Source organism: Pristis pectinata, chromosome 24 (assembly GCF_009764475.1).
Source record: "Pristis pectinata isolate sPriPec2 chromosome 24, sPriPec2.1.pri, whole genome shotgun sequence".
In the NCBI taxonomy this organism is placed as follows: Eukaryota; Metazoa; Chordata; class Chondrichthyes; order Rhinopristiformes; family Pristidae; genus Pristis; species Pristis pectinata.
In genome coordinates this window covers 27407328-27647821 of record NC_067428.1, presented here as the reverse complement: position 1 = coordinate 27647821, position 240494 = coordinate 27407328, and the positions used below count along the sequence as shown (strand labels likewise).

The 240494-nt window shown below is 42.8% G+C and overlaps 1 protein-coding gene across 1 annotated transcript; it reads left to right on the top strand.

Moving 5' to 3' along the window:
* Positions 1 to 48989: 48989 nt before the first annotated feature.
* On the top strand, positions 48990 to 224437 carry LOC127582733 (rho GTPase-activating protein 45-like). The gene is made up of 24 exons (XM_052038295.1): positions 48990 to 49261; positions 49521 to 49664; positions 55337 to 55673; positions 150486 to 150629; positions 160051 to 160135; positions 165501 to 165573; positions 171149 to 171224; positions 173682 to 173819; positions 175848 to 175912; positions 177793 to 177903; positions 181218 to 181298; positions 185585 to 185765; positions 191551 to 191687; positions 192496 to 192686; positions 198478 to 198635; positions 202687 to 202791; positions 206365 to 206463; positions 207329 to 207492; positions 210037 to 210225; positions 211467 to 211604; positions 212137 to 212345; positions 212644 to 212899; positions 217899 to 218001; positions 219582 to 224437. The coding sequence occupies exons 1-24, from the start codon at positions 49172 to 49174 to the stop codon at positions 220142 to 220144; spliced, it is 3837 nt and encodes a 1278-aa protein (XP_051894255.1). The 5' UTR covers positions 48990 to 49171; the 3' UTR covers positions 220145 to 224437.
* Positions 224438 to 240494: the final 16057 nt, after the last annotated feature.

The window sequence follows — 240494 nt, the reverse complement described above, 5'->3', positions numbered from 1 at the left end:
ATGGAGTTAGAGCAGAATCTAACGTAAATTATACACAACTTTTACAAAAAAGAACACAATTGGAACAAAAAAACAAAGTCCATTTTAATGCAAAGTGGTCAGAGTGTTGATAAACAGCAGTGATTAGGATTTTGTTGGTTGGTTCAAGAACCAAGTGGTTGAAGGGAAGTAATTGTTCTTGAACCTGGTGGTGTTGGACTTCAGGCTTCTGTACCTCCTACCCAATGGTAGCTGTAAAAAGATGGCATGGCCCAGATGGTGGGATTCAGACCACAAATAGACCATTCAGCCCAAAAGATCTTTGCTGGTTGAAAAACAACACTTCAGATGCAGGAAACCTGAAATAAGAACAGAATCGCTGGAAACACTCAACAGGTCGGACAACATCGTGGAAAGGAAACAGTGGTAACGTTTCAGGGTGAAACTCTGAAGATCTTCAGCAGAACTGAATAAGTGTGAAAGCAAGTGTGTTTTAAGTTGCAGAGAGAAGAAGGGGTAAAAAGAACAGTGGGAGTATCTGTGATAGAGTTGAGACCAAGAGAGATCAAAAAGTGCAAATAGTGGTGGCGCAAGGTGAGAAGTTGCTTCGTGCTGTCAACACTGGTATTTTAACTCCACCCAAGCCTCCACTTGACTGTCTAATCTGATCAACATATCCATATCTTCACACTCTAAGATGCTTCTCCTCGATTTCCTATTGGATTTATTTGTGCTTTTTCTCTCTGCTATCTCACAAGCTGAAACAATGCTGCTACTTCAATATTATCAAAGTGTTTCAAGCTTTAAAAAATAACTTCGGTTCATACCTCACAATCCCCTTTTCTAAGGAAGTGACCCAATGCATGTTGAGCCCTTCTTGTTTGCTTTCAGTTCCTGGTGTTCTTCGACCAGTGCTCAGACTCATTTTCCGTCATTGAGAAAACTGCACCAGACTTGCACGGCACCAAGAACTCCAAAGGCAGGTTAACTTTTATTTTGCAACCTCTGAAAACACGAGAAAACCCAAATCATTTTTTTTTCATTTGACTGAAAGTTGGTGCCTCCTTACAGCAGCATTTTTATTACAATCAAGGACTGTTTGGTTACTTCTGAAACAGAATTAATATTCTATGTTCCTCACTGGATTCGGTTGTGTCATCATGTGGAAAAATATAATTGCAGTTCTTTTCCTATCAGGTAACATGTTCATTACATTTCATGTCTTTATTAAGTGATAACAGGAATGTAGACATAGATATTACAAACGCATTCATAGACTAATTCATCTTTGGACGTTAATCTGACTAATATGAATGTAATAACAGTATAATAACTTCACAGCTCACTTGGTCTCTAGAATTACAATTGATTTCATACATTTATACCTGGCTATCAAGATTTTTAATCATAAGTTTCACATGTTTTTATCTCATATAGGTTATCCCTATATTTCAGAAAGTATAATCTACAAGTTTCAGAAAATTGCCAAATCATTTGAAGAATCTCAACAATGTTGTACGTCAATGTTTGATGGACTCGCTGAAGTCTACAATTCAGAACAGCAACAGGCTTTATCATTAGTTGTTGATGGCGTTGCTTGGATCGGAGTGGTAAAATGTGGTGAAAACTGGTGCTATTCTGGCTCAATTAGAAGGGTATCCTACACCAACTGGGCAGCAGGAGAGCCAAACAATTTTAACAACTTCTTCAGTAGAAGAGAAGATTGTGTTGAAATTCTCAGTAGCCATAAATGGAATGATGAAAATTGTTCTGATAAAAACTATTTTGTATGCCAGAAAAGTAAGTAGTACTTTCCATAATCACAAAGACGTGTTAGGGTACTTACTAGGTGTTCCAGAGGTCTACAAGATCACATTTTATTGGATTTATTTATTTAGTAATGCAGTTAAGATTTTTCATCCAAAGATTTTCCATCCATTTACTGTAAATAGACAGCAGACTAAGCAAAAGACAAATGATTCTAAGCAATTTAGAGTGGGGGAGCCCATGACATAGTTGAAAGGAGAGGTCTTTAAAGGCTTTTAAAAGATAGTAATGAAACAAAACTTGTGGGAATAGTTCCAAAGAGCAGAATAAAACAGAACAAGATTTAACTGGTTGCCTTATAGGATAAAACAATGTATCAGAATTGTAGATGCACTATGTGAAATTTGGACTACTGGAAAAGATAATTCAGATAAAGAGGAACAAAACTGCGCAGATTTTGAAAAAAGCACTTGAGACTCATAAAATGGCGATTGCAGATCCCAGACTGCTTGGGGAAGGAGGGTTAATGGGTGGACAGAGTCCATGTGTGGAAACAGATATCTTTTCGTAAGTAATTGACGTCTACAAAAGACAATTTACCAACATAGTTTGAACAAATTGACCTAAAAAAGTTGTATATTTTTCTAATTTTAATGCTCCAACTAAATACATGGAGGAAATATGATTCTTCCCCTTTTATGCAGCTGCAGATTCAGCATTGTAGAAGATTGAGCAGATTGAGTTAATTTATTATTTTCAATCAACTCATACTTTTTCAGCTCAGAGGTCTATGTTTCACTGGAAGGTTGACTGTTAAGCTACATCACAAATTGTCTAACTCCATTAAAGTTGATAATTATTACCATGGAAACCGCATAAGATCAGCATGTTCATTAACTGGTATCAAGTCTGATATTCCATGACCAGAGGAATTTGTGTTAAGGCCATTGTTCTTCATCGTCATTTTATTAATAATTTCGATGAAGTTATCGTGGGATGCCATGCTGATGTTTGCTGATTACACTATAGAGTATTTGGGTCAAGGTGAAGAAACGTTGGGAAGATTCCAATTCAGTGGGAGTAAGATTGGCACATGCCCTATGATATCATCAGGTATTAAGGCTGTTATAAATTGCTTTATAAACGTTCCAGATTTCTTTATCACTTATGCCCTCCTTCGCAGTGGGTCTACTAATGATAAACTGCTATTGATTTATCTTCACTAAACAAGTATGTCCATTGAGATGTATCGTATCAGGACTGGCTTGAGAGATAAGGATATTTTCCAATGACAAACACGATGATGCTGGAGGAACTCAGCAGGCCAGGAAGCGTCTGTAGAGAAAAGCAGGCGGTCAACGTCTGGGGTCAGGACCCTTCTTCAGGACTGAAGATAGGAAAAGGGAAGCCCAATATATAGGAGGGAAAAGCAGAGCAGTGATAGGTGGACAAAAGAGGGGAGGTGGGGTGGGCACAAGGTGGTGATAGGTAGATGCAGGTAAGAGATCGTGATAGGCAGGTGCAGGGGAGGAGGGGAGAGCAGGTCTCCTCTCAGTGGATCTGCTTTCCCCACCTCCCCCACACCTGCCTATCGTTATCTCTCACCTGCATCTACCTATCCTCCTGTGAGAGGCCTGGAAAGGGTGAGTTGAATAGGAAGAATCTGTTTCTCTTAAAAGAGGTTAATAATTCAAAATATACATTTGCTAATTGTCTGAAGAGACTTGAAAAAATATTATTTCACAATGAGTAGTGGGGGTCTGGAATTCATTGCCTGGAAGGGTGGAAGAAGGAGAAACCCTTTCCACATTTAAAGGACATTTGGGGCAGCTTTTGAGAAATAAACAAGATGCTGGAGGAACTCAGCAGGTCAGGCAGCATCTGTAGAGGGAAATGGGTGGAGACCCTTCCTCCAGCATCTTGCTTGTTGCTCCAGATTCCAACATATACTGTGTCTTGTGTCAGCGTTTGAGAAAAGTTGTCTCCCTCCTTATCTCTGCTTTGTGCTTTCTCCTTGCTACCTGTTTTCTCCCTGCCACACACCATCACATCAGCAGAGCTGTGGGCTGAGAGCTGGGAAGTGAGAATAAGTCTATTTTTAGTGGTAATGGACATAGAACATAGATCATAGAACATAGAACAGTACAGCACAGAAAAGGTCCTTCGGCCCACAATGTTGCACCAACATATCTATTCCCTCCTACCTACAGAATTCCCATATCCCTCTATTTTCCTCTGATTCATGTGCTCATCCAAGCCCCTCTTCAAAGCCCCCAATAAATTTGCCTCCACCACCCTATCAGGCAACGCATTCCAGGTATCCACCACTCTCTCAGTAAAAAATGTACCCCTCACGTCTGTGCTGAACCTACCCCCTCTCACCTTAGATGCATGCCCTCTGGTATTGGATCACTCAGTAACGGGAGAGATTCAATACCAGACACAAAAAGGGTTGATTGGCCTTCTTCTGTGCTGAACATCTCTGTGATTTAATGATATTCTAGATATAATTCTTTTTTTGTTTTACGTGTGATTGCCTGACCCATAGACCCCAATGCTCATTTGCATTTGCAGCCAATTGTAAACATTTACAATTAAAATAAACATCTACATAGAGATCATGATTCGTAATACTGATGGCCACGTCCCCCACAATGGTCTTTCACAATGAGCTTCACATAGTCTGAACATACTTAGGAAAAGACCAAAGTACATGCAATATACTACATTTGTTTGTCAATAACCATTCCCATTCCAACACCGCATCTCGATCAGCTAAAAGTTTCCTTCCAACCAAGCTTCTAACCATCCAAGCATAAAGCTGAATTTTGTCTGTGAACTAACAGACAGTTCACATAATGCCTTCACTGGGATTATTCATGTGGTTTGTCTCATGTGCCCTTCAGCGTGGATTCAGAACACTCACAAGTCAAAAGGTTCATCTGAACCAGTAACAACGTAGAGTTAAATTATGCCAGTTTCACCCTTTGCAAGTTTCTTTTTCCCTTTTTTCTTTCTCTGATAATTTTTAAGGCTCTTTCCTTACCAAGCCTTGTTGCCTGCTGCCTATTGTTCTGGCCATCCCATTCCTGGAATTGACACCAGTTCCTCCTCAGAATCCAAAGGTTACTTGTCGCCTTACCCCAGGCAGATTTTCACCTGCCCATTTCTATATCCATCATCAATCCAGCCACAGGATGTGCCAGCGTTTCTTCCTTCCCATTGACTCATTATTGGGGCTACCCCTCTGCCTGCCTCAGTCTAAACCTCAAGTTTTCAGTTCCCGCTATTTTGCTAAATATATTCATTTTTGAGATGTGAACATACTAGCATTTATTGTCCATCCCTAATTAACCCTGAATTGAGGGGAGAGTTCAAAGTCAACCAGGTTGCTTGGACATATGTCACATAGAGGTCAGATAATGATGGTAGATTTCCTTTTCTGAAGGACATTAGTGAACTGGAATGGTTTTTACAACAATCTAGTGGGTTATGGTTACAATTACCGAGAATAGCCTTTTTTAAATTCCAGATTTAGTTAATTACTTAAATTTAAATCCTCTCTTGGATTCAGGCACATTTTTCCGAATCAAAGGTCCAGAATTCTGCTGCTTGTCCAGAGGCTGTTAGATTTTTCAGGAATCTTGCCTTACTACTGTTTACACTGACTTGTGCTCCCAGATATGAGCTGATATGAAGTAAGTTTCATGCTAAATTTTCCACTTTATTCACTTTTGAAGCTGAAATCCTATTTCTATTCTGGGTGAAACTAGCCCTGTTCAAACACAATTGCTGGTCACATCCTTCATACTTTGAAGTGTGATGGAAGAATAGTGTGATACATTACAACAAAAGAAAGGTAGCTTGCTCAACTTGTAGGATAAATAAGTTTTTGTTGGTTCCCTTGACAATCATGACAATCCACAGTATTGTTTATCTAATGGATTCTCAGCAGCCATTCGGATGATATGGTGTAAATAATCAATCTGCAAAGAATTTTTAGTGAATACATCAGATCTGTCTGTTCATGGTTATGGTTTTGCTGATGTCTTTACAGTGCATTGTAAAGAAACAACTTGCAACAGAAGAGGCACATGCTCTGAATTGGTTAATGGCTTTAAGTGCAACTGTGAGAGAGGTTACTATGGAGACAAGTGTGAAAGCGGTAAGAGCCAGGGGAAAATGTGAGAGTAAAAATATATTCAAAACTATAATCCAGGCATCTCCTGAGGTAATGATTCTTCAGTGGAAGGTTCAATACAAATTGGTGCTTCTCTGGTACCTTGTCCAAGTGTACATTCTCTATGTTGATGACAACTGACAATAGCAAGTTATTGGACTGTGTCAGTTTCACAGCTGAACCTGGTCTTGTCATCCCTGGGCACGCACGCACGCACGCACACACACACCTTTGATGACTTTTCCATGGCTCAGGAAGTCTACTGATGACATACTACTGTTGAGTTTTCCTTTTATTACGTTTTCCCATTTACTTGCAGAATACAGATATCACTGGCAGGCCCAGCATTTATGACCCATCATCAATTGCCCATGAGAAGGTGGTGGTGAGCCATGTTCTTGAACTAGTGCAGTCCTTCTGATGACAGTGTGGTCACAGCACTGTTGGGTAGGGAGTTAAAGGATTCAGATCTAGCAATGATGAAAGGATGTTAGTCCTTGCACTGTACCAAACATTTGTCCTGAGAAGCTTCATATCTGTTAGTGATTCTTAACATAAAGCCGTCAATAATTTTAGCTTTTTATGTATCATAGGTTTTCAAAGATGTTTAGGCAGTACTTTGAGGAGACCACTATTTCCTGCGGGTTTTGGTTTTCAGGATGCTCACTTCCTGCCTGGTAATCAGTATTGTCAGCAATAGTAGCTCTGTTTACCTCTGGTTATCCACCATAATCCATCATAATCAGAGGTTACTGCAGTCCCCAAGCATAGCCAGGGGGTGGCTGGTAGTGATGGAAGTGGAGGTGGGTGTGGAAGCAGGTTCTGGTTGGGAATAGTGTTAAAGTTCTTGAAATTGTTGTGTCTGGGCTGCAGAGGAAGGGAACAGTGTCAAGACATGTAGCAAGCAGAGTTAAATCTAAAAGCAGAAATATGGTTCTTACTCTAAATGACATGTGGGTTTGGCTGCATCCCTCATCCCAGAAACTACTCTTGTGGCCAGACATGGTCCTTAACCTTGGTGCAAGGTTGGAGGGTTAAAAGGGTGATTCCAAGGTTCAGAGTTTTAGCAGAACAGTCTCAGGACGTTGAGCCGCTTTTCATTGGAGAAATGCAGACTCCAAGAGGAAATGGTTGAGCTTTTTGCAGAAATGAAATGACTCAACTCTGTTCAGGTGAGCAGGTTGGTTAAACCAAATGACAGAGGAATGCTAGAGGGCATCAGTATGAGATCATAATAAATAAACTTTAGATTAATCAATAGTAAGTTTTCTTTTTACAGAGGTCATTGCCATCTAGAATACATTGGCAGAGTGGTGATGGATTAATGGTGATGGGGTTAAGGGTTATGGGGAGAAGGCAGGAGAATAGGGTTGAGAAAAATCAGCCATGACTGAATGATGGAGCAGACCCAATGGGCTGAATGGCCTAATTCTGCTCCTATATCTTGTGGTCTTATGAACTCATTCCTTGTCTTTATAGGGGATCTGGATGAGTTTCTGTGAGTGGAGGACATTTTGAGCTGGTGAAAGTTAATGAAGCAATTGCTTCCAATTACTGAAGTGTTCTGATACTTGTCTGACATTTGGGGATTAGAGAAACATTTTTTTAGAATCATTTTTACACCTATGTATTGGTTTAAGGATTTTACCTGTAGGTAGCATGATAGTGGGTTACAGTTCCATAGATGGCATCGTAACTGGATCGGATATACTGAATAGGCTAATCTTATGCAATACTTTCTTACATTAACACTTGTTGACTGATGTGGATTCAATGTTAACGCTTGTGCTGACGTCTCTACAGAGCAATGCAAAGCAACAACCTGCAATGGAAGAGGCACATGTTCTGAACTCCCTACTGGGTTCAAGTGCAAATGTGACCAAGGTTTCTATGGAAACAGTTGTGAAAGGGGTAAGGTGTGGAAAAGGTAAGACAGAAAATATGTTTTCAATTAATGTTGGAGCACTTGTTGGAATATAATTCCATAAGAGTTGGTGGTCCTTTGCTGCCATGTCCAAATGGGCATTCTTCATTGACACTCAACTGATACTTGTCAGTTATTGAATCGTGTACCGTCTCTCAACTGAACCTGGTGGTGTCTTTCCTGGCACCCAGTGGTGATTGGAACTCTGCCTCACTCTAGCTGTGTATTTCCTACTTTTGCTCCTGCTAACTCAGCACAACCCATAGATCCCAGAACCACAGTAGGCAGAGATTTTCCCTGTGTAAAGCAGTCGGTTTCAGTCCACTAACTGAATGTAAGCCAAAAATTCCACATTATTTTCCCTTTGTAACTATTGTATTCATTCCTATTTACATCAATAGCTTTAGCTTTTATGTATTAGTTCAGCTTATTGATTAGAGCAAGCAACATTCAGAGGGGGTCTAGAATGGGTCACAGGATTCATAAGTTTCGATCTGTATATCATCAGACTTCTGCAATCATTGTCTCTCTTGTAACTTATGTCCATGGTGGTACACTAATTAGCACCCTCTGCTTGGGTAATACATTTTTCTTTGTATTTCAGTAGTTAGATACAATTCTGTGATTTGTCTCAATAATTTTAAAGCCATCACCATACGAAAATCTTTGAAGCCTACCTGGTTACAGAAACAATTTGCAATGCATGGCATTACAAAATTAATCTCTAAACTCCCTGTATTTATGACAAGGATTGCTTTGCATTCCCTTCATTGATCAGCTGTGCCTCAAGACTGATAGTAGATTAGTCTCTGAGTCTCAGGACCTGGTGGGTAAGTGGGATTAGTGTATGTAGGTACAATGGGCAATATTGACAAGCTGGGCTGAAGGGCCATACCACTCTATGACTATAACTCTATGATTCTATGAGTCATTAGGTCCTGAACTGAAATCTAACTTCAAGAGGCAAACACAAAACCGTCGTTTGATTGTGTTAGTAAACAGGACGTGGCTCACTGGTGGAGGTGTTACCTTTGAATGTGAGGTTAAAGCAAGATTCTGTCTCCTCTCTCAAGTGGGTGTGAAAAGTTCCATAGCACTCTCTCAAAGAAAAGGAGGGGAGTTTTCCTTCGTTTTCTGGTCAACATCAGTTCCTTTCTCAACAATATTTTAAAAAATTAGTTACAGGTTGCTATCTTTTCTATAATACTATGGTGATTACGTGTTAAAAGTGCTTAATTAGCTTCAAAATGCTTTGGGTCTATATAAAAGCTACCTTTTAAGTGCAAGTCTTTCTTTTTTCTTTGTGTTGCAGTGAAAGTGTGTCCAGATTTCATAAAACCAAACAATAGCAAAGTTGAATGTGAAGATTTGCATGGAGAGAACCATTTCCAGTCTGTGTGTGTGTTTAATTGTAATCAAGGATTTATTTTGAATGGGAACAATTCAACCACATGCCAAGCATCTGGCATCTGGACAACTTACAACACAGTCTGTCAAGGTCAGTGTGCTGGTCTGTTTAACACAAACTGTAGTATTTGGCAGAACACAAGAATTAAATGAATTTGAATCATTTATTAGTTTCTCCAATACAAGAATTTGTACATGCTCTGTCAGTAATATATTTGTATCGTTAGTAAAACACCCTCATTGCCAGCACAGCCTTGGAGGTGTCTGAAGAGTGAGACTTCAGATCTGGCATAAATTTCCTGTCTAGTGGGTGGCAGTGAACCCTGCCTTCTGATATATTTCTCAGACCTGTTCTACCTACAGCGGTACAGGGTGTTGGTGAGGCCACACCTGGAGTATCGTGCACAGTTTTAGTCCCCTTACCTAAAAAAGGATATAATAGTGTTGGAGGAAATTCACTGGATTAATTGCTGGGATGGGAGGGTTTTCCTATCAGGAGAGGCTAGACACTTTGGGTCTGTATTCCTTGGAATTTAAAAAAATGACCTTATTCAAACACGTAAGATCCTAAGGGAGCTTGACAGGGTAGATGTTGAGAGAAACAAGGGACTGCAGATGCTGGAATCTAGATGAAAAACACAATGATGCTGGAGGAACTCAGCAGGCCAGGCAGCATCCGTGGAGAAACGCAGGCGGTCAACGTTTTGGGTCAGGACCCTCCTTCAGGACTGAAGATGGGAAAAGGGGAAGCCCAATATATAGGAGGGAAAAGCAGAGCAGTGATAGGTGGACAAAAGAGGGGAGGCGGGATGCTTCAAGTGTGGCCTCCTCTACATTGGTGAGACCAAATGCAGACTAGGTGACCATTTCACAGAACACCTGCGCTCTGTCCGTAACCACAATCTGCATCTTCCCGTTGCCAGTCACTTCAACTCCCCCTCCCACACTATCACTGATATGTCAGTCCTCGGCCTCCTCCACTGCCAGGAGAATTCCAAGCGCAAACTAGAGGAACAGCACCTCATCTTCCATCTTGGAACCTTGCAGCCTAATGGCATGAACATTGAATTCTCCCACTTTAGGTAATCCCCACCCCCCCTTCCCCACAAACCCCCCCCCCCCCCCACCATGCTTCTTTTCTTCTTCCCTTTCCTAGCCTCATTTTTTCTACCCTTTTTTCCCTTTCTCTCCTTACCTTTGACCCATCCCCCGGTGAATCTGCTCTCCCCTCCTCCCCCGCACCTGCCCATCACTGTCTCTTACCTGCATCTACCCATCACCACCTTGTGCCCACCCCACCTCCCCTCTTTTGTCCACCTATCACTGCTCTGCTTTTCCCTCCGATATATTGGGCTTCCCCTTTTCCTATCTTCAGTCCTGAAGAAGGGTCCTGGCCCGAAACGTTGACCGCCTGTTTTTCTCCACAGATGCTGCCTGGCCTGCTGAGTTCCTCCAGCATCACCATGTTTTTCTTCAGGGTAGATGTTGAGGTGTTTCCACTAATGGGAAAGTCATGCACTAAGGGGATATAGTTACAAAATAAGGGGCCAGTCATTTAAAACTGAGGTGTGTAGAAATTACTTCCCTCAGAGGGGAGTGAGTCTCTGGAATTCTCTGCCCCTGGGGATGGTGGAGACAGATCATTAGATGGAGATAGAGAAATATTTGAAAGATCGAGGAATTGAGGGTGATGGGGAACTGGCACAGAAGATATCGATCAACTATGGTCATATTGAAAAGTGGGGCAGGCTTGAGGGGCCTGGTGGCCAAATCCTGCTCCCATTTTCTTGTGTTCTTGTACAGCGGGCACTTCAAGACACTGGTAAAATACCAACAATGTGTCCACAAAATCTTCTGGAAGAATAAGCAAACCAACGTCTGTGACCTCTCCCAGGCCAACATCCCCAGCACTGAAGCCCCAGACAGATTCAGTGAGTTACATTGAGTAGGCCACATTATTCACATGTCCAATACTAGATTCCCAAAATGGATGCTCTATCTCATCTATGTCGTGGGAAGAGATTAGCAACAGGACAGGGGAAAAGATCCAGAGATGTGCTAAAATCCTCCTGGAAGAAATATAACATACCCACTAACTCCTGGGGATCTCTGGCCCACGTTCACTCAAAGTGGCGAAGGAGCATTTGGGATGGTATTGAGAACATCGGGTCCATGCATCCACGGCACACAGGAGCCCTGCATATGGAGTACTCCACCTCACAAACTATTCACTGTTTGATCCTATTCCACTGCTCATTACTGTTGATGTACAAAGGGACCTTGGGGTGTAAGTCCATTGGTCCATGAAAGTGGCAACACAAGTGGATAGGATGATAAGGAAGATATGTGGTATGCTTGCCTTTATTGGTCAGGGCATTAAGTATAAAAGTTGGGAAGTCATGTTGCAGCTGTATAAAACTTTGGTTAGGCCACATTTGAAGTTTTGCGTGCTGTTCTGTTTGCCCCATTGCATGAAGGATGTGGAGGCTTTGGAGATGGTGCAGAAGAGGTTCACCAGGATGTTGTCTGAATCAATATTAGCTGTAAGGAGAGTTTGGACAAACTTGGATTGTTTTCACTGGAGTCTTGGAGGCTGAGGGGAGACCTGATAGAAGTTCATAAAATTACGAGAGGCAGAGATAGGGTAGAAAGTAAAAAGATTTTTTTTCCAGTGTGGAAATGTCAAATACTAGAGGGAATAGCTTTAAGGTGAGAGGAGGAAAGTTTAAAGAAGATGCAGGAGGTAAGTTTTTTTTTACACAGAGAGTGGTAAGTAATAGAGCAGGCACGGTAGTGTAGCGGTGAGCGTAATGCTATTACAGCGCCAGCGACCCGGGTTCGATTCCCGCCACTGTCTGTGAGGAGTTTGTACGTTCTCCCCATGTCTGTGTGGGTTTCCTCTGGGTGCTCCGGTTTCCTCCCACATTCTAAAGACGTATGGGTTAGGAAGTTGTGGGCATGCTATGTTGGTGCTGGAAGCGTGGCGACATTTGTGGGCTGCCCCCAGAACACTCTACACAAAGATGCATTTCACTGTGTGTTTTGATGTACATGTGACTAATAAATAAAGAAAGAAAGAACAATAGCAATATTTCAGAAGCATTTAGTCAGGCACATGAACAAGCAGGGAATGGAGGGATACAGACCATGTGCAGCCAGATGGGATTAGCTTAATGGTCGGCACAGACATGGTGGGCTGAAGGGCCTGTTCCTGTGCTGTACTGTTTTATGTTTAAGAATAAATGCCAGTCATACACTTGACCTAGCAAATTTATATGTTGGCTTTCTATATATGAACAGAGACAATAGTTCTTTGCAGTACTTGTACCAAATTTTATATTTGCAATGACATGAGAAACATGTTTTATGTTTTGAAAAGACTAGCTGTTGTTTTAAGAAGGTTCAGATCATTAACTGAATTTAAAGTCCAACAAAGTTCTACCAGGTTGTATTTTGCTGGCCTCTGGAGTGCTAATCCAGTAAGTTAACTGCTGTGCCACCACTATATTACATCATGGATAAATCTGAATTAACTACATAAATAAACTATATCTGTGTATATTTTGTTACAACGGAACAGGAGGTTGTTTCAGGCCATTGAATCTGTGCTGGTTTACAGAGCAATCGCATTCCCTACTAATTTACCACTTAATCTTTTCTCTCCTTCCCCCTCCCCTTTCTCATCAACTCCCCCGAGATTCTTTCACTCACCTACACACTAGGGGCCATTTACAGAGCCCAATTAACCCACCAACCCACAGGTCTTTGGGAGGAAACTGGAGCACCTGGAGGAAATGTGCGGTCACTGTGAGAATGTACAATCTCCACACAGACAGCATCATCAATATCAGTATGAGCAGTCTGAAAAGTTAATGAGATCCTCACTGAACTCAAGAAGTGGTGTTTAGCACAGTTTCATTGAAGTAAAACAACTGCAAAGTATTTAATCGCAAATTACGTCTCCAAATCCTTGCAAACCATTATCTCTTCAATGCAAGCACAATCAAGAATTAGAATTGCCCATCCCTGATTAATTTCACAGCTTTCTGAAATTTCAGCGTCAAGGGCCGAATAAAGACCTTAGATCCTGTTTGTTGACCTTTTATAAACCTAAATGAAAGTGGCAGTTTAGTAGCATTCTTTCCGGTTTTCTGCTTCATAATCCACATTGTAACAAGAACCCAACATGATCCACACACAGAGAACTGAAACATGAAGTGAAAAGATTAAGGAATGTTCTTTGAATAGACACTTGCCTGCCACGTAAGGTACTGACAAGTGCAGCACAGTAGCGTATTTCAGTGCCATCTATTCATGAACTGGTGGCGTTTGGATTCAAGATTCAAGAGATGAACCAGAATCAGGTTTATTGTCACTGACATATGTCATGAGATTTGTTGTTTTGCGGCAGCAGTACAGTGCAAAGACATAAGATTGCTACAAATTACAAAAACAAATAAATAGTACAAAATAAAGGAATAACAAAGCAGTATACATGGGTTCATGGACCCTTCATGAATTAAGAGATTTGAACTTAATAAACTAAACTGACACTTACAGTAAGTTCCAGAGGTATGCTTCACTGTCAGAGATGTTGTCTTTTGGATCCTGCAAGTTTTTCATTGCACCTGTGCACACATGTGCTTGTGCATGTGACAATAAACTTGACTTTGACTTAGAGCCAGCTGTGGGGAATTTGGCTGTGCCTTTTCCTATACCACGACAGTGAAAAAGCTTAAAATTTATTGCTGTGGCTGTATATTGGTCTGAGATATTCTGACACAAATGTGCAAGGTGATACATAAATGCAAAACTTTTTAATCTATTAATTGAAGTATTACTTTGGCACAAAAATATTTCATCCAAGTTTGTGTCAAATTTTGTTTGACAACACACTCTTTGAAATTTTTAGTGTGCTGTGTTTTTAATGAAAGATGCTATGTAAATGAAAATTGTTGATTAATTGCAATTCATCCATATTCTTTTGGCCTTCAAATAAAAGTTTAATGGAACTGTTTCAATAATAACCTGCCCCTACTTTCCATTTGTATGAATAAACCTACTTATTTTTATTAAACCTGACAAAAATCAGCACAAGAAACAAGGCTGGCAGCAATGAGAAAATGCGAAACATCACCTATGGCTTCAAGCTTCAAGTAGGTTATTTGAATCCTCCAAAATGGGTGGGTATGGATGAGGTGGAGGTTAAAGTTCTCCCTCTCAGAAGGTGGGTCCCTCACTTGAACGTAGCATAAGGTTTTATCTGTCCTCTGGCATGAACTCCGGATCAGCAGGTTTCCTGTCCCCTAGAAAACCTGGCAACTGAAAGGAGGTGTGGGCTTCAGGACAGGTGAGGTAAGTGCTTTGTGGGTCAGTCAGGGGGGAAGTCCTTCCTCCTGGCCCATTAAAGGAAGCTGGTTCACCTTCACAGTGATTGGATACCGCCCCTGCTTGCCAACACACCATACGCCTTCTTAACAACCCTATCGATCTATGGACGTGGACCCCAAGATCCCTCTGTTCCTCCACACTGCTAAGAGTAGATTGGTTGATGATCTAGGACAGGCACTGGTGCCTTTCCTAGGGCAGATTGACAGCACGTTTCGTTACTTTTCATGTAATGATGCCTCCAGTCTGGTAGAGGCATCGTAAAACTGTAAGAAGGAGTCAGCAAACTGGAATCTGCATGACATACAATGTAAATACTCTTTGAACACTGACGTCATTTAACGTTTGGATGTTGACGTAACCCTGCCAACCGCTCAAATGCATTTGTACGTATTCTTTAGCTAGCAAGCAGAAAGAACTGATGAGAAATAGTATTTGGTCCAAACTTCTTCAACATTTCAGAGTCAGACAGACCAATGAATTGTTCCCAGTACAAGAGGTCAGCCAAAACTGACTCATAAAGGTAAGGTTGGCCACAAACAGCCCCTGGGCCACACTATGAATTCCTGTAAACTGTAAAGACCTGTCAATTCATCAACAAATATAAAATACTATTCTCCACACAGATCAGCCTTGTGTTTACCAAAGTATAAAAATAAGAAACTTCTGTGTCACTTGATTATAAATCCAAAAAAAAGGGTGATGGTTTATTGAACAAACGTTATTGAAATCTAAAATTTGAACTAAAGATTAGAAAAATCTCAGGAGCTACAAATTTAATTCCAATAAACCTTCCACTGATTGTAAGTTGCTTTGACGCTACAACACCTCACAGACATTCACTAACTAGGATAGTGGTGCAGTGTGAATTGTTACCAGGGCTCCCTGAACGGCTACATTGGTGAAATTATAAGAAATTTTGCAGACCCCATGTATGATGACTTGGCTGTCAATTCTTCCTCTCTCCATGAGGAAATTTAAGCCTAGAATTTTAACCTATTTGCAACAGCTTTTTATATGCTAATTGTATATGAAAACTATTTTATGCATATTTTAATGCAGTGGAGAACATTTCTTGTTGAAATTCTGACCATCACAAAATTGGGCTGGGGACTTTTGAGTGTAATCCTCCTTAGTTCTGATGTACTGTTGTCATCAATGTGCATAACACTCATTTCTACGTTACCGTTGGAAATTGGAGCAACAACATGCAACCTATGACCTCTGTAGCTCCCAGCAAAACAAAGAGAAAACCTTGCAGTAAGTTGGCAAGTAGACGGGAATTAAACAGCACCCATTGGGACGAGAGTATGTGGTGGTCTGCTTTTGGCTGCTTGAGCTATTAATAGGTTTCACGGATCAGAATCAGAATCAGATTTATTATCACTGACATATGATGTGAAACTTGTTGTTTTGCGGCAGCAGTACAGTGCAAGGCATTAAATTACAATATATTACAAAACTAAATAGTGCAAAACAAAAGGAATAACGAGGTAGTGTTCATGGGTTCATGATGGCAGAGGGGAAGAAGCTGTTCCTGAATAGCTGAGTGTGAGTGTTAAGGCTCCTGTACCTCCTCCCCAATGGTAGTAGTGAGAAGAGGGCACGTCCCGGATGGTGAGGTTCCTTAGTGATGGGTGCTGCCTTCTTGAGGTACCACCTGTTGAAGATATCCATGATGGTGGGGAAGGTTGCTGGATCTCACTGTACCTATAGCAACAAGCTTCAGCAGGGGTACAAGCTGCACTCCCTGCCTGTTGCCTGTCAGTGACCTGGGACCTCTCACAGCATGGACTTGCTCAGCGTCAGCCATCGTTGGGTCTGTGTGTTTGGACATACACTATGCAGGCATGTATCACCCTGAGCCCCCACCCTCGCATCCCATCTCTCAACTCACTTTTATGTGAGAGAATTGTTTAAAACTGAGCCCTGTGGGAAGAGAAGGAGGAAGTGATTTTTACAAACAGCTGCGACTGGGAAACTGTGCAGGTCACGTTTCTGCAGCAGTCAGTGTGAAAACCACCCAGATGATTCTTTTACAGGTAAATTTTACCATTGTTGTGATTTTTTTCTTTGTGAGTTTCCCCACTATGCATGGAACTGAACACAGCACACCAAATAAGGGTGATCTCCAAATTCCAGGTGTTTCTCTTCTATCTAAGATAAGAGATAAGATTTCTTTATTAGTCACATGTACATCGAAACACACAGTGAAATGCATCTTTGGCACAGAGTGTCCTGGGGGCAGCCCCCAAGTGTCGCTACGCTTCCGGCGCCAACATAGCATGCGCACAACTTCCTAACCTGTACGTTTTTGGAATGTGGGAGGAAACTAGAGCACCCGGAGGAGACCCACGCAGACACGGGGAGAATATACAAACTCCTTACAGACAGCAGCCGGAATTGAAGCCGGGTCGCTGGCACTGTAATAGCGTTACGCTAACCATTACTGTCTGTCTGCTATTACAAGGAGCTGAACACAGAGGATGGTGGAGTGAAAAATCCACTGTATTTGGTATAATTTTCTATTTGTGGAAACTTCCCATTTCCAGAACTCAAGGGCAGAACTCTAGAGTCTGACTACTTTTCCTCAAAAGCTGAGCTAATGCATTGGTTGGAAAAATCTGTTAACCTAATACTCTCATTTTCTATATTGTGGACCTCTAGGTGCTGTTAGTCACAGCAAGCTAATCCTCATCGTTACTCCCGTGGTGACAGGAGCAGCAATTCTTTTAATAATTTCAGTGATCTTTTGGTGGTGCAGGAAAAACCATCAAGGTAACTTGTGCTGATACTGTAATCACCATTATGGTGCTTAGAATTCTTCTTAGTTTAGTCCCTCGAGTCGAGGATGACTAACTTCTACTTCCGATGCACTGCTAACACTGTTCTGCAGTGTTCAACCACAACTTGTCTGTTTCCTGGCAAATGGACGATGTTAATATCACCCTCAATATTCCCATCATATTGAAGCTTTCAGGTTTAAATGTTGATGAGCCAGTGCTTCTGGAGGGTCCAAGGAGAGGAAGTTGGATCGGTGGAGTGGTTTATAAGATATCTTTATTAGTCACATGTACCTCGAAACACAGTGAAATGCATCTTTTGCCTAGCGTTCTGGGGGCAGCCCGCAAGTGTTGCCACGCTTCCGGCTCCAACAGAGCGTGCCCACAACTTCCTAACCTGTACGTTTTTGGAATGTGGGAGGAAACCAGAGCACCTGGAGGAAACCCACGCAGACACCGGGAGGACGTACAAATTCCTTACAGACAGCGGCCGGAATTAAACCTGGGTCGCTGGTGCTGTAAAGCGTTACGCTAACTGCTACACTACCGTGAGTGTGGGGTCCTGATGACTGCAAGTACAAGTGTACAGATTAGTTCTGGGTTCCCCAAGTGTGCTCCACCATTACGTAAGATCATGACTGATCTGATTGTCACCTCAGCTTTATGTTTCTGCCTCAACATGGTAACCCTTCACTCCCTAGAGCCTACCTCTGCCTTAAAAATATTCAAAGCCTCTGCCTCCACTGCCCTTTGAGAAAGAGAGTTTCTAATGCTCACATTTAACTTAGACAAGTGCCAAGTGTTTCATTTTGGGAAGTTAAACTGGGCAGGACTTACATAGTAAAAGGCAGGGCCGTGGAGAGTGTTGTAGAACAGAGAGACCTAGAGGTACAGGTAGATAGTTCCCTGAAAGTGGTGCCACAGGTAGACAGGGTGGTGAAGAAGGCATTTGATATACTTGCTACCATTGGTCAGGGCACTGAGTACAAGAGTTGGGATGTCATGTTACAACTGTACAAGAAGTTGATGAGACTGCACTTGGGAGTATTGTGAGCAGTCCTGGTTGCCCAGCTATATGAAGGATGGGATTAAGCAGGAGAAGGTGCAGGAAAGATTCACAAGGATGTTGTCAGGACTGGACGACTTGAATTATAAGGAGAGACTGGATAGGCTGGGGCTTTTTTCCCTGGAGCACAGGAGACGAGGGGTGACCTTCTGGAGGTATATAAAATCATGAGGGGCACAGAGAAGGTGAATGGTCACAGTTTTTTCCCCAGGGTAGGGGAGTCTAAAACTAGAGGGCACGGGTTTAAGGTGAGATGGGAAAGATTTAATGGGGATCTGAGGGGCAAGTTTTTCACACAGAGGGTGATGGGAACGAGCTGCTAGAGGAAGTGGCAGAGGTGGGCACAATTACAATGTTTATAAGACATTTGTACATGTACCTGGATAGGAAATGTTTAGCGAGATATGGGCCAAGCGCAGGCAAATGGGACCAGCTCAAGTAGGCACCTCGGTCGGCGTGGACGAGTTAGGCTGAAGGGCCTGTTTCATTGCTGTCTTACATAGATAACCTCTTTATATGTAAACAGTGGCTCTTTGCAGTCCACTTGCCAGATCACTGTCCACTCAGTTAACCTGTATTTACCCTTTTGCATCCTCCTTATGTGCTCTTCACAACATACTCCCTCCCAATTTTTGTGCCGTCAGCGAATTTAGAAACCATACCTTTGCTGCCTTCATCCAAGTCATTTATATATATTGAAAATTGTTGAATGTAGATGTTTACAATAGCTGCTTTCTGACTGTACATTTTGCTAAACTACATTTTGTTAGATTTAGACTTACAGAACATATATTTGTTTACAAAATAAGAATGTTTAAAAAAAAAATTCGATTCTGTTCATTACATTTTGCCAACCAGAAAAAAAACTATTTGTGCCTGTTTCCTATAAGGCAAGCCGACCTTTATTCACACCAATCTGGTACCTCCCACACCATGAGCCAAATACACCACTTACATTACCCTTTCTTCTCAGCACCTTACCTCTTCAAAGCACTCCCATAACTGGGTCTAAGTTGATTTTACATTCACAAAGCTTGTTGACATTGCCTGATTACCTTGGATTTTTCAAAGTGCCCTGCTATAAATCTTTAATAATATTTAACAATAATATAATCATAAAAATATTTCCAATATTTTCCCAATGACAGAAGTTAGTCTAACTGACCTGAAGTTTCCTGATTTGCCACCTTCCATTCCTGCTATTTTCCAGTGGAATAGAACTTTCTCAGAATTTAGGGAATTTTTGGAAACTTGAAATCAATGCATCAACCACCTCACTTCTTTTTGAAACCTTGGATGCAGTCCACCAGGATCAGGGGATTTGTCAGCCCATAGCTCCACACTAGGACAAAGAGAAGGAGAATATAACGGAAAATAACAAGGGCAGTGGTATGTTCGGTGGGACCCTGGAGGAAATGTAAAGCTGGTGGAGGGAGGAGCTATGAAACATCAATAATTTAAGCATGGTAGTTTGGGAGTTACAGGTGAGTTGGGTAACTGGGATAGGATTGGATACAGGAAGCAGACATCAGTATTATTGGTTACTGTTGCCTCATGAAAAGCCTCAAAATGACCATTTCCTTTGTTTTTTCATTTGCTTTAGAACGAGCCAGTACCACCAATGACCCGTGAGTATTGAAACCACCTTTGTTACCTCAAAATTGCATGCTGTTCAATAATGCTAAAATATTTGGCACTTCCATAGCAGCGTAAGACAATTTTAGACAGAAACAAAATGAATGTGTGACTAAGATTGAAAAAAATTGGAATAACTTCCTCCTTCACTGTATTTGGAAGAACTCGTGCTCTAAAAATATTGACATTAATTGAACTAAGTTGCAGATCTGTATTCCCAACAACTTCTGCTGCAAGTATTGTGTAGTCTGACTGGTAAGGTTAAGTGTCTAGGTCCTGGTGGCTTTCTGCAAGATGTACCATTCAAGCAGTTTTTGGACCATTGCTAACCAAATGAACAAGGTGTACAGGAGAAAGACAAGTATGAGGAATTAAGTCACAGATCTGTAGACTAAATGACCAAATCTTGGTCTGTGTTGCTTTGGGTTGGAATTTTAATGCACTCAAAGACCTAACATAGGAGGTAAGCAGATAGTTTTTATCGCTTTTGATGATGAATATTGATAGCAGTTTTAAGATGATCTCTATTTGGAAGGAGCCATTTATGCTATCATTTGGACTGGGAGAAGGGGAGAGCAGCTAAATAATGAATAATAGAGTTTTGATCACAATTGTGTCAGGTATTGCCGGGGGAAACTAAAGAAAAAAGAAGGGTTGTTAAGAAGGCGTATGGTGTGTTGGCCTTCATTAGTCGGGGTATTGAGTTCAAGAGCCGCGAGGTAATGTTGCAGCTCTATAAAACTCTGGTTAGATCACACTTGGAGTGTTGTGTTCAGTTCTGGTTGCCTTATTATAGGAAGGATGTGGAAGCTTTAAAGAGGGTGCAGAGGAGATTTACCAGGATGTTGCCTGGATTGGAGAGCTGGTTGAGCGAGCTAGGGCTTTTCTCTTTGAAGAGGAGGATGAGAGGTGACTTGATAGAGGTGTACAAGGTGATAAGAGGCATAGATCGAGTGGACAGTCAGAGACGCTTTCCCAGGGTGAAAATGGCTAACACGAGGGGGTATAATTTTAAGGTGATTGGAAGAAGGTATAAGGGGGATGTCAGAGGTAAGTTTTTTACACAGAGAGTGGTGGGTGCGTGGAACGCACTGCCGGCGGAGGTTGTGGGGGCAGATACATTAGGGACATTTAAGAGACTGTCAAATAGGCACATGAATGATAGGGAAATGGGGGGCTATGTGGGAGGGAAGGGTTAGATAGATCTTAGAGCAGGATAAAATGTCAGCACAACATTGTGGGCCGAAGGGCCTGTTCTGTGCTGTAATGTTTTATGTTTCTGTGAGGAACGGTCAGGGCTGGAGTAAAAGCTTAGATGTTCATGGTGGGTGAAAGGATGGAAAAGAAAAATGTTGATCCTTTCAACGTAAACATCCTTCAGCTTCTCTGCAGGTGAGATTGGGAGAGTGGGGATGTGGGGAGGGAAAAGCGGGTGTTGGGTAGAAGTGAAAAATATGAAGAGCTTTTTGCTTCATTGTAAAAGAGAGATCTCGATTGCCCTTTCTGCTGATGGATGATGTTCGATAATTAAGAAGATTTTTTAAATGATAGAAATGTCTGCATTAGATCAAATGAAGTTCCTAACCTGTACACTTACTTTTTCAAAGAAATAAATTTACCCATCTTTACAATTTACTTCTAGCCCAATGCCACAGGGGATGGCGATATCTCCAAGTTCAGAAGAGTATTGCGAGATACGACACGATGACATATATGTCAGTGCTTCCATTGCTCATCAGGACTTGAAATAATAATAAATGATGTCATTCAACAGAAATCTGTTGGTTTCCCTTGTTGAGATTTGTGGCATTAACTTCAAAATGTGTCTCTAACATTAATGTTAAACTGCCATTTACTGCTGTTAGTATTTACCTCACTATTAATTGATGGAGACAGTAATCTAGTTAAATGAAATAATAATCTAAAAACTTTGTTTATGTAAAACCTGAGGAATATGATGAGCATTTGCTAATTTTGCTCAGTGTATTTTCCAGGCTATGATTTGTAATTAAATTGGAAGAAAATATTGGGAAAAAAATCATTAAGGAGACATAAAAAGTATTGCGGAGAGTCAATAGCTGGAATTTGACCTGAAGCAAGATATGTGTTTGATTAGATTAGATATTTCTTTATTAGTCACATGTACATCGAAACACACAGTGAAATACATCTTTTGCGTAGAGTGGTCTGGGGGCAGCCCGCAAGTGTCGCCGCGCTTCCGGCGCCAACATAGCACGCCCACAACTTCCTAACCCGTACGTCTTTGGAATGTGGGAGGAAACCGGAGCACCCGGAGGAAACCCACGCAGACACGGGGAGAACGTCCAAACTCCTTACAGACAGTGGCGGGAATTGAACCCGGGTCGCTGGCGCTGTAATAGCGTTACACATAGAATTACACTGCCCATCACAGCATTCCTTTTGGTTTCATATAACTTTGAATACCGACGTCAGCCAGGTCCTGAAGTAATGGGAGGAGATTCAGGATTTCCAGTGATGCTGAAGCTTTCATTACATCAGGGTTTGATGGTGGTTTCCCCGAATTGCTCGCTGCACAATAAAATGATCTGCTTGGTCCATAGAGAAAGAAGGTCCAAGGTTCAGTCTGTGATTTAACTGGCCTTGTCTGAGGTAGCAGGACAACTGCTCTGAGTACCTTGATTCATGCATCAAAGACAAAACTATCTACCAAAAGTCTCGCTCTTCGATCAATAACTTGTGCTGGGAAGTTCATATACAGGATCACTGGATCAGACCATCCCAACACGTACAAGATGAATGGTCACACAGAGGATGCACAGGAGGGTGATTGTTGCCTGTGGAATTTAATCAGCTTCCTTTACCCTGCTTCTAAATAAATAAAAGGAAGGAATGACACTCAAACATTTCAGACTAAAGGAAAACAAAACAGTGTGAGTGACAGAGAAGTAATTAAAATCTACCAAATATACTCATGGGAAGAAATAAAGATGTCCATAACAATGACAGAAGATTGAACCACAGAGTAACCAGTTTTTTGACTCATTAATTATTTTGTAGGATCTAAATGCCTAAAATTAGCTGCTGCATTTGTCTGCGTGTCAATAGTTGTACACCCACCAGCATAATCTCAGGATCAAGTTACAGTTCCTAAGAAAGGAGGTCTAATGACAAACTGTAATTACAATACTTATCACATTGACAGAATTAATTTCTTTGCAATGATTCGTATTGTGTAAGTGTAATGGATTTTGAAGTTTTGAGTAGGAAACTTTAACCGAGCTCTCAAGTCCCTGTGTTTCAATTTGTTTCGTATGTCATTGTATAGTGCTCTGCAGTGATTGATTATAATCAGATCAACTTGGTAATTTACAGTTAACGAGGTTTTGATTTGATGTAACTTTCGTAAATTTGTAAAGGCAGTTTTCTCTGCTATTGTACTTTGACACAATAAATTAGTTTCCGAAGTTCACTAGCATTGTACTGAACTTTATAATAACATTTCTGCAAAAACTTCTGATTGTTCCCCTCACTGTGACTATTAAGCCTGCATGGTAGATTTATTCTTGCTGAATGGATAAATTGGTTTTCTCACCTCATTAGTTAAATAAATGTAAACCTTTTTTTCCTAATTTAAAGTCTTCATTACCTATTTGCAACATCCTTCCACAAACTTATTTCTTCAGTTGTATGGTATCAAGATTTCCCCTGATTGGTTGATGGTAAAATAACTTTTTATTTCAAAAATAAACTTTATTCATAATAAAACATACATTAAAAAAAGAAAAACACAGTGCAAAAAGTTTTTACACTCTTAGTGTCATTTGGTCATTACGTTCAATAGTGTTCACACTGTTGTTAAACCATAGCACCATTGCCACTCATGTGGCCCCTTTCAACGTTTGAGGGGCTTCTTCATCAGACTCAGTCCCTCCATCAGTAGCGGAAGGAGCCCAGACTGTGGTCCTTCCCCACAGAGCCTTTGCTTTGGCTGCACCGAGCTTCAGTACATCCCTCAGCACGCACACCTGCAGCCTGGACTGTGCCAGTCAGCAGCATTCCCTCACGGACATCTCTCTGTGCTGGGAAAATAAAATTCTGCTCAATTGCCTTGTACTCCGTCCTTAAAACAACCTTAAAACAAGAGCTGGACAAGCCAGGGTTGATGTCAGGGAACACCTCACACACAGAGCAGAAATCTCCCTCAAGGTGCTGTTCAGATTAGATTAAATTTCAAAACTAACATTGACAGATCTTTGGTTGGAAAGGAAATTAAGACACCAAACCAAGAAAGAGAGGTGGAGTTCAGCCATGAATGAATTGGAAATTCCATTTGCAGAAGATGGAATACTAGGGTCCTGCAGCACAGATACAGGCCCTTCGGCCCATTCACAAGATCACAAGACAAAGGAGCAGAAGTAGGCCATTCGGCCCATCGAGTCTGCTCCATCATATCACCATGAGCTAAACTATTCTCCCATCTAGCCCCAATTCCCGGCCTTTTCCCCATATCCCTTGATACCCTGACTAATTAGATACCTATCAATCTCTGCCTTAAACATCCCCAATGATCGGGCCTCCACAGCTGTATGTGGCAACGAATTCCATAAATCTATGACCCTCTGGCTAAAGAGGGTCCGTGCTGACCATCTGTTGTTGGTCCATTGTCCTTGGTGATTCAACTACTCGTTTAGCTACTTCATAGATGTCAGAGTCTCTGCCTCTACCACCACATCAGGCGATGTGTTTCAGATTCCAACCACACTCTGGGTGAAAAATTCTTCCTTGGAGCCCCTCTAAACTCTAACCCCCTACCCTAAATCTATGCCCTCTAATTTTTAGACACCTCTGCTATGGGGAAAAGTTCCCTACTATCTACCTTATTTTTGACTCTCATAATTTTGCACACCTCTATCAGGTTCCCACTCAGCCTTCTCCGCTCCAAGGAAAGCAAACCCAGCCTTTTCAGTCTCCCCTTATAACTGAAACTCTCCATCCCAGGCAGCACCGTGGTGAATCTCCTCCGCACCCTCACTGGTCCAATCATGACCTTTCTATAGTGTGGTGACTGAAAAGGCTCAACCTGCTCTTAAGACCAGAAAAGCATAAATTAAACAAATTGTCAAATTGAGATGGATTATTCAAATTAAAATTCGGAAGGAATAATAAAGTCGACAACTCTCAGTCTCTTGGCCTAAGCAATGAGTATCCGAGCCACGATTAATGCTTGTATATCCTAAAAAATGTGTCTCAACTTAACCTTTCCATTCCTAAGCCGTAGGGCATGGTCGGTGGCAGTTGACATACTTCTGCATGACTGCTTCATCTTCCAAGTGCAAATAATGCATCATTTTACACACACACTTACATTTTTGTTATGCAGCTTTTGTTCTGACCAGCGTTCATCCGTCTCCCCCGAAAACGTCAGCTGTGTTCTGGGGAACGATTCCATGACCTGGCAAATGCTCAGCAAGGGAGCCCAGTATATATCTCAGACTTGCAAATTAATCAAACACCGTATAGATAAACCAGACGGCTACAAGCTGCAGCTGCTGGAAATCCGAAATCAAAACAGAAAATGCTGGATAACTCAGTAGGTCAGGCAGATCAGATTTCAATTAGTTTATTGTCATATACTCCAGGCTGCAGTGAAATTCCTTCACGTGAAGGTCACAGAGTAAACAGTGTACATGGTAATGATAAATACAACAATACATACAGCGACAAGCATAAAACAACAGAATAGTGCAAAGTGGAGTTACAGAGTTAATGCTTCAAGCATTGGAACTGAGAAATCTTAGAAATCCAACACTTTTAATTTGCATAGAAGGGGGAGGAATGGAGACGGTGAAGGGGATGTCTTTGTTATGGTGGAGATCATAAAGGCCTAATGACAAAGTTGGTGGTTCTGCAGTCTGAGAGAGGATACAGAAAGAGCAATGTACCTTCTGCAGGAGGAATCCAATGGGTCGAGCAGCATCTGTGTGGGGAAAAGAATTGCCGACGTTTTGGGTCAAAACCCTACCTCAGGACTGAGAGTGGAGAGGGATGATAGCCAGTATAAAGAGGAGAGGGGGAGTGGTGGGACAGCCCATTCTCAATCCTGATGCAGGGTCTCAACCCGAAACATCGACGTTTCCTTTCCCCTGCTGCTCAACCCACTGAGTTCCAGCGGATCGTGTGTTGCTGCGGGTTCCAGTATTTGCAGTCTCTCATGTCTCTGATGATACAGAAGGCTCGTTCATGGCAACTGGTTTGTCTGGAGGAGGTATTGGTATTGGTTTATTATTGTCACTCATACCAAGGTACAGTGAAAAACTTGTTTTGCATACCATCCGTACAGATCAATTCATTACACAGTGCATTAGGTAGTACAGGGTAAAAACAATAACAGAATACAGAGTGAAGTGTCACAGCTACAGTGAAAGTGCAGTGCAGGTAGACAATAAGGTGCAATGTCATAACAAGGTAGAATGTGAGGCCAAGAGTCCATCTTACTGTACTAGGGGACCGTTCAATAGTCTTATAACAGTGGGATAGAAGCTGTCCTTGAGCCTGGTGGTACGTGCCCTCAGGCTCCTGTATCTTCTGCTTGATGGGAGAGGAGAGAAGAGAGAATGACCCGGGTGGGTGGGGTCTTTGGAAGAAAATGAATGAGAACAGAGAAAGGTAGAGAAAGCAAATGAAAGCAGTTATGGAACTTGGCCTATCCATCTTCAACTGCTTCATGGGTGGCTTTCCTTCTACCGCACAGTCAGAGGTGGGATGTTTGTTGACGGTTTCACCAAGTTCAATTCCAGGTGCAGTTCCTCAGCAAATGAAGCAGCCCACAGCTAGTTGTGGCAGGACCTAGAAAACATTCAATCATGGGCTGATAAACAACAAGTAACATTTGAACCACAGAAGTGCAAGGGAATGATCAAGACCGGGGTCTAACCCTAACCAGTGCCATTGGATGTCAGTGCCTTGAATGGCATTATCAATTCAATATCACATTCTCATTGCTGAGTCCTCCACCATCAACATCCTGTGGATCAAAAACTCAACTGGACCAGCCACCATAAATATGGTGGCTACAAGAGCAGGTCAGAGGCTGGGTATCCTGTGTAAGTGACTGTAAAGAAAGAGTTAAATAAGCCAAAAGTGATTTCTGATTCCTCCTTAGTATCTGCAGTAGTGTGTAACACAAAATATGGTGTGTAAGACAAAATGGTGTCAGCTCGGAATGTGGGAATGTTTTGTGAACTTACGGGAGTACTGATGCACATCCTTGAGATTAGATACTGGTGAAGGATGTTTTCTTCTTTACAGACCTGTTGTCTCTGTTTCTAAGTTAGGTGTTTAGGCCAAAGGTCACGAGTGATAAGGAGGTACAGGCTGGTACCACTAAGGAATGGAAAAGTACTGGGGTAAAAGTTATGTTAAGTTTTTGACGGGTATAAAAGCAGGCACCTTCTTTGTGCAAACTGGGACCTTCCCTTAGGCTGGGTCGCGACCGATGCTGAGACACAGAGAGAAGGCCGTCGGACACTTGACGTTCCCTCCGGCATTATGTAGATCAGTTCATTGATTGGTTGATAAGTATTATTTTGCTTCCTTCTGTATTTTAAGTATTCTTCCTCCTTTCTGTGTTTTATTTTTCATATAACTCTGATATAATTTCTATAACCTTTAACGCGTGTACAATGCCTCCTTTGTTTGTAAATACCTCTTGCTGCTGAATCAGGAAAGAACAAGGAATGAATTTTAAAATATTTTCATTACAGTGACTCACCTCCTGATAGCCTAAAGTCTTTCCCATGTCTACAAGGTAAGAGTCAGGATTGTGATGGAATACTCTCCACTTGCCTGGATGAGTGCATCACCAACAACTCTAAAGAAGCTCGACACCATCCAGGACTAAAAGCCCTGCTTAAATTATAAAACATCCATTCCCTCCACTACAGCGCACAGTGGTTGCAGTGTGAACCATAACCAGAGGTACAAAACACTGCAGATACACCACAATGTTGGAAATCTGAAACAAATGCTGGAATTATTCAGCAGGTCAGGCAGTATCTATGGAGAGAGAAATAAAGTGGTGGAGTTAACTGACCAATTCTGAAACAATGGGAAAGGCTGGTTCTTTGAAATTGTTGACTTTAACATTGAGTACGGAGGGCTGCAATGTGCCAAGTCTGAAGCTGCTTTTTCAGGAGCTAACATTGGCTTTTGTTGGAACAGTGTCGGAGACCAAAACAGGATGATCAGATTAGAATTGGGATAGAGAACTAAAGTGACAGGTAACTGGAAACTCAGGGTCACCCTTGCAGACTGAATGGAGGTATTGTACAAAGCATTGACCCAATCTGTGTTTGTTTACACCAGTGGAGAGAATCTACAATACATATTAAAATAACGCCCAATCCCAAGAGCCCAAACCTTGAATAGTATCCTCTTGTGTGGCAGTTTCACAAATGCCTTTTGTAAAACCACTGCTCCATTTAGATCTATACAGCCTGTTACAGACTAAAGATTTCCAACAGCTTAGTTAAATACAACTTCCCTCTGCTAAATCCATTTTGATTCTTCTCACCCATGTCCTGATTCTCTAAGTGCCCTGACACCAGGTCAGTAGTAACAGATTCCAGCATTTTTCCTCACACTGACATCAGGCTGACGAGTTCGCTCTCTCCCTATTTTCTTGAATATCTGGGGTGTGTTTGTCATCTTTGAATCAAAGAGGTTCATTCTGCAATCTATGGAAGGATAAAACTAATGGATCTCTATCATTCTCTTTGAATTCTCAGGATATTGCCACAGAGTCCACTGCTCTACTCTCTCTACACTTATGACTATGTAGCCAAGCACACGTCAAATGCCATCTATAAATTTGCTGACGACACCACTGTTGTTGGTAGAATCTCAGATGGCGATGAGGAGGCCTACAGGAGTGAGATATATCGGCTGGTTGAGTGGTGTCATAACAACAACCTTGCACTCAACGTCAGCAAGACCAAGGAATTGATTTTGGACTTCAGGAAGGGGAAGTCGGGAGAACACACACCAGTCCTCATTGAGGGGTCAGCTGTGGAAAGGGTGAGCAGCTTCAAGTTCCTGGGTGTCAACATCTCAGAGGATCTATCTTGGGCCCAACACGTTGATGCAATCACAAAGAAGGCACACCAGTGGCTCTGTTTCATTAGGAGTTTGAGGAGATTTGGTACGTCACCAAAGACTCTTTTCTCTAGATGTACAGAGGAGAGTATTCTGACTAGTTGCATCACCGCCTGGTATGGAGGCTCCAATGGACAGGATCACAAGAGGCTGCAGAGGGTTGTAGACTCAGCCAGCTCCATCATGGGCACAACCCTCCCCACCATCGAGGACATCTTCAAGAGGCGGTGTCTCAAGAAGGCGGCGTCCATCATGAAGGACCCTCACCATCCGGGACATGCCTTCTTTTCGTTACTACCACTGGGGAGGAGGTACAGGAGCCTGAAGACCCACATTCAGCGATTTAAGAACAGCTTCTTCCCCTCCGCCATCAGATTTCTGAGCAGTCCATTAACCCATGAACACTACCTCGTCATTCCTTTTGTTTGCACCACTTATTTTGTAATTTTTAGTCACTTTATGTCTTGTACTGTACTGCTGCCGCAAAACAACAAATTTCACGACATATGTCAGTGATGATAAACCTGATTCTGAAGTTTATTGGGTTTTAATCCCTTTTGTTATTGTCTTAATACTTTACAAACCCTAATTTCTAAAAGTTTCTCATTCTGATTGGATCCTTGGTCCTTCTACCAGGATAACAGGTAAAAAGCATTTATTTAACTTTTCTATCACTTTTGTCAATCCTTATAATTTGCTTGTCTCTGGTTTTAAGAGGCCCATAGTAAATGCAGGTCTCTTACAGGTGGAAAAATAGAGAAGAGAGACAAAGAGAGAGCAAGAGAGGTGACACATGATAAACAAGAGGAAAGCGAATTGGACATAGAAGGCGAGAGGGTAATAAAATCATTGGTGGTGGGGACATGTGAGGTAGAGAGAGACCAGCAGTGAGAGAGAAGAGAAAAACAGAGCTTCCAGAGGCAGAGAAAGAGAAAGGGACAGAGATCGAGAGAGAGAGAGAGAGAGAAGCAGAAAGAAATATGAAAGCGCACATACAATAAAATAATGACGTTTCAGGCAAAGATGGAAAGAAAGTGAGAGAAGGAGAGAAACATGAAAAAGGAGGAAGAGTGCACAGTTATCAGGCTTTACAAAAGGGGCAGAGAGAAGGAGACACTTGCAGAGTGGAGGGAGGGATAGAGAGAGAAGGAAAGAGAGAGAAGGGGGGATATGGAGCAGGAGAGAGCGTGAGACGGAAAGAGGCAGAGAGTGGGGTTATGGAGAGGGAGGGGGGAAGGGAGAGTGATTTGTTGAGAGGGGGTAGGGCTTAACATCAGGTAATGCGACAGAGTGTGGAATAAAAGGAGAAACTAAGAGAGAAAAAGAGAAAGGGAGTGAGCCATTGAGGAGTAGTAAACAATGTGAGAGTTTAGGAGTTAAAATGGCTCTCACATTGAAGGGGTTTTCCAACGTGTCACCACTAAAGAAGTAGTGAAGGTTGTTGAGGGAGCTGAACATTGTGTGTTGTGTTCTTTCATCCAACTGCTCACCCTGATTGTATGCTGCACTGCCATCGACTGGCTGCATAGAGAAAACACACCCATCACATACTTTTCCATTCATTTTGCTTTACACTAATTGTGATTTACTTTCCATTTAAACCAGTGACAGTGCTCTTTGCACATTTACATTGACTCAAGAGATTCTGCAAATGCTGGAATCTGGAGCAACTCACTCAAAGTGCTGGAGGAACTCAGCAGGTCAGGCAGCATCTGTGGAGGGAAATATGTTTCCATGTTTCGGGTCGAGACCCTTCATCAGGACCGGAAAGGAAGAGGGCAGAGGCCAGAATAAAGAGGTAGGGAGGGAGGGGGGGGGGCACAGGCTGGAGGGTGATAGGTGAGTCCAGGTGAGGGGGGAAGGTAAGTGGTGGGGAGGGGGGGGGAAGATGTAAGAAGCTGAGAGGTGATGGGTGGAAGGGGCAAAGGGCTGAAGTAGAAGGAATCTGATAGGAGAGGACAGTGGACCATGGAATAAAGGGAAGGAGGTGGAGAATAAATGGGGAGGTCATGAGGGCAGGGGGAGGGGAAAGAGAAGGGGGAGGGGGCCACAGGAATGGGGGAAAATAAGGGGGGAAAGTGGGAAAAAAAGAAAAAAAAGAGGGGAGGGGTTATCAGAAGTTGGAGAAATCGATGTTGAGGCCGTCAGGCTGGAGACTCCCAAGGCGGAATATGAGGTGTTGCTCCTCCGACCTGCGTCTGGCTTCAAAGTGGCAGTAGAGGAGGCCGTGGACAGACATGTCAGTGTGGGAGTGGGATGTGAAGCTAAAGTGGGTGGCCATCGGGAGATCCTGGCTGTTGCGGCGGAAGGAGGGAAGGCATTTGACAAAGTGGTCTCCCAATCTGTGTCGGGTCACATTGATGCAGAGGAGGCCTCATTGGGAGCACCGGATGCAATAAATGACACCTTTGGATTCACAGGTGAAGCGCTGCCTCACTTGGAAAGACTGTCTGGGGCCCTGAATGGTGGTGAGGGAGGAGGTGTAGGGACAGGTGTAGCACTTTGTGCGGTTGCAGGGATAAGTGCCGGGGGGTTATAGTGGGGAGGGACGAGTGGACAAGGGAGTCGCGGAGAGAGCGATTCTTGTGGAAAGTGGAGGGGGGGGGGTGGTTGGAAGGCGTGCCTGGTGGTGGGATCCTGTTGAAGGTGATGAGATCCTGTTGGAGGTTGCAGATGTTGATGTGTTGGATGCGGAGGCTGGTGGGGTGGTGGGTGAGGACAAAGGGGAACCCTGTCCCTGTTATGTTGGGGGAGGGGGTGAGGGCCTCCACCCTGCCCTCAAATTTACTTGGTCCATCTCTGATGCCTCTCTCCCCTTTCTGGATCTCTCTGTCTCTACCTCTGGAGACAGATTAACCACCAACATCTTTGAAAAACCCACTGAATCCCATGGTTACCTTGACTGCACCTCTTCCCACCCTGTCACTTGCAAGGCTGCCATCCTCTTCTCCCAGTTCCTCCTCCGCATCCGTTCCCATGATGAGGCTTTCCATTCCAGGACATCGGATTTGTTCTCTGTTTTCAGTAAACGTGGTTTCCCTTCCACCAATATCTATGCAGCCCTCACCTGCCTCTCCTCTATTTCCCGTACGTCTGCCCTCACCCCATTCCCCCACCCCAACATAACTGGAACAGGGTTCCCCTTGTCTTCACCCACCACCCCACGAGCCTCCGTATCCAGCACATCATTCTCCGCAACTTCCACCATCTCCAACGGGATCCCACCACCAGGCACATCTTCCCCTCCCCCCCACTTCCACAAGGATCACTCTCTCCGCGACTCCCTTGTCCACTCATCCCTCCCCACCCATGACCCTGCCAGCAGTTATCCCTGCAACCGTACAAAGTGCTACACCTGTCCCTACACCCCCTCCCTCACCACCATTCAGGGCCCTAGACAGTCCTTCCAGGTGAGGCAGCGCTTCACCTGTGAATCCGAGGGTGTCACTTATTGCATCCGGTGCTCCCAGTGCGGCCTCCCCTGCATCGGTGAGACCCGACGCAGTCTGCTACAACAGCCAGGACCTCCCGATGGCCAGCCACTTTAATTCCACTTCCCATTCCCGCACTGACACGTCTATCCACGGCCTCCTCTTACTGGCACGTTGAGGCCAGGCGCAGGTTGGAAGAACAACACCTCATGTTCCGCCTTGGGAGTCTCCAACCTGACGGCCTCAACATCGATTTCTCCAACTTCCAGTAACCCCTCCCCTCTTCTTTTTTTCTTCTTTTCTTCCCCCATCCCCCCTCCTCTTTGTTTTCTCTCAGTCCTGTGGCCTCCTCAATCCTTCCCTTTCCCCTCCCCCTGCCCTCATGATCTGTCCATCTATTCACCACCTCCTTCCCTTTATTCCATGGTCCACTGTCCTCTCCGACCGGATTCCTCCTTCTTCAGCCCTTTGCCTCTTCTATCACCTCTCAGCTTCTTACATCACTCTCTTTCATCCCCCCTGCCCCACCCACCTACCTTGCCCCCTCATCAGGACTCACCTATCCCCTGCCTGCGTGTGCTCTTCCCCCTCCCCCAACCTTCTTATTCTGGCTTCTGCCCTCTTCCTTTCCAGACTTGATGAAGGGTCTCGGCTCAAAATGTCAACAGGGGCGACACGGTAGTGACGGTTAGCGCGACGCTATTACAGCGCTAGCGATCGGGGTTCGATTCCCGTCGCTGCCTGTAAGGAGTTTGTACGTTCTCCCCGTGTGTCTGCGTGGGTTTCTTCCGGGTGCTCCGGTTTCCTCCCACATTCTAAAGACGTACGGGTAGGTTAATATGGGTTTAAAATGGGCAGCACGGACTCGTTGGGCCGGAAGGGCCTGTTACCATGCTGTAAAATATAAAAAAAATTTATTTCCCTCCATAGATACTGCCTGACCTGCTGAGTTCCTCCAGCATTTTGTGTGTGTTTCTGCACGTTTACATTGCTTGAAGTCTGGAAAATTGTCTTTCACATCCTAAGTGCCTGTTCTCAATGCAATGGTGCACTGACTGCATCAAAGTTAAAAACAAGATATATATTTCAGGTCTGAAAAATTGGACAGAAGTCGATTTGTAATTTTTGAAGAATAGAACTTCCCCACATATTAGATTTTTTATTGTCTACATTCACAAAAATAGTGAACTTCAAGGCACCAATGAAACTGCTTTCCTGTATTGATGACATTTAGAATCACGGAACCATACAGCACAGAAATCGGCCCTGTCAGGCCACCTCGTCCATGCCTACTGTGATGCCTGTCCACGATCCCATTTGCCTGCCTCTGCTCTTTTTCTATCCAAGGAGCTGCCTGAATGCCTTTCAAAGCTTGTAAATGTATCTGCTTCCACCTCCCCTTTAGACAGCTCGATGCAGATATTCACCAGCATCTATATAAAAAACCTACACCTCAGATCTGCTTTAAAATTTTCCCTCTCACTTTAAACTGATGCCTTCTAGTTCTAGACTCCCCTGCCCTGGGAAAAAGAACCTGACTCCCTATCGTATCTATGCCCCTCATGAATTTATAAACCTCCATAAGATCACCCCTCGGCCTCCTACGTTCCAGTGAGAATAAACCCAGCCTATCCACTCTCTCCTTCTAACCACAGCCCTCCATTCCAGGCGACATCCTGGTGAATCTCTTCTGTACTCTCTCTAATGCTACTACATCCTTCCTGTAGTGTGGTGACCAGAACTGTACATGATACTCCAAATACGGTCTAACCAATGTTCTGTACAACTGCAACATGATGGCCTAACTCTTATACTCAATGCCTCAGCCTTTGAAGGCAAGCATACCAAATGCCTTCTTTGCTACCCTACCCAACTGTGTTTCCACTTTCAAGGAACTAGGAACTTGCACCCTAAGATCGCTCTTTACATCAATGCTCCTAAGGTCCCTGCTATTTACTCTATATTTTCCTAAGTAAAAATTGATATGACTATTCACTTAGTCATTTTCAGCTAAGAAAACAATCATTTTAATAATTACTGGATTCTTTACTGAATCACTTCAGTTCCTTTATAATCTGCTTTCCTGCATTGGCATCATTAACATTCTGGTCTTTCACAGTTTGATGACTGGAGCCTTGGAATTACTTGTTCATTCTATTTTTGAACCCTTGCATTAGTATCTTTTCAGAATAAAGAAGTACAGACAAAATAACTGTCCCTAGTTTTTGTGCTTCCCTCTGTAATTTTCATGGTTCTACCTCTCTATGAGGTTGAGTAATTAGAGCTCCTGTAATCGCTTCACTCTTTGAGTTTTTTAGTCAGTCCCTCAGGATCGAGGATGAGTCACCTCTACTCTGGTTTTGCGGATGCCGAGGAGGTTGACGAGGCTGATGTGGGAGAGGCGAACGTTACCACAGATAGGATGTAGCGGTTAGCATAATGTTTTACAGCGCCAGCGACCCGGGTTCAATTCCTGCCACTGTCTGTAAGGAGTTTGTACGTTCTCCCGGTGTCTGGGTGGGTTTCCTCCGGGTGCTCCGGTTTCCTCCCACATTCCAAAGACGTACAGGTTAGGAAGTTGTGGGCGTGCTATATTGGCGGCGGAAGCATGGCGACACCTGCGGGCTGCCCCAGGAACACAACACAAAAAGATGCATTTCACTGTGTGTCTCGATGTACATGTGACGAATAAAGTTATCTTAAGATCTTATCTTAAAGGTGACTGACCTTGCAGGCGGCAAGGTAGTTGGTGAGGTGGTGCACTCGGGCTTCTGTGTGCTCTCGATGCACACTCTCGATGTCAATACCATCCCGAATGCTCCTTCTCCACTTTGAGTGCTCATGGGCCAGAGATTCTCAGGGGCAAGTGGGGACGCTGCATTTTGAAGGGGACTGAGTATGTCCTTGAATCATTTCCTCTGACCACCTGGTAATCTCTCTCCATGATGGAAACAGAGATCCTGTTTCAGAAGACTCGTGTTGGGCATGTGAGTGATATATCTTGCCCAAAGGAACTGACTGGGTGTAATTAGGGCCTCAATACTGGGGACGTTGGTCTGAGAGACAACACTGAGGTTAGTTTGCTAGGCCTCCCAAAGAATTTGAACAATTTTGCGGAGTGAGTATCACAGCCACAATGGCCCAGGGTCTGATCTACACTCAGTAACAAGTCAATGACTGCATTGGCAGAAAGACTACTCCTTTAATCTCAGTACCTTGGATGACAAGGGGGATGTTGCAAGTGTAGATACTGGCTGAGAAGAGAATTGAGCTTGACCAGAGTCCCTGTTGTTTTACATGCTGCCTGGATTGGAGAGCATGTCTTATGAGGATAGGATGAGTGAGCTAGGGCTTTTCTCTTTGGAGAGAAGGAGGATGAGAGGTGACTTGATAAACGTGTACAAGATAAGAGGCATAGATCGAGTGGACAGTCAGAGACTTTTCCCCAGGGCGACAATGGCTAACATGAAGGGACATAATTTTAAGCAGATTGGAGGAAGGTACCAGAGGTACGTTTTTTACACAGAGAGTGGTGGGTGTGTGGAACGCACTGCTGGCAGAGGATGTGGGGGCAGATACATTAGGGACATTTGAGAGACTCTTAGATAGGCACATGAATGATAGAGAAATGGAGGGCTATGTGGGAGGGCTAGAGCAGGATAAAATGATGGCACAATATTGTGGGCCGAAGGGCCTGCACTGTGCTGTAGTGCTCTATGTTCTATCTGTAGAGTGGTAACAAGAGTGAGGAGCTGGAGGAAGACTCAGGGCTGTGTAATGAAGCCCTCTCAAAGAGTTAAGTCGCCCAAAGGGATGAGAGTGGAGGTGGAGAATATTAATGGGGAGGGATGAAGAAAAGAATGAAGAGGTGGCTGTGGAGATAGTAGACTTTCTGGTCATCATCCTCCAAAGTCCTCCAAATTCTGGCGTGGGTCCTGCAGAATGGAGGGAAACAAATGTGACCCAGGAAGGTGGGAACAAAGGGAACCACTAATCCATTAGCCTGACCTTGGTGGCTGGGAAAATGTTGGAGTCTGAGTTAAGGAATATGACGTTAGAAACTGATATAATTTAGCAGAGTCAATGTGGATTTAAGAAAGGGAAGTCATGTTTGGCTGATCTATTGGAGCTCACTGAGGATGTATCCTAGTCAAGGACATGAGTGGAATCAGTGGATGTGGTGTATTTAGATCAGAATCGAATCAGGTTTATTATCTGACTTATATGCTGTGAAATGTGTTGTTTTGCGGCAGCAGCACAGTGCAAGACATAAAATCACTATAACTTACAAAATGAATAAATAGTACAAAAAAGGAACAACAAGGTAATATTCATGGATTCGTGGACTGTTCAGAAATCTGATGGCGGAGGGGAAGAAGCTGTTCCCGAATCATTGAGTGTGGGTCTTCAGACTCCTGTACCTCCTCCCCGATGGTAGTAATGAGAAGCGAGCATGTCCTGGGTGATGAGAGTCCTTAGCGATTGATCCCGCCTTCTTGAGGCACCGCCTCTTGAAGATGTCCTCGACGGTGGGGAGAGTTGTGCCTGTGATGGAGCTGGCCGAGTCTACAACCCCCTGCAGCTTCTTGTAATCCTAGAATTTTGGAAGGCTCCCAATAAAGTCCAACGCAGGAGATTCCTGGAAACAGTTTAGAGGAGACAGTTTTAAGGGTAATAAAGTAGCAAGGATTGAGAATTGGTGAACAGATAGAAAACAGAGAGAAGTAACAAATGGGTCCTACTTGGGTTGGCAGGCTGCCACTGGTGGATTAACACAGGGAATGATACCTGGACACCAACTATATTGACAGTTTGGCTGGTAGGACTAAATGTAATGTTAAAGTCTGCAAATGACATGAAACTAAGTGGAAGTACAAGTAGTGATGAGGATGCAAAGAGGTTCCAACAAAAGAAGAGCCTATCCACCTACCCTTGACATTCAATGGCATTCCATCAACATCCTGGGGTTACCTTTAATCAGAAAATCAACTGGACTAGCCACATAAGTACTGTGGAAACAAGAGCAAGTCAGAGGCTGGTAAACTCTGATGTGCGACTCACCACCTGACACTCCAAGGCCTTTCCACCCTCTACAAGATGCAAGTCAGGACCTTGATGGATACTCTCCACTTGCTTGGATGAGTGTAGCTCCATCAACTCTCAAGAAGCTCAAAACTATCGAGAACAATGCAGCCCATTTGAATGGTACCCCATCAATCAGCTTAAGCATTTATTCCCTCTACTACAGGTGTAAAGTGGATGCACTGTGTACCATCCAGAGAAAGCAGTACAGTTACTTGCCCAGGCTACTCCCAGCACCCCTAAACCCATGGCTTCAACCACCAAGGGCAAAGACAGCTGGTGAATGGAAATGCCACTACTTACAGCTTCCTCTTCGAGTCAAACACAATCCTTACTTGGAAATACATTGCTGATCCTTCACCACCATTGGATTGAACTGCCTATCCAACACTCCTGTGGGAGTACCTTCCCCAGAATGACAGCAACAGTTTAAGAAGCTGGTTCACCACCACTTTCTTGATGGCAGTTAGAGACGGGCAGTAAATGCTGACCTTACCAATGATGCCAGCTCTTGAAAATGAATTTAAATAAAAAGCATTGAAAAGATAAAGTCAAGGTTCGTGTGTGAGTAACAACATGACAGTTCAAAGTGGAAAAATGTGAGGTTATTCACTTTGGTAGGGAAAGTAGAAATAGTGGAGTATTTTTTAAATGGGAAGTGTTGATGCTCAAAGGGACCTGGGTATCCTTGTACACAGGGCACTGAAGGCTCGCATGCAAGGAAGGCAAATGGTGCGATGATCATTATTGCAAATGGTGCGATGATCATTATTGCAAGAGGATCTGAGTACAAGAATAAAGATGTCTTACTACAGTTATATAAGGCTTTGGTAAGACTGCATCTGGAATACTTTGGTTTCTTTGCTCTAAAAAGGATGTACTTGATATAGAGGGCAGGCAGCAAACATTCACCAACTTGTTCCTCAGATGGTAGTTCTGTCATTTGTGGAGAGGTTGAGTAGGCTAGGCTTCTGTTCTTTAAGGTTTAGAAAAAAGAGAGGTGATCTCATTGAAATATAAAAAAGAGAGCTCAACAGGGTAGATACAGGAAAGATGTATCCCTTGGCGGAGAAGTGCAGAACTAGGAGTCTCACTCCCAGAATAAGGCGAAGGCTATTTAGGTTGAATGTGGAGAGAATGGGACTAGCTCAGGAAAACACCTTGGTCTGCATGGACAAGTGGGGCTGATGAGCCTGTTTTTGTGCTGTGTAACTCTATGACTATTTCTTTACTCAAAAGGTGGTGAGCATTTGGAATTTTATTCTCTGGAGGGCTCTGGAAGGTCAGTCACTGATAGTGTTCAAAACAGAAATTGATAGATCTATAGATATCAAGAGATGAGGGTAGAGGTCTGGCAGATGTTGTTAGGTAGAAGATCAGCCATGATCTCCTTGAATTACAGAGCAAGCTCAAAGGATTGAACATTCTTTTCCAGGTCTTATTAATAACAGGATTCTTATGTTCTTAAAACAATGTTTTGACAACAATTGTGTCAAACTTAGCGACTTTCTTTTTGTAATATGCATTACCTGGTATTTTCCAATGAAAACCACACAGAAAATCCATCTGCTTAAGCCTTTGGAGATCACCTTGAATGATTTTCCAATCATTCCAACTGCCCTCCTTCCTCACATCCTGTTATAATTTGCTTGTTTTCTTTTTAACACATTAACAAGATCTTTTGTAATCATTGCAAAATAGTTGGGGTCACAGAGTGGAAGCCTGATTTAGTGTCACAAGGACAGCTTTCAATTATACTTATTGTCATTGCTCAGCTGCCTTCCTTTCCTGATAATCAGATAAATTGTTATGCAATTTACTGCATCCTCCTATATATTATTTACATTAATATATGTGATAGGTAATAAGTTATATTTTATTTTTCTACCTTTCTTTCTTTCTCTTTCACCTTTTACCTTGACAGTGCTTTCATTTTATACATTTTTGTTTACACTTTTTTATATTCAAGTTCTTTGTTATATGTCTCCCTTAACAGAAATAATTCTTTCAGGTGATGGCTTCCATGTAATTCCTTATCGATCATTTTAACAAAGAACATTAAGATTAGTGGCCAAATCTGTTGCATCCCCAGAAGACTACCAATATATTAATTTTGCAAGAGTTGCCGTTTTTCACAACTCGACAGTGGATTGAAAGTCCTACCATTATTTTTGTGAGCTAACAAGAAAGACACCCCTCATGTTGACTCACTTTCCTGCCTGTGGGTGTGAGGATGGTGCTTACATGGGATTTCAAGGCAATCATCATTTTCAAATGAATTGCCTGAGATAAATGTTGGCTCACCCAATTCCACTTCAGTGCCTTAAGTTAGGCATTCCAGAAGTTTATGACTCCTTGTCCTTTATTCTTTACTTCCATAAAGCATAGAACCATAGAACCATACAGCACAAAACAGGCCCTTCGGCTCACCATGTTGTGCCGTCCATCAAACCACCCTCACACTACCTAACCCCTTCCTCCCGCATATCCCCCCATCCCACACTCCTCCATATGCCTATCCGACAAACTCTTGAACCTGTCTAATGTATCTGCCTCCACCACCACCCCAGGCAGCGCATTCCATGCACCAACCACTCTCTGGGTGAAAAACCTCCCCCTGACATCTCCCCTGAACCTCCCACCCATAACCTTAAACCCATGCCATGTTGTCTTGAGCATTGGTGCCCTGGGAAGGAGGTGCTGGCTGTCTACTCTATCTATTCCTCTCAATATTTTATATACCTCTATCATGTCTCCTCTCATCCTCCTCCTTTCCAGTGAATAAAGCCCTAGCACCTTAAGCCTCTCCTCATATTCCATACGTTCTAATCCAGGCAGCATCCTGGTAAATCTCCTCTGCACCCTCTCCAATGCATCCACATCCTTCCTATAATACGGTGACCAGAACTGAACACAGTACTCTAAGTGTGGTCTGACTAGAGTTTTGTAAAGCTGCATCATCACTTCGCGGCTCTTAAACTCAATCCCACGACTTATGAAAGCTAACATCCCATAGGCCTTCTTAACTGCTCTATCAACTTCAACCGACGTTTGTGTGGTTTGGTGTTATCTCAATATTAAAACTGGTCCCTTTATCAATATTAGTTCAGTTCAGAAGGAAGGATTTGTTGGACTGCATCACAAACAAAGACATAAACACAGAAACAGGAGTAAGCCATTCACCTCTTGTTCCTGCATCACTATTCAATAAGGTCAACATAGAACATAGAACACTACAGCACAGTACAGGCTCTTCGGCCCACAATATTGTGCCAACGATTTATCCTGCTCTAAGATCTATCTAACCCTTCCCTCCCACATAGCCCCCTATTTTTCTATCATTCATGTGTCGAGGTTGATCCTATACCTTGGAACAACTTTGCTGTTTTCCATTCATTCCTTTAGTATCCAATAATGTTTTGAATGTAAGTGAGTAAGCCTCCAGAATTTTCCCTTTTTTCTAATCTTAAATTAATGTAACCTCCTGCAAAATAATATGTTGAATCCCTCAAACTATTGAAATCTATTAACTGTTTTCGCAGCTCTGATTATCCAATTTACTGATTTAACACAGTGAATTTCTTTTCTTTTGTTCAGAAATCCAAAATAAGTAGCAATTTTTTGCTTGTACAGAAGAAGTGTCAATTTTCTGCACAAATCCAAAGCGTGTTTTTAATTTTTAGCAGTTGGTTTGATGTGGGCAATGTGTTCATTGAGATAACTCTCGAACAGAACTGATAGAATCTACAATAGTCTGCACTAGTTTAGATGTTGGAAATGATTTTGCCAATGCCAAAATATACTTTATTTATAAAATTTACAATTCCACAAAACAAGACATTATTTTATCATCATTCACTATATCTAGCTTATCAACATGTTCTCTTGCAATATTTGCACTATTTCAACACATATTAATTATTCTGGCCAATATTTTTTAATTACCTCACAATTCAATTTTCCACATGTTGGCATATCTCCTGAGGCATTGCTGAGGATGTCAGGGATATAGTGTAGTGTAACAATGGTACTCTGTCATGTAATATAGCATCATAACATTATCAGGGCCACATATTTACATCGTCTAAAGAAGCCTAAGTCTGTTCCATCAAGACAATAATCTGTGATGGGGAAATTGTTACAGGATGTAGGTGTGACATGGGCAGGAAGTACATGCCGTATGCAAGAGTGTTGGTGCAGCAAGAAGTATTTATATAATCAGGTCTGGTTGTGCAGGCATATGTAGAAACTGAACTGGGCAAACTGAATAACCAGTGAGGATCCTTGATCTTGTAATTCAGCATAGAATGGTTGGCTATTACTGATACAATCATAAGTGTAGAAAATGGGTGATATTGCGCCAATTGGAAGCCCACCTCTGGAGTAAAACATTGAAAAGAAAGCTCCTTCCCAAAGGAAAGAGGATTATTTCTCAGTTAAGCCTGTCAGTTAGTTCTGTTGAATATCTAGTGCTGCAAAATGTCCGGCTCTATCATGTGCTGTGTCTTATACCAAATGGAGCAGGAAAGAAAGTTAGGAGATCACACAAGCTCATCACGTTCAAGGAATAATTACACTAGGAGGATGTGTTTTTGCTTATTTTGTGATTCACTATTATTTTTGCTATATTCTCTTGTTCACTTCCTGTGAAGTAGTCTCAAGGCTGAAAATGCTTGCCTGGTAATTGGAGTTCAAACTCTTTCATTGTGCTAAACGTGCTTTGTATAGCACTGTACCCACTTCCAAGTCCTGAAAAAAATTCATGCAAAAGAAAAATAAAAAGCATTTGCATTTAGATTTGTGTGCTGAAGAGAGATCTGTTTGAGTTTTTGCAGTGTCCTCATCTTTCCCCCACTGACTGCTGGGAAGTGAGTCAACATTTAAAGAATTATTTCCATGGCAACCACCGTACAGCTATTGGAAAGACTGCCATGGAAGTGAGGGAAATCACAGCAATCCCCCGGTCTACCTGGGCAACCTCCATGTGATGACCTGGCCCCACAGACTCCTGTGCTATGACAGTGCAAGGTGTGAGCTGATCAAAGGGTCAGTGATCACTGCCCGCAGCTTGAAATAGACTCTTGAAGAATGGCTCTCCTCAGTGAAAGGAGAGGCTGTGAAATTTAACACAGCGGTACAGTGGTTAGCAGTCCTACCTCTCAGTTCCAACCTCCGGTGCCGTGCGTGCGTGTGTGCGTGCGTGTGTGTGTGTGGAGTTTTCACCTTCTCCCAGTCATCTGGTAGGTTTCCCCCTTGTTCTCTGGATTCCTCTCACATCCCAGGCATGTGTGAGTAGGTCAATTGGCTCCTGTAAAACACTACTTGGTGCAGGTAACAGGCAAAAGGACCAAAGGAGAGTTGGTGGAGAGAGAATACATTGCAGAGCCACAGGGAAAAGAGTAGGGGAATGAAACTAATGGGATTACTCTGCTGGGAGCTGGCATGGACCTGATGGGCCAAATGGCTTCCTTCTGTAGGTATGTAGGTAAATAATGCTGGCTTTTGCAGAGTGAGGCAGGGAGATGTGCATCAATGTGACACTGCAGACCCTTTAATTAAGAGATATATTTATTAGTCACATATACATCGAAACACACAGTGAAATGCATCTTTTGCGTAGAGTGTTCTGGGGGCAGCCCACAAGTGTCGCCACACTTCCGGCGCCAACATAGCACGCCCACAACTTCCTAACCCCTACGTCTTTGGAATGTGGGAGGAAACTGGAGCACCCGGAGGAAACCCACGCAGACACGGGGAGAACGTACAAACTCCTAACAGACAGCGGCCAGAATTGAACCCGGGTCACTGGCGGTGTAAAGCGTTATGCTAACTGCTACACTACCGTGCCTGCCCATCTACACTACCGTGCCCAATTGCCATGTCATTCCTGAAACCTGAGTGATGTGCTTCTTGTTCAGTTGTGAGCTAACAGTGAACTCAGTTTCCCTGCAATCTCCTATTTGTAGAGGAAGCTGCAGGGCCAATGATGTCATTGACCGACTGAGGCCAGACAAGCCTCACCTGTGTTCAGGTGAATCATACCCGCAAGTGCACGGGGCAATTTTCAGATGATCGCAAATCCAGCTGGAAGTGATAACTAGCACAATCTAACATGTGTAACGCAGCCTTTATGTGCATTAAATTTATGCATAAAAACCTGTACATGTAGGTCCAATTTACTAGAAGTTGTTCCACAAGGAATAAATGGATGAAAATACAACAAGATGCTGGAGGAACTCAGCAGGTCAGGCAGCATCCGTGGAGAAAAACAGTCAACATTTCGGGTCAGGACCCTTCTTCAGGACTGAGGATAGGAAAAGGGGAAGCCCAATATATAGGAGGGAAAAGCAGAGCAGTGATAGGTGGACAAAAGAGGGGAGGTGGGGTGGGCACAAGGTGGTGATAGGTGGATGCAGGTAAGAGATAGTGATAGGAAGGCGCGGGGGAGGAGGGGAGATGGATAAATGGAGTTGGTCAGCTGTTCTCTTTTCAAAAAATTGTGGGTTTAAGCCCTAACCTAAACCACAAAAATCAGGACTCCCATTCCAGTGTAATACTGAACAAGTGCCCCATTGTTGAAGGTGCTATCTTTCTCAATAGGCGTGACACAAAGATGTAAGAGATCCCAGACAGAGTTTCCAAGGCGTGTAGAGAAGGTGCCCCTCTGCCCTATGTTCTCCTCATATTTCCTGAAGCACATTATCTGAGCAATATTACATTGTTGTCTGCAGGATCTTGTTGTGTGCAAACTGACTGCATGCTTCCTGTGTTACCATAGAAACTACATTCATAGAAACATGGAACACTACAACACAGACCCTTCAGCCCGCAACGTTGTGTTGACATTTTATCCTGCTCTAAGATCTAGCTAACCCTTCCGTCCCACATAGCCCCCTAGTTTTCTATCATTCATGTGTCTATCTGAGAGTACTTCATTGTACTTCATATCCAAAAGTACTTCATTGGCTATGAAGAACATAGCGACATCCTGAGATCATAACAGGTGCTATATAAATGTAAGCCTTCCTTTTTCCTAATTCTTCTCAATAAATTATCAGAGTTTTTCAAAACCTGGAAGAATGTGGCTTCCTCCCATATAGTGACACTGTTGGGAGTCAGAACTCACCTCTCAGGTTATCCCGGTACAATCTTACCTCTGGATTTCCATGCAGATTGTATTGTTGCCTCTGTATCCTTCATCACTGAGGTCCTTCAACCTGGCTTTGTTCAACTCTACAACTCTTACCAGAATGTATTTGTTTCTTAGTTAATATTTTTAATGAGCGTAGGTCTACCTAGTACATTGATGCTGCTACATAGTAGTGCTATCGCCTCACAGTGACTCAAGTTCTATGCTGATCTTTGGTGCTGTGGGGAGTGTACATGTTCTCCTTGTGACTGTATGGGTTTCTCTGGGTACTCTGGTTCCTTCCCACATCGTAAAGACATGCTATTAGGTTAACTGACTACTGTAAATTATCCATTAAGTACAATGGACTAAAGAATCAAAAGAGGATTGAGAATAAGTTATAGGCGAATAAGGACAAGAGGAATAGGACTAATGGGATTGCTCCTTAGGTGGTGGCATGGACCCAATGGGCTGAATGGCCTCCTTCTATGTCATTATAAACTTGAGGGAACATCTCCTCACATCCACCCTTCAGATTGGAAAATTACTGATTGAATCACTGGTGTCGTTTGGGTTACTTGATTGCTCTGAGGTTGCTGCTGTCAACATAAAGCACAAGAGCAATGAAATTACTGAACAGTTAATGCTTATTTCAGTGTTGGCTATGAGGTTTGAATGTTGGCTAAGGTACTTGGAGAACTCTTTTCTTCAATTACTATTACCATGAGATTTTTAAAGTTCACCTGAAGCTTGGGTCTGGAGGAGACTTCTCCAACAGTGTAGCACTCCCTCAGTATGGTATGGAAATGCTACTGTCTAGAGTTAGTTGGAGAAGATTGAACCCAAACCATTTGCCTTTGATGTGTGATTGCACGTAAGAAATGCTATAAATAAGCTTTGTTTTGGTCACTCAATTGTAGCTAAATTAGTGTGACTCATACAGACAGGGCAATTTACTGGTGAAGTGAATCACACATTTAACTGTAATACACCAGGTTATATTTATAGTTTGTAAAGGTGGAGGTCATAAATGTGGATTTTAATTTTTTATAGGGATGTGTTGTGTTTGATGCTATCATGGACAGGCTAATAGATTTCTAGACCAGCTGAAGTGAAGTGATGGATAATTTTACTGCACAGGAGAGGGATTTATTATAAATCAATTCAACAATGGAATTTTGAAATATGTGGTGTCCAGTAAGTGTTACATATGGACTGCTATTGTATTATACGGCAGTACTCCCAGGGATAAATACCTTCAGAAAACTCTGGAATGAATCCTGAAATTGCATTGGTGGCCTTAATTAGCAGACAGTTGTCTAGAATTTAGCAATGAAATTACTGAACAGTTAATGTTTAGTTCAGTGTTGGCCATGAGGTTTGAATGTTGCCTAAGGTACTTGGAGAACTCTTTTCTTCGATTACTATTACCCTGGGATTTTGAAAGTTCACCTGAAGCTTGGGTCTGAAGGAGACATCTATTGTTTCCTGGTTGTCTAGAATTTAGACAATTGTCTGGCATGTTGATGGGTGTTCTGCTTCCATTATGCTCTGTTGAAGAAGCTGACATCTGCTGGGTTGCGAAAACCTTTCCAATGGTGGTACCTCCGACTACAGCACAGAGCTGGAGGGGAAGCAAGTCACCTTCCATCAAGGGGGCTGCCTGAGAAAACAGTTCTTCCCACAAGTGGTTTTATTCATATACGAGTCCAGAGAGTGAATTTCAGCAGGGCATTTGACCATGGAGTGTATCCTGACACCCCAGACCAATGAACAAAGCGCTGGAGGAACTCAGCGGCTCAGGCAGCAACTGAGGTGGGAAATTGACTGTTGATGTTTTGGGATGAGATGCTTCATCTGGACTGAAGATGAAGATAAAGTGTCTCGACCCAATACGTCGACTGTCCATTTCCCTCCACAGATGCTGCCTGACTTGTTGAGTTCTTCCAGCAATTCGTTGGTTGCTCCAGATTCCAGCATCTGCGGTCTCCTGTCTGACACACCGGACTCTGATCTTAAGTAATGTCCTTACGTCCAGTGGTGAGGGGCTGTGGGACAGGGTGGGGATGTCACTCACTGGAATAGAGAGCAATCTTCTGGAGGAACTCAGCGAGTCGAGCAGCACCTGTGGAAGGAAAGGAACTGTCGACGTTTTGGGTCGAACCCCTGCATTCTCCTCTGTCTGACTCGGAGGCATTAACAGTAACTGCAGCATCCCAACCTTGATGAAAGTGCACAGAGATCAGCTCAAACTTGGCATCTTCTTGCTCTGTAAGTTTAAGCAACATTTTGAAAATAAAAGCACATTTAGCTTTTCGGCTAAATAACTTTGGGCAAGATGTTAAAGTGTGGGAGATGCCTCCCTTCTTTTGTCCACCTATCACTGCTCTGCTTTTCCCTCCTATATATTGGGCTTCCCCTTTTCCTATCTTCAGTCCTGAAGAAGGGTCCTGACCCGAAACGTTGACCGCCTGTTTTTCTCCATGGATGCTGCCTGGCCTGCTGATTTCCTCCAGCATCATCATGTTTTGCATGAAATTGCAATACTTAGGTGGAAGACTGCAACTTGCAGGCACTTGAGAGCATTAATGGAAGTACAGTTGGAAAGAAGGGTAGTGCAGGGGTGTGGAGAAACAGCAGGTGAGTGGGGTTCATTGGATTGGAATTGGAATTGGTTTATTATTGTCAGATGCACTGAGGTACAGTGAAAAATTTGTCTTGCATACCATTCCTACAGATCAATTCATTACACAGTGCATTGAGGTAGTACAAGGTAAAACAATAACAGAATACACAATAAAGTGTCACAGCTACAGGGAAAGTGCAGTGCAGGCAGACAATAAGGTGCAAGGTCATAACGAGGTCAAGAGGTAACGAAGTAACGATTGTGAGGTTAAGAGTCCATCTTATTGTACTAGGGAACTGTTCAATAGTCTTATAACAGTGGGATAGAAGCTGTCCTTGAGACTGGTGGTACGTGCTTTTAGGCTTTTGTATCTTCTGCCCGATGGGAGGGGGGAAGAAGAGAGAATGTCCAGTGTGGGTGGGGTCATTGATTATGCTGGCTGCTTTACCGAGGCAGCGAGAAGTGTAGACAGAGCCAACGGAGTGGAGGCTAGTTTCCATTTTCTGTGATGTGCTGAGCTATGTTCACAACTTTCTGCAGTTTCTTGCAGTCATGGACAGAGCAGTTGCTGTACATCCGGAGAGGATGCTTTCTATGGTGCATCGATAAAAATTGGTGAAGGTCAACAATGGGGACATGCCGAATTTCCTTAGCCTCCTGAGGAAGCAGAGGCTCTGGTGAGCTTTCTTGGCCGTGGCATCTACGTGGTTGGACCAGGGCAGGTTACTGGTGATGTTATCAAGGACCCTCCCCACCTGGGTCATTCTCTCTTCTCTCCTCTTCCATCAGGTGGAAGATACAGGAGCCTGAGGGCACGTACCACCAGGCTTAAGGACAGCTTCTATCCCGCTGTGATAAGACTATTGAACAGTTCCCTTATAAGATGAGATGGACTCTGACCTCACGATCTACCTTGTTGTGACCTTGCACCTTATTGCACTGCACTTTCTCTGTAGCTGTGACACTTTACTCCGTACTGTTATTGTTTTTACCTGTACTACCTCAATGCACTCTGTACTAACTCAATGTATCTGCACCCTGTAATGAATTGACCTGTACGATCGGTATGAAAGACAAGTTTTTCACTGTACCTCAGTACAAGTGACAATAATAAACCAATACCAATGTTTACTCCTAGGAACTTGAATCTCTCAACCCTCTCGACCCCACGGGAGATGATGGGCCTAATGGCCTCTGTATAAATTAGAGCATTGGCTGCAAACACTTCTGACCTCAGCTACAAGTGTGCCAGGTAGCACACCAGGTTGGAGGTTTATAACATCCGCCCGCAGGTAACCCGTGCGATGGACATTAGGTGAAGTAACCTATGGAAATGTTACAAGGAGGTGTATGTTTCAGTTTAGAAGCCAATGAGATGAACGGATGAGTGTCACATGGCCGTCCCGCCAGGGAAGCACCAAGTAACGGAGTGTCACCAGCGCGCTGGGCTCTTCGCACGTTGCTGCCGGCTCTGTGGTTTTAGCGCAGCTGAGCCACGAAGATTTCATGGACTAAAGCGAGGGAGGCAACTTTCTAACAGTAACGGGTCGCGGGGGAAGAGGGGGTGCTTTCTGGACCGTCCAAAGGAGGCACCAACAGACGCAGATAGATAAAAGCAGCGTTCGCCGCGGGGAAGAAAATGTTTTCTCGGAAGAAAAGGGAATTGATCAAAACGCCGTCAATATCTATGAAAAACAGAACAGGAAGTCCTGTGTCGCACTGCACATCTGTAAGTCGCAAGCATCCCTCTGCTTCATCCGAATGTATTCAAATGATCTTCGGGGTGGTTGCAAAATACTCCGCACTTGCAGTTTTAGCTGGCAGGACGGGGCGGGGCGGAATGGAATGAATTGATGAATTGCGCTGTATCCTTTCCACTCAGAGTAATTAGGAAAAAAAAGTAATGCCACGTTTGGCAAGAGGTTGAATATTTCGACCCTGTTAATTGTCCGCGACGTCTTGTTCTTGAGCTTGCATGTGCGTGAGAGAGGCAGGTTGAACTGAGGATGCTCAACAAGAGAAGCGCTGGGAAATCCAGTTATAGCCCTTACACTATAGGATTGAGGGGGAAGAAGGCGAGATCAAAATCGGGGCTGGATGCACTGCCCAACCGCCCAAAGGTATGGCTCACGGTAGGTAGAAGGAACTCTGGAAGACCAGTTGTTTATTCAAGGAACTCAGCAAATGTCCTTCTTGTTTAATTCTGGGTACTAAATGTTGGTACTAATTCGTAGCATGTTGGATCGGCGTGCGGCGTCTCAAATTGTTGGTATGTTAATTATCGTAGACTTTTACTTGCTAATATTTGGTTAAGTGAAAAAAAGAAAGCTTTGTAATAGTTCAGTCCCAGCAGCGTAGTTTGTTCACAGTTCCGACTACTGACACAATTATAAAGTGTGCAATATCCGTTCCGGGAGCCCGGTGTTATGATAGCAGCCCATGTACCGGGTTGTGTGTTAGGTAGTCCCCACCTGTTGATGCTTTCAACAGCACCTTCAGGTCGTGTCTGAGACTGGCAGGCCAACACTGTCCCTAACCACAAACTGGTGGCATCAGGTCATACTACCTTTCTTTTAAATATCCGTTTATTTCGCATTCAGCGACATTTTCCAGAGCAGACAGGAGCTAAGTGCACGCGTGTAGGCGATGGGAATAACTAGTCGGGAAAAGACAGTTGGAAAAAGTTTGTGAAAAGATAACTAGAAGAGTTCCCAGTTCTGAGAGTCCCGGGACTGAAACGTTAACTGTTTCTTTTTCCACAGATGCTGCCTGACCTGTCGATGGTTTCCCCATTTCCTGTGTCTTTATTTATTGCGTTTTTAACATTTTAATTTACTGAAGATCAAGCAGAACGTGTTGTAAATATTCTGCAGTTCAGGTAGTGCACGTAGGAACAGAAACAGTGAATTTTACAAACAGAACCGGAGAAACTTTAACCGTTTCTCTCTCCACGGATGCTGCCTGACCCGTTGAACGTTTCCAACATTGTCAGCCTTAGATTTCCAGCATCTGCAGTGTTTTGCTTTTGACCAAGTTCATCTACTGCTTTAAACCTGTGATATTTCTATCTATATTCGAAAATAAATATTGCAATAATTTAATATCTGTGCACTAAAATGGCAAATGGAAACACTTCATTTTGTTTCTATTTATGTCTTTAAGCTACTATATATAACATTCAGCAAAGTGAAAGAAAAGTCTGAAGTTGGTGTGAGAGTGTCATCTGTCAATCATCTCTATCTGTCTTTGGGTGTAAGGATGTGAAAGAAATATTGTCTAGAGTTCTACTAACTTCACAAGAAGTTTGTAAGCTTTTGTTTATAGAATTGTGTTGAATTTGTTGTAATTTCATCACAGTCATGGCATCAGAAGATGTGCTGTGGGTTTGCTCCTGATGAGGCTTGTCAGCTTCGGTTGCCTGGACTGGTTCTCCTGGGAAAGCGGAGGGTGCCCAGTAATTATAGGGTTTGTTCAGAGTTGTTGCAGTGAGGACGTTTCCATTTCTGGGGGAGGGCAAAACAAGGATTCACCAAAATAAGAAATGGGTACCAAGAAATCCAATAGGGAATTCGGAGGGAATGACTTTACCCAGAGAGAGACCAGAGTGTGGAACTCATAATCATAGGGAATCGTTGAATGTCCATGCTTGTCCAACCTCCCCTTAGATGCCTCCATAGTAATTGGAGGACAGGAAGGGAGGGCCATGCTAGATGCAGATGGGAGGAAGCTCAAATGGAGCATTAAATGTGGCACTGAATGGCCTGTTTCTGTACATCTTATGTAGTCCTTTGTAACCCCATGATGTTCAGATTCATTGGGCTGGTCTTAAGCTGTCGACTTCTTGGGGACTGCATCATATTTTTTAAGTATGGCACTGTCATTGTGGTGGCATTTGTGACAGCAAGGTGCACTGCCACACAGGAAGTGAGATCTGTTGAGCAGAACATGTTTGATAAAGCATGTCACACAATGGTACACAGTTGACACCGTTTAAGGGAATCAATGTGGCAGTCAATTAACTGCTTCCTTATCTTGAAATCACAAAAAAAGTAGTTTAAATATGTGAAATTTTTCGACAAAATTCAGCCTTAGAGGAATTGCAGTATGAATTGCATTTTCTTTACACGCTGTGTATAAAACTTTCTTTAGTAGTGTACATTTGCCTGTTTGTGAAGTCAGTTTCCTGTGTCTGAGCTGGATAGCTGGTGATGATGTTGAAAGGCAATGTTACTCAGTATCAACAGTGGGAATTGAAAATCCATTTCAAATTAATATGTTGGATATGCACAGGTACCAAATATTTGGACTGTCTGACTCTGTCAGATTTAGCATTCAAAAATTGAACTTCATAACACTTCGCTATGCTTTTGAAAACAGGAAAAGTGAAGATGTCAGTAAGCCATTGCAACATGACATCTGTAGAAATGTGGAAAATGATACCACAGCTGTCAACTGACGTGAGCATCAAATCAAAAATATGCAGCAGCACATTATGATGGGAAAACAGAGATGAAATATAACTGTGTATAACTTTGAAAGCAGATGAATAAGAAGTATGACCTGCAGCTTTCCTTTGTGAGTGAGTGAGTGAACCTGTCAGTTGTGGTTCTGAGCCCTAAGAACTGTGGCAGTTTCAACTCCAATCTCTCTGCTCAGTTGCATCATCTTGGGTTAAGTAACAATTGGCTATCAAAACTGGGTTCAATGCCTACAGTTTGTGAAAGGAGACAATGTTAAAATCTTGATTACCATCTAATAACCTTTAAAGTGGATATTGGTGCATACAGTACTGGGATGTTCTGTGAAGGCCCTCCAATGGAAAGTCACCAGCCCAAAATATTAACTCTTTCTCTCTATGCAGATGCTTAGTACTTCCAATGCTTGCTAATTTTTTCTTGGATTTCTAGTATCTGCATTATTGGATTTGCATTGGGCGAGTTTGGGTTTTGTTTCATGTCAGTAGGTTCAGGTTAGATTCATTTGCTTACTGGTTTTGAGATGATTTTGCTATTTAGTGTTATTTTAGTTCCAGCATCAATGTCTTAGAACTATGTCATTCTATCCTTATCCCTCTCTCTGCTGCAACTGTCTTTCAACTGAAGTTGCATAAAAATGTACATGTTCAGAGCTTATTAATAATGTTTCAAAGAGATTTCACTCAAGCAGAAGCACACAGCCTATCACACAACTTTCCTTCAGTTTGAGGTTTACAAAGACGTTCGATGGCTTTTACTTTATCCTGAACAATTGTCAGCTTCCAAATAGCCATACACCTTGACTATTAGCAATTTAAATATCCCAAGAAGTTCCCAACAGCTTCCATAATACAGTCTAGGATACAAATGTGTGTTGAACTGTTGGCAGAGGTTGAGGAAGCAGGTTGGACAATCAACTATCCAACAAGTTGTTCTCCTAAGTATTTGTTTCTCACCTCTGCAGATCAGACGGACTCATCTTCCCTTGGTTCTAAGCATTATATTGAAACCTTAACTGGTGAAAAATCCAGCAAGATATAGTTCTTCTTGATAGAAGTGTTTTAGTAAATACATACAATGGTGGCAAAACTTAAAATTACAGTAATGAAGACTGACAAAATGTTAATATTTTAGTATTAACACCATCACAAAAATTAGCATAGCAAAGTTTAAACTGCTTTGCATTTGTCTTCCCCTTTCTCCATATTCTTCTTCAGTGTTGACAATGGGCCAATCAACTTGGTTTCTGTTATTTTCTTACTTTATAGTTGACTTAGTGTAATCTTTACAACTAACATTTCTTGTTTTCTTAAAAAAAACTTCCAAACCCTTTTGCTTATCTGAAAATTGGTGTGGTTATTTCAAAGTACAAGAAAGCAGAAGGTGACACGAGAAATCTAATCATGATCAATCACATAAACTATAGTGTCTTCAGAGTTCAATATTGTAGGGGATTAAATGCTTTGTGGGATACCTCCCTCAGATGCATTCTCCTCCAGTTTGACTTCACTTTTAGTTGAGAAAAATATTCAAAGAACTGCAACAGATTTGCTTCTGAAGAATTTTACTTTATTAAATTCAGGCATGATCCCAAGTGCTGGCTCAGTGAAGACCTGTGCTTTATTTCCTCTGCAGAATAATGCCTATGTGGAGTGGTTAACATTAGTTAGAATACTTAATGCTATGGTGAATGTTTGGTCCAGAAAGGATAGGGGAATACAAGAATAAATTCTGATGGAGTAATTGAGCTAAAATTATGGCTGCAGAGACCTGCATGTTGTTATCCAGGTGATAAAATTTAACTGCAGTTTTGGGGTTTAGCTTGATTTAGTTTAAGACATATGAAGAAACTTGGTAGGGTATTTCCTTTGTAGATCAATGGTTAACATAGACTTGCATGAGAACAGATTGAAAGTCTTTTCAGAGAATGGCCAGACAGCCATGGGAAATTAATGAGAGGAGTGTGAAATGGAGAGGCTTCGAGGTGAATGTTACCCCACCACTTGTGCCTGACGTGACACAGCACAATGGCCTGGTTTCATTCTTGTGCTTTATAAATGAGTCATAGAGCTGTACAGCAGAGAGACAGATCCTTCAGTCCACCACGTACATGCTCATCCACGCTCATTGCCCACATTAGGTTGTATTCCTCCTATGCCTTGCCTAATTGAACGTCTGTCTAACTTTCTCTTAAATGTAGCAACCGTTTCTGATCCCAGCACCTCCTCTGGCAGCACATTCCAGATATCAACTGCTCTCTGTGTAACAAGATCCCCTTTAAAACTCCTTCTCCTCACCTTAAACCTATGCCACCTTGCTTTTGATATACCTTCCATGGGAAAATGCTTTTGACTATCTACCTTATCTGTGCCTCTCGTAATCTTATACGCTTCTCTCAGGTTACAGCTCAGCCTCCTTCGCTGCAGGGAAACCAAGCCCAGCCTATCCAATCTCTCCCTATAACTGAAGTCCTCTGATCCAGGCAACGTCCTGGTGAATCTCCTCTGCACTCTCTCCAGCCAATCACATCCCTATAATGTTAAAGTAATGTTAGGAACTAATTGTGTTTACTGGTTGAAATTAAATTTCAGATTTATAACAAGGGATTCAAGAGAAAAGCGAAATCTTAAGTAAAATGTGACAGTAAAATTTAAATTCTCATTTATTTGGTGTTTTTATTGATATCTAACATAAGTTAAAATGAAGAATAACATTTTTGGCAAGGTTATGTGATGTACGTTGCTGCTTCTCTTGAAAGACTTGACCATGGAAGCCATTCTGGTCATATTCTGAAGCAGGGTCCAGAAACGTAAATGTTAGGGCCACCGGCTTATAAGGTTGGACTGAGCACTGATGATAGCACCAGTAGCGCACTTTCTCTGTGCCTCCAGAAGGCATGGACATAGAACCTTTCTGGTGTTCCTTGTACTGCAAAAACAATTGAACCACCTTTTTACAATGGGGCCACTGAGGGTTATTGGCACTATCAAGAAGTTGTGCTGTTTTGTGTGGGAAAAAGCATTGGTATGGATTAAGTTGACTTCAATGGATTTCATTGATGCTGCATTTTTGTCTGTTTCATTGATCTAATTGCATGCACACTGAATGCTTAGTTTTCTGCTCTAGGTTACAGCAGAGGAGGGGTGCCAAAGATCCCAGAACCAATGGATAGGAAACTGGAAAGCATAACTTCACTAGATAAGAAGGGGAACAGTTTGAAGTATGAGTTTACATCAGGACCTGCCTCCTAGAGTCTTTGTCTGTCCTTTTATTGATCTCTAGTCTTCCAAATATCATGGTTTTGTGACTCTTTCCTATTACATTAACAGGAACTGCCTCGTAAAGATGCTGTTGAGGTACCAGCCTCACAGGCCAGCACCTTAACTGAACTACCTGCTGGGAACTCCTCCTTGACTAAGCTCAGTTCTAGTCCGAGTGCTGTCAACACTCTCAAGAGACCCACCACCCTGAGCAGACACTCCAGTGCTGCTGGTTTCTCACTGACAACCCCTGGAATGTGGGGAGGCACTAAGGGGTATAAAACCCCTGGAGGTGGCATTTCAGAAAGCAACGAGGGTCCGGAGGTGGAGGAGATCACACAGCTGCTGCGTGATGTGGCTAGATTTGCAGAGACAGTGGAGAAACTGAAGGACATTGTCTTGGAAGGTGAGTGGAATTCTTTAGAAATCGTGGCCTGACTTACCAGATACTCTGAGTGTAAATGTTGAAGATTTAATCATTTTCCTTGATTACAGTCTCAAAAGTAACATCCTGTTATGTATTGTAAATACCCATTTCCCTGCACTCAGTGCCATACTTTGGTTTCTCATGAGCATTTGCAGTTAACAGCCAAAGATGCATCTCTCTTTGTATCTGATTCTTAGTGGGGAGAGATTGCACACATCAACGATGTGCTCTACTTAACAAATCTCATGAGTTTGACGCAAGCACTTGTTTGTTTCATGGTGTTTTTATATGGCCCTGGTACTTGAAACCTTGAAACCTTGAAACCCAGCACAATATATGTTGCTTTTCATTAGAACTGATAGCTCTTCTGGTGGGGCCGGTGGTTAAAGCTTCTGCCAAATGTGGTCATGTGACATAGAATCAGAAATTCTTGGGTTTGATTTTCTCACGGTGTTATGGTAGTGGTGGGACAATGGGGGGGGGGGGGGGGGGGAGAAATGGGTGTGGGGATGTGCACTGTGTTGCTTCAGTATGATTAGCCACGATGTGTCTGACTCAGGTTGGGAGGAGTTGTTGATCCTGATCACTATCTAATAACTAGCTAAGGAGGTGCTTGTGTGACAAGGTTGGGTTTGACTGTGTCTGACATTCAGTAATCTGCAGATCTTCCCTGCTTCGTACCACGAATCAGTGACCACTTGGTTGCTCGTAACTCTGACTGTACCCTGGGCACGATGATAACTTCAAGAGGAGTGGGTCACAAGTGAGCAAATAGCCTATTTGCTAGAGTGTATTCCATTATATTCACTGGGATGTTGGGTTACTTTGACTGTGGATGAAAGTGTACATTGGGTGATACTGGCTCAACTATTTGTTAAACCTCCCTTTTCTATTGTACTTTTCATTACAATTAGCAAGGTTATTAGAGGTAAGGAAACGCATTACACAGATGAATGCATTAGTGTGTCCATATAATCAAAACTAGTAGTACTCTTTCTTTATGTTAATAATATATAGGCTTTAATCCAATTGCATTCCTGCTTTATCCATAGAGATTAAATCTGTTGGGGGGGGGATGTTTTCTCATTGTGTCGTGAAATTATTTTGCAAGTTCTTCCTCTGTTTATCTCTGTACTTTTTGGGTCTTGTGAGTTCAGACAAACACCATGCTGCTGGGCGAGCTGGGCTGAAGGGCCTTTTTCCATGCTACGTAACTCTACCTCTACTCCTACCAGAGCCATCTGTGCTGCTGTGGTTGTAGAAAAGAAGCGCAATTCCTGATGAAGTGCGGAGATGAGTAACAGATAAGATAACTGTGACTTCACTTTGGGCTTTGCGATTCAGTGGATTCTTTCCAGAGAACCAGGTACAAGTTCTCACTGCAGCAGATTAAGGTGGAGAGGTGTGGTGGGGTAGAAGATCGGCACAGGTGGAATAGAGGGTTGACTAATCAATCATCATGCTTTGCTTTTATACTTGATCTGCCCGTGACTGGAAGTCAGCAAAGATTTCTGTTCCAACTGGAACCTTCCAAGTTCCTCCCATCACATTTCAGTGATGCAGCAGCAACATTTTGCAACTGGGAAAGGAAATAACAGGGAATAGGGATGACTTGAAATGGCGACATCAGATCTGGTACAGTGATACTGCAGTAAAGTACGAGGTTTTGTCAACTTAAAAACAAAATAAAATTGCTTTTAGTTACATGGCCCATCAGTATTGATGCCCAACCTTCCCAAACCTCTGCTCCTTATCAACCTTCTGTACTATCAGGAGACGTTTAAAAGGTGAATTGAGGAGGGTGAGTTTTTAGACTGAAGAGCTATCCAAGCTTTTAGTGTTGGGGGATACTGCAGTGTTAAAACACATGCATCAATTTTCTGCTTCTCCTGATTCAGTGAGAAATGCAAAGTAACAGAATCTGTCTTGGATTAACATTTCTCAAACTGTACGGCAAACACTAACATATTCAAGAGATGAATTCACGACACTCCCTTTGTATGATGACTAAAATAAAAACAAAATATTGGTAATACTCAGCAGGTCAGACAGAATCCGTGGAGAGAGAAGCTGAGTTAGCATTTTAGGTTGTTGACCTTCAGAATTGAGAAAGGTCAGATGAATATCTGTCAATCTGCTGAGAAAGGGGAATGAGAGAAATCAGTGATAGAGCGTGAGGCAGATGAGACAAACAGACAGAAGGGAACAGACAGGGTTGAAAAGGATGGTAATGGGGTACGTAACAAAATAACAGGCTGCTTTGAAGGAGTTGAAAATGGGAATATTAGGATCATTATCTGAACTTACCACAGGAAAATACTGCAGATGCTGGAAACCTGAAATCCAAAATCAAAACACAAAATGTTGGAAATGATGGCTATCTGAAACAGTTGAACCCAGTGTAATGTCTGGAAGATTGTAATGTGCTTACTTGAATGCGGAACTTCAGTAGAAGAGTGTGGAGGTGCAAGGACCGGGTGGTGAAGAAGGTGTTTGGCACGCTGGCCTTCGTCAGTCAGGGCATTGAGTATAGGAGTTGGGATGTTGTATTTCAGTTGTACAAGACATTGGTGAGGCCTTACCTGGAGTATTGTGTACAGATTTGGTTACCCTGTTATAGGAAAGATGCCATTAAGCTGGAAAGAGTGCAAAGAAGATTTCTGAGAATGTTGCCAGGAATCGGGCCTGAGTTATAGGAAGAGGTTGGGCAGGCTAGGACTTTATTCATTGGAGTGTAGGAGAATGAGGGGTGAGCTTATAGAGGAGTGTAAAATCATGCGGGGCATCGATAGGGTGAATGTACACAGTTTTTCCTGAGGGAAAGGGAATCATAAACTAGAGGGTATAAGTTTAAGGTGAGAGAGAAGAGATTTAAAAGGAACTTGAGGAACTTCTTCACGCTGAGGGTGATGGGTATATGGAACAAGCTGCCTCAGGAAGTGGCTGAGACAGATACAATGACAACATTTAAAAGGTACTTGGACAGGTACATGGATTGGAAAAGTTTGAAGGGATATGGGCCAAATGTGGGCAAATGGGACTAGCTTAGATGGGCAGCTTGGTCGGCATGGACCAGTTGGGCTGAAGGGCCTGTTTCCGTGCTGTATTGGTCTACGATTCTACAACTCTATGACAAGGAGTTCAGAATGGGAGTGGGATGGTGAATTCATAGTGACAGGCAAACTGAAATCAGTGTCATCACCTGCATTTGGTCTCCCCAGTGTAGAAAAGGATGCAGTTGTATACAAAACCGCATATGGTATAAAATAATGCACAGTACGGATTCAGACTTTATCCTCTTTGACAAAGTGTCTTCCCACAGAAATTTTGCTTTTGCTGGTCTATCTTCTCATTTCCTTAGAAACAAAATTGAATAAACGCTGTAAAGTAAGATGCAAAATTAAATCTCAAGGAATGCCATAAAAAGATATTTTCAATGGCTGAGAATATGAACTGTACCATTTTGACATTTTGAACCATTTTTAAATTTCAGGGCACACTGGAGAAAACATGTCCCTAATTATAACATAAGTACTTCAAACAGTGATGTTACTTACTAAAACAGTGAAATTAAGGCTTGCTACACAGACCATGGTGCAGACTCATAATCACACACGTACAGAATTTAAAATAATGCTTGTTCTTGGCTTCTATCCCACTGGTTTGTCTCCCACTAGGCACAGATTAATATAACAGGATTTAAAACATTTAGTTAATTTCAGTGAGACTAGTCACAAGTTCCATGCAGTTGTAGAAGTAATTTATATTCCACTGTACAGCAGACAGCTTCCTGCTTAAAATGTGATGGTTTGGCAGTTATTTATAGAAGCTGAAGATGATAAAGAATCCTGTGTATATTGATTGTGAGAGCTTATTATAGTAAACCTTGCCCAGATAATTTGAGAGTCTGCATGGTTGTATTCTGACAGATACATTGGCGCAAAATATCTGGTCTCAATGGAGACAGAGTGCCATTGGATTGGACAACTGCAGTTGGAACTGCAGCAAAACTCCAGTAATATTGTCCTGTTTACTCGCTCTGTTTTCTAGTAATCAGTGGTTGCTGGTGGGTCCTTCTGCACAACTACTTACTAACTTGCCACCTCTATGTCCTGAGAAGTTTTCAGTACAATTAAATCCTCGATCTTTTGGATGGCTCCAAAATTCCAGAAGTAAATCCTCACCCTGAAGCAGTTTACTCCTAAGTTTGTTTTTATCTTTCTTCCAAAAGTGCCCGCAGGGCACCTCAGGCAGAACGGTGCTAGCCTCGTAAGGACAGAACGAAGTGCTGGTGAAGGTACTGCAGCTAACTTTAACTGCACAAATGATCCTCTCACTGGGTTTAGAACGTGATCTAAAGCATACTACGTGATCAGACCAAGGATCGTATTTGTTATCCTTCTGCAGTAACCCATCTGCAGATCCCGGGCATGTTGTTTGCTTTGAAATGTTTCTCAGTGGATCAGGATTTCTATAAATGGGGGAAAAATACTTAAGCACTTTATCATGTCTCATAGTATTTTACAGACTATAAACAGTACTGTGCACAGGAAGGAACAATAAATAACATTAATACTGTGGTCCATTAATGTAGTGAAATAGCTAGACATGAAATATAAAGAACACTATTACTCTCATTGGACTTTACTCTCAAGATGTCTAACCACCTGGGCAGCAGTCAATGGAAGTTTTAAGTCCATGGCTGTTCCTTCACATAATCCTTTATTTGGCCACTCAATGCTTTTCCACTGTCTACAAGGCAGGAGTGTGATTAAAATACTCCCCTCTTGCCTGGTTGAGTGCAGATCCAACCATTCTCAAGAAGCTCAACACCATTCAGGTCAAACCTTGACTGGCAATGAGTTCAATCCCCTGAACATTCAGCCAGGAATGAGGTTGTCACTCGGAGATCTACCATTGTCACCGTTTATTGGAGTTTGCCGACCTTGAGTGGACGTATTGCTGGTTTTATCATATCACCTCCCAACTCCTACAGAACCTTTTTTGCTGCCAACCAGTAATATTTTAACGGAAGAGTAAAAGTCTTTGAAAGTGGAGTGAAGAAAACATCTCAGTGCCTGGAAACTTGAACTCAGTAATGAGTCTGGAAGAATGTATTGAAGCCGAAGAAGCTGAAATTCCAAGGCATTGTACTAAACACAGCCATTACTGTAGGCCATATTTAATGCTACAGGCTAGAGAGGAATTTGCTTTTGTTTTTGGGGTTAATCAAGGAAAGATCATGAGATTAATCTTTAATTTTTAGAATCTCCAGGGTATTCTTGGAAGGAAAGCAATTCCACTGTCCATACAGCACTCTGCACCAATGAACCTCCTTCCTAATTTCAAACACTGCTCTTCATGTGACAGAATATTTGCTTATAACAATGTCATAGAGAAGTTTGTTTAATGATCCTGAAAGTACTTGCATCTCAAGCAACAGAACTGTGCCAGGTGTCTACCTGCAGCATGTGACTCAAACTTGATAGTGAGGTGGTGAAGATCTGTCTTTGGGTGTGTAGTTGCAAGGTCAAAGGTTTTAAGTCTTACTCCATCTGAGAAATCTTTAAATCTACGCAAAGTGCATGGCTAAAGCAGGGAAAGTGCACGTAAGACGTCAGTCCTGGTAGCTGCAAGGACTTTGAAAACTCATCTGATCTTAGTCGCAAAAAAAATTTTTAAAACAGAAAATTACAATCAGAAAATTATGGGATCAGGCAATGATGAGTAAAGTGAGAGATATTTGCTCCAAAAATTCGGAGGTAAATTTTAATGCTTTTAGACGAGTGTCCTCTCTTCCTTCCCTTAACTTGTGTTTTTCTACTTGTGACAGTACTAACTTGCACAATGGTGACCTTCAGCTTCCTCTCAGAAACTCTGTGGTATGCCACAATGAAACAGGAAGTTCTCCTTCATTCGCCCAGTCATAAGCTATACAATAACCGATTCTGAAGCAAACACCTTATCTAAAATGGTCTCCAACTCTGAATGATATTTTGCACCTCCATGATTGGGCTCCTGCATCCAGAGTATTTTAGTCAAAAGCATTCAGTTGAGAAGGGTAGATTGTGCACCGTAAATACAAAAGTAACAGGACAATAATTTCCTTGGTAGTGTCTTTTTTTTAATATATAAGATAATTGATAATGTGTTGGTAGATTGGATGCTGCAATTGTTAATTCAAGGCTTTCAAGAAGGCACCTCATCAACGTCGTCTTAGGGGTTTTCATCAATTACCTTTTGAGAAGGTAGTGATGAGGTGGCTTCCTGAAGCACTGCAGTCTTAGGGGTGAAACTAGTCCTTGAGTGTTTTTGGATAGAAAATTCCAGACTTTTGAACCAGTGCTGAGGTTCCTGGCAGGAGGAGGTATTTCCAATTGTTTGTTGCCCTTGTCCTTCCTGGTGGTAGAGGTTGCCGGTTGTCTGGTGTAGTGAGGTGCTGCAGTGCGTTTAGATGCATTTAGTGCAGACCATGGCATTAAGGCAGCAGTAGTGGATGGAGCGAATGTCTATGGTCAGGTTGTGAGCAGAGACAAGCAAGCAGATGCATGGGATCCTCAGTAATAATGAATGTACCTGCAGGTGTGAGGAAATGTCTGTTTACTTGCCACTCCAGCTTAAATTCCTGTGCATATCCATGCTTATGATGGTGGATGGGGTGCTCGTAAATGGGCTAGCTTGTCTTGAATGGTGTTGAGTTCCTTGAGGATTGTTGGATGTGTGCTCTTCATTGCCACTGAAGAAATTGCATCACTCTCCTGAATTCTCCCTATTTCATTTTCACCTCGGACACTCCTTTCTGGTTTGGTGAGTTAAAGGTTCACTGATTGTTACCTGGAATGTGAAATGAGTTAAAATGATCCAAAATTGGTTTCCAGTGGGAGAGATTAAGTGCTAAAGACTGCTTAAATTGGCAATTGCCTTTAGTGGGAGCTGTGGAAAATGGATGTGTCAGCATGCAGTGATGGAAGGCACTTTTCTGAGACTGTGTCTGAGATAAACAGGAAGGTTGTAGAATGTGCTTCATGTAAACAAGTTGGAAGACAGTGGAGTAAATTCAACAGAAGATGGGTCATAGAGCAATACAGCACGGATACAGGCCCTTCTGCCCAATGAGTCCATGCCAGCCACGGTGCCTACCCACCTCGTCCCACTTTCCTGCATTCAGCCCATATCCCTCCAAGCCCCGCCCCTCCATGTACCTATCCAAGTGCTTCTTAGATGACACGATTGTACCTGCCTCAACCACTTCCTCTGGCGGCTCGTTCCATGTACTCACCACCCTCTGTGTGGTGTTCTCAAAACTATGCATCAACACTAATACAGGCAGTCCCTAAGTTACAGAAAGGTTCTGTTTCTGAGAACTGCACATAAAATGATTTCTTACAGTCAGAAATGCCCGTTATCTATAGCTACCCACATTGGTCTAGGTACACCTAGAATCATAGAACCATACAGCACGGAAACTGGCCTTTTAGACCAACTCATCCATGACAACCAAGGTGTCCACCTAAGCTAGTCCCATTTGCCTGCATTTGGCCCACATCCTTCAACCTTTCCTATCCATGTACCTGTCCAAATGTCTTTTAAACTTTAAAATTGTACCCACCTCTGCTATTTCCTCTGGCAGCTTGTTCCATATACCCACCACCCTCACTGTGAAACACTTGCTATAATTCATTTCATTTCATTGAATAACACTGCCCATAATTAAACTAATGGAATATCTATTGTATTCAGTCATTAATGAATACAATGAAGCATGTTTATTATTATTATTATTAGCTTGAACATTTTAAAAATATGAGAGAATTTTCATAAAGTTGGATTTCCTGAAGTCAGGTCATCCATAACCCAGGGAGCCTCTGTAATTTGAAGCTATTAGCTTGAACAGATATTCAAAAGTTATTAAAGCATTTTAGCTAACAGTTATAAGTAGACCTTACTGAGTGATTTCATATCATTGATGCTCACCACATCAAGTCTTGATTCATTGAATAGACTATTCTATTCTATAAATAGATTGGTTTATAGAATAGAGTGAAGGAGATTAAGCTAAAATATTGAATAAGAAAGTGGTCAGATTTCTGCATTAGCAGGGGTTTGATACCAAGATTTGGACAAGCCTTGAATGGTGAGGTGAATGGCCCAAATGGTGTCATGTTATTTGGACTTGTGCATATGGAATTCACCAAGAATAATTCAACAACAGCTAAAGGTGATAGATGCGAAAATCTTATTTAAAAAAAATTCAGATGCTGGAAATCTGAAATTAAAACGGAAAATGCTGGAAACACTCAGCTGGTCAGGCAGCATCCATGGAAGGAGAAACCGAGTTAGTATTTCAGGTCGGAGACCCTTTGTCAGAACTGGCAAGGAGAGAGAAAACAGCTGATACATTGGGCCAGATTCTGGTGGCCCAATGTCCCAGCCTGGAATCATTGTCAGCAATGCCACACCTGCAGAGGGCCTCCCTTGCTGCCTGAAGCTCGGGGATCCCAGTCGGTTGGCTCAACCCACCCTTGGCTACGCCGGCTGTAAAAAGCTGTTTGGAGATTTTGTTCTTTTCCAATTTCTTTGATATTCACAGTCAGTTAAAAATATATTAACAAAAAATAAAAGCACACTTAAAATCACTTATTAAATAATTTAAAACATGAAACAAAAGTGAAATAAGTTAAATAAAGCAACTTACCATCGCCTTTCCTCCCTTATCCACAATTGGACAACACCCAGTTAAGTCAACTGTCTCCAGTCCTGTGTCAGGTCTAACTTGGATGTAATTTTTCAGAGCTCCCAATCATCAGTAAGTCTGGGACTTTAATGTCTGAAACTCATTGCCATTGGAACAGTAAAACACAGGCAGTTCCATTCAGATCCATTGGCATTAACCTGTGAGGGCCATCACAATGTTTAGGTGGTTTCAAGAGATGTCACAATGTTTTTCCAGAGGTAGGGAGAAAGTTGAGGAGTGGATTTGAAGTCGACTGAACCCGTTTTCTGTCAGCAGATCAAAATGTGTTTCTGTGGGTTAGTGGGTGGTCAGAGATAATCGTGTTGGATATCTGAGAATGTGAGCAATATTGTGCAACATAAAAGGCTTCACCTCCATTTCCAAACCATTCCTTTGTGATGATGATTCCTATCAGTGAGATTTTAGACCCAGCCTTGAGCCCATGACTGCTGCTGTGTTGAAAATCTATCTGCATGACGTGCATGAGTCAGAACTTCCTCCCTCTCTGCACTGACAAGAGCAAAACAATCTTGCCACAACCATCAGACCATCCATTGATTTCTTTTCCCTTTAAGGGTTGTTAATTCAGCTTCTCTTGCACCTTGGCCATAGAACACTGGTCTGTCTTCACTTTAGTTCCCTCTGTGACCTTCCCTCCTCTCACGCCAAGACCACCCTCCAATACTTAGGATGTACCCTTGCAGTGGTCTTCCTAAACTCTGTGGCCTAGAGGTTGCTGCACACTTTTTATTGGAATTATGGTCCACCTTAACACTGATAGTTGTAAAAAGAGTGAGAATGTCCACTCTAAGGTACATGGAACAATGCTGTTGGGCTTCCCTGTACAATGCCATGCTGCAACTGATGTTTGTTCTTGCAGCTGTTGGCATGTAGATCAGCAGCTATGATCAGTGCAACCTGCTGTCAGTGAGAGGTACCACTGTGCAAACAACAGCAGAGTCTTGCTGTTAAATGAGTGGATGCTCCACTGATGAGAGAAGGAGGGGAGAGGGGTCTCACAAGGTCCTGATGCAGGGTTTCGACCCGAAACGTTGACAATTCCTTTCCTGCCACAGACACGTTGAGTTCTTCCAGCAGATTTTGTTGCTCATGAGGTCAGTTTGGTGAAGTAAAGAACTCCGAGGAGGCATGTCCTCTGTGCCAAGGAGCCATGGAGATGCTTCATGTCGACAGTCAGCTTCCCTGGCAGGAAGTTGCCAGTGAAGTAAGGAGTTCTCAGGACACCAGCACTTCAGGGAAGCCAGGCAAACGCCTATGCCCGCTCCGGAGGGTGAAGGAGAAGTGGGTGAAGTCTCCTCTCCCACTGCCCTCAATGCAGATGTGGCAGAGATCAGCAGTAGCCAGGGCTATTCAGAGAGTGATCATCTCCCTGACCTTGATGGGCAGAGCAGCCACTGGAGTTTGTGGGAAGTCAGAGCTCCCAGTGAGGACAAAGACTGCAGTTGAGTGTTGGCTGTTTAAATAGCACAGTGTTGGGGAGATGCATTGGTAAAACCAGTTGTTCTGTGACTAAATGTCATTTTTCAGACCAGCAAGACTGAAAATCTCACAGCAGATGAATTTTGCAAGGTGCACTGCTGTTGATGTCACCCGGACAGTTTTACTCTGGGGAAAATTGCTATGAAGAATGAAAATACCCCAACAAAATAGGAGACAACATTCCCTCGGGTGCTAAAACGCCAGGAATGTGTCCAAAATCGATCTGCTCAGGTTAAATTAGTGTTCAACAGCACAACACCATTCTTTTCAGAATGAATACATTTTGTGAAGATATTTCTAAGTATCTCTTTGCTTGTGAAATATTATTCAGAAGCTTTTGTTCCCATCTTTATTTCAGTCATTTATAATGCTGCTTCATCTTCAATCATATGTCACTGCAAGTTCCACCCCTCCCCCCCCCCTTAAATTCCTATACCCTCCGCTCCACCACCAATGATGTAGTCCATGTTCAGTTGCTAAGCTTAAGGTACAAATTGTTATCTGCGAAAATGGGTATTCCAAATAAGAAACAAAAACACAATGTTGGAAACGCTCAGTCAGTCAGGCAGAAATAGTTAATGTTTCAGGTCAATGATAATTTGCATTTCCATTATCTTTTTTTTGCTTTTTAATTGCACATTAAATTATTTTTAGTTCCCAAATGCAGGGCTTCAGAAATAAACCTGAGGATCCAGAAATCATCTCATTGGTTGGGAGAAATCTGTAGGGGACATAATGAAGTATCAGCATCCTGAGGCTCTGAGATTTGGGGTGATTATACATTTGCAAACTGCAGCGTAACCAATGGATGCGAGTCTTAAGCTGTGGAGAGGTTAATTTGGATGAGATTTAAAGGAAACATTACTCTCTGGATACTGATCACTGGAACAATTCAACAGGAGATTGATAGAGGCAAGCTTGTAGATTAATTCCAGCTTGCTATGTTCACTCCCAGTGTGTTCCAGTAACAAAATGTCCTGCCTTTTGTTCGGCCTTGGCTACTCCAACAGCCTTTCCCAAAACTGAAAGGGCAGTAAGTGCAAGAGAACAACAACACATGAGGGTTCCCTTTCAAATCCCGACTGGGAAATGTCTCGCCGTTCCTTCATCAGTATTGGCTTAAATCCTGGAATTCCATGTCCATCAGCACTAAGGGAGTCCCTTCATTTTAAGGGTAGCAGTGGTTCAAGATGATACTCACCATCACCTTGTACGAGGGCAGTTAGGGATGGGCAGAAAATGTTGCCCTTGCCAGTGACACCCCCATCCAAATAAAAAAGATTTAAAAAAAAAATCTGCTTGGATGTCTTCAAAGTATCTTGGTCAAGCATCTTGAGTGAAGTTGAAAGAAACCTGGAGGGGGCTTGAGCACTTGTTTAACTCCCAAGGGTTAAGAGCTACAGAGTCTTTTAAGTTTCTGGGCTGAAATGTTTTCATGGATGTTCATAATCATCTGAAAATTGTTGCAATGATAAGGCCTCTCATTTAAACACCATGCATCGTTTATGCAGTGCTCTCCTCATGTGACAGTGAAATTAGAATCCGTTCAACATTAAGTGAACAGAGAAAAATAGGATGTTGATGTTGACAGATAGTACTGATATGGAGGCTTCTGTAGATCCTAATGCTGAGATATACTGCTATCATCTCTTTGGCTATCGGGATGCAACTGTTGACTTTTTACTAAACCATTTTTTTTCAGTATCCATTGCAACAAATGATTTCCTTTCTTGTACACCACTGCACACTTCCATGAGTCAAGTCACTAGAAGCTTATCTAACTAGATTGGTGTTAGATGCTACTTCCTGTTAATCGTGTTCTACAACAAACAAGTACATAGAGTCAGAGAGCACTACAGCACAGAAACAGGCCCTTCAGCCCATCTAGTCCATGCCGGCCTGGTTTTCTGCCGAGTCCCATCTACCTGCACCCGGACCTTAGCCCTCCACACCTCTCTCATTCATGCACCTTTTCAAACTTGACTTTAAATGTTACAATTGAACCCACGTTCACCACTTCTGCTGGCAGCTCGTTCCACACTCGCACCACCCTCTGAGTGAAGTAGTTCCCCCTCAGATTCCCCTTAAATATTTCACCTTTCACCCTAAACCTATGTCCTCTAGTTCTAGTCTCACCCAACCTGAGGGGAAAAAGCCTGCATGCATTCACCCTGTCTATACCCCTCATAATTTTGTACACCTCTATAAGATCTCCCCTCATCCTCCTGCGCTCCAGGGAATAAGGTTCTAACCTATTCAACCTTTCCCTGTAACTCAGGTCCTCAAGTCCTGGCAAAATCCTTGTAAATTTTCTCTGCACTCTTTCAAGCTTATTAATATCTTTCCTCTAGGTAGGTGACCAGAACTGCACACAATACTCTAAATTTGGCCTCACCAATGTCTTATACAACTTCAACATAACACCCCAACTCCTATACTCAATGCCCTGATCTATGAAGGCCAAAGTGCCAAAAGCTCTCTTTACGACCCTACCTACCTGCGATGCCACTTTTGAGGAATTATAGATCTGTATTCCCAGGTCCCTCTGTTCTACCGCACACCTCAGAACCCTACCATTCACTGTGTAAGTCTTACCCTGGTTTGTCCTCCCAAAGTGCATCACCTCACACTTGTCTGCATTAAATTCCATCATTTTTCAGCCCATTTTCCCAGCTGGTCCAGATCACTTTGCAAGCTTTGATAGCCTTCCTCGCTATCCACTATGCCCCCAATCTTGGTGTCATCCACAAATTTGCTGATCCAGTTTACCACACTATCATCTAAATCATTAATATAGATGATAAACAACAACAGACCCAGCACCAATCCCTGCGGCACACCACTAGTCACAGGCCTCCAATCAAAGAGACAACCATCTACTACCACTCTGGCTTCTCCCGCTAAGCCAACGTTGAATCCAATTGACTACTTCATTCTGAATGCTATGCGACTTAACCTTCTGGAGCAGCCTCCCATGCAAGATTTTGTCTACATGGTCTTTAGCAAGACCTTTGACAATGTCCACAGCCTTCCCTTGATCAACTTTCCTGGTAACCTCTTCAAAAAAAACTCAGATTGGTTAGACGTGACCTGCCACACACACAGCCATGTTGACTATCCCTAATCAGGTCCTGTCTGTCCAAATACTTAGCTATCTTGTCCCTCAGAATACCTTCCAATAATTGAAGTCAGACTCACTGGCCTATAATTTCCTCACTTATTTTTGGAGCCTTTCTTAAACAACAGAACAACATTAGCTATCCTCCAGTCCTCTGGCACCTCACCCATGGCTAAGGCCATTTTAGATATCTCTGCTAGGGCCCCTGCAATATCTGCACTAGCTTCCCACAAGGTCCGAGGGGACACCTTGTCAAGCCCTGGGGATTTATCCACCCGAATTTGCCTTAAGACAGCAAGCATCTCTTCTTCCATAATCTGGATATGGTCCATGACCTTTATCCTCAGTTCTACAGACTCTGTATCTGTCTCCTGAGTAAAAACAGATGCAAAAAATTCATTTAAAATCTCCCCCCTCTCTTTTGGCTCCACGCATAGATGACCATGCTGATCTTCAAGAGGAACAATTTTGTCCCTTGCTATCCTTTTGCTCTTAATATAGCTATAGAAACCCTTTGGATTCTCTTTCATCTTGTCTGCCAGAGCAACCTCATGTCCTCTTTTAGCCCTCCTGATTTCTCTCTCAAGTGTTCTCTTGCATTTCTTATACTCAAGTGCCTCATTTGATCCTAACTGTCTATACCTGATATGTGCCTCCTTTTTTTTTAACCAGGGCCTCAATATCCCTTGATAACTAAAGTTCCCTAAACATGTTAGACTTGCCTTTTGTCTTAACAGGAACATACAGATTCTGTGCTCTCAATATTTCACTCTTGAAGGCCTTCCACTTACCAAGCTCCTCTTTGCTGGAAAACAACCTATCCCAATCCACGCCTGCCAGATCCCTTCTGATGTCATCAAAATTGGCCTTCCTCCAGAAAATAGTGTATAATGATGTATCACATTTATATAAGGCCATAAATCAAAACATGCCTTATGAGTTTCACAGAGGCACAGGGAGGGATTAAAATCAGTTGCAAAACCATGCAAGGTTATGTAGTCAGGTCAAAAGTTTGGTCTGAGAGGTGGTTTAGGAGGGTTTTAAACAGAGAACATGCAAAATCATGACCCATCAAACTATTTCACCAGTTAAGCAGATCATGGTGGATCCTATACCTCTAGCCCATCGCACCAGATCGCCATGTTCCCTCCCTTATTGTCCACAAATCTCTCCATCCCGGATACTTAAAGGAGATTGGGGGAACCAGAAGGTTTAGGAAGTCCGGAGCACTCCAGGCCTAAGTTGTTATAGAGTCACAGTAATAAAGCACGGAAGCAGGCCCTTTGGCCCAACTCGTCCATGCCAACTATGGCACTAGTCCCAAGTTAGTCCCATTTGCCTGCGTTTGGCCCATATCCCTCTTAAACTCCTCCTATCCATGTACTTATCCAAATATCTTTTAATGTTGTTATTGTACCTGCCTTGGTCACTTACTCTGGCAGCTTGTTCCATCTGCGCACTGCCCTCTGTGTGAAGAAGTTGTCCCTCAATCCCTTTTAAATCTTTCCCCTCTCACCTTAAACCTATGCCCTGTGATTTTTAGTTCCTTTTTCCTGGGGAAAAGACTGTGATCGTTCACCCTATCTATACTCCTCATGATTTTATAGACAAAATTATACATTTGTTGAGGGCATTCAAACATGGGATCAATGTATTTTTGGACAAAAAAAATTGAGGGGCAAGGGAATTAAGGAAAGTGGAGATGGAGTAGAGGATCAGCCAGGATCTTATTAAATCCTGGAGCAGGGTCATGAAGCCTAATGACCTCACTGAACTCTTATTCATAATTTCCTTAAATAATTAGGAGCCATTTGGTCTCTGAGAGCAGAAATTTCACCTTTTCCTATGGTTGGTTTGCATCATCATGACAAGAATGACAGTGTGATTAGTAAATTTGTTGGAAATATTCAGTAGGTCAGTCAGCATCTATAGAGAGAGAAACAAAGTTAATGTTTCACCCTTCATCATGTGTTAATGTAGAGCCTGTAATGCGCAAGGTATCCCAGAGAATTTCAGAGAGAGGGAAAAAATGAAGATACTTCCAAGAGTTAGGAGACATGATCAAAGATGTGGATTTTGGGAAGATGTTTAAACATATGGAAACAGGTGGATCTAAGGATGGTTTTCTAAAGGTACAGAGGGAAAAGCAGGCCAAGATGTGCAGGTTCAATGCAATAAACTGCAATAGCATTCATTCTAAACTGCCCAGTTTTTATAGGGTATCTGATAGGGTATTAGTGCTGTACACAGCACATGCCTAGCACACCAATAGACAGTGAAATTCAATTTCTAGGTGTAAGATTTATAGAGGGTGGAAGTTTCAAAGATTGGATAGGATGAAAAGGCTGGGCATGTTTTCTCTTTAAAACAAAAACACTGAGGGTTGTTTAATGGAGATCTTTGAAAAGTTTAGATAGGTCAACAGAGCAGAAGTGGGGAAGAGCAAAGCTGGAGGCCATCAGTACCAGATAGTCACTGAGAATTCAGATAAGGAATTCAGAAGAAGTACTTAGCACCGACTCTGTAGGGAAAACTAGGAGAGCTGCTGCCTCACAGTTCCAGCAACCTTGACCCTCCCTGCTGTCTGTGTGGAGTTTGCACGTTCTCCCTTTGACTGCGTGGGTTTCCACAGATGCTCCGGTTTCCTTTCACATCCAAAAACGTGTGGGTAAGCAGGTTAATTAGCCACTGTAAAAATGCCCCTAGACTGTAGGCGAGTGGTAGAATCTGGGGGAGCATTGATGGCAGTGGGGGGGGGGGGGGTTGGTGGGAATAAACAATGGGAATAGTGTAACTGGGTGATTGATGATCATTGTGGACTGAAGAGCCTGTTCCCATACTGTATGACCATGAATAAAGTGTGAGAATGTGGAAACAACTGCTTTGGAGAATGGCTGAAGTGGGTAGTTAGATGCATTTAAAGAGAAAGTGGGTAAACGTGAGGGGGAAGAAAAATGAGGAATCTGTTAGTGGAGTTAGATCACAAAGGCTGGGAGGTCAAATACAAGCATGGACTGGTTGGGCAGAATGGCCTTGTCCATGCTCTACATTCTGTGCAGTTCTGTGTGTCTCTGATTGATGAGATTATCAGGCATCGACATCTCTGAAAGTATTTGGTCCCAACTGAAAAAAGTCACAAAATATTATTTTAATAGCTTTAATTTTTATAAAAAGATTAAATAAAAAATTGTGGAAAAATAGCCTGAACTAATTAAAGCTCCAGCTGTGGATCTGTTCCCATATCGGCATTATATTAATAAATCCTGTCCTGATGCTTTGGTGACTTCATCAAAATATATACGAGTCTGCAGCTGCGTCATTGTGGATGAATTAAAAAGCAATACAGAATGACTAGTCTGGGTCTTCTTGAAGCCTTAGGGTACTGAGTGGTTCCAGTCAGCTTGCAGCATGTTAAACAGCAGCTTCTCTGGGTCAGCAAACTAAACAAAGTATTCAAATAAAATCAAAAGCAACAGAGCAAAAAGCATAGTAGTTAGTGTTGTCCTTTGTAACTAACATTTTTTAAAATATGACACTCATTGCAAGACAATCTCTTTAATCTTGCTCTAAATCTATATTTTCATCGGTAGGATAGGTACTTAAGGGAAGAAAAAAATTACAGGGCTAGGGGGATACCCAGCTGGGAATGGGAGTGGTGAGAATGCAGAGAGCTGGCATGGGCTAGATGGGCTAAATGGTCTTCTCCTGTGCTTTTATGATTCAGCGTTCTTCTGGGACCTCTCAAGTCCAGATAAGTAAACTTGCTTTTACTTAAGTGAAAGCGGAATGTGGAGCAGCAGTTGTTCCGAGCTCAGTGTCTGGGCTGGCTGATCTTGTGTACCTAATTGGCTCAATTACTCTTAAAGGTAGTTGTTAATTTTAATGTTTATAATTTTAAAATTCTCTTTTTCCTTCGAACTTATATTAGAAATCAATGGCAATTCTTTGGCAAAAATTCTTTAATCCATCTTGATCAATTTGCTTTGTTCTTACATATTTTGTAATCAAACTACTTCCCTTCCCGAGAGACTTAAATGAAGTAGAATCAGTTATGCCTTTAATTGCTTCTATCAGAATTGTTCACAAGTCACAGAATAGATTTCTTTTAGACTTTGTCTTAAAAAACCTTTATAATGGTTACAAAAGCATATTTGTTACCAATTTTAATATCAAAAGGGAAAGGAATGTCTAAGTCCTTACCAGGTTACAAACACCCAACTTATGTACAGCCCGTACATATGATCGAGTGTTTGGGAGACCGGCGGGATGGATTTGCCGGCTGCTGTGGGGCTGCCGGCATCTTCTGCCCTGTGGGAACATGGTTTGCGACCGTATGTCCGACTTGCGAACTGTTTGGGTCGTGAACAGTTCACAGGAACGGAGCCTGCCGTAACCTGGGAAGGACCTGGACCTAGAGCTCAAAACTGCTCCACACAAAAGGAGTAGAAAGTAACAGGTTTCCCATAAATTTCTGTAAAAATGTTTATTTTACTGAAAGCCTAAGTGGCGTCTCACTCCTTTCTTGGGTATTTGGGTAACATCATGAATAAGTAATAATTCCAGTCATTCTGGAGTGATTCCATAACAAACAATGGCAAAGGAGCAGAAGTCAGCCATTCGGCTGAAGCTCTGAACCATTTCAGCTCTGAAGCTCCAAAGACCCTTGGGTTGCTTTTGAAGACTTCCTGCCCATCTTTTAGGGTGGTACAGCTGATAGATCCTCAGCCAAAGACCCAGGTTCAACCCTGACTTCAGGTGCTGTCTGTGTAGAGTTTGCATGTTCTCCCTGTGACCGCGCGAGTTTCCTCTGGGTGCTCCGGTTTCCTCCCACATCCCAAAAATGTGCGGGTTGGTAGGTTAATTGGCTATGTAAAGTGTCCCCAATGTGTAGGTGAGTGGTAGAATCCTTCAGGGAGTTGATGAGAATGTGGGGAGAATAAAAATAGGATTAATGTAAGATGAGTGCACGTAGGTGATTGATGGTTGGCATGAACTCGGTGGGCTGAAGGGCCTGTTTCTGTGCTCTGACTGTAACTTCCCGACTTCCTTTCACTTTTTCTATTGGTCCAAGATGCTTCAGATATCAACATTGCCAACAATAACATGGATATATTTTTTTAAAAACTACAAATATATTTGTATTATTTTCTTCAACAAAAGGCTTTTGGTATTGATGCCTCCATGTTAACTTTCACGAAGTGCAATATTTGAACTTACTCCTCAGACCATCATTGGGTGGTGAAGCAATGAACAGATTTACTTGTCTACACCAGCACATTTTGGTTTGGAAATTATTTGGTTGGATAAATAATTTGATAAATAAGTTGAGGTCCAAAGGTAGTTTCAGCCAATTCTTAGGAAAATATGGTCAATCTTAAAAATGGACAATGCTAACAGGGAGAGTTAGACCCAATAGTCAAAAAGAATGAAGCGGGTTATGATTATATATAAATATACAGGAAGTAAAAATTTGAAGTGACAGTCAAACTAAATGTTAAAAATAAGCTGTATATTTGTACTTTCTCAGTATCATTGTATCATAAGATTGGAATATTCCTGAAGACGTTAGAAGTCTAATGGCTACAAGCTAGATAGATATATATAAACGGGAGAACATACAATAATTTCAGAAAATGCTGGAAACACTCAGCAGGTCAGGCAGCATCTGTGGGTAGGCAACCTGAGTTGCTGGTTGCCTTCTGCTTTAATTCTCCATCCAACTCCCATTTTGTGATCTCCTGTACTGTTACAACGAGGCCCAATCCAAACTTAAGAAACAACACCTCATCTCTCTTCTGGGCTCATTGCAGCCTTCAGGAATCAATACCAAATTGTCCAACTTTAGATAGCTCACACTTGCCCCTGCACTAGAACTGGCCATTTCTGTCAGTCATCTATTTGTGAATTTAGCTCAGAGTTTGCTTTCTGTTAGTACAGTTTGGCCTGTCCCACAGCCCTGCTGTTAGCAACACAAAGCACAGACGATGAAACATAATGGCCTTCTAACTGCCAGAATCAGACTTAGATGATGTGAAATTTGTTGTTTTGTGGCAGAAGTACAGTGCAGAGACATAAAATTACTATAAGTTATAAAAATAAATGAATGGTGCCAAAAAAAAGCAATAATGAGGTAGTGTTCATGGGTTCACGGACCATTCAGAAATCTGTCTCTCCCTATGCTTAAAAATTTCTGTTAGCACATAATTAGATAGTTCTTTAAAAGTCGCATGGTTTCTGCTTCAACAATGCTATGTGGCAGAGGATTCCATATCCTAATAACTTTTGTGTAAAGTTTTTATTTTAAGAAGTTCCACTTCAGTTCTTCAACTTAAATTTATTTCATGCCATGATGATCGCACAACCAGTCTATCACTGCACTAACTTCTTATCTTCAAGGACCTCTAGTAAAGGTCGAAACTAGTTAGACATCATCATTACCATGAAATGTCCTATTATAGGCTCTAATATATTTATCTTCTCTAACTGCTTGTATAATGAGTTGATGATGCCTTGGTCGAGCAGCATCTGTGAGGGAGTAAAGGAATTGTCGACATCCACAGATGCTGCTTGACCTGCTGAGTTCCTCCAGCAGACTGTTTGTTACTTTAGATGTCATGGGTAAGCCAGACATTTGTTGCCTATTCCTAATTGCCTTTGAGAGGGTGATGAGGAGCTATTTGCTTCTATCTCTGCAATTCAGCGGTGAAGGTACTTGCATAATGCTGCTGGGTGGATTAGGATTTTGACCTAATGATCTTGAAGGAGCAGGGATATACTACCTGCTCAAGATGACATGAAAGTTACAAGGGAATTTGAAGGTGGTGATGTTCCTACGCATTTGAGGCCCTTGTACTACTAGGTAACCAGAGGTTGCAATGCTAAACAGCCATGGCGAGTTGTTGCAGTGCCTCTAGTAAATGATACATAATGCTTCATCATTGTGGTATAAAGCGCACCAATGGTAGAGAAAAAATATTTCAGGTGCCAAGTAGAATGGCTGCTTTGTCTTGGATGATGTATGTAAACAGAAAATGTTGAAAATACTCAAAGTCGCAGTGTCTGTGGAGAAGGAAACAGAATTAATGTTTTAGCTTCACTGGGGACAGGCCAAATTCAGAAGCAAGCATGTTCTAAGTTGCAGAGAAGGGGGAGTGGTGGGAGAACATCTGTGAGAGTCTGGAGAAGGGTTTTGAAGGCTTGTTAATTGCAAATAATCTTTCTGGAGGAGATGTATGTAGAGCGAGATGAAGAAGGATAGAAAGGGAGGTTTAAAAAAAACAATGCTGGAACTGCTGGATACAGAACACTGCAGTTGCTGAAAATCTGAACTAAAAGAGAATGCTGGAAAAACTCAGCAGGTCAGGCAGCATCTGTGGAGAGAGAAAAAACTGAGTTAACATTGCAGGTAGATGGCTTTTCATCAGAACTATCCAGTTCTGATACAAATGAAAAAGACTGATTAATTGAAGTTGTTGAATTCAGTGAGTCCTGAGGACTGGAACATGTCAAGTTGGAAGATCAGGTGCTGGTCTATGAGCTTCCATTGAGCGTTGTTGGAACAATGTAGGAGGCCAAGGTCAGAGTACGGTTGTGATACAGTTAATGTACCACTCAGACCTTATTCCATTTCCCATGAAATTTCCTTTGATAGGGTCTAATACTTATTTTTTCTAACTGGTCCTTGTATAATGAGGTGACAATGCCTAGGTTAAGTAAAAGTTTCTTAGAATGTTCACAGATCTATTCAATGGCAACATAAGCAGGTGGATTGGAATGTGAATTGAAGAATCCTCTGCTTGCTTTGCTTAGGAGGAGAGAGAGTGCAAGCAGAAATAGACCTTGGATGATGATTAACTTCTTAATGTTGAAGCTGCACTCATGCAGGGTAGTAGGGGTCTTTCCATGAACCTCTTACCTTGTGGAAGGCAGTGAGGCTTTGGGTGTCAGGCAGTGAGTTGTTCATCACAGAATATCCAATCTCTGAATTCTCTTCTACACATTTTTTTTGAGGCTGATTTAGTTCCTCCACTAGATGTGATTGGTAGGAAATTGTTGAATATCAGGAAGAAATATTCAGACTTCCTCCAGCTGAAGAAGGTTATTGTGTGAATGTTACTTGTAACTCATCAGCTGAAGCCCGAATGTTGTCCAGCTCTTGCCACGTGCAGATACAGGCAGTTTCATTATCTGAAAAGTTGTGAATGGAAATGAACATCCTGTGCAATCATCAGTGAACATCACTGCTTTGGAAGGAGACAAGTCATTGACTGTGCAGCTGAAGACATTTGGGTCCAAGGGTGGAAGTGGTTATCAGCACAAAATTTTCTGATCCTTCCCTTGTTTGACCTAAGGGAGTGAGTCTTTGTGGAATCCAAAGACAGTGATAAAGGCTCCCAGGGTCACTGAGCCCAACTGTACACCATTATGTCCCTGCCTATGGTTAACAATGAAATTTGGGTCGCAGTAGGTGAGAAGTTAATTTTGGGAGTCCTATTCTTCAGTTAAAGCAAGTTAAGTCGAGTCAAATTGAGTTTGTCATGTGCACAAGTGCAGTGAGGTACAGGTACAATGAAAAACTGACTTGCAGCAGCATTACAGGCACGTAGGTACAGACAACAGACAGAACATGAATTATACATAAATGATGCAAGACAGTAAAGAGAGAAAATACACACTTTGTCAAAACAAGACATCAGTGAAAAACAAAGACACAATCAGAGACAAGTCCATGGCAGTGCAAGAGGTGGTCCGTAGTGTTCCATTGCTGAGGTAGGGTTAGGATTGTGCAGGTTGATTCCAGAACCTGGTGGTTGTAGGATATAGGTGAGAAAATTTGACAAGCCCTCACTGTCTTCTTCTTACATCCTTTCCACTGCTTTGACCGAGACTTGATAGTTGTTTCCAGTCCATTTTTGCCAAATCCTACTTCGATCTGTCTTGCTCCTTTCCCATAATTATGCTAAATCTAAGTGAATCATGGTCATTAACTAAACGTTTTCCAGCTAATACAATCCAGCTTTGTTCTCAAACTCAGTCCCTTTCAATGATTGCTGCTACACGTATGAACCTTGGCCGTGCTGAGCTTTGGGTGTTAACTTCACTCCTAATATTTTGGGACTTCACTGAAAATGGAACATGACAGCAGATTAGGAGAGGGTTTGGTCAAGGCGACAGCACATCCTGTTTCTGCACTATTTTTGTTGTCACAGTTTCCTGTTTACCCCCTGGTAGAGTGTTGCACATCTGACAGTTGGCATTAAAGAAGCAATTAAAGCTCCCGTTGAAATAAAAATAATGTAACTGGAGAGAACTCTCATTATGTGTGCTCTTGTCAATAAATTTGACACCTGAAAAAGAAAACTAATCAATGCCAAACAGCTAATTTAGCTTCCATCAACCTAAACTGGAAGTCACTCCCTTTTATAAATATTTATGTTAGTAATTATTTTAAATTGTGTTTAGAAAGATGACTGATGTTAGCGATACTGAATGGAGTAATGCCTTCAGTATTTGCTGTCAGTATAAAATTCTTTGGTGTAAGTGGGTACTTAATGTGGATTTGATATATAATACAGTTTTTTTGGCATCAATTGATTAAATTCATAGCACTTGAATTTACTGTATAAATCTGTGTTAAGAAGGACCCAAAGATTGAGGGCATTATCATGATCCTACCAGACAGCATTACCTCTTAGGTTGGTCATTTTACAAGTGTTTGGGTGGAGCCAGCTGTGGTTAAACCAGCCAAGAGCCCCCTTGAGAAAGTGATCTATAAACAAATGATATTCCAACAAAGCACTTTCTGTGGCAATGTAACTGAGCTCAAATGTGAACCATCACTGTATTCAAGATAATTCTTAAACTAGAAAATATTAATTATTTTTAATGATTATGTAAATTATTTACAATATTTTAAAGCTACTTGGACAGGTACATGGATAGGAAAGGTTCAGAGGGATATAGGACTAGCCTAGATGGGAATGTTGGTTGGCATGAACCAGTTGGGCTAAAGGGCCTGTTTCTGTGCTGTATGACTCTTAAGTGAATTTGGAAGGAGGTTATAATTTAGTTTTGTATCTTAGCAATCTATAATTTGGACATGCATTTCATGTCAAAGAATGTGAATTGTTTGCTCTCTAATTTCCTATATTAATCTATCAACTAGACAGCTTTAACAGTGTATCACCACAGCAACCCTAGACTCACCCTATCAGAGATATTTCCTTTGTCCTATCCATCACACCCACTTCTGCAACTTAAAACTAACCTTTTTCTCTCTTCTGACGAAAGCTCTTCAACCTCTAACTTTTCTTTCTACAGATGCTGAGTGTTTTCAGCATTTCCCTTTTTATTATATGGTTCATGTTAACCGCTTTTGAATCTGTGTCTCAGCTCAAAATTAATGATTTGAGTGATTTTATTGTACAGCAGTTGAAAAACCTTGGAGTTTAATTTTAACATGTAAGCACATTGACTGATTATCTCAGGGAGCTGAACAGGAAGACAACACAGAGGAAAGTTTCTAGTATAGAGGTGGAATGCAGCCCCCTTGGCTATACGTTTGTGTTAACTACCACTGACTATAATTATGGGCAGAAACTAGAAACTCCCCTCTACGTTTGGCCACATTGGAAGTGCGGAAATTGGTCCTAAACTTGTTGCCAGATTCGTTTGGACTTGGACAGTGGATTACAAACACATGGGCGGCACGGTAGCGTAACGGTTAGCGTGACGCTATTACAGCGCCAGCGATCGGGGTTCGATTCCCGTCGCTGTCTGTAAGGAGTTTGTTAGTTCTCCCGTGTCTGCGTGGATTTTCTCCGGGTGCTCCGGTTTCCTCCCACATTCTAAAGACGTACGGGTAGGTTAATTTGGGTTTAAAATGGGCGGCGCAGACTCGTTGGGCCAGAAGGGCCTGTTACCACGCTGTAAATAAAATTTTTAAAAAACAATGTGGATTCACTTTGACGTTTTAAAAATAAACCCAATCTATACAAACTTCAGAGTCTATTCACCAATTCATAAACAGTAGTTGAACCTCCCTTCCTAAGCTCTGCAATTAGATTAGTGGTGTCCTTTGGATTGAGGAAATTGATGCCTAATTTGATGCTGTCAAGTCCCCTTTTTTAAATTTTCATATGTCTCTATTATATAGCTGTATAATTTTTTTTTAGATGTCTTTATTAGTCACATGTACATTGAAACACACAGTGAAATACATCTTTTGCATAGAGTGTTTGGGGGCAGCCCGCAAGTGTCGCCACGCTTCTGGCGCCAACATAGCATGCCCACAACTTCCTAACCCGTACGTCTTTCAGAATGTGGGAGGAAACCGGAGCACCCGGAGGAAATCTACGCAGACACTGGGAGAACGTACAAACTCCTTACAGACAGTGGCTGGAATTGAACCTGGGTCACTGTAATAGTGTTACGCCAACTGCTACACTATCGTGCCTGCCCGCATATGTGAATATAAATAAAAATGTTGGGGAAAGACAGAGGATTGACATAAGTTAGAACCTCTGAACAGAGCTATCAAAAGCTCTTGCCCTTTCCTAATCTGTTTTAGAAAGAAAAATCCTTTTAAGTTTATAATTGAACAGTGGTAATGGTCCATCAGAAATGATACAGCAAAGCACAAGGGGTGTTGATAATTAAAATGTTTCACAATATTGAAAGAATCCAACGGGTGTAAGGAGAATCCAGCTCATTGTGAAAGATACTAAGTTTTGAACAAAAGGTTTTTCAAAAAGAAGGGTTAGGTATCGTCCAGCACTCTCCTGGCAACCTTGATATCCACATGAGCAAAAATATACTGCTACAATGTATGGAGTTAATAGGATTAAAAATTTAGCATCTGATTCACTTCAATAAATACACCAGCTCTTTAATGTGTTGAAACCGCTGATATGTGTTATGTTTTATGATTCTCCTAACAAATATGAAGCATCATTGAGCAAACTACTTGCCTGTTGTGTTGCTAGGATTAATTTTCGTTACAAGGCTACCTGAGATTATATTGCTGTTCTTTCGACAGTGCTGGGTCTAAGTCCCTGCTTCCTCAGGAAGCTAAAGAAATCTGGCATATCCCCTTCGACCCTCACCAATTTTTATCGATGCACTATACAAAGCATCTTATCTGGATGTATCACGGCTTGGTAGGGCAACTGCTCTGCCCGAGACTGCAAGGAACTGAAGAGAGTTGTGGGCACAGCTCAGCACATCACGGAAACCATACTGCCCTCCTTAGACTCTGACTACACTTCACGCTGCCTCAGTAAAGCAGCCAGCATAATCAAAGACCCCACCCACCCTGGACATTCTCTCTTCTCCCCTCTCCCATTGGGCAGAAGATTCAAAAGCCTGAAAGCACCTACCACCCGGCTCAAGGACAGCTTCTAGCCCGCTGTTATAAGACTATTGTTCCCTAGTACGATAAGATGGACTCTTGACCTCACAATCTACCTCAATATATACTTGCACCTTATTATCTGCCTGCACTGCACTTTCTCTTTAACAGTAACACTTTATTCTGTATTCTGTTTCTTGTTTTCTCTTGTACTACCTCAGTGCAATGTTGTAATGAAATGATCTGTATAGATGGCATGTAAAACAGTTTTTCACTGTACCTCGGTACGTGTGACAATAATAAACCAATTTACTAATTTACTTTACCAATTTACCCCATTCAATAGTACTGTGGCGGAATCTTCACCAGAACGCAGTGGTACAAGAGGGGCTCACCACTACCTATTTAATGGCAATTATAGATGAGCAATACAGGTTTGCCTTGAAAGTAAAGCACACATGACACAATGAATAAAAGAAAGCTAATGATTTTACTGGATCACACTGGAATTACACTGAAATAACTGCTATGTGAGGGGAAAAATACTTGCATTTAAATAGAGACACAAGAGACTGGAGTGTTTCAGGTCACTTCAAAGTGCTGTCCATCCAGTAAAGTATTTTGGAAGTGTTGTCATTATTTTAATTTAAAACACAGCAGTCAATACATACAGAGCAAGCTCCTACAAACAACAGTGCAATAATAACAAGATAATCTGTTTCTGTGAAATTAATCGAAGGATAAGTATTGGCCAAGTCCCTGGGAACAATTGCTTTGCTTTTGCTTTTGAATTATTAGCACTGAATCTTCTATATTTATCCGAGAAAGGAGATGGGGTTCTTTATTCAACATCTAACTTGAAACATCCCTGATGGTGTAGTACTGTGAAAACTCTGGAGTAGAACTTGAACACGCAACCTTCTGATTCAGTGGCAAGTCTGCTACCAGCTGATCATGGCTTCATGTAAGGAAAATGCTATGCAAAATGTCTGATGATTTAAGAAAGGAAATTTGCAGTTGTCTTGACTTCCTGTTCTTCTAAAGACTACAGTCTCCAGATAGAAATGCAGGAAGGAGGTGTTTGCCCTAGCTGAGCTCATTAATTCTCAGACTGCAGTTGTCTCCTAAAAATTGTAGGGTAGAAATTTCTTCTTGGTCACATTACCCTAAACACCCCTAGCTTGCACAATTAGTTACCATTTGCTTCAGTTCACTTTCCACACAGCTGTTTTGGACTGGTGCACTCCTTCCCTGCTTGTATGATATGAATATTGGTTCCTTGGTACTGATGGGATCACACGAGCATGGGTAATGCCCCTGTCCTTAAATGAACTCTTTTACTGAGCAACCATGTATTATCAGTGCATAAGGCACACTCCATCAAAATAAACCTATTAATCCTGTTAACACTCCTTAAGGTTTAATACTCCAGAGGCATCTAGATGGAGAATTCACATTAACAGCTTTTCCATTCTACATAAAGTTTTGCTCATTAAAGTTAAGGTCTAAGGTTTATATTTCCACATTTAAGGTTTATATTGACCAATGTGGCAGCTCAGTTTTGGTGAAGGATCTTTGACCTGAAATGTTAACCCTGTTTCTCTCTCCACAGATGCTACCTGACCTGCTGAGTGTTTCCAGCATGTTTTTGTTTTGTTTTTGCTACAGATTTCCAGCCTCTGCGGTTTTTTTGTTTTATCTCCTCTCTTTATTTGAAGTTGCTCCATGTCTTGACACAAATCAGGAGAAACTAAACCACAATTTCTAAATCAGTGGAGAATTGCTTAAAAGATAATTTAAAGGTTCTTATTGACCTGTGTGGCATCTGTGGTCAAAATACTTTCACTTATTAAGCTTAACCATAAATAGATCTCCTGTATTCTTTGCTGCTTACTTGCAAAGCAATCTCAAATAAATGAAACGACTCAAATTTTGAAATTCTGCTCCAGGGAAGATGGTCGTGACGCCCTTACCCAGGATACGCCTTCCCATGTATGCTGAGGTGCCCCTCATTATGTGGAGAATTTCCCCTCGGGACACTCTATAACCAATAATCAAAGTCATCAAGCTGCTGCACAATGGGAGATTCTGAATGGATACTGCTAGATGTTAATTTGATTTCACACTGAGTTTCATTGCATGAGTTTGACTCTTCCTACTGGTTAATGGGTAGATTTAGAGCATAGTTGACAGCCCCCTGCACAGAGGCATAATGCTGTTGGTGCCTAATGACCTGATCAAAGTAGGAATGCCAGTGACAGGACCGTGTAGTATGTTGGAAAATTACTGTTATTTTCTAATGGAGCGGGGGGAATGGTGGTGTTGTGGGATATTGTAGATAGCCTTTTTGCCCCAGGGTGGAAGGATGTGCTCCTTAATGCTACCTAGTAACTTCAATAGATTGAAGGATGTGAGATACCCTGGACAAAAGTAATAGTTTGCTAAAATTCTCCATCTAAACTCACATGAGCAACTTCCTCAAAAAAACATTGTAAGTGCACAACTGTGGTAGAATTATAATTCTTCTGGAAAGAGAGCTGAGAGGAAACTGATGTAAAGGGTTTCTCAAAAAAGGGATATTTCCATTTCACTGCTGCAGCTGCTGGAGGTGTTGCTTCACAACTCCAGTGACCCAGGTTCCATTCTGACCTCTGGTGCTGTCTATGTGGAGTTTATAGGTTCTCCCTGTGACCGTGTGAGTTTCCTCTGGATGCTCCGGTTTCCTCCCACATCCCAAAGATGTTTGCGCTAGTAGGTTAATTGGCTGCTGTAAATTGCCTATAATGTGCAAATCAGTGGTAGAATCTGAAGGGAGTTGATGGGAATTGCTATTGGTTTATTATTGTCACATGTACCGAGATATCAGAATCAGATTTATTATCACTGACGTATGTTGTGAGATTTGTTGTTTTGCAGCAGCAGTACAGTGCAAAGACATAAAAAATTTTTATACGTTACAAAAATAAATAGTGCAAAAGAAGAGTAATGAGGTAGTGTTCATGGACCGTTCAGAAATCTGATGGCGGAGGGGAAGAAGCTGTTCCTGAAACGATCAGTGTGGGTCTTCAGACTGCTGTACCTCCCTGATTGTAGTAACGAGAAGAGGGCATGTCCTGGGTGGCGAGGGTCCTTAATGATGGATGCTGCCTTCTTGAGGCATCTCCTCTTGAAGATGTCCTCTGGCAGGAAAGTTTATGCCTGTGATGGAGCTGGCTGAGTCTACAACCCTGTGCAGCCTCTTTCGATCCTGTACATTGGAGCCTCCATACCAGGCAGTGATGCAACCAGTCAGAATGCTCTCCACCGTATATCTGTGTACTGGATATCTGATAGAGTGAAAAGCTTCTGTTTGCGTACCATCCAGACAGATTATGCCATACCTAAGTACATTGAGGTAAGAAGAAAAACAGAATGCAGGGTATAGTGTTGCAGCTACAGAAAAAGTGCAGTTAGATGAATAAGGTGCAAGGGCTGCGAAGAGGTAGGTTGGGAGATCAAAAGTTCATCTTTTAGTGTATGAGAGGTCTGTTCAGGAACCTGATGACAGTGGGATAGAAGCTGCCCTTGGGTTTAGTGGTATGTGCTTTCAAGCTCTTGTATTTTCTGCCTGATTGGAGAGGGGTGAAGGGAGAATGGCCGGGGTGGGTGGGATCTTTGATTATGTTGGCTGCTTTCGTGAGGCAACGGGAAGTGTAGACGGAGGCAGTGGAGGGGAGGCTGGTTTGTGTGATAGACTGGGCTGCATTCACAACTCCCTGCAGTTTCTTGCAGTCCTGGGCAGAGCAGTTGCTATACCAAGCTGTGATGCATCCCCATAGGATGCTTTCTATGATGCATCTGTAAAAAAAAATTGGCAAGATTCATCGGAGACATGCCAAATTTCCCTAGCCTTCTGAGGAAGTAGAGGCACTGGTGAGCTTTCCTGACCGTAGCGTCAACATGGCTTGACCAGGACAGATTGTTGGTGATATTTACACCTAGGAACTTGAAGCTCTCAACAACCTCCACCTCAGCACCATTGACACAGACAGGTGTGTACTCCATCTGGCTTTCTGAAGTCAGTGACCAACTCCCTTGTTTTGCTGATATTGAGGGAGAGGTTGTTGTCTTGACACCATGACACTAGGCTCTCTGTCTCCTTCCTGTACTCCATCTCGATTCCTATGGTGCATCATCCTCCCACCACCATACTCTGTCTCCTATCACCAAGCCAATTTTGGATCCAATTAGCCAGTTCGCCTTCGATGCTATGTGCCTGTATGTTCTGGACCAGCCTACCATGTATCAAATGCCTACTAAAGTCCCTGTAGGCTCACCTACTGCCCTGCCTTCATCAATCTTCTTAGTTACTTCCTCAAAAAAAACTCAACCAAATAAGTGAGGCAGGATTTCCCCCTCTCAAAACAATGCTGACTATCCCTGATCGGCCCCTGCCTTTCCAGATGTATATAAACCCCACCCCTAAAGATTTTCTCCAGTAATTTCTGACTTCAGGCTCACTGGCCTGTAGTTACCTGGCTTATCCTTGCTGCCTTTCTCAAACAAAGGAACAACATTAGCCATCCTCCAAACTTCTGGCATCTCACCTGTGGCTAACTAAGATGCTGGGTCCCAGCTGTCCCTCGCTTCCCATAGCAACTCTGGATAGATCTCATCCTGCCCTGGAGATGTATCAACTCTTGTGCATCCCATGACAATTAACACCACCTCCTTAACACTGACCTGCTACAGATTATCCATGTACTCTCCCTGAATTCTCAATCTTCCTGGTGAATATAGATGAGAAGTATTCACTTAGGACCTCACCCATATCACTTGCCACGAGACATAGATTAACCCTCAAAGGGACCCACTCTTTCCCCGGCTACCCTCTTGCTCCCGATATACTTATAGAATGTCTTGGGATTCTCCTTAATCTTACTTGCCCAGGATATTTCATGGCCCCTTTTCATCCTCCTCTCTTCTACGCACCCTATATTCCTCAAGAGACTCCCTTGATCCCAGTTGCCTGAACCTGCCTTTTGATTTTTTTTTCCCCGGGGATCAAACCTGCAATATCCTTTGTCATCCAAGGTTCCCTAATCTTTGTCTTAATGGAACATACTGATACTGAGCTCTTACTATTTCTTTTGCTAAAAGACTCCCACTTGTCACTTCCTATTTGTTTTTAACAATCTAGTGCGCCAATAGTTATTTCATTAAGGACTGTTTATCTTTGCAGGATACAAACCCTTCAAGTGCTCATCCAAGTACCTTTTGAATATGATGAGATTTCTGCCTTCAGTGTTTTTTTTCATGCATTGAGTTCCTGACCCCTGTTGCTTTGGGCAAACTTTCTTCAATTGCCCTCTGCTCCTTCCACCAGTTAACTTAGATCCTTGTACCCTCCTTAATACCCTTTTGGTTCTTCCTGTTCACTTATCTAGGCTCTCAATACCAAATTTTACAGATTCACCATAGAAAGTATCCTATCTGGATTCATCACAGGTTGGTACGGCAACTGCTCTGCCTGAGACTGCAATAAACTGTGTCCAGTTCTGGTTGCCTCATTATAAGAAGGACGTGGAAGCGTTGGAAAGGGTGCAGAGGAGATTTACCAGGATGCTGACTGGTTTAGAGAGTATGCATTATGTGGAGAGACTAAGGGAGCTAGGGCTTTACTCTTTGGAGAGGAGGAGGATGAGAGGAGACATGATAGAGGTGTACAAAATATTAAGAGGAATAGATAGAGTGGACAGCCAGTGCCTCTTTCCCAGGGCACCAATGCTCAGTACAAGAGGGCATGGCTTTAAAGTAATGGGTGGGAAGTTCAAGGGAGATATCAGAGGAAGTTTTTTTACCCAGAGAGTGGTTGGGGCGTGGAATGCGCTGCCTGAGGCGGTGGTGGAGGCAGGTACATTGGTCAAATTCAAGAGATTGCTAGATAACCTTATGGAGGAATTTAAAATAGAGGGATATGTGGGAGGAAGGGGTTAGATAGTCTTAGGCGAGGTTTAAAGGTCGGCACAACATTGTGGGCGGAAGGGCCTGTATTGTGCTGTACTGTACTATGTTCTGTGTTCTAAACTGCAGAGCTGTGATTGTAGTCCAGTCTGTCATGCAAACCAGCTTCCCCTCCATTGACTCTGTCTACACTTCCCAGTGCCTCAGGAAAGCAGCCAACATAATAAAGGACCACTCCCACTCTGGTCATTTTCTCTTCTCCCCTCTCCTGTTGGGCAGAAGTTAGAAAAGCTTGAAAGCACGTACCACCAGACTCGAGGACATCATCTATCCTAGAGAAACAAAGGACTGCAGATGCTGGATTATATAGATGAAAAACACTGTGATGCTGGAGGGACTCACCAGGCCAGGTATCATCCGTGGAGGAAAGCAGGCGGTCAACGTTTCGACCCTTCTTCAGGACTGAAGACAGGAAGGGTCCTGACCTGAAACGTTGACCGCCTGCTTTTCTCCACGGATGCTGCCTGGCCTGCTGAGTTCCTCCAGCATCATCGTGTTTTTCATCAACATCTATCCTACTGGTATCAGAATTTTGAATGGACCTCTCATGCACTAAAGGTGAATTCTTGAACCCTTGCACTTTATTTGTTTACCTGCACTGCAATTTCTCTGTAGCAGCTCTACTATATTCAGCATTCTGTTTTCTTTTTACTACCTTCATGTACTTATGTATGGCATAATCTACCTGGATGGCATGCAAGCAAAAGTTTTTCACTGTGTCTCATTACACCTGACAGCAATAAACCATTAATAATTATAATTAATTCTTCCCTCAATTTCCTTTGGCCCCAAGGAAACAATCCCAATCTAGTTGGTTTCTCCACGTAATATCTTTGCCATTCTCTGCTGCTCTCTCTTTAGTGTAATCACACAGAACGTAGAAAAACTACAGCACAATTCAGGCCCTTCGGCCCACAAAGCTGTGCCGAACATGTCCCTACCCTAGAAACTACCAGGCTTACCCATAGCCCTCTATTTTATTCAGCTCCATGTACCTATCTAACAGTCTCTTGAAAGACCCTATCATATCTGCCTCCACCACCATTTCCGGCAGCCCATTCCACACACTCACCATTCTCGGAGTAAAAAAACTTACCCCTGACATCTCCTCTATACCTACTCCCCAGCACCTTAAACCTATGTCCTCTTGTGGCCACCATTTCAGCCCTGGGGAAAAACCTCTGACTATCTACCCGTCTAAGTTTATCATCTAATCATTTAGACCATCTAAGTTTAGACTTGCAATGTTGTTGGACAGGGCAGAAAGAACTGGCCTTGATGTAGCTAATGAGGCAGTGCTGACATTGCATAAATGGGTATGTGTTCTAATGCCAGACATCATAGAGTGTGATAAGAACAAAAATATATTAACCAAAGTGAAAGTTTGTGTGGAGAAGGTAAAAGTTTTCAGAGTTTGCCCTTTGATCATGAACCAGGTGCTGATTGTTTATTATTCTATAGCTACATTGCCATTTAGTCAGGAAATATCAATTATCAAAGGGCTAAAATAAAACAAAATATACAATGCAAAGGAGGAAATAGTCCAATGCAACTATTGGGCAAGTTTACAGCCAGGGCCTTGATGAGGGATATTAAGTAATGACTACTTCTCTAAATTGTCCTTAATAAAATAACTATTAGTGTACTCGACTATTTTAGGGAAATAACACTCAAGAACAAAGTTTGAGAGTAAATATTCACTAGTTATTTTCAAATCATACATTTAGCCGCTGTTTGTGAAGCTGGGCTCCCTTAGAATAATTTTGTTGACATTAAGGGTGCTTTGTTTTCTGTCTTAACCTAAGAAGATTGTAATTCTTATTTCAGACTTAGTAGCTGGAATAATTCAAATATCAGGTACTTGCTGTGGTTCTAGTGCATTATACATTGGATTTTGTCCACATGTTTCAGTTTTTCTTAGAGGGACTAACGTTGAGGTGAGTAGGTTCTTAAAGGTCAATGTTTCAGAACAAGTATTGTGACCCATAACAGAAGCCAAAATGGGAAGTCCCAACAGGTGCCCTGTTGTTCATTCGCTTGATGGATCTCCCTGAGGGGTTTATGTACCATGTGGAATGAAACTACACAATGAGTGTAAAACATGACTATTTCCTGCTGTCACTCTTATTAATTAACTGAATCATATTTCTTTGCAAGGCAATAAGTCACATTTTTGTGGAGGAGACATCCATTATTCAGGAAAGTAATGTGCCTCCAGTAGGAATTCTTATTGGATCTAGGAATGGAATTTTCCTCCCTTGCATGATAAATAAGGGTAGAATTCCATCCCGGAGCCAGAAATTGTGTAGTTATGACCTTGCACCTTATTGTCTGCCTGCACTGCACTTTACCTTTAGCTGTGACACTTTATTCTGCATTCTGTATTGTTGTACCTTGTACTACCTCAGTGCACTGTGTAATGAATTGATCTGCATGGACAGTATACGAGATACGTTTTTCACTGTACCTCGGTACACGTGATAATATTCCAATTCCAACAGAGAGTAGATAGAAAGGAATGAGCTCAGTATGCTTGAGAATCCAGATGGAAGGAGAGCCCCCTTAAGTTCAAGTTCTAAATCCAAGGCCCCAAAGGATATGTAGATGACTCGAGGCTTCTCACTGGCAAGATGTTGCATACTTTTGAATTTGGAAATGTACCCCTGCAGCTCTGTTCCTAAGGTCGGTTTGGGGGTTGTGGGAAGGTCATTCAGGCTTGTGCAGTGGCTGGGTGTGGAGGAAATGTGGGACGGTAGACAGACATTGGAATGGGCCGATGATGGACCACTGGGAGAGGAAGGGGCACTAGAACCCAGAATTGAAGGATGGTTGAGTGAGGAGGTGTTGTCATTAGATACTGATGGTTGGGGATATGGGAGTCCAGGACTGATCGCTGGGGGTTATTAGAGCTTGACGGTACTGGTTGGGGTGTTATTGACAGACCCTAGCGCCTCTGGTTAGTATATTGGACACCAATCCTGATGGTTGGGCTGTCAGGGACTAGTACTGTTTTTGTTTAGGAGGGAGGTACCAGAGCCCCTGCAAAAGTGTTAGGGGGATATTGGAACTCATCACGGATGGTTGAGAGGTGTCAGAGCCCAGGACTGATTTTTGGGGGAAATTAGATCCTTACAATAATGATTGGGGGAATCAGGGCCCAGCACTAGTGTTTGAGGGTATGAGAGCCTCCCACGAATGGGTTGGGGGCTATTGGAGCTGAATACTGATGACTGGGGTGTACCGGAGTCTGGCCGTGATGGACGGGTGTTTGTTGGAAGGCCCCAACTGACTGCTGGTGCCCATCAGGAGATCGGGGCCTGATTCATATGGTTGATGGAGTTGGGAGAGTGGTAGGTGACAGGGCAGATGTGATGGAGGAGTTCTGCCTGAAGGAGGCAAGGTGGTTATTGACTTACCTGGCAGGCTTTGTGGTCAAGGAAGACCACAATGTCCTGAGGATGACCAACTCCTGGTTAACGTGCTCCAGCTTCCCCCTGTAGTCCTTGCCCACACTGCTGTGCGGTGGACTAAGCCAATCCTGCAGGTCAGGAGTACTCCTGGGGTCCGTTGATACCCAACCAGCCAAGCTCATCAATGGAGCCTGGAATGATATGCCTGCTATTGGCTTCTGAGGTTCTTCCCTCTTGGCTACAGGTAACCCTGCGGTTGCAATCACAACAGAGTACTGATCCTATTTTGACTATTTTCATCACACTCTGATAAGCCGCATGACTTTAAGTGTTTAAGTTGCAGCAATATTGGGTGTTTGAATCACCTGGGTATAGAAGGCTACAGTGCTGGAAGATGGGTGTCTGCTGGTTTGTGTGGACATTGTGAACCTGTTGTTCATGCTGTGCGACCCTATGACATTATGGCTTAAATATCCCTCTGCACATTGAGCAGTCCCTAAATATTGACTAAACAGCATCAAAATGACGTGGTCTTGCTTACAGCCTACACGGGAGAAAGTGTGGCCTTCTAGCTGATAGCCAAGGACACTGGTGTTGTGTCCCTAACAGAGAACCTGAAGCAAAATGATGGACTTTCATATGTTGACCAGAATGAAGTAGGTAAATGAAAAGGACAGAAAAAAATGTACTTTGTAAATTCTGTGATATGTCAAATATGTTAAAGTGCTTTCTGCTAGAAACTTCTCTTTGATCGTTGTAGAGCAGTAATTATGAAGCTAGTCACTGTTTCTGTTTTTCTCCACTTGCCTGTCTGACTACAGTCGGCATTCTTCACCCTGACGGCAGGTATCTCAGCACAGCAGCCTCTTTCACTTCCCCTTGTCACAGGAAATAAGTGCTCAGTGTTGTAAACTGGCTTGGAACTAAATGTAAGGGTGTAGTGTTCTTTGCATGCCACTTTTAAAAAAAAAACTTGAATATAAGAATGAGATGCTTACAAATTTAGAAAAGAGCTGCTGTAATTCCTTACAAAAATAGAACATTCCAAGTCAGTTGAGCTGTCTCCCTGAGAACAAGTCTCTCTTAAGTTGTCAGCTCTCTCCTACTATTAAAGATATTGGTGCGATTTCTGATTCTGAAGCCATGAAATCATGCTGTCCCATTTAGTGTGTGGATGATTCATTTATTTATCAGAAATGTCTGAGGATATTATTTCAATATTGGAAATAAATGGCTTGACATCTCTTTCAAAATAGGCAAAAGAATTCTGCTCAAAACAGACAAAAGAATTCTGCCCAAACAGTGATGATACAGGAACATTGTGAGGTTACAACATCTCGGTGTACTCCAGAATATAACTGAACAGCTGTAGTGAGTGAAAGAGGCTTCAGTAACTCGATAAAATTAATTTTTTTTATATTCATTCAAGGTATGTGGGCTTTGCAGGCTAAGCCAGCATTTAATTGCCTATCCCTAGCTGTTCTTGAGAAAGTGGTGGTGAGCTGCCTTCTTGAACCGCCGCATAAAACTAGACTGAATAAGTGGAGTTTAGGAAAAGATTATGATGCGGTGCTGAAGGGTTGGGGGGAGGGCAGGTACATCTTTGGGATCCAGCCCGTGGGAGATGCCAGTGTATATCCCTAATTCAACCACTGGAATTCGAACTGTAAAGACCAATTAGAGTAAGTGCTATAAAAATTGCAATGCCGGATATCTAAATTAAATATAGAAAACGCTGGGAATACACAGTACATCCTTCAACTTGTGGTCTCCACCCGACAGTGGAATGTTAAGTTCATCTGCCCGGATCACTAATCATAATTTCCAGCCTTGTTATAATATCAGAAAATAGATTTGTGGAAACCTGGAGGGTTAGAAGTTGTTGTTAACTGGAGGTCTCTGTACTTGGCACTGCAGTCTGTTTCCTTCAGTCGTCTTGTTTCTCTTTTGCAAATGTGTTCAGACCAACTCTGTTTTGAAGCATGTTGTATTTTGAATTTGAGTTTCCAGTATTTGAAACTTTTCAAATCCTTTTTTTAAAAAAAATGTAATGGATAAATATTTAACAAATAAAACCTGTGAAATTTGCAACCGTACAGTGCCTTTCATAAAATTATAGATAAAATTGGAAAATTAAGACACAAAAATGAGGCTGTTTGGCACATTGTGTCAATGCCAACGAAAAGCCAGTGTGGTAGTGAAATGGTTAAATTAACAGACTGGTATCTGGAGGCCTGTAAGATTGATCCAGATTCATAAATTTGAATCCCACCAAAACAGAGGGTTTTGCATTCAAATAATTAAAATAAAATTGTATAAAAAGCCAGTATTAGTAATAACAACCTTGAAAGTACTGGATTACTGTAAAAGGCCACCTAGTTCACTGATGTCTTTAAGGGAAGGAACTCTACGTGACTGCAGACTCAACAATGTGGATTATTTTTAAGTGCCCCCTCAGTTTAGGGACAAGTGTGAATGGGTAATAAATGCAGTGTCCACGTCCAACAAATAAGTAAAACAAAAGACTATTTAGACTAATCCCACTTTGGAGATCCTGGTCTCTAACCCTCTAAAATGGGGCTCATTCAAGTACAGTGTAAATGTTCCAGACTCCCAAGGCTGTCTGGGTGGCAAAAGTTGTCCTCACCCCCTGTACAGTCCCCCTATTATTACCTTGAATCTGTTGCTTCCTATCAGCTGATGGAGATGGTTCCTTCCTGTTCACTCTATCCACTCCTCTCATACTTCGATGCACATCGATTAAATCTCCCCACAACCTAATCTGCCAGTGAGAAAACAACTCCAGCCCAGCTAAACTCTCCTCGCAACTAAAATTCCCCATCCCTGCTCCCTCTCTATCTTCAAATCCAGTCTGCACCCTCCGCAGCTATCTCACATTCTCCTTGTAATGTCCAACCAGGATTGTCCACTGTCACCAGCTGTGGCTTTACATGTCCAACATGGCCTCCCCACCCCCCTGGCCACCCACTGTATCTGCTCTGACTCAGTGAGCAACAAAATGAATGCCTCCTTCCTCACTTATCTATCCTGCCTTCAGGGATCCGTGACATGCAATCCAATGTTCCTTTGCAGTCCTCAATATCCTGTACTTATTGTGTCTTTTCTGTCCTTGTTTGCCCTCCCTGAATGCATCACCACACTCTTCTCTGGATTAACTTCCATGTACCATGTTTTCTGCCATCTCACCCATCCACTGATGTCCTCGTACAGTCTACAGTTTGCTTCCTCACAATCAACCACATGGGAATTTCAGTATCAAGTATTAAGATCCATTCAGTTCTTAAACTAACCGGCACAACCCGAATCACTACAATTTAGCAACACTATGACCACTTTGCACTTAAATGGGCTTCATTTTTTTTGTTCTAATTGTGCTTTTTCCTGTTTAAAAAAAAATTGTGTATAATTTATGTTTAAATTTTTTCTTGTGAATGCTGCTTATCTGATGCTATGTGCCCGTGATGCTGCTGCAAGTAAGTTTTTCACTTTACCTGTGCACACACGTACTTGTGCATATGACAATAAACTCGAATTTGATCATCTACAAGCTTCTTAATCACGGCTCAACCATTAATACACAACGTGGAAAATGAAAGACCCATCAGTCAGCCCTGGGGAACTCCACTACAGTAGTCATTTAACTACCAGCCAACCATTCCTGCCACTGACCCCCTTTGTATCCACTGCATACTTTTCCTTGGATCCCAAGGGCTTTTACTTTACTGACGCAACTGTCAAGTTGGCTCTTGGCAAACACCTTGCTAAGATCCATATGAATTGTATTAAATTCAGTGGGAGTTCTGTGAGACCCTCTGTCATTGTTCCCCCTCTGTGATCTCTGCTGCTGTCTGGCTCTTCGACCAGACTAGCTACCACAGCCATGTATCTTTCCTGGGCACTTGTCGCCACCGCAGTTTTGTGCTACGTCCTTCCAGCTCTGTTTCCAGGCCTCCTAGTTTGGCCCCAGCAGATATTTACATTGCATTGATTGCTTCTCCCTCTGTATAACTATTTGCTACCCTCACTGTTATCACCTGCCAGCTCTTGCTCCACCCTCCGCCCCCCCCCCCCCATACACTTCTTATACGGTCTATCTCCCCTCTTTCTTTCCAGTCCTGATGAAGGGTTGCGACCCAAAACATAACTATCCATTTCCCTCCACAGATGCTGCCTGACCTGCTGAGTTCCTCAACCTTTGTGTGTCGCTCCACTTTATTTCAAATGCTGTCCTTGTTACCTCCTCAAAACATTCAGTCATTAATCAGACATGACTATCCCTTAACCAACCAGTGCTGACATTTACAACCACAGGATGTTCTAAAACACTTTTCTAAAGCACTTTGTTGGCTGTAGTGTAGTCACTATTTTAGTATGAGGAGAGTTAACAGTAATGATCGATAGACTGAATCAGTCCAAGAGTATGAGCTCTTGGGTGAAGTCAGAGTAGTATGGAGACACAGGAGTTGATGGATTGCCTCAGTAATTACCTGCTTTAGCATCTGAGCATTTGTCTAGAGATCCCCCTTTGGTAGGTTTTCAACTGGTTGGAATTCTTCATAAATTGAGCATAGTTTGAGGAGGAACTAGGTTTGATCTGCTTTACAATTTTTTTTATTCCATACTTCATGCGCTCCAAGAAAAAGAATGCCATTCAAACTATTTTAGTGGCATTCCTATTTCTGACAGATTGAGGATTTATGGAGAGCTTTGTAGGTGATCTCAGCGTGTAATAAATAATGAAGTCTGGAGATTGTAATTCTTGAATGAATTATATGGTCAAGCTCTGTTTACAGCGCAGTTGGATAGTTAATTTACCAGTGTGGAACTGAGTTATGTGGATTATGCTATATCCAGGGTCGGAATTACTGATATTACCTTGAACCATAATAGGTGTGCTGTAATTGGGCTCCAGAACTGTAGAAACCAAACAGGTCCCACTCCTGACTGTTATAGAAAGATGGCAGCTGTTCTAAATTTTCCCATTTTTACAATGGTAACTATTCTTCCAAGATATTTCATGGAATATTAATGTCTGAGTCACCAAAGCAGCTTTATAAGCTTCACAGCTCCAGTGGCCCCAGCTGAATCCTACCCTGCGGTGCTGGATGTGAAGTTTACCCTGTGACTGCATGGGTTTTATTCCGGTGAACCAGTTTCCTCCCATGTCCCCAAAAATGTGCTGATTGGGATTTAGTCGTCTGTAAATTATTCCTAGTATAGATTGTTGCTGGGTGAATCAAGGGTGGGGGAGGTTAATGGGCACGTGAGACATACAAGGAAAAAAACAAGTGGGGGAATGGGATTGATGGGAATGCTTTGAGAGCTGGCATAGACGCGATGGGCTGAATGGCTTCCTTCCACATCATAGGGCAATGCGAAGTATATGAGAAATCTAGGATAATTGTGTTATTGATGTAGTATTCAAAGACCAGGAACATTAGAGTCATCTAGCACAGAAACAGGCCCTTTGGCCCAACTGGTCCATGCCGACCAAGATGCCCATCTAAGCTAGTCCCATTTGCCTGCATTTGGCCCATATCCCTCTTAACCTTTCCTATTCACCTGCCTGTCCAAGTGTGATTTGATCTGGAGACCTGACCACGGGAACTAGGGAATTTAAATTCAAGTACGTGAACTTGGAATAAAACACTAGTATCAGTTCTGGCAACTATAAAGCCTCAGATTCACCAATATCCTCCAGAGAAGGAAATCCTCCATCCTTACCTGCTCTGGTCTAAATGTGAATACAGACCCACCAGTTACTACTTGAACAAAGCAGCAAAACATTTGTTTTAGGGAGAAATTAGGCAGAGGCGATCGACCCTGGCCTTGTTAGTGATGTCCACAGCCTGTGAAGGAATTTTTAAAATATACCTCGAAAGTTAATTAGAAAAAAAAACCCTTGCATCTTTTTTTCATGAATACATTGCATAAAGAAGGTGTTTTGAAGTATTACACCCATTTCTGGCGAAAATTCCACCCATGGGGAAATTGGACTGGGCACATCCTGTTACATTTCTCTGAATTTAGGTGTCATTTCCCTTTCTTATTTTGTGCACACTTTGACGTCACCAATGCACAGATCATGTGTTTCCAACTTATTGATGGAAATCGAGTCAAGATCACAACCTACAATCTTCACTCAAAATAAAACAGGAATGGTGGGGACCGGAGGGTGGTTAGTTTATGAAACGATCTGACAGAGGAAGTAGTTGAGGCAAGTACATTAACAAAATTTAAAAGGCAACTGGACCGGTACATGGATAGGAAAGGTTTAGTGGGATATGGGCCAAACGTAAGCAAATGGGACTAGTTAGACTGGGATCTTGGTCAGCATAGACAAGTTGGGCCAAAGGGCCTGTTTCCATGCTATATAAATCTATGACTATGGCTTTAAAGCATCTGTGGCATTGATTTTACTTTCAACAACTCTCCCACATTGACTGAGATGTGCTGGTGTTGCACGGAGACAGCACTAGTATCGCAGCATCTGGCCTCTCCATCTGACCCCAACACACAACCTGATGCTGCTTCTCCTCCGTTCCCTTCCCTTCCCTCCATTCCCCCTAACCCTATGTGTTGCCATTTGACTGCTGTTAAATGCCCCTTGTGTGTAGGAAGTGGTAGGCTCCGGGGTTAGTTGATGGGAACGTGGGGAGAATAAAATGAGATTAGTGTAAGGTTGCTGTAAATGTGTGATTGAAGATCAGTGTGAATTGGGTGTGTGAGAGGGACTGTTCCTGTTCTGTATAACTCAACATCATTGCAACTCTATCTATGAGATATGAATTCCACCAAGTGTTCAGTTTGTAAGGGTGCAGAATGACCTGTAATGATCCATCTGGTGTGACTGCAGGTGTCTGCACATCAAAAAGGCAGCAGTTAGAGGCATACCGGTGAATGAGAATAAAATAGTGCAGCTCTGGGTTGTCTGCATTGATATTATAGTGCTGCTACCAAACGGCAGCCTTGACATTGTTGGCAGTTCTGCAATGAGGTAGAGTGAAAGCCACCAGTAGGTCATGGTGCCACACCAAGAGCTATTTTGTCCTCGCAATGCCAGTTGCTTCCTGTGGAGAATTGTCTTTTAAGTGTTTTAATAACAGCATTTAAAAGACAGTTGGACAGGTACATGGATAGGAAAGGTTTAAAGGGACATGGGCAAAATATGGGCAAATGGGACTAGCTTAGATGGGCATCTTGGTCAGCATGGACGAGTTAGGCCAAAGAGCCTGGTTCCATGCTGCATTACTCTATAACTCTATGAGAAAGCAGGCACTTCTCTGGGAAAGTGTCCTCTGGACTGTGGCATTCTGGATATTGTCATCTACATAAACCTTCTGGATCTTGCACAAGGTCCGCAACCAGCTGAGTCCAAAAATTGCAAGTCCAACGCAGGGAAGAGAGTTAGTGAAGGGAGAGTGCTTTCTGTCAGTGACAGAGGAAATGCTTGCAAATGCAACTGATTAGTTTAGGCAACAGCAGCTACAATACAACTTCCAAAGAAGGGAGGTGGTGAGGAACCATGGAGGTTCTTGCTCCTGATTGTAATCCGTCAATTCACATTGCAGACTCTGAAAAACATGGCTGTTAATTAGGGACTGATTGATCTTGAATAGCTAACCTGTGCACAAGGACACCTTGGCTCCAGTGATGGAAGATCCTTTGGGTTGTTGGGAACCAAGCGCTGACGAGTAATTGGGAGAGGAAATTAGCAGCATTTTTGTTACAAAATAGACCAATCAATGTGTTCATCAGGCCCCTGAATGAAGCAAATGGAGTAGAACTTGGACCACCAGTAACTAGAGGAAATTTAGAAATGGGTTAGGGTAGAATTAGTGTAAAATACGTGCCCAGTGGGCCCTGTATCTATACAGTACCTTTATATTAAGAAAATTGTAGATTAAGACTCATGTGCCTGAAAATTGTTGGGTGTTGGGGTGGCACCAAGTTGGACCACATTTTGTGGCTGTGGCTGCCATTGAACCTCTCAAGTCTGAGGACATGTGACTCTAACAACTGACAGTAAACATTCCCATTTGCAGAGAAAGGGGAGGAGGGACAAACTCTGCAATGGTTTTGAAAAATTCCTAAATTTCCAAAAGGGTTTCTTCTTGATTCACACGATAACAGGATTGGTAATCCAGGTATAATGATTGGTTCTTGTACTGCTTCGTGTGCAACTGACCGGTAAGCTCTTGGTGGGCTTGTTATATTAGCTGGCACTAATGCCTCTGTGCAATTGGGTCGGGAGAGTCCTGTTCCTGATGGCTATCCAATGCTCCTTGCATGAAAGGTGCATTTTTGAGGCTAGAAGTTGCTGTGGTCACCACCTCCAGCCCCACCCCACCCATACTCCTCTCCCCTCCGACTCACAACCATGTGAATAGTTTGCTAACATGCATCAAGAACAGTCACTAGGTGATTGTATCAACTAAATGGGTCCCTGGAGAATGATTGTCATTGGGATCCCTGTCTTTATCTTCTCTCTAAACCAGGGATGCTGGCGGTCAATTTAATTCCCTTCCCCTCCTCCACACACCTTTCTTAAGATTAGTCACCTCAGCACAGAGCAGTGTTTGGATGTACACCATTGTACTTTAAGCACTGTGGAAAGTGACTCACCAAATGAGGTACGTGTATGGTGGTGAATAGCTCTTAAAGGAAAATTCAAGAGCATCTTTACCATAACACAACCCCAGTATTTTGAATTTCTGAACTGGGTTTTAAGAACCCAGGAATGACACAGTGGGGCAGCAAGTAGAGCTGCTGCTTCAGATCCAGTGGCTCAGGTTCGATCTTGACCTGGGAAGCTGTCGGTGTGAAGTTTCCACATTCTCCCTGTGACTGTGCGGATTTCCTCCGGGTGCTCTGCTTTCCTCCTACATCCCAAAGATGTGCCGGTTGGTAGATCAATTAGCAGCAGTAAATCTTGTGTAGGTGAGTGGTAGAATCTTGTGGGGGGGGGGGAAGGGGGGAGTTGATGGGAATATAGAAATAATCAGAAAATGGGATTAGTGCAAGATTAACGTGAATGGGTGCTTAATGGTTGGCATAGACTCAGTGGGCCGAAGGAACTGTTTTAGTGCTGCATGACTCTGTGACTCTATAACCACACAAGAAGGAGCTCAAGTAAAGAGTTATTGTTCAAGGAGATTTGGAATTGGGAGCTATTGCTAAATGTTCCCTGCCCCTGCCCCAATTTTCCTCCCCAGGTTAAGGGACACCTGTTGACCTTCATAGTTTGAGAAAAGACTTGAAGTAAAGGAACCATTCCCTGTTGGAATTTAACAGTACTATATTGGGGGTCTACATAGTCACATGAATGGTCTTTTGAGCCCAGTGAATTTCTAGCCAAGACATTTGGATGCTTTAAAATACCTATGGATGCTCTGTGGAACCTTCAGCATGTACTCTATCCTGCCACCAATGGCTGGTCCAATTAGCTATCAGAAGTCTGAATGTCTACATAATTTCCAAGAAACCGTGGGCATAGGTCCAAATTGTAGCTGCCAAAAAGGATTCAAAATGGAAAATAGCTTTTGGTTTAAAGTAAATCATCAAGTTAATTTATTGGAAGATAGTACTCATGCTAAAAGCTCTGGAATTAATTGATTCCCCAGTGGCTACTGCTGGGAGCTTTCCAAGTGGAAGATCTATTCTGGTCCTTCCTCAGGCACTTGGACCCTTGGTAATGTAGTTGGAGATCTGAAATGCTAATAGCAAAGAGACTTTTACACAATTTTTGGTTTTAAGCCTTGCTGATGATTTCATGGGTCAATTGGAGGACAGTTTGCTTGCATGTTGCTTGTTCACAGAATTTATTCCCCCTTTATTGCAAGCTCTGAGGTCATTGAGACTGCATGGTGTAGGACTGGAGTCACCTGTAGGCTGGACCTGACAGGAGTTACAATAGAGTCCCAAATGGGAACTGGTTACTAGTGGGAACTTTTCGAATATCCCAACAGGTTTTGTGGTCACGTTTGGTGGTATCAGATGAGGTTTCACAATTTGCCTTGGTGGGATTTGAAACCTACCTAATGGGAGTAGAAGGACCCGAGGGGTGGAGGTGGGGCGATTCCGTGGGTGATGACACAGGGTGCACAAATGCCTGTTTACTACCAGCTCAGTCGCTTAAATTCAGGATGTTCCATGGTGCTTCACGATTCCGACAACGAGCTGGTGATGCAACACTTGGGCATTATTGCGAATCTTGATGTCAGATGGTCTTAGTGCTTAGTGCTAAAACCAGTCCCCCTTTCCCTGTATAGAATTACAGACACCACTTCTTCATTCGCAGGATTTTGGTTCTGTGGTATAAGGTTTACATCATATGTAACAAAAAAAAGACTTGGCTACTTGCATTATCATTATTTATCAGCCAAATGAGACTGTTCTGCTCTTGAAGATAAAAATCTAATTTCACCATTGGTTGGTTCATTTTAATCCCTGAAAACTCGCAGGCAAGGTCTGGTTTCTGAGTGGCTAATTTAAAAATCCCCAGTGCAATTTATCGTTATTTTTGAAATGTATTATTGTCTGGTACAGTTAATGCTGTCTGTGAATCCGGCTGTGACTGTTCTCTGGCAGATATGAATCACCAGTGTCTTCATTGTACCTACTGCCAACATTTCTGATCCATATTTCAATCAGTAATTTACAATAACAACGTACATTAAGACTGATGGCTTCTGAACACTGAAAAATTGTACCTACACCATTTCCTTTTCAACATATCTCATCCTGTTCATCTCACTTCCTCTAGCAAACATTTCTCACTAGAAGATTGGTAGCTAAACAGCAGACATTCATTTAGGTGTTGTGTGGAGAGGATACTTTTACAAAGAATAATGGCATCATTCAATTAGTAAAGTTTTCAAAACAGCAAAGTTATTTATTTTAAAATTGCATATATACTCTATGTTCCTTCATTTTATTTATAAAGGTATGGTGCATATTGATAGGGGTATACTGGACCGGTATCCAGTGATCCCAAGGCATGAGTTGAATCCCACCACAATGGTTGAATTTAAATTCAAGCAATTAGTTAATAACAGTTAAAAGCTGGCATCTGCAATAATAAACCAATCAGCTTCTATCCATCTCCTTCAGGGAAAGCAATCAGTCATGCTTACCCAATGCGGCTTTTACCTGAACGTGATGCCAGACCCTCAGCAATGTGATTAACTCTTAAATGAAAGCAGACAAGGCTGGAAATACTCAACAAGTGAGGAAGCATCTCATAGAATCAGAGAGTTGTACAGGACGGAAACAGGGCCTTCGGCCCAACTTGTCTATGCCGATCAGATTACCTAACTAAGCTAGTCCCATTTGCCTGTGTTTGGCCCATACCCCTCCTAACCATTCCTTTCCATCCAACTCTCCAAATGCCTTTTAAATGTTGTAAATGTACCCACTTCCACCACTTTCTCTGGTAGCTTGTTCTACATACCCATCACCCTCTCTGTGAAAAGGTTGCACCTTTAGACCATAAGACAAAGGAGCAGAAGTCAGCCATTCGGCCCATCGAGTCTGCTCTGCCATTCTATCATGAGCTGATCCATTCTCCCATTTAGCCCCACTCCCCCGCCTTCTCACCATAACCTTTGGTGCCCTGGCTACTCAGATACCTATCAATCTCTGCCTTAAATACACCCAATGACTTTGCCTCCATAGTGGTACTTTAAGGCCCCTTTTAAATCTTTCCCCCCTCACTTTAAACCTATGCCCTCCAGTTTTGGACTCTCCTACCCTGGGAGAAAGTTTGAAAAAATCTAGTACATTTAAGATTACAACATCATAAAGACCAGGAACTGCCAATTCTTATGAAACATCTGTTTCTTCCTCCGTACTTCTGCCTGACCCGATGGGTCTTTGTAACCAGCGGGAAAAAACCCTCCTGTTTAAAACAGAGAAAGAAAAGCCTATAATAAAATATAAAAGTTGAGTACTTTTTAAATGGTGAGTTTGAAATGCGTTGGTGTTCAGAGGAAGCTATATCTCCATGTACACAAATCACTGTCAGCTCAGCAAGTAATTAGGAAGGCAAATTATATGTTGCCCTTTATTGTAAGACATATTGAGTACAAGAGTAAAAATGTCTTAGTTCAAGTAAAAAGAGTCCTTGTGAGACAGCACCTTGAATATTGAGCACAGGTCTGGTCTCCCTACCTGAGGAGGAGCAAGTGCAATAAAGGTTCATCAGATCGATATCCTCATTCTAACAAAGGGTCTCCAACCTGAAATGTTACATCTGGTAAAGTGGTAAATTGGACCCAACTCCTTCACTCCTCAGCTCACCTGCTTGGACCTCCTCCATGGTCTTCCTACCTCAAGACCTGGCTATTCCAATATGTTCCTGGTCAGCCTCCCTCAAACTATACTTCCTCAACTTTCTTTGGTCATTCAAAGTTCCGTTGCGTGCATTCTAATTTTCACCAAGTTCCTAGTCTCCTCTTGCTATTCACCTCTACGTTCTCTCTCAATTAAGCAACATCATAATTTTCAAAATTCTCTTCCTTATTTACAAATCCCTCCAGATCTCTGTAGCTTCCTCCTAGTTGATACCTATGTTCTTCCATTCCTGGCACCTTGTATCTTCACAAATTTAATTATCCACTCCTACAGTGGCCTTTTGATACCAAGACCTTCAGCTCTGGAATTCTCTCCCTGAGTCGCTCCTTTCAAAGCCAAAGTTGAGTTTATTGTCATATACACAAGTACATGTATGCACAGGTGCCATGAAAAACTTACTTGTAGCAGTATCACCCGCACATAGCATTAGAGATGCAACATTCACAAGAAAAACATAAATTATACAAAATTATACAAGAAAGAACACAATTAGAACAAAAAAAAAGGTCCATTGCAGTGCTGAGTGGTCAAAGTGGTCCTAGTGTTGCTATATTGAGGTAGTGATTAGGGTTGTACAGGTTGGTTCAAGAACTGAATGGTTGAAGGGGAGTAGCTGTACTTGAACCTAATGGTGTAGGCTTCAGGCCCAATGGTAGCTGCGAGAAGATGGCATGGCCCAGATATGACCTTTTGATAGTAGATGTTGCCTCCTTGAGGCAGTGTCTCTTGTAGATACTTCGGATGGTGGGGAGGAATGTATTGGGCTGAGTCCACTACTCTCTGCAGCTTCTTACGTTCCTGCGCATTCGAATTGCTGTACCAGGCCATGATGCAACCAGTCATGATACTTTCAACAGTACCGATTGTAGAAGTTGGTTAGAGTGTTCAGTGACAAGCCAAACCTCCTTAACCTTCTCTGCTCCTCTAAGTACTCCCTGTAAACTTGCTACTTAGAGCAATGGTAACTCCTTACGTGGCTCAACAGTGAATTTTTGTTTGGTAGAACTCCTGTGAAATGCCTTGGTGCTTTTTTTTTGCTGCATTTAAGGTGCTATACAAATGGAAGCTGTTGTTGTGATAGTTCTTTAGCCATATTCACAGGTGTGAGTGGGGTTGTCCTGAACAGCTGCTGGTGACATTAGGTTCACAAAGTTGTGGTTTACTGAGGGGCTTCCGTAGAGTATGCTCTCAATCTGGGGTTTGCCAGTCCCATATCATGGCCATGCTGAAGGAAGCCTTTGCAAACAGATGTTTCACTGCATTTGGAGCCCATTACAGGTGAAGAAAGCTCAGCAGAGAAATGTTCCCATGCTTTCCCTGGGGAGAAATACTGCACTGAGTTGAAGGTTAAATGAGCGTTCTGGTTGTATTATTGACAGTACCACCGGGGATTTGGGAAATGAGCTGTTGACAGAATCAAAAGTTCTTTATAAATGAAAGGAAGACTTTGTGACCTGGGGCCAGCCTGGAATTTTCAGCCTACTTTTTGGTTCCATATTTGCGTACAGCAAATGTTTTTATTTCCATCCCAGTAGTCTTATCCTGGTTTACAGCTAGCGTCATGGAAATATTGGCAGAAAGCAGGTGGGAGATTAATAAAATTTTTTAAGTTGGTTGGCACATCTTTGTACTTTTTCTACTGGGAATTCGAGGACAGTGCGCCTGTTACAAAATGTAAAGTGAGCGTGGCTTTCCTGGTGAGCAGTTACGTCACACGAGCCCACGGGGATGGGGTTGCCCAGGTCAAGTCTCCTGCTTGTGTTGTGTTCGTTGATCTCAGGCCAGAGGAAGGAGGGAAAAGGAGAGGGCGAGGTCATTGCCTGGGAAAAGCCGGTCTTGGTTTATATCCTGGGAACCCCGGTGAGGAGTGGATATGTGTGTGCAAAGTCAAGTGGATAAATTGAACCAACCCATGATGCTTCCCACGGCTAAAGGCTGGGTTGGCAATTATTTCCTCAGCTTCTCTACGCACTTTCTGACTTCTCCCAGCATTAGCTCACCTCTGCTGTAGGACGGAGAGTCAGCGAGACTTGGGCAGGTCCAGCACAGGGTGATGAGAGGAAAGAAGATGTAAGAGAGGAGCAGGAAGAGGCAGATTGATAACAAATAGCAGTGAGGTTGTGAGGGGCACGGAAGGATAGTGAGGAAGAGGGGGGGCAGTGAGGGGTGGCGAAACTCTGGACTAAATTTGGTCTGTCCCATTACCATTGCTCCACCTTCCCGCCCCTCACTGCCCCCCACCCTATCGCCCTGTTCCCTGCTCCTCCCTGCCCCTCTTTGCTCTCTACTACCACCCACGGTATCTCTCCCTTCTCCCTAGAGTGCTGCATCTTTACCCAGACCATTCAGGGGATGTTATAGTAGGCCCCAGTAATCCCAGTCTAAAGCCAGAGTAGGCAGTCAGGAATGCTGTTTAGGATAACGTGCCAAATGGCCAAGTGCTAGAACATGGGATTAATGCAGATGGATGCCCACTGGTCAATGTGGACATGGTGGGCCAAATGGCCTGTTTCCGTGCTGTGTGACTCTACTACTCAACTCTGTGACTCTAATAGGCTCTTAGGTGAGGAGTGAAGAATACTAAAGGCTTCAATCTCAGGTTCCCTCCTGTTTTAAGAAGACCACTATCATCTCGGTACCAAAGAAAAGCAGGGTAACATGCCTCGATGACTACTGACTAGTGGCTCTGACATCAACCATCATGAAGTGCTTTGAGAGGTTGGTCATGGCACGTATCAACTCCAGCCTACCAGACAACCTGGACCCATTGCAATGCGACTATCGGCAAAACAGGTCTACGGCGGATGCCATCTCCCTGGCCCTACTCTCAGATCTGGAGCATCTGGACAGTAAAGACACTTACGTTAGACTTTTGTTTATTGACTACAGCTCTGCCTTCAATACAATAATTCCAAGCAAGCTTGTCACCAAACTCCGAGATCTAGGGCTCAACACCTCCCTCTGTAACTGGATCCTTGACTTTCTAACAAACAGACCGCAATCAGTGAGGAAAGGCAGCAGTGCCTCCGGCACGATTATTCTCAACACTGTTGCCCCACAAGGCTGCGTCCTCAGCCCTCTACTCCCTATACACTCATGACTGTGTGGCCAGATTCTGCTCTAACTCCATCTACAAGTTTGCAGATGATACCACCGTTGTAGGCCGTATCTCAAACAGTGATGAGTCGGAGTACAGGGAGGAGATAGCTTAGTGGAATGGTGTCATGACAACAACCTTTCCCTCAATGTCAACAAAACAAAAGAGCTGGTCATTGACTTCAGGAAACGGGGCTGTTACATGCACCTGTCTACATCAATCGTGCTGAGGTCGAGAGGGTTGAGAGTGTCAAGTTCCTGGGAGTGAACATCACCAACAGCCTGTCCTGGTCAAATCACGTAGATGCCACGGCCAAGAAAGCTCACCAGTGCCTCTACTTCCTCAGGAGGCTAAAGAAATTTGGTTTGTCCCCTTTGACTCTCACCAACTTTTACCGATGCACCATAGAAAGCATCCTATCTGGATGTATCACGGCTTGGTACGGCAACTGCTCTGCCCAGGACCGCAAGAAGCTGCAGAGAGTTGTGGACACAGCCCAGCGCGTCACGGACACCAGCCTCCCCTCCTTGGACTCTGTCTTTACCTCTCGTTGTCTTGGTGTAGCAGCCAGCATAATTAAAGACCTGGGACACTCTCTCTTCTCTCCTCTTCCATCGGGTAGAAGATACAGGAGCCTGAGGGCTGTTTGTGGCATCTCTGAATGGGACAGAACTTCACACCAGGGCAGGCTGGCAGAGGGGGCTTTGATGGCAATCTGTGGCATGGCTGTCAGGCAGAATGGCCAACGCAAACAGGGCAAAAGAAGTCGTGGGAGGGAGGATGTTCTCCAGAAAAAATATTCCTTTGGGGGGAAAAGAAGCAGTTTAAAAAAGGAGTTGATTCTGGCCTTTTGCCAAACTTCAGGAAAGGCCATTTCTGAGGAGGTCTGATAGATCGAGCTGCACCTAAGTGCTTGCTAAATGCATGGCTGAACTCCACATGGTCTATTTATTTATTTTTATAATTAAAACATAGTGAGTAATAAAAATACTATTTCATCCCATACTATTATAAAAGACTATGTCAAAAGCCAGGCACTAGTACTCTGAGACCCTGAGGTAAATCAGCTTCATTGACTTTATGACCTGAAAGTTAAAGCAATGATTTTTTTTTACCCATATTTCACTCTCCCTGCAATTTTAATTCACTGTCTATCTGTTCCCAGGGATTTCCTCCCTCTCCACCTTTCCCTGACACTTTGTATTTTGCAGAGCTTGGTTGGCTCACTTTGATAGTTTTGCAAGTATTCACATGGAATCCTGACGCACACTGTTTCCAGGTGATCCAATAATGTAGGGTAATATATTCAGGCCTGGTCTTCTCTTAAGTCAGTCTCAACACTCCTGTACTCCCCAGTAATCTCTGTTGATGGTGTACAGGAACCTGGGTAGATTTCTTTCCTCTAAACCAGGTTAAATGGCTGCATCAAGCCTGGTTGAGACTAACTATTCTAACGTGGGCCAATAATCAAAGTTGGGCCTCCCCAGTTAGGAAACCGGGATGAGATGTCTACGGTACTCCACTGTGCTCTCAACAACCCAGGTTTGCATTAAAGGACTGGGATCTGAGCGGGTAAACGCATCCCTAGCCAGCAATGAGGGAGAAGAGTAGGGCACAAACTTTATGAAAAAACTTTTGGCAGTCATTGTTTTGGGGAAAACCACCATCTTAAAAAGGAAGATTTAAATGATGCAGTTGCTTATGCGTTACTCAAAAACATTCCAGTCACGTCTTTGAAACCAAGCACAGGTTATTTGGGAAATAACCCATCCGAATACATTACTGATGTGACGACACTGAAATTATTTCATTGGTTGCCCAGAGTTACTGCACAACAACGACCACATATAATTCATCTGTTTACATAGGACCTAGAATGGTACAGCACAGGAACAGACCCTTCAGCCCATGATGTTGTGCTAATGACACCTAATCCCTTCAACCTGCCCATGATCCATATCCCTCCATTCTCTGCACATTCATGTGCATATCTAAGAGCTTCTTAAACGCCTCAGTCGTATCTGCCTCCACCATCAGTCCTGGCAGCACATTCCAGGCACCCACTGCTCTCTGTGTGTAAAAGTAACCTGCCCCACTCATCTCCTTTCATCTTAGATGAATGCCCTCTAGAATTAGATACCTTGACCCTGGGAGAAAGATGCAGGCTGTCTATCTATGTCTCTCATGATTTTATAAACTTCTATCAGGTCTCCCCTCAGCCTCCGCCACTCTGGAGAAAACAACCCAGGTTTGTCTGATCTCTCCTTATAGCACATACCCTGTAATCCAGGCAGCATCCTGGTAAACCTCTTCTGCACCGTCTCCAAAGCCTCCACATCCTTCCTGTAATGGGGCAACCTGAATACCATACCCCAGATGTGGTCTAGTTACTTACTTATGACACAGAAGGAGACCATTCAGCCCATTGGGTTATAGATTCATAGAGTCATGGAGATACAGCACAGAAAGAGGACCTTTGGCCCATCATGAACCAGCTATTTATTCTCCTGACATTCCTATTAACTCCCCCCCCCCCCCCCCCCCCCCCACCACCAGATTCTACCACCCGACTAAACTTAAACTAATCCACACATCTTTGGTATGTGGAGGAAACCCACAGGGGAACAATCCCATCAGGTCCATTTTCTCCTCTCCTTATTTCCCTGCATCCGTGCAACTTATTTCCTCTCTCATCCCCATCAATTCTTGTTGGATTCTTTTGCCACTTGCCTACACTGAGGGGTAACGTACTGTAGTCAATTAACCTGCCAGTGTGTCTTTGGGATGTGAGAGGAAAATTGTGCGATCACAAGAACATGCAAACTCCACACAGCACTGGAGATCAGGGTCTGACCCGATCCCCAGAGCTATAAGGCACCAGCACTGACTGCTGCCCCAACACCATGTAGCTTATTTAGAACATAGAACACTACAGCACAGTACAGGCCCTTCGGCCCACAATGTTGTGCCGAGATCTTATCCTGCTCTAAGATCTATCTAACCCTTCCCTCCCACATAGCCCTCCATTTCTCTATCATTCATGTGGCTATCTAAGAGTCTCTTAAATGCCCCTAAATGTAGTTGCCTTCACCACCTCTGCAGGCAGTGCGTTCCACGCACCCACCACTCTCTGTGTAAAAAAAGCTTACCTCTGACATCCCCTTTATATCTTCCTTCAATCACCTTAAAGTGATGCCCCCTCGTATTAGTCATTTTCACCCTGGGAAAAAGTCTCTGATGATCCACTCGATCTATGCCTCCTATCATCTTGGATATCTCTATCAAGTCACCTCTCATCCTCCTCATCTCCAAAGAGAAAAGCCCTAGCTCACTCAACCTAACACAGCAAAACATCTCAAGGCATTTCACACGCATGTTACCAAATAAAATTTGACACGTAGGATTGTAGTGTAGACTATCCTGGTAAAAGAAGTGGGTTTTGAAGAGGACCTTAAAAGAAGGAGAGGGAGGGAGATTTAGAGAAGGAATGCTGGGGTCTGGGCTGCTGGAGCAATTAAATTAAGGCCCTCACTAAATGTACTTTTTCCCTTTAATGCAATTTATATAAATTACTTTATTGGTGTTAAAGGCAGATGCTGCATCTTTAATGTTGCCCTTTAATGCAATTTATATAAATTACTTTATTGGTGTTAAAGGCAGATGCTGCATCTTTAATGTTGCCCTTTAATGCAATTTATATAAATTACTTTATTGGCGTTAAAGGCAGATGCTGCATCTTTAATGTTGCTTTGGTTTGATTTTTTTTTCACAAAATATTTTGAATAGCACTTGATACTAAGAGTGAGTTAAGGAGAAAGAGAACAGGATATTGACTTTGAAGTGAGCTGTGACATAGAGTTTTTGTTCCACCTCCGGCCAACCATCTCCTGTCCTGTTCAGGCACAAGCGAAACACATAGTTTGTTTATCAGTGAAACAAAGAACATTCTTATCTTTTAATATTTGCGGCTTAAAATGCAAATGTAGCAGCTTACGTGGTGATCCATGTCATAGAGGGGCACCTTAACCTTGCTAGTCCAGGCGACTAGAAGGAGGAGATCAGTCATAGTTTTAACTTTAACTTTGCAAGTGCTGTGATTTCCTGAAGCTGTTCCAATGAAGTTTCCATGCTTAGAAACTTTAGCTAGTAAATTAAACGTTGCACCACACCTTACAATCTGTATCCCTGCCAGGTCTAAACACCCAAGCTGTCTTCTCTGTGTGTGAATCTAAAACAATAAGTCTAGACAGGATGTTGGGAATTTCTGGGCCCTGTGCTGCTGTCCCTGTCCCCTGTTCTAATGCTTGATTTTAAGCAAGATTCACTGGATGGCATCCAGCAGTTCTGGCAGAATATTCCTCCCCTTAGTTTAAAGCTGCTGGAGTCATTTAGATTACCAGAAGCATGATACTTCTAGACATGTATTTCAGTGGAGACTGGATCCATCTCAGGAGCATCCTGCTCTGTGTAGCCAGGACCTACACTACATAATGATCCATCCAGGGGGAACTGCCCCCTTACCTGTGGCACTCAGCTTTGAAAAGTGACGCCAAACAAACTGCTGGGGGAACTCAACGGGTCAGGCACCATCTATAGTGGGAAATGGACGGTTGACATTTTGGGTTGAGACCCTTCACCTGGACTGAAAGAGTAGAGGGGAGATAGCCAGTATAAAGAGGTGAGGGGAAGGGGTGAGGCAAGAGCTGGCAATTGGTATGTGGATCTAGATAAGGGCTGATCGGCAGATGGAGAATGGGAGGGTGACAATGCTGAAAGCTGCGTACTACCTAGAGAGATGTGTTGAACCAGCAACGCATCGTGTTATTGGAACAGATCCCACCCAACTGAATATGCTCTGAGCCCTTTCCACACCTTTGTGAAGGATTGCGTTTGGCTCAGAGGGAAGTCATGTTGTAAGGCATCTGAAGGAAGCCCAGCTCAAGATGGAGTTGGAAGCGAGGTGTAGGTAGATAATTCAGGGATAAAAACAGAAAAGGCTGCAAGTACACTGCAATTCAGGCAGCATCTGTGTAGAAAGAAAAACAGTTAACATCATCGTGACCTGCTAACTTTTCCAACATTTTCTGCTTTTATTTCAGATTTCCTGCATCTCTGGTTTCTTGGTTTTAGATAATTTATGGACTTGGTTATAGGATGACCCAAGCACCAGTGTCCATGGAGCTGATAGTTACAATATGCATGCCTCACTCTGCAATGCAATTTGTAGGCTTCTACCTCCATACAGACACCGGGTATTCCTCTAAATTATCCAGTAAGTGCAAAGCAAGAGGTCAAAATGATAGTTCTGATCAAAGCACCTAAGAATAAAGCACAGTGATGTCTCAGGGAATAACAATTGTTTGGCAAGTTGGCAATGTATCCACTCAATGTGTGATGGTCTAGGCTAGTATCCACTTTTATACTGACTCTTTCCCTTCTTTTCTTTCCAGTCCTGATGAAGGGTATCGACACAAAACGTCGACTGTCCATTTCCCTCCGTAGATGCTGCCTGATCGGCTGAGTTCCTCCAGCATTTTGTGTGTTGCTTCAGTCCCCACTGCAGTTTAGAAGATTGAAAGGGAACTTGTGGCAACATCAGGTCCTGATATGTCTTGACAGGGTGGATGTGGAGTGGAAGTTTTGTCTGGTTGAGAAATCTAGAACTAGTATTTGCTCATTGAAGACACAGTTGCGGATAAATATTTTCTCTTCGAGAGTTGTGAGTCTTTGGAACTCTTTTCCTTAAAGGTTGGAAGCAGAGTCTTTGAACATTTTTAAAGCAGAGGTAGCTAGATCCTTGATAAACAAAGAGTTACTGAAGGGTAGACACCCAAGTGACAGCAAATGCTGGAATCTGGAGCAAAAAATAAGAATAAACTGCTGGAAGAACTTAGCAGGTCAAGCAGTATCTGTGGAGGCAAAGGGATGGTCGACGTTTCGAGTCGAGACCCTGCATCAGAACTCTGCATGTCTTGATACAGGGTCTTGACCCAAGACATCAACCATCCCTTTGCCATTGAAGGGCAGTTAGAACATAGAACAATACAGCACAGGAACAGGCCCTTCTGCCCACAATGTTGTTAAATTAGTAATCAAATGCCCAACTAAACTAATCCCTTCTGCCTACACAACGTCCATATCCCTCCATTTCCTGCACATTCATGTGCCTGTCTAAGAGCCCCTGGAGCACCTCTATTGTATTTGGGAATACAAAGTTCCAATTAAATCAGCCACAATCCTGTGGCAGAACAGAATCAAAGGACAGAGTTGTATGATCTTATGTTTGATGATGAGATGTCTAATTTGTATTACTAAGCTAACGAACAGTAACAGCACTGTGGAAGAGGATATTGGGCAAAATGGATATCTGATGGTTATATAGAACATCACAGCACAGGAACAGGCCCTTCAGCCCATGATGTTGTGTCTAACTAATTAAATGAGTAATTAAACTCCTAACTAAACTAATCCCTTCTGCCTACACCATGCCCATATCCCTCTATTCTCTACAAATTCATTGTTGTTGGGTTCATTCATAAATATCACTGCTGCTTATCTAGACTTATCTTCCTGATAGAACATATTTATATAGAAACACAAAGCTTCACTAATAGGAAGCTTTAAGAGCTTTCTCTTTGAAGACTGTGCTTGTGGTGATGAAACAAACAGGTTAAGAAATACTAGCCTTAGTCTGAATCCATAGAATCATAGAAATTTACAGCATGTTTCACTGGAAAGAGGTATTAAGGCTAATGACACATCCAGATTTCAATTCAAAGCCTCTCAGTTACTGCATGAATTTGTCCAGCTGCTGTTTAGATGTGATGAGGTTTCTACCTCCACTATCCTTTAGTGGTTGTGAGCTATGGACCACCACAATTCTTTGGGTGAAAAGGCTTCTCTCTCTTGCCTCTTCCAGATGCCTTAAATCTATGTCCCCTAGTTATTGACTTCTCCACAAACATGAATGGGTCCTTCCTGTTCATGACCATGCAGAACACATTTGGCCTAATTGGTTCTGTGCAGAAAGAGAGAGAGAGAGAGAGAGAGAGAATCATCTGGGGTTCTCTCTCAGGATCTATTTTGCTCAGTTGTCAGACAGCCTGTTGATGTGATCAGACTGACAGTAGACATTATCTGGAGGCCATTGCCATCCATGGGCTTATATTAACTCACATGCCTTGGGGAGAAAAGGAAAGAAATAGAGGCAGTGGTAAAGACTTGACCAGGTGAGAGACTGCCCTTGTGTTAGAAATTGTGACTTGTTAAATATTAATATCTTTATAGTTTTAAAAAATACTTAAGGTTCATTGCCTTTTTTGGGAATCATTGAAGCTTTTTTCAAAGGGGTTACAATCGTAGAGTCATATAGCAGGGAAACAGGCCCTTCGGCCCAAATCGTCGGTACCGACCATGATGCCAATCTAAGCTAGTCCTGTTTCCCTGCGGTTGACTCATATCCCTCTAAACCTTTCCTATCCATGTGTCTGTCCAAATGACTTTTAAATGTTGTTATTGTACCTGCCTCAACCACTTTCTCTGACAGCTCATTCCATCTACGCACCACCCTCTGGGTGAAGAAGTTGCCCCTTAGATTCCTATTAAATCTTTCCCCTCTCACCTTAAACCTATTCCCTTTAGTTCTTGATTCCCCAACCCTGTGGGGAAAAAAAACAGTGTGCATTCACCCTATCTGTGCCCTCATGATTTTATACATCTCTGTAAGATCACCTGACAGAATAATTGATATTGTTCATTGCTCAAATGCCAGGAACTTTCTTTCCAGCTTTTGTCACTTTCCAGTTTGCTCTGCTCCTCTTAAGCTGAGTGAGGTTCTCCAGACCCTGGCTGCCTGGGATTGATAATTCCTACAATGGTGCACGGACCTTCGCTTTCTTACTCTTTTATTCTTTGCTTGCATTGACCTAGCCTCATCCTTCAGTTTGTCCATAACTTCACGGCCTGGTTTCATCTGTTCGGCAACTGTGCGTTTCTTTGAGTTCTTTCAGAGCAGCCAGTTGAAGCACTTTCTCTCTTCTGGATCACATCCATGTGCCCACTTTCTGTAAAGGGGAAGGAGCGAGTTACGCAGTTATGATTAGGAACTGCACTGTGACTCGGAGGATCATAGGACCACAAAGCACACAGTGAATCACTCAGCCCATCATTCCTCTGCTGACCCTTTGAAAGAGCTATCTCATTGGTCCCCAATACCCTTCTCTTTCTCTAAAGCCCCACAATGTTTGCTACTCAACAGTTCCTCTCTGAACCTTTCTAATTGAATCTTCTTCCACTGGCCTTTCTGCCAATGCATTCCTGATCACTGCTTAAAAATGTCTTTCCACTTCGCTAGATATCTGCATTCCATATCCTCTGATTACCAATCATCCTTCCAGTGAAAACAATTCCTCCACCAATGTAGATAGTGCGTGAAGAAAAGGTCAGCATCTGTGAAGGGAAATAGAGGTGTTCTTCATCAGATCACCCACTCCTGGAGAAAGACAGATATTACTTGTCAACCTGACACTTCATAGATTCGGTCTGACCTGCTGTGTCTCTCCAGCATTCCTTACTATTTCTAAAATAAAGAGTTGTTCATTTATTGGATAGAGATTTGTCTTCCCTAAGAGCTGTGGCCACATCCAGCAATCAGTTCTATTGATTTAACTGCGTAGTTGTCAGGCGCATTACATTTTTATAAGGCTGACAATATGAAATACTTTGAAGAACCACTTACACAAACACATTAACTAACTTCCTCAGAGGGACTTCCTTCTCTTGTGTCTGCTCTGCTGTGCAAGAACACCATGGCTGATTTTTAACCCCAGGAGCACTCTCCTCGACTAACCCACACACCTCGCTTCACTTAATAGCCAAAGTCTGTTAATCGCCACAAGAAAGGAGGTAATTTATTTGTTTATTTCATTTTGAGGAATCAATCAAAAATACTTACCGTGCTCTTTTAAACCTTTGGGGATCTCTGCCTCAGAGGGCTGTACATGCTCCATTATTGAGTATACTCAGAGATGAGATTGATAGATTTTTGGACACTAAGACAATTGGATTAGAGTCATAGAACACGGACAAGGGCCCTTTGGCCCAACTGGTCCATGCTGACCAAGATTCCCAGTTGCCCATGCTTGGCCCATATCCATGTACCTGTCCAAGTACCTTTCAAAGGTTGTTAACGTACCTGCCTCAACCACTTCCTCTGGCAGCTCGTTCCATATACTGACCACCCTCTGGGTGGAAAAAGTTGCCCCTCAGGTTCCTATTAAATCTCTCCCCTCTCACCTTAAACCTATGCCCTCTAGTTCTTGACTCCCCAACCCTGGGAAACAGATTGTGTGCGTTCACCCTATCTATGCCTCTCAAGATCTTATGAGATCACTTCTCATTCTCCTGTGCTCCAATGGAAAATAGTGCCAACCTGCTCAACCTCTCTCCATAACTCAGTCCCTCAAGTCCCGACAACATCCTCCTAAATCTCCTCTGCACTCTTTCCAGTGTAATGGCATCTTTCCTAAGGCAGGGCGACCAAAACTGAACACAATATTCCAAATGCGGCCTCACCAACATCTTGTACAACTGCAACATAACATCCCAACTTCTATACTCAGTGCCCCTACTAATGAAAGCCAGCGTGCCGAAAGTCTTCTCCCCCACATTGTGGGGAATCAAGTGGGTAACAAGGTGAAGTAACAGATCAGGCATATTGTTATTGCTTGGGTAAGCATGCTTGAGGGGTTGAATGGCCTTCTCCTGCTCCTGTTTCTTATGCCCCCTAAAGAGATTTCAGATTTCTCTCCCAATCCTTTCACTGACAATCTGATCCATCTCCACACCACTTCCTCTACAATGCAACTGCTTACCCTCTGATGCATTGCTTCAAGCAATGCCAAGGGATTATAGTGTTAAAAGATACTAGGCTATATACAGCATGGCCCCAGACCATCAATTACATCCATTCTTAATCTGGGAATATTTCCTACTTTTGTGAATGATAAAGGGCAGGGAAACAATAGCTGGTAACCTGCTGTGACATGTATCATTGTCTCAACACCCAGAGGAAGATTTCCCTAATGCCAGCTCTCACGTCAAAGCATTCCACGTGGGTGGAATTTCCTGAGGTACGCCAGCTTGTTGTGTTGTACTGACATTACTCAGAGAGAACAGACACGATCTTCCCAGACGATTGTCAGTTCAGCTTTAACCCTTACAGAAACGTCATTACTGGGAGGAAGTCTGGAAGTAGCTGAGAGCAAAGGCATTTTCTGCAGCTTCAGAGGAAGGGGAAACAGGTGATGTAAGTGTTAAACCATCCAGAGGTGCATCCTGAGTGATTATTAACTGCACTGTACATATCCTGGTGATGGGAGCCTCATCTAAAATCTACATGATCTTGATTCCATGATGACTTAAGAGAGTTTGGAATCAGTCAGCCCAGCAAAGGCCTGATCCACTTTAGACATGGAACTGGATCTCCAACAGAGTCATAGCGCAATACAGCATGGATACGGGCCCCTTGGCCCAACCAGTCCCTGCCGACCATGGTGCCCACTCAGCAAGTCCCAATTTCCTGCGTTCAGCCCATATCCCCACCCCTCCATGTACCTATCCAAGTGCTGCTTAAATGACACTATTGTACCTGTCTCAACCACTTCCTCTGGCAGCTCGTTCCATATACTCACCACCATCTGCATAAAAAAAAAATGCCCTCAGGTCCCTTTTTAAATCTTTCCCCTCTCACCCTAAACCTATGCACCCTAGTTTTGGACTCCCCTACCCTGGGGAAAAGACTGATACGATCCGCCTTATCTATGCCTTTCCTAATCTTAAACATTTCCATAAGGTCGCCCCTCATTCTCCTATGTTCTAAGAATAAAGACCTAGCCTGGACAGCCTCTCCCTATAACTCAATGATCAAAGTGCAGGGGTCATGTCATTGTTTTAAGACCAAGAGGACTCGTATTCCTGCTCAGTCTTGAGTGCAGCCAAAAGAACAGGAGAATTGTGCATTATTGACCAAGGTCTCCCATACCTGGTCACTGTGGCCTCACTCACCCTCAGTTATATCCTGCTCAGGGTCAAGGGATTGAGCTGAGCCTGTAATACACTGTACATTTAGCCAGCCACAGATCCAGCAATTCCCAAGTATCTAGGAGAATTCTATTGGCATACCAAGCTTGGTTGGAGTCGATGCATAAACACTCATCATCCCTTCATTTCTAAGGCAGGGGGCACATTCTGAGTCTGTGTCACAGTGGGGGGCCACAGTTACAGGAGGTGCCCAGGGAAGGTAGAGGTGACTGTAATACCAGACAATGCATGGGGGGTAAAAGAGAGGTGATGGTGTGAGAGGTTGCTGGAGTCTCTAACATGGAGTTAGACATTCCAATTATGGAGAAAAACGCTGGCTTAGAATTCTCCAAAAGTAATCATACAACCCATCTCTTAGATATCTTTGTCCCCGGTATAACTGGAAAAATAGGATTGAAGTTCCCCAGTTATAGTGGATAAATTGAGGAATGTCTGAAATTTGAGGATTCTATGTGGGAGGATAGCTTGTAAAGCAGTATTGGTGTTTATACTACTGATACCACATTGCGTTTGTATTAAAGCAATATTTGAATTCCTTTGAAGAATGAAGTAAAAATTTTTGTGCCACATCCAAAACAATTCAATGCTTTCATCTAATTTTCCCCTGTTTGTGGTATCTTGTTTCTCCACTGCTGTCCCTATCTGCTGCATCTTTTCTATCTTACGTGGGCCCTCAAGGTCAAACTGTAGGCAGAGAAAGGCCCTTCCATAACGTTGTGATGTGTGACTGACCTGTCAACCTGTCCCCTGGAGTACCTGTCAGAGACCATGAACAAGAAGGAAGTTAGACAGGGACTATGGTTGAAGAATATGGCTAGATTCTTTGACACTGGTCTATTTTTAACGTTCTAATTAGCTTTAGTTCTGAGAATACTTCTGCCATTTTAGAATACTTGATTTGAACAAAAAGTCATTCATTGAAGCATTCAACATTTAAAAGGAAGCCATAGTTTACCACTCTACTGTGATTGCCAGACTATAGGAAGATGTGGTTGAGCTGGAGAGTGTGCAGAGGAGATCCACCGGGATGGATCGGAGGACTTTAATTGTGGGAAGAAATTGGATAAACTGGGTTTATTTTCCCTGGAGTGAAGGAGGCTGAGGGGTGACTTAATAGAGGCATGTAACAGTATAAGAGGCATAAAGTAGAGAGTCGGATCTTCTTCCCATAGTAGGGGTATCAAAGACGAGGGCATAGGTTTAAGGTGAGAGTGAGAAGCTTTAAAGGGGATCTGAGAGGAAGGGTTTTCTTTACGCAGAGGGTGGTTGATATCTGGACACATAAGAGATGGCAGATGCTTGAATCTGGAGCAAGAGGCAAACTGCTGGAGGAACTCAACGGGCCAGGCAGCATCTGTGGGGGGAAATGGATGGTCAACGTTTTGGGTTGAGACCCTTCATCTGCAGTCCGGATGAAGAATCTGTACCTGAAACATCGATTGTCCATTTCCCTCCACAGATGCTGCCTGACCCACTGAGTTCCTCCAGCAGTTTGCCTCTTGCTCCAGATTCAAACATCTGCCGTCTCTTGATATCTGGAACTCGCTGCCAGAGAAAGTGGTTGAATGAGATACAATCGCTGTGTTTAAGAGACATTTAGACAGGTGTTTAAATAGGCAAGGCATGGAAGGATTTGGACCTAATGCAGACAAATGGGATTAATGTAGACAGGCAAAAAGCTCAGCATGGATGTGGGGGCTGAAGGGCCCATTTCTGTGCTGTACAACTCTATGACTCTAAGAAGCCGTGTTAGCAAACCAAAAGGAAACATTGCTTTTGTGGCAGAAAGAGGACTTTATTGGAGATATCAGGAACAATATTGGTGCCAGTAAATCAAGCAGACTAGAAGATTCAGAAATCTCATGGCAGGGCTGGAAGAGAAATGTCACAGAGCCACAGAGTGACAGAGTCACGCAGCACCAAGTCCACACCAAACTTCAGTCACCCATTTACACTAATCCTACAGTCATTCCATTTTATTCTCCTCACATTCCCATCAACTCCCCTAAGGTTCTATCATTTGCCTACCCACTAGGAGTAATTTATGGCGGCCAATTAACCTACAATCTTCACGTCTTTGGGAGGTGGGAGGAAACTGGAGCACCTGGAGGAAACCCACATGGTCAGAGGGAGAACGTGTAAACTCCACAGAAACAGCACTAATGGTCAAGATTGAACGCAGGTCACTGGAGCTATGAGGCAGCAGCCCAAATGTATTGATTCCATGGATCTCCTACAGTCTCCCAGCTGCCTCATGGAGGAAGAGCAGCAGCTTTACAAATCAATGACATACAAGATCTATAGATTAATACACAAGAGACTGCAGATGCTGGAATCTGCTGCAACACCCAAACAGCTGCAGGAACTCAGTGGGTCAGGCAGCATCTATGGAGGGAAATGGACAGTCAACTTTTCAGGTTGAGATCCCTGACGAAGGGCCTCGATCTGAAACCTCGACTGTACACTTCCCTCCATAGATGCTGCCTGACCCGCTGTGTTGCCCTATAGATTAATGTTAGGTATATTTCTTTTGATTGTTTAAGGGATTGCAATAACAAATCATAATGCCCCCCTATACATCCTTTATTCCAAGCTCAGTCAGAATGATGTGGGACAAAAAAAATCTCTTCATATTTTTGTTGATAAGTGCAAACAGAAAAGGGTGAGATAGGATGATGGGAGGGATCTGCCTCCTTTAGTGGAAAATTTGAAGGAAGTCGTGGATTTTTTTTTACTCGGGGTGGATGGGCAATGAAACTCATTGCCTCAGAGACTGGTGTCCCCAGAAACCCTGATCGAAGTCAAAGTTGTCTAGTTGGGTTTTATATTGATTTTTAATTATAGCTGTACATAGTTGAAATATTTAGCAGTTATATCTTAAAGTGACAAGTAGTAGTGTTGAAACCATTATTATAGGTGCTTAAAACTAGAGTCATAGAGAGACACAGCATGAAAACAGGCCCTTTAGCCCACTGATTGCACACATGAATTATATTTTGCAATATTATAGTTCCCACATGAATAATTTATCCTTGTGTACTAAATCCCACTTTGCTCTATTTCTCTCTTATATTATTCTGGTTATTATAAACTGGAGAGGTTGGGGAAGGCCACAGGATAACTTAAGTGTGTATAGTCCTGAAGTGAAAATACTAGCTTATTGTGTACTAAATATAACACACACTGAATGCGTCTGATCATTAGACTAGTCAAAACTGCAGCCAAGCAGAGCCCATCTGATGATCATGAGATTGGAGTGTACCACAAGGTCATTAGGTAATCAAAGTGGTCGTGGGCACACCGATGGAGGCTGTCTGCTGCACCAGTATGTTGATGAGTTTGAATGTGTACCAAACCCAACACACCCCTGGTACATGAAGGCATCCCACTGGGATATATCAAGTTCTGAAACCCATGGGCTTCACATGCACAGGAACCATGTGAAGTTCCCTCACAAGTAGAGGCACTATGTGTAACTCTCTGCTCACATGTTTGAGAAGGAAGGTTTTGGTTTGTTGTTTTCACCAGATTGTCATGAAGTTGGTTTGGAGCTGAGCCATGCCTAATGAAGACCTGTCCCAAACTGTCACATCTATGCAAGGAGGCAAGCCTGTTCCATTTTCTCTTTCTTTGCCTACCCTAAATCTTTCCCCCTTTGGGACCAACAGCTCTCTTTCTAGAGAGGCATCTTGCTTCACTTAACAAAGCGACCTATAGTCATGGAGTCACAGAGTTATACAGCATGGAAACAGGCCCTTCATCCCAACTCATCCATGATGGCCAAGGTGTCTTCCTGAGCTAGTCCCATTTGCCTGCATTTGGCCCATATCCCTCCAAACCTTTCCTATCCATGAACCTGTCTAAATGTCTTTTAATTTCACAATTATACCCGCATCTACCACTTCCTTTGGCAGCTCGATCTATATATCCACCACCCTCTGTGTGAAAATCTTGCCTCTCAGGTACCCTTTAAATCCTTCCCCTCTCACTGTAAACCGATGCCCTCTGGATAGACTGTGACAATCTATCTTATCTATGCCCCTCATGACCTTATAAACCTCTATAGGGTCACCCCTCAGCCTCCTTCAATCCAGGGAAACAGTCCCAGCCTGTCTCTCTTGATAACTCGAGCCCTCCAGTCCCAGCGACATCCTCATGACATCTTTTCTATACCCTCTCTAGTTTAATCCACGGACACCCCAGCTCCTGACAGATGATGCAGGAACTTGCTGCATGGGGACTCCCACTTTCCAGCGTTTGCCTAGAAAGGGGGTAGACAGAGGTCCTAATAAGGCAGAAACCTAGGAAATCAAAGCCTGGTATTTACAAACTCTCATTTTCCTGCAGCCTCCAACCTGAAGTATGTTGGGAATCAACGAGTAATTTTGAGTCCCAAGTCAGGTCACAATGGGCAAAATGGCACTGCGCTGTAAATAATTCAGGTGTTTAATCCCAGCGGCCTGCACAGAACACAGGATAAACTGGACAGAAGTTGCAGAGACACATGTCCCAATTTGGCCTTCCACGACCTAATCAGTGTATGTTTATGTTTGGATCAAAACCCTTGCAAACCCATCCAGTTTTAAAGACAGTTGGCCCAGTGAAAGACATTAAAGGCTGTTCCCCTTAGGAATTTAATGTAACCAACCATTTAAATTAAGAAAATCAAAAGAAATTGCAGATGCTGGAAATCTAAAATAAAAACAGAAAATGCGTGATCTGCTGAGTATTTCCAGCATTTTCTGTTTTTAATTTTAGTTATGAAATATGCTTAAAAATAGTTTTTACTTGAAATAGCACTAATATATTCCTTAATCTACTATTTAAATATACCTATTAATGTAATGTACATTTAGGAAAGGATTTACTATTCTCTCTGCATCCAAGTGTGTGTCCATATAGTAATCCTTCTGAAGTCAAAGTCGAGTTTATTGTCATATGCACAAGTACATGTGTGCACAGGTGCAATGAAAAACTTACTTGCAGCAGTATCACAGGCACAGAACATCATATAAGCAGCATTCACAAGAAAAACATAAATTAAACAAAAATTATACACAATTTTTTCAAGGAAAAACACAATTATAACAAAAGAAAAACAAAGTCCAATTTAGTGCAAAGTGGTCATAGTGTTGCTAAACTGTGATTAGTCTATTGCCAGTTGGTTTAAGAACTGAATGGTTGAAGGGAAGTAGCTGTTCTTGAACCTGGTGGCGTGGGACTTCAGTCTTCTGTACCTCCTGCCCGATGGTAGCTGCGAGAAGATGGCATGGCCCGGATGGTGGGGAACTTTGATGACGGATGTTGCCTTCTTGAGGCAGCGCCTCCTGTAGATACTACCGATGGTCGGGAGGGGTATGCCCGTGATGTATTGGGCAGAGTCCACTACTCTCTGCAGCTTCTTAAGTTCCTGTGCATTTGAATTGCATTTGAATTGAACAGGAGAGTCTTGTGGTGTGTGCACTTTGCAACAATGTGGAGTTGTCACAGATATTCTGAAATATTCTGTCCGTACTAACCATCTACCTCTCCCAACATCATCCCTTGCTGTCACCATGACCAGCATCTGCACAAATACTGTGTCTACAAGAACAGAGGCTGGGTATCCTGTAGCAGGTGGGGCACTACCATGGACTTGTCTCTGATTGTGTCTTTTCTCTGTTGCACTAAGGTCTTGTTTTTGCAGTGTTTTTTTCACTCTCTTCATGTCTTGTGTAATTTATGTGTAATTCATATTCTGTGTGTTGTCTGTACCTACGTGCCTGTGATGCTGCTGTAAGCAAGTTTTTCACTGTACCTGTACCTCACTGTACTTGTGCACATGACAATAAACTCGACTTGACTTGATAGTCTAGAGCTTTTCCACCATCTACAAAGCACAAGGTACAAGTCAGGAGTGTGACAGAATACTCTGCACTCGCTTGGATGAGCCCAGCATCAACAATACTTGTGAAACTTACCATCTGCCAGGACAAACCACCAGCTTGTTGTTACCACATTTACCAATCTAAGCATCGATATACTCCACTATCTGTGCACAGTCCACTGCACTTACTTGGCTAGGCTTCTTTGAACAGCATCTTTCAAACCAATGACCTCAATCACAAGGAAGGGAGAGGGCTTTGGACACACGGGAACAGCTTTCCCTCCATGTTACACTCCATCCTAACCTGGAAATATACCCAGGGTCTCGACCTGAAACATTGGCTATTCCTTTCCCTCCACAGATGCTGCCTGACCAGCTGAGTTCCTCTTTTGTTTTTTGCTCCAGATTCCAGCATCTGCAGTCTCTTGTGTCTCTGGAAATACATCACCAGTTCTTTATCATTGCTGGGTCTAAATTCTGGAACTCCCTTCCCAACAGCATTGTGATAGGACCTTCACCAGAGGAACTGCAGTGGATAGTGGACTATATCAGTGGAGGCTAAAGAAATTCAGTACGTCCCCTTTGACACTCACCAACTTTTATTGAGGAACCATAGAAAGCATCCTACCTGGATGCATCACAGCTTGGTATGGCAACTGCTCTGCCCAGGACTGCAAGAAACTGCAGAGAGTTGTGGACACAGCCCAGCGCATCATGGAAACCAGCCTCCCCTCCATGGACTCTGTCTATACCTCTCGCTGCCTTGGTAAAGCAGCCAGCATAGTCAAAGACCCCACCCACCTGGTCATTCTCTCTTCTCCCCTCTCCCATCAGGTGAAAGATACAGGAGCCTGAGGGCACATACCACCAGGCTCAAGGACAGCTTCTATCCCACTGTGATAAGACTATTGAACGGTTCCCTTATACGATGAGATGGACTCTGAACTCATAATCTACCTTGTTGTGACCTTACACCTTATTGTCTACCTGCACTGCACTTCCTCTGTAGCTGTGACACTTTACTCTGTACTGGTATTGTTTTTACCGATACTACCTCAATGCACTCTGTACTAACTCAATGTAACTGCACTGTGTAATGAATTGACCTGTACGATCAGTATGCAAGACAAGTTTTTCACTGTAACTTGGTACAAATGACAATAATAAACCAAAACCAATACCAATACCAAATCTCAATATGAAGCACTTCAAAGCAAGAAATGTGATTACTGAGTCTGTACCTTGTAGTGACTTGGGTCTACTGGGGAATGTCCACAAGTGGGTTCTGTGTCTCCCTCTTTCCCATATTCACCCTTATCTCCATGGCATCCTCTTATATCCTCTCCTGTGATTGACAGGGAGAGATTTCTTTCAGATCATATTTCCTTACAACATAGGAGGAGGCTATTCAGCCCATCGTCTATGCAAGCTCCCATCTATCCCATTCCCCCATTTATTTCCCTGTAATCTTTTCTCTCACATGTGCCAATTAACACTCCCCTGTTTCTCCTACCACCCACCAAAACTAGGGGCAATCAGCCCGTCTTTGGGATGTGGGAGGAAACCAGAGCGCCCAGGGAAAACCCATGGTGTTGCAGAGAGAACATGCAAACTCCAGGCAGACAGTACCAAAGGTCAGGATTGAACCCAGCTCGATGGAGCTGCAAGGTAGCTGCACTATCTGTAGCACCACCCTTGTTGACTCACTTCCCATTAGTCGCTGTGGCAATAACGGTGGCTGTGAGCTGTGCAGACAGCTACTGTCAGGAAATACCCAGGTAAAGATTTTTCCCATAATTCATAGAACATAGAACATTACAGCACAGTACAGGCCCTTCAGCCCACAATGTTGTGCCAACATTTTATCCTGCCCTAAGATCTATCTAACCCTTCCCTCCCTCATAGCCCCCCATTTCTCTGTCATTCATGTGTCTAAGAGTCTCTTAAATGTCCCTAATGTATCTGCCCCCACGACCTCTGCCAGCAGTGCGTTCCACGCACCTACCACTCTGCGTAAAACAAAAACTTACCCCTGATATCCCCCTTATATCTTCCTCCAGTCATCTTAAAATTATGTCCCCTTGTGTTAGCAATTGTCGCCCTGGGAAAAAAGTCTCTGACTGTCCACTCGATCTATGCCTTTTATATCTCGTACACCTCTATCAAGTCACTTCTCATCCTCCTTTTCTCCAAAGAGAAAAGCTCTAGCTCACTCAACCTATTTGAACTTCTTAATAGTTCTTTAAAATATCAGCGAATTTCACACACATATGTGATGGATAATTGGTTTATTATTGTCACATATACCAAGATACAGTGAAAAACTTTGTTTTGCATGCCAGCCATACAGATCATTCCAGACGTAAGTACATCGAGGTAGTACAAAGGGAAAAGCAATAACAGAACGCAGAATAAAATGTTACTATGTTAAATGTTTAACATTAATATCCAGTTAAGTTTCAAGGTTCTTTTTAAAAGGTGCCTTAAAATTATACATTTTCTTAGATCTGAAATTTAAATGGTAGTTTAATTCTGAAATAAATGATAACAAAGCTTCTGCCTAATTAGGAGCTCAAATACCAGTGTGTACATTTTCTGTTTTGAAAAAAAGAAACGTGGTTTAGCAAGTAGTGCTCTCCTAAATGATTAAACAAAACACCTTCTCGGATAAAAGAAATTGTCAAAGAAAATAGCAAGGGGTTTAATGATACAGGTTCAACCAAGGAAAGTTGCAGGAAGTGAATGGGAGGCAGCTGCAACAGAAGGTTCCTGACTAACTGATGCCCCCTTGTGGGCTAGGAGTGTTTTGAAAATCTGCAAAGCTTGGCAAAGGAGAGTGGCAGTGAGATAAAGTGGGAGTATTTTGTAAGGTAAGTACCAAGGACCATCAGCTTCCTTACATCACGTTAACAAACTGCATCATATTTGTTTCTGCCACTGTCCTGCCCAGATTAAATATTGGTATCTTGTTTTGCTATCTAAGCTGAACTAGAAATAGAGAAATGATGTAGTTTAATCATATGAACACACTGGGAACTTCTTGCACAACCGATTCTCGGACCTTCGGATTGCATCGGGAGCACTGGAGGGTAGGTCTTGCCCCCTTCAGTGACCCAGACCAGGCTCCGATCCCAGTCTTTAGATCAAATGCAAGGGTTCCCATGAGCTTACAAGCAGGACTCATTTAACTCCTTTTAACGTCAAAGACCCCCAGTTTATTTAGTCTTTCCTTGGAACTCAATCATATGTTGACTTTTGTGGTGCTTCCCTGCACCACAACCTTGGCTTGCTGCCCGGAAATGAACATGGTGCTCAAGAACCGATCTGGCTTGAATAAGCTACAGTTTCAGTATTACAGCTTCCCACTGGCTGATTTATTGCACTTTCAATTATTTAATGCTAAGAGATGAATATACAGTCATTGGCTTCATCTTTAACCCTGTCTACCAGCTAGATACCACTGCCGACACCCATTTTCCATCCACTGTTAAATATGGGTCCGTTGAGTTTTAGATTTTGTTTTTTCAGTTTCTTTAATAACTTTGAAGAAACCATGCCTTTCTTCAGAAGGGTTTCCTACATTAGAGGAGTCTATATATGGAAAGACATTGCAGTTAAAATTATGCCCAAAAAAGGTTAATCTGTTGCTTCTGTCTTGGGGGACTGATGAACCCAAAATCCTTTCATTTTTAGATAGATCACTGGTATTTGTGTTTCTTCTGTTGGAGTCTTAATAAAGATTCAGCCATTTGCTTTTATGTGAAGATGCATATTTTAGGTCAGTTATGGTCCAAGTGGTTTTCGAGACCAGGAGTCAGCATTCCTAGCACGGGCCTTTCTTGTGGTCTGTATGCAACGCAATATAGTCAACGTAACTTGTATTTAAATAACACAATAGCAAAATATCCCTAAGTTGTTCCAGGGAGCATTATGAAGCAAAGTTTAACACTAAGCAACATCGGGAGATGTTAGAGGAGATGAATGAAGTTGGTTTAAAGGAGAGGAGGAGAAGTTGATGGAGAGAATTCCTGAGCTTAGAGTCTTGGCAACTGAAGGCACGGCTGTTAATAGTGGGCCAAAGAAAATCAGTGATGTTCAAGAGGCCAGAATTAGAGGAATGCACGATATCAGAGGATTGAGACACAAGAGGCTGCAGATGCTGGAACCTGGAGCAGCAAACAATCTGCTGGAGGAACTCAGCAGGTTGAGCAGCATGTTGGAGGGTTGTATTGCTGGAGAAGTTTGCAGAGATGGCTGGAGGAAGGACAGCTGAGAGGCCATGGAGGTATTTGAGGACAATGGTGAAAATTATAAAAAGCAAGTCATTGCTGAACTGGGAGTCACTGTCGGTCAGTAAACACAGGACAATGTAAACGGGAAATGTTGTGCTTTGGAATTTGCCCTTTCCGCATCCCAGATTATGGAAGGTAAAACAGATGGAAGTAGTCAAGTCTTGAGAGGTAACATGTGAATGGAGGAAGGTTTCAGCAGAAGATGAACTGAACTAGAGTTGGGCAGCGTCACAGAGGGGGAAGTAGGTGGCCCGAGTAATGGCTCAGTTATGTGACCTAAAGGGCATCTGGGGGTCAGATAGGGCACCATGGTTGCAAGCAGACTGGTTAGGAATAGGCAGATATCTGGGAGAGGGATGGAGTGGGTGGTCAGTGAACTGAATGTTTATCGCTCGCAAAGACGGACCACATCAAAAGGTTCCTGAAACAACTTCCACCCTGTAGTAGTGCTTCAATGTTTGTTTTTAGCAGAAGTATTTAGCAACTTCCTGTGAAGAATATGTAAAGCAGTATAAAATAAGCAAGCTAATCATTAAACCTTTCCTTTCACAATGTAAAATTATCTCTGTACAATATTAAATGTTGAAGAAAAGTGAGAGCTTGGTAACTGGAAGTTTGGATTCAACTACTTTGTGGAAAGGGTCCAGAGTGCACAGAACAGGTCCTGAACACACATGGTGAGACTGGCTGTGTGCACAAATTAAAGTTATTTGGGTAAATACCTGGCAAATGTTTGATGGTGCAGTGTGAGAGATGTGAGATAGAACATATCTTAGATGAGAGGAGCTTCCAATCTGGTCCGTCTTGATGATTCCATGTACCCACAGAGCATCCAAGTCAAAGTTGAGTTTATTGTCATGTGCACAAGTACGTGTGTGCACAGGTGCAATGAAAAACTTACTTGCAGCAGCATCACAGGCACATAGCATCAGAGACACAACGTTCACAACAAAAACATAAATTAAGCATAAATTATACAATAAAGAACACAAGTTGAACAAAAAAAAGTCCATTGTAGTGCAAAGTGGTCACAGTGTTGCTATACTGAGGTAGTGATTAGGGTTATGCAGGTTGTTTCAAGAACCGAATGGTTCAAAGGGGAGTAGCTGTTCTTGAACCTGGTGGTGTGGGACTTCAGGCTTCTGTACCTGAGTCCACTATTCTCTGCAGCTTCTTATGTTCCTGCTCATTCGAATTGGTGTACCAGACCATGATCCAGCCAGTCAGGATACTTTCAACAGTACATCTGTAGAAGTTTGTTGGAGTGTTCAGTGACATGCCGAACCTCCTCGACCTTCTAAGAAAGTAAAGGCGCTGGTGTGCCTTCCTTGTGATTGCATCCATGTGCTTGGCCAGGACAGGTCATCCGATGTGTTAACGCCCAAGAATTTAAAGCTGCTGACCCTCTCCACCAACAAGCCACAAGGCTGGTGCATGTTTGCCCGTCCAAGTCTTTTGAGTTTTCTTGTCCTGCTCTCTCTCTCATATCCTGCTGTGGGCATCCATCCGCTTCATCACCTGGGTCCTCTCTATCTGTCGTGGGTTGTTTGGACTTTACAGAAGGTAACACCATCCATCCCTTCAGACTTCTCTTGCCTTCCAGTTGTAGTGGTTATACATGTGCACCAACAACAGATGTAAACTGAGCAATCATTCCTGCTTTGAAATACTTCAGTAAAGAGATTCACTTGTCGATGTTGCGTAAGGGAAGTGTCGACTCAGGGCCCGGTTGTTTCTTTAAGCTCACTGACTATTTGAAACCACGGTACTGAGTTTATGACAAGCCACAGCCCTGAGGCTCTTTGAGAAAAGTCTGAATAACAGGAAGCCTGCAGAGAGTTTCATATTGAATCTATTTGACAGACTGAAATGTCCCGAATTTATGAGAAGTTCTAGACATTTCTTTCACTTCAAGGTTATTGTATTTATCAGACTCTGAGCCTGCAGGGTAAACCCATTGAGGCCCCCATTACGGCTCAGTGACTGATACCTTGCCTCTGTGTCAGAAGACTGTGGTTTCAAATCCCACTCTAGAGACTTGACCCACAAATCCAAGCAGTGCAGCACACAGGGAATGTGGTATTGCCAGTGGTACCACCTTTCTTAGGAGACATATTTGGAATGAGCTGCCAGAAATAGTGGTCGAGGCGGGCACATTAGCAACATTTTAAAAGCCATCCAGATAAATATATGGATAGGAGAGGTTTAGAGGGCTATGGGTCAAATGCGGGTAGATGGGACTAGCTCACTGGGCAACACAGTCGGCGTGGACGAGTTGGGCTGAAGGGCCTGTTTCCATTGTATGACTCTGTGTTAAACAGAGGTATCTTCTGCCCGCTCAGGTGGTTGTGTAAGATCCTAGAACTCCACTTGTAAAATTCTCCTGGTCAATGGACCAATGTTTACCTCAAAGGTGGTTGTCAAACCTTTAGAGTCTAAAATAGAAGCCAGAGATGGAGTACCTCACGAGTTAGGGAGGAAATTTCGATATGTGAGACAGAGACACCTTATTTTCTCAGCTGACAGAATAGACAGTAAGAATAGGTTATCTGGCTTACCTGAGACTTTCCTCAAAGTCAAATGTTTAATGACAGGAGGGAGAATGTAAAAAGTGTTCTATTTGTACCAGGATTAATAAGCAAGACTGCTGCTTTAAATGAACTCTTGCAGATGAATCTAGCTCATGCATCGAGTCTCTGCTGACTTTTCCATGTGGGTTACCTTACATTGAAGATAACATTTTGTTCCACAGACCAAAATGGGCAATCAAGGATGAACAGGAATGCCCTTGTAGTATCTAAGAGCTCACTCAACGCACAAGAGGTGCCTTTTGGATTATTTGTTTATACAGGTCCTCCCCCAGTTACAGGCGCCCAACTTGTGTACAAGCCGTACATGTGAACGAGCGCTTGGGAGACCGGCGGGATGGATTTGCCGGCTGCTGCGGGGCTGCAGGCATCTTCTGCCATCTGGGAACTTGGTTCTGACTTGCGAACTGTCTGGGTTGTGAACAGTTCACAGGAACAGAACCCTGCTGTGACCTGGAGAGGACCTGCAATGCGGTCTCAGTGAGCCCCAACTTCCAAAATAGCGTACGAGACCTCAAGAAAATAGTGCTACAATCAGAGAAAAGGCTTATTTTGTAAAAATTCCATCAACAGAAACCTTATGCCAGTAAGTCATTAGGCTGAGCAGTGCAGAAATAGATGGTCAGACCTCACAATGTGGTAAAATTCCATTGGAAGGGATGTGCAGGTGGAGACTATTCGGTTCCTCAGCCGTGCCGACAATGAAACTAATTTCAGACCGAACTGCATAACACTTTAAAGCATTTTGTTGTCACTCCCCAGGGTTGCCTGTTGAAAAAATGTTCTGAAATATAGAACTATTCATATTTCAAATAAACCCTTTGCTTCGATTAATAAACTTTTATAGAAATATTGTTGTGAAAGATCATTATTTGCACTGCACTTTCTCTATAACTGCAACACTATATTCTGCATTCTGTTTTTGCAACCTCGATATACTTGTATGTAGCATGATCTGTCTGAATGGCACACAAAACAAAAGCTTTTTTTTACTGTATCTCGCTACATGTGATAATAGTAAACCAATACCAATAGCTGAGATCTAATCTAACAGTGGCAGGAACCCCAGTTTTTCACAGTGTGTCAGAGTTTGAATCCAACATTTTGCCTCTCTGCAAAGTACAATGCCCTTCTCACACTTCCTACCCTCCTGGTCAGAAACAAAGATCTCTCACTGGAAACATCACCGAAGGTACTAAATAGATACTAATCTCTCACCTGGGGAGCCATTATTAATGCACAAACTTCTTAATTATGCTACAGTTGAATTTGATCCTGTTTTCACCCAACACACATATTACCAGCAGTGGTCAGTGGATAATGATCTGAAGCAGGAACCTTGATTGATCGTTCCTTCCTTGACCTTTGGACATTAAGGTTGATTTTGGTGCCCCCATTGTAACCTCACTGAGATAAACTAACAACATGACTCGAGATCTAACTTAAAGCTTGCCTGGTCTGCAGGGCTTATCCACTCAAATAGCAACTTCTTAAAAGAATTTTTGAAATATTTTCTTATGTTTTTTTAGCATTTTTGTCCCTACCTTTTCTAAGTTCCTTCCCACTATAAAAGATTGCAAATGATGTGGACAATCTTAAGTTACTTTTGAGCCAACTACATTCAGTCATAGAGAGAGACAGCATTATGATCAGGCCATTCGGTCCACTGAGTCCATGCTAACCATCAACCAACCAAACATTACGATGCAATGTTTGAAATGGGCAAAGATTTATCCACAGGAAGGTTATGTTCCAGGGAATTGGAATTGGTTTAGAACATAGAACACTACAGCACAGTACAGGCCCTTTGGCCCACAATGTTGTGCCGGCATTTTATCCTGCTCTAAGATCTATCTAACCCTTCCCTCCCACATAGCTCCCCATTTCTCTATCATTCATGTGTCTATCTAAGAGTCTCTTAAATGTCCCTAATGTATCTGCCCCCACAACCTCTGCAGGTAGTTCATTCCACCCACCCATCACTCTCTGTGTGAAAAAAAACTTACCCCTGACATCCCCCTTATACCTTCCTCCAAACACCTTAAGATTATGCCCCCTCGTGTTAGCCATTGTCGCACTGGGAAAAAGTCTCTGACTGTCCACTCAATCTATGCCTCTTATCATCTTGTGCACCTCTATCAAGTCACCTCTCATCCTCCTCTCCAAAGAGAAAAGCCCTAGCTCACTCAAACTATCCTCATAAGACATGTTCTCCAATCCAGGCAACATCCTGGTAAATCTCCTGTGCACCCTCTCTAAAGCTTCCACATCCTTCCTATAATGAGATGACCAGAACTGAACACAATACTCCAACTGTTCAGTTATTATTCCAGTTTGTACTGAGGTACAGTGAAAAACTTGTATACCGTTCATTCAGATCAATCCATTACACAGAGCATCGAGGTAGAATTGAAAATAGTCACAGATGCTGTCAGTTATGAACAAAATACTGACCTCTTGCTCCACATTTCATTCTCCTAACCCGACACCTGTGTTCCTCAGCACCCCGTCTGCATCCAGTGTAAACATTTTTATAAAGCTAAAGGGAGCTCCTAGTCTAACGGGGCAAGCAAGTGTTTATGTAAGAATCAGGATGGATTTACAGCTGAATGCCAGTTAATGAGTTTGTCTCAAAAAGGACGGACTTTACATGCCAATAGGGTGAGCAAGTGTTGACAAAGGCTCTCATGGTCTAACAAAAAGCATGTCGTTTATGCACATAAACTAGATCTTTGTTTTTCATCTGAAGTCTTTCATAAGGAGCAAGTTCAAAAGTTCAAGCACTTTGTATTAATTTTTTTTTGGCTTCCACCTCTCCTGAGGTGGTTTGAGCTAGTTAGGTGAGCACCGTCACACCTTACTTTGTAGAAACTGATTGCAAGGTTCTCAAGGGTATTGGGGATTGGGCAGCAAAATGGAAGACAAAGAATAGATCGACTGTGATCTTACTGAATAACAAAGCAGACTCGAGGTGATACGATGGAGTCCTGCCCCTAATACTCATGCTCCAGAAATACATGCTCGATTGTTTGCCCTAAACACACAGTACAGTAGCTGTATGTATTATCCACTGCTTCTCAAATTCAGTTCCATTTCCTTCAGTGCTGAGAGACTAGAGAGATACAGGCCTAATTCAAGCAACTGGGATCAGTGTCGCTAGGCATCGCGGTTGGCATGGACGAGGTTTTCTGTGCTATGCAATTCTATGATTCGACCACTCACTACCCACTAGGGGCAATTTATGTTGGCCAATTAACCTATCAAATGGCATGTCTTTGGCATGGGGGAGGAAACCCAAGTTGTCACAGGGAGAACGTGCAAACCCCACACGGAGAGTACCTGAAGTCAGGATTGAACCCAGGTCTCTGGCGCTGTGAGGCAGTGGCTCTACCCGCTGTGCCACTGTGCGTAAAGTGCGTAATGTTGCATTTGTTGAGGTTTTGCCCCTCGTCAGACTTGGTGACCTGACAACACTGAACCCAGTAAATGAGGAGGCTGTGGTGTGATGTGGATCCGCTTGGTGAAATTTTGGAAACTTACTGTTCTGCTTTACAAGAAGCTCGGGTATGGAGAGAATAAAAAAAAGCAGTGTTTTTATTGCCTTGAAAAGAGGCATGCACTGCCTTTCCCCTTCTCCACCTTGTTCATCTGCCCGTCACCCACATACTCCTCCCGCTGGTTCCCCTCCCCCCCCCAACTCCTATCTGTCCTCCCCACCTCCCTCCCTTCATTCCACGCTCCGCCTTCCCCTCCTATCAGATTCAATCATCTTCAGCCCTTCCCACTCTCCCCCACCCCCTCACCTGGATCCACCTATCACCTGCCAGCTCTTACTCCAACCCACCCCTTCACCTCTTTACACCAGCTATCTCCCCTCTTTCAGTCCAGATGAAGGGTCTCGACCCGAAACGTCGACTGTCCATCTCCCTCCACAGATGCTGCCTGACCTGCTGAGTTCCTTCAGCGTTTTGTGTGTTGCCCTTTGAGACACACTCCACCCAGAAAAACCCAGCGTGCACGTCAGGAGTAACCACATGTGGAGTTTAAAATGCAAACAGCAAACTCTCGTTAGGTCTAGTAGTATCAAAGGCAAGAGAGGCAGAGTTAATGTTTCAGATCTTAGACCCTTCGTTGGAATTGAGCATTTGCTGCTTTTATTTCAGATTTCCAGCATCACAGTTTTTTTTGCATCCCTGGGTGGTGTTTACCCATTCTTTCTCCCGTGTCCAGCTCAGTCTGAGCAAGTTTCAGCTCCTGGCTATGTACTGGCTATCTTGCCCCTCTACACTCAGGCCTGATGCAGGGCTTTGACCTGAAATGTCGATGATTCCTTCCCTCCACACAGCTGCTTCTCAATCCACTGAGTTCCTCCAGCAGATTGTTTGTTGCTCCAGATTCCAGCATCTGAGGTCTCCTGTGTCTCCGAATTTCAGCTCCTGCCCTTTGCTACTTTAACTCCTGCTGTTTACACTATACCTGTGGAGAGGCTGCATTAAAACAGCACGCTGCTGCTTTGTCCTGTGACCTTTGAAGCACAGGTGTCAGCAGGGGATTTCTGTACGAGTTGCCTGCTGTTGGTTATTTCCTGGTGGGATTAGAAAACTGACACTCAATGTCTCTTTATTGAGCGTTTAGGAGTTTATCCAGTAAGTAGTGAACCTTAAAGAAAAGTTCTGGGTTTAGTTCATTGGGGGGTAGGGTAGAAATTCCGTTTGAGACACTCACATTAACACCACAATGTTGGAGAAACTGCACGCTGTAGGAACCATTCTCATATTTTATAAAGACATAGAAAGAGGCCATTCAGCCCATCGAGTCTATACCAGCCCTCTGAGTATTCCCATCAATGCCTTCCCCCAATTTATTTCACTGTAGCTTAATCTCTCTCGCGTGCAGTAGCCAATTTACAGCAGCCAATTAACCTGCCAACACATCTCCGGGATGTGGGGGGAAACCGGAGCACCTGGTGGAAGCCCACGTGGTCACAGGGAGGACGTGCAAACTCCACACAGGCAGCACCAGAGGTGAGGATTGAACCCTGGTCACTGAAGCTGGGCAGCACCATTAACGCTGCATCACGGTGTTGCCCTTGTAACCAAATTTCAGATGCAAAATGCAAACTGCCCATTTGACCAAGAACAAATTTCTCAGACTTCACTGAGTCACTTGGTATGATTCCAGGAGTGGCATGAAGTGTAATCATTCAGTCCCTCATAGTTATGCTATCAGTGAGATTGTAGCTGGTCTGTATCTTAATTCCAGATCTTTGTCCTTAACATCCTTGCCTAATAACCCCTGTCGATTGCCTTATTGGAAACTAGAATTGACCTGGCCACAACAAGATCATTGAAGAACAGAGTTCAGCCAATTTTTAATGTGTTAGAACACTGTCGCATTTAGGACGACAATTTATTTTATTCATTTTCAGGGTCTCGGTGTCCTGCCTTTATCATAAATTAGTAAGTTGGTTTATTATTGTCACATGTACCAAGGTAGAGTGAAAAACTGTGTCTGTCCTTACCTGCTCTTGAGAAGTTGCTGGTGAGCTTCCTTTGTGAATTGCTCCCATAATAGTTGGACAGGGAGTTCCTGGCTTAAGACTCAGCGATGATGAAGGAACGGTTATATATTTTTAAGATATCTTTATTAGTCACATGTACATCGAAACGCACAATGAAATGAATCTATTGCGTAGAGTGTTCTGGGGGCATCTACAGAGGGTTGACGTTTCGGGTCGAGACCCTTCATCTGGACTGAAAGGAGGGGAGATGGCCGGTATAAAAAGGTGGAAGGGAAGGTGGGGAGCAAGAGCTGGCAGGTGATAGGTGGATCCAGGTGAGGAGGGGTGATGGGCAGATGAGGGAGGGGGGAAGAGTGGGAATGGGAGGTGATAGGTGGAAGTGACAAAGGGCTGCTTGATTCTTGATTTTTTTTCCAGGAATATACCTGATTCAATAACATATACATAGCAGTAGAATCAAGCCATGCCATTATATTCATTCACTGTATCAACCAATTCAATATATTCAGTTACAATATGCCAACATCACTTATGTTTCATCTCCAAACACTTCATCAGTGGACTCAGCCCCTCAGTGCCCCACCCCTCAATGTCCACTGGCGGCAGGACCCTAGACTGTGGCCTGAACCCAGGGAGCCTTTCCATAGCCTCACCAAGCTTCATAGTGACCCTCAGCACGTACCCCTGTACGTTGAAACATGCCAGTAGGCAGCATTCGCTTGCGGACATCTCTCGCGCTGGCAGACGAACAAGTCTCAGGCTGACCATAGTGCAGCTTTCACTGAGTTGATTATCTTTCAGTGGAATCAATGTTTGTCTCGGTCTACGTATCTGGGACCAGCCTGCAGAGCACACAGCCTGTTCCTGTGCTGTACTGTTTTATGTAACTCAATGTACTGCAGGTAGCAGTGAATTTAGAGCCCATGGTGTTTAAATGACATTGCTGCTCAATCCAGTTTCTCAGCTATCTAGTCTTCCACCACCAGTTCTGTGAAGAAGTGCTGAACAACCTGATTGGCCAGACTCTATCTTAATGGCCCCTTATTCTGCCATTCCCCACCAGAGGAAATAAAATCTATCCCATCAAATACTCACCCAGTCAGCTTAACAGCACAGTTAGAACATTAGAACAGTACAGCACAGGAACAGGCCCTTCAGCCCACGATGTCTGTGCCGAACATGATGGCAAATTAAACTAAATCTCATCTGCTGGCACATGATCCCTATCTCTTTATTCTCTGCATGCTCTGTATCTAGCTAAAAGCCTCTTAAACGCCTCTATCGTATGTGCTTCCACCACCACCCCTGGCAGCTTGTTCTAGGCACCCACCGCTCTCTGTGTAAAAGAAACTTAGCTTTAAACTTTCCCCCTCTCACCTTCAATGTACGCTCTCCAGTATTAGTTCACCTCTTAATCGCAGACACTTAACTCTCTTCTCAATTTAACCCTTTTAGCCCCAGTGTCACATGATGCACTCCCTTCAAGACCAATCTATCCCAATGGGTGTGGTGCTCTGAGTTGACTGTGGTCCTTTGGTGGTGTCCACACTAAGAGCATCGCTGGTTGCTGCAGTGAGGCCTGAATTCACTGGCATGGACTTCCTGGTGGCTCAGCACATCCATCTAGTCAATCCCAAACCTGGTCTGAGCTACAACAGGGAGGGAGTTGTAACATTACAATTGACATCAGTACCTCTGGGTTAGCGAGTGAGAAATATCAGCCATGACTTTCCATGATAGAGCACTATCTGGTTCCAACTGTAAGTGCTTGTGCATGGTTGTAATGCTGCATGTGGCTGAATAGCCTACTGACACTCACTGACATACTGAAGGGGAGTGGAACTGTATCCCAGCAAGGAACCGAGAGCAAGGAGAGGTAACAGCAAGAGAAGAGATAAGCAAATAAAAGGGGGATGAAAATCAAATGCTGCCCTATTTACCTTTGCTGATTAACTTCTCCGTTGGTTACTCTTACAAGTCAAGTTCTACTCTCAATAAATCGTGCCAGAGATAGTATCTGGGGAAAATCCAACAACTTCACATTACACATAGCAAAACCGTGTCAGTCAGGAGAATTACCAATAGTTGACACAGAAGGAGATGTTAGGGTGGATGACCAATACTTTGATCAGAGTGATAAGTGTTAAGGAGTCTTGATGGAAGCATTAGGTGGGGAAAGTGGTGGGGGCCTGAAACCTGCTACCAGGGGTGGCGGAAGCAGACACAATAGTGGCGTTTTAAGAGGCATTTAGAGAAGCACTTGTACGTGCAGAGAATGGAGGAATAGGGATCACATGCAGGCAGATAGGTTTAGTTTAATTTGGCATCAGACATTGTAGGCCGAAGGGTCTGTGCTGTACTGTTCTATGTTCTATGAGGTTAGGTGAAGGATACAGGGCAGCTGAGGGGGTGATCAAGAGAGCAGAAATCCCTGATGGGATGGAGAGGGGCGAGGCCATAGAGGCATTTGAAAACAAAAGTGCATAAGTGGTCCTGTTAAACTGGACGACCATCCCAGCTGCAGCTGTTTGTAAACCAGGCAGGGTTATTTTGATGATAGCGATAACTGTGTAAAGCCCACGGGGTAGATAGAGGCTGATGGCACAAACATTGCTTTAAACCAGAGTGAAAGGAGTACAACTGCTCCTTCTGAGCATTACGATTGCTTGAATGCACAGAGTTTCCTTTGGCCTTATCAGCTCCTGCACCCAGGCACCAGTTACGACTGTTTGTTACTTTCTTGTCACCTGCATTTTAATGAGGTGAACCCTTTAGGAGCTATTTATCTCCTTCCTGAGCTCGTTATTCCTAACATGTAGCCTGCAGAGTGTATAGCTCCAGGCAAGGCCCAGCATGCAAAGCTTCACCTCTCCTAGGCTGAATCTGTGAACATTGAACAAAGAGCAGATACTCCAGATTTCTTCAGGAATCTGGTCTCAGTTTCTTGATATTGGTGGTATTGATCTCAATTGCTGTCCGGCTGCGTAGCAGAAGGTTAGCTACTCTTGCTAAGATGTGCCTGTGTGATGTGGTTAACTCATTACTGAACGATCTTGAAGAAGAGAAACAATCTTGGCTCCATGGTGCGTTGGGTAAGGTTTCATGCTTACATTCCATGCAGAGAGCTCTCAAACACAGGATGCATTCCTGGTGAGGTTCTGCTCTAGCTTACTGTGTGTGAAGTTTGAAATTCTGTTGGGATAGCAAAAGATATTTGTAACACAATGGTGCGGGAATGTAAAATTGGTTGTACAATTTTTAATGTCATCTGAGAATATTATAATTTTTAGACATTTCAAAATGTGTAATTGTTGTTCTTAAACTGGCAAACTTGCTTTAATGCAACTGGAAGGTTAGAAGTTGGAGTTGAATTTTGGAGAACTTTTTATTGCTCGTACTTTTAGAGTGTGTATTGGTACATAAGTGTGGTCAGTAAAACAAATGTAGAGACTTGATTTCTGCGGTGTCTTTCATAACATTAGGCGTGTCAAAGAAAGTTAAAGGTAATTTTGAAGTGTAGTCACAGTTGTAATGTAGGAAAAGTCAAAAACTACTTTGCGCACAGCAAGATCCCACAATGGCCAGATATATCAATTTTAATTTTAGTTATCTTGGTTAAGACATAAATTGTGGGCAGAGTGCACCAGAAGGAACTCCCCCATTCCCCTTCACAGTAGTGCAAGGGGATCTGCTACACTGACACGAGAGAACAGGTGATTGCCACTGTTCGATGATTCATTCAAAACACCTACCAGGTGTGAACAAGTGATTTGACCAAAGGCCTTGAAGCCAGTGTTAGGGAATTCTTCCCAATGTCCTGGCCCATAGTTATCACTGAGTAGTCACCTTAAAACAGACGACTTGGTTACTTATTTCATTACCACTTATGGGAACTTGCTGCATGCAAATTGGCTGTGGCATTTCTGACGTTACAGTGGTTTCAAAACTAGTTTTGACCTTGGGATCGACTGCAGCTGTGAAACGCACCATATAAATGCAAGCTTTTGTTAATTGTAATGCTCTCGTGTGTTTTTGTAAATAATTTGGAATGGTTTAGCCATATTACACGGGTGGCTGTGGTAGAGTATTGAGAACTGCATGTGAAAACACTGGATCTCTAAGAGTGAGCCTCTTGTGCTTGTGACCCCCACCCACCCCTTGCTCTCTGAAGATGTTCACATGCCAGAAGAAACTCCAGAGTCTGCTTACAACCAAAGCTGATAAGATTAACCCTTTTTGCACCAGCATCACAACAGACTACATTATTTCTTTATCTGTTTCTTGGATTTAAGAATATAACTCCTTTCTTTGGTACCTTGGGATATTTTGCAACATTAAAGGCACTATATAAAAGCAAATGTGTCTCTACAAGTCACCCTTGAAGTGTTCAGTAGCCAGAACACACTGGAGATAGCTTGCTGGTTCCACTATAAATATTTAAGCTTTGTTTCGATCAAATGTGTTTTAGTAATATGCTAAATTAAAGAGACTACAGAGTTATTGCATTGAGGTAGTACAAGGTAAAACAATAACAGAATGCAGAATAAAGTGTCACAGCTACAGAGAAAGTGCAGTGCAGGTAGACCATAAGGTGCAAGGTCAAACAAGGTAGAACCGTTCAATAGTCTTATAACAGTGGGATAGAAACTGTCCTTGAGCCTGGTGGTATGTGCCCTCAGGCTCCTGTATCTTCTGCCTGATGGAAGAGGAGAGAAGAGAGAATGACCTGGGTGGGTGGGGTCTTTGATTATGCTGGCTGCTTCACCAAGGCAGTAAGAGGTATAGACAGAGTCCATGGAGGGGAGGCTAGTTTCCGTGATGTGCTGGGCTGTGTCCACAACTCTCTGCAGTTTCTTGGGGTCCCGGGCAGACCAGTTGCCGCACCAAGCCATGGTGCATCCAGATAGGATGCTTTCTATAGTGCATCGGTTTGAAGGAGGATGAGTGGTGGTTGGGGTGCAGAACTTGTGTGAAACAAGGGGTGGTGGTGCATGAGTCTCCCATGCTTTGCCGTTCCATTGACCTGGGTTCAATCCTGACCCCCGGTGCTGTCTGTGTGGAGTTTGCATGTTTCTCACATGATTGTGGTTTCTCCCACATCCCAAAGACATGCGGGTTGGCAGGTTAATTGGCTACTGTAATGTGCCCCTCCTGTAGGCGAGTGGTAGAATCTCGAGGGAGTTGATGGGAATGTGGGGAGAATAAAATGGAGTCAGTGTAAAAAGGTGCTTAATGGTTGGTGCGGACTTGGTGGGCAGAAAGACATGCTTCCGTGTTGTATCGTGGAGACACAAGGGAGACTGCAGATGCTGGAAATTTGGAGCAACACACAAAAAATGCTGGAGGAACTCAGCAGGTCAGGCAGCATCTGTGGAGGGAAATGAACAGTCGACGTTTCGGCCCTCTACAGATGCTACCTGACCTGCTGAGATCCTCTAGCACTTTTTGTGTGTTGCCTCTGTGTTGTATAACTCCGTGAGACTGTAACAAATGGAGCAGGCCAATCAGACAATGTGATGCAAAAGACACAGGATCAGTAACAGCATTGGGCCAAAGATTGAGGAGCCTTTGAGCTTCCGTTGGAAGTTCACAGATACCTCAACCTTTACCGTGGGCTGCCAGAACCAATTTCTTTCTCAAATGAAAACGACAGGGGAGGTCACTTTAGTTCATGCACACTTCACCATTTTCAGCATGCTACACTTTTATTGTGAGTTATCTCCAAAGGTCATACGTTGTGATCTTTTGATACAGTTTCTGTTGTTACATAATTAAAATAGCCCGGCATGCTGTGATGACATCATCACATGAGAGGAAATACAATGGGGAAATAAAGCCTGTACTAAGATGAATCACCAATAGAAGTGTCCAGACTAATTTCTCAATAAGCACACCCTCCAAAACAGGCAGAAAAAGGGGCAGAAGAAATGCATCCATTTTCTAGGCATGTGGATAGGGTGAGGCTTGAGTCTACAGTAATGGTTCCAATCTAAGCTGCAAGCCTTCTGAGTCAGAATGCTGTGCGTTCAAGTCCTTGTCCATATACATAAACACAAAGATCTTGGCTAACATCCCAATGCAATTCTGAAGGAGTGCTGCAGTGTCCGTCATTTCAGATAAGATGTTAAACCCAGGCCCTATTTCTCTCTCAGTTAGATGCAAAATAATCCACAGCACTATCTGTAGGATATCCTGACCAATATTTATCCCTCAACCAGAAATGTTGAGGGAGAAGATTGATTGTTTGGTCAATACTGCATTTTTCTGTTTTAGCGCTTGCACGCCTGAGTTCACTGTCCACTTCCTGCGTTCCAATTGTTCCCGTACTTCATTGGTAGTGAGGTATTTTGGGAGATTCTGAAGTTGTGAATGATGCTATATAAATGGAAGTCATATCAACACAAAGCTATCTGTAATAAGAGTGTTTAGGGTAAGGAGTTAGAGGTTTACAGGAGATCTGAGGAGGAACTTTTTAAACCTAAAAAGTGGTTGAATCTGGGACACACTGCCTGAGGGGGTGGTGGAGCCAGGTACTCTCACAACATTTAAGAAGTATCACGATGAGCAATTGAATGGACAGTCAGAGACTTTTTCCCCAGGGTGATAATGGCTAATACGAGGGGACATAATTTTAAGGTGATTGGAGGAAGGTATAAAGGGGATGTCAGGAGTTAGTTTTTTACACAGAGAGTGGTGGGTGTGTGGAATGCACTGCCGGCAGAGGTTGTGGAGGCAGATACATTAGGGACATTTAAGAGACTCTTAGATAGACACATGAATGATAGAGAAATGGGGAGAAATGTGGGAGGGAAGGGTTAGATAGATCTTAGAGCAGGATAAAATGTCGGCACAACATTGTGGACTGAAGGGCCTGTACTGTGCTGTAGTGTTCTGTGTTCTATATGAATTGCCGATGCATGAAAGGCTATGGACCAATGCTGGTAAATGGGATATGTATAGATGAGTACTTGATGGTCGGCATGGAGGAGATGGACCAAATGGCCTTCTTCTGTTCCATGACGTGCAGTGTCAGTTAAGAACCACTTGGATAGGTACATGGAGAGGTGGGGCTTAGAAGGATATGGGCCGAATGCAGGAAATTGAGACTAGCTTGGTGGGCACCATGGTTGGCATGGATTAGTTGGGGAGACTGGTCTGTATCTGTGCTGTATTGCTCTATGACTCTATGACAGAGTTGGAATTTGAAAGTAAATTTGCCCAGATTCTCTTTGGGCCCAAGCTGAGAAGGGATCTCAGCCACAAGTCTGAGGAACTCAGCGGGTCAGGCAGCCTCCATGGAGGGAAATGTGCAGTCAACGTTTCAGGTCAAGACGTGAAGGGTCTCGACCTGATACGTCAACTGTCCATTTCCCTCCATAGGTGCTGCCTGACTCGCTGAGTTCGTCCAGCGTCTTCCTTGTGTCTCCAGCCACAAGTCTTCCTGAAGACACAAGACTGCAGATGCTGGAATCTGGAAGAACAAATATCATGCAGGGTTTTGACCCGAAACGTCGTCGATTCAGATACTGCTCAACCCGCTGAGTTCCTCCAGCAGACTGTTTGTTGCACAGATCTTCCTGAGTCGTGTCAAGCTTGCTTTAAACGTCTAGCAGAAGGACCTGCACATTTGGAACCAAGACCATGAGAATCGGCTCAAGTGCAGAAAGATTGAGAACAGGCCATCATTGGCCAAAAATAAAACACAGGGCAGTATTATTGCCACCCCGCAAACACTGCTTCAAAAAGGCTTCAGTTTCATAACTTTCTTAGCACCTGGAAGCAGCTGAACTCCCTCGGGACCACCCAGTCAATAATGAACATAATTGTTTAAAAGAAAGTTCTCAAGCCGGGTAAACTCAGAACCACCATTTGCTACTTTTTTTAGCTGTGAAACTCCCAACCCAATGTGAATTACAGTGATTGCACAGACAATCCACCCATTCATTTTATCCAAGGGTTCTGATTGAAATGTTAATGAGGACAGGATTGTGGACCAAAAGTTTACAACTGTTTCTAGTTCAAATAAGTGTAAGATAATTATGTTAAATTGACTAAAAACAGTTCAATGTAGCTACAGTTAGATAACAGCTTGGAGCAGTGCCTGGAGGGCAAAATCCTTTTAGATGTTATTAGCAGCTGAATGGGGAATATATCCAATAATTGCAAAGCATTGGCACCCAGAGGTCTACATCCAACAGGTGTGACGTCTTTATCTGAATTCCCATAGAGTCAGAGAGCCATCCAGCACAGAAATAGATCCTTCGCCTACTTGGTGTGTGCTGGAATACTAAACCCATTCTGTAGCACTCGGCTTGTAACCTCGTCCCATAACATTTCAAATAGTCATCTAATTATTTCTTAAGTGTACCTGCTTCCACCACCTCCCCTTGCAGTGCAATTCAGGCTTCAACTATCCTCTGGGTAAAAAAAAATCTTCCTCGAATCTCCTCGAAACCTCCTTCCCTTCATCTTCAGCCTATACCCTCTAATTGTAGATACTAAGATGAGAAGAAAAGTTTGCTAAGAAGAAAAGTTTCTTACTATCATAATTACCTCATAATTTTGCATACTTCAATCAGTTTCCCTCCTTCCAAACCCAGTGGAAGATTTTTGCCTGAGTGGCAGCAGTGAGTGAAGAATCCCCTGTAACTGTGTTAGGGATCAGACTAACTAGGCCACAGATTCTCATTAGTAGCAACAAACATCTGCTGGAAGAACTCAGCAGGTCGAGCAGCTAAACCTGCTGAGATTTACCCGCTGAGTTTTTCCGGCAGATTGTTTGTTGCTCCAGATTCCAGCATCTGCAGTCTCTTGTGTCTCAATTCTTATGGATATCTCCATGGAAGAAAGCAACAGAATCTTTGGAAATACAGTGGTAAACAGGAGAAATACAAGATTCCAAAGAATCTTTGGAAATGGCACCCTATGATTATTACAGGATGATATTTTTGTAAGAATTCCCACGCTCTCAGCTATTGATTGCTTGTCAGCCCTCTCCCTGACAGGGAGGTGCTGTAGTTTGAGTTAGGATAATTAAGAGGGTGTGTGTGTAGGAGACATTGCCCTGAGCAGTCATGAATACATGGAGCCAACAAGAGCTCCATGTAGACTGACTGGAATTCTCTTGAGTCCACAGGCACAGAAGGGACCCTGGCCACAAGCCTTCAGGAATCCCGGCAAATTGACTTTCAATGGATTTCAGCCAGATAACTTCATCAACGGCTTATCACTGCGACAGCCCTGGTCTTGCTCATTTAGAGATAATTCCCTTTCTCCACTTCATCCCTTCCCCACCCGCTCTGCAACTTAAAACTAACCCTTTTCTCTCTTTCCCAGTTCTCACAAAGGGTCCTCAACGTGAAACATTAACTCTGCTCCTCTTTCCCCTCAGATGCTGCCCTGACCTGCGAAGTGCTTCCAGCATTTGTCGTTTTGCTTTATTTCAGATTTCCAGCTTCTGCAGTGTTTGATTTCCCTTTAGCTTTACTTTCAGTGTTTGGCTGAGGGACCTGCCATGGAGTAGTGTGAATGGAATGCTCTGGAGAGTAGTTTGGATTTAAGCACAATAGCAACAACAACTTTTATTTATGTAACATTATTAATGCAACAAGTCTCTCCTGAGGCTTTCGGGGACTGATATCAAAAATGGCGGTGCAGACTCGAAGGGCCGAATGGTCTACTTCTGCTCCTATTGTCTATTGTCTATTGTCTATAAAGCCAATAAGCAGTTGGTTGTATGAAATTGCTCTAAGAGAAGCTGGCAGGGATGAGTGGAATAGCCCCACTCTATGTTGTAATAATATATTAAGGTATATATTTAGTATATGGGTTTTTCTCCGAAGTATATTAGTTTGGTTATTGGGTAAGAAGCTTGGCTTCATGTTACCAATTATACTTGGAGAATAAGGAGAGTTACACGTCATGATCTACGGAAGAGACAACATTACTTGGTGGTAGTTTAGGCTCAGGTTGGTAGCCAGGATCTACTTGCCAATGAATTTACGTTGTGACCTAACTTATTTACCCTAACTTTATTCACCGCAACAACTGCCTTCATCAATAACAAAAACAATGCTGCTGTAAACAGTGAAACACATTATAAATGGGAAAGATGGGAGTGAGTGAATTGCAGATAGTTGCAGTACTTAAAGGGCATAATGCTGTTTGGACTCAAGGATTTGTCTTGCAGATCTCTTAGTTTATATCAAATTTTGGTTATAGCCACTTCCACTACAATTCTCCCTTGGCCAAGTTCAGTTACTAGTTAATAGAGGCCTTTTATATCATTAGAGAAACAAGGGACTGCAGATGCTGGAATCTAGATGAAGAAACACGATGCTGGAGGAACTCAGCAGGTCGGGCAGCATCCGTGGAGAAAAACAGACGGTCAACATTTCGGGTCAGGACCCCTCTTCAGGACTGAAGATAGGAAAAGGGGATGCTCGATATATAGGGGGGGAGAACAGAGCAGTGATGGGTGGACAAAAGAGGGGAGGCAGGAGATGATAGGTAGATGCAGGTAAGAGATAGTGATAAGCAGATGCGGGGGAGGAGATGCCCACCCCACCTCCCCTCTTTAGTCCACCCATCACTGCTCTGTTCTCCCCCCCCTATATATCGGGCTTCCCCTTTTCCTATCTTCAGTCCTGAAGAAGGGCCCTGACCCGAAACGTTGACCATTTGCTTTTCACCACGGAGAAGTTGGGATTGTTGAAACAAGGAAGGTTGAGAGGAAGTTTGATCAAGGGAAACTGTTCCCATTAGCAAATAATTAAGGGAGCAGTGGACACAGATTTAAAGTGAAGAAAACACTTTGCAGGGAGGATGTGGGGAAAAGCTTTTTTACACAGACAGTGGTCATAATCTGTAAATTACTGACTGGAAAGATCGTGGGAGCAGAATCGTTCGGGGCATTCAAAAGGAAATTGCACTGGTTCTTATCTTGAAGCAAGGCTGTAAGGAAGGAGGAAGTGAATTGGACTGAATAGATTGCTCTGCAGGGAGCCGGCATAGACTCGATGGGCTGAAGGTCCTGCAGTGCTGTAATAATTCTGTGAATCTATGGATAAGGTTGTGAATGGATTTAACCAGAACGGGAGTATTTTAAATTTGAGATTAAGGGAGCCATTGTAGGTCAGTGAGAAACATCTGGGTGCAAGAAACAGAGTGACAGACGAGGAGAAGTCTCTGGAGGTGGGTGATGGGAGGGTGTCCAGGAGCACACTGGATAAACCTGATTAGAGGACGCACAATGGGCAAGGATTTCAGTAGGAAGTGGGCTGACGTGGGTAGACGTAGCGGTGGAAGTAGCCGGTCTTTGTATCAGGCAAGATATAAAGTGGGGAAACATGCTGTGATATTTATAGATGACTTAGATGAGGGGGTGGAGGGCTGGGTTTGTAAGTTTGCAGACGACACTAAGATAGTCGGTGTTGTGGATAGTGTGGAGGGCTGTCGGAGCTTACAGAGGGATATTGATAGGATGCAGAGCTGGGCTGACAAGTGGCAGATGGAGTTCAATCGGGAGAAGTGTGAGGTGGTACACTTTGGAAGGACAAACTCCAGGGCAGAGTACTGGGTGAATGGCAAGGTACTTGGCAGTGTGGAGGAGCAGAGGGATCTGGGGGTTCATATTCACAGTTCGTTGTAAGTTGCCTCACAGGTGGAAAGAGCAGTTAAGAAGGCCAATGGGATGTTGGCTTTCATAAGTCGCGGGATTGAGTTTAAGAGCCGCGAGGTGACGATGCAGCTTTACAAAACTCTAGTTAGACCACACTTAGAGTACTGTGTTCAGTTCTGGTCACCTCATTATAGGAAGGATGTGGAGGCATTGGAGAGGGTGCAGAGGAGATTTACCAGGATGCTGCCTGGATTGGAGAGTATTGAATATGAGGAGAGACTTAAGGTGCTAGGGCTTTATTCACTGGAAAGGAGGAGGATGAGAGGAGACATGATAGAGGTATATAAAATATTGAGAGGAATAGATAGAGTAGACAGTCAGCGCCTCCTTTCCAGGGCACCAATGCTCAAGACGAGAGGTCATGGCTTTAAGGTTATGGGTGGGAGGTTCAGGGGAGATGTCAGAGGGAGGATTTTCACCCAGAGAGTGGTTCGTGCATGGAATGCACTGCCTGGGGTGGTGGTGGAGGCAGATACATTGAACAGGTTCAAGAGCTTGTTGGATAGGCATATGGAGGAATGTGAGATAGAGGGATATGCGGGAGGAAGGGGTTAGGTAGTGTGAAGGTGGTCTGATGGACAGCACAACATGGTGGGCCGAAGGGCCTGTTTTGTGCTGTATGGTTCTATGGTTCTATGGTTTTATAACACGTTCCCTGTAGTGGCGCTTAGTATTGTGAGCTTGTGGATGTGCACAAATGTTCACTGTAGTGCAGAGATGTCATGAAATATGTACTCGGCGCATGTGCTCATGCTACCCCCAGTCAAACCCAACAGGATCTAATTTGGGGCTAGAGCCATGGAGGCTGCTTGCATCTCCAACCCAATTGTGGTTGGGGGGGGGGGGGGGGGGTGGCCAGCGTTCTCAGGTTGGTCCACTTAAGACTTTACCAGTAAATTAAAGCATCTTAAGCCACAGATGTCACACCAAACCTGGGATGGAACAGTTCCTGCTTTTTGTGTTGTGGGGCTTGTCCTATCAACTTTTATTTCAAGTGCAAGTACCAAATTCAACAGCATCCCATCAACACTCAGGACATGAGTGTTCTACGGTGTGCATCTCCCTCTTGGCTTTTAAGATTCTCTTCCAGACTGATGGGGTCTTCCTCCTGTGTTATGGTTTATTGCAACAGTAATCTGTAACAAGCAGATCTATTGTGTGTATGTTTCTGAATCTGTTGCCAGATTTAAGTTGTATATCAGAGGTTGATTTTTGTTCAAGGCATGAGCCATAGAGTTGTACAGCACAGAAGCAGGCCGTTCAGCCCACCATATGCATGCTTTCTGCTGTACCTATCCCATTTACCCTCGTTAGGTCTGTAGCCTTCTAGATCTTGGCAATTCAAGTAGTTGTCTGGATGCTTCTTAAATGTCATTTAGCAAGGGCAATGAAGCCTTCTTTAATTAATATTTAAAATGGAAATGACCACATTTAGAGCTGAAAATGGTCAATAAGCAGCAGTTTCAAATTTCATTTTGCCCTGATTTATGATAAAACTCCTGGCAATATCCCTTGCATTTTAAATAGGCAACTTGTACAACCTGTAATTGAAGAGGCTATAAGTAGTTTTGACTGTCTAGAATCAACTTCAACATCTTATCTCTAGTACAAAGCAGATCGGGGGTACCCTGAAAGAGAAATAAAAATGTGAGGGTCAAGTTGATATTTGGCTCTTAGCTTAAAGATTGGAATGAAGAATCTGTTAACACTGCCTGCAATCATTTATTTAGACCTGAGGCTTGAATTTTTCAAGTTTTATTTCTGTTACAGTTTAGGGTTTTTTTTTCATTTGTATCTAGTACTTGGCAAAATTGTGCATGTTTGGTTACTTAAAAAAACACCAGTCAAAAGATAAATCTTTCAGTGTCTGTAAATTAAATGGGTAATAACAACAGCATTTGCACAAAGTCAAATTATTTATGAAAATTTCCCGCCATCTACAAGATCACCTTGATTATCAAGCTGGCCAGTGCATCTCATGAACAAATACAATTAGTCAAAGGTCTCTGTGCATATTTTGAAAGCTGTTTGCAGTATTCTTAAAGCAAAATGATTGTGAGTTCTGCCTGGTTCACATACATTGCTGATTTTAGTCAAATGAAAAAAATAACTTCAGGGTGCTTTCAGTTTTTCTTGGTTAATATGAAAAGTTTCAAGCCTTTTACACAGACAAACATTACAATTCAGAGGTGTTAGCCAGATCATCAGAAGCCTCCTAAGTAGCATCAGCTCTGAACTGAACACATTCTCCTCTGGAAATCACAGCTTAATTGAACTGGAAGCAACCGAGAAATGCTCTGCCTAATACTCTTAGCCAGCAATGTTTTAGTTAGAACCAAATTAGTTATCATTTTCAGACGACTTAACTTCCTGTGGCTGTTTATATGATAAACAAACTTCTGTGAGCAAGGTAAGTGATGGTGAGGCATCCGGTTGAGTTCGTGAAGGTGATTACACCTGCTTTCTGACATTCAACTGGTGTGTAGCAGAGGCATCAGAATCCTATGTATGTTTTACGCAATAAAAGTGAATCATTAGTTGGAAAACAGCAAACTTTGCAAATTTTCACATTCGATTAGTTTATCAATAGCTCCTGAAAGTAACAACAAAATGCACTCATATAGAATAATTTTCACCCAGAGTGTGGTGAGTGTGTAGAATGAGCTGCCAGAGGAAGTGGTTGAGGCAGGTACATTAAAAATGTTTAAAAGGTACTTGGACAGGTATGTGCATGGGAAAAGTTCAGAGGGATATGGGGCAAACATGGGCAAATGAAACTAGCTTGGCTGGGAATCTTGGTCAGCGTGGACCAGTTGGGCAAAAGGCCCTGTTTCCGTGCTGTTATGACTCTTATGTCTGTTATGATTCTATGACTCTTAAAAATAGAAAATGCTGGAAATATTCAGCAGGTCAGGCAATATTGAAACAGAGTATCTCAAGAACTGACCCATCTCAAGAACTAACATCAACCCAATACATCACCTCTGTTTCAATCTCCACAGTTGCTGCCTGACCTGCTGAGTACTTCCAGCACTGTCTGGTTTTTATTTTAGATTTCAGCATCTCCAGTTTTTCTTTCAAGCTGTTTAAGTGAAATCAATAAGCTATTCTTCGTACTCTGTGTTCATTGTTAACTTTGGACTGTCATTCCTTTCCAGAGAAAACTGAAACTCGGCGTCCGGTGGCTCACGAGTGTCTTGGGGAGGTGCTGAGGATCCTACGGCAGGTCATCAACAAATATCCACTTCTCAACACAGTGGAGACCCTGACTGCTGCGGGCACATTGATTTCAAAAGTGAAAGGTATGACAAAAGAAACACTCAACTGGGTATTAACCTGGGATTCACAAAGTAACCTGTGGGGCTCAAAGGTGCTGCAGATACTTAAAGGGGAAAATTAATTAAGGGAAATCTCATTGTTCAGCACCTGTCATCTCAACCTGCAGGGGAATTGTAGGTGGCACCTTTTATATGCTGAGGTCAGGGGTTCAAATACCACTGGGTGAAAGGTTGTGAATTTAACAGCTTGCCGCAGGAGGGAGGGTTATGTTACTGTGTAATTCTTCTCAACCGGTAACCTGACAGATACAATTGAGATACAAATACTTAAAAAGGGAAAATTAAACCTGGAGTAATGCAGGAGCTGCTGGAACTTGATGGGATGTCTGTCCATGTTATCTTGTACCCTGTCCAAAGTTTGTTTTGGTCAATTACGTATTCAACTGCGATTTGATATAATGACAAATGCCATTTGAGCATAAGTTCAGATGGGATGAGTACAGAGGTGTAATGATCCAGGGATGTGAATTTGAATCTCTCTCCAGAAGTGGGGAAAGTTAAATTCAAGTAATTGAATATGGAATTAAAGCTAATTTCAGTAATGGTGGCCATGAACTTTGGATTGTCACGAAAAATTCATCTGGTACACTAATGGGGTTCAAGGAAGGAAATCTGCCATCCTTACTCGGTCTGACCTGAGTGTGATGACTAACCCACCAATGAAGTTGACTCTTACCCACCTCCTCAATTCAGAGTAAAGTGCCAGTGTTGCCAGAAGCCTCCACATCCTCGATTGATTGGCATGGTGCCACTTGACAATATTTCAGGGTCTGTTTTAAGCCGGTTAAATGGCTTGTTTCAATCTATTTGTTTGTTCAACAACCAATGTGCTGGAGGAACTCAGCGTGTCATGTAGCACCTGTGGGAGGAAAGAAGTTGTCGATGTTTCCGGTCGAAACCCCTCCATCAGGATCAGGCTCCCACAGATGCTGCCTGACCCACTGAGTTCCTCCAGCACATTGTTTCTTGCTCCAGATTCCAGCATCTGCAGTCTCTTGTGTCTCTATTTGTTTGTTCAGTTTCCCAACAATCATTAAGTCCCATGCTCGATCAGCAGCATTGTAATTAAAGCTCTGTTAAATCCTGACAAAAGCAACATTTGGCAAGAAAGCTCTGTGTAGGGGTTATTCAGGGAATGACATTTTCTAATGGTTGCACATTATTCCACTTGCATACTTCTCTCAGGGTTATACCTGGGCTATTGGACTAGAGATTGTGAAGAAGGTACTTTAATGTAGTGCTGCATGGGGGGAATGGAGGAGCCACGCTTATATATAAAATTCTATTGAAGTCAGTTGAACTAAATTTCATAGAATAATGAAGAAAATTATGACACAGGAGGCCATTCAGTTGTGACTGTGACAGTTCACCATCCAGTTCTAAGCCCACAGACCTGGATCTCAACATTTCAAACACACACCCAAGTACTTTTTAAAGCTGATGAAGATTTCCACCTCTACTGCTCTTCCAGGCAATGATTTCTGTACCCCTACCATCTTCTGGGAGAAATAAAATCCTTTATCTCTCTCCATTCCCTCTACCAATTACCTTAAATCAATCTCCTGTTTGTTGGCTCCTCAACTGAGGGAATTAGGCCTTTCTTCCCTACTCTGTCTAGGCCCTTCATGATTTTCTGCACCACAATCAAGTCTCCACTCAAGCTTCCCTGTTCCAAAGAAATTAGTCCTACCTAATCAAACTTTTCTTACAGCTACAGTGCTTTAATTGTAAGGTTGCTCTTGTGAGAGAAGGAGGATGAGAGGTGACTTGATAGAGGTGTACAAGATGATAAGAGGCATAGATCGAGTGGACAGTCAGAGACTTCTTCCCAGGGCAACAATGTCTAACATGAGGGGACATAATTTTAAGGTGATTGGAGGAAAGTATAAGGGGGATGTCAGGGGTAAGTTTTTTTTACACAGAGAGTAGGGGGGGCATGGAACGCACTGCCGTCAGAGGTTGTGGGGGCAGATACGTTAGGGACATTTAAGAGACTCTTAGATAGACACACGAATGATAGAGAAATGGGGGGCTATGTGGGAGGGAAGGGTTAGATAGATCTTAGAGCAAGATAAAATATCGGCACAACATTGTGGGCTGAAGGTTCTGTACTGTGCTGTAGTGTTCTGTGTTCTATATTCTACAGTTTTTTTAGCCCTGGCAACATCCTCACAAATCTCCTCTGTCTCCTCTCCAGTACAACCACATCTTTGCTGAATATAACATTAAAACAGAAAATGCTGGAAACACTCAGCAGGTTTGGTAGCACCAGTTTTGAAGAAGGGTCTTTTATTGAAAAGTTAGTTGCTTCTCTCTAATACGGATGCTGCCACCATGCGGAGTGCTCCTAGCATCTTGGTTTTATTTTAGATTTCCAGCGTCCTGACCTGACTTCGTCAGTGTGAACTGTACGCAGTAACTCGGGCTACAACAGCAGAAGCAGAGTAGACATCACTGCCTCCAGTATATGGTGGCATTAGAATCCTCTGATTAAAATGAAGATACAAGAGGCTACAAATGGTGGAATCTGGAGCAAAAAACTAGCTGCTGGATGAACTCAGTGGGTTAGGCAGCATCTGTGAAGGCAAAGGAATAATCAACATTTTGGGTCAAGACTCTGCATCTTAGTCCTGATGCAAGGTCTCGATCTGAAACGTCGACCAACCCTTTGCTTTCACAGATGCTGCCTGACCCACTGAGTCCTTCCAACAACTTGTTTTTTTGCTACCAACTAAAATGAATTTCTCAACATTCATCTTTCTATCTCCACTTTATCTCCTTAAAATGCACCTTTTTACCAACCTCTTGATTACTGTAATGGCTTGTGGTACAATTGTAAAATGTTTCATAATGTTTACAATATGGATGAGTAAAATGCAAATATATGCAGCAGATTAGGGACTTTCATGCTGACATAATAGATTTTCCAAACTGTTGGATGTTATTCCTATTAATATCGCAACACACTTTTAATTCACTTGATTTAGATGTTACAGAATATTATAATAAACCTTCAAGGGGCCCTGGAGAAGTAGGAAGGGAGTGCACAAACCGGGGCACTGATGAGTTGAGAGGGAGCCAGTTTGCAAACCGTCAGGATTTCTGAATAGCCAGAAAATAGATTTTCAGTGTTTTGCTGGTACTCTGTAAATGCAAGTTGTTGTTGCTGCTTGTAGAACATTGCCTAAAATGAGTGCATTCAGAAGCATTCACCATGTACCAGTCTCTGTATTGCAGGAAAGTCCTCCTGCACAACAGGAGCATTAATACCGTAAGTGGGATTTTGGACTCATTCTGTTACGAACTTGCTCATTGCTGAGATCAGCTAGTTCTCTCAGTGCGGGAAATGGGGCTCATTTGCAAACACAGAGAGCAAATCGCATCAGTTTACAATTGAAAATGATGATTAAACTCTCCTGGGAAGGTCTGAATAACAGGAAATGAACTCTAATCCCATAAAGCTCTATAAACAGAAGGGTTGGGTGTGGTGGTGGTCATTGAACCATTGTTGCACACCACCTGCACTGTTAGATAAATTAGAAACAAATAATTGTAGGGCCTCAACTAATTTACAACACAGGAATAAATATTTGACAGTTACATGAGCTAGTCTGGTCATATGCGCGTCTTCAACGGTATGCAAGGCTGATCCAGAATGAGTCCAGCTTTTACAAAAGCTAAACACTGCAGCTGCAGGAAATCTGACACAAAAGCTAGAAATACTAGAACTACTCAGCAGGTCAGGCAGCATCCTTGGCGAGCGAGACAGTGATACCGTTCCAGCATTACCTCAGTCCAGTTTTCACTTCACCCTGCAGTGTGCCCACCAGTTTAAAGCCGAGAAACAATCTGCTGGAGGAACTCAGCGGGTCGAGCAGCATCTATGGGGGAGAGAGGAGTTGTCGACGTTTCGGGTTGAAAACCTGCATCAAGTCCTGATGGAGGGGACTCTGCTCGAAGCATCGACGATCTCTTCCCCCCTCCCCCCTCCACAGATGCTGCTCAACCCACTGAGTTCCTCCAGCAGTTTGTTTCTTGCTCCAGATTCCAGCGTCTGCAGTCTCCTGTCTCCAACTTAAAGCCCACCTTATACCCTTCAAATGTATCAAACATGAAATGCAGCCCTTCCTCCCTGCCCAGAGCTGGTGCAAGATTGCATGGTACCTACCTGCTGTTTAGGCCGAGAACAAGGTTGGAAGTAAAACTGCCAGTGTTCATTCAGACCCATTGTTTGGAGGGCACCAGCCTCCTCTCAGAGCCCTGTGAACCTGCCTTCAATTCCCTAAATTGTAGTGGCACAGCAAGAGGCCACCTGGCCAATTGAGTTGGTACCAGATCCCAGTGGAGCAACCTGCCAGTCCGTAAACCCTTGCCCTTTCCTCATCGCCCTGACAAATATTCTCCCCGTTTCTTTGGAATCTAATGAAATGGTGGGATAGGATGAATGGGCAGAAAGGTCTACTTCTGTTCCTCTATTCCATTGTTCCTCAAATATTTTCCTATGGCATTTTGCCCATCGGGTCTGTGCTAGCTCTCCTTCAGTCCCACTTATTTCCCTGCAGCCTATTCTCTCTCATGCCCATTACCACCGCCTGATTTTCCCACCAACCCACCCACATGAGGAACAACTTAGAGTGGCCAATTAACGTCTTTGGATGTGGGGGGAAACCGGAGCACTGAGGGGAAACCCATGTGGTCACAGACGGCACGGGTGAGTGCGTTCGAAGCTGGGTCACTGAAGCTGTGAGACAGCAGTCCTACCCGTTGCAATAATGTGTCACCCACACGTCTCACTGTGAAGTCTGAAGCCTGTATTGTGAATGCTCGAATGAGTGAGTTTAACTAAACTTGGCAAACCATTCTACTAAATAATTAGATTCCCAAACTATTTTAAAATAATGATAAAATATTAAATAAGGCATCTTTAGATAGTCCTGTAGTATCAGAAATGAGCTTCACTGAGGTGTAGTTTTCCCAGTGCAACTTGAGGTTAAGTATGCAACAGGGAGGCAACCCCTTACCCTGGGCTGTAACCAGCGACCAAATCTGTAAAAGTGATCTCCCCAGACAGGCCTGATTCACACAGGAGGGAGAAGATTACAGGGTGGACAGCTGATTGATTGCAGAGAGTGCAGATGGACATTCAAACCCTCTGGCAATCTTGTTTTCTGAGCCAGGATTAATGACTCTGTGCTTACTGCAGGCTGTAACTGGGCAAAAATGTTATGCAGTCTTAATTCCTATCCTCACAATCTTCACTAAGTTGAATGATTCTGGCAGCTGGAGGAGCAGTGAATTTCACATTGCCTCAAAGATGCTGGCCATCAGAATTCTGCAGTGAATTCCATGAGTGGTGTGGTGTGGCTCTGATGGCACATTAGAGACCAGACCTTTTCGGGGTCAGTTTCATTTTATCTAAATAAAGTCACAGGAACAACAAACAATCTGCTGGAGAACTCAGTGGGTCGGGCAGCATCTGTGGGAGTGAGAATCAGTGATTCTGAGGCAACTGCAGGCTATGTGACCTCTTTGTTCCTCTTGGAAATGTAAACCTCTTGTGTTTACTTCAGAATAGTTGTCAATGTAATGAGCACAATGGTGTCTGCAGCCACCAACCTCAGGTCTTCAGTGTTTGTGTCATTTCCAAGATAAATTTACAAGAATGCTGCCAGGACTCAAGGGTCTGAGTTATAGAGAGAGGTTGGGCAGGCTAGGTCTTGATTCCTTGGAGTGTAGTAGACTGAGGGGTCACCATATAAAGGTGTATAAAATCATGAGGGGCATAGATAGGGTGAATGCACTCAGTTTTTTTTCCCAAGGAAAGGGAACCAAAAAGATAAGGTTTTTTTTATATAAGATATCTTTATTAGTCACATGTACATTGAAACACACAGTGAAATGAATCTTTTGCGTAGAGTGTTCTGGGGGCAGCCCGCAAGTGTCGCCACGCTTCCGGCACCAACATAGCATCCCCACGACTTCCTAACCCGTACATCTTTAGAACGTGGGAGGAAACCGGAGCACCTGGAGGAAACCCACGCAGTCATAGGGAGAACGTACAAACTCCTTACAGACAGCGGCCAGAATTGAACCTGGGTCGCTGGCGCTGTAATAGCATTATGCTAACCGCCACGGGTATTGGTTTAAGGTGAGAGGGAAAAGATTTAAAAGGGACCTGAGGGGCAACTTCTTCATGCAGAGGGTGGTGTGTATATGGAGCGAGTTGCCGGAGAAAGTGGTTGAGAGAGGTACAACAACAACATTAAAAAAGACATTTGGATAAGTACATGGATAGGAAAGGTTTAGAGGGATATGGTCCTAATGCAGGCAAGCAAGACTAGCTTAGGTGGGCACCTTGGTCAGCATGGGCGAGTGGGGCTGAAGGGCCTGTTTCTATGCTGTATAACTCTATGACTCCATTTCAACTCAGCCCCATGACCCTAAACTCAGTTCAGCACATTGTCACATGGCAGCAGTCACGATTTAACTAAAACTGTTTAACTAAATCAATAGAAGCAGACAACAAGAGGAGAAACAAGGAGAGTTGCACTCTGATCAAAGTCTTCAGCCACAGATGGAGAAGCTTATGGCTCTGTTCCTCAGACCTTGCTTAGTCACCTAACTGCTTTTCATTCCACTGCTGTACTGACTGAGGTTGCATCTTTCTTATACGACAAAGAGGAACTCCTGATCTCTCAGTCTACCTTGTTGTGACCCTTGCACTTTAATCATCTGCCCGCACTGCACTTTCTCTGTAACTGTGACACTATATTCTGCATTCTGCTATTGCTTTCCCTTGATGTACTGATGTGATGAAGTGACTTGTCTGAATGGCACACAAACAAAAGCTTTTCACTGTATCTCGGTACATGTGACAATAATAAACCGGTTACCAATTTCTGTCCAAATTCTCATGGTCATATTTCAAAGACACAAGTGGATGTTATCCTGGGTATGCTGGCTGCTGTTAATCCCTCATTCGATATTACTCAAAAAGAAATCATTTGATCATTATCACAAACCATCTGTGCATGTTAGCTGTCGAGTTTACAACAGTGACTACATTCAAAAGCATACAAGAGGATGGGTCTTACACTTAACATCTGCAAAACAAAGGTCCCCTACTACTTTGCCTCGGCTCTACAGTACTTCCCTCTGACAATATATGTCCACGATGTAACCTTGGAAAATGAGGGCTGATTTGAGATGAGACATTGGTGATGAAGTTCACCATTCCCCTTTGGTACACCAGTGTGGCCTTTGACTATGCTGTCATGGGCCAAGGTTTCCCACAAGTCAGTGGGGGAGTTACACCTTTCCCAAGGAACTGTTGAGAACATCCTTGAATCGTTTTCTCTGTCCTGCTTGTAATGTCTTACTGTGATAGGGCTCGGAGTAAAGTATCTCAATTCAGGAACTGTTGGAATGTGGCACAAACCTGGCACAAAGCTCATGGTCTATGGGGCAGCAGTGATCTGCCCTGTTGTATGCTTCAGGGACGTGGAGCAGGTACTTTGAAGCACTGGAGAGATATCACGAATGCTGTCCCTGAAAAATCCTTTGGCAGGATAAGGAATCCGATGTCAGTGACCGGTCTCAGGGAACATCCCATCATTGAGGCCCTAGTTACACTCAAATCAGTTCCAATGGGCAGGCCATGTTGTTTGCAAGCCCAATATCCAATTCCCAAAACAGATACTTTATTCTGAGCTCTGTCATGGCAAGAGATTACCAGGAAGACTAAGAAAATGATTCAAGGATGCTCTCCTTGATTTGTGGGAAATCCTGTCCCATGACAGCTTGAAATGAAGAAGGAGGCTCTGGGATGATGTTGAGAACCTTGAGTCCATTTGTTAGGACTGTACAGAAGCCCAATGCAAATGGCAGAAGGTGCAGACCACCTCTCGAACTGCTACTCTTTGGCTCTGTCAATAATCTCATTCCTGCCCCAGTAGTAGCAAAGTCTGCAGGTCCCACACTGGGCTCATCAACCACCTCAGAACCCACAAGAACTGGAGCAGAAATGAGTCATCTAGAGAGGCTGCCTTGGAAGAGAAAGAAAGACATCTCATTAAGTTTTCATTGGCTGCAAAGCACATAAAGGGATGTAAAGGGTGCACCTTTTCTTGATCTTGGAGTGGATGTAAATGAATGTTAATGAATTGTCCATCTTTTGTTGATACAATGGGCGATGAAAGATTTAATTCTCATCAGTATAACAGCCTCAACATCGATTTCTCTAACCCCACCCCTTCTCTTTCTTTCCCCCCAACCAAACTTCTGTCTTCCCTTATTCCTGTGGCTCCCTTCCCCCACCTTGATGACCTGCCCATCTCCTCTCCTCCCCTCCCCCATCCTTTATTCCATGGTCCACTGCCCTCTCCTGCCAGACTCCTCCTTCTTCAGCCCTTTGCCTCTTCTACCGATCACCTCTCAGCTCATTACATCTTCCCAGCCACACCCTCCCCCCAACCCACCTACCTTCCCCCTCTCACGTGGACTTACCTATCACCTGAACTCACCTATCACCTGCCTGTGTGTGCTCCTCCGCCTCCCCCTCGCCACCTTATTCTGGCTTCTGCCATCTTCCTATCCAGCCCTGATGAAGGGTCTCGGCCCGAAACATCGACTGATTATTTCCCTCCATTGATGCTGCCTGACCCGCTGAGTTCCTCCAGCACTTTTTGTGTGTGGCTCCAGATTCCAGCATCTGTAGAACTTCTTGTGTCTCCATTTATGATGGACCTGCCTGCTCTGCAGATCCAGAAGACTCGCATCTGATGTTCTGGTCGAGCTGTTGTGGTGCAGCATCTGCCTTGGTTACATTCAGTGGTAGTACTGGTGTGGTCACTAGCAGAGGAAAGATTCAATGCTCTTCTCCTGACTAGCGAGTGAATTAAACCTGACCAGACTCATTGCAATTTGGACTCCAATATTTTTTTGAGAAAGAGATGGGAGATGGATCCTATTCATGCTCGGTTGAATTGAAACCTGACTCAGGATAACAGTTTACAATGCAGCCTATATCCAATGCTTTAGTTTCATAGTTTGTTTTTCTTGTTTTACAAATGTACTTCTTTAAAGGGAGCCAGAGGACTGTTCTGTGCTATGTGCTCTGTGACCTGTCTCATCGCTATTGAAGAATGGCTTTGAGCAAATAGTTTCTTTGAAATATTTGCCTGAACATAAAATATAATCTTGATGATTGAATTCAGGATAATGTAATTAATGTTCAAAATCATCACTGCATTGCTTCCCTTGTGATACCACGCACAAGCAAACTGGACTATTTATCCCCCGTTTCCTAAAAAGCATCAGTCAGCTTTTAATATAACCTTTGCATAGAATTTGTGTTCATTAAAACATTTGCTGCTTCTTCCTTTAGGTTTCCATTATGAATCTAACAACGAAAATGATAAAAAGGAGTTTGAGAAGGCGATTGAAACAATGGCAGTGGCATTTAGCAGCAAGTAAGTATATCACTGACTCACTTAGGTGGAGGTAGAGTAGCAACAACACCACGTATGGAAAAGAGGCAGAAGGCAGGAACTGAATCCAATCTTCTATGTTTTATTGTTTAAACCCTAAGTTTGTACAGCTGTCTCATGACTGCCTCTCACCAGTATTAATAGAGTCATAGGGTAATACAGCATGGAAATGGGCCCTTCAGCTAACTTGTCCATCCCAACCAAGATTCCCATCTTAGCTAGTCTCACTTGTCCGTGTTTGGCCCATATCCCTCTAAACCTTTCCTATCCGTGTACTTGTCCAATTATCTTTTAGTTGTACCCACCTCAACCACTTCCTCTGGCAGCTTGTTCCATGTATGCACCACCCTCTGCAGGAAGAAGTTGCCCTCGGGTCCCTTTTAAGTCTTTCCCCTCTCACCTTAAACCTATGCCATCTAGTTTGTGATTCCCCTTCACTGTGTGCATTCACCTTATCTACGTTTCTCATGATTTTATACACTTTTCGTTTTCTTTTTCTTAATAACCACAGAGTTGTTGGGGAGGGGGGGTGGTGACTATGCATCTAAAGTGTGTGGCTTGGTCATCTTGTGCTCCCATGTTGGGCACTGCCAACATTACCTTGGTTGCCAAATATCCAAAGATGAGATTGAGGTACGTATGGTGTGGGCAGGACTGAAGGTCTCTGAACCAGACTGGATCCAGTACACTTCAAGGACAGTTAAGGATGCACACAAAACAAAGAGTCAAACGTTCTTTATCCAGAGAGTGACTCGTGTTGAATATGCTGCCATATAGTCATGGTATATTGTACAGGTATCTGTAAGGTGAGACTAGATAAGTCCAAAAAGGAGAAAGGATAAGCAAATAAGATAAAAACCGGAAATGCTGGAAACACTCAGCAGGTCAGGCAGCATCTGTGGAAAGGGAAACAGGTCGAAGACCCTTCATCTGAACTGATGCTGTCTGAACTGCTAAGTGTTAATAGCATTTTTGTTGATGTTTCAGATTTCCAGCATCTGGAATTTTTTGACTTGCATATGCCAATAAGATTATGTGCAGGAGAGTTGAACTGACTGTTCTATTTTTGTAAATTGGATAGAACACTATGTTAGGTTTTGGCTCAGTTTATTTTATTGCTTTTGGCCGCTGTCAACAAGATGAACAATAGTACCATGTGTTCAGCACAAACCAATCAGCGAGAAAAGAATATTAATATTAATACATTCATGCATTCCTTAAAAATATACAAAGTTTTTAATGGGATATGTATACTTTTATGCAAAAATCAAGACACTGGAGGAACCCCACTGTCAGGCAGCATCTGTGGAGGGAAGTGGACAGTCGACGTTTCGGGTCGTCACCCTTCAACTGGACTGGTCCCGAAACATTGACTGTCCATTTCCCTCCACAGATGCTGCCTGACCCGCTGAGTTCCTCCAGCATTTGTTTTTATTTTGCTTCAGATTCCAGCATCTGCAGTCTATATATATATTTTTATATGTTTTCTTTTGCAAGTATAAAGCCTGAATGCAAATGCAAGCATTTTAATAACTTCTGTGTAAATATGGAAAATTAGCTGCTTTATAACCAAAAATTGGGTATATTGGATCTACATCTTGCACTTGAAGTAAATGTCTGTGGCTGGTTTAGCAGTTGAACATCTTCACTGACAAGATAGTAAATGACTTAACATTTTTTCTGCTACGTTTTTCCACTGTTGGACTGATCGCCCGAGACATTTCAGTATTTGCTGTCTTCGATTGTTACATTTCCCTCAGCTCCTGACCTCAAAATTTGAACCCATTGCAGCAGGTTTACCACAAGTCAAATGATAGTTGTCACTTAATGACATTCAGAAACTGAGTAGGAGTGGACACCAGCAAATACACAAGGGGAAGTGCCTTCTGGACAAAGTGTGATTAATTTTAGCAGACAGATTGATGCTAGCATTAGGTTCATGTGCAGATCGGACAAGGAAGCAGGTCCTCAGAGAGAGGGTATCCCTATTGACGCTTTGAGGAAGAGCCTAATTATAATGAGGCTGCAGGCTCCCAGACTATTGGACCTTGCATCAGAATGGTGGAGAAGGAAGTAATATTTCAGCAACCATTAAAGGTTGCAGGGAGAGGGCCAAACTCATTTAAAAGGTAGGTGGCTGCGAATGTTTCAATAGTTCTTGGAATTTAAAGATACTGAATTTTTTAAAATGCACTCTGTGTTTTCAATTTGGTTGCAGGAAGTGGCTGGTAAGATCTGATGACTGACGTGGAGGCAGGAAGTGGAGTTTGTGGCCAAATTATCAAGTGATAGCTCTCAAAGATGTGGAAATACAAGGAAGTGTATAGGAGATGTTCAAATCATTTACAGTGTATACAGCCAGATTTTCTGCTAATTTGGGCTCCTTGCAAGGATTGTGATGACTATTTCCTGAGAAAGGATCACACTATCTGCATTAATACACTGAGCCCTTGACTGAATCAGTACTACTATTAAGAAGTACAACCTATTCTGATACAATAGGTGGAGTGAGAGGTTTCAGCACAGAGCAAAACCATTCTGACTGTCTATTTAAATCTCATTTCACCCACTTTTTCTGTAACAATGAACATGGTTCTTCTTTTAAGTTCATCTAATTCCTTTTTTCTATATGCAATCAAATTTCCTTCAATAGACACTGCTGACAAATGTTTCCATAGCCTGAAATGGTCCTCTTAACTGAAATGCTCTGCTTCATCCATGGAAGCCTCAAGTCCCAGATCACTTTCCTTTCTGATATGGTTACTTTACCTGAGTTGGTTTCTTCAGCTGAAGCCTCAGCAGTGGTTCCATTAACAGCATTCTTTACTCTGGGTCACTAGGTTGTGCCTTAAGTTCCATTCCATTCAAGAAAGAGTGGGGGAAATATTCTTGGCCCTGATCAATATTTATCTCTCAGCAAACATCACTGAAACAGATCATCTGATCATTTTTACAGCTCGCTATTAGGCAGGTACAATTACAATGTTTAGAAGACATTTGGACAGGTACATGGATAGAAAAGGCTTAGAGGGATATGGGCCAAATGCAGGCGAATGGGACAACTCAGATAGATATCTTGGATGGTATGAATGAGTAGGACCGAAGGGCCTGTTTCCGTGCTGTATAACTCTATGACTCCATGAGCAAGTTGACAGATGCATCGGCAGCCATAAATCAAAAGTATATCATTAAATGTAAAGCTCCTTCAGATGTTCTGATAGGAATATAAAAGACACCAGAGAAATGCAAGTTATTGTTATTAAGATTTCTCCCATCGATGTGTTTGGAAATGGTGCTGAAATCCAATTGTTGCTATATTCAGTTTGGCTACAACCGCAAAACTTGTGTTGCACATGTGCTCCTGAGGAAATCATACTGGTGATCACCACATGGGTGACTGTTGAGAACAGGATGTAGTTAAGCGATAATCCCTTGAAGTTGCATCACCTATAACAACTCAGGGCCATTAAGGATGGTTCTTTGAAGTGTAGTGGAGCACACTCTATCAATTTCCATTACCAGAGTACACTATGGTGAATAATGGAGGAGCTAAAGATATTTTACAGGTCAATTCAACCCATATTGGACTTTAACATTGTCGGCATTATTTTTCTGCCAAAAAATGCATTGCTGGTTTTTGTAATGTAAAGGACCAGAGGTTTCATAAAAATATTTGGCAACAGAGGTAGTCCTGAAGTCTATGCGAAAGCCACCAACCACTACTCTTCTTCCTCTTTATGTGGAGTTCAGCAAGGCAAAGAGAGGACTACCATTGAGTATCCTTATTGGCTATAAGATGGCTGCCGACCATTGCTCTATACGGTGCCTAATTTTATGGGTTCCTCATTTCTCCACCCACTTACTGGGCGTGATTCCACTCGTTATAATTTTCCAAAACCCCAGGTCATAAATTAGTGAGAAATATGATTAATTTCTGTGACCCTCACCTGTTGTTTGTATGTATAAATCTCAGTCATGACATATAGTGTGGGGGAATGGGGGAGTTTTCATTTATGTAATAAGGTAGGTCAGTAGAGGTTAATGAGAAAAAAATTAGTGGTGGAAGAGAGGCTTGTAAAATGGTTTGCCAGTCGCTAACGCCCTTTATTGTGAAACTCTGGTTGACTTTTTCCCTGGCTGGTAAAATGGTTTGCCAGTCGCTAACACCCTTTATTGTGAAGCTCTTCACAGTTTAAGAGTTTCAGTGTTGAAAATCAAGTAACTAACATGCCTTCTCTCTTTCCCAGTTCTGAAAAAGGATCGTCAACCTGAAATGTTAACTCTTGTTTCGCTCTCCACAGCTGCTGCCTGACCTGCTGAGCATTTCCAGCACTTTCTGTTTTTATTTCAATTACAGTGATTTTGTTTTCTTGCTAGCCCTGTTGATAGTAGTAAGCTTAGCACAGACAGGACTCCCAAATGAAGAATTAGTGAATGGACCACCTTGATGACTAGACCATTCGGTATATCCTTACTATTGACTACGCCGTTGTAGCAAGAGAACAGAAAATGCTGGAAATCTCCAGCAGGTCAGACAGCATCTGTGGAGGAGTAAACAAGTGTTTTTCAGATTAATGAGTGAATTCTGCTGAAAGATCAGCCACCTGAAATATTAACTACATTTCCCTCCTCACAGGTGCTGCCCGGCTCACTGAATGTTTGTGCTATTTTATTGATTCAGTTTCAGATTTCCAGCATCTGCAGTATTTTGCCTTGGTTGCATTCAATAATTTGCATGTTGCCCTTAACGTGGGGCTCTTGAGACGATACTGGAATAGAAAATTATTGACCTGGGCAAACAAGAACAGGAAGTACTGGAAACACTCAGCAGGTCAGGCAGCAACTGTGGAAAGAGAAACAGTCAATGTTTCGGGTCTGTGAAGCACTCAAGAACGGGTCTGTGAAGCACTCAAGAACTCTGATGAAGGGTCACAGGTCCAGGATGTTGACTGTTTTCCTTTCCACAGATGCTGCCTGACCTGCTGAGTTTTTCTAACATTTTCAGATTTTGTTTCAGATTTCCAACATCTGCATATTTATTTACTTCTATTAATTCAGGCATCAATTTCAGATGAAGTAACTGACCAAAGACCAGTGTACCGCTGTAGAAAGGAAGGACTGAGAGAGCAAGTCAGCATAAGCAGCTCTTTTGTTCCTCCCTGATAACTGTTATGAAGCAACATTTGTCAGCCTTGGAGTGCATGTCTTTCTGATCTGCTAGCTGGAGTTTAACTGAACGAAAATAAAACTAATAATGTGTAAGAGGAGAATTTTGCTTTTGAAAGTAAATAGAAATGTATAAGTTGAGGTTTGACGACTGCTATAATTATTATTTCCTCTTTGGCAGTGTCTCAGAATTCCTCATGGGCGAGGTGGACAGCAGCACTTTGTTATCATTGCCACCAACGGATAAGTGCAGGGTGAGTCAATGGAATGATCCCGAGTTATACAAGAACCATTGCGTGTATACTAACCACTTCTGAAAAGATCTTTGTCTAATCTTCATAAATTGATTTCTGAAAGAGCCTTATAAATTGTAGGCCTCGGGGAGGTTACTTCTGCTGAAGAGCCTTGAAGCGTAAGGATGGTGAATGACCTATGTAAAGATGACATTCAGTTTTAATCAGATTCATCTAATCTGCATGCCATCTCCCAAGGTTTACAGTTGCACATGTTATCCATTAAATGGAATTTTTCCTGGTGCACTGTCTTTGGTTTTAAACTCAGTGACCTCCTGATGTACCCATGCAAAATTTTTAATGTATATAAAGCAATTAAATAACAATATGGTTCATCTGGGAATAGCTAGGTCAAAGCAAGGTCATATTTCACAATCAGACTTGGTTCACATTCTACAGAACTTTCAGCTTTCTATTTTGAAATTCATTTTGGTGGTGAAATTTCATTTTATCTTCCTCTTCTCCCAACAATTGAACATTCCCAAACAATAAACATTCATTAGGCTGGGTACTGATTGGCATCCAACCAATAGACCAAGGCAGCACAGATCCTGAGCTTTGACTCCACCCATGATAAGCACAGATTCACATCAGACATTTACACCAACTTAGGAAGAACAGATATTATAATACACATTAATAGCACAACAGGATATTAGATATTTATTAGATATTAAGCTAATCATGCATAATTAAACTAATCCCTTCTGCCCGCACAAGGTCCATATCCCTCCATTGCGTATTCATGTGCCTATCTAAGATCCTCTTAAATGCCTCTATCATACCTGCCTCCACTACCACCCCTGGCAGCGCATTCCAGGCACCCACCACTCACTGTGTAAAAAAAACTTGCCCAGAGCACCCAGAGGAAACCCATGCAATCACAGGGAGAATGTGTTAACTCCAACAGACAGCACCCAAGATCAGAACTGTCGCAAAAACTATCAGCTGTGCCAGTGTTCCAGCCTTCCTGTGTCATGAGTCAGAGGTTGACACTGGAACTTGGTATTGATTTGGGGTTAGGGTAACATAGTGGGTAAGTTGCTGAGGTTACTATCAAGAGGACCATTGAGCTGGAGAGATGGGTTTGAAACCCATCATGGCAGCTGGTGAACTTAAACTTCCACCAATTAAATAAATCTGAAATAAAAAGCATATATCAGTTAAAATGATCATGAAACTATAAGATTGCTGTAAAAATTCATTTGGTTCACTGTTGTCCTTCAGGGAAGCAAATGCCCTGTCCTTACCCAGACAGTATATGTGACTTCCGACTCACCAATGTGCTTGGTTCATAGTTAGGATAAGATGAGATATCTTTATTAGTCACATGTACATCGAAACGCACAGTGAAATGCATCTATTGCATAGAGTGTTCTGCAGGCAGCCTGCAAGTGTCGCCACGCTTCTGGCGCCAATGTAGCATGCCCACAACTTCCTAACCCGTACGTCTTTGGAATGTGGGAGGAAACCAGAGCACCCGGAGGAAACCCACACAGACATGGGGAGAACGTACAAACTCCTTACAGACAGCGGCCGGAATTGAAGCCGGGTCACTGGTGCTGTCATAGCGTTACGCTAATCGCTACACTACTGTGCCTGCCTCCTCAACCCAGGGCAGTTAGACATGGACATTAAATCTGACCTTGCCAGTGTGTCCATATACTGTGAATGAATTAGTTACCAGAAGGGAAAACCTCTTCAAGCTGGAAGACCGCTCCAAAAATGGATTAAAGAATTCAGGCTCCTGACAAGTGGGGCAAGATGTAGGATTCTGCTGAAATGTTTCCATTGGCCATAGCTGAGAATAGGTAGAGCTGAGAGCCCCAGATATTTTATAGTCTACTGAGTGCAGGGCATTGGCAGTGGACAGGTGCAATGATAGGAAAGGTTTAGAGGGATATGGGCCAAATGCGGGCAAGTGGGACTAACTTAGATGGCATCTTGTTCGGCATGGACAAGTTGGGCCAAAGTGCCTGCTTCTGTTCTCTATTACTCTATGACTATGATTCCTGCCTAAAAGAGTTTACTGGAATTGTTTTTTCTAGCATTTTCGAGCTTTTTGACACAGTGAAGTTTCAGTGTGTTAAATGTTCATGGCAGAGTCACAAACTGTCCTATTCAGCTGGCTGACTAACACAGTTCCATGACCACATCTAAAACTGACACTTATTACAATGTGTCCTTTCACATTCTCTTCCTTAAGGCCAGAGCAACAGAAAGTGAACTACAGCCTGCTTTGGCCAAGATGTTCTTCAAGTGTTTTACATTTTTGTAAAGATAAGATGGTGACTTCCTTGCACCTTCCTCTCCATTGCACATCTTCGTTGTTGAGTGCAATGCAGCTCACAAGTGCCAATTGTATTCTGCTGCTTCACCCAAGTGGGCACTGCTGCTGTAGGAACCAAGACGCTACTGATAAACAATTCCAGTCTTTACCGGTGACCTCACTGGGTGTGGATCGGCAACAGTTGGTTTATTCGTTTCTCTTCTCAGGGGTGCTGAGTTCAGTTCCAACACCCCAAAACAGCACCTTAGCTGCAGCTGACCAGGTCTGAACACTGCGGCTGGTACCACAGCCATGGTTGGTTCCGATTCAGTGAGAGTTTTTAACCTGGGGATGATGCCTCCCTCTGCTCTCTAAGGTGAGGAATTTACAAAGAGTTGTCGTCAGTGATAGATTTTCTATGTTTTGGGACATCATAATGACTTGTACTCCAGCAGATTACTTTACTGATGCTGAATATATCTTGTATTGTTGCCACCAAAAGTGAAAAGTACTGGATTTTTTGGAGCCTCACCCCCTCTCTGGGTTTCCATTTTGGTCGACCTGTTTTTACTATTTTGTTTTGTCACAAAGCGCTTGGTTATTTGAAAGCATCTTGCAGTCAGGAACTTCTTCTGATAGAAAATGACCCTTCTCGTTGGACTAAGATCTGACCTGTTTCTTTTCCAGGTCAATAAATGTGTGTTTATTGCAAAAATGTTTTTTTATCCAATAGGCAATTTCATTAAGTTTTTAATTTTGTTTGGTTTGATCCCCTTTGACTTGAGAGCAACATCACAGTGTAGGTTTTATTGTTCAAGAACTGAAACACCATCAGAAGATGGTCTCTCTGTCAAAGCTACCTATTTGCAGCAGCTACGCAGTGTAATCTAGTAGTCTCTGGAGTTTAAAGGCAGGAGAAACTGAGTGGGAGAGTGGAAATCGTGTGTGCTGCAACATAGCAAGTTAAATGGCCTGAACATAAAAGCAGGCAAGAGAAAAAAAAATCCTGAATTTAATATTTAGAACATTAGACATAGAAGCAGGTGTAGGCCTTTCAGCCTTCAATAAAATCCAGTCCAGATTAGGGGTCTTGACTTGAAACATCGACTGCCCATTTCCCTCCACAGATGCTGCCTGACTCGCTGAGTTCCTCCAGCAGTTTTTTGCTCCAGATTCCAGCATCTGCAGTCTCTTGTGTCTCCATTTTCAAAAGATCATGGTTGATTTGTTACTTCATCACCACTTTCCTGCATTATCCCCATATCCTTTGATTCCTTTAATACCTAAACACTTACCATTTTCTTCATAGTGAGAAGGTGCTTCCTCAGTTAGGGACACCAGACCTGTGCACAGTATTGCAGATGTGAACTCAGTAGGGTCCAATATAGAGAAAGATGCCTCTAGTTCTCAAATCCTCCTGCAATAAAGGCCCACATACAGTTTGCCATTCTAATGGCTTGCTGTACTTGTATGTTGGATGCTGTACTTGCATCCAGGATGCCTGGATTAGAAGGTATGTGCTATAAGGAGAGGTTGGACAAACTTGGGTTGTTTTCTCTGGAACGGCAGAGGCTGAGGGGAGACCTGATGGAAGTTTATAAAATTATGAGAGGCACAGATAGAGTAGACAGAAGATTTCTTTTTCCCAGGGTTAGAATGTCTAATAATAGAGGGCATGCATTTAAGGTGAGAGGGGGAAAGCTCAAAGGAGATGTGTGGGGCAAGTTTTTTACACAGAGAGTGGTGGGTGCCTGGAATGGGCTGCTGAGGTAGTGGTGGTGCCAGATACGATAGAGGTGTTTAAGAGCCTCTTAGATAGGCAGAGAGTGGAGGGATACGGACCACGTACAGGTAGAAAGTATTAGGTGTCATCAACATCATGGGCCGAAGGGCCTGTTCTTGTGCTGTACTGTTCTATGTTCTATGTTAACTTTCGCAAGGACACCCAGGTCCCTCTGATTAACAATACCTTTCAACCTTTTGATGCTTAGATCATTATTAGGTTCCTTGTACACGTTATTTCTCCAGTCCTGATGAAGGGTCTCGACCTGAAGCGTCGACTGTTTATTTCCCTCCATAGATGCTGCCTGACTTGCTGAGTTCCTCCAGCATTTTGTGTGTTGCTCCAGGTTCCAGCATCTACAGAATCTCTTGTGTCACATGTTATTTCTCCTCTCCCACTTGTCTTCTTCCTTTCAACGTTTCATCATTAAAAAATACAGTGTTTCTATTTTCTTTACCGAAATACACGATTTCACTTTTGCTTTCATATTATGTTCCATTCTGAGCATTCACTTAACCTGTCTATATCTGCATGACGCCTCTCTGCATCCTCCTCACAGTCCCATTTTGGCAAGCTTTATGAGAATCTTCTGCGAGTCATTGTTGATCTTTTCCTGCGTGTGAATCTGGGGCATGTATGTCGCTGAGTGCAGTGTGAATATGTGTGAAGTATGAAGATCTTCCACCAACCCTAAGCTTAGAGATCTGTCAAGTTTGGCTTGTTTCAAGAGAATAAGGAAAACAGCTGGCAAACTGGAGAAAAAAAATGATAAAGATAAAAAATACAGCATCACTACCAGTATATCAGAGAGAAGGATTGATTCATGATTTGGTGGGAGCTTTTGCTGGAAGAGTTGGTCTTTGCTGGGCCTCTTGAGTGATCCAGATCCAGACTTCAGTTTGAAACTTTTGGACTCAGCTTTTCAAACTGAATACAAATTAGAAACTGTCATGTTCCTGTATTCTTCCACTATGCAAGTACCTCTTGCCGCTATAAATTTTCTTGACTGACTATGTCTTAAGATGTTCTTTGCACATCCTGTATAAGAAGTATTATCTATTGCTGGTGTGGGTATTATTAGCAGTTTTTTTTAGATTGCCTATGCCTGAATGCAGTTATATTCAGGTTAGATTAAAGCAAAGCATGAAATGTAATTTGAATATCATTGTCTTTTGAGAGGTTTTGGAGAAAATAAAGGATGCAACAACTTTAGAAGTGTTTTGTCTACAGTGGGGTTTTACTTAGTGAAGATAAATGAGCATTTTTATTGCTCATTTATTACGAGCAAAATCTGAACAGAATACTGGACCAAAGCTGCACTCGTAATGTTTTAAATCTTGTAAAGTGGTGTTCCTTGTTGCTGTTTATCAATGGGATCAAGCGATTGATGTGGCATAAGCTGATGGTTATGTCACTTGTCCCAACCACTTGGTTTATTTATCAATACATTAACGAGATCTAATTTGTCTTGTTTGTCTTTTCAGTCAATGGAGAACCTGTGCGGTGGGATTGCTGCACAAGGTGATGCAATACAGGTGAAGGATGAGTTCAGTGATTCAGGTAACGCACTTTCTGTGTCATTTTGTCTGCATAGATTGAGTAGTGAGCAACTTTTCAAACATCATAAAAGAAGAGTTGAAGAATGGCTGTGGCATTTAGAACGAGGGATGACTCTCTTAGGATGTGGATAAGACAGTGGGGACAGATGAGCGGAAATTTCTTCTCTCGGAGGGTAGTGAACCTGCGGAATTCTTTACCACGGAAGGTTGTGGAGGCCAAGCTGCTGAGTATATTAAAGAAGGAGGTTGATAGGGTTCTAGGGGTATGAAAAGAGAGAGAAGGAATATGGTATTGAGATAAAGGACCAGCCATGATCGTACTGAATGGTGGAACAAACACTAAGGGCTGAATGGCCTACTCCTGCTCCAACTTTCTATGTTTCTATGGAACGTGTTATGTCCGGTGTGACTGTGCTCCAGCAGTCTCCTCAGCCATCTCGACCTACCTGCGGCCTTTCAAACAGATGATCACACCATTCTTCAGTGGATGGGACCACTCTCACCCGTTTGCACTCCCCACAGAAAATGCCCTGGTATAATGTCTCTTCACTGCACCATTAACTTGGGTATCCCCTGAGGACCAATTCCTGGGTCCCTCCAATCCTCCACTCCAAGCTACGTTCAGTGACCCAATCCGACCGTCCGTGAACTTCCACATGTACGCCGATGATGTCCAGTTCTATTTTGCCATCATTTTTCCTGATCTTTCTGTTGTCTCTGCACTATCACACCAGCAGTTCTACAGGAGATACAGCTTAAACATTGGAAGGATCCAAGCCATTATCTGTGACCCCTTCATCACAATTCTGTACTCCCTTCCATGGTCTAAATCTGAACCTGACCAGTTTTACCCTAGACATTCTATTTGAAACAAAACTAGACATATAACCTTATCACTGAGACAGCCTTTGAATGTAAAGGGAAGCTTTGCTTCTTCTTCACAAAACCCTGGTTAGAACTCCTATGTAGAGTTGCTTACATTTCTGGACACATGACTTCACAAGAATCCAACTCGGTTTCAAGGATTAAATTATGGGAAAAATTACACGAACTAGGTTTGTGCCTCTTGGAATATAAAAGAAAAGAATATAAAAGGTTGTTTATTGAAAATAAAATGTAGAGTAGAAAGAGAGAACCTTTTTTTCTATGGGTGAGGATTCAAGAGAGCAGATAACATCAGTCACATCGAGCAGTAAAGGAGTTAGGAAACACTTCTGCAAGGTTGCTGAAAAATGTGGAACCTTCACCGCCAAAAGATCGGTTAATGCTGACGTAATACTTTTAAAATCCTTTCTGCCAGCCAGGAGTATGAAGGAAAACGCAGTTACCCTATATATCAGCAATGATCTCAGAAAAGGCTTGAGGTTGAATCATCTTCTCATGTTTTGTTGATTCACTCTCCACAAACTCGAGCCCATCCAGAACTCTGCCAACTGCATCCTATCTGGCACTTAGTTCCATTTAACTCATTATCCCTGTGTCCACTCACCTGTAGCAGCTCCCTGTCCACCCACACCTTCATTTTAAATGAGGATGAGAACTTCAGAATTCTCATGCCCGAATTCCTCTGTGGCTCTTTCTACACCCTCCTTCAGCTCCCAAATCCTCAAGGAATTTTACATACTGGAAGGCAGGAAGGCACTGCATAGATCATGGGAGATGTTTGGTTCTTTGAACATTAGAACTACTTTTCCCCTTTCAGAAATGCTCCAATCCTTTATTTCTTTCCGTTACTTGTCACGTGGCCTATTTTCTATCCCTGCTTCTCCTGCCCCTTTTATTCCATGGGCTTCTCGTTTGGTGACAAGCCTCATTCACATGGTACTTTATAAAATGCCTTTTGAAAGTCCACATACACCACATGATAACGTCTTCAGTTAAAAACAATTTACCTTTCACAAATCAATACTGGTTTTCCCTAATCAATCTTCACTTGATCAAGTGACCATTAATTCTGCCTGTGATTATTGTAGATAACAGTTTCCCCACATTGAGGTTGAACTGATTGGCCTGTACTTGTTAGGATTATCTTGCACTTTTTTTTGAAAAAGGGTGGAACATTTTTAATTCTCCAATCCTCAAGCACCATCCCTATCTACAGATGTTTGGAAGATTATGACCCTTGGTCCTTCAGTCAATTATGATGCATACCATCTATCCAGGTGATGAATCCACTTGAAGTATAGCTAGTCCTTCGTGTAGTTCTTCATCAGCACTTAGCTCAGACCAAGCTGAAACTGGAAGTCCCATCTTAAAGTAGTTAGAGGGAGATCTGAAACACAAAGTCTCTGCATCTTTATTCTCTGAAGCCAGGAACTGAGTATTCCCAAGTCAAGGAGAAAAGTAGCCCTAATGTTCAAGGAAGCAAACATCTCCCATGATGTATGCATCCAGTAACCTAAGGTACCAATAACTAAGTGTCTTGTTTCTCATTATGGCTTTCATGTTTGGATTGCAGGCAGCCCATCCACGGAAGAAGTGGACGTAATTCTTCAGCGGTCTGAGGGTGGAGTTGAAGCTGCTTTGCAATATGCCAAGACTGTCTCCAAGTACATGAAAGATCTGATTACCTACCTGGAGAAAAGAACGACTTTGGGTGAGCTTATTACGATCGTAGTCATTGTGACCGAATAACGTGGTCATTCATCTCAGCTCAATTCAAAGTGAATTTTCTGTATTGCAACTCTGAAATCCATGCTGTTATCAGGCAGCACCATGGAGGAACTAAGCAGCTCAGGAAATGGACAGTCAATGTTTCGGGTCCAGAGGAGTCCTGATGAAGGGTCTCGACCTGAAATGTCGACTGTGTTTCCCTCCACAGAAGCTGCCTGACCTGCTGAGTTCCTCCAGCTCTTGTTTTTTTGCTCCAGATTCCAGCATCTGCAGTCTCTTGTGTCTCCATTGTAATAGTGATTGGTTGCTTGAAATTTTGGTATTACCTAAAGATGAGCAAGCAGTTCCTAAATGGGGTTAAAGATCAAGTCTTGTCTTATTTCTCCCTTCACAGAAGCTGACTGACCTGCTGAGTGTTTCCAACATTTTCTATTGCGATTTCAGATTTCCAGCATCTGTAATTTTTGATTTTCATTGAAATAGCTGGATTTGCACAGGTGAAAGTTTCGTGAACGTGTTGGCTTGGTCGTTACTTTCAGTTATTGCTGAGACTTCCAGAGTTTTCTTAATGTGTTCCCCTGTCTCCTTAAGTATTAGCTATTTTTATCATCTGCCTGACTATCCAACTATCAAGCTGGGGCCCCACTACAACCACATACCCAGGTCATCTGACCACCCCCACTGATCACCTGTCCAACATCTCCCCCTGTGCCAGCCATCTGCCTAACTGCCCCCCAACCCTACCTTCAATGATTTGCCCTCTGATTCCCCTTCTCCCCACTCTACCACCACCTAACTTGGTAAATCTGCTGGGAAACTTGCTATTACGCCACTTTTGGGATCTGGCCAATGCTGGCAATACCAACATTTATTGTCCATCCCTGAATGCCCTTGAGATGGAGATGTTGAGCCATCTTCTTCAACCACTGAAGTCCTTCTGGTGAAGGTACTCCCACAGTGTTGCTGGGGAGGGAATTCCAGGATTTAGTCCCAGAGATGATGAAGACCCAGCGAGCTATTTCTCAGTCAGGACAGATGTGCAACTTAGAGGGGAACCCGCAGTGGTGGTGCTTCCATACATCTGCTGCCCTTGTCCTTGTTGGGATTTGGGAGATGCTGTTGCAGTAGCCTGTGCAAGTAACTGGAGTGCATTTTGCAGATGGTACACACTGCAGACACTGTTCACTGGTGGTGCATGGGGTACCAATCAATATATTGGATTGAAAAGTGTTTCTGAAAATTTCCTTCATTACCCCTCATAAATGACCAGAGTTCACGAACCCCTGATCATGCGGTCTAATCTGACAAACCTCAACCAAGTGTAACAGGGAAGTTCCAATATTAGATATTCAGGTATTTCCTGCCATTTTCCACAACCTCCAAATGCTGGTGTTTTGGTGGTGAGTGCTCCCATGAGAAATCAGCCATGTTAACTTAGAACATAGAACACTACAGCACAGTACAGGCCCTTCGACCCACAATGTTGTGCTGACATTTTATCCTGCTCTAAGATGTATCTAACCCTTCCCTCCTGCATAACCCCCAATTTTTCTATCATTCATGTGTCTATCTCAGAGTCTCTTAAACGTCCCTAATGTATCTGCCCCCACAACCTCTGCAGGCAGCGCGTTCCACACACCCACCACTCTCTGTGTAAAAAAAACTTACCCCTGACATCCCCCTTATACCTTCCGCCAATCACCTTAAAATTATGCCCCCTCGTGTTAGCCATTGTCGCCCTGGGAAAAAGTCTCTGACTGTCCACTCGATCTATGCCTCTTATCATGTTGTAGACCTCTATCAAGTCACCTCTCATCCTCCTTCTCTCCAAAGAGAAAAGCCCTATCTCGCTCAACCTATCCTCATAAGACATGCTCTCTAATCCAGGTAACATCCTGGTAAATCTCCTCTGCACCCTCTCTAAAGCAGAAGATACAAGATACAAGAAGATACAAGGACTGTTGTGTGATTCTTCCTGTATTATAACAATGGTCTCTTTTAATCTATGCAGAACTGGACTTTGCCAAAGGCCTGACAAAGCTGATCCATACTTGTAGGCAGGCTATCACTCACGAGGTAAGAAACCACAGTAAACTTAGTGTATTGGTCATTAAGTAGAGTTGTGTTGATAGGACCATATTTATTGCTGAATCTAAAACCCGATTTAAAATTCAATCAACATGAGCATTCACTGTCATACCGCAGCTGAGGATGATGACAAGTACTTAATCATCCAGTTCGCTGTGCTGTGTATATAACTGTAACACTCTATTCTGCATTTTGTTATTGTTTTCCCTTGTACTACCTCAATGCACTGATGTGATGAAATGATCTGTATGAACAGCATGCAAAACAAAGTACATGTGACAATAATAAACCAATTTATCAATTTAACTCCTTTACTTAGTAGATGTATGATAAGTAGTTGTGTCAAACAGCACATACAGATTTAAGAAAAAGCTAGATACTTATATGACGGAAAAAGGAATTGATAGATATACTGACAGGATTGGATAAGGACGGTGGGAGGAGTCGTCTCACTTGGAGTATATAAAAAGCAGCAAGAAATCAATCGTCCAATTGGCTTATTTCTCTGCTGTGCATTTTGTGTAATTCTATACACTTGAGAAATCTCAACCAAGCTTACATCACCTGCACCCCCAGCTTCGAGATCCCTAACATCAACAGGGCAAGTGCAATACCATCACATCCAAGTCACTCCTCCAATTCACACCCCATTCTCCTTTGGGCTTTTTCTTTATAGTTGTTGAGTCAAAAATACTGGCGTTCCCATTAGTTTTGGAGTTCCTATAAAACCCCAAAAGCTGAAAAAGTTAACCCATCACCCGCACCAGAATGGGTAACTTGAAATGAATATTCCTGTTTTTGGGATGTGGGCATTGCTGGCAAGGCCAGCATTCATTAGCCATCCGTTATGGCCCTCCCTGGTAAAAGTACTCCCACAATATTGAGTAGGATGTTCCAGGATTTAGACCCAATGACAATGAAGGAACAGAGACATATTTTCAAGTCAGGGTGGTGTGCGATTTGGGGGGGAAACTGCAGGTGGTGGTGTACCATTTGCCTGCCTGCCGGTGTCCTCCTCGATGTTGGAGATCATGGGTCTGGCAGATGCTGTATGAGTAGCCCAGACAAGCAAATGCAGTGCATCTTCTAGATGGTACAGACTCCAGCCACAATATGTTGATGGTGGAGGGAGCGAGTGTTTAGGGCAGTGGAGGGAGCGAGTGTTTAGGGCAGTGGAGGGAGTGAATGTGTAGGGAAGTGGTACCATTCAAGTGGGCTGCTTTGTCCTGGATGGTGTGGAGTTCACTGAGTACTGATGGAGTTACACTCACCCAGATAATTGGTATTGGTTTATTATTGTCACATGTACTGAGGTACAGTGAAAAACTTGTCTTGCATACCATTCATACAGATCAATTCATTACACAGTGCATCGAGGTAGTACAAGGTAAAACAATAACAGGGTGCAGAGAGAGTATTCCATTGTATTCCTGACTTGTGCCTTGTAGACAGTGAAATACAGAGTTATCACATCCCAAGAATACATTTAAAGAACAAACAAATTGATCATATTCCAATATTAGGTCAGAATTGCAACTGTATTTTAATGCTTAATTTGATTTGCGTTTAATTACTCTGTTCATTGTGGACTCGAACGAACCTTTCAAAGTAATTATCTAAGAACAATCCTCAGCTTCTGTGGTTCCATTTCCAATCAGGTGTCACCTACTGATAGAAGCACTAAAATAAACAAGAGTCTGTTGAGCCTGACACAAATCTCAGCTTTGAGTACAAGCACCAGTGAGCAGCTGACAGCAGTGTTGTACCAGCTGTAGAGTGAGAACATGCCTTTATACATGACAGTAGAGTGAGTAATTCATTGTTTCCTTTCAAATAACTTTTCATGTGCATTAATTATGCCTCCTTAGTATCACGTGCCCTTTCTGTCGATCTATTCACTGGCTCTGGAGCAGGATCTTGAATATGGACAGAGTGTGATGCAAGGTGTCAACATCCTCCAGAATCAAACCTTTCTCCAGGTAAATGAAACATCAAAAAAAACTGCACCCCTTAGAAATCTAAAATATAACAGAGAATGCTGGAAAATCTCAGCAGGTCAGACAGCAGCTGTGGAAGGAGAAGCAGTAAATGTTTCAGGTCTCTGACCTTTAATCAGAAGTGAGAAAGAAAAAAGATAAATGCTTAAAGAAAGAAACATGTTTATCTGAATAGGAGAGAAGGTGAGCTAGGGTAATGGAAACAGAATCAGATTTTCGATTTAAATTTAAATGTAGAATTTTATTTACAGCGTGGTAACAGGCCCTTCCGGCCCAACGAGTCCGCGCCGCCCATTTTTTAAACCCAAATTAACCTACCCATACGTCTTTGGAATTATTTTATTATCACTGGCTTAGATGATGTGAAATTTGGTATTGGTATTGGTTTATTATTGTCACTTGTACTGAGGTACAGTGAAAAACTTGTCTTGCATGCTGTTTGTACAGATCAATTCATTACACAGTGCATTGAGGTAGTACAGAGAGTATTGAGGTAGTACAGGGTAAAAACAACAACAGAATACAGAGTAAAGTGTCATAGCTACAGGGAAGTGCATTGCAGGTAGATCATAAGGTGCAAGGTCAAACAAGTCCATCTCATCATATAAGGGAATCATTCAATAGTCTTATCACAGAGGGATAGAAGCTGTCCTTGAGTCTGGTAGTACGTGCCTTCAGACTCCTGTATCTTCTGCCTGATGGGAGAGGAGAGAAGAGAGAATGACTCGGGTGGGTGGGGTCTTAATTGAATTTGTTGTTGAAGTGGGTGGAAGAAAAGGAATTTCTCTTCTAGGGTGAACTATGTGACTGCTAAGGGGCAGTTAAGATGCTTTGTGAGATTTGTTGCTAACTTTGGATAGTCTGTGTATTGTCTCGTCTGACCTACTGCTAATGTTTCCCCAGGTACAGAAACCATAGATTAGAATGGACCTTCCATTGTTGTCCTGTGGTTGAATAATTGGTGTTCTCAGGGAAGTTGTAGGACTATTTGCACTTTTCAAATTGACTTCTTATCTGCCACTTTAATTCTCCCTATTAAAAAATTAACCTCCATTATTATACACTGAATGTACAATATAATGGCATTTCATTGACTTAAATGGAACATTTGAAAGCAGATTTTAATGCAGACACACTTTGGAATCTTGCTAGATTTAAATGTCTCACACCCAATTTACAGGCAGCACATAGCAGTCAATGCACCTCAGTGGTTTCACAATGAGAAATCGTGAAAACCAGCTTACAATGAGCCAGCCACCTTGATGTTTTGTGTCAAAGCTTTGCTTAGACTGTTTCATTTACAGTAAATGTACATTTAACCTTTATTTTATGAGTCCATAGCCTGTAGTGAAACCAATGGGGTATCTTTGCCAGTCAGGCTTGAAAGGTGTGGGATAATTAGATTCACCAACACAAGGGCAGGATTGGTGAGAGGGGAAGGAACAGTGGAGAAAGGTTTAATGGAGACAAAGTGGGGGAAAGGAGTAAAGGATGAAAGAGAAAGTTGGAGGATGGGGAGGGGTGAAAGAGGAACGAGAAAGGGGGAAGAGGAACGGGAAGGGGTGAGGGGAGCGGGGAGGGGAAATAGGACCAGGGGAAAGGCAGGAGGAGCGGGAAGGGCTAGGGCAAAGATGAACGGGGAAAGGGAAGAGGAACAGGGGGAAGGGGTGAGGAATGGGGAAAAAGAGAAGAAGAGGAACTGGAGGAGGGAGAGGAAGAGTTGCGGCTGCCCCCAGAACACTCTACGCAAAAGGTGCATTTCACTGTGTGTTTCCATGTACATGTGACTAATAGAGATATCATATCATCATCATATCAAGGGTTCCGTGCCTCCGTCACCTGGATCACAGTTTGCACCATTCCACAGGGGCAGAAAATTACTCTCCTTTATATACGCTAAATAAAAAATATAGTGTCATTTCATTGACTTAAACAGAACATTCGAAAGCAAATTTTGATGCAGATACATTTCTGAGTCTTGTATTTAATGCATGCAACTTAGAACCAGGTCCAAGTTTCTCAGACCCAACTTAAAGTTAGCACGTTACAGTTGCTGTAACTCATTAGGTTCAGAACAAGAAAACACCTGATGAGAAAACATGCGAGAAACAGCTTCCAATGAGCCGGCCACCGTGATGTTCTCAACGTCATCCAGTATCACAAAGCAAGCTGATTCAGTAACCCTTCCCCACCGTCCCTTTTCTCTTTTCTCTCCTCCTGATCCACCCGGCCCCCATCACCCTGTCTCTTCCCCCTCCCCCACCCTCCACCTGCCCGTCAGCCACACACACACCCCCCACTGGTTCCCCTCCCCACCTCCTGCCCTTAATTCCAGGCTCCACCTTCCTCTCCTATCAGATTCCATCATCTTCAGCCCTTTGTCGCTTCCACCTATCACCTCCCAGCTTCTGACACCATTCCCACTCTCCCTCCTCCCTCAGCTACCTATCACCCCCTCACCTGGATCCACAATAGGGATCACACTAGGGGTGATCGCCTGCCAGCTCTTGCTCCACTCCTTCCCGTCACCTCTGTAAACCTGCTATCTCCTCTCTTTCAGTCCAGATGAAGGATCTCTACCCGAAACATTGACTATCCGTTTCCCTCCATAGATGCTGCCTGATCCGCTAACTTCCTCCAGTGCTCTGTGTGTTGCTCCTTATTCTTCACCTGGTGTTTAGTCCACTTCTTTCTCATGAAGGTTGAGAGGGCTCAGTACTTTTAGGGTATGTTAGAGAACTCCAGCTTCTTTGCTCCATATTTACCCCGTATCTACCTACATATTTGCCCCATATCTACCTACATATTTGCCCCATATCTACCTACTTGAACTGTGGCACAAAGAAAGCCATTTGTTGAATATCAGGTAGTTCTGCTCCACAGAGAACTACCTTGAAAGATTCTGCTTGTCTATCTCCGCCTCTCATAACTTTATCACTTTCTATCAGGTCTCCCCTCAGCCTTCAACACTCCAGAGAAAACAACCCAAGTTTGTCCAACCTCTCCTTACAGCTCACACCCTCTAATCAGATACAAGTTGACCCCAGCTTATGAAAACCTGACTTAAGTACAGCCTACACATATGAACATGCGTTTGGGAGACCGGCAGGATGGATTTGCCGGCTGCTACGGGGCTGCTGGAATCTTCTGCCACCTGGGAACTCGGTTCATGGCTGTGGGGTTAATTTTGTGCCCCTGGGTTATGAACAGTTCACAGGAACGGAAACCTGTCGTAACCTGTACGTGTGCGAGAGCTGTTCACGTTGAACCTGTGTGCTGGTTTTATTTTTACACAGCCGTTAGCTGGAAGAAGATTGGATCATGAAAAGCGCCGAAAAGAAATTAAAGAACAGTGGCACCGAGCTCAGAGGAAGCTGGTATGAGAATCTACCCTGTACATAGCACTTGGAGTACAACCGAACTGAAGCTAAAATTCATCTCAATTATTGTTGATATCCTGAACTAAAAACTAAATGTAAAATTTGCACTTGATTTGTCTGCTCCTGGGGGTTTCAAGTCCTTCATATTATGGGATTAGAATTCAGACACTGCCCAGCAAAAGTTTTGTGCTGTTTTGATTCATCCACCTTGTTAGTTTTAACCTTGTAGTTATTTCATTTTCTCTTTGCCTTGTTGAAGCCCTCAGGAACTAATGAGGCTTCAAAAAATGAATTGCCCACCTCTCTGCTGTTGCTGTTAATTCCACTTTACTGTGTCTCAACCTTTTTGCCAATCTCTTGCTGTGTTGTGACCTGTTATGCTGTTACCCTCTTATATTTAATGTACTAGTGACCCCAGGTCCTTACACCGTATATTTTCACTCTGTTTATATAATAATTTGTTTTTTCATTTTTCCTGTTAAAGTGGACACCCTCACGTTTTCTCACATTACACTGCCAACTCCTTGCCCACTCTCCTTTCTATTATCCCTTTGCAAACTCTTTGAGTCTTCCTCACAACTTGTTAACCTACCTTTGTATCATCAACAAATTTGGCTACAGTGCACTCGATCCCTTCATTCAAGTTGTTCATATAAGATTGTAAATATTCAGGTTCCAATATTGATCCTTATGGCACCCAAATAGTTAATCATTACCAATTTGAAAATGACCCATTTATCCAGACTCTCTGTTTTCTATTAGTTAGTTATTCCCTTGTCCATGCCAATATCTCACTCCCAGCCCTGTGCTCTCTTATCTTGTACAGTAACCACTTCTGAAGTAACAGATTGAATGTCTTACAGAAATCCAAGTACATTACATCTGCTGGTTCCCCTTATCCACCCTGTTTCTTATTTCCTCAAAGCATGTTCACAGATTTATCAAAGACTATTTATCTTATGTAAAATCATGGCAATTCTGCTTGATTTTTTTTTCTGATTTTCTAAAGGTCCTGCTATAACCTCCTCATCGAGTCATAGAGTAATATTGCACGGAATCAGGCCTTTCGGCCCAACTCTTTCATGCTGATCCAGGTGCCCACCTAAGCTAGTCCCATTTGCCTGCGTTTGGCCCATATCCCTCTAAACATTTTAATAATGGATTCCAGTATTTTCCCAATGACGGGTGTTTCCTGTTTTCTGTATCCCTTCTTTTTTGAATAGTAACATTACATTTGGTGTATTCCAATCCTCTGGGACCTCTCCAGAATCCGGGGAATTTTGATAGGTTACAACCAATGTATCCATTATCCCTGCAGCCATTTCCTTTATGATTCAGATGCAGGCCTTCAGATATTTGGGAGACCTGTGATCCTTTAACCCTATTAGTTTGCCTCCAGTGACAGATTGCTTTAAGTTCCCCTTCACCTTGACTTCTTGATTATCTATTATTATTTAGTGTATTCCACCATGAAGACCAATCCAAAATAATCATATAGAATTTCTGCCAGTTCTTTATTTTCCATTATTAATCCTCCACTCTCTTAGGAACTTGTGCTTAGTTTTACTACCTTCTTCCACTCTATAAACCTATGAAAACTCTTATTGTCTTTTTTTTACATTATTTGCTCATTTTCTTTAATACTTTTCCTAATTTTTTTTAGTCATTCTTTGCTTATTTCTAAATACTACCTGATTCCCCTGGACTACCACTAATCTTTGCAAAATTATGCCATTTCTTCAGTTTGACGTCTTCCTTAGCTTCCCCAGTTAGTCGTGGATGGTGCTTCTTTTCAATAGAGCCTTTCTTCCTCACTGGAATGTACATTCAATGAGATTTTAGAAAAATCCCCTTTGAGTAGGAGTCAGCAAGCAACCAACTAACTTTGTAAGGGAAAATTTAAAAAAACTCTGCAGATGCTAGAAATCTGAACTAAAAAGGAAATGTTAGAAATACTCAGCAGGTCAGGCAGTATCTGTGGAAAGAGAAACAGTTAATGTTTCAGGTCCAGGATTCTTCATCTGAGCAAAGGTCTTGGAGCAGAACTGTTAACTGTTTCTCTTTCCACAGATGCAGCCTGGCCTGTTGAGTGTTAACTTTGTAGAGGACAGTCACATTCTGGGTCTTTTCCCAAATGCAAATATCTTTTTAATAAATGTTAAAAGACCTCCACCCCCACCACCCGAATAACCAAAACTCTTTTATTTTCCTGGTATGTTTGATAATCACTGAATCCATTATTTGTAAATGCAATAACTGATGAGGCATGTTTCTAATCAAAAATGTCATCAAAGAAAATATTTTGCATGGGCTTATGTTTCAAAATAGTTATTAAATAAACGTGATGTGAAATGAGGCCCTCATTTAAAACTGACCCACAGCAATTGCAAGAGAATAAGGAAGCCATTTTCCTATGCTGATTAGTACACTAACAGTAGGTATCGGATAAAACAACCACAGGAAGTGGGCTCCTTATGAAATTGTGCTAGAGGCAATGGGAAGTACACACAGTGGAGCCTACACTTACTGTGACCCAAACAAAAAGTACCAGAACTTCACAAAGTGAGTGGTGTGTTTTTGGCTAGATACCTTTAAACTTTGTGCACATGTCTAAATTTTGGGAAAAGAGCACTGAGTCTGATTGAAGCTGTCAAGTAAGATAGAAAGACTGAGGTGTGAAAAGTTCAACCGTTCGTTTGTCCAGGATTCCCCTCTGAAATGCATCAGAATTTCTGTATCATGAGTTTTCCTGCACTGCTGGATTTGTGCTAAATACAATAATTTTTAAAAAATATTTAGTACAGTATGAATTCACGTACAAATAACATTAAAATATTACATTGAACATGCAAAAACACCAATGCTAAAGATTGGAAAAAGTTTGATATTTATAATCTAGATACATTGAAAACTGTTCAGTCCCAAGGAATTCAGAGTAGAGAATTTAACCTTAAACTATAATGTCCCTCAAATGCATTCCCATTCCAAACTGGACTATTCAGTTTTCCTCCCTTCATTTCTCAGTGAAGGCATTAGCTCCTAGGCTGCAATATGATTTCACGAGCACCCAGTGACCTCTGTTATCTTGACCTGATGGCTGTTGTATCATGTGAGCCTTGACTAGGAGTGCCAGTAGGCTATGTGACCTTGGACTGGGTTAACATGACCAGGAATGGAGAGCTTGGACAACATTCCATTCCCAATCTACGGATGGGCATAACAGATTGAGTCACCACCAGTTGAGATCAGTGTGCCAGTAAACCCAGCCTGGAATATTCATGTCCTGAATGAGTTAAAGTTGAAGAAATAAACAGTGGGAGACCCAAAAGAAGGAAATCCTTTGCATTACTGAGAGCCACAGTTGGGACTGGGGCAAGAGTTGAAGGGGAGAGTTGTTGATATGAAACAATAATGTAAAACTTGAAAAGTAACCAGAAGTCAATTTGTAACATTGCATCCCAAAATTATAGATCAAATGAGCTTGTAATTTAGAATTTCTGATGTCACATTGTGTGTTCACATCAAAGAAAGTGTAAGAATTTCCACAGCATCAAAAGGGATCCCAGTATCCTCTTGGGATTAAATTATGATGTTAAAGGGAAGGTCCTTTGACAGAATTATTTCAACTTTTTGGTCTTGTTTACTGAGTTGTGTTACCCTTCAGACAAAGGGAAGCTTTATTTTAGAGAAAACACAAAAGCATGATAAAATGTTATTGCAAAACAAAATGCTGGATTTAGTGCGGAAAAACTACCAGGAGAATTTAACAAAATAAAAATATGCATCTGAAGGGTTCACAGTTTGAGTCAATCCAGTGAACTTTTCTCCCTTAAGCTGGTAAATTGGCAAATTGGTTTATTATTGTCACATGTACCGAGATAGAGCGAAAAACTGTTTTGCATGCCATCCATACAGATTACTTCATTACACAGTGCATTGACGTAATACAAGGGAAAACAATAACAGAATGCAGAATAAAGTGTTATGTTACAGGGAACGTGCAGTGCAGGCAGACAATAAGGTGCAAGTATGATGAAGTAGATTGTGAGGTCAAGAGTCCACCTTAAGGTGCATGCCACAATGTGAGGTAATGTTGGCTTTTAACTTCACCTTGTCTTGCAGTGAAATGTAGCAATTAAAGGAATCTGGTTTGAAATCTTGCAGCGCAGTATTGAAAGAAGTGTTTTCATACATCTGATGAAATAGCAGTTTTATCTGACCTCTGACCTGAACCAATGATATCTGACCATTGCCCTGTAAATCACTCGGCCTTTCTGTTTCAGCAAGAAGCTGAGGCCAACCTTAGAAAGGCAAAGCAGGCTTACATGCAGCGTTCTGAGGAGCACGAGAAGGCCAAGCTCCTGACAGTGAAAGCCGAGGAAGACCAACATAGCACAAGTAGCAGTAACACCAGCAAGACTCTGGACAAGAAGAGAAGGACGGAGGAGGATGCTCGCAATAAGGTACGCCCCAGTACTAGTTCCAAGAGAATGGTTAGGAGCCTACTCCTATTGCATGCAAGAGTCGCAGTGACGTAGATACAGCCATAGATCTTTGGGCCACCATGTCCCACACAGCTACACCATCCCCTCATTTCCTACCACTCTCCTTCAATTTGCAGAGGCCAATTAGCCTAGCAACTGGCAAATCTTTGGCATGTGGGAGGAAACTGGAGGACCTGGATTTATGGAATGTGCAAACTCTGCCCAGAGAGCTTCCTCTTACTATAATGTTTGTAAAACCAGGATTCTACATCTCTTTCATCAGTTTTAGAAATATTCTTCAGGGCTTTTTAGGTACCTTTCCACTGACCTTTTAGACCCTCATGCCACACACTATTCTGGAACAGCTCTAAGGCTGACAGGTAACTTAATTTGCAGAGTTTACTGGTATTTATATAGCACCTGTCAGATGATATTTAAAACATTCCAAAGCACTTTGTAGTTAGTGAGTTACTTTTGCACAATGGCCTTGCTGTTGATTTTGAAGGTAAATGTAGCAACCAATTTGTACAGAGCAAGATCCCACATCTGTTAATTAGTTGACTGGTTTGCTGGTCTTACTGAAGGGAAACTACTGGCCATCCACCAGGAGAACCCTTTCTCCTCCTTGTTTCCCAATGGAACGTACTTGCCCTGCAACAATTCTATATAGTAGAAATATAACATAGAACATAGAACAGTACAGCACAATACAGGCCCTTTGGCCCACAATGTTGTGCCGACCTTTAAACCTCGCCTAAGACTATCTAACCACTTCCTCCCACATATCCCTCTGTTTTAAATTCCTCCATATGCTTATCCAGTAATCTCTTGAATTTGACCACTGTACCTGCCTCCACCACCGCCCCAGGCAGGGCATTCCATGCCCCAACCACTCTCTGGGTAAAAAAACTTCCTCCGATATCTCCCTTGAACTTCTCACGCATTACTTTAAAGCCATGCCCTCTTGTATTGAGCATTGGTGCCCTGGGAAAGAGGTGCTGGCTGTCCACTCTATCTATTCCTCTTAATATTTTGTACACCTCTATCATGTCTCCCCTCATCCTCCTTCTCTCCAAAGAGTAAAGCCTTAGCTCCCTTAATCTCTCCTCATGGTGCATACTCTCCAAACCAGGCAGCATCCTGGTAAATCTCCTCTGCACCCTTTCCAATGCTTCCACATCCTTCCTATAATATGATCTCAAAGATGTTTTATGTTTCTTATTGTACTTCAAGTTTCTTTACAAAGGGCACTTATTTTTGTCACATTTCAATTACAGCCTGAAGTTCTGCATTTTCAAATGTACATAATAATGTTTGGGAAGATCAAAGTCTCCCAGAGGAAAAAAATGATGGACACACGTGTTGTATCCTGCAGTACTTTGGAGGAGGAATATGTCAATGTCCACTTGGGACATTTTATATCCAAAATAAAATGAGATAGATGAAGCCCAAGGTCCACTCCTCCGCAATACGAATAGTAAAACAATGATCTTTGGGTTGAGGTCTGGTACTTGCAGGGTACTCCCACCTCTTTAGCTGATTGGTTTATCCATCAGTGTGGAGTAAGGAACAGGAATTAACTGCAATCTTCTGTATTTTAATGAGAAAATAACGAGATCAAATGTAATCTTTTCTGCAGCAAATATGGGTCAAATATCAGTCCTTGGCCACTGATGAAAATATCAGTCACTGTACGTATTCACATCTTCTCGTTAGGTTCTGTTGACTTCAGTTGAGTTGAAACTGAAAGAGGAATTCAGCCAAAGGCAACAGTCTTCTGCGCATCTCACTCTAGTGACCAAAGACAAATTTCTCCTTTATTTGCATGGATTTTATTCAGCAAAGAAAGCAGAACTGTGGAGCATTTGTTTTAGACTAAAGGTTCTGCAGGTTTTGGTACTTCTGTTTGTGACATGCTGAATTTATTCACAATGCAAGTTCAACACATTAGAGCCATAGAGTACAGCCCCATAACCATTATTTATCATTATAAAAGATTTTACTTGTCAAATTACATGGCAAGATATCTTAATCAGAGGGTGACCAGTGTTAAGTGTTGTACAGCGATTTGACAGGCACCAGGTGCTTGGATCTTGGCAGTTAACGTGCCCTGAAATCATTCAGACCACAAACCAGATCAAAACTGTTATCTCACTGTACAGAAAGCAGTCAACTGTAAACACACCAGTGTGATGTATACCATACGTAAATCTGTCTTGCAGTTAAGGTAGTCGGGTGCAATTGGGAACTGGCTATATACTACTATCTATGGAATGACAATTTTAGACTTGGTGTGGACTATTATGCTGTGCCTTGCAACACTTCCAACAAAGAGCAAACTTCTGATGACATATTAATGTTGCAGTACCATCTTGATAGAAAGTCCTGTACCAATAGTTATTATGTACAGTGACTCTCTCACATTCATATGATTCAGCAGAGAGTTAAGGTGACAATGTTAATGTACCAGCAGCCAGAGTCCTGGAGTCCAGAGACGTGAGTTTGAATCCTGTCATCGAAGCTGGAGAATTTAAATTCTAAACTGGAACTAAAATTGGACTCAGTATTGTGTTCAGTTCTGGTCACCTCATTATAGAAAGGATGTGGAAGCTTTAGAGAGGGTGCAGAGAAGATTTACCAGGATGTTGCCTGATTGGAGAGCATGTCTTATGAGGATAGGTTGAGCGAGCTAGGGCTTTTCTCTTTGGAGAGAAGGAGGATGAGAGGTGACTTGATAGAGGTGTACAAGGTGATAAGAAGCATAGATCGAGTGGACAGTCAGAGACTTTTTCCCAGTGCGACAATGGGTAACACAAGGGGGCATAATTTTAAGGTGATTGGAGGAAGGTATAAGGGGGATGTCAGGGGTAAGTTTTTTACACAGAGAGTGGTGGGTGCGTGGAACGCACTGCTGGCAGAGATGGAGGGGGCAGATACATTAGGGACATTTAAGAGACTCTTAGACACATGAATGATAGAAAAATGGGGGGCTATGTGGGAGGGAAGGGTTAGATAGATCTCAGAGCAGGATAATATCGGCACAACATTGTGGGCCGAAGGGCCTGAACTGTGCTGTAGTGTTCTATGTTCTATGTAAAGGTGGTCATGAAAGTAATCAGGTCGTCATAACAACCCATCTGGTTCACTGTTGCCCTTCAGGGGAGGAAATTTGCCATTTGTATCCAATCTGGCCTATGTGAATGTTAAAGCCTGGTCCTGTGTTACATAAAGGGGAGGCCAGCAGTGAATTCTTGTTCCCTCTCAACTCTCCCAGGGATCACGCCTGCATCTCCCATTCCCCTCTAATTGGTCTCACTATCCTGAGCCTCCAGATCCCTCACTAAACCACACAGATCTTCACCCCATCAATTATCTTCCTTCCTCCTTCCAAAAAGCTCCGCAATGTCCTGACCTTCTCTGTGAACTCCTGATTTCCTCACTAATCCCTCTCCAAATTACCTCCCCAGCCCTCTTACGATCTCCATACCACTCCCCAAAAACTGCCCATCAGAAGCTCACCCACATCTTCTCCCAATCTGTGACTCACCCCTCCTGTTAATCTTCTCCATTTCTCTTGGCACCCAACCCATACCCCCCAACCCCTCTCCTCCAACACCACCACCTCTGTTTTCTCTCAGGGCACCATGAGTTCTTGGAACTGTCTTCCTCAAAGGGCGCTGGCAGCAGAATCTTTAAATATTTTAACGGAAGAGTTAGATCGATACTTGATAAGCAAGGGGATGAAAGGTTACTGCTGATGGGAATGTGGAATTGAGATTGCAGTCAGATCAGCCCTGATTTTTTGACTGACAGAGCAGGTATAAGAAACTGAGTGGCCGGCTGCTGCCCTGATTCACATGTTTGTGTGTCCTCTCTCTCTCCCACAATGCAATACAACCCTGAACAGTAAATTCATCATGAGAAATTAAATATTGTTAATTCGAGATCATTATCTTTTCACTCATCCTTGCCTCAGAAAATTAATATGAATCCAATAATATTCTTATTTAAAAACTTCAAACCTAATTGGGAAAACATTTTGTTTGTTTAAAATAAACAACTAATGACTTCATTAACATGACGTTATTGGGAATTTAGTGCCAAAACCTATGCTAAGTAAGAACAGCCATTGAAAAAATTCCTTAATTTACCAAATATCAAATGCAGTTACCTTCTGGAATATCAGCCGGCTTCCATGGGTCAGGCTGTGAGTGGAACAGTGGACTATCAGTACATGTGTGACATTGCAATACAGAGAGGTTCTTTTAACAGTTTCAACATCTAATGCCAGAGTTTGTAAAAATTCATTTACCATCTATGCCAGGCAGAGGTCCCCTTTGTACTTAAATATGAATGTGAAATTTAATTCAAGCCACAATGATCATTAGATTGGATTTGAATTTACTGCGTTCTGTAGGTTTTGATAGCTCTGTTAGTGACGTGCTGAATTAATTCACCATACAAACCCAGCAGATTAGTGGAACGGTCTGATGCCCCTTATGTGAAGGTCCTGGTCTTTGTTATAATAACAGTGAAAAATCAGCACAAGTCTTGTTGCTGAAACCAATTATTCACAGTAACCCAACCCATCTCCTCATCTCTTCTCCCTCCTCCCCCCTCCCCACTCCCATTTGATCCTGTGCACCAGGCATGACAGGAATCTCTACTGAACCTCACATAGTTCAGATAACACAGTGGTGGAGAGAGAGAGGGAGAGACGGTGGGAGGGACTGGGAGAGATGGAGGGAGAGAGGGGGAGAGGGAGCGGGAGGGACGGAGGGAGGAGGAGATGGAGGGAGGAAGGGGGAGAGGGGGAGAGAGATGGAGGGAGAGACTGGCAGAGAGAGAGGGAGGGTGGGATGGATAGAGGGATGGGTGGGGTGAACAGAGAGGGAGGGAGAGAGAAAGAGAGAAAAACAAAGTAATACTTTTAACTTGCACACTTCACCTCAGGCAATATTTTTTCTTCCCCCTTCACATTTATTCACTCAATATTATCAATCCCAGTTTATCAAGGTCTCCCCTATTTATTTGTGTTCATCTTCCACACCTTGCCATTCATGCTGCTGCACTGCAAAGCCCTTTTAAATCACACTCCCCTTGAAATAGCATTTTGCCAAGTTGAACCTGGACTTTCACTCCCACCCCAGATACCTGGGGAGGATTTTGAGGACAGTACAAGACTCAAACTGTCGGTTAGTGAACACACAAGAGTTTCCTTCATTTTAACTCTTTTCCCACCCGTGGGTATACGTAATGCACAAGAAAAGCTTTCCTTTCATCTTCTAATCCATAATTGAAAAGAAAATGAACCTCTGAACTCCTTCACTGTGGAATTCAGGACTTCTGACCTTCCTTTCAAAACTTGAATATGACGTTAGTAGCTGTGAGCGGACCACCATTTTCCTTCAGCACATAGGAAGAGGTGAAGGCTGTGCAGCCCCTCTAACCTATCCACCATTCAATAGGTGATGGGTACCTCACCTTGGATCCTTGCCCAATAAGAAATTATCAGCCCGTCTTGGAATTTTGATTTGATCTCACCTTAGTTTATGGGGCGAGAGTTGGTGTAATCCTTTATGAAGCGATATGCATTCTGACATTTGTGATTTTATCTTTAATCCCATCAGCTGATGCTGAATTTAATGTTTTATTGCATTGGATGTTTGACACAGAAACAGGCCATTGGCCCATCCAGTCCTTGCTGGCGTTTACCCTCCTCCTGTCTGTTCTTCATCTAACTCGGGTCTTTGTGCTCTGCAGGCCGATTGAAGCAGAGGCAACTTACAGAACGTGCATTGCAGATGCCAAGACGCAGAAACAAGAGCTGGAAGATGTGAAGGTGAACGTACTGCGGCAGATCCAGGAAATCATCCGACAGAGCGACCAGACACTGAAGTCGGTGCGTGTCCCTCTCACCCCACCCCCAGTTTTAGTATTAGTATTTCTGCTCGGGCTGAAAAAGGAAACACCAGAGACAGCAGACTGTCACAGGAAGGGTGAATGCTGGTCAGAGTTCAACTCGGAGGTTAAAACGTTCACCTGCCTGGGTGGAAGGTTTAGTTCAATGATGGCACAACACAAGCACACACCATTTCATCTGCTTTCTGCTGTTCTTGTCTAATCAGCTTGCTGCCACTTTGTGTACCTTGGCCTCACCGTCACCAGCCACTTAGTGACTTCAGCAGAATGAGTGAAGCTGAATGTAAACACACATTTAACCCACAGGGAAAGTGGGTGATACCATTGTCAGAATTATCATGGGCAAATGGCTAATGACCACACAGTAGGAGGTGAAAAGGGTGTGTAAACTTATCGATATAAATTGACCGCAAAGGTAGGAATTATGTTTATAAATGAAGACATTAAAGACTTGAAACATTGCAATATGTTAAGGATCCCTATTGAATTTTTAAATATGAGAGTTCTTTCAGCTCATTGTACCTTTACCAGCTACAGTAGAGCAATCCTTTCTTTCTCATTCCCTCACTCTTTCCCCATATCCCTGCAAATTATTTTTCTTCAAGTGGCTAACTAATCCCCTTTTGAAATGCCTGAATAATCTTGTTTCCTACAGGACTTCCAGATCATACCCACTTGGTAAAAATAGAGATTGTCATTGTCAGTTCTTAATACTAGTTTCTTCCAAAACTTGAAGATGAAATCCAAATTCCGCCTACTTTATCCAAGTCTCTCTGTTGGAATTGCAGGCCACCATCTCCTACTACCAGATGATGCACATGCAAACGGCACCTCTTCCAGTCCACTTTCAGACCCTGTGTGAGAGCAGCAAGCTCTATGATCCAGGCCAGCAGTATGCATCCTACGTCAAGGACCTCCAGATGGAGGCTGAAACAGAGGCACATTATGATTTCGAGTCCTATTCATCACAGATGACCTGGTACGTTCCTTTTTAATTACCTCTCAACTCGTTCCTTTGACTCTTTCTTCTGACTGGAGCCACTTGTGTGAGAGGGAGTTGTGAAAGGCCAGAGCAGACATGTTCCTTGCACTCAGTCTCAGGATGTGGCCTTTACTGGTGATATCTGCAGTAAGATTCCATTAATCCGGCATACCTGGGACTTTGGTGATGCCAGATAAACAGATGTTCCGGACTGTTGGATATACTCCAACACACTTTTGATTTCCCTTTTTATTTTAGATGTTACACAGAATCATAATTTTTTCAATGAACCTGGTAAGTTTAAAGGAAGCATGGGAGACAAGGCCGTAGTAAATTCCATGGGAGTGTAAGAAACAGAACTAGGTGGGTTTCAAGGGAACACAGGAACTGGGGTCTTGGTGTGTGAAAGAGAGAGTGGGAATCAGCAGCTAGTAAACAGATACCAAACCACCAGAACAGTCGGACAGCAGATCGTCGGAGTTTTACTATATTGCCCATTCCATGTTCCCCTGAGGAGTTAATGGTGGATTTTCAATCCTACTGCTCAGTTATCAATGTGATACTGATCTACATTGTGTGACCTTTAGAATAAAGGTGTAACTTGATATCAGGACTGGGTGAACCATTTCTGTGAACTTAGGTTCACTTTTCTCTCCATAGTGAGCTGCTTTCTCGCAGAGAACTGGATGAGCCTCTCAGCACTGTGGGGTTTATGGAAAGGAATGAAAAAGAGCATAAAATATAGAATCCAGGTAGTGGGATGCACATAACAAGTACAGAACATATACACATGAATATTTGTTAGAAAATGCATGCTTCCTTGTAGATCAAATATATGTACATATAAGTATTTTTCCAAGATACTTTTCTGCATGGCAACTTGAGGTTGCACTCACTAAAGCAGCTGCCCTCATTTTAAGCTATTTATTTATTAGTCACACGTACGTTGAAACACACAGTGAAATGCATCTTTTTGTGTTACTGAGAATGTGCTGGGGAGCAGCCTGCAAGTGTTGCCACTCTTCCAGCGCCCACGTAGCATGCCCACAACTTCCTAACCTGTACATCTTCGGAATGTGGGAGGAAACCAGAGCACCCAGAGGAAACCCACGCAGACGCGGAGAGAACGTACAAACTCCTTGCAGACAGCGGCCAGAATTGAACCCTGATCGCTGGTGCTGTAATAGCATTACGCTAACCACTACACTACCGTGCTGCCTCATTTTCAATGATATTTTATCATAGCTGAAATACGTCTCATAGTGTTGCATGGAGTATGTTATTCTTTGGAAGTGCAGTTTTTATTTGGGCAAAAATAGACCTTCATTTGATGAATTAATGACAGAATTTGGCAAAGCTGCCATACTCCACTAATCACAACTAACTAGAACAAGCAGCCACATACAGCAGCCATTCTGGTCGCTCTGTGACAGGGAGGATATTGAGGCTTTGGAAATGCTACAGAAGAGGTTCATCAGGATTCTGCCTGGATTAGAGGGTATGAGCTATAAGGAGAAGTTGGACAAACTTGGTTTGTTTTCTCTGGAGCGTCGGAGGCTGAGGGGAGACGTCACAGATGTTTATAAAATTGGGAGAGGCATAGATCGGGTAGTCAGTCAGTCTTTTTCCCAGGGTAGAGATGTCAGTATGAGAGGACATGGGTGCATTTAAGAAAAGAGGGGGAAAGTTTAAAGGAAATGTGTGGGGCAAATTTTTGTTTTACACGAAGTGTGGTAGGTTCCTGGAACAGGCTGCCAGGAACAGTGGTGGAAGCAGATACGATAGAGGTACTTAAGAGGCAAATAGACACATGAACATGCAGGGAATGGAAGGATATGGATCATGTACAGGCAGAAGAGATCTAGTTTAACTCAGCATTGAATTTGGCACAGACATTGTGGGCCGAAGGGCCTGTTCCTGTGCTGTTCTGTTCTATGTTCTACATTCTGTATTATTCCAGGATCAAAGTGGTAGGATCCAGCAATATTTGTTTGCAGGATTGGTAAATTCAGGAAAAGCTCTGTAATTGTTGCTATAAGGGGAATGGCTGGGGTGAGAGTTTATCAATCACAGGTGCCAGTTAAGTCATGACCCCCTCTGTTTTATGTCTGTTTATTCAGAGACACCCAGCAGCTACTGAGCTAATGTGTTCTAACTACCTGCTGCAGGCTGGCACCAACTATGTGACAATAAGCAGAAAACCTGAAATAATCCGTGCTAGTGCTGGATGAGATCCCCAAGCATTTGAAAGGCCCAAGGAAGGATAAACGGTAGTGTTAATAAAGGTCCTGAACCTTGGACAGATGCTTCCATTCAGGATAGAATAATGGCAGCTCAAAATGAAATGGCCAGCGAGCATCTTCTTTTGCTGCTGTGTGATCTTAGAACCCAAGATAGTTTTGGAATTGGAATGGACTTTAGACTCAGCAACCCTCCTCCGTGTCATTGATCTACTCTGCTTGCAACCTTTTTCACCAAACCCTTTGTTTCCAAGACACACACCTAATTTCTCTCTGAACCCGTCTGTACCTTGTGGTTTACAGAGGAAGTCTTGCTGGTCTAATACTAGTCTGTCAGCATTAAAACCTGACAAAATGCTAACCTGTTCCTTCTAATCGTTTCAATTGCTGGAGAACTTACGGTGCATTTCAGGCATTTTTTTAAATTTTATTCCGAGCACGTGTTTCTTTTCAATTTTAATCTCTACTTGGCTGCCTTCCCTCATAGCTTGTTTAGGTATCACTTAGGGAGTCATAGAATGTCATAGCACGGAAACAGGCCTTTCAGTGCACCAAATCTGTGCTGTCCATCGACCACCCATTTACACTAATCCTACATTATCCATTTTTTTTTAGTTCTCCCCAAATTCTCATCAACTTCTCTTAGATTCTCCCTCTGCCTTACACACTAGGGGCAACTACAGTGGGCACATAACCTCCCAAAGATGTGCGAGGAAAACAGAGCACCCAGAGGAAGCTCACACTGTCACAGGGACAACGTGCAAACTCCACACAGACAGCACCCAAGGTCAGGATCGAACCTGGGTCTCTAGCACTGTGAGGCAGCAGTTCTACTAACCACCCCACTGCACCTGCCCTTCGAGTCTTCCCTCATCATTCTGTATCTTCTAACCATGAAGAAAAGTCTTGCAATTATATAATACCAACTCAGGGCACCCTGCTTCACCTTACAGTCAATTGGAGTGTCGTCAACTGCTGAGTCAGGAAAATTACATCCAGTATTCACACAGCGAGGATCTGAAAATAGCAATGGGATAATGAACAGTTTGTAGGGATATTAGCTGAACAATAGATACTGGTTAGGACATTGGGGAAAATTCCCTTGATACATCCTTGTATCCTCATATATACATCATAGGGACTTTCACATCTGGCTGAGAGGGTAGTGTCAGCAACAGTTTGACTTCTCGTCCCAATGGCAGCAGCTTGCAGACATCCTCAGAATCACACTGACATGTCAACCCAGATTATTCTGTGCACTTGAGCCCATGAGACTGAGTTAGGGTGATAAGGCTACTGACCAAGCACTCTGGTATTAATATGCAGTGCAGAGATAAGATGCATACAATATCAGTGAACTACTGGGGCCTCTGAGGCTTTAGTAATATTGAAGTAATTTGGTTAGAATGTTCACCAGTAGCAGAGAGGATGTTATTGAATAAGCAGGGCATCAGACAAAAATGGGTCGTGACTCATGGGCACCTGTGATTGTTTAGAAAACACATTTGGCACACTAACTGGTTGGCTGTATGGCTGATGGCAATCCCCAGGAATCCCCAACTCTGATCGTCCAATGTTTCTGGAGGCTGTATATGTTCTGTCCGGGTGGGTATAAGTAGGGCTTTCATTCAAGGAGGAGAAACCGAAAATGTTGGAAACATTCAGCAGGTCAGACAGCATCTCTGGAGCGAGAAACAGAGTTAACATTTTAGGTAGAAATTCCTTTTGTTCTGATGAAGGATCTTCCAGCATCTACAGTTGTTTTGATTTTCCTTCAGGAAAGTCAGGATTTTGAATGGATACAAGGTGAGGAAAAGTGAAAATCAAATTTAACGTTAAGTGAAATATTGATGGTGTAATAAATAAAGATTTGCATTTATATATAGCACTTTTCCCTGTGTCCCAAAGCACTTTACAACCAATGAGGTGGTTTTGAAGTGTAGCAGTTGGTAAAAATGTAGGAAACGGAGCCTCTTGGCATAGAGAGCAATGTGGCAGACCCTCGGGGCAGCAGTGTGATAAAATTCCAAATAAAACCCACAAGGTAAATGGTGTAGAGCCGCTTATTTCAGTGCCACCTGATAGAAAATGTGCCTACCACAGTGAAATGCATTAATGACCATTTCTGAACTGTTTTGTGCAATTCTAGAAATTGAAGCAAGTTTTTCCCAGCATAAATTGCACTTACACACCTGATACGATTTCATCACCAACGTTTCAGTGACAAGGGAGGGAAACGGGACTGGAGGAGAGTGTAAGGCCGGAGTGAGTTGGCTCTTGTTGATCATGAAAGAATCATTGTAAATTCCTCAACGTTCCTTGAGGTTTAACTTTAAAAAGGGAAAGCACATATTTTAATGAGGGTGTATTATTTACACTTGCTGGCATTTAGATTACTTCCAAGACTGTAAATGCTAATGAGAATAAACTTTTCACATACAATGCCCTCCAATCCATATTAATGTTCTAGTACGTACAAACCATATCTGAGAAATGGCTACATTGAAAGCAAGGGTTTTAATAAAGCACGTATGAAATTCTGTTCACCATTTGGAATAATTTTATTCAAATATCAGAGGAACTTAAGGCAAGCACATTAATCATATCTTCTCTACCCTGATGTTATGCTCTAGGTTATGACATGAAGAACAGGAATTTGCAATGATAGATAAATGTTCATAACAGTAATGAAGTGATGCATCTCACTACCCTGCTATTTGTACAAACTCTTCATTGATTGAGTTATGTCTTATGCCAGGTTATAGTATTCTATTTCTACTTGTTGTGTGAAATCAGTACAAATGTTCTTAAATTGGGATTGGTTACTGCTGTGGTCATACACAACCAGGTGTGTCTCAACCCTGCAGAGAATAATTGATGTGTGATATTGAGAAAAGCTAGAACGTTGGGTTCAAGTCTGAGTATACTATCTAGGATTACCCTTCCATGCAGTTCTGAGGGAAAATGGCATTGTAGGAAGTGCTGACTTTCAGGTGACTGAGATTTGTTATTCAGGCAGACCTAATAGACCCCAAGGCATAACTTGAAGTAGGGCAGTTTCCTTGGTGACACCAGAGACTGCAGATGCTGGAATCTGGAGCCAAGAAAGCGAACTGCTGGAGGAGTTTGTTTGTATGCAACCAGTATGTTAGATTATGGTTAGAGCACAGACCCATTCCCTGTAGAACCCTAAAGCAAGACCAGATTTGCTGGAAGAACCCAGCCCGTCGAGCAGCATCTGTGGAGAGAGAAGCACCTGCGTCAGAGTTATCCTTGACTGGCTGAGTTCTTCTAATATTTCTGTTTTTTTTTCAGATTCCAGCAACTGCAGTTTCATCTGTTTTCCCCAAAGAACCCTCTCTACAGGGCCCACCTGCCCTGTAAATTTGACTTCAGAATTAGCTACTCTCTGATTTGGATTTACAAATATCTTGAGAGTGACAACGACCAAATAGTTGCTGTGAATATTATCAAATTTTACTCTTTAAAATGCCAGTGCAATAATGTAATTGGTGATACAACCTCCACTAATTTCCATCCCTTTGCAGGTCTCCCCATGTGAGGACTCGTAAGGGTAGCTTCAATGCCCACGACTATCCTCCTAGCACCTCAGCTGAGAGCCAGACACCTGCAGATGAGCCGTATAGCCCAGAGGGTACCCTGACCCAGAAGGAAGCGCGGGGTGGAGGTCTCTCTGAGAGAAGAGGTAAGTCTTAATACCCAGATGTAACCTCTGGTGGCATTGCGTTATATAGAATTGATAAAACCTAGACCTGATGGACCGGGAAGAGGCAAAATTTCTTTGAACAGAATGGCTATAATTTTCTACCACACAGTATGTTAATACTGACTTGTTAAGGTTGATAGATTTTTAGATAGTGAGATAGTCAGAGATTATATGAATCAGAGGAGAAAGTGGACAAGGCACAGAATTAGCCGTGATCTTGTTAAACGTGTTTGGAATTGGATTATTATTGTCACATGTACAGAGGTACAATGAAAAACTTTTGTTTGTGTGCCATCCAGACAGATCATTCCATGCAGAAGTACATTGAGGTAGTATAAAGAAAAACAGAATGCAGAATATAGTTTTACAGTTACAGAGAAAGTGCAGTGCAGGTAGACAAATAAAGTATATTACAGAGAAAGTGCAGTGCAGGTAGACAAATAAAGTATAAGGGCTACGACAACGTAGACTGGAAGATCAAGAGTTCATCTTTTCGCGTATGAGGGGTATGTTCAAGAGTCTGATAACAGTGGGATAGAAGCTTTTCTTGAGCCTGGTGGTGTGTGCTCTCAAGTTTTTGTATCTTCTACCCAACAGGAGAGTAGAGAAGAGAGAATGATCAGGGTGCGAGGGCTCCTTGACTAGCTTGGCTGCTTTCCTGAGGCAGTGGGAAGTGTAGACAGAGTCCCGTGGAGGGGAGGCTGGTTTGTGTGATGGACTGGGCTGCGTCCACAACTCTCTGCGGTTTCTTGCGGACTTGGGCAGGGCAGTTTTGACGGACCATCTGACCTACTCCTGCTTTTGGCCTTAAGTTGTCTGAAACCACAAGTTTTCATCATTTCTAGTTTAAGCATGTTGGCAATCCAATTTTTTTGAATGATGCAACCAAGAAAAAACAAACAAAGCAGTTATGAGATTAGATCTTCAGTAGGTAAATAGAATGGTCTAACTCCCATTACATGAAGCAAGATTTCCCAGCATAACTCTCTGAAGAAAGACTACAGAATCACAGCACCAACTGAGTCACCAACTTTGCTTAATATTGTGGCGACTCACCTTAGGGGTATCGAACCGGCTCCCAAGATCGCGAGCGTCGTCGGAGGCCCCAAACCAAGATGGCGTGGGGCCCTCCTTCTTCTCCATCGTTGGGCTGGGAAAGCCCGCGCACGGGAAGGTCAGGTGATCCGCGCGTGACATCAGCGCGGGAACTGAAGCGCTGGAAGAGTTTTGGTATTAAAAGGCGCACTGCGCCCCTGTCGATCATTCAACTTCTGACTCCAAGCAACAGACTCCATGTCTTTATTCTATAGTAGTGTAGCTAGCCGCTACAATATACTCTTAATGATAAGGGAATGGCTGTTGAAATTGTAGTTTAACCAATCCATTGCAATAAGCAAGTACATCTTTCATATACCTGTACCCATGGCAGTGATCAATGAGACAAGAGAACTTTTTCATAATTTTGTTAATTGTATTTTTATAATTGCTGTTGACAGGGTTAAAGGAACTCCTGATCCCTACAAAGAAAAAAATTAAATATACGGAACTTACTTAAAAACATTCTAAATAAGTGTAGCTGTACAGCTCCAAAACCACACATTTGTGCTTTTATCATGTGAAACTTACACTCCTGCAGTAACCAATGGAAGGGGACGTTTTACAAGATGTGCTACTTTTGTGGTTTAGCCTCTCTGCACAGTTTATCTGTATAAAGGGAAAGATTGTAGTTAACAGCACCAAATGTATTCACAGCTATTATGAGTCTAAAGCTTAGGTTTACAACATTTTCACTGACCAGATTCAAATCATTCTTTACAAGTAGCTAAGTCAGAAGAAATAAAGTGTGGATTCCTACTGTTATATTTACAATTCCAACTTTTTCCTCTTCCTGAAAAAATTCCTTAAGGTTTGAGAAGGAAGAAACCTCGGATTGGGTTGGATTTGGTGGTCAATGGCTTTTATGGTTTTCTACTTTTCTAGATTAATTTTATTTACTCACATTTACCTCATACAAACTTTGCTAGAAGGAGCCTTTTTGAGTCTTCATTGAGGCCCAGGAAGCCTCATCACATTGGGGAGGAAGGTGGGAACAAGTCCTGCCCACAAACTGCTGGGAAAATAATACTTGGGGATCCCACCTGGCTTAGCCAGCTGTCAAAAACCAAACTTCCATTCAAAATTGGTATTGGTTTATTATTGTCACTTATACCGAGGCACAGTGAAAAACTTGTCTTGCATATGAGGGGTATAGATGAGATTATGAGGGGTATAGATAGGGTGAATGCATGCAGGCTTTTTCCCCTCAGGTTGGGTGAGACTAGAACTAGAGGTCATAGGTTTAGGGTGAAAGGTGAAATATTTAAGGGGAATCTGAGGGGATCTACCTCACTCAGAGGGTGGTGTGAGTGTGGAACGAGCTGCTACCGGAAATGGTAGATGCGGGTTCAATTGTAACATTTAAAATAAGTTTGGATAGATACATGGATGAGAGAGGTATGGAGGGCTATGGTCCGGGTGCAGGTAGATGGGACTAGGCAGAAAACCAGGCCAGCATGGACTAAGTGGGCCAAATGGCCTGTTTCTGTGCTGTAGTGTTCTATGTCTCTTTGTCTCTACCATTCATACAGATCAATTCATTACACAGTGCATTGAGGTAGTACAAGATAAAACAATACAGAATGCAGAATAAAGTGTCACAGCTACAGAGAAAGTGCAGTGCAGGCAGACAATAAGGTGCAAGGTCATAACGAGGTAGATTGTGAGGTTAAGAGTCCATCTTATCGTACTAGGGAACCGTTCAATAGTCTTATAACAGTGGGATAGAAGCTGTCCTTGAGACTGGTGGTACATGCTTTTAGGCTTTTGTATCTTCTGCCTGATGGGAGAGGGGAGAAGAGAGAATGTCCTGGGTGGGAAGGGTCTTTGATTATGCTGGCTGCTTTACCACGGCAGCAAGTAGTATAGACAGAGTCCACGGAGGGGAGGCTGGTGTCTGTGATGTGCTGAGCTGTGTCCACAACTCTCTGCAGTTTCTTGCGGTCCCGGGCAGAGCAGTTGCCGTACCAAGCTGTGATGCATCCGGATAGGATGCTTTCTATGGCACATTTGATAGAAGTTGGTGAGTGGTAAGTTGGTAAGATCGTATATTTCTAAATAAACATTTGAAAAGAATCCAAAAACATTAAAAATTGATTGAACTTAAAAAAAATCTAATCTTTAAAAAAAGTAAAGCATTTTAAAACATTTAAATAAATACAAACAATTCAAAAGAAATAAAATGCTAGTACTTTAATCCCTCACGCCCATTCCCCTCCATTGAAATGAATGGAGAATAACTCCCTACCTTCTGTCTAATTACCTGTGATGGAGACTTGCCAGAGCTTCAAACCCCAGAGTGCAGTGGTCGAATCCCCAGCTGCCAGCAGGTGCTTGACTCGTGCGTTTGAACGTGCTTGTGAGGAAGTCCTGAACTCACTGGCACTTACACAGGGGAAAAGTCCAATATCTGTCCCACCTTATGTCATCATGTTCCCAAAAGGAAGTACGAACATCATCCAAGCTACGACTTGCAATTATCAGGAGGAAAGGTCCCACCTCTGATAATCGACTTTGGGTGTTGAACATCAATATAAAGATTGCAATTACATTTGGAAAGCATTGGAAAAAACACCTCCATGTCCTGGGAGTTGTGTGGTGACTACTGGGAGATGAGCACCCAATTGAAGAAATGGGATTTCCATAGATCTTCATCAATCAGCATCAACTCTCATGCTCTGAGGTCCTACCACAGACTTAAGCTCTGAGGAACTGGCAAGAGGAAGATAGATGGTGTGACCTTATTCTGATACTCAATAGAGGGATTAGAATATTAGGCTGGATTAAATGAACCATTAAAAGAATACTTCACTGTTTCTCATACATGAAGCATTGATTGATACCTATATGATTTCTGCATGAGAATACCAACTGGCGGAGTAAAATCTCTGAACAACTCAGTCAGTAAAATGTGATCCTGTTTGGTTCCTTTCAGGAGTCCGAAGTCATCAGTGTGCAACAAGTCCTGGCCCACCACTATGGAGTGACACTGACAGTGTTGGAGGAGGAAATAGCTTGGATTCTCCCTCTTCTACAACGGGTAGGTTTAGGCAAACTTACAGAGAACATTTGCGAAAAACAAGCCGAATAATTGGAAAGGAGATTGATGTTAATTGGTAATTGGTTCATTATTGTCACATGTACTGAGATACAGTGAAAAGCTTTTGTTTGCTTGCCATCCAGATAGATCAGTACATACGTAGGTAAGATAAGATATCTTTATTAGTCACATGTACATCGAAACACGCAGTGAAATGCATCTTCTGTGCAGAGTGTTTTGGGGGCAGCCAGCAAGTGTCGCCATGCTTCCAGCACCAACATAGCATGCCCACAACTTCCTAGCCCGTATGTCTTTTTTGGAATGTGGGAGGAAACCAGAGCACCCAGAGGAAACCCACGCAGACACGGAGAGAACGTACAAGCTCCTTACAGACAGTGGCGGGAATTGAACCTGGGTCGTTGGCGCTGTAATAGCGTTACGCTAACCGCTACACTACCGTGTCTCCCCCACACTACCATGTCTGCCCCTACACTACCGTGCCTGCCCGTTACATTGAGGTAGTACAAAAGAGAAAAAATAGCAGAGTGCAGAACCTGATGTGACAGTTACAGAGAAAGTGAGAAAGTGCAGTGTAGGCAGACAACAAGGTGCAAGGGCCACGATGAGTGAGACTGAGAGATCAGGAGTTCATCTTTACTATATAAGAGGTCTGTTCAAGAAGTCTGATTAATTGTTCTTTGACTTAGAGACGAGACTTGATTGAAACATCCTGAGGATACATGCAGAGAGGATGTTTCCTCTTGTGGGAGAATCTAGAACTAAGCGTCACTGTTAAAATGAGGGCAGAGATGAGGCAAATCTTTTCCCGAACCTTGGAATTCTCTTCCTCAAAGGGTGGAGGAAGCAGAATCTTTGAATATATTTAAGGCAGAGGTAGATAGATTTTTGATAAACAAGGGGGAAGAGGTTACAGGGAGTAGGTGGGAATGCAGGAATGAGATTACAGTCAGATCAGTCATGATCTTATTAAATAGTGGAGTTGGCTCGGGGGTCAATAGCCTACTGCTGCTCCTAATTCATGTTCGATTTATTCAGCATTTTGCCCTCACTTCCTAGAGCTCCTTTGAACCACATTATTCTGCTTCTGCCAAGGTTGGGTGATTCAAAACTCAGGCTTTCATGGTTCAGTGCATGGGCATTAAGAAAAGTACTTCCTTGGACTGAACCCTTGTGATTAACCTCAAGGTCCATGATGCTCTGTTATCTTGGAATCTATCTGTTGTTTCCCAAGGCTCAGCTGTTGCTGGAGTCATAGAATCATAGAGTCATAGAGCAATACAGCAGGGATACAGGCCCTTTGGCCCAACCAGTCCATGCCGACCATGGTTCCCACCCAGCTAGTGCCAGTTTCCTGCATTTGGCCCATATCCCTCAAAGCCCCGCCTCCCTATGTACCTATCCAAGTGCTTCTCAGATGATACTATTGTACCTGCCTCAACCACTTCCTCTGGCAGCTCGTTCCAGATACTCACCACCCTCTGCGTGACACAGAAGAACAGGGTTTGGATGTGCCATCTAAACGGCAACACAGAACATTTTCAGCTGGCTTTACATGGGCCATCTCATTGTGTGTTAGGGTCAGACTCACAGGTGGATGGACAAATAAATATGTCATGAGGTGAATTGTGCTAAAATGGTTGCTTTCCAGCCAGCCTAACACTGGATAGAGTCGTTGGAAACACACAGCAGGTCAGGCAGCATCTGTGGAAAGAGAACCAGGGTTAATGTTTCTGGCTGAGGACCCTTCGTTAAAACTGGGAAAGAGAACAAATGAGTTTGCAGAGTGTGTTGGGGAGGGATGGTTAGGATGAATGGAGTATCTGTGATAGGGTGAGACCAAACTTTAACCACTGAGGCAGAACAAAACAAAAGAGACTGATAGAATTCCAGTAAGATGCTGCCTAACCTGCTGAGCATCTTCTGGTTTTATTTTCAGATTTTCAGCAAGTTTTTTTTGATTTTCAAAACTCAGTCAAGTTTAGATCATATCCCCAGTGGTGACGTTATATGGAATCCCTCTGGTATAGTTTTTATATGCGAGGGGAAATAAATTCAACTTCACAGCAAAGGTGGAGGGGAAATACCACAAGTAGTAGATGGGGGGAGGGACAAATATCAGGCTCTGGTGCCCCTCCCACCCTCTTCCCTCCCCATGGGGACTACATGAGCTATAAGTAACTCTGATTCCTGGATTTCTCTTACAATCCTGCCAGTCAGCTGTTCACCTGAAAGAGGAGTAAACACACCCTGATGTTGGCTGTTAAAAGTGTAAAAGAAGCAAAGCACCATCATTGTAATTGGGAGGGAGAGAGGCAAGCCATCCCTGGGTAAGGACATGGGGATCCAGCAGTCTCATCCCAGTATTCCAACTTCCTGACCCTTTAAGTATGTCTAAGGTTCATCTTTATTGGGCCTGCACTTCTTCCCTTAAATTAAAGGCTTGATTAAAACAGGGAAGGGTTTATAAGTTTTCAGAAGTAACTTTGTCTCGTTCCTGAAATAAACAAGAAATGCTGAAAATACTCAGCAGGTCAGACTGCATCTATGTAGAGTGTGTGTGTGAGAGAGAGAGAGAGAGAGAGAGAGAGAGTGTGTCAGAGAGAGAGAGAGTGTGTCAGAGAGAGAGAGTGTGTGTGTGTGTGAGAGAGTGTGTGTGTGAGAGAGTGTGTTTGTGAGAGTATGAGTGTGAGAGAGAGGGTGACAGAGATAGAGACAGAGAGACTGAGTAAGCATCTCAGGTTAATATCTCATCAGACCTGGGACAAGTTTAAAATATCAAAAAAATTATGATCTATAAAAGGAGGGAAGAATAGAAAAGAACAAGGGGAAGGTTTGCGATAGAACATAAAACACGGCAGATGTTGGAAGCTTAATATAAAATAGTGCTGGAAAGGCAGCAGGTCAGGTACATCTGTAGAGAGAGAAAACAGAGTTAACCTCTCATCAGGCAATGTCTGAAACAGTAACTCTGATATCACTCTGTACAGACGGAACCTGACCCGATGAGTATTTTGAGCGTTTTTATTTGCTAATTCCAGCATCTGCAGTATTTTGCTTCTACCTCATTCCCGACGGGGTAGGGTTTGGTTATAATCCCTCTACTGGCGACTCCCCACAGAGGCTGGGTTCCTCCTCATGCAGTATCAATGGTGTTAGTAAAGGGATCGCCAAGTTTCCACCAATGACATTAAAATCACTTTGACGATGGGAGTGAAAAAATATAAAATAAAACAAATATAAAAGATGAATGACTTAGTTGAAATGGTCCGTGACACAAACAGTCAATGTGTGATGATTTGAACATCAAAATTTGCTGTTATATAACCCAAACTATCTACAGGGCTCAGTGCTGGAGACTACTCACACGAGGTTAATTTCTCTAAAGACGTCAAGCTCAGCAACATCTACAAATGCACACTCACAACACTATAAAGGTTGAACTCCAGAATTTTTAATTGCATACGTTTTATCTGCTCCCCTTGATTAAAAAATGTATTAACAAATAATTAACCATTGTCAGCTAAGTAATATATCTGATCTCCCGATCCATAGGTGATTTTGCTCGGAAGTTGCCCAGAATCCCTTCTTCTGGTACCATGCCTACCACTGAGGATGTGGAGGATAAAGATAGCAGCACAAACTTTGAGCAAAGTAAGTTAGATGACATTTAGTTCGGAGGCCTGATGCAAAAGCTTGGATGAAACCATGTTTGTGAAAAACCAGGGCTATTGGCAGACACAAGAGACTGCAGATGCTGGAATCTGGAGCAACAAACAATCTGCTGGAGGAACTCAATGGGTCGAGCAGCATCTGTGGGGGAGGGAAGGAACTGTAATGTTTTGGGTCGAAACCCTGCATCAGGACTATTGGCATCTGGCTGAACCTTAGGAATTATCAATGCCTCTTCTTGGCATTGCATCTAAAGGACAACACCTCCAACAGTGGGTCAATCACCCAATGGGACCTGAAAAGTGCACGAATAATTCCCCCAAATAGTTATTCTGTTGTGGCACCAACCCAAGGCAGTTAAGGCATCTCATCACAACCATTTGATTGTCAGTGCAGCCCGTAGATTTTTGATTGTCCCTTGCAGAATTAACAGCACTGATACCATTTTATGCAAAGATGAGCTGTGCTTCAGTGCACCGTGACCATAGAACATAGGACACTACAGCACAGAACAGGCCCTTCAGCCCACAATGTTGTGCTGACATAGCTAATCCCTCCTACCTACAGAATGCCCATATCCCTCCATTCATGTGCCCATCCAAGTCCCTCTTAAAAGCCCCCAATGAATTTGCCTCCACCACCCTATCAGGCAACATATTCCAGGCATTCCCCACTCTCTGAGTTAAAAACCTTACCCCTCACGTCCCTTCTGAACCTACCCCCTCTCACCTTAAATGCATGCCCTCTGGTATTGGATCGCTCAATAATGGGAAAAAGATATTTTGATGTTTGAAAGCAATGTATCTGTTGCTATTTACTGATTGTCTGGAAATTTATCTCCATGCAGGTATTAATGGGATGGCTCCAGAAATGGTGGTATCCACCGGGCCTTTCAAGAACGTGGGCCTTTCGAAGGCTGCACAGACACATCGTCTCAGGAAACTTCGCACACCGTCCAAGTGCAGAGAATGTGACAGTTACGTGTACTTCCAGGGGGCTGAATGTGAGGAGGTAAATAAAGAAGAATAATGTGATTTACAAGAATCATGAGGGGCATAGATAAGGTGAATGCACTCAGTCTTTTTCCCCAGGGTTGAGGAATCAAGAACTACAGGTTTCAGGTGAGAGGGGAGAGATTTAATAGGAACTTGAGGGTGGTATCTACGTGGAACGAGCTGCCAGAGGAAGTGGTTGAGGCAGGTACAATAACAACTTTTAAAAGACAGTTGGACGGGTACGTGGATAGAAAAGGTTTAGAAGTTTATGGGCCAAATGCTGGCAAATGGGACTAGCTTGGATGGGACTTCTTGGGCAGCATGGAGCAGTTGGGCCAAAGGGCCTGTACTGTGCTGTAGTGTTCTATGTTCTGTGTAGGTTTATTGTGATTCAGTAAGGCGCATTAGGTTTTCTTTTAACTCTGTGATTGTCACCACAATGATTAGCCTTGTTAATCCTTTACACCGGTAGAACCATACATTTTGTACCGCTTTAATAGGATTTTAACCTGTTAACAACAGATGATTGCCCTTTGATCTTTTCTTAATATCCTTGGGATGAGGTATTGAAACAAAGCTCCATAATTTTAAAGGGGAACACAACAGCACAGCTAGTGGAGTTCAAGCCTCAAACCTCCAGTGACCTGGGTTCAATCCTGACCTGTGGTGCTGTCTATGTGGAGTTTGCACGTTCTCCCTGTGACTGAGTGTGTCTCCCCCAAGGGTGCTCCAGTTTCCTCCCACATATCAAAGACTGCAGGTTGGTAGGTTATGTGGGCACTGTAAGTTGTCCCTAGGATGTAGGTGAGTGAGGGAAATTGATGGGAGTGTGGGAAGAATACGATGGAGTTAATGTAAACAGTTGTTTGGTGATCGGCTGTTCTCAGTGAGGACCTATTCAATGCTGTAAGACTCTATGATGGTCTATCCCTTTGAACTATTTAATGTGCAGGGGATCCTCCCCACGTCTCAGTCAACATCTTCTCTCTTCCGACAGCACAAAAGCTGATTACTTACCTCAGTGGTCTTTGCATTTTGTTGTGGAACTTGCTGAGTGTAAAATATCTGACCCAGTTCTCTGCACAGTAATGGTTATCACACATCAGGGCCACTCATAAATATGAAAGTTTTCAGAGATGATTCATAAATGTAAATTCTTTATACCAAAATTATAACGTAGCTAGCTGTTGGAGGGGAATGGGTGAAGCTCTGTGGCTTCTCGACTCTGCCGGAAGTGGAACAATATTTCAGTACTGACAGCTGTTTTATTGCTTTTAAAAGGGAGCTTATACCGCTACCTGTCTGAGCAAGTGAACTGGGATATGTGCTCAGCTAACATTTGCAATGTGGGAATGTAAATGCAATAATCACGTACTCAAACAGCAAAAGGACATCATAGAAATTCACAGGATTTGTCACAAAATGTCATGACCCTTTCCACTGCCTGTAGTTACAAGTATATCCTCGATCTCTTCCATGGCTTGTAAGAAAAGAATATCTTTTAAAGGCTGCATCAGATATCTCCTCCATAAGAGAACATGTACAGCCCACGTGTTGTGTCTGAGGAAGGCTAGGCTGGAACCTCCCTTTTCCCTTCTCGTTGCTACAGCTGTTCTAAGTCAGCGTACATTATGGGTCCCCTTGCAGCTAAGGAGGGCATGGTAGTGTAGCGGTTAGCATAACGCTTTACAGCACCAGCAACCCGGGTTCAATTCCAGCTGCTGTCTGTGAGGAGTTTGTGCGTTCTCCCCGTGTCTGCATGGGTTTCCTCTGGGTGCTCCGGTTTCCTCCCACATTCTAAAGACCTATGGGTTAGGAAGTTGTGGGCATGTTATGTTGGCGCCAGAAGCGTGGCGACACTTGTGGGCTGCCCCCAGATCACTCTGCGCAAAGATGCATTTCACTGTGGATGTGCATGTGACTAATAAAGATAAAAAAGAAGATCGGGGGGAAGAGTCACACTCAAAGATCTCTGCTAATATCATCTCTTGTTCCTGTTGCTTGGGAAGTGAACACTATGGTTGAGCTTGGGCAGCCCGTGGGGTGGCCAGTAGAGCTGCTGCTTCACAGCTCCATCGACCTTGGTTCACTCCTGACCTCGGGTGAGCTGCCTCTGTGGAGTTTGCACATCCTGCCTGTTTCTGTGTGGGTTTCTCCCGAGAGCTCTGGTTTCCTCTCACTCTTCAAAGATGAAAGGGTTGGTAGGTTAATTGGCCACTGTAAATTGCCCCTGGTGTGTAGCCGAGTGGTAGAATTGGTGGGAATTGATGGGAAAATGAGGAGAATAAAATGGGTTTAACGCAGAGATAGTATGAATGGCTGATTGACGGTGAGAGTTGATTCAGTGGGCCTTCTTCCATGCTGTATGACACTATGACTCTAATACCAGTAAAATATTATTTCATAGTGTATGTGTTTGATGATACTAGATTCATAGCATTGATAAGAATAACTTTAATGAAAACATTTTATGTCAGGCGCAGATTAGCACAAGCTATTCCCGCTGGTGAATACACTGTGACTGCGACCGGACACTAATTGAAGTGTACTTGCTCTACAGTGCAACCTCGCTTGCCACAAGAAGTGTCTGGAGACGCTGGCGATTAAGTGTGGCCGCAAGAAGTTGCAGCGGAAGCTGCAGCTGTTTGGCAGGGACTTCACTCAGAGCTCGTGTGGGAGTCCCGATGGAATTCCATTCATTATCAAAGCGTGCATCTCCGAGATTGAACGGAGGGCTCTCAGCATGAAAGTAAGTAAATCCTTTCCAGGTGTTGGAATGATCCCTAACACATCTGCCATACATCAAAGCCATTGCATTCAGGAAAGAATTATTTGAAACACTGATGAATCAAGAGGCCCTAAAATGACTCCATTATCCAATCATTGAGTTATTCAGTCATTCATGGGATACAAATTCAGGATTTCTTGCCTCTTGCAGTTGCCTTTGAATGAATGAGTTCTTAAACAAATGTAGTCTGTGTGATCGAGGTTTGCACACATTTGTTTGATAGTTCAGTGGGGGTGTTAAGTTTATGGGTCAGATCGGGCCTGGAATTGCCACCCGCCATTCCTGCACTTGCCTGGGCCGGATACAGAGGACTAACCTTACTGGATCTTGTCACCCTATAATCCAGTGGTGAAGTCAAAGCTGAGGCAAAGCTTTGCTGTCTGTCAAAATAATTCTTGACTTTAAATTTTTATATCATTCAGAGACATATAAAAACTATTCAATTTTATTTTTTTTTAATCACTTAAAACATTTAAGAAAATCAAAAATACCTAAAGGACAAATAAGTAAAACATTAAATTAACAAAATTAGAAGTAACTTTCTTTCCCTTTTGCCTCCCTATTTATATGCTCAGAATGCAAATTGAAAGCCATAAGATCCCAGATCCTGTGCTGGGTCTGACCTGGCATGGGATTCAAGTGGTGAATTCCCAGCAGAATGCTGGGGAATTCCAACAGGACCAGAATTCTCCATGTGGAGTCCAATGGTGGAGCGTAGTGATAGCTTCAGCCCATTACATCGAAAATCTCAATGCATGAGCGTAAGGCCGGGTCAACAGTTTGAACAGCAGCAACCTGGTAATCACTGCAGAATTACTAGTTACAAGCAGCACACTTCAGCCCAACATCTTCATTAAAAAAGCATAATATCTCCATAAAGTGGCACATAAGCTGAACTCATTAATAGTTCATTCCTTAGTCATTCCAGGACGTTAGTCTGTCATTTTAAATTACTTTGATTACCACATGTATAAGTAGAAGTGCTGGTTGACAATTGCAAGTTACAACTTTCTGTCTGTGTGGTATTTAATTTTATTGTGTTTTATTCTTTCCCATTCTTCTTTTCCTCACCAAATCCCAGCCTCACTTCCTCCTTGTCTCCAAGGTTACGCTTTCTGCTGCTTCCTTGGGATGGACATCTTGTTCTCCTGCATCTTCTGGACCCCTTAGCACTCTTTACCTTTTTGATGTTGCATCTGCAGGGCATCTACCGTGTCAATGGTGTGAAGACCCGTGTTGAGAAGCTGTGCCAGGCTTTTGAAAATGGAAAAGAACTGGTGGAGCTCTCGCAAGCATCTCCACATGACATCAGCAATGTGCTCAAGCTGTACCTGCGACAGGTGATGGAGGGTCTTTGATTCATAACATCTCGTCTGATCAGGAATTGTCCAAACACAACACAACATCTCTGAGCTTTACCAACAAGATGTTCCCTGTACATTTCAGAATCAGGTTTATTATCACTGACGTATGTAGTGAAATTTGTTGTTTTGTGGCAGCAGTACAGTGCAGGACATAAAAATTACTATAAGTTACAAAAATAAATAGATAGTGCAAAAGAGGAATAGCAAGGTAGTGTTCATAGACTGTTCAGAAATCTGATGTTGGAGGGGAAGAAGCTGTTTCTGAAACATTGAGTGTGGGTCTTCGGGCTCCTGTACCTCCTCCCTGATGGTAGTAATGTGAAGAGGGCATGTTTGGATAGCTTTCTAAAGCTCAGTGGCCTAAGTATAAATACTGATATTTTACAATCATGAATCTCTGGTCAACGTTTTACACATTGTCATAGATTCAGAAACAGGTCTTTCAGCCCATCATGTCAATGATATTTCTTTAAGAATGAAACCAACTGATCTGTGTATCTGATCTTAGCTTCCAGAACCCATAATGTTGTTCCGCCTCTACAATGATTTGATGGGCCTGGCCAAAGAGAGCATGCAGGGCACGGGGGACGCAGGAAGCAAAGAATCATCCGTCGAAAAGGAGGATTTACTTCTGGCGACACGACTGAAAGATCTGCTGAAGGAACTGCCGCCTGCAAACAAGGCTACACTGCAGTACATCATCAGACACCTCAGCAGGTGAGTTCAGACGTGGCACATGTTCCTGACTCCATTTGGGAGTTGCTGGGTGCATCTTGACATTGGCCTTTCAGTGATGAAGAGAATGGGAAGGAATTTGCTTTTGGTCATCATAATGAAATGCACAGTACATGACACTGAGGAACCAAACATGCAAGAGTTGAATGCAATTGGCAGGAGTAGTAGCTAAAGGTTCTGGTTATTCATCACAATTCCAGAAAGAATCAGTCAGGATGATACAGAATTGCCCCCACATAATTTTCTGGCACTATGCATCACTTGGATCTATTATGTTTAGAATTTCAGAACTTGAACAGCAAAATAAGATGTCTCCGAGTAACCTTGGAATTGTATTTGGGCCGACACTGATGAGACCCAGGCCAACAGAGGCAACTGTGTCCTTGTCATCTCTGGTTGACTATCCTCACCAAGCTCGGATTGTGGAAACTTTAATCGTCTCCTACTCAGAGATATTTGAAACTAAAGCGGAGTTTAACATGGCTTCAGATGAAGATACTCTAGATGATGCACCACCAACCGATATTTTCAATGAGGTAGGACCTTACTCCAAAGTATGAAAGCCACTGTCATTTCTTTATTTCTCGAGATGTGGGTGTTGTTGACAAGGTCACCATTCATTACCCATCCCTCTTGAACATGGAAGTCTGTGGGATGAATGGTGATGCATTTCTGTCAGTGTGTCCTGGTGAGGAACTTGCTGGTAATCCTGTTTGCCTACTGCCATGTCTTTCTAAGGGCTATAGATCAGAGGTGTGAAGCACACCCACTGCAAAATTCAAGTCAAGTTTATTGTCATGTGCACAAGTAAGGTGAGGTACAGGTACAATGAAACACTTGCTTACAGCAGCATCACAGGCGCATAGATTCAGACAACAACACACAGAACATAAGTTATACATAAATTATACAAGACAGTGAAGGAAAAAAAAAGGCTACCATGGCACCTCTGATATTTCCCTGGCATCAGACACACATCCAACGACATTATCCAGTGCACAGCAGCCTTCAGTGAGTTCATCAACTGAAATTAGCTGTTAAAGGTGCAACAGTAAATAGCAAGACAAGAAGCAAACCCCAGAGGACGGGGAGACGTGAATTAAAGGGACCCCTCAGGAACATGGATGTTTTGCCCAGACCCTCTACCTGATGTTTCCCTGAGCTCCACTTTCATCCATAAACATCTCTGGCAATAATTGCAGCACTTCAGAGCAAGAAATGTGGTTACGGAGCCTGTACCTTGTCATGACTTGGGTCCACTGGGGAAAGTTCACAAGCATGGTCTATGTCCCCCGTCTCCCCTACATAAATTATACAAGACAGAGTAGAAAAGTAGGCTGTGCAAAACAAGACTTTAGTGCAAATTAGTACCAATTATTAATACGAATCATTAATATAATTCATCAGTACAATTTTTTTTAACTTCAGTCATAAGCAACTGTATGGTAGGTTTTATTTTCTCAGAATAAGTTAATCATTCAACAGAAATTAAAGAAATGTCCTTTTTTGATGGATTGTGCGATTCTCGCTGTGCAACGTTTTGTTGTGACTTACAGACTAACTTGCTTGAGCGTAATTGTTAAGAGGACCATAACAGATTCAAATGATGAAGACTTTCGATGTATGATATACGATATAGTTATGACCAGACACTGGACATGACCTATTCCAATGTGTTCAACCTAGAAGCTAAAACAAAGATGGTTGGTAGTAGAGAGTCAATAACTTGAGCAAAAGAGAGATATACAACATTTTAGAGAGTGGTTAGGATCTGGTTATTCACTGCCTGTAAGGATGGTAGAAACAGACTCAATCAGTGCTTTCAAAGAGGAATTGGACAGGTACTTGAGAGGGAAGAATCTACAGGAATTATGGAGAGAGCAGGGAAATAGAATGTACAGGTCTGCTGTACCAGGAGACAGCGATGAGCTGAATTGCGTCTTTCTCTGTGGTAACAGTTCTGTGATTCCAATTACTGTATAACTGCTGGCTTGAAACCAACATAAAGGTACTTTAATTTTAGCATCAACACTATACACTCAGATCTTGAAAATACATTCTGACGTCAACAAAGGCAAATGAGATTCCTTTGTATGCTATTTGAATGTAATATGTTCTGATTAGGGTTCTGTTAAATTCACTAATTTAATTTAAAACTGTTTCTTGCTTTCTCCTCCACCCTTCTCCACCTGCCCGTCACCCGCACTCTCCTCCCACTGGGTCCCCTCACTACACTGTTCCCACCTGCCCTCCATCCCTCCCTCATTTGGTTCCTCTTCACCTTCCTGGTCCTATCAGATTCCACAATCTGCAGCCCTTTGATCTCTCCACCTATCACCTCCCAGCCTCTCTCGCCATCTCCACCCTTCCCTCCCCCATCTGACTCCATCTACCAATCAGCCCCTCCTCACCTGGACCCACCTATCACTTGCCAGCTCTTCCCTCACCCCTCCATCTGACCTCCTTATACTGGCGATCTCCCCTCGACTCTTTCAGTCCAGATGAAGGGTCTCGACCCGAAATATCAACTGTCAATTTCCCTCTACGGACGCTGCCCGACCCGCTGAGTTCCTCCAACAGCTTGTTCTTTGCCTCATCTGCCTTGTTTGTTCCATATTGCTGTAAAATTCTGGAACTCTGATACCAACGTAATGGCACCAATCGATTTAAATTATTTTCTAACTGTTCTTTTGATAATGGTGATGATAGATGTATAGTGTACTTATATCCAGCAGGGTAAATTTTACATGTCACCAATATTCATCCCTGGCCTAGTAAACAAAATCGAGTAAGGGATCAGAACAAAACACACAACGTGGTTGGTGGTGGGAGTGGACTATGATATGATATGATATGATTTCTTTATTAGTCACATGTACATCGAAACACACAGTGAAATACATCTTTTGTGTAGAGTGTTCTGGGGGCAGCCCGCAAGTGTTGCTACGCTTCCGGCACCAACATAGCATGCTCACGACTTGCTAACCCGTACGTCTTTGGAATGTGGGAGGAAACCGGAGCACCCGGAGGAAACCCTTGCAGACACGGGGAGAACGTACAAACTCCTTACAGAGAGTGGCCGGAATTGAACCCAGGTCGCTGGCACTGTAAAGCATTACACTAACCGCTACACTACCATGCCTGCCCACTAGATGGTTCCATGTTGAATAAATGCTTGTGCCTTGACATTTAGTGGGGTTACCAGCACTCATTTCTCAGCATTAACCTGCGCTCTGTTTCAGGATCAAACTGGACTAGCTTGTGAAGCCAGTGTAGGTCAGAGGTTGACCATTTTGCAGCCTTGTTAACCCTCTGACTTCCAGAGGCAAACAACAGTCTAAGGTGCACAGGTTAGGAGTGTGATGGGATACTTGCCTAGATAGATCCACCTCCAACAGCACTCGTAATCCCAACACTATCCAGGAGTCCGCAATCATTTGATCATCACGTTCATTGGACTGAACTCCTGCCATTGGACACCCCAATGTCCCCTTTGTACAGGTCACCCTGCAGGAACATCCTTAAGTTGCTTCATCAACACATCCCAAATTTAATCTGGATAGAAAACCAAGCTAGGAGGCCGTTGCTTCCAAGTCATCCACCATTCCTGGCTGCTCAAATGTTTACCCCTACTTCTTCATTACCACTGAATCAATGTCATGGAACTCCCTACCTTGAAGAACAGTGGGAGCCCCTTTACCCCGCAGAAACACAGTACAGGGAGGAGGGCTTTGCAAGCCAACCAGGGATGGTTACCCATGGCCAGCCTTGCCAATGATTTTTACATTCCAAGAATAAATAATTTCAAAATGTGAATAGTATTCACAGGTTGCATGCTCCCTGTGGAAGTAAAGTGCTGACCATGATTGACATACTTGACACAGTTGTCTTGTTGTAAAGATAATCGCCTAGAAGCCACTGTTACAAGTATTAGTGGGAAAGAAGAATATCTTTGTCCACAGTGATCTTCCAGTGAGACCTGCTCATTTATGAACTAGAAGCCGGAGACAGCAACTCAGCCCCGAATCCTCCTTTGCCATGGCTGATGTAATCTTAACACTGATCCACACCTACCCCTGGAAACCTTTCACCCCTTTACTTTATCAAGAAACTAACCATGTCTGCCCATTGCAAAATCTCACAAGTCTTTGAGACAAATAAAAACTCACTTCATCTCTGTCTTAAATAGGTGACCTCTTATTTTTAAACCAGTGACCCCTAGTTCGAGATTGTCCTATGGGGGCGTCTCCACATGCATCTTGTCGAGACCCCTTTGGATCTCATACATTGCAGTCGTTACCTCTTACTCTTCTAAATTTCAGCACATACAAACCTGGTCTGTCCAACCTTCCCTCGTAGGACAATCTGTCCATTGCAGATATTAGTTTCATAATGTTTCAGACTTCTTTGATTTTATTTTATCAATCATTAATCATTACTGGGCTGACACCTGTGTTAATAGATGCCCAGAGAAGATAAAAGGTATTAAGCATTCATCAATTAAGGTGACCGACTTTTAGGTTAAGATTCTGAGCTATGTGTGTTGGACTTTCCAGAAGATATTTAGCCTGAGATTTCATTAATTCTATTATCAAAGAATCAAAGAAAATGTATGGCACAAAAAGAGGCCATAATGTCAGTGCCTTCCCAGTACTGTGTCTGCAGCTCTCCAGGTAGCAGCTCTTCCCACACGCACTCAAGTGCTGCTTAAATATGGTGAGGGTTTCTGCCACCATCATCCTTCCAAACAATAAGCTTACGATTCCTGTCACTTTCTGGGTGAAAATCTTTGCTATGTTGGCGCCGGAAGCGTGGTGACACTTGCGGGCTGCCCCCAGAACACACTATGCAAAAGATGCACTTCACTGTGTGTTTCAATGTACATGTGACTAATAAAGATATCTTATCTTATTCCCCCGGTACAATAAAATGGACTCTGGACCTCACAATCTACCATGGCCTTGCACCTTATTGTTTGCCTGCACTGCACTTTCTCTGTAACTGTAACACTTTATTCTGCATTCTGTTATTGTTTTTTCCTTGTACTACCTTGATGTACTGATGTGATGAAATGATCTGTACGGATGGCATGCAAAACAAATTTTTTCACGGTACCTTGGTACATGTGACAATAATGAACCAATTTAATTCTTCTACTAATTGCTTTAAATTTATGCCCCTTGGTTTTTAACATCTCTGTTAAGGTAAAAGAGTCCTTAAGGTGTTCGGACTCTCCAGTCACAAAATCATCGTTCAAATATTACCCTTTGCTTCCAGCTACTTAGCAATTTTGGATCCAATTCATCTCTCTGCCTTGGATCCCACAGCTTTATTTTGACCAGCCGGCCACATTTGGACCTTGTCAAAAATCTTGCTAAAATTCATGTTGACTACACCAAGTGCACTGTCCTCATCGAATCTCCTTGTTGCATCCTCAGAAAATTCAATCAAGTCAGATGCAACTTTCCCTTAATAATTCCATGCCAATTATCCCAGATTAATCTGTGCCTCTCTAAATTAAGGTTTATATTTCAGAGAGAGTCTTCAAAGACAAGAGTGGGATCGGGGAGTGATGTGCCTTACCTCGATGAGACTGGGGAGTTTGACAGAGATAGACTGTACTCTGATGCACACTGTGGTAAGTAAATTATGAATGGTTACTCTTGATTTCTTTTTAACAGAGTTGACTCAAAGCTGACTATTCTGGCTGACCAGAACAGCTTGTACAATGCAAAATGGGCACAAAAGATCTGATCTGAAAACCACCATAAAATACAGCCTTGCATTTTCATCACAGTGAAGTAATTTATTTAGCGTTAGAAGCAGGATTGAACTGTGACTCTAGATTCTTCAAGAAAGGAGTTTAAGCTTTTGTTGTTGTTGCTAAATGTGTACGAGAGTTCCTGCTGCTGGTTGTACTCCCCTCTGACCTCGCTGAGTTGAGTTGTGTTGGGTTAAGTATAACTGGCAGCCAACAATCTTGGACATGTTTAATGCTGGCTCAGTCTTATTCCCTTCCAGTAAACCCACAAAGCGTTCATTGTAAATAGTGGGACATTTTGTTGCATGAATTTCTTGCACCCAATAAGGCAGACTGCAGATTTACTGATTGGTGCAATGGAGATCTGACGGATAACATTTCCACATGAGTTGGTTTTGTCTAACTTCACTGCCATTGACTTTAAGAATGTAGTTTGATTCCAGTTTCTTTGAAGCTTCTTTCTGTACGTGACCCTGGTGGGTTCACTGCAACCATCCAAAGTAGAAACATCCCAGATTCCATCCCGAGGTTAATTGATCACCCAGACTAGTGCTGGGAGCTTGACCTTGCTGCCTTGGAAAAGGGAGGTAGGAAAATAGGAAAGGATCATTGTCCTGTGATTCTTACTGGAAGCACCATGTTGATCCTTTTGAAGACAGAATCTGGCTCGGCTTTTCTGGTGAAGTAGACTGCCACTTGTGTGTTGTCCACGGGAGGACATGACACTAAATTAGAAGGGGTTAAAGACGATCCATAAACTAGTGCACAAAATACAGCAAATGTTGAGAGAGTGCTGTGTCATCAGAGGTGGTATTACTAAACTTTCATTTAAGTCAATAGATCCATGCTCTGGAAGCAAACCAGAACACAGGGCTCTCTGTGGCATCATGTTATTCACCAGTTGGCTGCCCCATTCCCCAATGAGATCAGTGACTTTACTTCAAAAGTAATTAGAATAGAAGAACTTTGGGACTATTAGAGATATGCACTCTGTACTAATTCAATGTAACTGCACTGTGTAATGAATTGACCTGTATGATTGGTATGCAAGATAAGTTTCTCTCTGTACCTCGGTACAAGTGACAATAATAAATCAATAACAATGACAGGGTGCTAAATAAATGCACATTTTTCCTTTCATTTCATTCATCAAACTGCAGGAGTGTAACATGAGCTGCAATGGTTCATGAATGCATTGAATCCTCTCTGATCTGTCTTAAATTCACATATTTTACAAGTACAGATTTAGTAGTAAGTTAAATGAAAAGAAATTTTGCTTCTTATTGGGATCTACTTTGTGCTTAGTCAGGTGGTTTGAACTGAAGATGACATTTGAATCTTGTGATGACATTTCTAGTGCAGTTAATCACATCTTGAAATTATTGGCAGTGGATTTCAAATGATAAGTCCGTCACACACTATTTACATGATAACAACTATACGCTGTCCTGTTACAGACAACTCTTTAGGATCGGAAAGGTCTTCAGAATCTCGCGAACGTTCACTGGGCTCTGACTACGAGCTGGAAGATACGACACCTGAATGTGGTACAGGATCTGAGGAAGGGGCCCAGAGAAATCGAAAGGGGCATCTGCTGAAACAGGAGAGTGTAGCTAGTGCTGATGAACCTCCATTATACAATGACAGTGCAGAAGAAGAGTCTGTCTCAAAGGAAACTGAGAGAAGTCAGACTCGGTGTTCAGACAGTGACATGGCACAGACTGAAGGACCAGTGTCTGAAAAGACTGAAGAAAGTTTGAGGTCTCCTCATCCACAAGTGGAGAGAGATGGGCAGCATCTGACTGGTGCTGACAAAGTGGACCAACCGAATAACCCCAACCAAAGTCTGGCCGATTTTAACACAAACCACTCAAATAACGTGGACAGAAATAATTGGCTGCCTGCCCATTTCAGGACGCCACTCCTTGTCAAAGAACAACGCACACAGTTGCCATGGGTTTGGATGCGCCATGGGAAAATAGACATTGGCCTTGAAAACCGGGACCCAGAATTTGTCTAATCATATTTTATCACAAGTTGCTTATAGAGTAGAGTTATCCACAAGCAAGCGCTAAGATACTTTGTGCTGAGAGAGAGAAAGGACAGTGTGCAGAACAATTTCATTACATTTTCAGTGGTTCGCTGATTCTTATTTTAAAGTAAAAAAAAAATGCAGCTCTCTGCCAATATATACATCTAGATACATTCTGTTCTAAATACAATGTGAATCATGCAGTGAATCCAAAGGTTGGAATAATCCTCCCAGTTTGCAACAGTAACAATGCAGTGCAACAATCCAGGAGTAATTTACCTTGATAGTTGGCAACACACTGAAAGTCTCTCATTTCTGAAATCGGACATATTAGTGGATCACATGATCAAACATTGATAGTACGCAACTTTGTATGTCACAACTTGTGGAAAGCAAATATATTTTGATAAAGAACTATTTTTTTCTATATAATGGGTGTAAGATGCATATAATTGATTAACAGAAGCCAGTATATGAAATACCAGGAATGGATTAATAAGATTTGGTTTCAATTTTTAAAATGCTCCACACTTGGCTTTCTCTCAAAAGTTTCAGATTCACAATCTTTGCAGACCTCTTCCGGGTGATTTGGTCACAGTGAACATTACAACTTTGCCCAATTCTATCATCCAATGTGCACATATACTTTCTGGGAAGGGGAAGGGGAGGGGGAGGTGGGACTCACAGGATAGTGGTCGAGTGCATAAATGTGGCTGGTTTTGTTACTTTCTAATAACCCAAAATCGGTTGCAGCACCCTGCCTGAATTTGGGTTGAGCAAGCATTGAACATAAAAATCCAAGTATCTGTGACTTGTTGGTTGTTTGGCTAGTCACCTATCACTTTGACTACCTCTGTGCAGAACTCAGTACCTATTGTCTTTGTAGCTAACTACTGCCTAAACTTAAGAACTTGACACAATAGATTCCCATCAAAATTAGATTAAGAAGCTCAACGTTCATCTCGACCAAATACTTGACTTCAAAGTCTCAATCAACAGTAATGGAAAAGCAAAATAGCAGAAGTACATTAAGATAAACATGGTAAGAATTTATCTACATGTGAGATACTGCTCCATTAGTATAACAGTATAACAGTGCAAGGGTTAAAAGTGTTGCTCTGTGAAACTGTATTGCTGAGTGAATATCTTTATTGAAAGGACAACCATTATTAATTTTATTTGTGAGATAGAAATGTAACAAACTGCTGGAGGAAGTAGTGGAGGCAGAATCTGTTACAGTTGGACGGAGCAGAGAGATATGGGCCCAATGCAGGCAGGTGGGATTAGCTAGTTAGGCATTAGGGTCGGCATGGACAAGGTGGGATATAAGGGCCTGTTACTGTGATGTATGTTTCTATGATTCTATAAAGTCATAGTCATGAATGAAGTAGGCCCTTCAGCCCACCGTGTGTATGCTGGCCATCACATACCTATCTACACCAAGAGACACAAGAGACTGCAGATGCTGGAATCTAGAGCAAAAGACAAGTTGCTGGAGGAACTCAGTGGATCAGGCACAGATGCTCACAGATGCTGCCTGACCCACTGACTTCCTCCAGCAGTTTGTTTTTTCCACCTACCTAGACCAATCCCTTTTCAGCCCACGGCCTTCTTTGCCAATTGTATTTCAAATGCTTGTCTAAATACTTCTTAAATGTTGTGTGAGTACCTGCTTCCACCGCCACCTCAGGCAGTGTGTTTCAGGTTTCAAGCACCCTCTGGTGAAAAAAATTCCTCCTCAAGTCCCGCTCTAAATCTCCTAACCGTAACTTAAACCTTTGCCCTCTGATCATAGGCACATGTGCTAAGGGAACAGTTTCTCACTATCTCTCTGTGCCCCTCTTAGTTTTGTGGGAGAAGTTTCAAAATACAGCTTCTTTCCTCTTCCTCTCCTGACGTCGCCAACTCTTTGTCACGGGGAGATTGTTCTACACACAGTCCTTGCAAACTCATCCAGGAACCTATCCTGTATGTGTGACACATTTTGCTTTGGAAAACATAAAACCTCAGGACACCTGTAATATCAATTTACTGCCCTGGCTGGTTCAGCTAACTGAAGAGAACAAATCTGACACCATTGGCTTTGTATACTTATGTTTCATCACTGGGCTGGCCAAATGGACACCGTAGTGGCAGCTGCCCACTATTTCCCCAGGTCCATCGTCAATGGAACCAAATGTTGGGAATATCTCTGATGGCCAATGAAATGGCTCATATTTAATGCTAGAAACATTGACAAAGTCATATGATTGGAATTAATCTTTAAGCATCTGGGATAGCAGAAGTAAGTTGTGATGATGGCTGGAAAGAAGATGGAAAGACGATAAGCAAGGCTTAGGATGGAGTGCTTTCTATCAACAGTGGTAGGATTTAGAGCAAAAATAACCAAGCAAAGAATGGTGACCAATACCTCCATTAGACCGCCTTCAACTAAGTAGAAATTTGGTCCACATGCACAAAGAGGTCTTGTAGATCCATAATGTGCAAGGTATCAGTTTCTCTATATATGTGATATTGTAGCATATATGCTTTCTCCTCTTGTACATAAAAAGAAATACTTTTGCAGTATTGGTTTGGGACTTGTTGATGTGTGTTAGGAAGCATTGACTGCTTATTAAGTGACTTGTCTCCAAGCAGTGAAACATCGTTTAGCTTGTATGTTGGGATCTAGTGATGGTTTAATTGAGCACAAAATGGAGCAAGTTTTCTGTGCATATGTATGATGAAAGTGGAACCAAGAGTGTTAGGAATGCAGAAGACCATAAAATCCTATTGGTCTTATCCATTTTTATCATGTGTGCTGGATGTAACTGGAATATTTGTCAAGGGGAAAGAGATTAAATACAACAATGTGGTTGTTTTTTTACAAGTTCACAGCTTTTAATAAATTTTATATACACTGAAATCATGGTGAAGGAAAACCTGTCTTGTCTAATCTGTTGTACTTAAAAAAAATCCTATACTTTCTAAAGTTTGTGCATTGGGAACATTATTAAACAGAGCATTGATTTCCTTGCAAAGCAAGCATTTTTTAAATTGATCTTTTGTTTGTTCTCACTGTTAGGTATCACCCTTCCTGTTCTATAACAGCAGTCCCATTGGCAGCCAGTAGGAGGTGCCAGTCAGAAACTTGGGAGGTTGACTTATTCCTGCTGTAATAACTTGTCTGTAGCATAGAAAGATATCCCAAGGCATCTCACAGGAATGCTTTCAGAGAACATTTGATAACACACCACATGAGACGTTGGGACAGATGAAGGGCATATTAGATGAGGAGAGAGGTCGAGAGGTTCAGGCAGAGAATTTCAGAGCTCAGGTCCTGCATAGCTGAACTCACGGCCTCCAGTAATAAAGGGTTAAAATCGAGGTTGCTCAAGAGGTATTGTCACAACAGTTTCCATGATTATTGAGATCCTGAATTCCCTGTGAGGGCAAATCCTATCACTCTGCGTTGGAGTGCTGGTATCCTGGGTTACATTTTTCTGAGGTAGCTCTGCCTCAGGTGACGACCTGCCTTTTCGTTCCCAGGCGCTGACCCATCTCTTGTGCATTTCCAACATCTGTTTCAATTTCAAGTTACAAAGCTACTCGATGTAATTGTATTCAATCAATTCTTCAGATCAAAGAACTAATTCAGTGCATATAGAAAAGAGGTCAATGTTTCATCTCTTATCTGAGTCAGTTTCCAAATTGCAAATTCTGCTTACATAGTCCATTTACTACCAGAAGTAAAAGCATGGAGTGAAGGCATTATTCAGTGTCACAAAATAATCCATGAAAATAGCTACTATGTGACCACTCATGCTGTACAATACAAGGTGAATTAACATTGTATTTAAACACAATTTTTAAGCTTTAATGATATGGCACTTCATTTTTTTAATGTTTATACATCAGGTGTTCAGCTGGACCTTGGTAAAGATATTTTATTGTTACTTTTTTTTTGTCAAGTTGCTTGAGGCTCATTGTTTTGGAGCAAACAAGCATTTGTGCAATGGCATGTACGTTTGTAAATGGGTACATCCAGCCTCACAGTAGTACAGTTATGTAATTATTCAGCAGTGCTAGTTACATCGCAACTGAGATCTTGTCAATTAAGTATTGTTTAATTCCCAGCTGCATATTGTTTAATATGTATATACAATTGGGATTTTTTTTTTGGATTTTAAATGTAAAAGGAACTGTTCTGTGCAAGATTTCTAGGCATTTTTATTTGATAATGTAAATTAACTGTTTCATTCCCAGATTGTTTTGAAGGAAAAATGAGCAAATGAATTTATATTTCTGATATTATATTTCACTATGTTTAATAATGGATCTGTCTGTCATTATTTTCAACCTGCATTGTTATTATCACTAATTAAGACTATAAGAGCATATTGCACACATCTATTCTTTGGACACCAATAGATGTGCCTCTTCAAGTTAGTCACACCAATGTTTACAAAATAAGTTTACAGTATCCCAATCCTGGCCTCTTAATCATCTACAATATTAATCATTTGACCATTGGTCCCAATATCTCATGTGGGTTGCCATCAAAAAATATTTTTAAATGCTTCTGCAAAATACACAGGAATGTTTTTTCATATTACAAATATTGCATGAAGGTAGGTTCTCACTGAGTGTAACAAATACTTAATGTATTCCTATTACTCAAGGTGCATTTTTCACAAACAAAGGCTTTTCATCTCAAAGTAGACGTCAAATTCTAATTAGTTTCAGGCAAAGCAAATCAAAGAAAGCTACAACGTTAAAACAATAGCCAGGATCCTCCTACCCTACCACACAATCTCCCCTTAGTTTCTGAACCAAACTCTAGAGTGTGGGGCTGAAATGGAGTGCTTCAGCGGCACAGGTCATCTAACAATGCTTCAAAAACTAGAATACCATGTCGATAAATAATTTAAAAATTGTGATGCTGTTTTGAATAGTTTTCTATAACTCAACTTCAGAATTGTAACCTCCCAGTAGAAAATGATCAACCACATACCTGAGTTATTTGTAAAGCCGAAGGAAATGTCCTAACCATGTGGGATTGACTATTGTCTTATTACTCTTTTGACAATACAGTGGAACTCCCACAATCTATCCTGCTCTGGGATTTGGTGCTGAGTTGGCAGATCTCCTGGTTCTTTGGATGATATCAAATACCGCAACACATTTGTAATTCACTTTTTATAAATGTTGCAAAGTAATATAATACATTTTCCAGCGAACCCACTCAGTTTAAAGGGAGCTTGGGAACTGGGGCCCTGGTGAATTGGAAGGGAGAGCGGCAAATATCACCTGGTGAGCCAGGTGGTCAGATGGCAGATCTGTATCCCTCCTGTATACCTGTTCGGGTACCTGTCTAAATGCCTCTCAACTGTTGCTATCATATCTGTTTCCACCACTTCCCCTGGCAGTGTGTTCCACACTCTTACCACTCTGTTAAAAATGTGATTTAAATCTCCTTTAAACTTTCCCCCCTCACCTTAAAGCAATGCCATCTAGTATTTGATATTTTTAAATTTAAATCTTATTTACAGCATGGTAACAGGCCCTTCTGGCCCAACGAGTCCGCACTGCCCATTTTTTTAAAACCCATATTAACCTACCCATACGTCTTTAGAATGTGGGAGGAAACCGGAGCACCCGGAGGAAACCCACGCAGACACAGGAGAACGTACAAACTCCTTACAGACAGCGACGGGAATCAAACCCCGATCACTGGCACTGTAATAGCATCGCGCTAACCGCTACACTACCGTGCTGCCCATTTTTTACTCTGGGAGAAAAAGACTCTTGTCTTTCTACCCTGTCTATGCCTCTCATAATTTTATATATTCTATCAGTCACTCCCTCCAGCCTCCAGTGCTCCAGAGAAAACAATCCAAGTTTGTCCAACCTCTCCTTACAGCTTATACTCTCCAATCCAGGCAACATGCTGGTGAATCTCTTCTGTACCCTCTCCAAAGCTTCCACATCCTTCCTGTAATGGGGCAACCAGAACTGCACACAATACTCCAAACGTGGCCTAATCAAAGTTTTATATGGCTACAACATGACTTCCTAATTTTTACGCTCAATGCCCCAACCAATAAAGGCCTTCTGTCCCACCCTATCTACTATGTTGCCACTTTTGGGGAGCTATGGGCTTGCACCTGAAGACCTCTCTGTACATCAATGCTCCTAAGGGTCCTGCCATTTACTCTTCCTCTTACATTGACCTCCCAAAGTGCATGTTTTTGTTTGCAACAACAGGAATGCCTGTAGGTGAGATAAAGTAGCCAACACGGAGAACCTGAAGCACTGTACATTTTTATGTTATTGGGTTCTGGGGATTTTCTTGGTGAGGACAACTTGTTATCAAATTATACAGCACAGGATCTTTTGGCTCATTGTAACTGTTCTGAAACTATGCACAAGCCACGCAGTTAATCCCACTACCTTGCTCTTTACCCAATACCTGCACATTTTTCCAAATCAAGAATTTGTTATTGTTGAATCATTTTCCAACACCTTTTCAGGCACTGCCTTCTAGAGCATAACAACTACTGCATGAACAGTGCTTTCTTCATATCATCTTTTTTCTGATCATTTAAAATACTCTTTGGTGGAGCTAAATAAAGTGCAAAGTGATCAACTTTATCAGCAGCTTAGCTGGTGGATTCCTCAAGTACAACTGATATATTCCATTAACAAAGTTTCCATTAACAAGTCTTGCAGTCTGAATCGATTCTGAAACAATTGGCATTGGATTCAGAGGCAAAGCTTGATCAATGAGACTTTAGTCTGTTGTTCAATATGCTATTTGTTTATTGGGCGATGTCAACAGTGTTTGTATTAAATACCTTACAGCTAATAGCCAATAAATGCTGTAAAAAATGAGCTGCTACACACTGCACACTTGGAATAAATTGCTGCTAATTAGAAATTAGGCTAATTAGAATTCCTGTTGAGCATCTGAGTTGGTAACAACTTTCAAATCCTGTGAATTCTTACTGTATCCTGGTTTTAAAAGCATTCTGTCAGGTGAGTACAGCATTTGACTAGATTAGATTATTGTCATATACACCAGGGTGCAATGAAATTCTCTGTCCACATGAAGCTCACAAAGTAAATAGTGTACATGGTAAAAAATAAATACAACAATAAAGACAGCAACAAGCACGAAACAGCAGAATAATGCAAAGATTGTAGTGCAAAAAATACTAAAGTGACAATAGTGGAATAATCGAGGGAGGGAGAGTTAAGAGTCCGAGAAGGTGGCAGCACCACTGGGAGGGGGATGTGAAAGAGGTGGTTGGTTCAGGAGTCTGACAGCAGTGGGGAAGAAGCTGTTCTTAAGTCTGGACGTCTGGGCTTTCAAGTTCCTGTATCTTCTCCCAAAAGGTAGGAGAGAAAAAGGAGTGGCCAAGGTAGCAGGCATAAGCTACAGCCTACAGCAGCTCCATTGATGAGGACAGGGTTGTTGTACCCCCCCCCCCCCCCACACACTCCACTCCATTTCCTTTTGTCAACAACCAGCCCTTGCTGACGTTAAGGGCTAGGTTGTTGTTCTGACACCATGCCACAAGGTTCATGATCTCTTTCCTGTACTCTGTCTCATCATTGTTGTCGATCTGGCTGATAGCAGTGTCATCATTGGCGAACCTGCACTCATCAGTTCTCCAGTAATTCTGCTTATGATATTCAATAGAAAATCTCCAAGGGTATTGCAGAGAAGTCAAACGAGACAGCAGGTACCTAAGGGTTCGAGTTGCATCATCTGGTGCTGCCTTCACATTTCACCATCTTTTCAGGATGTTGTCCAAGAGTACAAGGGCCATTATCATAACCTGGCTACTGCTGCATCATTAGTTTAATCAAATATACCGATGCCTACTGATGCCTTCAGTTAAAGGCAAACATTATTGACAAAGTCCAGAAGGATCCAAGAGGCTTGACAGTGAAACAACCAGGTCAGAACTTGTTCATGGAGACACTTATTCTTGTGTTTCCACTGTGAAGTCTCTTCAGGGTACGTCCACTTTGAAAATGCTTTTCTCCTCTCTTCGAAGGGCGTTCTGTGACACCCTCTCTCACTGATCTCTGCTGTTCTCTACTCCTTGATCACATTCTCACCCAGACAAAAAGCAGTCCGGATGAGGGGGCTCGACCCAAAACGTCGATTGTCCATTTCCTTCCACAGATGCTGCCTGACCCCCCTGAGTTCCTCCGGCACCTTGTTTGTTGCTCAGAACTTGTTCATCCTTGTTCCTGGGAGAGAAGTGAGTAGATTGAGTGAAAATTAATGAAATGCATTGCCGGGAGCATGCGCAGAGGTGAGGCTGGGGTAAACAGGACTTGGGGTCCACCTCTGTGCCATCCACAATATCACTAAGTACATTAAGAACACACGTGAATGTGTGTAATATGTATGTGTTTAATGTGCCCCTTTAAATCAGACTATTTTAAATTCCAGTGCACTCTGTACTAACTCAATTTAACTGCACTGTGTAATGAATTGACCTGTACGATCGGTATGCAAGACAAGTTTTTCACTGTACCTCGGTACAAGTGACAATAATAAACCAATACCAATACCAACCCATCCAGTGAGAAATTGATATTGCAAAATAACCAAACCAATAATTGCTATGCTATGATTTCAATTTTTTAAAAACACACTTGGCACAGCGAACCAAAATTATCTTTGATTTATAGTTTAGAGAAGGCAAGTTATTATTACTTTATAAATGGAAAACTAAATGGTATTCCTTTGAAGAATAACTGTTGTCACCTTAGTGCACTGCAGGGTATTAAAAGGAAAACAATGACTTCATATGTTGTCAATAAGAAATATTTCCATTAAAAGTATTGTAAGTTTGGAAAGACTCCAACACTGGCACATTATGGATTTCCAATAATGGATTTTATAAACCAAGTTCAAATTTCAACAGGGGAAAACGTTTCCAGTGCTATATTGTTATAAAAAAATTGCAACATTTCTGCTGCCACTTTATATTTTCCCCACTCATTTATATTTCCCATTCCATTTCTTACGTAAGCATTTGAAGGCATTGAATCCAGACTGAGCATAACTCCACTGGCACCAGACCACCCACCTGGACCTTGCCCAGGCAGCGATTCTATCTGGCAAAAGATCGCAGCAAGTGCAGTCTTGTCATCAGCTGAGCTGTGCACATCTCCCTCGGGGTAAGAGGAGGAGTGGAGGGGCAGGAGGGGGCAGGGAGGTTCATTTGATGGTGAGCGGACACAATAAGTGTGAGCAATTTTATTTCAATTTGTTCACCTTTGGATACAGAAATGACTGCAGTTTAGAGCAGTTAATGCAGGCTTGGCTTCAAGCTTTGGAACTTCCTGCAAGATTCAGCTTCTCACTGGATCATGGCACCTAAATACGAGAGGTCATGCAGTTAAAGTGAGAGGGGGAAAGCTTAAAGGAGATGGAGTTCAACCCAGATAAGTGTGAAGTGGTTCATTTTGGTAGGTCAAATATGATGGCAGAGTATAGTATTAATGGTAGGACTCTTGGCAGTGTGGAGAATCAGAAGGACCTTGGGGTCCGAGTCCATAGGATGCTCAAAGCAGCTGCACAGGTTGACTCTGTGGTTAAGAAGGCATATGGTGTATTGTCCTTCATCAATCGTGGAATTGAATTTAGGAGCTGAGAGGTAGTGTTGCAGCTATATAGGACCCTGGTCAGACCCCACGTGGAGAACTGTGCTCAGTTCTGGTCACCTCCCTACAGGAAGGATGTGGAAGCCATAGAAAGGGTGCAGAGGAGATTTACAAGGATGCTGCCTGGATTGGGGAGCATGCCTTATGAAAACAGGTTGAGGGAACTTGGCCTTTTCTCCTTGGAGTGACGGAGGATGAGGGGGTGACCTGATTGAGGTGTATAAGATGATGAGAGGTATTGATAGGGTAGATAGTCAGAGGCTTTTCCCCAGGGCTGAAATGGTTGCCACAAGAGGACATAGGTTTAAGGTGCTGGGAAGTAGGTATAGAGGAGATGTCAGGGGTAAGTTTTTTACTCAGATAGTGGTGAGTGTGTGGAATGGGCTGCCGGCAACGGTGGTGGAGGCGGATACGATATGGTCTTTTAAGAGACTTTTGGATAGGTACGTGGAGCTGAGAAAAATAGAGGGCTATGGGTAAGCCTAGTAATTTCTAAGGTAGGGACATGTTCAGCACAGCTTTGTGGGCTGAAGGGCCTGAATCGTGCTGTAGGTTTTCTATGTTTCCACATTTCTATGAGATGTGCGGGGCAAGTTTTTTATACAGAGAGTAGTGGGTTCCTGGTACAAGCTGCCAGGGGATAGTGGTGGAAGCAGATGTGACAGTGCCATTTAAGAGGCTTTTAGATAGATACATGAATATGCAGAGAATGGGAGGATATGGATCATTTGCAGGCAGGAGAGAATTAGTTTAATTTGGCATCAGTGCAGGTATCATGGGCCAAAGGTATGTTCCACTTTCTGTGGGAGGAATCTATAACACCTTGGTAGCGTAGTGGTTAGCGCAACACTATTACAGCACCAGCAACCCAGGATCAATTCCGGCCACTGTCTGTAAGGAGTTTGTACGTTCTCCCCGTGCCTGCATGGGTTTCCTCCGGGTGCTCTGGTTTCCTCCCACATTCCAAGGACGTACGGGTTAGGAAGTTGTGGGCATGCTATGTTGGCACCGGAAGCATGGCGACACTTGCAGGTTGTCCCCAGAACACTCTACGCAAAAGATGCATTTCACTGTGTGTTTCGATGTACATGTGACTAATAAAGATATCTTATCTCATGTTAAGTAAATGTGCACACAGCAAGCTCCCAACAACAACAATGCAATAATGACTCGGTAATCTATTTCCATGAATTTGAATATAGGATAAATATTGGCCAGGTCACTGTGGAGGACTCCACTGTTCTTTGCAATAGGATCACCTGAGACAGCAACAAGACTATAGCTTAATATCTCATCTTGAGATGTGGAATTAGACGCTTATTCAATATTCATTGTCAATATTCAAGGGATGCCTTGTTCCTTTGCAAAGTGAACTAATTTGAGAGCGGCTAAGAAGCACCCCTAATCTGAATGTATGGCCATAACCCTAGCCCTAAGCATGCATTACCCTGCCTAATTAGTTTGGACCTGGAGTCACATATGTGAAATCTACTAAGAACAGCAGCTTTCTTTGCCAAAAGAACATTATTGAATCAGTGGATTTTTTTCAACAACCGAACAACATCATTTTTACTAATACCCATTATTTCCAGTTTCCTTTAACAGAATTCAAACTGGCATAGTGGGAATTGATCTGGACTACTTGTCCAGTAACATAAGCAGACACCACATTGTGCATCTGTCGACTATGCTCACTGCATTGAATAGAAAAGTCAGCAGAATCCAGTAGAACAGTGCCTGTCTCACGAGGACTATATTGTAACTGTATGCCTGGATGAGCTAAGTGCAACTGGTTCCATGGCAACGTGGTAGTTGTTAAAGACGGCAGCACTTGCCTCATTGCTCCCTCGGACAGGATAGCATTTCAGCATTCACTTGGACTGCTCGACTCCAGCATCAGCTATTCCTGGAGACAGGTTTGACCCCTGGAGAATGGACAATAACACTGAGAAAACATATCCCACAATTGCAGCTCGGGAGAGAGGTAGGTAACCTTCTGCTCTGGTAACCTTTTGCCTATAGTACTGAAGTTTTAATAACAACATTAAACTGTAACTAAGAAGGTGCACTGAATAAATCCAAATATAAATATTCAAAATAAATTTGTAGGTGCACTTGGTATTATATGAAAGATTTGAATGGAATAGGTAAAGGCAGAATGAAATTATCCTTTAATGCTAAATGTTTAATTTTTTAAAGCTCTTTCATCTGTCTGTGTGAAATGGCAGGAAGATAGCCAGAAAGCACAGATTTAAGTTGGCTGTAAGCGAATTAGAGAGCAGATGACTAGAACTTTATTTAGATGGCGATCTGTTTTGATAGGGAACACAATGCCTGCAAAGGTGGAGGAGGCACATAGAACATAGAACATTACAGCACAGTACAGGCCCTTTGGCCCACAACGTTGTGCTGACATTTTATCCTGCTCTAAGATCAATCTAACCCTTCCCTCCCACACAGCCCCCCATTTCTCTATCATTCATGTGGCTATCTAAGAGTGTCTTAAATGTCCCCGATGTATCTGCCCCCACAACCTCTGCTGGCAGTGCGTTCCATGCACCCACCACTCTCTGTGTAAAAAACTTACCCCTGACATCCCCCTTATATCTTCTTCTAATCACCTTAAAATGATATCTCCTCGTGTTAGCCATTCTTGCTCTGGGAAAAAGTCTCTGACTGTCACTCGATCTATGCTTCACGCACGTTCTATGCACATTCTATGCACATTAAAAAGTAACTTCCAAAAGACAAACCAATAAATACTTCAACAGCCTAAGCTTTGCAAGGCTGTGCGGAAGGAGCGAGAGACTGGATCGGCCTTCCAACAAATCCCAACAAATAAAATGGACCAAATGACCCCTTTCTGTGCTCTGATTCACTGAGATACAGCATTCAAATTGATGCAGTGCCACAACAAAACCAGTAACTGCAATGGTTTTTCTTCCAGCAATAATTCAGCAATAATTCCAGCAATCCATCAGCAGTCTCTTCCGTCTCCAGCAATAATTCAATTTCTGTTCTATAATTGTCACTCCTGGATTCTTTTCCTAAATCTTTCACCTAATGGGAATGGGGATCTGGATCCCACTGCCTGAGAGGGTGACGGAAATGGAAATACTTGTCATGTTTAAAATGTACCTGGATGAACACTTGAAGAGTTATAACCTATGGACTGGGAAGTGGGATTAACCTAAGTAGTTCCTTGTTTGGCTGGTTCTGATATAAGGGGTCATTTCAAATTGTATAAAATGTCAGTAATAGAACCACAGAACCATAGAACAATACAGCACAATACAGGCCCTTCGGCCCACCATGTTGTGCTGACCTTCAAACCATGCCTAAGACTATCTAACCCCTTCCTCCCACATATCCCCCTATTTTAAATTCCTCCATATGCTTATCTAACAATCTCTTGAATTTGACAAACGTATGAGCCTCCACCACCACGCCAGGCAGCGCATTCCATGCACCAACCACTCTCTGGGTGAAAAACCTCCCTCTGATGTCTCCCTTGAACTTCCCCCCCATTACCTTAAAGCCATGCCCTCTTGTATTGAGCATTGGTGTCCTGGGAAAGAGGCGCTGGCTCTCCACTTTATCTATTCCTCTTAATATTTTGTATACCTCTATCATATCTCCCCTCAACCTCCTTCTCTCCAATGAGTAAAGCCCTAGCTCCTTTAGTCTCTCCTCATAATCCATACTCTCTAATCCAGGCAGCATCCTGGTAAATCTCCTCTGCACCCTCTCCAACGCCTCCACATCCTTCCTATAATGAGGCGACCAGAACTGGACACAGTACTCTAACTGTGGTCTAACCAGAGTTTTGTAAAGCTACATCATTACTTCGCGGCTCTTAAACTCGATCCCATGGCTTATGAAAGCTAACATCCCACAAGCTTTCTTAACTACCCTATCCACCTGTGAGGCAACTTTCAGTGATCTGTGGATATGAACCCCCAGATCCCTCTGCTCCTCCACACTGCCCAGAATCCTGCCATTAACCTTGTACTCCGCCTTGGAGTTTGTCCTTCCAAAGTGTACCACCTCACACTTTTCCGGATTGAACTCCATCTGCCACTTGTCAGCTCAGCTCTGCATCCTATCAATATCCCTCTGTAAGCTTCGACAGCCCTCCACACTATCTACAACACCACCGACCTTTGTGTCATCTGCAAACTTGCTAACCCACCCTTCCACCCCCTCATCTAAGTCATTAATAAATATCACAAAAAGTAGAGGTCCCAGAACCACTAGTCACATCCCTCCAATGCTAATGCACTCCCTCTACCACAACCCTCTGCTTTCTACAGGCAAGCCGATTCTGAATCCACACGGCCAAGCCGTGTGGATCCCTTGGCCTCTGACCTTCTGAAGAAGCCTACCATGCAGAACCTTGTCAAATGCTTTACTAAAATCTATGTAGACCACATCTACTGCACTACCCTCATCAATCTTCCTGGTCACCTCCTCAAAGAACCCTATCAGGCTTGTGAGGCAAGATCTTCCCTTCACAAAGCCATGCTGGCGGTCCCTAATCAGTCCATGATTCTCTAAATGCTCATAGATCCTATCTCTTAGAATCCTTTCCAGCAGTTTACCCACCACAGACGTGAGGCTCACTGGTCTATAATTCCCTGGACTATCCCTACTACCTTTTTTGAATAAGGGGACAACATTTGCCACCCTCCAATCCTCCGGTACCATGCCTGTGGACAATGAGGACTCAGATGTAATAATCAGCTTTTAGAGAGAAGAACACATTGTTGGTCTGAAATTGGGAATGTATTGTACTAGATAAACAGATTAATGTTAAGATAATTACACCATTAGTAAGGACAGCCTTAAATGAAGCCATGCTTCCAAAGTTCAGTATTTGCAGTTGTTGTATATAGTGGGTATTGCACAGGTACCTTACAGGTACCTTAAACAGGAAAGGAAATGTAAAGGTAGCATTTCTTGCCGAGAACGTTTTTTTCATTTTGTCATAAAAGGGTATAAAATTTTCATTGAATTTGATTACTCACGAAGATAGAAACGCAGGTTTTCTTTCATACTCCATTGATGGGTATATGTGACAGAGAATAAGTTGCATGGATACAGTTTACTAGAGTTAGATACTCCAGTAAAGAGACTCTTGGGGCTGCATTAAGAAAGATCCCAGAAATAAAGCCACTGGAAGGCACATTGCCAATTGAGCCAAATAATACAAGGAGATTCGTAGCTTCCTACATTTTAAAGATAGACACTCAGAAGGGATCAAGGTGAGACATGATGGTCCAGTAATACTTCAGAGAGTTGTAATACTGGACCCATCATGTTGAAGAATTGTGATCCATTTTCTAATGCCATGGCTGACCAAAGAATTATTCTCAGCTAAGTGGGCATCAGTAGAGTATCATAGCTACTATTTTTGACTTACCCACTACGGAATAGAAGGAGGTCACTCAGCCCATCACAACCATGCCAGCTCCCAGCAGAACAATCCCCTCAGTCCCATTCTCCCTCTCCTTTTCCCTGTGTCCTTGCAACTTATTCTCCCTCATGCATACCCATCAACTCCTCTTGGTTGTTTTTTGCAACTTACCTACATTGTGGAGTAATTTACAGTAGCCAATTAACCTACCATCACACCTTTGGGATGTGGGAGGAAATCAGTCAACACAATCCCCGGGTGAATGAGCAAACTCCACCCAAACAAAACATGAGGTCAGATCTCTGGAGTTGTCAGGAAGCAGGAGTGATGCTGTGCGATTGATCCAACCACAGGTTTGTTTATTTATTACATTATGAAACATTGGTTAGGCCATAGGTGAGATATTGCAGTTCTGGTCGCCGCACTATAGGAAGGATGTGATTGTATTGGAGAAGGGTGTAGAAGAGATTCCACGAGATGTTACCTGGGGTGCAATGTTTCATTATGAGAAGAGACTGGATAGACTGATAGGCTGGATTTGTTTCCCTCGGAATGGAGAAGGCTGAGGAACTGAGGGTTGAGGGAGGGGCTCATAGAGGTATACAAAGTTATGGTCAAAGATAGGGTAGATAGTAGAAAACCTTTCTCCATAGCAGATACGTCTAAAACTGGAGGATGCAGGTTTAGGGTAAGAGGTAAAAGGTTTAGAGGGATCTAAGGAAGTATTTTTTCACCCAGATGATGGTTCAAATCTAGAATACACTGCCTGAGGAGATGGTGAAGGCAGAGACTTCCAAAACAGTTAGGAAGCATCTAGTCGAGCACTTAAATAGCCAAAGTATAGAAAGTTATGGGCCAATTGCTGGTAAATGGAGTTAAATGGAGATGGGTACTTGCTGGTTGGTAGGGACATGCTGGGTCCAAGGTCCTGTTTCTGTGCTCGATGACTCAATGACTTTACAAAACAAAAGGGTGTCATTCACATTCTTATTTCACCATATTATTCCACGTCAAATGGTGACACTGAAGATCAACAAGAATAGTTATAGAAATATTGAAGAAGCAAGTGCTGCAGGGGTACTTAAGGTTTAACGATGAGATATTGATTTGCAGACCTGTTGCTAAACTACAGAATGACACCACATTCTACAACGGTTATACTCAGACTGAGTTCCCAATGCACAGAAGAGTCAGATCACAACTGTGTTTGAAGAGACATTGGGGAAGAAATGGTTAAGGCAGAAACATAATTATAACTCAATCCACGGAGTGAACTAACTCAACAACGTGACAGATTTTGTGCGCTAGTACCACCTATCCAGCCTGATATTCAGAAATAGGACATTGGAGTGATTGTTGGAGTATGATACAGAGACAGCTTGTGAAAATTGGAAATAAAATCAGAAGGGTAGATGTAAATCATTTAATTCCAGCAAGAGATACACAAGAGAATAGTTAAGTATAAGAATGTAAAAGAAGACACAAGATTCTCCTGAACTGAGTCAAGAAGTGCCACCTTCCTCTTTAAGAAGTAGATATAACACCAATGAAACAAGTAAAAGAAGTAGATATAACACCAATGAAACAAGTTCCTTTGAGAAGGTAGGGTACAATAGGGTCTTTTAAGAGACTGTTGGATAGGTACATGGAGCTGAGAAAAATAGAGGGCTATGAGTAAGCCTAGTAATTTCTAGGGTAGGGACATGTTCGGCATAGCTTTGTGGGCTGAACAGCCTGAATTGTGCTGCAGTTTTTCTATGTTTCTATGTTTCTAAGATCAAAGTGACTCAGGAAACATTAAATCTACATGTACAGTATATGGTACATAAAGTGAACATGTGAATCACTCTTCCTTTTCAAAAAGGAGAAAGCAGTAACTTGTTTGTAAATATATGATGCATGCATATGTGTGCAGTGTATTTAGAGAGTTGAATAATCCAGTTACACATGTTCTAGGAGCTCTCTATATCTCTCAATACGTGCTGCGTTTCTCAGGTATAAAGGATGTGCATGCGCGCGTCTGTGGCTGCGCGTGCGCGCACACACACACACGCACGCACACACACACACACACACGCACGCACGCACACACATACGCACGCACGCACGCACACACACACGCACGCACACACGCACGCACGCACACACACACGCACGCACGCACACACACACACACGCACGCACACACACACACGCACGCACACACACACACAACATTTCCTTGAGTGGAAGTTGATAATGTGATCAGAATGCTATTTATCTGGACCTTCTCATCCTACTCCCATACTCAATTATTTTGTCACATGATCTAAAGTCACGACTGTAGTATGAAAGGCCAGGGGTCGGATGACAGTGACAACACTACTGACCCCCATGGTCGGATGATAGCATTGCCTATCAGGTCAGAAGCTATACCACTGTCAATCAGGGGTCCGGCTCCGCCCCATTAGGTAAACACCTTTGTCTTGCTGCACCACTCGGACTGGTCTGTGTGAGCACCTTTGTTCCTGGCCACATCTACTATTGGCCCGTTTAAAACACCTTTGTCCTTGCTGGGCTACCCAGCCCCCCAGCAGCATAAAAGTGCTGCATGTTTGGTTTTTCTCTCTCCTTTTCTGTGTCCGAGGATATTGAGGTAAGCTGTGCACTACTCCAGGGCAGTTAGTTAAGGACTCCCGAGACCAAAGAGCCAATGTTTGTGCAGAATCAGGGTGTCCAAACATTGTATAGTTTATTCCTTGATCATTTGTGTGTGTGTGTGTGTGTGTGTGAACCTCACCCTCTGTCGCGATTTCCCTCCACATTCATGATCTCCTGCTTGAGAGTGTGTGAGTGTGCATCTGTTCCCATTCATTCTGTCCTGCGTTTGTCTTTGTTAATAAACCATTTTTAAATTACAAAGACTGTGTGTCCAGACCTTTATCTTTAAGATACCAAAAGAACCTTTCCCACAACAACAACATGTCAGATCCAGCCACCAGTTGGCTTGTCCGTCCTGCGAATTGCAAGATCTATCTGGGATGTACAAACTAACGTAATTCTTGCTGTTAATAGTCTATTCACTCTCATTGGCAAGGTCCTGTGCTTCCAACCATATACATGGGGAATTAGATACCTAGGTGGCATTTGCTAATCAGAGAACACATATGTCTGCAACTGAGAAAATAAAGTGTTGGTCTGGACTTCTTGCAAACCTGTGACAAATCTTTGCAGAGAGAGTATTGTTTTACTAGCAAAAAATGTTCCCAGTGACCCAACATTTCATGTAGGGATGGACACCCCCGGCCAAAGTGATCCTCCAACTTATATTTGTCTCAAACCAAACTTAATGCACAACTGCACAAAGCTGGCAGTGTATTCTCTGTAATATGCACAACTGCTGCATCAGAGTGAAAACTAGCGTAAGATCTTTTCCTCTGCAGATCATAAATGTAACTTGCCATTAATTATTAATCACTTGTCTGTTTTCTTGTTTCCACAACCTTTTGCCGCTTGGGGACAAAACTCTTGCTCTGTCACATTTATGAAGGACCTCCACTAGTGCACCTTTGCAGAATCCAGATTATATATTTATTTGAAAATTACCTCATGCAGGCAAGGCACGATCTGGCTCAGACCCAGGGTCAAGCATCGATACTAGTTAAGGCTGATAATTAAAGTAACTGTGAGTATCTAACAAGTTCATACACTGATTTTTTTTAAAATGAAACTCAAAACAAACTGATCCTCAACTAGTGTAAAGCAGGCAAACAGGTCACAGTGTGGAAACTCATTGGTAGGTCCATCGAGAAATCCTGAATTACTGTTAGATCCAAAGCTCGAGGTCAGGGGTTGGCTGGGAACATTTATGGCAGCCGTATTCTGTATTTTTGTCTATTACTGTCACTGCTGTGTGATGTTTTGCCTCCGTTGTGGCAGTGTCATTAATGATATCCATCTTGACCTCAGCGACATTGCCCAGTGTTGCCCCTGCATCAGATCACGTTACTTAAACTTTTGTTCCTGCTTTTACTGCTTCCAAGTTTAGCTATTCCACTGTACCCTTCGCCGACAACTCTTATTCTACTCCCCATAAGCTTGAGTTCAGCCAAAGCTCTGCTGCCCACTTCCTAATTCACACAAAGTCCTGCTAACCTGGGCTTGCTACTTGCTCCCAGTTTAACTGTAGCTTGATCTCAGAATCAGAATCAGGTTTATTATCACTGACATATGAAATTTGTTGTTTTGTGGCAGCAGTACGTTGCAAGACATAAAGACATAAAAAATTACTGTAAGTTACAAAAATAAATAAATAGTGCAAAAGAGGAATAATGAGGTAGTGTTCATGTGTTCATGGACCATTCAGAAATCTGATGGCGGAGGGGAAGGCGCTGTTCCTGAATCATTGAGTATGGGTCTTCAGGCTCCTGTACCTCCTCCCTGATGGTAGTACTGTGAAGAGGGCATGCCCAGGATGGTGAGGGTCCTTAATGATGGATGCCACCTTCTTGAGGCACCGCCTCTTGAAGATGTCCTTGATAACAAGGAGGGTTGTGCCCGTGATGGAGCTGGCTGAGTCTACAACCCTTTGCAACCTCTTTCAATCCTGCACATTGGAGCCTCCATACCAGGCGGTGATGCAACCAGTCAGAATGCTCTCCACTGTACATCTGTAGAAATTTGCAAGAGTCTTTGGTGACATAACAAATCTCCTCAAACTCCTAACAAAGTAGAGCCGCTGGCATGCCTTCTTTGTGATTGCATCAATAGGTTGGGCCCAAGATACTGTAGATCCTCTGAGATGTTGATGCCCATGAACTTGAAGCTACTCACCCTTTCCACCCTCTTGAAAGATGTTCTGTTGTCGGCCTCCGAGTCAGAGATCACAGGGTCGTCAGATGCTGTGGGGATTTGCATAGGTGTAGTGTTATTCTCCCTTTCAAACCATGCACAAATGGCGTTGAGCTTATCATGGAGTGAGGCATCACTGCCATTTATGCTGTTAGGTTTCGCCTTATAGCATACAAACCCTGCCACAGCTGCCTTAACATTTTAATCTTTGTTTTCAAATACCTTGATGGTCTCATTCCTTCCTCTTTCTACGGTCTCCTCCAAGGATAATGACAATCTATTTCAGAGCTGACCTTCTTTGGCTTAGTGGTAATATTTCTGTCTCTGGATCAGGAGGTGCAGGATTCAACCCTATTCTGGGTTAACTCATGTTGGCTGTAGGATGTCAGTCAACTGTGAAACCATCCACTAGTCCACACTACT

Excerpts from the sequence above, each read along its gene's own strand:
- LOC127582733 (XM_052038295.1), top strand. The coding sequence starts at position 49,172 with ATGTTTTCTCGGAAGAAAAGGGAATTGATCAAAACGCCGTCAATATCT. Across the intron at positions 192,687-198,477 it reads TATTCATCACAGATGACCTG|GTCTCCCCATGTGAGGACTC; the intron begins GTACGTTCCTTT and ends ATCCCTTTGCAG. Across the intron at positions 212,900-217,898 it reads CAACCGATATTTTCAATGAG|AGAGAGTCTTCAAAGACAAG; the intron begins GTAGGACCTTAC and ends TTTATATTTCAG.